The sequence below is a fragment of the Malaclemys terrapin genome, chromosome 3, assembly GCF_027887155.1.
Source record: "Malaclemys terrapin pileata isolate rMalTer1 chromosome 3, rMalTer1.hap1, whole genome shotgun sequence".
NCBI classification, from domain to species: Eukaryota; Metazoa; Chordata; order Testudines; family Emydidae; genus Malaclemys; species Malaclemys terrapin.
The window spans coordinates 201,739,558-202,027,915 of NC_071507.1; the positions used below are offsets into that span (position 1 = coordinate 201,739,558).

At 44.8% G+C, this 288,358-nt stretch overlaps 3 protein-coding genes across 8 annotated transcripts; 2 read left to right on the forward strand and 1 right to left on the reverse strand.

Moving 5' to 3' along the window:
* The first annotated feature begins 5,652 nt into the window (after window positions 1-5,652).
* Window positions 5,653-137,142, forward strand: ELP3 (elongator acetyltransferase complex subunit 3). Of its 4 annotated transcripts, none has more exons than XM_054023191.1 (16): window positions 5,653-5,725; window positions 7,456-7,633; window positions 7,731-7,830; window positions 10,160-10,298; window positions 12,024-12,094; window positions 15,247-15,310; window positions 17,187-17,255; window positions 21,069-21,223; window positions 55,452-55,613; window positions 57,970-58,096; window positions 83,278-83,471; window positions 94,953-95,043; window positions 97,421-97,486; window positions 105,045-105,272; window positions 107,952-108,033; window positions 135,619-137,142. In XM_054023191.1, exons 3-16 carry the CDS (start codon window positions 7,754-7,756, stop codon window positions 135,693-135,695), a joined length of 1,602 nt encoding a protein of 533 aa, XP_053879166.1. In that variant the 5' UTR covers window positions 5,653-5,725; window positions 7,456-7,633; window positions 7,731-7,753; the 3' UTR covers window positions 135,696-137,142. The 4 variants fall into 4 exon arrangements, with proteins under 4 accessions (XP_053879166.1, XP_053879165.1, XP_053879168.1 ...); XM_054023192.1 differs by having other exon boundaries at window positions 5,665-5,725; window positions 7,560-7,633; XM_054023190.1 differs by lacking the exon at window positions 7,456-7,633 and having other exon boundaries at window positions 5,659-5,725.
* Window positions 137,143-154,438: 17,296 nt separating this feature from the next.
* Window positions 154,439-173,332, reverse strand: LOC128833544 (serine/threonine-protein kinase PDIK1L-like). Of its 3 annotated transcripts, none has more exons than XR_008444266.1 (6): window positions 173,313-173,332; window positions 170,510-171,138; window positions 169,095-169,311; window positions 166,363-166,609; window positions 163,025-163,737; window positions 161,342-161,662 (listed from the first exon to the last, which is right to left on the reverse strand). XR_008444266.1 is itself a non-coding variant. In XM_054021500.1 (5 exons), exons 2-4 carry the CDS (start codon window positions 171,053-171,055, stop codon window positions 166,380-166,382), a joined length of 993 nt encoding a protein of 330 aa, XP_053877475.1. In that variant the 5' UTR covers window positions 171,056-171,138; window positions 173,313-173,332; the 3' UTR covers window positions 154,439-154,578; window positions 166,363-166,379. The 3 variants fall into 3 exon arrangements, 1 of the variants encoding a protein (XP_053877475.1); XR_008444267.1 differs by lacking the exon at window positions 173,313-173,332 and adding an exon at window positions 173,147-173,269; XM_054021500.1 differs by lacking the exons at window positions 161,342-161,662; window positions 163,025-163,737 and adding an exon at window positions 154,439-154,578.
* Window positions 173,333-236,866: 63,534 nt separating this feature from the next.
* On the forward strand, window positions 236,867-279,489 carry PNOC (prepronociceptin). Its single transcript, XM_054023256.1, has 3 exons — window positions 236,867-236,963; window positions 252,242-252,384; window positions 274,780-279,489. Exons 1-3 carry the CDS (start codon window positions 236,867-236,869, stop codon window positions 275,344-275,346), a joined length of 807 nt encoding a protein of 268 aa, XP_053879231.1. The 3' UTR covers window positions 275,347-279,489.
* Window positions 279,490-288,358: the final 8,869 nt, after the last annotated feature.

Here is a 288,358-nt window from a genome sequence, read left to right on the forward strand (position 1 = left end):
TGCCCCCATGGTGGCCCACAAATATGTTTAACACCAGGCCTACAAAAGGTTAAGCCGGCCCTGTTTGGGATGCAGGCTCTGGGAGTGTCTGTACAATATTTCACAGCATTAAGTCTCCCGGCTGTAGCAGTAACGTAGCCCCACAGCACTTGTATACGATAGAGAGGAGCTGCGGTGTCTGAGGGTATGTCTACACTACAAGATTAATCCAAATTTATATAATTCGAATTTTGGAAACAGATTGTATAAAGTTGAATGTATGCGGCCACACTAAGCACATTAATTCGGCGGTGTGCGTCCATGTACCGGGGCTAGCGTTGATTTCTGGAGCGTTGCACTGTGGGTAGCTATCCCATAGTTCCTGCAGTCTCCCCAACCCATTGGAATTCTGGGTTGAGATCCTAGTGCCTGATGGGGCAAAAAACATTGTCGCAGGTGGTTCTGGGTACAGCCTCACCCGTCCCTCCATGAAAGCAAAGGCAGACAACCGTTTTGTGCCTTTTTTCCTGGGTGAACACCACGGCAAGCATGGAGCCTGCTCAGCTCAAGACAGCAGTCATGAACATTGTAAACACCTCGCACGTTCTTGGGCAGTTTATGCTGAGCCAGGACCAGAAAAACGAGGCGAGGAGGAGGTGGCGACAGCAGCGCAGCGACAAGCGTGATGAGGACATGGACATGGACACGGACACGGACATGGACACAGAATTCTCTCAAACCGCGGGCCCCGGTGCTTTGGAGATCATGTTGTTAATGGGGCAGGTTCTATCCATGGAACACCGATTCTGGGCAAGGGAAACAAGCACAGACTGGTGGGACCGCATAGTGTTTCAGGTGTGGGACCATTCCTAGTGGCTGCGAAACTTTCGCATGTGTAAGGGCACTTTCATGGAACTTTGTGACTTGCTGTCCCCTGTCCTGAAGTGCCAGAATACCAAGATGAGAGCAGCTCTCACAGTTGAGAAGCGAGTGGCGATAGCCCTGTGGAAGCTTGCAACACCAGACAGCTACCGGTCAGTCAGGAATCAATTTGGAGTGGGCAAATCTACTGTGGGGGCTGCTGTGATGCAAGTAGCCAAAGCAATCACTCAGGTGCTGCTACGAAAGGTAGTGACTCTGGGAAATGTGCAGGTCATAGTGGATGGCTTTGCTGCAATGGGATTCCCTAACTGTGGTGGGCGATAGATGGAACCCATATCCCTATCTTGGCACCGGAGCACTAGGGTACCCAGTACATAAACCGCAAGGGGTACTTTTCAATGGTGCTGCAAGCACTTGTGGATCACAAGGGATGTTTCACCAACATCAACGTGGGCTGGCCGGGAAGGATTCATGACGCTCGCGTCTTCAGGAACACTAATCTGTTTAAACAGCTGCAGCAAGGGACTTACTTCCCAGACCAGAAAATAACCGTTGGGGATGTTGAAATGCCAATAGTTATTCTTGGGGACCCAGCCTACCCCTTAATGCCATGGCTCATGAAGCCGTACACAGGCAGCCTAGACAGGAGTCAGGAGCTGTTCAACTACAGGCTGAGCAAGTGCAGAATGGTGGTAGAATGTGCATTTGGCTGTTTAAAAGGTCGCTGGTGGTCGTTACTGACTCGCTCAGACCTCAGCCAAACCAATATCCCCATTGCTATTTCTGCTTATGGTGTGCTCCACAATCTCTGTGAAAGTAAGGGGGAGACCTTTATGGCGGGGTGGAAGGCTGAGGCAAATTGCCTGGCTGCTGATTACGCGCAGCCAGACACCAGGGCACTTAGAAGAGCACACCAGGAAGCGCTGTGCATCAGAGAAGCTTTGAAAACCAGTTTCATGACTGGCCAGGCTACAGTGTGAAATTTCTGTTTGTTTCTCCTTGATGAAAACCCGCCCCCTTTATTGACTCATTCTCTGTAAGGAACCCACCCTCCCACTTCGATCACAGCTTGCTTTCAAAGGAAATAAAGTCACTATCATTTAAAAATCATTTATTCTTTATTAATTGATTATAAAAAGAGGGAGAGAACCCGGGTGGGGTTTGGGAGGAGGATCGGCGCGAAGGAAAAGGCCACTAAAAAAAGGTTAAAAAAATGACAGCCTTTTGGTTGGGCTGTCCACTGGGGTGGAATGGGAGGGTGTACGGAGCCTCCCCACCCCACGTTCTTACACGTCTGGGTGAGGAGGCTATGGAACATGGTGAGGGGGGAGGGAGGGTATACAGGGGCTGTAGTGGCACTCTGTTATCCTGCTGCCGTTCCTGAAACTCCACCAGATGCCGGAGCATGTCTGTTTGCTCACGCAGGAGCCCCTGCCTCCTCTGATCTTCCTGCCGCCACCTCTCATCTCGACCGTCTCTCCTCTCCTCATGTTGGTCCCTCCTGTCCTCACGTTCACTGGCTTCTTTCCTATACTTTGAAACCGTGTCCTTCCACTCATTCAGATGAGCTCTTTCACTGCGGGTGGATTCCATGATTTCTGCGAATATCTCGTCTCGCGTCTTCTTTTTCCGATGCCTTATCTGAGATAGCCTTTGGGACGGAGGAGGGAGGCTTGAAAAATCTGCAGCTGCTGGAGGGAGGGAAAAAAGGAGAGAATTTTTTAAAAAGATACATTTTGCAGAACAATGCTTATACTCTTTCACGGTGACCAACACTATTCACATTACATAGCACATGTGATTTCTGTGCAAGGTCGCATTCTGCCTCTTAATATTGAGTGCCTGTGGCTTTGCTGCTAGAGATCACAGACGCAGGTCCGGGCAACAGAATTCGGCTTGCATGCGGCCATGGTAAGCCATTGTCTTTCGGCTTCTGATCCCTCCTTTCCCACATACCAAGCAAAGCCCGTTGAGTGCTGCGGTTTTCCTGTTAACCTTCAGCAGCAGAAAACAAACTAACCCACCCCCCATCCAATTCTCTGGATGATCGCTTTGGCTGGTATCAGGGAAGATCCCTGCAGGAACCAAACTAACACCCTCCACCCCGCCATGAATTCTCTGGGATGATCGCTTTACCCCCTCCCCCCACCCAGTATCAGGGAAGATCTCCGCTAGCCAAACGCGAAAAGCTCTGGGCCAATTGTCTCCCCCCCCCCCCCCGCACTTGGCTAACTGCAGGGAAGGATTTCTTTTCAGCCACAGGCAAACAGCCCAGTAGGAACGGCCACCTCAGTCCCCTTAATTAAATTCCCGTATTTCAACCAGGTTACCATGAGCGATATCACTCTCCTGAGGATTACACAGCGAGATAAAGAACGGATGTTGCTTGAATGCCAGCAAACACCGGGACCATATACTGCCAGGCTTTGTCATGCAATGATACCAGATTACTTGCTGCAAGCATGGCGTGGTCAAGTGTCCTACCATGGAGGATGGAATAAGGCTGCACTGCCCAGAAACCTTGTGGCCAGGCTTTTGGAGTACCTCCAGGAGAGCTTCATGGAGATGTCCCTGGAGGATTTCCGCTCCATCCCCAGACACGTTAACAGACTTTTCCAGTAGCTGTACTGGCTGCGAATGCATCCTAAGTCCTCAGGGCAAAGTAATCATTAAAAAATGCTTGCTTTTAAAACAAGTTTTATATTTTAAAAGGTAAACTCACCTGAGGTCCCTTCCATGGGGTCATGGTCTTGGATGCTGGCTTGGGAGGGTACTTCAATCAGGCTGAGAAAAAAATCCTGGCTGTTGGGGGGAACGGAGTGCTTGGTGCTCTCCGCAAGCTCGTCCTCCTCCTCCTCCTCCTCCTCTTCCCCGTCCGCAGAATCTTCAGGTGTAGCTGATGAGATTATCCCCGCCTCGGTATCCATGGTCAGAGGTGGGGTAGTGGTGGCGGCCCCCCCTAGAACTGCATGCAGCTCGGCGTAGAAGCAGCATGTCCGCGGCTCTGACCTGGAGCGACCGTTTGCCTCCTTTGTTTTTTGATAGGCTTGTCTGAGCTCCTTGACTTTCACGCGGCACTGCTCTGAGTCCCTATTGTGGCCTCTCTCCATCATGCTCTTGGAGATTTTTTCAAAAGTTTTGGCATTTCGTCTTTTCAAACAAAGTTCTGCTAGCACTGAATCCTCTCCCCATATAGCGATCAGATTCAGTACCTCCCGTACAGTCCATGCTGATGTTCTTTTTCGATTATCGGCCTGCATGGTTACCTATGCTGATGAGCTCTCTGTGCTCACCTGTGCCCTCCACACTGGGCAAACAGGAAATAAAATTCAAATGTTCGCGGAGCTTTTCCTGTCTACCTGGCCAGTGCATCCGAGTTCAGATTGCTGTCCAGAGCGGTCACAATGGTGCACTGTGGGACAGCTCCCGGAGGTCAATACCGTCAAATTGCGGCCACACTAACCCTAATTCGAAATGGCAATATCGATTTTGGCGCTACTCCGCTCGTCGGGGTGGAGTACAGGAATCGATTTTAAGAGCCCTTTATTTCGAAATAAATGGCTTCGTTGTGTGGACGGGTGCAGGGTTAATTCGATGTAACGCTGCTAAATGCGAATTAAAGTCCTAGTGTAGACCAGGCCTAAGCATTGACAGCCTAGGAATTGGGATTCATAGATTCATAGATTATAGGACTGGAAGGGACCTCGAGAGGTCATCGAGTCCAGTCCCCTGCCCGCATGGCAGGACCAAATACTGCCTAGACCATCCCTAATAGACATTTATCTAACCTACTCTTAAATATCTCCAGAGACGGAGATTCCACAACCTCCCTAGGCAATTTGTTCCAGTGTTTAACCACCCTGACAGTTAGGAACTTTTTCCTAATGTCCAATCTAGACCTCCCTTGCTGCAGTTTAAACCCATTGTTTCTGGTTCTATCCTTAGAGGCTAAGGTGAACAAGTTCTCTCCCTCCTCCTTATGACACCCTTTTATATACCTGAAAACTGCTATCATGTCCCCTCTCAGTCTTCTCTTTTCCAAACTAAACAAACCCAGTTCTTTCAGCCTTCCTTCATAGGTCATGTTCTCAAGACCTTTAATCATTCTTGTTGCTCTTCTTTGGACCCTTTCCAGTTTCTCCACATCTTTTTTAAAATGCGGCGCCCAGAACTGGACACAATACTCCAGCTGAGGCCTAACCAGAGCAGAGTAGACCGGACGAATGACTTCCCGTGTCTTGCTCACAACACACCTGTTAATGCATCCCAGAATCATGTTTGCTTTTTTTGCAACAGCATCACACTGTTGACTCATATTTAGCTTGTGGTCCACTATAACCCCTAGATCCCTTTCTGCCGTACTCCTTCCTAAGGATGCCTGTGCCTTTAAGAACCCAGCCCCAGGACCCTCTGCTCCGCAGCTGACATGCAGCGTCCTGGGGGAGAACTAAAAAAGGGGTTTTGTCCCGCGCAGGGTCTGGCAGCATCTCCCCCAGGGCTTAACCCAGGCTCGGGGCTCCCACCCCCGATTTCCCCCCTCCAGCCCCTCTTCTGCCATCACCTACAGCTGCTTGAGACCCCCCTAGCCAGTACATGTCTGCCCCCTGCTCAGACCCTGACCCCCCCCCCGCTACGATGTGCCCCCTTTGAGCCTTTTCAACCCCCCCCACAGAGCCAGCAGCAAACTCTGGGCAGAAGTCAGGGCAGCTGCGCCAGCGAAGGTCACGGCGCATGCTCAGTCCGGCGGCGCATGCTCAGTGCGCCCAAAGCGGGGAAGTGGGAGAGGGCGCTTCTCTTGTCCTCGCGCCGGGAAGACGGTTGGTGGCCGCGAGGGGGGCGTCCAGCATGAGGCAGAAGAAGAAAGGTAACGGCGGCGGCGGCCCCTTCCTGTGCGGCTCGCGGGAGGCCCCCACCGCGTCTCTTCCTGTGGTGGGGGGACTTGGTGGACACCCCCCCACACGTCACCTCCTCGGGCCTGGGGCTCGAGCGCGAAGGCGGTTGCGCGGGAGCCGGGTTGTTCCCGCCCCCGCTGCGGGTCACGTGCCGCGGCGGTTAAACGGCCGGCGCGCGCCGCCGCGCGGCGAGGGAGGCAGCCCCGCCCCCTCGGGGGCCCGGCCTGGTAGGCCTCAGTGGCAGCAGCTGTAGCCCGGGCCCGGCCTTTTCCTGTCAGAGACTCACCCGGCTGTGTCTACACTGGCCCTGGCCTCGCTACAACGTTTGTCGCTCAGGGGTGTGAAAAAACACACCCCTCCCCCCCCACAACAAAAGTTGTAACGAGGAACACACCCGCGTGGACAGCGTTTCCTCAGTGGGCACCAGGCTCCTTGTTTCGCTCTCCCCCTCTTACAGGTGCGTTGGCACAGCGGCACTGTTGTAAGCCGAGCAGAGTGGACGTAGCCATAAAAACAATGAGGAGGCCAGTGGCACCTTAAAGACGAACAGATTTATTTGGGGCTAAGCTTTTGTGGGTGAAAAACCTTTTTTTTTTTTTTTTTTACCCACGAAAGCTTAGGCCCAAATAAATCTGTTCGTCTTTAAGGTGCCACCGGACTCGTTAGTCTGTATCCACAAAAACAACAACACGGCGACCCCCTGATATGTCGCCATAGAGTCCAAGGCTGGAAGGGACTACTGTGATCATCCAGTCTGACCTCCATGGCACGCCCCTAAATTAATCCCGGTTGGACTAGAGCATCTCATAAAAAAATAAAGTCTTGATTTAAGTGTTTCCAATGATGGAGAATCCAGCCCAGCCCTTGGGAAGTTGTTCCAGGAGTTAATTACCTTCTCTGTTGAAAATTTGTGCCTTAGTTCTAGTCTGAATTTGTCTAGGTCAGAGGTGGGTAATTTATGGCCCGCGGGCCCCTCCTGCCCGGCCCCTGAGCGCCTGGCCCAGAAGGCTCGCTCCCGGCCCCTCCCCTGCTTTTCCCGTCCCCTGCAGCCTCACTGCGTATCGCTGCCGGCGCAATGCTCTGGGCAGCCGGGCAGCGCAGCTGCGGCCTGACCCAGTGCTCTGTGCTGCGCGGTGGCATGGCTGGCGCCAGTCACAGCCACACCGCCAGCCACCGGTGCTCCAGGCGGCACGGTAAGCGGGCAGGGAACAGGGGGGGTTGGATAGAGGGCAGAGGAGTTTGGGGGGGTGGTCAGGGGGTGGGGGTGTGGATAGGGGTCGGGGTGGTCAGAGGTGAGGAACAGCGGGGTTGAATGGGTACAGGAGTCCCAGGGGGCAGTCAGGAAGGAGGGGGGGTTGGATGGGGTGGCAGGGGGCAGTCAGGGGCAGCGGTTCCAGGGGCAGTCAGGGAGAAGGGGTGGTTGAATGGGGGATGGGGGTTCTGGGGGTGGTCAAGGGATGGGGGGGTTAGGTGGGGTAGGAGTCCCGGGGGGGGAGTATCAGGGGGCAAGAAGCAGGGTGGGGGATAGGGAGCAGGGGCCAGCCCAAGCCTGGCTGTTTGGGGAGGCACGGCCTCCCCTAACCGGCCCTCCATACAATTTCTGAAACCCAATGCGGCCCTCAGGCCAAAAAGTTTGCCAGCCCCTGGTTTAGCTTCAACTTCCAGCGTTATATTTTCAAGTTCTTGTCTTTTCTGGCATTAGTGCAAGTGGCTCAACAATGAGAGGTCATCAGAAGTGAAGATGGAGTTTGTGTTTCACACATAAAACAAAACCAACATCTTATAACAGTTGTTTTCCTCTACAAGAGGGTGATGTAAATGAGGAATCACGTGCATTGGCATAGCTCTGTGGGGTCGGCAGCCTAAGGCTGGAATTGCAGGTAGTGTTAGCTTGAATTGGTAATTTGCACAAATGATTAGCATATGTCATATGTATGTGTGGTTTCTTTGCCTGAACATACTTCATTTTTATTTCAGGAGACCTGAGCCATGCAGAGCTGATGATGATGACAATAGCTGATGTCATTAAACAGCTGATTGAGGCTCATGAGCAGGGAAGAGATGTGAATCTAAATAAGTAAGTAGTGCCAGCCAGTAACTTATCTCTGTGCTTCCCAGGGCAGGTACCCAACCCTGGAGGAATAATTGTCTATTCAGACATTTTTAAAAATAGTACTTAGTTTTCACATCCCAACTGAATTTCTTTCACTGATACAAATCTTATATAATTGCATTTGTGCGCTGACTTGAAAATATACCCGTTTACTTCACTCAGAGCTTTTATACCATGGTATGAGTCATATTAATGAAAAAGAATAAGCACGTCTCTTATTTTTTACATTGTAAGTCTGTCCAACCTGTTAGTCCAAAAGAGGCAATACAGGGTACGTCTACACAGCAAAAAACAAAACAAACCCTCCACTGACTCGGACGTGCAGGGCTTGCATTGTGGGGCTAAAAATATCAGTGTAGATCATAGAATCATAGGACTGGAGTGACCTCTTTGAGTTCATCTAGTGCAGTCCCCTGCACTCATGGCAGGACTAATTATTATCTAGACCATCCCTAACAGGTGTTTGCCTAACCTACTCTTAAAAGTCTCCAGTGAGATTCTACAACAGGGGTAGGCAACCTATGGCACACATTCAGATAATGTGAGCCCCCCTGCAAGATTCAAACAGTCTTATTTATACAGATAAAAGGGTGTGAACTAAACAAAGGGACAGAGAGAGCAAAATTGTAAAATTTGCATGGGGCACAATATGCATATCTTGCTTCCTTATTAACTCTTATCGATCTAAGGCAGGGGTAGGCAACCTATGGCACATGCGCCAAAGGCCGTGTGTTGATTTTCAGTGGCACTCACACTGTCGGGGCCTGGCCACCAGTCCAGGGGGCTCTGCATTTTAATTTAATTTTAAATGAAGCTTCTTAAACATTTTAAAAACCTTATTTACTTTACATACAACAATAGTTTAGCTATATATTATAGACTTATAGAAATAGACCTTCTAAAAACGTTAAAATGTATTACTGGCATGCGAAATCTTAAATTACAGTGAATAAATGAAGACTCGGCACACCACTTCTGAAAGGTTGCTGACCCCTGTTCTACCACCTCTGTAGGCAATTTATTCCAGTGCTTAACCACCGTGACAGGAATGTTTTTCCTAATGTCCAACCTAAACCTCCCTTGCTGCAATTTAAGCCCATTGCTTCTTGTCCGATCCTCAGTGGTTAAGGAGAACAATTTTTCTCCCTCTTCCTTGTAACAGTCTTTTATGTACTGAAAACTGTTATCATGTTCCCTTCTCTTCTCCAGACTAAACAAACCCAATTTTTTCAATCTTCCCTCATAGGCCATGTTTTCTAGACCTTGAATCATTTTTGTTGATCTTCTCTGGATTGTCTCCAATTTGTCAACATCTTTCCTGATGTGTGGCGCCCAGAACTGGACACAATACTCTCCTTGAGGCCTAATCAGAGAGTAGTGCGGAAGAAGTACTTCTCCTGTCTTGCTTACAACAGTCCTGCTAATACATCCCAGAATTATGTTTGCTTTTTTACAACACTCATATTTAGCTTGTGATCCACTGAGAGCAAATTAGTGTTTGGGCTTGGGCTGGAGCCCTGGCTCTAAGACCCACTCCTTTTGCCGGGCTCCAGAGCGCAGGCTCCAGCCCAAGCCTGAATGTCTATACTGCTATTTTTAGCGCCCAAGTCATTTGACCTGTGCTCTGAGACTCGCTGCTATGGGTCTTTTTGTTTGATGTGTAGATGTACCCAGAGTCATGTGACAGTGATCTGGATTAAATTCAGGTTCCCGTGTAATGAAAAGAATTGTTACTTTTATAAACTCAGAATAACTGTATTGAGACTGAGAACAGGATTTGCCTCCAGGTTCCTATTGCGGTGCTTTGGTCTTCCCTTCAAAGACATTTTCCTGGGCACAAGTTGGAAAGAGACCTAGCAGGAATCTGGGTTTGCATGGTAGCAGTTAGACCAAAATCTCATGAACTGAACTAAATTGCTCTCAGTCACTGAGAAACAGTAAACTTTGAGCCTTCTAGTGCTAGTTTCAGAACTTTTTTGAGTAAAACCACACTTTAACCCCCCCCCCCCCAAAGGCCAAGAAATAGCAAAAATATAAAATCTTACAATTACAGTTGCCTTGGGTTATTTTTTTTATGCATTAATAACGTCAAGTTAGCTATCACATATAGCTAGCATCAGCTTTTTAATTAGGTTCTTTTAATGTGTGTCTCATTAAGTGATGTACGTTAGTCTGAACTGTAGACAGTAACACAGCACTTACTGGATTGAGTTGTAGGTAGGTGCTGGGATATCACAGCAATGGGCGTAAGGACCTGAATAGAATAAAATAATTTGAGATCCTTCCATTTTAGGGTGAAAACCAAGACGTCTGCTAAGTATGGGCTTTCCGCACAGCCTCGTTTGGTTGACATCATTGCTGCTGTTCCACCTCAATATCGCAAGGTGCTGGTACCCAAGCTAAAGGCAAAGCCGATCCGAACTGCTAGTGGGGTGAGTACTGTATATAAATGACCCTTCAGTGAAAGACCAGGATTAATTGTTGTCAAACATTGTAAAGATGTTGAAAGTCCAGAAGCTTTAATGAAGTACTAGCTATGTGGTCAACTTCCCAGATTATCTACAGCATTGGTTTTCAAACTTTTTTTCTGGGGACCCAGTTGAAGAAAATTGTTGATGCCCGCAACCCAATGGAGCTGGGGATGAGGGGTATGGGGTGTGGGAGGGGCTCAGGGTTGGGGCAGGGGATTAGGGTGCGGCCTTACCTCCGGTGGCTCCAGGTCAGCAGTGCAGCCGGGGTGCAGAGGCAGGCTTCCTGCCTGTCCTGGCATCACAGACTGTGCTGTGCCCCAGAAGCGGCCAGCAGCAGGTCCGTGGCCCCCCTGCCTAGAAGCTGGACCCGCTGCTGGCTGCTTCTGGGGTGCAACACGGTGTCAGAACAGGTAGGCACTAGCCTGCCTTAGCTGAGCAGCACCGCTGAGAGGACTTTTAACGTCCCGGTCGGTGGTGCTGACCAGATGACCCAGTGGCTTACAGACCCGAACTTTGAAAAACACTGGCCTACAGCATCGTAGCAATGGCAAGGGAATATGGTTTTCAAAGTATCTCATGAAGGCGAAAAGAAGAGGGCTGGTGCAGTGACTGCCATTTGTTAACCAGATTAGCATGTCTCACTTCCACAGGTTAATCTGGAAACAAGACCCATTTAAAATTTAGTGCTGTTGCAGCTGGCCGGCTCAGCAAATGGTCCATTAACAAGATTTTAATCCTTCACCCACAATTTCCTTAAAAGATAATTAAGACTGAAAAGTGTTAACACTAAGTACAGCTAGCATCCAACAGGATATTTTAAGCCTATCATACCACACACACACTCCCTGCCCTTCCCTGCCCCTCTCCCCAATTTAAAAAAGAAATCTGGAAATGTACAGTTAAGGTAATTCCATGTTGCCATATAGTAATTGACAAGCATCTCTGAAAATCAGGCCCTTGGTGTCTCAAGTTGTGCACTCAAAACTAGCGAACACTTGAAAAATTGCATCTTAACCTCTCTAGTTCTCATATTGTCTATTTGTTAAAAGTGAGATTAATGCCCCCAAATGGTGTTGTGAGGCTCAGGGTTTTTTTGAGAAACTAGGAGATCATGGGAGAAAAAGATTCTGAGAATTACGTTCTGTGGCTGATGAGGATGAATTTATTTTTCCTTTTTTGTCTGTTTCCTCCCCTTATTTTTCTGTCTCTCCAATGCCCATCTTCCAAAGTCTTTCCCCAATGCCTATTGTCATTCTCCCAGACTCTCATTCTCCTGAAAGTGCACCAAACTGTGCCAATCAGGATTTTAATGTCACTCTGGGTCTTGACAGTGTGCCTGTGGTACCAAACCTGAGATGGGTCCTCTGCTTGTAAATGTGGTCTTGTGTGCCATGAACATGTCCTGCTGCTATATCCCTCTGGACTGTGGAAACCCTTTTTAGTAATGGCATTGCTAGTTTACTGTTGCATTTGATGGTGGTCAACTCTGTCACTGCCATTACTGTTTTTTCCTTCAAGAGTTAATGCACCAGTGTGTTAAGGGTAAGGCTCAGATGGAAAAAACTTAAAATAGTCCCTCACCTATGTACCTGTTTGTATAATTCCAGGATGTACTTTTTTATCTTTTATAATTTCAGAAATAACTATGAGTATAATTTCCTTCCTTTGTAACTCTCCTTATTACAGATTGCTGTTGTGGCTGTGATGTGCAAACCGCACAGGTGTCCACACATTAACTTTACAGGAAACATATGTGTGTAAGTATGACCGTTCAGAGGAGCCAAAGGAGAAATGTTTCTGGAATAAGTCTGGCCATGTGCAGTAGCATACTGTCACTGTTGCCGTTTTGGGGTTCTACAGACCTGGATTACCTTTAAAGGTCCACAGGCCACCTTTCTTTCTGCATGAGTGAAAACTTCTAGCAAGTTGAATCAAAATCCAGACTGTTGATGCATATGTATTATACAGAAACAGATACTCTATTTGATAGTTCTTTCTCTTCAAAGAAAACATGCTTTTCCTTCAATGGATCAATCCCTGCTTGTGTTAGTGGAAATACTTAAGTGAATGCAAAGAGCTGGATTTGGCCACTTGTTAATAGTGAAATACAAATTATGTTATTTTAGATGTTTGTTTGTGTAGATTTGTAAAAACGCTAAAAAGGTTCCACCGCCATTCACACAACTTAAAAATACATCCTTAGTGCAATAATTTATGGCAATCTACCATGAATCCCCCTCCATTTGAACAATTCCTCATATCTGCTGTTACAATTCTCCCTCCTTTTCAAATGCCTGGGAAAAAAGATGAGCCTTGTGACATACCCTGAAGGTCTGTGTCTACTCTACTCAAATTGAGCTGTTTCAGACCAAGTGGGTGAAAATATTTGTCACAATTTGAAAAGTGCTTGTAGAGACTTAAGTAGCATATTCTTGAGCACCCTGTAAACAAACTTTGAGACAAAAACTACCATGAATATAATGGAAATTATTAGAGAAGCAAGAAAAAATTGCAGGGCTTTGCAAAATTTAAATACGACTTTTTAAAAGTTTGGGGAAATAAAATATTTAAAACTTTGCAAAAGGGCAAATTTATAATGGAAGATGCCACTTAGCTACCTCATCCCCTGCTATCTCAAGTACTTCTGTTGTCAGCATGACATCCCCAGCCCACTGCTTACTAGGATGTCATGTCCATGGGCTCTTCCAATTTGAGTGGAAATGGACATTACAGAAATTCAAAAGCGAAAAAATGAGGTGTTTTTTCTGTGCTGCTATTCTGGCTATTTGATAATGGTTCCTTCTCAGACACCATTTCTGCTCCCTGAGTGTTCAGCATAATATCTGCAAGCTTTAGTAACTAAAATAAAATTTTAGTAGTTTTCAGTGCCAACATGCTAAGAGAGTCTGTTCTGAAGCTGAAGTCTGTTCCTCCTTGTGCATCATCAGTAGTTATATTTGAGACATTTCAGTGCAAATACGTGCAAATACATTGAATTGTTACTCCAGTTTAAACAAGGATATTAATTTGGCTTGCAGACTCTTCAGTACTGGTGGTGGTGCATGAGAAGGAATGGTCCAGGCTGAGTTTGCCGTGCAAGCTGTGGGAAAAGTAATTGATTTTATTATGAACTGAGTGTGTTTGATTTGATAGGGAATCATTGAGAGACAAACCTGGAACCTGATGATGGCATTTTTTGCTCGCTATTCAGAGACCTGTACTTTAATGGAGCAGTCAGCATGTTATTAACTTGGTTATTGAGAGTGCTCAGTCTGTACTATTGAACTACTGAAACTGAGGGAATTCTCACACTTCCTGTGCCAAGTATCAGGGTGTAGCCATGTTAGTCTGTATCTACAAAAACAACAAGGAGTCTGGTGGCACCTTAAAGACTAACAGATTTATTTGGGCATAAACTTTCGTGGGTAAAAACTTCACTTCTTCAGATGCATTTCGTGCATTTTTACCCACGAAAGCGTATGCCCAAATAAATCTGTTAGTCTTTAAGGTACTTCCTGTGCCAGGTCATCTTTGAACATTGAATGAAATGTACGGTAGCCATTACACTTGTAACCCTGAGAAGTAAACTGAGGCTGTTTCAAAGTGAACAGAAACAGATTCCTTTCAGTTGCTTTCTGTGGGAAGCAATCCATTTACCAGTTCTCTCCTGAGCAGCAGTGATGCTGTGGTATCCACTAATTGCTTTCTCTGCAACTTGCATGTATGTAATTAAAATCTGTTTAATGTAAGTTGTCAGGGCCAGTAATAGTAATTTACTGTACAATTGTCCAGCCTGCATGTTACTTTACTCTGTGGTTTGCTAAACAGTTTGTCCCTGAATTCAAGCAACTACATAGAAGTAGGGTTCCCCACTATCAATATTTAAATCCCTAATGGTATCTGGAAATATCTTTATTTTGTAACTGAAGGCCCTATCTATTTTTTATGTATATTGACAATCTAAATGCTTCAAATACATTAAACCAGAGGAGTCATTATCTAGATAGGGGACGGCTAATTTAATTATGACATTTGGAAAATGTTTGTGCTTCTTATACACATTTAGAATTACTTATAGTATCGCAAGTATCAGGGGGTAGCCGTGTTAGTCTGTATCTACAAAAACAACAAAGAGTCTGGTGGCACCTTAAAGACTAACAGATTTATTTGGGCATAAGCTTTCGTGAGTATAAACCTCACTTCTTCGGATGCATAGAGTGAAAGCTACAGATGCAGGCATTATATACAGACACATGGAGAGCAGGGAGTTACTTCACAAGTGGTGAACCAGTGTTGACAAGGCCAATTCAATCAGGGTGGATGTAGTCCACTCCCAATAATAGATGAGGAGGTGTCAATTATAGTATCGCTTTATTTTCATTTTAATAATTTTTCTGTGATACTAGTCCAAAGCTCCAGAGCTGGTTCCCTAAATGAATAAAGTGGAGATGTGGTTTCTCTGAAACTATTTCAGGCTTTTGGAGGGTTTTTGCTGTACATTTTTTTTTTTTTTTTTGTATAATTTATTTAAAAATTATTTTAGGTAGACACAATTATTTGACGGGTCCACATTTCTCTATATATGATTATTATCCTGGTCCCTTTGGATGCTTTAAGTGAAATGTCTGTGGTGCAGTACTAGTGCTCTTCTTTTTTACATGTAATTTTTTTTTTTTTTTTACTGCTATAGTACAGCACTTGTATAGTGCTACGTGTCTGCAATTCCTATGAATGTCAATAGAAGTTGAGGGTGCTTATTACCATGCTAAATCATGTCCTTATACTATGGTTTGTAGTGCACAAATGCAGATACCTGTCTCAGTTAAATCAAGAGACTCTCTTTATTGTTTTGTGTTTGTCATTGGTACAGGTTTGTGTATGACTCTTTATTCCCTTTTAATACTTGCAGATACTGCCCTGGTGGGCCCGATTCTGATTTTGAATATTCAACACAGTCTTACACTGGCTATGAGGTACTACCTTTGAGGGTCATGTTGCAATGTTACATTTTGTCTGTAAAATTGTGACAGGCTCCTTTTCATTTCTATTCACAACTCTTTAGAAAATCAGTCCTTATTGCAAGAATGCAAAAGGAGAGAGGGGGGGAAAAAAAAGAAACATCTGAGTAGTGAAACTGAAACAGTTAAACTGCTAGGGCTGGAAATCCCTTTGAATTAGTTTTTAATAGTTCTTTTCTCTCCTGATTATTTTGTTAGCTTTTTTCCCCCCTTAGGCTTGAAAAGAAGTTTTTTCTTTTCCTACTAATTTTATCCTTTTCATGTTGGCAAAGATAAGTTTTCTTTATTTTCCTGTTTCAGATGGCTTTAAACTTAAAGGGACACTGGCAGGTTCTAAGTATGATCTCTCCAAAAGTTATTCTTCCTCATAAATATTGCCTAAGGAAACGGCGCAGTGGAAACTTGCGTGCTCTATAGCCTGGCTCATTGTAACTCACTTTAGCAAAAAGTGGGATCTTGAGGTTTTAAAATCTGTAAATAAAATACTTCAAAAGTGAATCTTTTTCTTAACTTGCTTGATTTGGTGTCCCATGCCAATCCTCAGTGTAGCACATCTTGCAACTACGTATGTATCTTCAGTAGAACCTCATTAATCTACATATTTTAAAGTGCAAAAAGAAGCTTTCCTGCTACCCAGCAAAAGCTTAATAGCAGATGCTGTAGTGAGACTAAATTATGTAAACATATTTTTAAAAATATGCTTCATTCCATCGATCAGTATATTATGAAGTGTCCAAAATAATTGAAGCTAAATAATAATTGTTAAAGTAAACAAACTAAGTAGACTTAGATACAGTGTCCTTTTATCTTTAATTTTTTGGTTCACTTGCTATTATCCAATATTCAGTGATTGGCAATGGGTTTCCCAATCATTAGTGCAAATTAGGAAGTGTGTATGTACAGTAGAACGTTCCTAATTCACACTGATTTGGAGACTCTTAATACATGTGCCTCTGTGTGTATACATGCATTCATTTAGTATTAAGTGTCTTTGGCATTTGCAAAATATAAAGAGAGAGTCCCTGATGCACTAGAAAACTCAAAGGAGAGCATAACTTGTCTAAAAACAATTAGTAATAGTTCACAATGTTGGCATCATGGAAGTGAGTTCTTAGGGATTTGATGAAAAGAGGTTTCAGAGTAGCAGCCGTGTTAGTCTGTATCCGCAAAAAGAACAGGAGTACTTGTGGCACCTTAGAGACTAACAAATTTATTAGAGCATAAGCTTTCGTGGACTACAGCCCACTTCTTCGGAAGTGGGCTGTAGTCCACGAAAGCTTATGCTCTAATAAATTTGTTAGTCTCTAAGGTGCCACAAGTACTCCTGTTCTTCTTTTTGATGAAAAGAGGGTGGTGGATAACAAATTGACATTGAGAAGTCATTCCATGCACAGGGAGCATCATGAAGGAGAAAAAGCAGTGAGATGAGGGTAGGAGGAAAAAAATGAATGAAGCATCAAGACGACGTATCTTGAGACAATAGTTTTGTAATCATAATTTGCAGAGGTACAATATAAATCTGTTTGTTGCCCCATCCTCATCCCCCCAGTGGGGTGGTCAAGTAAAAATGGTGTCAAAAAAGATTGAACTGACCTATTTCAGTCGCATTACAACATCAGGGCAAAACACAAATTTGATTTCTTACATTGGTCAACATTCAGTAAACTACAACCAGATAGATACTGGAGTCATAATGGGATCAAGATTTTAATAATTATATGTTTGTGAAAATGGAGTGTCCAACCAGTGGCTAAAGATTCACATGTCTTGTTCTTTTCCAGTATGTTGTCAAGAAATAAGGTTTAATAATGAATCCTTTTATTTCTCCTAGCCAACATCAATGAGGGCCATTCGTGCCAGATATGATCCTTATCTCCAGACAAGACATCGAGTCGAACAGGTAAATATTTGCATAGAAGGGAACATGTATTGTTTGAAAATAGTTGCAATAATTCTTAGTTTCCAGCATTTTGAAAACCGCTTTCCAATTAAGAGAGTGATCTTGGGGGTTACTGAATTGTCTTGTTCACTCTGGTGAGATTTGGGTTTTTAAATAGATATATAAATATCTTGGAGCCTCAAAATAGACTTGCTTATGATGATCTTTAAGATCCTCTCTCCTACCAGCTTTCAAATCCTTCATTCTCTGCTCCCTATATTGCATTATTTTCATACATAAATATATGATGATTCATCATTATGATAATGTTGCAACATGAAATGTTATTGTTAGTATAAGAAAAACTCATATAAAGTCAATGATGAGAACCCCCAAAGTCTTACACTTGAGATAAACATCCTAAAATATGGATATTTAGCTACTGATGCTCTCACAACACCCAACTAGTTCACTCCTAAATAAGCCCTGCCTTTTACCCGTTACATTTGGGCTGGGAAAGCTAATGGCTTACCACTTTCACATCTGTGTGACTCGGGGGGTTCCGTTAGCCCAGCTCCCTCCAGTAGCATCTCCATGGGGAAAAACTGCATAAATCTGGGGAAAACTAGGCGGATGGCATCTCACAAAGTCATAACCTGCCACTTGATGGAGAATGGACAATAATGATAATGAACATGGGATCAAACTCTGGTATGCTTCCCTTTCCTTCCCCCATTGTGGGGTTTCTCCCATTCTTCTTATTCTGTTTTGAGGTTCCCCTTCTGTTTTCCCCCATCTAGGTGTCTCCTTTTTCCCTTCTGAGGGTGGGGCTGAGGTGAAACTGCTGGCCTAGTGGCTGCTTCCATCCCTTAGAACAGTGGTCTCCAAAGTGGGGTGTGCAAGAGGATCCTTCGGGGTGTGTGGCAGGAGGAGCGCCGATGGAGCAGCACCGCTTCTCTCCCCGCCCCCGGGCAGTTTGGTCGGGAGTCCGAGCAGCTTTTTTTTTTTTTTTTTTTTTTTTTGCTTCGACGGTTCAGCCAGGAGCAGGGGGTGCGTTCTCAAAATTTTTTTACTGATTGGGTGCGCGATCAAAAAAGTTTGGAAACCACTGCCTTAGAAGCCAACAAAGGGGAACAAGGAAGAATAGTGCGGGAGGAGAAGGAATAGGAGAAGTGGCTATTTGTTGTCCTCCAGCAGTCTCTGATGTTCAGAGGCAAGAACTCAGCAAAAAGGAATCCAGTCCTTGCTACTCAAGACAAATAGGGGGAAGTGGGACAGAGGCTGTTCCAGCAGTCCCAGTTAGGGTGGCATGTATGTATGTATCCCCAAGAAAATTTCTCCATGTTTCTCTCCGAGAAATAAACTTGGTGGAGATAAGTTGTAGGATTCAATGGTGGTTCTCATGCTGTAGTTGTTGATAGTTTCAAAAAATATGAAACTGTCTAACTTAAAAGATGTATACAATGTTGTTGTAGCTGTGTTGATCCCAGGATATTATCAAGACAAGATGGGTGAGGTAATATATTTTATTGGACTAACTTCTGTTGGTGATTGTGCAGCTCCAAAGGTGTCTCTGAGCTCTTCTTCAGGTCTGGGAAAGGTACTGAGTGTCACAGTTCAATATAACATTAAACGGATAGTTTAGCGTAAGTAGTTAGTACATATTCTAAGGGACCAATAAAGGTGAAGTGGCCTGTTAAACCCCTTGTAGTCATAAGACAAAAAGATGGGTCAGTGGTTAACAGATTGTTGTTGTAATAACCATAAATCCAATATAATAACTGTGTGGGTGAAACCAGACAATCACTACTCTCTCTTGAATGAACTCACACAGGAAAATGAAAAGACAAAACACCATCTCACCTGTGTGTGAACACTTTTCACAAATTGGTCAGATACAGAGTGATCAGTCAGTCCTCGTCCTCAAAGGAAACCTGCACAACACTTTCAAAAGATGACCCTGGGAGCTTAAATTCATATCTTTGGTAGACACTAAAAATACTAGTCTTTAATAAAAATGCTGGTTTTATGGCTTATTACAGCAATCTAACCAAGTAACCACCCTCTGTGTCTTATGACTACAGGGGTGTTAATGGGCCACTTCACGTTGAATGGTCTCTTATAATATGTGCCAACTACTTATGCTAAACTATCTGTTTGATCTTGTATTTAGGCTGTGTCTACACTACAGCTGATGTTGGCTTAACTTGTATTGCTCAGGGGTGTGAAAAAACCACCCACTTGAGCAACCTAAATTGCACCAAAACAAGAGGAGTTTGGTGGCACCTTAAAGACTAACAGACTTATTTGGGCATAAGCTTTCATGGATAAAAAACCCCACATCTTCAGATGCATGGAGTGAAAATTACAGATTTACAGAATAATTGCAGGCATTATTATACTGACACATGAAGAGAAGGGAGTTACCTAACAAGTGGAGAACCAGTGTTGATAGGGCCAATTCAATCAGGGTGGAAGTAGTCCACTCCCAATATTTGATGAGGAGGTATCAATTCCAGGAGAGGGAAAGTTGCTTTTGTAGTGAGCCAGCCACTCCCAGTCCCTATTCAAGCCCAAATTAGTGGTGTTAAATTTGCAAATGAATTTTAGTTCTGCAGTTTCTCTTTGAAGTCTGTTTTTGAAGGTTTTTTTGTTCAAGTATGGCTACTTTTAAATCTGTTATAGAATGTCCAGGGAGATTGAAGTATTCTCCATGCATCTGAAGAAGTGGGGTTTTTTTACCCATGAAAGCTTATGCCCAAATAAATCTGTTAGTCTTTAAGGTACCACCAGACTCCTTGTTGTTTTTGTGGATACAGACTAACACGGCTACCCCCTGATAAGTTACACCAACATAAGCGCTCGTGTGCACAGTGCTATATCGGCAGGAGGGCTTCTCCTGCTGACATAGCTTCTGCTGCTCGAGCTCTCTTCACCAGATGCACTGTGCTGCTGCCGCTGTATGTACAGACATGGTCTTAGCTGCCACACTCTCAGTACCTTTCCCCAACCTGAGGAAGAGCTCGAAACCTTCTCTCTCTCACCAACAGAAGTTGGTCTGATAGCAGATATTACCTCACCCGTCTTGTCTGTCCAATGTAAATGATCTCTCTTCATGAATGAAGCTTAAGCCATTTAACAGGCTCAACGTTGTTTACATTGGCTAAACAACCAATTCTAAACAGTGTTTAAGATTGCAACTCTTCTCTTCTGAATAGTAATTGACGCTAATATAATAGGAAAAACTACCTGGGATATTGTTGAAATGATCACTGATTTGCCTGTAATTCTGATGTGAGTAGATGCTGTCTCTTTTTATCTGTACAAAGAGTAAATGGTTCCTCAAATCTTCTGTCTCTTCTCCTGAAATCAACTTTCAAGAGAACAGTGAAACTCCATTGCTCTTAATCCTTTATTGCCTTCAATGGCTTCTGCTGCTCTCTAAATCCAGTGGAAAAACTCTCTGGATTTTGTATAGCCCTGGTCTCGCCCATCCCCTTGAACTCTGCTTTTCCAGTTTGACCTTCCTTTGTGGTATTGCTCTGTCATTTGTGATGCCCCATCTCTTTAGAGCACTCTCCCATACGTCACCTCTCTTTACATAGTCTTTATAAACCATCCTACGCTCTTGCAATAGAGGAGTCATTTCTAAGTTGTTTGCGAAATTATATTAAGGCTACTGTATACAAAAGCATTATTGATTTGGCATTCTAGTAGAAGATATGAAAGGTCAATTCTGATAAGGAACTAACTGTACAGTATATTTTGGAGTCGAAGGTTTTCATTGGAGTCCTTTAGGTACAAAGTCTCTTACAGCTATATTTAACTTTTTAGCTGAAGCAGCTGGGCCACAGTGTGGATAAAGTGGAATTCATTGTGATGGGAGGAACATTTATGGCCCTTCCTGAAGACTACAGAGATTACTTCATCCGAAACCTTCATGATGCTTTATCTGGACACACTTCCAACAACGTATCGGAGGCTGTCCGGTAAGCATGCTTGGTGTCCTTTAACACACTTTTTAAAAACCTTAAGTTTGCATAGGAAAATAAATGTTGAGTGTGAAAATAGGGCTAAAATTTTCCACCCTGGGTGTTTAAAGTTAGACAGCCAAATGTATATTTAGATAGACTTTCAGTACTGCTGAGCACCCACAAGTCCAACTGTAGGCACCCAAGCTGGAAAATTTTCTCCACAGTACATGTCTATTTCTGTGTGACATGGCATCAAATTGAGCAGATTGTTCTTACTTTGGTATTTTAGTCTGTTTTTTACCACCTAAATGCAAACTCCCAGTGTATCTACAACAGTGGTTTACAACGTTTTTTCATTTGCGGACCCCTAAAAAATTTCAAATGGAGGTTTTGACCCCTTTAGAAATCAGACATATAGTCTGTGGACCCCAGGGGTCCACAGGTGGAAAACCACTGTTCTGTGGTAACGACAGTCATTCGTGGACCCCTTAGACATGGTCTGTGGACCCCTTGGGGGTTGAAAACTACTTATCTACAACTCAGCTGATATCAACAATGACTGTTTTTGGGGTGCAAACTTTAAATTGTGTAATATTTAAATAAGTGTTATCCAGATATCTGATATAAATAATGACTCTTTTGGCAAAGAAAAAGTACACAGATATTCTGAATCAAGTTCATAAATAATGTAAGTGGATCTCAAAGTTTCCTTTTTAAAATTCCACATTTTTGGGGGGTGTGGGGAGCGGGGGCACAGGATTTGTGGATAATTGGAAAAATCTCCAGCCGGTAACACTGAGCTGTCCTCATCCTCTCATTCTGCACAACTCATTTATGCATAATCTATCATCATTCCCTCCCCTTCCCTCAAGGTGGTGGTGCAGTTGGGTGTCTGCAGCTTCAGAGCTGTGGATGTATTGCTTTTGTTGCCTTGCTGAGTGTTTATATGGGAAGGGATGATATAGGTCTGAGTCCTCATATGAGAACCTTTTTGATCCATTTTTTGAGGCTGATAGTAAGAGGTTGAAAAGATTCATATCACCTGAGGGCAGTTGATTGTTTCATAAAGCTGAAATCACATCCATCAGCCCTCAGGATTTCCCTTGGCATCTGTTTCTTAAGCCACAGTGAACCCTCTTTATTGCATGCTTCATTCTTTGCTGCAGATTTAAAGGCACAATATCCTCTTAAAAACATGCCTCTGTGTATTTGTTATCTGTTATCCTTACAGGTAACTCTTAAGATTGGAGAAAAATAGTTTTTTTTTTTTTTTTTTTTCCTTGTGTACTTTGTGTATAGTCATTTTCACAACGTCCTCTGGTTCTTGTGGGTCTTTCCCATAGTAACAGGGAAAACCATTTTAGCAAATGGTTGTTGTAAAAATCTAAGAAATTGTCAGGGAAGCCTTGGGAGCAGCAGTAGAGTCTTGAAACTACTTTTAACTTTTTTTTAAAATGGCTAGATTTCAAGTTGATCATGTTCCTTGAAGTTTGTAAACACTATTAAATTTCTTTATATGGTATCTTCTTTTTAACATAAGATTGGTCATAGGTCAGTGGTCCATCTAGCCCAGAATCCTGTCTTCTAACAGTGCCCAGTGCCAGATGCTTCAGAGGGAATGAAAAGAACAGGCAGTTATCAAGTGAGCTGTCCCCTGTTGTCTTGTCCCAGCATGTGGCAGTCAAAGATTAGGGAAATCAGAGGATAAAGTTTCAGAGTAACAGCCGTGTTAGTCTGTATCCGCAAAAAGAAGAACAGGAGTACTTGTGGCACCTTAGAGACTAACAAATTTATTAGAGCATAAGCTTTCGTGGACTACAGCCCACTTCTTCGGATGCATATAGAATGGAACATATAATGAGGAGATATATATACACACATACAGAGAGCATAAACAGGTGGGAGTTGTCTTACTAACTCTGAGAGGCCAATTAATTAAGAGAAAAAAAAAAAAAAAAAAAAAACTTTTGAAGTGATAATCAAGCTAGCCGAGTACAGACAGTGTGATAAGAAGTGTGAGAGTACTTACAAGGGGAGATAGTCAACGTTTGTAATGGCTCAGCCATTCCCAGTCCTTATTCAAACCGGAGTTAATTGTGTCTAGTTTGCATATCAATTCTAGCTCTGCAGTCTCTCTTTGGAGTCTGTTTTTGAAGTTTTTCTGTTGTAATATAGCCACCCGCAGGTCTGTCACTGAATGACCAGACAGGTTAAAGTGTTCTCCCACTGGTTTTTGAGTATTTTGATTCCTGATGTCAGATTTGTGTCCATTAATTCTTTTGCGTAGAGACTGTCCGGTTTGGCCAATGTACATGGCAGAGGGGCATTGCTGGCACATGATGGCATAGATCACATTGGTAGATGTGCAGGTGAACGAGCCCCTGATGGTATGGCTGATGTGATTAGGTCCTATGATGATGTCACTTGAATAGATATGTGGACAGAGTTGGCATCGGGGTTTGTTACAAGGATAGGTTCCTGGGTTAGTGGTTTTGTTCAGTGATGTGTGGTTGCTGGTGAGTATTTGAAAGATTAACAATATTGCTGGGTGGGTTAAGGGAGCTACTGTTGTGGCTGCTTGTGGCATGTAGCAGTTTAGATAGTTTAGTGTCCTTTTTCCTTTGTAGAGAGGCAAAGTTTGTCTTGTAAATGGCTTGTCTAGTTTTTGTAAAGTCTATCCATGAGGAAGTTTGTGTGGAAGGTTGGTTTCTTATGAGAGTATCCAGTTCTGAGAGCTCATTCTTAATCTTTCCCTGTTTGCTGTATAGGATGCTGATCAGGTGGTTTCGCAGTTTCTTTGAGAGTGTGTGACACAGTCTCTCAGCATAGTCTGTGTGATATGTAGATTGTAATGGATTTTTTACCTTTAGTCCTTTTGGTATGATGTCCATCTGCTTGCATTTGGAAAGGAAGATGATGTCTGTCTGTATCTGTACGAGTTTTTTCATGAGGTTGATGGATTTCCATTCCATACGGCTAAATGCAGTGCCTTGCATAATGACAAGTTTCAGAGTAACAGCCGTGTTAGTCTGTATCCGCAAAAAGAAGAACAGGAGTACTTGTGGCACCTTAGAGACTAACAAATTTATTAGAGCATAAGCTTTCGTGGACTACAGCCCACTTCTTCGGATGCATATAGAATGGAACATATAATGAGGAGATATATATACACACATACAGAGAGCATAAACAGGTGGGAGTTGTCTTACTAACTCTGAGAGGCCAATTAATTAAGAGAAAAAAAAAAAAAAAAACTTTTGAAGTGATAATCAAGCTAGCCGAGTACAGACAGTGTGATAAGAAGTGTGAGAGTACTTACAAGGGGAGATAGTCAACGTTTGTAATGGCTCAGCCATTCCCAGTCCTTATTCAAACCGGAGTTAATTGTGTCTAGTTTGCATATCAATTCTAGCTCTGCAGTCTCTCTTTGGAGTCTGTTTTTGAAGTTTTTCTGTTGTAATATAGCCACCCGCAGGTCTGTCACTGAATGACCAGACAGGTTAAAGTGTTCTCCCACTGGTTTTTGAGTATTTTGATTCCTGATGTCAGATTTGTGTCCATTAATTCTTTTGCGTAGAGACTGTCCGGTTTGGCCAATGTACATGGCAGAGGGGCATTGCTGGCACATGATGGCATAGATCACATTGGTAGATGTGCAGGTGAACGAGCCCCTGATGGTATGGCTGATGTGATTAGGTCCTATGATGATGTCACTTGAATAGATATGTGGACAGAGTTGGCATCGGGGTTTGTTACAAGGATAGGTTCCTGGGTTAGTGGTTTTGTTCAGTGATGTGTGGTTGCTGGTGAGTATTTGAAAGATTAACAATATTGCTGGGTGGGTTAAGGGAGCTACTGTTGTGGCTGCTTGTGGCATGTAGCAGTTTAGATAGTTTAGTGTCCTTTTTCCTTTGTAGAGAGGCAAAGTTTGTCTTGTAAATGGCTTGTCTAGTTTTTGTAAAGTCTATCCATGAGGAAGTTTGTGTGGAAGGTTGGTTTCTTATGAGAGTATCCAGTTCTGAGAGCTCATTCTTAATCTTTCCCTGTTTGCTGTATAGGATGCTGATCAGGTGGTTTCGCAGTTTCTTTGAGAGTGTGTGACACAGTCTCTCAGCATAGTCTGTGTGATATGTAGATTGTAATGGATTTTTTACCTTTAGTCCTTTTGGTATGATGTCCATCTGCTTGCATTTGGAAAGGAAGATGATGTCTGTCTGTATCTGTACGAGTTTTTTCATGAGGTTGATGGATTTCCATTCCATACGGCTAAATGCAGTGCCTTGCATAATGACAAGTTTCAGAGTAACAGCCGTGTTAGTCTGTATCCGCAAAAAGAAGAACAGGAGTACTTGTGGCACCTTAGAGACTAACAAATTTATTAGAGCATAAGCTTTCGTGGACTACAGCCCACTTCTTCGGATGCATATAGAATGGAACATATAATGAGGAGATATATATACACACATACAGAGAGCATAAACAGGTGGGAGTTGTCTTACTAACTCTGAGAGGCCAATTAATTAAGAGAAAAAAAAAAAAAAAACTTTTGAAGTGATAATCAAGCTAGCCGAGTACAGACAGTGTGATAAGAAGTGTGAGAGTACTTACAAGGGGAGATAGTCAACGTTTGTAATGGCTCAGCCATTCCCAGTCCTTATTCAAACCGGAGTTAATTGTGTCTAGTTTGCATATCAATTCTAGCTCTGCAGTCTCTCTTTGGAGTCTGTTTTTGAAGTTTTTCTGTTGTAATATAGCCACCCGCAGGTCTGTCACTGAATGACTGGGAATGGCTGAGCCATTACAAACGTTGACTATCTCCCCTTGTAAGTACTCTCACACTTCTTATCACACTGTCTGTACTCGGCTAGCTTGATTATCACTTCAAAAGTTTTTTTTTTTTTTTTTCTCTTAATTAATTGGCCTCTCAGAGTTAGTAAGACAACTCCCACCTGTTTATGCTCTCTGTATGTGTGTATATATATCTCCTCATTATATGTTCCATTCTATATGCATCCGAAGAAGTGGGCTGTAGTCCACGAAAGCTTATGCTCTAATAAATTTGTTAGTCTCTAAGGTGCCACAAGTACTCCTGTTCTTCTTTTTAGAGGATAAAGTTGTATCCCTGACCATCTTGGCTAATAGCCCTTGATGGACCTATTCTCTGTGAACTTCTCCAATTCTTTTTTGAACCCAGTTATAGTTTTGGCTTTCACAACATCCTCTGTCAACAAAGTGTACAGGTTAACTGTGCGTTGTGTTAGGGTCACCCCATATTCAGAGCTTTGTCTTATGGGTGCCTATTAACCCCCACCCCCATCCCGATTGTTTTTACACTTGCTATCTGGTCAGAAGAAGTACTTCCTTATGTTTGTTTTAAACCTGCCTATTAATTTCATTGGGTGACTCCTGATTCCTGTATTATGTGAAGGGGTTAAAAAAACTTTATTTTTTTCACTTTCTCCACACCATTCATAATTTTATAAACCTCTGTTTACTTCATTCAAGATCATTTTTATCACTGTGATTGAAAGTAGCAATTGATTTCTTCACTAGACCACAAGGGGGTGTATTGTATTCTGTAAGCTACATCCTGTGCTTATGCTGTTTTGGAATTTGTTTTAATTTTAACCTTTTAATTACCTGTTGTGTTTTTTTTAGATATTGATATCTATATCTATATCTATCTATATCGTGTTCAAATGTTTGCTCTTTTCCTTATTAATTAAATGCAACTTTTTCTAGCATATGATAGGCTTGGATAATACAAACTGCAGAAAGTGATCAGAATAAAGTTTGGCAGTGACTATTACAAATGCTTTGTTTCCTGGGTGTCCTGATCAGATCAAATGGCATATTTATTTAGATGAATAAGACACCTCTGCTTTTACTGCATGTTCCATCAGATAAATAACCACCTTCTTAGAAAATTGTGAGTCCTCACCATTTTGACTTCTGCACAAGAAGCTATTTGATAAAAGTGAGTGCTCCTGAACTTCTAAGGAAGGCAGAATGAGTGGTTAGGAAAGCAGCGAGGTCTAGTTAATATCTCTTCTCAAGCTTATGGTGCATGCATGTCAAAACACAGCTGTTATGCCTCTACTTGCTTGTCTCTCTCATTTTCATTTCAGCACCTCCCTGAACTCGGGCTACCTTTTATATCCTAGCAGGCCAGGCTCTGAGTCACAGCCTTCTACCACATGACCCCAGGACTTATGCCCTTCTCTTGGGAAGGTGGGCTGAACCTGGTATAGGGTGCAGTTGAGCCCCAACCCCTTAAAAAGCCACGTGCCCCTATGACAGCCCCCATTACCATAGCATCTGAGTGCCTCACAATCTGTAATGTGTTTTCTTAACGCTTCTGGGAGATAGGGAAGTGCTGTTATCCTAGCCCCATTTTACAGATGGGGAATGGAGGAATAGAGAGACTGAGGCCCAGAACCTCAAAGGTATTTGAGCTTCTAATTTCAATTGATGTCAAAGTGATTTGGCCAAGGTCCCACATGAAGTGCGTAGGCTTATATATAGATAACTGTCCAGCAGATTTTGCATTGTAAAACTGCAAAGAAAAATTTAGCTTTTCTGGGGTCCCCAAAGTATTTTTGGGCTGTTAGGACTGTCTGAGCGTCACATTGAGATGTCCTTAGTTAGCTGTTTCCTGCTTCGTTGTTATAACTTAGTTCAGTACTTTTAAGTGAAGAACTGGAGACAATGTGCTAAGTTTTAATTGGTGCCATTGACATTTCAAGAGGAAACAACCTTTTTAAAATCATCCATTTTTCTTCAGAGGCAGGGCTTTTTTTCTATTATTTTAGATCTAACTTTTTTTTCTGTTTTCCTCTGGAGGGCAGCAAATACTTTCTTTCTATTCAAATTTAAAAAAAAACAAAACTTGGCCAGTGTTTCCAGGTGGAATTGTCAAATAAACATAATCATGGACTAATGGGGAAAACCAGGGCATGTAATTCAAGGAAGTAAAGGTTCTGTAGGGGAGGTACTTGTGGATGGATGATACTTTTGAAGGCTCCATTGAGTGTCTCCTACTCAGCTAAAAACATCTGAAATTATTCCTTATTAAAACATAAAGAAAAGGGTATAATTGTATTTGGTTTAGCACTCTTGTTATTGACATTTTAAATGATGAACTAAAATTCATTTGTGAGGGAAAGTATGGAAGTAGAAGACAATCCAATTTAATTCAGTGTGTAAATGTCAGCTGCTTCAGCCATATGGAGATTTGATGATTCAAGGTCTGGCTACTGCTAAGCCTTTCACCTATACTGTAGGTTACCATCTAAGCTTGTGTAGTCTGGTAGAGACAAAGTTGTTAAATGTGATATCTCTAGCCTGGTCTCAGTCCAGTTCTTAGTGACAGATGTCTCATAATATTTGGCTTCTTCAGTAAACAGACAAAGAAATTTAAATAGGCATGAAAATTAAACTATCCATCAAGGTGGTACATCAAGTTTAAACATCTTGGTTGAGCAACGTGGGGAAAACTTGCATTACCAGTGCTGTAGTTTTCCTGTGGATAAAAAGAAACTCTTTAAATATTTAGATAAGGAAGAATAGGTAAGACATTTTCAAGAGCCACCTCCTGATTAAACTAGAGGCTGGAAGATTGTGCAACTAGTGTGTGTCTCCTAGATAAGTAATATAAATTCATACTTCTTGCTTAACTTCATTGTGCATAGATGTTATAACACATAAATGGAAGATTGCTGTTCTGAGAATAACAGTATATGCTGAGGATAAGCTTTATAGGTTGTGTGATTTTGAGGGTTCAGCCTTTTTTTCCATTACAAAATCATCTCTTTTTGGTCTGGTTCTAAAAAGAAAAAAAAATCTGTAGAGCTATTTCTTGTTTTATGTTGTAGCTAATGCATTTGTCTCCGTTCATTGCTCCAGATTGTTGTAGCCTAGGGCCCTGATCTCTGTAGTCACTTGTTTTGGGGGGGGATTGTAATAGCTGTTGAGATTTTTCCTGTCTATAAAAATTGTCTAGATTCAGTGGTCCTTATACAGTGATCCCATTTGCTGTTGACCTACCATCCAGCCAAAATGTTTCCAAAGAGCATCCTGTATCAGGGTGGATTTGATTTAAATCAAATTAATTTAAATCACTAGTCAGGAAGACTTGATTTAATCACGGTTTTCTACATTAAAGGGCATTTTTGTTGGTTGTTATAATCTTAATACATGTTCTTCACAACTCAGATAGATGTAGGTTTCATTTTTAGAAGGTACACACTAATATATATAACATTTTAACAGTGATTTATTTTGAAAACTTTTCAGATTAGTTTTATAGCTATATCAGAAAGTGAATGATTGATTGGTTATTTCATTTACCAAAGATAATTGAAGCAGATAGTTCACCTCCCAATGACTTCATAAATATCTCCAATTAAACAGGTTAATCATTAATATTTGGAGGATTTTCTTGCCGTGCTGTATTAGGAGGAGAACATCACCAGACAGACATTTAAATTGTTTTATTTAACTAAAACGACAACGTTAAGTATTCTGGATTTTTTTCTTCAACAGCAAACATAATATTTTAACAAAACAAGCATATGTCCCTCGCGTCTCACATTTATCTCCAGACTTTTTCTCTTTGTCCAGATATATTCTACCCCCAACAATCTTCTATTCATTGAACTTTTTGAAACTTTGCACTTTTAGAGAGAGGTAAGGGATTGACTCTGTGTACACAAATTTGCAGAGGGACAATAGAGTTGAGGTCTGTTATTTCTCACCTCTACATGTTATTTATTTATTTAAAATAACATGCTTGTTAACAACAAAAATTATCTCTGGAGACACAACTCCACAGTTGAGAACTGCAAAACTAAGCATCTCTGATGGTATCTTCTAGAGTGAGCACTGAATCCCATTGGGTAGATAGAAGGATTAACCTAAATAATCGATACAGAAGCCTGTGGAACCCCATAAGATTGGGTACTTAATCCATGGACTATTAGAACTCATTTACAAAACTTTTCTTAAACATTACATGAATGTATTGTCTCATACTATAGAATTAGAATTTATAATCCCTATTTCGTGATAAGATCTCTTTGAGCTATAATGCATCTTAATTAAAACTATCTTTAGATAAGTTTTTTCCTCAAGACTATTTAAATAAATCCGATTTATTAAATTAAAAAAAAATCATTGATTTTTATCCACCCTCTCCTGCATATTGTCTTCTCCCAGTGAACTGAAGCTCCATGTGTTTGTATGTTGGAGAGCACGTGGGTCCCAATTCAGATGAACTTGGACAAAACTTATTTTTGGGGGGAGGGGAGGGTCCAGTCACTTTTCTTCTTTGCCCCAAACCTGAAATCTGGCTAAATGCCATGTTTGCATTATTCCTATGAAGGTGACATGCTGACTTATATCTGAGAGTCACTGCTGCAAGTCTGATAAGTTCACTCCTCTGGCATCCTCATATATTTGGTACTATGTTTTGAATTTGTTCCAATCCTCTGTCTGATTTGCCTACATATAATTTCTACTCAAAGAAGTGTTCTGCACCCTCGTCCTCAGAATCCCCATAATTTTATTACTTACTTAATTCCCCATTCCATGATGGTTTGTATTCTGGCTTCCAGTGAGGAAGTCTCATTGGGTCTGGATTTAGAAATTTTCAGTATGTCTTATTTCACTGGGTAATGGGTGCTGTTGGTAATGGGAGACTTCTCAACAATATTGAACTAATGGGTAGGCTAAGGAGTAACTGTGATCTTGTTAGATTTCTTAAATTAAATAGGGTAGAGTCTGACAGGTATTTCCATGTGAGATTTCCAGGGAAAACTTAAATACTGCAGGAAGTGGTGATGAAATTGCTCTGAATAGGAACCAAACTAGTGCCTAAATGTGCCAGTTGGAAATCTGTGCTTTTGGAGGCAGTGTCTCTGGGTAAGATTCAAGAAGGCTTGACTGCTAGTGGTCATTTAAAAAAAATCTTAAAACTTTTTTTGTGAGAGGTAGCACTGGTGACCTGGTCAAGTTCCAGTGTGAAATCATTGTTTCCTGCCTACCTCAGCCCCCTCCCTTTTATTTTTAGTATTGTTCACTTGTGTCTGATAGCTTTCTTTGATAGGATAACGAGCCTTGTGGATAAGGGTGAAGCGGTGGATGTGGTATACCTAGACTTTAGTAAGGCATTTGATACGGTCTCGCATGATATTCTTATCGATAAACTAGGCAAATACAAATTAGATGGGGCTACTATAAGGTGGGTGCATAACTGGCTGGATAATCGTACTCAGAGAGTTGTTATTAATGGTTCCCAATCCTGCTGGAAAGGCGTAACGAGTGGGGTACCGCAGGGGTCTGTTTTGGGACCGGCTCTGTTCAATATCTTCATCAACGACTTAGATATTGGCATAGAAAGTACGCTTATTAAGTTTGCGGATGATACCAAACTGGGAGGGATTGCAACTACTTTGGAGGACAGGGTCATAATTCAAAATGATCTGGACAAATTGGAGAAATGGTCTGAGTTAAACAGGATGAAGTTTAACAAAGACAAATGCAAAGTGCTCCACTTAGGAAGGAAAAATCAATTTCACACATACAGAATGGGAAAAGACTGTCTAGGAAGGAGTACGGCAGAAAGGGATCTAGGGGTTATAGTGGACCACAAGCTAAATATGAGTCAACAGTGTGATGCTGTTGCAAAAAAAAGCAAACATGATTCTGGGATGCATTAACAGGTGTGTTGTGAGCAAGACACGAGAAGTCATTCTTCCGCTCTACTCTGCTCTGGTTAGGCCTCAGCTGGAGTATTGTGTCCAGTTCTGGGCGCCGCATTTTAAAAAAGATGTGGAGAAACTGGAAAGGGTCCAAAGAAGAGCAACAAGAATGATTAAAGGTCTTGAGAACATGACCTATGAAGGAAGGCTGAAAGAATTGGGTTTGTTTAGTTTGGAAAAGAGAAGACTGAGAGGGGACATGATAGCAGTTTTCAGGTATATAAAAGGGTGTCATAAGGAGGAGGGAGAGAACTTGTTCACCTTAGCCTCTAAGGATAGAACCAGAAACAATGGGTTTAAACTGCAGCAAGGGAGGTCTAGATTGGACATTAGGAAAAAGTTCCTAACTGTCAGGGTGGTTAAACACTGGAACAAATTGCCTAGGGAGGTTGTGGAATCTCCGTCTCTGGAGATATTTAAGAGTAGGTTAGATAAATGTCTATTAGGGATGGTCTAGGCAGTATTTGGTCCTGCCATGCGGGCAGGGGACTGGACTCGATGACCTCTCGAGGTCCCTTCCAGTCCTATAATCTATGAATCTATGAATCTATGAGTCTGTCCTGCTCTGTTTAAAGATGGTGCGTTCATCTTTACCAACGTAGAATCTTGACTAGCAGAAATTCCCCAACTGAACAGGTGCATGAAAGTGAGCACGTTGCATACAGGAATTATTCAAGCAAAGAATAGGGTTGTGACTTAAAAAGAAAAAAACTGGACCAAGCTCAACAGAGAACTGATCTTACACTCTCTTGATAGAGGCCTTTTATCACACATGGAGTAGGCAAACTACCCCAGTTGGGTATTTGTATGGTGCTTGCCCACTATAGTGATAAGCACTGTTTAGACAATTGAGGCAAATGTACTTTCTCCAGCGGTTATTGTCTCTAGTGAGTCAGTAAGCTTGAGAACTTTGCTAGTTGCGGAATGAATAAATGACTCACAGAACCATGAGGCATTTTGCCTTTGTAAAGAATACACAACAACGCTGAGAAGTTTTTAATTTTTATCTCTTGAGAACACACAGCTTAGGCGATTTTCAATTCATTCCTGGATATCAAATAAAGATGTGGACTTTATGATAAGGAAACAGCATACCTCCCTTGGGAGGAAAGTTATTGTTGTGCCAAAGAATAATTGTAAGATGGGTTTTTTATTGTTGCTTTTTGTTCACTAGAGAAATGCACCCACCTGTGCATTGACTTGATCAGAATTTGTGGCTGCATTTGCTCTTCCAAGAGGAAAAATGGAAGCAAGAGGTGTAAAATATAGGTGTAAATAATCATTTTACTCCTCCTCTCCCGCCCCATTCATGAGAGGTGATGAGCCTGCCTGTCTCCTATTGTGATTCATCACCTGATCCTGAAGAGCTGAGCACTCTTACTACTCCGATGGGTACTGAGCACCTCTCAGGAGCCAGCTTTTAATTAGTAAATGCTCTGTCCTCTTAGAGGATAAAATCACTTGAATTAACTTCATTGAAAATGGCCAGTGCGGGGAAAGCCTGCCTTCTCTCTGTGCCTGTTCTGTGGCTAGCCTGGACTCAGGTCTCTAATTGGGTATCTTTCATCAGTGCAAAACTGAATATACTAAAACCAAAACGCCCCTCCCAACCCCCTCCCCCCCTTTCTTCATTTTAATAATATCATGCTACATTACATGCTTGATCTTGCCTTTTGCAGTCACATCCCTAATGGAAAAATACTTGAAGTAGTTCCTAAAAGAATTTGACAAAGCTAATACTGTAACTGTAGTCTTTGAGAGATATGATAACAGTAACTCTGTGGAAACTGCAGAAAGACAGTGCAGGACATGATCTAACTTTGGAGGCAAGAAATACCAGATAATTGGTGGGCGCCTTGTGCCCCCGTGGAAGAAGCTTCTAAACTTGGCATCCAGCAGGCAGGCACTTGTAAAATTCCTCTGTGAATATATGTTTCAAAATGCACCTAAGTATAGGAGCACACGCAGCACAAACACTTCTCCTTGCTGGAGGCTTTTCCAGTGGTGAAGTAGCATAGTCTATCACAGTGTTGAAGAAGCCCAAGACTTGTACAGTACTCAAGAGGAAGCAGACACAAGGATGCTTCTGCATGTTCAGTGTGGCAATATGGCTTTAGAGTCTTTTGGTGTCAAAGGAACCTTAGTGATTAGGTCACCTGATACAGATGTTTTGGTCCTTGCTGTTCCATACTTTCCAAAAATAATATGTAGATTGAAACAGGTACCATTACCAGCACAACTGACAAGTGTCGCTTCATACCTGTGCATGTAATTTGTGATTACACATCTGACTGCTGCAACATACTTGCTGGTGTACACACATTACATCCTTATTTGGCATTGGGGGAGGAGGGAGAATCTGTGTTTAATGTTATCAAAACAAAGAGAGCTTACTGCTTTAGAGATCTTGCCAAATTGGAAAAGTGACAGACAAGCCACAATTTCTGCTATAATTAAGTTGGTAACAGTGCATGACCAGAGCGAGAGAGAAAAGGAGCCCACAGAGATCTGAATTGTTTGCACTTCAGTCTAGCCATCAAAAAGGACAAGTCACTGGCCAAACTCCCACCATTTTGAAGAGCATGTCAAATGAGCATCTTGGCAAACAAAGTTCTGGATGTTTTCACACATAGGTAAACCAGATATTGAATCACCATTGCAACATGGATGGAAAAGTGTGGATGATGTGAAATACTTGCTTCTTCAAGGGCCCAGTGGCATCAGAGCGTCTACTAGTCCTTATCTGTGTCTGTACCAGGAGAGGTCACTGCACAATCAACTGTTTCTTTAGTCAGAATAATCTTCCCTGCACAGAACTGTGTACATGCCAAGGCAAAGAAGACTGTGGTAACTCCACAGAGATTATAGTGATGAATGTGATGATAATTATATTGACTAGAAATGTCACCAGCACGGTTTCATTTCAGTGATATGTTTAAAAATGTATTATTAGATTTTTGTTTTACCCTTTAGATTGTTGTGATGCTTTGAGGTCACAAAGACATCCAATTTTACATCTTGAAATAATACATCGTCATTAAACTAATAGAATTGAATGCAAATATGTCATTATTTATCCTTGTTGCTATGGTAATGGCACCACTTTGACAGTTCTTTATACCTCGTCTTAAAGTAGACCTTCTTTAAAATTTCCTCAGCAAACAGGCACTGCTTGAATGGTTCACCTCCAGCCCTGAAATGTATTCTGGTTGGCATGATTGGGTGATTATTAGATGCCCACGTCATAGCACCTCTTCTTCAACTGTTGGGGATCTACTGCGATTCTTTGGGTTGAGAGTATTGGCAAGAAAATGTGGTGGAATAAGTGCTTGATCCCTCTGCTTCTTTACTACCGGAAATGTAGTTTTATTGTTGGGTATGCCTTTCTCCGGTGTCTCTTAAAGTTCTTTCCAAATTTCAACAGCATCAACAATCTTGTTGCAGTTTGTCCAAAGCTATGGAGTTAGGTATGAGAATGTTCAGGGTATTTTCTACATTTCTCTTTAGTCCAGTGTGGCTGTGATAGTTCCATCTGTTTTGTCACCATTTTCTTCACAAATTGTCATTAGATTGGGCCAGATCTTAATAAATAGCTCAAAACAGTCGACCGTTGTATTCCACGATAGCTGGAGCAAAGTGGTTATTATGGAAGTATTTTGTAATTTCAATGTTTTCTTTTATTCCTGGAAATAAGTCTTTGGCTAAAGTGAGCACTTCACCCATATGTTATAAGTTTCAGGTTTCCTTCATTATTTTCTTATAGATTTCTTCTCATCTTTGCTACTTTGCAGCATTGTGTGTGACAAAACTACACACTTGATACTCAATTTCCCCACCCGCTCCCCCAGTTTATCTTTTACTGCAATTTCTTTTAGGTTGCCTGCAGTATGGGCATTTCCTGATGTATCAGTTGTTTCTGTAAGATAGACAACCCCATCTTCCGTCGTCACACAAGCACATAGTATTGGATCATTGTGTACATTGCTGCACCCATCATGACTGTGATTAATGAATTTTCCATCAGTGTTTGCACACTGTTCAGTTTCCTTCTCATACACTGGCTCCAGCAGTGTTTGCCAGATGGAGTGTAGCCTGGCCAAAATGATTGAACCTGTCAACGATTGAGCCTGTTTGTTCTGAACAAGACAAAAGAGAGAATTTGTTGCATAAATGAACCAAGCAATCTTTTCATCTGTGGAATCTAGTTCGAATTTGTTTGTCCTGATTATGAACTCATCCATATGTTTACTGGATGTTGAAGAAAGTCTTTATCTGTTTTTAAAAAAAAGAAAAGAAAAAAAATTTGCTGTTTCTATGTTTAGTTGCAGCATTGCTGGTGACTTTGAAGTTGTAGACGTTGCTGATGTTGGACGTTCATAACCCTTTATGTCTAATCTGGACCTTGAAACAAAATGGTAAAAGTCACTCTCAATCACTGAGAATCAGTGGACTGTTTTAAAAAAATTAGATTGTAAATGAAAGATTTCTCCTACTGTGGTTTGTACCACTCTTTAAATTATATAATTATTTTAAACAGAGTTTTATAGGGAAAACAATAAATCTTATGATTTATTGAAATCTGTTTAAATCTGTGTCTAGCAACATACCAAGCAGCTTGATTTTTTTTTCAAATATTAGTTCATAAATGTCTTATAAAACTTTACTTTTAAACAGGACGCATAGGATGTTTGATTATATTGAGCAATAAAAACTGTCTAGCAGTAACAGTAAAAGTTTAATTGATAAATACTCCCACAACAAACATACCAATTATATTTTGAACACAAACATTTTGAAATTCATAAGTAATCCACCCAAAACACAAATGTATGGCAATAATCTGTTGTCATTTACTAGCATAGTAAGACATGGGAGGCAGTTAATAAGAATGGCGCAAAAAATAAGTTTATTAAACAGTTGATCCAGATTGTTCAGTCGTGTCTACATCACCTTCAAAGTCATTGCCTTTTTAGGAGCATTTTTCATAATATTTCATTCTGACAACCAGGCCTTGCACCTCTTTGTTGCACTGTTTACTTTACTCTGTTTTCCCCCCCCCATTGGTTCTCAGGTGTTGAAATCAGCACTAGAAGCTGCACTCTGAAGAATGTTGTCCCTTCTTCCTGCAGTGTCCTGCTTTGACACCAGTGTTGCTCTTCTCTGGTTGCATATTCTTCTCCTTCTGCCTTGTTACATAACTGCCACCCTTACCCCTTGCCCCAGAAAAACAAAAGAACTAAAAACAGTCAAAGACTTCTGCTTGTGTAATGCACATGCCTTTTTGCATTGCAGTATTTTATTTGTTTAGAGACCAAGAGTGAGGCAGTTGGGAAATTAATGGATTTCTGTTTGTTTGTATTTCTGCCTGTGTACACATGTAAGGAGACAGCAGGCAGCCATTTATTTGAATTGTCCAGAACCATCCAGAAGCAAGGGCTGGTAGTTGCTGGGCAGATCAGTGTTTTTTCATGCTCTGGAGTGTAAGTTTCCAGGGTTTGGGGAGTAATATTCGTAAGTTGAGAACTGAGCCAATCAGTGCTCAGGTAAGGAGAAGCTATAAAATAGGAGTATGAGACCACCCACGTGGGCTCAGTCAGTGGATGGTCCTGATGGGATATATGATGGTGTCTCCTGGAGTCAGAGGCTGGGTCCCAACGCCTCTGATAACTTTGCCAATAGTGTCTTGAACCCAGTGGCACAGATTCTAGGTCCCCCACGGGATCAGTGACCTATTGTGCCATATTTATAAAGCTTGCCTCAAAAGCTAGATGATTTTCTCCAGCTTCTTTTTTTATATAGAAAACAAGCCTTGAATTTAAAGTTTTTGATGGGCTCCTGGATTCAGCATATTTATTTTTATTTAAATATTTTCGAGATTATAGTAAGTGTAGGCCTTAACCGATTTTGCATTAAATTCAGATTTTTGTTTTCAATAGGTTTATTTTAAAAAAATGTAACATTTAAATAACAAAATAAAAAAAATACTTTTTTTTGTCGTCCTCCCACCCCGCCCTTGGAGGGATATGAGCTCTTTATGTCATTATGAAAAATAAGTGCTGTGTGGTCTAGTGGTTACAGCAGAGGATTAGCTATAATCAGCTACAAGTTTTGCTTTCAGGTAGTAAAAAATAACTGAACTTTTTTTTAAAAGGCTTTCCTTTAGTATCAGATTTAAAAGGATACTTAGTGAAGCGATTAAGGGTTGCCAAAGAAGATTTTGTCAGTTTTTGCTGCAGAATGTAGGTTCCACAATTAATTAGGGTCTTTTTTTCTCTCTCTCTCTTTTTTTTTTTTTTTAAAATAGAACTATTATGGATAGTATCAATGCTATTCTACAGCAGTATGTAATCCTCTATGGGCAAGCAAGACTTGCCCATTCTGGCTAGTGACAAAGGATATTTCATTGGGGGAGTGTGGCATTACCTTCATTTGCCCCTCTTGTGGCTAGGAGATAGTCAACACTATTATTCTGGTGGCATACATGTAGATCACTTGCACCAGAATTTCCACCCGGTTTTCCTCTTTCCTTTAATTGCAAAGATTGGGAAGCTAATTCTACCTTTCTAGAGGCACAAATAGCTTCTCTCTGTGCTCCAGAACGTCTAATGGTGCTCCCATGGCTCTGAAAGCACCATTTGCCATTAGTCTTATTTCTTGCTTCCTAAGTAGCTGATTTTCAGTATTCATAGCATCTTTTTTGCTAAGAGCTTGAGAACTCCTACCATTAGATTGGCTGCACACTAGTGTGTCCCTATATCTTTGCACTGCTCATTTTATTTGAAGAACCAATTTTAGTTGCTAAGGCATATTATTCAAAACATATGCAAGATGATGTCCTTTCATCAAATTGCACCTTGATCAAAGCAGGATTGATCATGAGTACCTGATAATGTTCAGATTTCAAAGTATTTTAAGTCTGCCACTTTTTTCTCATAATCTCAGTGACTCTGCAATTTAGAAGGATAATGGCGCCTGTTTTTGCTGCCGCCCTCACCCTCCATGGATGCATGCCTAGTATAGTCATGCAAGCAGATTGACCACCCCTTCTTTGTGTTTGATTTATTATTTCTGAATATTTTACTCATGGGAGGAAATACTATAGGTTTCTGCCGACATAAAGGAGACTACTAAAACTTAGATGGACTAAATATACTTAACAGCATGCACACCAGCACATATAGACATGACATTATTTGAGATTTGCTAAGAGCAAAGCAGAAAACAAATATTTCCTTGGCAGACTCTTATCAGATGACTAAGATGTTTAGTCTTCGCAGAAATGATAGGTGTGCTTGTCTTAGAAATATTTGTAAATACAATTGAGCTGTGCTCTACTTTTTGCTGGTAGAAATGATGGCTTTTATGATCATGAAATTATTGAAGCTGAAAAATTAATTTAAGGGTTTTTTAGACTTTTAGAAAATTACTTTTGCACACGCACAGAAGGTGATTTTTCTCATTTTTGCTGCTCTAATGTTATGTTCATGTAATTTAGCAAGAACAGCAACTTCTCCAGTGACTGTACTGAAACGGTAATGTTAGGTTGGACGTCGGTGACCAAAGGGGATTGACAATGAGATGTGGAACTATATTTATCTCTTGGTCAGTTTGAATATGACTGGGGTCCAACTTCTAGCTTTTCAGTTCTAATCCTGCCCCTTATGCTGTGGTGGCAACTTTTGATGGCTATCTGTTTGTTGGGCTAAAGTATTAAATAAACTGCTTGGCTTCAGTTTCTACAGAACATGTCTCCATGTCATCAAAGCATTTTATTAGCTGGTATCATGGTCTGTTTGTTCAGTGTATGCAAGGATAAATATTAGAAACTATAGTGCCATAAATTTACATGACACTTGGTGAACAGGCCCCAATTCTGCACTGGGCAGAGCCCTGCCTCTGCATGGAGCACAGTGCAGAAGTGGATGATCCCTTGTCATGAAGAGCTTACAAAGGGCATGAAGTACCTTTTTTCCCAGCAGGGATTGCTTTCCAAGTCCAGGTTAAAACATGCTGCTGGGGTAGCAATACGTAGTTTGTGGTGCCAGTGCTTGTACTCTGTTTACTGCATAGAGGGTCGATGTTTCCAAAAGGAGAAATTGGTCATCTTTCAGCATCACTAATTTCCCTTTAAGGAAAAGTCATTTTCTAGCAAGATGGTGGTTCGGTATGAGGGTTTGAAATGTCAGGTTTAATTTTCAATCTTTATACACCTCTACCCTGATATAACGCAACCTGATATAACACAAATTCGGCTATAACGCGGTAAAGCAGTGCCCCGGGGGGGGCGGATCAAAGCAAGTTCGATATAACACGGTTTCACCTAGAACGCGGTAAGATTTTTTGGCTCCCGAGGACAGAGTTATATTGGGGTAGAGGTGTATAAGGCAAGAAATGTTTTTTTTCTAGGAGAACGCTGAACTGAGTGAAATAAATGTTGGTAGCAGAGGTGGGACTGCTAGTGTAAACAGATGATGGCATTTTGATCACCATGTCATCTAACCATGCTCAAAGCAGGTTCAGACAACACAGTGGTTAATACATCAGTAGCTAGTGGCACACTGTCTACATTACAGCTACCATCAGTGAAAAATTATTGAACTGTGCAGTTGCAATGGGACTAGCAACTGCTGTGCTCCATTGCAACAAGTTTTAGAATATAGACAGGAAGTGTTAGGAACATGGTAAAATAGAGTAGCCTTGTGTATTGCAACACCTTTGTGAGGGAGGTAATTGTTTTTACAGATGGGTGACATGAGACAGGAGTCCTATTTACAGTGAAACAAGTTTAGCTGAATCTTTTAAAACATGGTTTGCCCAGCAACGTGTCTAAGGTCACAAAGAGAGTCAGTGACAGAGCTAGGAATAGAACCCAGGAGTCCTAATGCACAGGACCTTGCTACATGTGTGTATATTTTATATATATTTGAATAGAAAAATGTACCATTTCTACCTGTTGTCAGAAGATTAAATTCTGTGCAATGGAACTTGTGTAGATAACTTCCTCCGTTTTCTAACATCCGAACCATAGACTTTCCCTTGCAGTTTTGGCTTATGGCTGCTTTTTATTATCTGCAGTTATAATTTTACTGGTACAATTGTATTGTTTCCTTGAAGTAACAATCAAGGTGTTTTCCTTTGGCTAGCTAAATGTTTTTTATATGTGTCAGATGGAAAAAACCTGATGCTATTTTGTAGGTAGGTGCAGAACCTCCAAAACAAATTTTTACTGGGTATAGGTCTTTTATGCAATAATTGGTTTTTTTTTAACATTTTTAATCTACAAAGCTCTTTTCAAGCATTAATTCTCACAACACCCCTGTGAGGTAGGTGAGTATAATCCCTAATTTACAGCTGGGGAAACAGATATTAAGAAGTTCTTACTTGCTCAAGGCCACATAGTGAGTCAGTATCAGAGCTGGGATTTGAACTAGGGATTTCTTTCTACTAGGCTTGTGCTTATAGACCACATCTAGTGTAGTCTTTCTCATGAATTCCACTAAGAAAAGCTTTGAGTTTCATTGAGATTTAATAAAGGATACTGCAAAGTCACTTTTCATAATTTTACATTACATTTTTTCTTTCCTTCCTTTCTTTTGTTATCCTGTATCTATACCCACATGCACATGGACTATTCACTGATTAGCTGTCAGTATAATTATGGCTCTCTCATACATTACCTTTGTTTATTAACAGAGACATTTTCTTTAACTGTCATTTTGCAAGGTTCCTGGACCAAATCCTGCAGAAAAGGTATGAGAAGTCCTGGACAAACTTTGGTGACATCGACATGAAATTTTTATTGTAGTCTTTATTTCATTGCACACAGCAGTTTTATCCAGTTGCTTGTATTTTTCAGTATCATTGCTCTGACATCATTCACTGTTCATGGAATATAGTACCTTTTCAGTGCACTTGAATGGGCACTATTTGTCTAGAGAAATAGGCATATGATGAGACCTGTCTTATGGGGCCAACAGCTATTGATTACATACCCAGAAGTGGCATTTAACAAAAGGTCAAACAAAATTGTACCGGAAACTGTATGGGGTACTTTAAAATAGTTATTTGAAATATGGGGTTGCCTGTAAGAAGCAGTCTCTAATGCAGGTTTTGTAGTATATTGTGTGGCAGAGATGCCAGAAATGGGGAGGCATACAAACCAAATGTTGCATGCAGCTCTATATTATGTTTTTTTTTCTTCTTTTGATGCACTATATAGGTTAAGTCCTCCCACTAGCATCATGCTAAATAGAATTGGTATTTTAAAGCCAAGAGAGAGACATTAGATACACAGCCTATTTAGGCTAAATGAGCAAATGGACAAAAAGTCAAGGCTTCCTATTATTGAGAGACTGTTTTTCTGAGAGTTCATAGCTAAAAAATGAAAAAAGTGACACCTGTTCTGCTTGCTTGTTATTGCCCTGTGTAAGCTGGGATTTGGTTTTGAAAATAGTTTTAATACTAATTGTTGCAGAACTGCCTGCTTGATAGCCACTTCCTTCTTAAAAAGTGATTTATCTGATGCTGCTGGTGTGGTAGGGTGACATAAGAGGTCATGAACCATTTTTCCGTCGTTTAGTAGGAGGAAAGCTGTTATTTAGTGCAGGGAGTTCTCTTACACTTTTTGGTAGTGTGTCCCACATCTTCAGAATGTCTTGTAGACCTATCTTGCTTCTTATTCGTTGTCACCTGGATCACCTCTATTTACAACTATTCTACAACCCTGAGGCCACTACAGCAATTCCTTAGTGGGGAAAATATTTGACTATTCTTAGTTGTTCTACTGGTGGCTCCTTTTTCTTCTCTTCTTCCTTGTTTTCAGCTGCTTTTACAGGCAGCCAAGTCCTTCTTGGCAATGAAGAGTCTGGACATCTGCAGAAGTTTTTTGGAAGCAATGAAGTGGAGCCAGCACTATATGACCTGACACCTCTCCATGGACCACCAGCAAGGGTTCCACATTTTGACAATGGTTGGTCTAGTGGGTTGAGCATGGGCCAAGGAATCAGGCATTATATAATTACCAAGTATTCATTCTAATTAATACAATAATAAACTATGTAACATCTAAAATGTGTTACGTATTAGTGGCCAAGCCCTTTCTAATTCTGATGCATGGGAATTGTCTGTTGCTCCACCTGATCACTTTTTGTGTTGGAGTAATGGTAGGTGCTTGGTTAAAATCTTAAAATAAATTAATACATAGTGGAAATAAGAATCCCGAAATATCTTCCATCGTGTGACAAATTAAATAATCTCTTCTGACTGTTTGAATGACAGATGTGGCTCAGCTTCTCAAGAAAACTTTCATATGTTGCAGGTCCTCAGCTCAATTGGGTAGTAACTTAGGACCTCTGGATCTATCCATTTACAGAAGAGAAAATTTTCAGTTAAGCAACCACAAATTCTCCTAGTGGCTGTCTGAAGACACTTAAGTGACTAATATATTCAGCTTGCTGTGGACATGTCAGTTTAACAGAAAATATCACAATTGGCACTAGTTGGCTTGCTTGATGACACCAGCAGAGAGGGCAAGGACTGAATGGGCCATGGTGAGCGAACTCCCCTCTCATGCCCATGCCAAGTCAGGTTGAGAAATGCTAGGGGTGTGCCGTGAATACCTGAAGGATTTCAGTCTCCGGAGCTGGCATCTCACCAGTACAAATTCATGAACATCAGAAAATTTGGGGGGGTGAAGGAGGAGATAAGAATCTGCTTCCCATCCCAATATCTTGGCTGATAAAAGGTTATTTTTTTCTGATCTTCTAGTCTTTGGCAAAGGTGCATATGAAAGTTGTGGCAGTCTAGCTCCTGCCACAGGTGTACATATATGTTTTGTTTGAAAAGTTTCACTCCATCAGTAAGCTCATTCACACTTGGGTTCTTTTTATTGCAGTTCACCTTGAATTTGTATTGAAAAAAACTGTGTTTAGACATTGGTGTTGCCTTCATCTTGAAGATGGACGGTGGGATTTAAGTATGTTTGTTATCCCTGGGGAGGGGTTAAGTATGTTTATTATCCCAGGGAATCCTCTAGGGTTTTCTTTTAGGAGTCTTCCATGTCTCTGCCAAGAAGATTTGTATATTGCACCCACCAGAGCACGCACACTTCCAGAGGTGAAGCTCTTAAGAAGTTGATTTGGAGATCTAAGGCAATGACTACAGATTTTGACATGATTATGATTGTAGGATTCATGCGTGCCTTAGTTCTGTGCTGTTGGACACTTATGCACGTCCCAATATCACCCATTCCGTCTCTCACATACTGCATGAGTTCTGTACCAATGCTAGGGTCTCTCTGTGACTGTGTGTACCCTATAAGGTTATGATGTTGCTTTGTGAAGGTTGAGAGCAGAGTTGAAAACTGTGTGAAACTTTAATCCCCTAAATTATCATAGTTACTTCTTCATTGGCACTCAAGCCAAACATTTACATGGACCATGGATTGAACTATTTTGATGGCTCAAGGCTGAGGTATGTTGACAGAATGGGGTAGAGGAGGCTTGCAGTGCTGCTGCTCATGGACTTTTTCTGTGGATAAAGGACTTTCAGACGTGTCAGTTTCGTTCCATTCATCACTAAAGAAATTGAGAAGGGAATAAAAAAAGTTAAGAATTCCAGCTGTTAAAATTGATATTCTTTTACACAGAGATCATGTCTTGGGTCTCCACCAAATTGTACTGAACTATGATGCATTTGTCATTGGGAATGGGTTTGTGACTGATCTAATGTGGTGGCATTTCAGAAAAAGGATTATTCTTGCGGATCTTTTCGCAGACAATGTAAATAGCGTTACTTTATGAAAATTAACCAAGTAAGAGTTTAGTCTTAGTTAATAATTACCTTATTTTTAAAGTACTGTAGCTGTTGCATTATTGTAAAACTGATCCTTGAGGAACTAGTGCTGATGTGAAACAGAACCCTTTTTGACGTTCATTATTTCTGGCATGAATGATAAAGGAAGTCGTGAAGTGCTGTGATACAAAGGCAATTGTACTTCACAGTGTTAGCAGTAAGCTTTACGGAGTCCATACTATGAACATTTTGCATTACCACAAATGTGACTTTCTAACTACGTGTTCTGTGAGTAAGATCTAATGCCTGTCATGTTCACCAGCAGAAAACTGTAGATATTGAGCTCATTATTGCAGTTGCTGAGATGCTAGAGTGATGATATAGCAAGGCCATTAGAGTTTGAGAGAGACAGAAAATTTATGTACTGGGGCTTGCCTAATTTAAGGAATTTGCATGTTGTTCATACATGATATTCAGATTTTTCCTCATACTTCGTGGATATTGATAGTTTAAGTGCACCTTTTTTTGTAACTTCAAATTGCATGGACACACTGGGTATGTCTACAGGGGGATAAAAGCTCTGTGGCTGCAGCTGGCTTGGGTCAGCTGACCTGAGCTCGCGGGGCTTGGGCTGTGGGGCTAAAAATTGCTGAGTAGAGGCTCGGGCTGGAGCTCAAGCACTGGGAGCCTCCACCCTCGCAGGGTCCCAGTGCTTAGGCTCCATCCCAAGCCTGAACATCTACATCAGAGGTGGGCAAACTACGGCCGCGGGACCGTCCTGCCCGGCACTTTAGCCTCCCCGGCTAGGAGCTCGTCTCCGGCCCCTCCCTCGCTGTCTCCCCTCCCCCGGAGCTACACTGTTGCGTGGCATGGCTGCCAGTCCTGCCGCTCTCAGCGGCATGGTGAGGAGGTGGGGAGCAGGAGGGTTGGATAAGGAGCAGGGGGTTCCTGGGGGCAGTCGGGACAGGGAGCAGGGGGCGGTTGGATGGGGCGGAGGTTTGGGGGATGGTGGTAGTCGGGAACAGGGAAGGGGTTGGATGGGGTGCAGGTTCTGGGGACGGGGAACAGGGTGGGTTGGATAGGTGTGGGAGTCCCAGGGCGCCTGTCAGTGGGTGGGGGTGTGGATAGGGGTCGGGGCAGTCAGGGAGCAGGGGGGGTTGGATAGGGGGTGGGATCCCGGGGGGGACAGTTGGGGATGGGGAGCCCCGGGAGCGGGCGGTCAGGGGACAAGGAGCAGGGAGGTTGGATGAGGCAGGGTTCTGACGGGGGGGCTGTCAGGGGCAGGAAGTGGGAGGGGCAGATAGGGGGCAGGGGCGAGGCTGTTTGGGGGAGGTACAGCCTTCCCTACCCGGTCCTCCATACAGTTTCGGAACCCCAATGTGGTCCTTGGGACAAAAAGTTTGCCCACCCCGGTCTACACAGTGATTTTTCAGCCTCTGAGCCTGAGCCCGAGTCCACTGACCAAGGCTGGGTCTACACTAACTGCCTGAATCGGCGGGTAGAAATCGACCTCTCGGGGATTGATTTATCGCGTCCCGTTGGGACGCGACCATCGATCCCCGAGTCGACACTCTTACTCCACCAGCGGAGGTGGGAGTAAGTGCCGTCGACGGGAAGCCGCAGAGGTCGATTTTTGCCGCCGTCCCTACAGCGGGGTAAGTCGGCTGCGATACGTCGAATTCAGCTACGCTATTCGCGTAGCTGAATTTGCGTATCTTAAATCGACCCCCCCCCCGGTAGTGAAGATGTAGCCTCAGGCCAGCTGCTGGTTTTTTTTTATCCCTGTGTAGACATACTTACTGGCATTTCTCTTGAGCCAGGTTGGGGATGGCAGGAACCATTTGAAAGTGGAACTGAGGAGCCTGTGAGGAAAAAGCCAAAAACTTGCAGAGGGTGAACTGTGGAAATACCTATATCTTTGGGGCTTCTTCCAAAGTGCACTGCTTAGAGCTGAGTGCACAGGGAGTAAACCAAGGTTTTCCAGGACACCCTCAGAAGGGCTCACCTGGGATACTGGGCCTTCACAGTCTCCTGACATTGTTCAGTGATCTCTTAACTTGACTCTGGATTTCCCCTCTTTCCCCTCCACTATTTGCTGTATTGCCCTTGGTGGTTGTTACTCCTTCCTTCCATCCCCTCTCCTAACATTATCACCCCTCAACTGACCAACCTCACTGCCTCTGTTACACTGCTCACCCTCCTTTCATCCTCCCGTTTCTCCTTCTCTCTCCACTCACTCTTCCTTTTCCCCACTTGAACCCCAAATGTTCCAGGCAAAATCTCCTAAAACAAGGGCTTTTTTATCAATACAGTTAAAATATGTAAGCAAATGTGACACACAAGGCATGGAATTCACCTGCTATGGGCCTGCACCTGCCTTGATTGCTTTGCTTGTACATTGTATCCTTATCTTGTATCTTTTTGTCATTTTAGCTTGTAAGCATTCTAGGACAGGGCTGTCTTACTACAGTTGAACCTTGCTTTTATAAACACCAGTCTTGTTTATAGGAACCATTTTCCTGATGAGGAAAAAAAACCCAGTATAATGAAAGTGATGATGACGAAGAACAAACCAAAACTCTCTTACGTTCCTATGCCTTCAGTGAATTGGAAATTGCAGTGTTTTGAAAGACAAGTAGAAAGCGAGGCAGTGCACTATATTGCACTTATGTACCATACCTACTGTAATTTTGAGATGTTCAGCTTTATGATCTTTTTGATTTTATGAACTCAATCCCCAATTAGTTAATAAAATAGGGGTTTTACTCTCTACATTTGTATAGTGCTTCACATGTTGGGACCCAGATCCTGGTTGGTGCCTTTGGGCTCTCTCATAATATAAACAGTAAATGTAAGTAGTTGCTGAGTGTATGAAGTTTGGGTCCCTAAAATTATCACTGCCTTCAAACTAAAGTGAAATTGAGAAAAAAAACAGACGTTTTGTTAAATGATTTGTTTAAAATTGTCAGTGTAAATTCAGAGTCAAATCTGCTTACTTCAGTGTGACAAAAATTAGATTTTACTGCTTTTTACTCCTGTGAGCCCTGCAAAAATCATCAGAGTAGGAGAACAGGGGATTCTGTTTCTCCATGTGCACCCTCAGAAGAACTGATGTTCCACTCAGTAAATCTGTGCAAATCTACTGATAGTTGTAGGGGTGCACAGGTGTAACGGGATGGGGTGGGGGGAAATAATATGGTCTATAAGACCTTTGTTGATGTTTGTAAAGAAAAGAACACTTCTTCACTCTGAGTCCTGGTTGAATTTACAAAAACAAACTGAGTACATCTGATTTGGGAAACACTAATACATAAACACTAATACATTTTTAAGGCCAATAGGGACTTTTAAAACGGGTAGGTTGATCCAGTGGTTTGGGAAGGTGAAATACTCCAAACAACTGTGCAGTTCCAGTTCCTTTCTTTCTCAGGGCTTTTTTTAACTAAAAAGCAAAGATGCAAAATAAAGCAACTGTCTCACTGAACCTCAGGCATTTCTCTCAGCCCTTGTTTCCAGTTGTCACTGTCATTACAGCCCTTCTTCCATGGGATCACGCTGTTCTGGTTCCTGTTCTCTGTAAATATTTCCCTTTCATGCCTTCTGCCTGACAGAAGCAGAGAGCCCTTTCCCTGACCCTGCTTGTCTAAGAGACAGGAAGCATAATATGTAGGGATTCATGATTAGGAGGAAACATTTGACCTTCAGGTACAGCTTCAAGTTTTAAGGGCCCAAGGGACATTACAGACACACTCGGTTGTGCATATGCATCCCAACCCCGTTACAGGACTGTTGAGATCTGCATAACACAGGATGTAGAATTTCACCCAGTGATTCCTGCATCAAGTCCATAACTTTTGATTGGCTAGAGCATATCTTTTAAAAAGTCACACATCTAGGAACAAAGATTGCTGGCCATATTTATCGGATGGAGGACTCTAGCCTGGGAAAAGGCGGTGGGGTTCATGCTGGATAACCAGCTGAACACCAGTTCCTAGTGCAATGCTGTAGCCAAAAGGGCTGTGATCCTTAGATGCATAAACGGGACTCTTGAGTAGGAGTAAAGAGGTTATTTTACTTCTGTATTTGGTACTGGTGCCCCCGCTGCTGGAATACTGTGTCCAGGTCTTTACACAATTCAAGAAGGATGCTGATAAATCTGAGGGGATTTGGAGAAGAGCCACAAAAATGATTAAAGGGTTAGGAAACATATCTTATAGTGGAAGACTCAAGGAACTCAATCCATTTAGGTTATCAAAGAAAAGGTTAAATGGTGACTTGATCACAGTCTATAAGTATCTTCATGAGGAACAAAAATCTGATAGAAGACTCTTCAACCTAGCAAAGAAGGGTAGAACACAATCCAATGACTGGAAGTTGAAGCTAGACAAATTCAGACTGGAAGTAAGGTGTAAATTTTTTAACTGAGAGTAATTAACCATTGGACAATTTACCAAGGGTCATGGTGGATACTCCATCACTGGATATCCTTAAATCTAGATTGGATGCTTTTTCTAAAAGATGTGCTCTGGTTTCATCAGGAATTAAGTCAGTGAAATCTTATGACCTGTATTAATGTAGGAGGTCAGACTAGGTGATCACAGTGGTCCCTTCTGGCCTTATCTATTAATAAGTTTTTCCAGTGGTCACTTAACCTCATTGTTACAAAATTGTGCCTTTAGGAATTTGAAGTTGTCTAGTTTCAGCTTCCAGCCATTGGATCTTGTTCTGTCTTTGTCTGCTATCAAATTGTCTCCCTGTGTAGATATATGTGGACCAAAGATCAGGTCACCTTTTAACCTTCTCTTGTATAAATTGAATAGCAAAGCGGTAGTGGGCTCCTAGAAGAATAAACAGAAGCCTTGACCATCCTATCAGGAAGGAAACTCCTTACCACAGAGTATAAATCTGACCATCCTTTCTTTTTCATGATTACTGGCTAGGAGAATGCTCTGATGCATTGACTGTACTTTGAAATAGAAACACTGCCAACTTGACTTTCTTAATATTGACTACTTTAAAAAAATCCAGTATCTGATAGAGAACCGTTAAGACAGTATGTACTGATTTTCTTTTTCCATTCCTTACCTTTTCTTTTTATAAGGGTTTCTGTGCTCCACAGTACATGTTTTTGTTGGCATCCCATGAAACCCTTTTCCACTTGGTTCTCAAAAACTCAGTTAGACTCCAGAATTCGTCACTCGGATACCTTTATTTGGCATACCGCAACCCTATGGTCAAGCTGGCCAGGCTCAACATGGACTAGATGCAAGGTACATCACAAATCTAAAAAGAACAGGAGTACTTGTGGCACCTTAGAGACTAACAAATTTATTAGAGCATAAGCTTTCGTGGGCTACAGCCCACTTCTTCGGATGCATATAGAATGAAACATATATTGGGGAGATATATATATACACACACACATACAGAGAGCATGAACAGGTGGGAGTTGTCTTACCAACCCTGAGAGGCCAATTAAGTAAGAGGGGAAAAAAAACTTTTGAAGTGATAATCAAGCTAGCCCAGTACAGACAGTTTGATAAGAAGTGTGAGAATACTTACAAGGGGAGATAGATTCAATGTTTGTAATGGCTCAGCCATCCCCAGTCCTTATTCAATCCTAAGTTGATTGTATCTAGTTTGCATATCAATTCCAGCTCAGCAGTCTCTCGTTGGAGTCTGTTTTTGAAGTTTTTCTGTTGTAAAATAGCCACCCGCAGGTCTGTCATTGAATGACCAGACAGGTTAAAGTGTTCTCCCACTGGTTTTTGAATATTATGATTCCTGATGTCAGATTTGTGTCCATTAATTCTTTTGTGTAGAGACTGTCCGGTTTGGCCAATGTAAATGGCAGAGGGGCATTGCTGGCACATGATGGCATATATCACATTGGTAGATGTGGAGGTGAACGAGCCCCTGATGGTATGGCTGATGTGATTAGGTCCTATGATGATGTCACTTGAATAGATATGTGGACAGAGTTGGCATCGGGATTTGTTACAAGTATAGGTTCCTGGGTCAGTGTTTTTGTTCAGTGATGTGTGGTTGCTGGTGAGTATTTGCTTTAGTTTGGGGGGTTGTCTGTAAGCGAGGACAGGTCTGTCTCCCAAGATCTGTGAGAGTGAGGGATCATCTTTCAGGATAGGTTGTAGATCTCTGATGATGCGCTGGAGAGGTTTTAGTTGGGGGCTGAAGGTGACAGCTAGTGGTGTTCTGTTATTTTCTTTGTTGGGCCTGTCTTGTAGGAGGTGACTTCTGGGTACTCGTCTGGCTCTGTCAATCTGTTTTTTCACTTCAGCAGGTGGGTATTGTAGTTTTAAGAATGCTTGATAGAGATCTTGTAGGTGCTTGTCTCTGTCTGAGGGATTGGAGCAAACGCGGTTATATCTTAGAGCTTGGCTGTAGACAATGGAACGTGTGGTGTGTCCTGAATGGAAGCTGGAGGCATGTAGGTAAGTGTAGCGGTCAGTAGGTTTCCGGTATAGGGTGGTATTTATGTGACCATCGCTTATTAGCCCAGTAGTGTCCAGGAAATGGACCACTTGTGTGGATTGATCTAGGCTGAGGTTGATGGTGGGATGGAAATTATTGAAATCATGGTGGAATTCCTCAAGGGCTTCTTTTCCATGGGTCCAGACGATGAAGATGTCATCAATGTAGCGCAAGTAGAGTAGGGGCGTTAGGGGACGAGAGCTAAGGAAGCGTTGTTCTAAGTCAGCCATAAAAATGTTGGCATACTGTGGGGCCATGCGGGTACCCATAGCAGTGCCTCTGACTTGAAGGTATATATTGTGCCCAAATGTGAAATAGTTGTGGGTGAGGACAAAGTCACAAAGTTCAGGCACCAGGTTAGCTGTGACACTATCGGGGATACTGTTCCTGATAGCTTGTAGTCCATCTTTGTGTGGAATATTGGTGTAGAGGGCTTCTACGTCCATAGTGGCCAGGATGGTGTTTTTTGGAAGATCACCGATGGATTGTAGTTTCCTCAGGAAGTCAGTGGTGTCTCGAAGATAGCTGGGAGTGCTGGTAGCTTAGGGCCTGAGGAGAGAGTCCACATAACCAGACAAGCCTGATGTTAGGATGCCAATGCCTGAGGTGATGGGGCGTCCAGGATTTCCAGGTTTATGGATCTTGAGAAGCAAATATAATACCCCTGGTCGGGGTTCTAGGTATGTGCCTGTACAGATTTGTTCCTGTGCTTTGTCAGGGAGTTTTTTTAGCAGATGGTGTAGTTTCTTTAGGTAATCCTCAGTGGGATCAGAGGATAATGGCCTATAGAATGTGGTGTTAGAGAGCTGTCTAGCAGCCTCTTGGTCATATTCCAATTTATTCATGATGATGACAGCACCTCCTTTGTCAGCCTTTTTGATTATGATGTTAGAGTTGTTTCTGAGGCTGTAGAAGGCGTTGTGTTCAGCATGGCTGAGGTTATAGGGCAAGTAAAGCTTATGCTCTAATAAATTTGTTAGTCTCTAAGGTGCCACAAGTACTCCTGTTCTTTTTGCAGATACAGACCAACACGGCTGCTACTCTGAAACCTGTCACAAATCTAAAGTTACACAGTGAAACTTTTCCTTATATACATGTTTACTAACATCTGCATTCCTGACTATACATTGCATCATGTGCTTCATGACTTGCTTATTTATGTCTCAGGAACCAATCCCTGTACAGCATGTTCTATCCATGTGCTGTTCATGTATAAAACTGATCTCTACATTCCAGGTTTATTTTGTCCATTATCCCTAGTACCAAGGTGTTTCTGCTTATCTTAGCTGTAAGTGTTGCAGTTAACTCATGGGTACAGAACTTTCAGTGAGAAGTGTAATTCTTCAAGTTAATGGTGTCCTTTAGCAACACCTTCCCTACAGTAAAAGGGGTATATAAGTCTAGGATGACTTTAAACAATGTTCACTCGGGTCAGTTTCCATTCTTCCGGTAGATGTGTTTGGTTTCCATTACATTATAATCTTTTGTAGTTCTTAGTGTGACTCTCTGTCAACTTATTTTCTGTTTCTTAATCACTTCTGATGTGTCTGGCGTAATATCTATGCATCAACCTTTCTTATATTAATTTATCCTCTCATGATTATCTGAGGTTTTGTTGTTTTTCTGTGTATTTTGAAACTTAGTAATCTTCTGTCTGTGTTTGCAGGGTTGAAAAGACATTTCCCTCTACTCTTTATTTATGGCAGCTCACAATAGATTGGAGGCATGACAGACACTTCCATCTGCTGTAGAATTTACCATACCAGATTAGACCAGTGTTCCATCAAGTCACAAGCCTTTGGCAGTAGCTTATACCTGATCTTTTTAAGGAAGACAAAGAAAAGCACAATACACCACATCAGCCTATAACACGATGCTTGAGATTTGATTACCTCTCTCTTGGCACATATAACTACAAATGTTATTGGCTGTAAAATTACCTAACCCTTGACGCGCTGATGCTACCGTCCGTCAACCAGTGCCGTACTTTTCCAATGCAGCAGTTCTAGGAAGTAGTTGATGAATCAAAGATAACTATTAGCTTAAAAGGGAGACAGTGAGGTTGATTGAGGGGAGATCTCAGCTGCCTTGTAAGTGCCTGTAAAAATGTCCATTTCCCTTTATAACTTTACAAGTTTTGTGACGCTCTTTAATTAAATGTTAAGTTCAAAGTGAAATAGATTTATCCTTTTGCAAACAGGAGTGATGCTAAAATATCCTATTGTTCTCTTACTTTGTTATTTCTTACCTTAATGGGAGGAGAAAAACCTCTTCTCTCTCTAGCGTTCTTATTTCCCTTGCATCTGCATGTTTCAGGGAATAACGAGCAAGATTTTTTACCAAAATCATTTGCAGTAGAATGCTGAGTGGCATATACTTCTGCCTTCTGTTTCTCCTTGCAAATTAACCAATAAAAACTGCAGTATCAATGAATGATTCTTGTTTTCAAATGGCCTGCTCAGTATGAGCATTGTGGTTTTTTCTTTTTTTTAAATCTTCATAGAATAGATACTTATATATACACAAGAGACATTGTAGCCAGATGCGTGGCTGATAAGCATAATTCTATTGTAGAAATAGAAAGCTGCTAAACATAGAGCACAGGCACTGACCAGTATTAGTCCTTTCCTTCCATGTATGTTGTTGTCACTGCCTTTCATTCCTCCTGGACATAAAACATGTCCAGTCCTAGAGAGGTTTGTTGGGAAAAGTATGATTTTAGTCCTTCCAGTTGTTTATGAATTGGCAATGACTGGCATTTGTAGCTTAAGATTCCAGCCAGTGAAAACTGACAATGACCAGGAAAATTCAGCTAGTCCTTTTCCAGAAGAATGGTGATACTGTTCTGGGAGTGATCTTGGAAATTAGGGGAGGAGAAGCTAACCAGATGATTTGAAAGGTGTGTTGATATTCAATATTCTGATGTAAGCATTGCCAGTTATGAATCCTGAAACCATCTCCCTGGTTTTAATCCCTTGGATTGCCCTCTTTGATACTATAATATCCATTTTATTTTTATTTCACTATTTTAACTCAGCCACTCTTTTATTTACAGCATACAAGGAGTTAAGCAAGACAGTTTCATTAGCTATCATGCTGCACTGGAATCATAACAGTATTTTTGTAACCACTGTAGTTAGGGGTCTTCTGGTGTTCATTATATTCAGCAGTTCATAACTTTGCTATGAATTTGCTTCAAGAGAAAAAAATAATTATTTCTGATTCCCTTCTCCTCCTCTCTTTATATTTTACACAATACTGAAGGTGGCTTATTCCTTAATATGCATATATACCCTCTGATATGGGACCATTAGTTATTTGTAAACAAGGACAAGTTTTTTTTTTTTTAATTCTTACAAATCAGAATACACTTCAGTGGGTTTTTAAAAGACAACCTTTTCCTAATGTCTGACAGTTTTTATCCACGTATCAATAGTAATATTACTTTTTATTTTTATCCTGTGCCCCAAGCCACTGAATTAAGTTTTGCAGTAACTTACTGAATATTATTTTCTTGTTGGAGGGTTTTTGTAACACCATATGTCAGTTAGTCTGTGTTATGCATCTAGTCCCATAAAGAAAAAGAGTTGAAATGAGGCTCCCCTGGGCAATGTCAGACGTAAATGAAGCTCCACTCAACTCCACTGCCTCTTGGAGCTCAACCGTACTCCTTGGGAACAGGAAACGAGTGGATTATACAGAGCTTTATCTAAACTAAGATTTTGTAGAATTTGGAGAAACATGCACCTCAATTACCTGAATAGAAGTATTAGCTGAGTATGTCAGATTGGCTGTTGTGGTGTAACTCAGCTCACCTTTTTATTTCCCATCTTGACTTTCCCTTCTTATATAGGCCCCGCTTCTCACTGCTGCTAGCACAAAAGGGCTTGATCAGTTCAGGGGAGATCTTCCTCTTCCCAACAAGTATTGTTTGAAAGAAGCCTTGTGAGCCCAGGCATATTCCACTTTTTTTAATATTAAAAAATGAGAAACTTTTTTTGTAGATGTATATAACTATGTATATTCACATTGTGACAGTATTGGGTCCATTCTGATTGCCAGGCTATAGTGTGTTTCTCTTTTCCTGGTTCTAGTTGAAGAGGAACTTGTAAAAAGTTGACACCTGGAAATCTTTGGACTGTTTTGAACAGTCTGTGACTGATTTGTGATCATAACAAGGAGCTTGTTTTTGATCACAGGTACTCAGAAAGAAGCCTCACAAAGTGTGTTGGGATCACCATAGAGACCAGGCCTGATTACTGCTTGAAGCGGCACCTGAGTGACATGTTGTCATACGGCTGCACAAGGTTGGAGATTGGAGTGCAAAGTGTCTATGAGGACGTGGCCAGAGATACTAACAGGTGAGAAGAATATTTCAGAGTAAAGCTCAATGTGACTGCTTATTGTTTGTCTTGTGGAGTACTTTATAAGATGCCTGGAAATAAATACTTCAGAGTGCCAGCCTAATTCTGTACAATTTTATACTGATGTTCCTGTTCCATAAGTATTTTATAGTGCTGGGTACTGTCTTTATAGCTCTACAAGCTTGTAAAGTAAGTAGGATGTGCCCAAACAAACATCAGAGTCCTTGTCCTGAGAAATTTACAATCCAAAGACTTCAGTAGGTACATGGTACATGAAAATCTGTACAAAATAATCAGAAGAGGTACCATATGTGCAGGAAGCATGGCATTCGGTCATGGTGGTCATTCCTGAAGGATTTTAAAGAAGAGACAGGGCACTTGGCACAGACAGAGTGTGAGGCAGGTCAGGTACGTGTTTATAATTGACACTCATCGCAGTCTATTTTATAGCCAGAAATTAAACCCGTTGATTTCTTGAATCAGGATCATTCTGCATATACAGTACTTTCAGAGGCCGGGAAGTGTACAAGTAAGAACTTCTTGACAGCTTCTTTGTGGCCCTGGACCAGTGATGACAAAATCACTGCCAAAGCACCTAGAATGTTATAGTTCATATTCTCGTAACCTGCTGGGGGAGAAATGTTTCATACTGTTGCAGAACTGGGGATCCTGTTAACTTCAGAATACTTGTGTATTCGGAGATTTATATAAAGCTTACCTTGACCCTTATCGCACACACCAGTTATTTACCTAAGATTTTTAGTAAACCAATAGCATAAGTAATTACAAAGAAATGGGAATATGGAAATTGGCTTAAAAAAACGGCCTTTTACCAAACTTAGAGGTGACAATTGTGCAGTAATTGAAAATCTCAGACATTTTCTTCTGGAGACTTGACATTTGAATCTGAAGCCAGTATCCCCCCCAAAGATTAGTCTTATTGTGGCTGATGCATGAAGGTACAGAATCTCATTGCTGCATGAGTACCAGATTCAATGCCTGACCAGATGAGCAAAGCTGTAATGTTCAAGAATAACTTTAGCCTATCAAGCAAACCAAGCAGTCAAGTAAACTAAATAACTAACCCTTATATAGCACTTTTCAATCTTAGATGTCAAAGAGCTTTACAAAGGTAAATAGCAACGTACTGGGCTAAAAAAATAGTAGCCACATCACGCGATTCTTAGCTCAGGTACATTCATTAATGCTGATTTCTGCCACAGTCTTCAAGCTTATCAAGCCCTCTTATCCCTGTTTTTCTACAGACCCTTTCACAGCTGTTGTGCCTATTCAGAGATGGATCTTTCAAAGTCAGTATCCCTGTTATCCACCTCTGTGATTTCTTTTTAGTTCTCATCCAGTTTTGTCCATCAGATGAAATGATTTTTTGCAGCATCTCTAAATTGCATGTCACTGCTGTTTTGAAAGTTTGCCAGTGAAACTGCAAATGGAGTTTCTGTTGCTGGTCCTGAAGAAGAGGAAGGTAGTAGGTAGCTATCTCTTTTATACAGAAGGAATCCTTTTAAAGATTAGATTTGTAAAGGTTTTGGCACTTTTGAAGATGCTTGCAATATGCCTAAAAGTTTGTGCTGTATTGTAGTCTGCTCATGCAGACATCCCCCTCCCACAACTTCTGTGTTTTAGAATATCCCTTCAACTCTCTAAAATAATGAATTGAAGTCTGTTTTTTGAGCTGATTGATGGTCACGCTAGTCTCTCCTAAGGTGGCTCTGATTTACTTTCATTCTTCATTTAGAATGTAGGGCTGGATTTTTGTTTTAGATGTTCATATTTTGCTTGTGGCTAAATGTCAGATTACAACCAATTAGGCTAAATGTTTGGAAATTACTTTTCCATTATGTAGTGTGAGTCATTAGTGGGCTGTTTGAGTGTTTCCAATTGCCGCAAGGCAGAAGAATATTCAAATATAAGTCCAGGCATCAAGTAGTTGAGTTACTGATGCAGCTCAGATCCCTCCTCTAATAAGGAAATAATTTTTATTTATGAAATGACTCTCCATTTCCTCCCCCCAACCTACTCAAAGTGCCAGATAATTTCACCATAGAACAGATTTATAAAAACATCACAATATTTTACTAATAAAGTAAAACCACAGTCATAAAACCAGACACACACACATAAATGAGGGGAAATCTTACGTGGTGGAGGGAAAAGAAAAGGCCCTGAACATAAGGGGAACAGTTCTTTGGTGATGGGGGTGCATTTATTTAGGTGGTGGTTGAAAGTGAGGGTGGGGGCTAAGATGGATATCTAGATGGAGTGAGTTCCACACCGGAAGGATTACAATTCATGAAGGTGTGTAGGTTTTTTAATTAGTTTTTCTTCTTTCCAGGGGACACACTGTGAAGGCTGTGTGTGAGTCATTTCACTTAGCCAAGGATGCAGGGTTTAAAGTGGTGGCGCACATGATGCCTGATTTGCCGAACATGGGGCTTGAAAGAGATATTGACCAATTTGTTGTAAGTATGGCTTAAAATAACCCTGCTTTTGTTTTGCCTTAGTGGATCTAACACTTCTTCTGTTTCGTGGCTTTGCTAGTGGTTATTTTACAGGCCAGACTTTCTTCTTAAGGATGTGTACCTTAAAATTCAGGTGAAGAGGAAGGATGAGGCAGGTTTGTTGAACTACTTCATCCAGAAAATGTTCTCCCTTCCTTGTGAAAGACTGAATCACTAAGGTCTCTGTGGAAGGTGAAACACAATGTTGCCTTTCTGATATTAATTAAGGCTTTTACTTTTTTGCAAGGTGGTTTTCTTTCTTTGGATTTAAAATTGTATATTTATCGTAGGCAAAATCATCTTGTCTAGGAAGCTGTTACACAATAGTATGTCTGTATAGAGCATATAGGGTTTCTTCTTGGCCCCAGTGCTATTCAGTATCTTCATCAAAGATTTGAAAGAAAATATAAAATCATTGCTGGTGAAGTTAGCAGATGACACAGAAATTGGCAGAGTAGTAAATAACGATGGAAACAGCAATCTGAATCACATGGAAAACTGGGTTTACTTGAACAACTTATGTTTTAATACAGCCACGTACAGCCAAATGCAAAGTCATACATCTAGGCACAAAGAATATTAGGTCACACTTATAGGATGGGGTGAACTGGATTTTTGGAACTCAGAATAATGACTCTGTCGTCATTGTGCATAACCAACTGAGCGTGAGCTCCCAGTGTGGTGTCCTGACTAAGAGAACAAATATATTGGTTCTATAAAAGCAGAACATTGAACAAAAGTATGGAAGAGCTACTATCACTATTCCTGGAATACTGTGTCCAATATCATATGGATGCACTTTTGGCTAGATGTGTTTGCTTGTAACTTTCCAAGCAGAACCACATTTTATTTTCTACCTATATTTCTGACCTGAATCTTCCAATCAATTATTTGATTTTAAGGCAAGAAGGAACCATTATGCTCATCTCTGCTGACCGTCTGCATAAAAAACTATAGAATTTCACCCAATGATTCCTGTATCAAACCCATATATTGTGGTTGAGCTAGAGCCTCTCTTTTAGAAAGAGACATCCATTCTTGATTTAAAGAATTCAAGTGATGAAGAATCTATCACATACCAAGGTAAGTTGCTCCAATGGTTAATTACTTTCTCTGTTTAAAACCTGCAGATCTTTTAAGCCTGAATTTATTTATTTTACTGGCTCTTATTATGCCTGTCTGCTAAATTAAAAAGCCCTCTGCTAGCAGAATTCTCCTCCCATGCAGGTACTTATAGACTGATCAAATCACCTCAATCTTCTCTTGGATAAACTGAATTGACTGATTTTCTTTAGTCTCCCACTGGAAGGCAGGTTTTTCCAGATGTCAAAATCATTCTCGTAGCTCTTTTCTGAACTCTTTCCAATTCATCAACATCCTTTCTCAGACCGTATTCTGAAAGCATCTGAGCAGGGCAAGATTGCCTCTGATAAGGCCAGAAAAAAAGGATGTTGCAGTAATAGAGATTCAAGATGATGGTGTGGACGAGGGTTTGACCTGTGCGGATGGATAGGAAAGGCTGTATCTTAGGAAAGACTGATATTATGCACAAAGAATCTGCAAGCCTGATTAGACATAGCCTGGATATGAGGAGCTAGAGAGAGGTCTGAGTTGAAGATGTTACCCAGGTTATGGGACTGAATGACTGGCAAGATGGTGCTGTTGTGCACAATGATCAAAAAAGGAGTGGTGGAGGAGAGCTCTGTTTTAGCCATATTGAGCTTGATCTGATGGCTAGATATCTACGAGGAGTTGTTAGAGAGAGATGCCAAGATATTTCAGGTTGGACAGAAGGAGACAGGTCTGGAATAATGAGGTAGATCTGAGTCGTCAGCATAGAGATGGTAATTGAATTTTGGTCTGCATGTGAGATTACCTGGAGAGGAGGTAGAGAGGAAGAGGAGATGGGGACTGAGGACAGAAACTTACGGAACCTTATATAAAATTGGAAGGGAAGAGGATGATCCTCTGAAGGACATGCTGAAGGAGCATGAGAGGAAAAGGAGAACCAGGAGAGGACAAAGTCACGGAAGCCTAGGGAGGACAAGATTTCAAGAAGTGGAACGTGGTCAGTGGTGTCATAGGGAGCCAACAGGTCAGGGAGAATGAGGATGGAGTACTGGTTCTGAGCTTTGGCTAGGAAGAGGTCAGTAGAGATTTTGGCATGAGCTATTTCAGTGGAGTGCAAGGGGCTCATTCCATGTTATAAAGGTCCTGAAATAGAATTGGAGAGAGTTACTCCAGACAGCGATTGTAGTCAGTGTGTTCAATGAGCTTAGAGGTTAAAGGGAGAAAGGAAATGTGGCTGTAGTTGGAATGGGAAGTGGGATCAAAGGGTGTTTGTTTAAAGATGGGAGAAACTAAAGCATGCTTGTATTGGAATGGTTTAAAGAGAAGAGTAGGGGAGAGGATGAAACTGGGTGCATAGGAGATCAGGGGATGGGATGGAGTCAGTGGGGCAAGTGGTGGAGGGGTTAGAGGAGTAGAGCAGCTGAGAAGCTTCTGACGGGGGAGGAGGAGGAGAGTTGTAGAAGGGGAAGGGAGGGTGCATCAAAGGGAGCAGGAAGATCAAGTTGTGCTTTGTCAATTTTCTCTTGGAAGAAATTGGCAAGATCCCGTGCTGAGAGCAGTGGAGGTGGGAAGGATTTGTGGAGTGAATCCAAGGTGGCTGGGATTGTGGGCATGGGATTCAACTAAGCTGAAGGAGGACAGTTATTTAGATAAGAAGATGGCAGAACTGGAGGAGGAGAGAACAAATTTTATAGTGGAGGAAATCAGCCTGGTCACAGGATTTCCACCAGAGACACTACGCAGCATGAGAGCAGGGACAAAAGAAGCAGGTGTTATGGGTGAGCGAGTCTTGGAGGTTGGTAAGATGGACCTTGCAATGGGAAAGGGGGCAGAAGAGTTAAAGGTGGAGGAAAGCGAAGCATGGAGAGAATCAACAACCATATCAATGAAAGAAGGGGAGTGATGGCAGTGAGGAGAGGGCTGAGAGCGAATGACAAGTCTAGAAGGCTGATTGACTGAAAGTCCTGGAAAGGTTGAGTAACAGGGTGTTTGGGAAAGGGATAGCGAACCACCTAAAAAGGATCCCTGATTCATTTTCTAGTAAGGTGCTCAGATGCCGCAGTGATATGTACTATAAATATCTAGAGAGATGAAAATCCCCTTGCAGTTTCAGTTGGATACAGCATTCCTCACTTTCTGCTTTAAAAAGCTGCTGTGCTATATAAATGCTATTCCATATTAGTAAATATTTTGACATTTATATTACACTGAAGTAATGAGATTGAATGTGAAAAACTAAGAACAAAGCATTCTGATTAATCTGTTAATGTCTGTTATTGATCTGCTTGGTAATGTTGCTAAGAGTTATTAATTTTGCCACTTTGCACATGGTTTAAAGGCTATAGCATCACAAAAATTGTCGTCAAAGCCCTTTATAAAATATCCTTAACTTTGCAGGATAAAATCACATCTGTCCCACTATACTTCTTATGATCTCCTTAGAAAGAGAGATATTTCTGGTTTTTGGTAGTTCTAAATAAATCTGGAGAAAATAAATCCATTCACTCGCATAATAAATTTCTAGCTGTGGACTTAATCCCATCTTTCCTCTTATGATGGTGCCACCATTGCCTGTAAAATATTATGGACTCAGGCATGTGTCCGTTGGCCTGTACACACGCCATAGCTCTACTTGTGTTCTGATTTGAGGGCATAAAGGGTGACACAGGCCGACGTCTCGCTAGTTTCTTCTCCCAGGGCTGTTTTAATCCCTTCAGGGCAGGACCACCCTGCTGTACTCCCTCTTAGGTTGGGGAACTCGCATGGGTGACTGTACAGCACATGGCATCTGGACCCTGCAGGAGTCCAGAATGCACATCAGTTTACTAGAACTCAGGATAGTCAGTCAAGCCTGCAATGTCTTCCTCCCACTCAGCGGATCCAGACATGTCCCAGTAATGTCAGATAACATGACAATTGTATTTTGTATAAAGAAGCAGGATTGAATGAGACTCTTACATCTTTGCATGGAGGCAGTCACTCTCTGGAATTGGTGCATCATAACCCTATCAGCAGCATACTCACCAGTGCCGCAGAACTCCCCTAGCAGGCAGCCTAAGCAGACATTTTTCCACAACCCACGAATGAGAGATTCATAATTAAGCTCTCAACAACATCTTTGCCCAATAAGGAGAGCTGACCTTGGACCTTTTTGCTTCTCAGGCAAACAAGCAACTTTCCCAGTACTGCTCCAGAGCAGCCCTGGACAAGGGCTCACTGGGTGATGCCCTTCTAATGTCATGGAAGGATCACCTCTAGCCACATGCTCTATGGCCATCTGTCTTTGAAGATGACCTTTCTAATAGCTATAGTATCAGCCAGAAAGGACAGTGAGCTGGAGGCACTCATGGCAGACCCACCATATGCTGTCTTCCACTGCAAATAAAGCTGCAGGACAGCAGTATTACATTCAGCTAACACGTCTCTGTCCTTGCACTCGCCACCTGTTTAATGACTGCTTGTTAATCTCCCATGTGTGGAATACACGTAGGGACCATCAGTCGAAGAAGACATGGAGGTTACTAATCTGTAACTGGAGGTTCTTTGAGGGGTGTGGTCCCTGTCTATATTCCACTACCTGCCCTCTGTCCCGTCTGCGGTAGATTGTTTGGTCTGCGGTCAGAATAGAGACTGGAGAGGTGTTGGCCCTCACCACCCTTCAGTTCGGAGCACAAGGATAGCTACGGTGCATATGTGGGCCAGCAGACACGTCCTGTGAAAAATTCCAGATTCAGGCACATGGCCCTCATGCGTGAACACACGTGGAAGATAGGCAGGGACCACACAGTTAGAAAAACCTCCTGTTAAAGCTAAGTAATCTCTATTTCCCAGTGACTGAAAGAGGAATAATGAACATGCCTTCAGGGAGATAACTAAGCACCTGGCGCTTGTCACCAATGGGTGACAGATATGAGTTGACAGTGTGTCCTTGTTGCCAAGAAGGTTAATGGCATTTTGGGCTGTATAAGTAGGAGCATTGCCAGCAGATCGAGGGACGTGATCATTCCCCTCTATTCGACATTGGTGAGGCCTCATCTGGAGTACTTCATCCAGTTTTGGGCCCCACACTGCAAAAAGGATGTGGAAAAATTGGAAAAAGTCCAGCAGAGGGCAACAAAAATGATTAGGGTCCTGGAGCACATGAGGATGGATCTAGACTGTTCTCAGTGGTGACAGATGACAGAACAAGGAGTAATGGTCTCAAGTTGCAGTGGGGGAGGTTTAGGTTGGATAATTAGGAAAAAAAATGTCACTAGGAGGGTGGTGAAGCACTGGACTGGGTTACCTAGGGAGGTGGTGGAATCTCCTTAGAGGTTTTTAAGGTCAGGCTTGACAAAGCCCTGGCTGGGATGATTTAGTTGCGGATTGGTCCTGCTTTGAGCAAGGGGTTGGACTAGATGACCTCCTGAGGTCCCTTCCAACCCTGATATTCTATGATTAAGTATAGTAACTTCTCCTAGGAAAGTAATGACTTACTGGTAGTCCCAGTGGTGAATTAAGGATAGTGGACGCTTCTGCAATTTGAGCTGGTAATTATATTTGTAAGTATAATACCCAACTATCCCTACTATTCCATCAGTGTTTACTGTTTTTGAAGCAACAAAGAGTCTGGTGGCACCTTAAAGACTAACAGATTTATTTGGGCATAAGCTTTCGTGAGTAAAAACCTCACTTCTTCGGATGCATAGAGTGAAAGCTACAGATGCAGGCATTATATACAGACACATGGAGAGCAGGGAGTTACTTCACAAGAGCGTTCCCCATCATTCTCAGCAAGTAGTCTGGAGGCCTTTATATTATGAACACCTGTGTGTTATTGTTTTTAAAAGTATTTCTTGATATTCCCGTTTTCTTGTGAGACAAACTTTTTTCCTTAAGAATTTCTGAATATTTTCTATTTTAACTTTAATGCATTGACTAAACTGGGAAGGCTCTGGCTTTTTGCCTTTTTTTCCACTATGACAAACTGTAATATCCTTAATGTTTTTTTGACACAAATAATATGCAATATTTATTTTTCCTTCATTTCTCTTTCTCATTTTCTATCCAGGTTCTTATACTGGTGCCTGTCACCACAGTATGGGATCACTTTTGTTGTTGTTTTCCCCCCACCGCATAATGTGAATAATTTTAAGGGTGATCCTGTTTTCCTCCCATCACATCCATGTCATCATGCCAGGAATTCCAGGAGATTTACACACTCTGGTTATTCTTGTTGGCAAGTGTAAATGTAATGGCTAAGACCAACAATCCCCAGAGCCTACCCTAGCAGTCGGACTGATACAATAATTAGAATACTAGCTGAAATAAATCAAGAAGTCCGCAGGAATAAATGGGCTTCTTACCAGAGCAGACACCTCATTCTGTGGAATGTGATTAAACACTCAGCTTCTTCTTTGTAGCACAAGAGAGATGAGTTGATGGGAGGGGTAAATGAATGGGGGAATCATGAATCACACTTGCCAGGAACTATATTGAACAGAACTTAAGGTTTAAGCAAAAGATTTAGGAGTCTGAAGAATTAGGAATTGTATTCTGGGAATTTCTCCTTCTGCTGTTTGTGAGCTGCTGTTTGTGAGCTGCTGAGTAGAAACTGACGGTAATTTAGCAGACTGTATCCATATTAATGACTAATTGTAGTTCAGCTAGTATAATTTTATGGAACTAAACAAAATGCAGCCATTGTAAGTATGTTCTCAGGCTGTTAATATGTCGTTGCCTGATGTACGTTACAGAGGTGTGCAAGTTAAACTTCCTTTCGTAATGGAACTTTTCTGCAGACAAACTGCAGATATAGTCCCATTTTAGCATTATATTTTATCTTTCCACTTGATGCTTTTGTCGGAGAAAAACAGAGTTCTCACTCTCTCTTTTTTGGGTGCAGCAAATCAGATACTTTATTATCTCTAGCAATTGCGCGGCGGGAGAGAGTGCACTAGGACACAGGGTTTCCCCGTCCTAGGCAGGTCTCTCAAAAGATAAACAGTTAAGACAACCATTTATACCTTTTGTTACATACAATAATGAGCAACAGCTGCATTTTGTTTATACATAGGTGATCCTGATATCTTATTTTCCACATCTATTTAGACTCTAGTCTACATTCCATATTATCTACACAAGGTTGCAACAACTTCTCACACAGTTCTTTCCCACTCGCCTCACACAATCCTCGCTTTTACAAATCTCGCTTTATTAGGGTTACAGCTAGCCTGACGCTTGCTCACAGAAGAGACTGTATGCATTGAACTCCCCTTCAAATCCCTGTCAGTTCTTGCTCTACTTCCACACTTTTATGTTCTGTGGTTGAATTGTGTAGGCTAGAGGGCTGATATAGTACAGTCTTTTGTGGTGCTTCCACCACTGAAGAGAGAAGAGGAGTTAATCTCAGGTAATGTGGTGGAAGGTATATGATTATCCTATATCCTGTGAAATGCTATTATATAACTTCTTTTAGCTGCAGACAAATTTCTATTTATTTTTTCCAAAGAGCTTACAGTTCCCACAGTACCTGAAATTCATAAATAATTAAAATTATTCCGGCTGTCAATTCATCGCAGTTAACTCAAGCAATTGACTCAAAACCAATTAACTCAATTAAAAATTAATTACAATTAATCACAATTTTAATCACACTGTTAATAATAGAATACCAGTTGAAATTTATTATAAATATTTTGGATATTTTTCTGTTTTCAAATATATTGATTTCACTTGCAACACAGAGCACAAAGCGTACAATGCTCACTTTATATTATCTTAGATTAAAAGTATTACTGCTGTAAAAAATATAAACAACTGAAAAATACTATTTCTTTTCACCTCAGATAAGTACTGTCGTTCAATCTCTTTATCATGAAAGTGCAATTTACAAATATAGATTTTTGTTGTTGTTGTTACATAACTGCACTCAAAAACAAAATAACATAAAACTTTGGAATCTACTTCTTGTTCAGTCAATCACTAAGACAAACAAGTTTGTTTACATTTACAGGAGATAATGCTGCCCTCTTGTTATTTACAATGTACCTGAAAGTGCGAACAGGCGTTCACATGGCATTTTTATGGCTGGCATTGCAAAGTATTTATGTGCCAGATACGCTAAACATTCGTATGCCCTATCATGCTTTGGCCAGCATTTCAGAGGATATGCTTCCATACTGATGACACTCGTTAAAAAATAATACGTTAATTAAATTTGTTACAATTCTCTCCCAAGGAGTTCAGTATGTCTCCTGCTCTGTGGTTTTATCTGCATTCTGCCATATAGTTCATGTTATGGCAGTCTCGGGTGACGACCCAGCAGGTTTTTTGATTTAACAACACTTTTGCTGCAGATTTGACAAACGCAAAGAAGGTACCAATGTGAGATTTCTAAAGATAGCTACAGCACTCGACCTATGGTTTAAGAATCTAAATGCTTTCCAAAATCTGAGGGACGAGGTGTGGAACATGCTTTCAGAAGAGTTAAAAGGCCAACACTCCAATGCAAAAACTAGAAAACTTGAACCACCTGAAAAGAAAATCAGCCTTCTGTTGGTGGCATCTGATTCAGATGATGAAAACGAGCATGCGTCAGTCCGCACAGTTTTGGATCGTTATCAAGCAGAACTTGTCATCAGCATGGATGCATGTCCTCTGGAATGGTGATCGAAGCATGAAGGGGAATAAAAATGTTTAGTATATATGGCACGTAAATACCTGGCAATGCCGGCTACAACAGAGCCATGCGAACACCTGTTCTCACTTTCAGGTGACATTGTAAATAAGAAGCCGGCAGCATTATCTTCTGTACGTGTAAACAAACTTGTTTTGCCTTAGTGCTTGGCTGAACAGGAAGTAGTACTGAATGGACTTGTAGGCTCTAAAGTTTTACATTGTTTATTGTTGAGTGCAGGTATATTAAAAGTATCAGAGGGGTAGCCGTGTTAGTCTGAATCTGTAAAAAGCAACAGAGGGTCCTGTGGCACCTTTAAGACTAACAGAAGTATTGGGAGCATAAGCTTTCGTGGGTAAGAACCTCACTTCTTCGGATGCAAGTAACCTAGTCGTGCAGAACGCAATGCCATCCACAGCCTCAGAAACCACCCTGACATTATCATCAAAGAGGCTGATAAAGAGGTGCTGTTGTCATCATGAACAGGTCTGACTACCAGAAGGAGGCTGCCAGACAACTCTCCAATACCAAATTCTACAGGCCACTTTCCTCCGATCCCTCTGAGGAATACACTAAGAAACTGCACCATCTACTCAGGACATTCCCTACACTAACACAGGAACAAATCAACATACCCTTAGAGCCCCGACCAGGGTTATTCTATCTACTACCTAAGATCCACAAACCTGGAAATCCTGGACGCCCCATCATCTCGGGCATTGGCACTTTCACTGAAGGACTGTCTGGATATGTGGACTCCCTACTCAGACCCTACGCCACCAGCACTCCCAGCTATCTCCGTGACACCACAGATTTCCTGAGAAAACTACAATGCATTGGTGACCTCCCAGAAAACACCATCCTAGCCACCATGGATATAGAGGCTTTCTACACAAACATCCCACACACAGATCATAGAATCATAGAATATCAGAGTTGGAAGGGACCTCAAGAGGTCATCTAGTCCAACCCCCTGCTCAAAGCAGGACCAATTCCCAACTAAATCATCCCAGCCAGGGCTTTGTCAAGCCGGGCCTTAAAAACCTCCAAGGAAGGAGACTCTACCACCTCCCTAGGTAACGCATTCCAGTGTTTCACCACCCTCCTAGTGAAATAGTGTTTCCTAATATCCAACCTGGACCTCCCCCACTGCAACTTGAGACCATTGCTCCTTGTTCTGTCGTCTGCCACCACTGAGAACAGCCGAGCTCCATCCTCTTTGGAACCCCCCCTTCAGGTAGTTGAAGGCTGCTATCAAATCCCCCCTCATTCTTCTCTTCTGCAGACTAAACAATCCCAGTTCCCTCAGCCTCTCCTCATAAGTCATGTCCTCCAGACCCCTAATCATTTTTGTTGCCCTCCGCTGGACTCTTTCCAATTTTTCCACATCCTTCTTGTAGTGTGGGGCCCAAAACTGGACACAGTATTCCAGATGAGACCTCACCAATGTCGAATAAAGGGGAACGATCACGTTCCTCGATCTGCTGGCAATGCTCCTACTTATACAGCCCAAAATGCCGTTAGCCTTCTTGGCAACAAGAGCACACTGTTGACTCATATCCAGCTTCTCGTCCACTGTGACCCCTAGGTCCTTTTCTGCAGAACTGCTACCTACCCATTCGGTCCCTAGTCTGTAGCAGTGCATGGGATTCTTCCGTCCTAAGTGCAGGACTCTGCACTTGTCCTTGTTGAACCTCATCAGGTTTTTTTCGGCCCAATCCTCTAATTTGTCTAGGTCCCTCTGTATCCAATCCCTACCCTCTAGTGTATCTACCACGCCTCCTAGTTTAGTGTCATCTGCAAACTTGCTGAGAGTGCAGTCCACACCATCCTCCAGATCATTAATAAAGATATTAAACAAAACCGGCCCCAGGACCGACCCTTGGGGCACTCCGCTTGAAACCGGCTGCCAATTAGACATGGAGCCATTGATAACTACCCGTTGAGCCTGATGATCTAGCCAGCTTTCTATCCACTGTGACAGTCCATTCATCCAGCCCATACTTCTTTAACTTGGCGGCAAGAATACTGTGGGAGACGGTATCAAAAGCTTTGCTAAAGTCAAGGAATAACACATCCACTGCTTTCCCCTCATCCACAGAGCCAGTTATCTCATCATAGAAGGCAATTAGGTTAGTCAGGCACGACTTGCCCTTGGTGAATCCATGCTGACTGTTCCTGATCACTTTCCTCTCCCCTAAATGTTTCATAATTGATTCCTTGAGGACCTGCTCCATGATTTTTCCAGGGACTGTGGTGAGGCTGACTGGCCTGTAGTTCCCCGGATCCTCCTTCTTCCCTTTTTTAAAGATGAGCACTACATTAGCCTTTTTCCAGTCATCTGGGACCTCCCCCGATCGCCATGAGTTTTCAAAAATAATGGCTAATGGCTCTGCAATCTCACCCGCCAACTCCTTTAGCACCCTCGGATGCAGCGCATCCGGCCCCATGGACTTGTGCACTTCCAGTTTTTCTAAATAGTCCCGAACCACTTCTTTCTCCACAGAGGGCTGGTCAGCTTCTCCCCATGCTGTACTGCCCAGTGCAGCAATCTGGGAGCTGACCTTGTGCGTGAAGACAGAGGCAAAAAAATCATTGAGTACATTAGCTTTTTCCACATCCTCGGTCACTAGATTGCCTCCCTCGTTCAGTAAGGGGCCCACACTTTCCTTGACTTTCTTCTTGTTGCTAACATACCTGAAGAAACCCTTCTTGTTACTCTTAACATCTCTTGCTAGCTGCAACTCCAAGTGTGATTTGGCCTTCCTGATTTCACTCCTGCACGCCTGAGCAATATTTTTATACTCCTCCCTGGTCATTTGTCCAATCTTCCACTTCTTGTAAGCTTCTTTTTTGTGTTTAAGATCAGCAAGGATTTCACTGTTTAGCCAAGCTGGTCGCCTGCCATATTTACTATTCTTTCTACACATCGGGATGGTTTGTTCCTGCAACCTCAATCAGGATTCTTTAAAATACAGCCAGCTCTCCTGGACCCCTTTGCCCTTCATGTTATTCTCCCAGGGGATCCTGCCTATCTGTTCCCTGAGGGAGTCAAAGTCTGCTTTTCTGAAGTCCAGGGTCCGTATTCTGCTGCTCTCCTTTCTTCCTTGTGTCAGGATCCTGAACTCGACCATCTCATGGTCACTGCCTCCCAGGTTCCCATCCACTTTTGCTTCCCCTACTAATTCTTCCCTGTTTGTGAGTAGCAGGTCAAGAAAAGCTTTGCCCCTAGTTGGTTCCTCCAGCACTTGCACCAGGAAATTGTCCCCTACACTTTCCAAAAATTTCCTGGATTTCTTTCCGTTTCAGTAAGCTAAGGTATTTAAAGTAACACCTGAAAAGACAGATATCTTAAATAATATTGAGTTTCATGTTGAGTATCTACCTTTCATTCTTTAGTAAACTGACATCTTTTCTTAATGTGTGTTTTCTCCATGTATCAGCCCCCCAAACTTGGCAACATTTCTGGGTCCTTCAGAAACAAGAGGAAATTTGTGTATTTTTAGGACTATTTTTGTAAACTACTGATTTCTAGGGTTAATACTATGCATGTAGTGTCACACCTGTAATGAAATAATGTCTCTATACATGTCAGTGTGTAACACATCAGCCCAGTACATGTGATCATCACGCCCTCTAGTGGTTGTCCTGAGTAATTATAATAACCTTCTACGTCTTCACAATTAGAAGCAGTTTGGTGCAGGTGGTAAAGATGTAATACAAGCTGTCAGGAACAGTATCCCTGATGATGACACAGCACAACTTATTGCTGAGCTCTGTGACTTTATCCTCACGCACAATTATGTCAAATTTGGTGACAATATATACCTCCAGACCAGTGGCACCGCTATGGGCACCCGCATGGCCCCACAATATGCCAACATTTTTATGGCTGACCTGGAACAACGCTTCCTCAGCTCTCGTCCACTCATGCCCCTTCTCTACCTATGGTATATTGATGACATCTTCATCATCTGGACCCATGTGAAGGAGACCCTGGAAGAATTCCACCATGATTTCAACAGCTTCCACCCCACCATCAACCTCAGCCTGGACCAATCTACACGGGAGGTCCACTTCCTAGACACCACCGTACAAATAAGCGATGGCCACGTTAACACCACCCTATACTGAAAACCCACCGACCGCTACGCCTACCTTCATGCCTCCAGCTTCCACCCCGGTCACACCACACGATCCATCGTCTACAGCCAAGCACTGAGGTACAATTGCATCTGCTCCAACTCCTCAGACAGAGACCAACACCTACAAGATCTTCACCAAGCATTCTCAAAACTACGATACCCACACAAGGAAATAAAGAAACAAATCAATAGAGCCAGACGTGTACCCAGAAGCCTCCTGCTACAAGACAGGCCCAAAAAAGAAACCAACAGAACTCCACTGGCCATCACCTACAGTCCTCAGCTTAAACCTCTCCAACGCATCATCCATGATCTACAACCCATCCTGGACAATGATCCCTCACTTTCACAGACCTTGGGAGGCAGGCCAGTCCTCGCCCACAGACAACCTGCCAACCTTAAGCATATTCTCACCAGCAACCACGCACTGCACCATAACAACTCTAACGCAGGAACCAACCCATGCAACAAACCTCGATGCCAACTCTGCCCACATATCTACACCAGCAACACCATCACAGGACCTAACCAGATAAGCTACAGCATCACCGGCTCATTCACCTGCACATCCACCAATGTTATATATGTCGTCATATGCCAGCAATGCCGCTCTCCTATGTACATTGGTCAAACTGGATAGTCACTACGCAAGAGGTTAAACGGACACAAGTCAGATATCAGGAATGGTAATATACAAAAACCTGTAGGAGAACACTTCAACTTCCCTGGCCACACAATAGCAGATGTAAAGGTAGCCATCTTACAGCAAAAAAACTTCAGGACCAGACTCCAAAGAGAAACTGCTGAGCTCCAGTTCATTTGCAAATTTGACACCATCAGATCAGGATTAAACAAAGACTGTGAATGGCTATCCAACTACAGAAGCAGTTTCTCCTCCCTTGGTGTTCACACCTCAACTGCTAGCAGAGCACCTCAGCCTCCCTGATTGAACTAACCTCATTACCCCCATACTGATTTATACCTGCCTCTGGAGATTTCCATTACTTGCATCTGAAGAAGTGAGGTTCTTACCCACGAAAGCTTATGCTCCCAATACTTCTGTTAGTCTTAAAGGTGCCACAGGACCCTCTGTTGCTTTTTACAGATTCAGACTAACACGGCTACCCCGCTGATAATTAAAACTGTGATTAATCGAGGAAAAAAAAATCTTGTAACTAATTTTTTTAATCATTTGACAGCCCTAAAAAGAATATAAATCTCCATCAGGAGCCTTTACACAACTAATAAGAGATGGCTAAACCAGCTAACAAACATTGATTTTATTCTTTTGGGTAATAGGATTACTGCTGTGTTAAATGGAGGTTCTAAAACTTTTTGGTAGGGAAAAAGGTTTCCATTTTAAATTGTACTAAACATCCCTTCATTGAAATATTCTTGGCAGGTGGTACACATTACAGCTGAAAGGTTTTTTCCTCTCTTCCATGCACACATCTTCAAAGATAGAACTGAAGGTGTTTAATGACCTGTCTTTCAAAAATAGTTACTGGAGCTTTATTCAAAGACTTAGTAAACTTCAGAAATAGTGATAACTGCAAATTGCAAATAATTGCAGTCATGAACTATGAACAATGTAATGGTTATTTTTGTTAACAAGTCTATTGACAGTAAGGAAGTAGGTATTTTTAGAACCTTTTTTCTGAGGTAAAATGAGCTTATATTTTCTTTATAGATGAAATCTAGATATAGGGCCAGTGTGTGCGCACATTTTTTTTGAGCTGGCCATGTTGTATGCATGTAACCCCCAATGTCTGTATGTAAATCAACTTGCATGTGCTCATTGGGTATCTGCTGCAACTCTGAGAATACTTTAAACAAAAGAAAAGCTATACTCTCCATGGCTACACACATGTGGCACTGGAAATAACTCCGTCTTCCTCTTAAGTAAGGCCCCCTTACCTATTCATATACATTAAGAGAGTAGCTGAATCAGTAGAAGGAATTTATAAACTTGACTTAAGTCTGCTATATGGTGGGTGAAGCGCTGCCCATAGGCATACAAACCAAAACATGATATCCATGTAGAAAGCTGTGCTATTGTCTATGTTAAGGTTTCACGGTTAAAATTAGTCAGGAAATGCAAAAGATTAAGGTTCCAATAATATATCATTTTGGCTACCTTCTGTGGCCCTTGTGTTGAGGTGTACATTTTACTATATAAAGTGTAAATAAATGATTTTATATCGCACTTGATCACATGTAAATGATAAATTGCATGGTTATGTGATAAATTGCATTTATTATGAGTCTTTACCTCACCTGAACTCTGCCCACTAATTCATTATTGCTGGCAATATTTCTAACACTTATAATCTCTGAGCAGCCTCAAATGGTTGCCAAAAACCCCCCACAACCCAGCTGCTATAAAAATATTATCTTCATTCTCCAAAATGAAGACTTTTCTCAAAAATAACACTAATCTAAGCCTGAGCCTGTCAATCTTCAGACCTAGGTTTGAGGTCTGATATCTCAAAGATAGAAACTGGAGCTTAATACCATTGCAAAGGGGAAAGGGTTGGTTTGCTATTGAGATACTCACTCACTTCTAGCCCTGTAAGGCCTGAGCAGAACAGATACGCATTGTGTATAAAACAGCCAATCCGCAACATACACTTTTTGTTTTTCTCCTTGTTTTCTGTTTAATAGATTCTAAACTCCTTAGAGCAGGGGTCTTGCCTCCTGTATTCTGTGCAGTACTTGGTATTTTGCCTCACCCAAATTTCCTCACAGTAGTTTTTATGAATCAAGAAGGGCATGGTGGATGCAAAGACCATCTGTACAAGATTCTTGCCACTGCACCACGAGCTCCAAATAGACAAGTATGAGACTCTTCTCCCACCCAGTCTGAAAGATCACCCTACCATTTAGCAATCCCCAATCAACCATGCACTCCTGTGGGACTGGATAGTTACCATACCTCTATCCAACCAGTGGTTCTCAAGCCCATAGCCACAAGATTAAGCTTTTAATGTACCACTAAATCCCTTCCACCTCCCCTCTGCTGAAGCTAGAATGATGGACCAGTGCCTAGGAAGGGAAATCCAGAGATGGAAGGAACCCTTAAAAAAAGGCCCATATGAATATAGGGAACAATACAATACAAAATAATTTGACAGGTTTATAGGCAATTTGCATTCACTGTAGCTGAATGATAATAAAATTGATGGTCTTGATGTCATGATGGGGTAAATTGAGTCATGAAATATAAAAAGTTAGGAAATTATTTTTTTACAAGACCGATATGGAAGAGACATGTCACTCACTGCAAGAGCATACAACCTGTAGAGGCTGTCCAAAACCATATACCTGAGATTAGGATTCTCTGCAAGCATGGAGAGGTGTGACCAAGACGGGTCAATCAACAAAAGTGTTGCTGAGTTGCTAGTCAGGCGTTTTTAGGGCAGAAGGAACTGCTTTTAAATAACAGGTATTACAGAACATCTTGGAGGAAGGTAAGCCTGGCAGAACTTACGTACTAATTCGTGAGAGTGAGGATCTGCTCTTAGGGGAACAGAATTGTACTATTCTCAGTCTTTGGGGAGAGGAGGTGACTATTCTTGGCAAAAGTATAAAAACCAGTGTTATATACCTGGGAAAGCTGGAATAAATGTAAAGACTCATTTGGAGCACACAGAAGATGAAGCAGATGGTCTGTTCTTTGCAGTAAGTGCCATGTGGAGAGGATTGCCCAGTTCTTTGATGGATGACTTGTGTTCTGTGGTTGAAAAGAAATATTAAGTCATGCTGCTGAAGTCTGAGGATCTCTTCCAAAGACTAAATACCTCTAAGTGGCTGGGGAGTAAACTAGAGTTGTTTCCTTTTCATTGTGGAAGGAATAATGTTGTACCTTACCTTCCACAAATTAAGAAACCGCTCAAGGGAATTAAGAAACAACTCGAGGCTTGCTTCTTTGTTAAAAAGCTTTGCTCTGACTCATTAAAATGGTTATTATCCATGTGGCAGCATGATTGAAATATTAAGACAGTGTGAAATATATTAAGGTCCATTGGATATCATTGGCGCCTGGGAGCAAGGAATCCTACAATTCTAATTCTTGCTGCCCTTGCTTGCTGAAGACTGCACAGCAAGGCTATATAACCTCTCTGCGCCTAATTCTCCTCTGATGTAAATTAGTTCAGCTCCATTGATGCTGATTCTGGTGTAAACTGGTGGGACTTTGCCCCATCAGGTGTGTGGGCATGTGTAACATGGCAGTAATGCTTCCTTACCTCATAGGGATGTTGTGAGGATTAATTTGCTGGTAGAGCACTTTCGAAAAAGCTATATGTAGTAAATGAAATGAATATTTTTCTGGGGGAAATAAATAACAGAGCTTCCTAGAACAGAAATTGCAGACTCTTCTATAAAACCTTCTATGGACATTAACGTGCAGAACTAATTTATCTGTTTAGCATTCAAATGCTGCAATGATGGCGTTACAGAAATATCTCAGATGTATCGATAATAAAGGATGGGCTCCCATTAACTATAGGGATCTGCCAAAAATGTAAGGTGACTTTTGGACCACAATAATTTGTTTTGCGTTGTGTTGTTTCTGTATGCTCAATATATATATCAAGGTCCCAGTGATTAATGTAATGTTGATAGGTTTCTTTCGTATCCTGTTGTGTCTGCTCTTCAAATGATCATGTTATGATGTATGAAACTCAGAACAATACAGATACTTTCCTGTTATGTGATGCTGCCCAGTAGTTGGGGCAAAATTAGACAGAGGGTGTGCTGTTCTCCACATGCCTGTATGTACTGGATTTGAAGAAATACATGTGTAGATGGGCTGAAAATAGATTTTTATCATAAGCAGAGAACTTAGCCTTTTGGGGGTAAAATGTTGGATTTTATGTTTTCATGGACCAGTAGTTCCTGTAATTCTAGTTATACACAGTTTGGTGGTAAAGTGTGATAGCTTGATTTGTCAGTAGCTAAGAAGGTTTTTTTAGCATAGTTGTTGCCAGGAAAGTTACTGTATTCAACTGGAAAATGGTCTTTCCTCCCTTGGCTGCACATTGGTTTACAGGTACCCTGTATACTGGGGGAAGCTGAAAGTTGGGCACAGCTGCTTTAGAAATTTTTGTTAACATGATGAAATCTGGAGTTGTTTATATGATGTATAGAAGCTTTAGCAAGGAGCTAGTAACCTGATTTGTGTATCTGAAAATTCATACTTGATCTGTTTGCAAGGATAGTGGTGTTAACTTCCATGCTGTGGCCAAATTCCAGCTCTGGTACAATGAACTCTGAAGTTTTATATGGCAGCATTGTGTTTGTGTGGTTCTTAGTTTTACTGTGTAGTATTGCTGTGCACTGTTAAACAGCTGCATTTCTGAGGTGCATATGGGATGCCTATATAGTTATAACTTGTTAACTACATTGGGATTCTTTGTAACGAAGACACTAGATATGTATATAAATATAGTTAATGAAGATACGTATTCTTCAACAGATATTTCTAATCTTTTGATAGATTTTTTGTATGCTAATCCTCCAGTATTTTACATCATGTAGTTGTAGCTTCAGTGAAAGGAGACCATTCTCTGTGGTGTTTAATTTTAGCACTGTAGCATTTAAAGAAAAGAAGAAAGAAACACTGCAAATATTAAAGATAAAACTAATACCTCCATATCTGGACCACAAACTTTATTTTTAAAGGTTTCAGAGTAACAGCCTTGTTAGTCTGTATCCGCAAAAAGAAGAACAGGAGTACTTGTGGCACCTTAGAGACTAACAAATTTATGCTCTAATAAATTTTAGTCTCTAAGGTGCCACAAGTACTCCTGTTCTTCTTTTTATTTTTAAAGCATAGAGTTATATCATCCCTCTGCAGAATTGGAGAAAGTCATTCAAAGCTGTTGTGGCTTTAAAGTATTAACATTTATTGTTATAAATTATTCTGCCAGAAATGCTGGATTACTGAGTTTTAAGACATTGCTCATCTCAATTTCATGAGGATATAAGCATAAATCACTGTTTATTATGGGTAATCCATAAAATTGACATTCTTGAGTATATTGATGCAATCAAATTGAGTGAAAACTCATTTATGATGCACAATTGTTTTAAAATGTATTTGATTTTTGTTAACTTGCATTCCTGCTAGAAATAATTCTGTCATTTTAGTAAACCTAGCAAATGGGGAAAATTGCAACATTTATACAATGAGCAATCTCTCCCAGTGGCATTGAGACTAGTCATAGCAGGAAGATTAAAGATGGCTGGTGGTTCTCTGTTTCTGTGGAAAGATGGGATGAATCCCTAGATCTTCCACTCTTCTTTCCCTTCCAATGAGGAGCAGAATTGCAGCTTTCAGATATCATTAAAATGCATCTCTAACTCTAGTGGATCGAAAGCAGTTGCTAAAGTCAAGTCAGAATTGAAATTTGGGTGTGGGGGATGCAAGATCATAATTAGATTTTTTTTTTTTTTTTTTTTTTTTTTTTTAATATTTGCTAACCTGTGACAGAGGGCAGGAAGAAACTTTGGACTAGATCAGTGATACTCAGGCTGAGGCTCAGGAGCTGCAAGTGGTTCTTTAATGTGGCTCTTTGTAACACACGATATTGAAACACTGTCATTTATTAACCAATCAGGATGCTTTTACTATGTTATTGACCAATTGTAGTTGATAAAATAATACTTGGTTAGAATAACCCATAAATAAATAAATAAACAGCACAGTAAATGAAACAATGAATTCACATACTGTGGCTCTTTTGGGTAATGTTGATTGCCATATTGGCTCCTGAACCACTGAGGTCTGAGTATCATTGGATATACTGAGTACTGGTCTAGAACCAGTTGATCCTTGTATTGCACATATAACCAAATACATAGGTAGCAAACAGATTCTCAGTTTATTAAATATTATAGTGATAAAACCATCAAAAATTAGATGGTTACCTAATTTGGAAGTACATTTACTTTGATATTCAAGGCCAGTAGTTTACCTTCCCCAACCTCCAACTCCTGTGTTCTTTCCTTTTTTTTTTTTTTTTTTTTTTTAAATTGTTTTGGTTCTCATTGGTATTAAACAGACTGCAGTTTTCCATCTAACACCTGTTATATTGGACAGCACTAATGACAAGTAATATCTAAGCTATTTTGTAAACTAATGCAAAATAATGACTAGTTTATAAAACAACTGATTGGAATCAGACGAAAGGCAGGAGTCTAGCTTCCACTTTGATGCCTCTGCATTGATGGAAAGTGAGTGGCATCTTAATAACTAATTTTGCACCAATCAGACCCTGATTATTCATGCTGGCAGTGAGTTTATGAGGTTGTGGCTGAATGGATGCTATAGATGCCATTAGCTGTAATAACGGGGAACTTCTACAACAAAGGCATGTGCTAATAAAATCAATTACTGTTCTCATAAAATATGTTTAATGGCTAACTTGAATAACCTTGTACACTGAAAGTGTCTACTGATGGGATTTTATTCAGATTCTCTCTTTGTAATTCATAGAGCAGCTGTTCATACAAATAAAACATGTCTATCGGAACCCAGATAAAGCTGCAGGATTTTGAATAGCAGGTCTTTCTGGTTATTTGTTATATTGTTTGCAGTGTGAGCATGCTATAGTTACCTCAAATATTCTAATTTACATTACTTTTAGGGGGAGAGGGATAGCTTAGTGGTTTGAGCATTGGCCTGCTAAACCCAGGGTTGTGAGTTCAATCTTGGAGGGGGCCACCTAAGGATCTCGGGCAAAATCAGTACTTGGTCCTGCTAGTGAAGGCAGGGCGCTGGCCTCAAAGACCTTTCAGGGTCCCTTCCACTTCTATGAGATAAGTATATCTCCATATATTACATGGTCAGTTTCCCAGGGCAGGGACTATCTTTTTATTGTTTTGAATGTCACCTAGTATGGTGGGGTCCTGGTTCATAATTAGGACTGTTAGGCACTACAATAATACAGATATTAAATAACTCCTCTTTTTCAGATGCTCATAACTTTCTGAAAAAAATCCGTTTAGTCTGAAGAGTCCCATGTTGTCAACCCAAAGATAACTAAAAAGAGCTGACCTGATTCAGCTGAGATGTTTTAAAATAAGTTAAACCAGTATGAAAACATAATGCCCCCCTCCCAAATGCTCTGATTTAAAATTTGGCTCTAGCATCAACCTTTGAGTTTTGAAAAGTGTCAACCTGTGTTTTTGTAGTCTTTAGCAAGAGAAAAACTACATCTCAAAGCTGAAGAAAATTGATTTAGTAGCTTTAAAGTTATGTTTCCATTTGGAATATATATGCACGTGAGAGCATTTTTCTGCATCCTAAAGTGATTTTAGAACATTGGGTGTCAGCTGGACGACTCTAGCTTTGTCACCTTTAATTGCTTAAATTTGTAACCGCTGAGGCACTTATGAGTAGTTTAGTGCTTAAGGTTCTGATCCAATGCCTATTTAAATCAGTGGAATGACTCCCATTGACTCTAATGGGCATTGCTTAAGGCTCCATGGAGCCTTAATGTTGCTCTGCCCTTAAATGAGGTGCTATCTCATAGTAAGATGCCTTGATCACATCAGCTTTTAAAGGCATCATTTCAGCTCTAATTAAAAAGCTAAGGTTTCTACCACCACTTTGACATGGCCCCATTGCAGGTCTTGTATATTTCATGTTAGATTTGGTCAAAATTTTTCACTTGAAAACACTTTTCATTTAAAATGTCTTTTAAAAACTAAATATTTTGTTCAAAATGTTGGTTTTTGATGGAAAAAATTCTCTTTCTTGTCCTTTTTCCTTTTTTCCATTTTCCTGCTGGAAAGGTCGGGTTGGAAAGGGAGAAAAAGGAGGGGATTTTTTGTTTGTTTGTTATCGAAATAACAAAAAAGTGAGGAAAATTTTGAAAAATAATTTTTTAAAAAAGTATGCAAAAACATTACCATTTTTCGACCAGATGCCTTCTCTGGTGTATGTGTTAAGTAACATAAATGGGAAGTAGGTGACTGTTAGTTAAATCTAGGCTATAAAAATATGAGAGATGCAAAATAGTGAAGCTAGTGCTATGTTAGAAACCATAACTTTTGACCTTGCCTTTGAATGCTTGATTTCTAAACCTTAATGGTGCATTAATTTATTTGCATTTAATTTATAATATAAATCAATGACCTTCTAAGTATTCTGACAGGGAAATCACACTTTCTTTTGACATTCGTTCAAACATTGCTGAGAATACTAATGTTGAACCTTATTAGTGGAAAGAATTTTTTTTCTGCAGTAGCACCAAAAACAGAGTGATTGATTTGTTATTTGTATTTTCTGTATTTCATTGTAGAAGTTTTCAGTGCTTCCTTACTGCAATATCTCACTTTTATTTTTGTGCTGCTTGGTCATATTACTCCAGCCTCTTCAGATTTAAGTCTATGAATTTCCAGACAAAGCATCATGATGTCTTTATTTTTCTCTTCAGAGCACCGTGATATAGTGCTAGAGTGTTACTCATTCCTCCATTCATAACTGCTTTCTTTTACACATGGAGTGCCTTTGAGCTCCCACAAGAGGGTGGAAATCTGTCATTGAAGCCTGACTCTGAGTGTCTGGCCTGCTGAATTCTATTCTTGGCCCAGCCACTGATTCGTATGTGGCATTGGGTGAGACATTTGGTCTTTCTGTGCCTCAGGTTGCCTGTTCCAAAAATGTGTCCAGTGTTGTTTACCTGACTCACTGGGATGTTTTGTGGCTCTGTTTGTAAAATGCTTTGAGATTATGAAAATTGCTACCATGTATATGTATGCAAAGTATTATTACTTTCACTTTTCATGACACGGCTGAGATGACATCCTAACATCATTTAATTTTGACATGTGAAATACTTTGGGGGCCATAACGAAAAGTTGGTTCATGAAAACTTCGGGATAAAAGGGTTTCTGCTGAACTGGGACTTGACTGAATCCTTCTTTTGGTAAAAGACTCTTTCACTTCAGAAGGCCTCAACAGAAAAGATTTTAAAAACAAAACAAAACCTTCCCAAGAACTGTGACTTGTTGGTTGGATCGGCAACCTTTGGCATGTGGCTTCCCAGGGTAAGCACCCTGGTGGGCCGGGCCGGTTTGTTTATCTGCCGCGTCCGCAGGTTCGGCCAATCGCAGCTCCCACTGGCCGCGGTTCACCGCTGCAGGCCAATGGGGGCTGTGGGAAGCGGCGCGGGCCGAGGGATGTGCGGGCGGCCGCTTCCAGCAAACCCCATTGGCCTGGAGCGGCGAACCGCGGCCAGTGGGAGCTGCGATTGGCCGAACCTGCGGACGCGGCAGGTAAACAAACCGGCCCGGCCCACCAGGGTGCTTACCCTGGGAAGCCACATGCCAAAGGTTGCCGATCCCTGTCATAGACTAAGGTTCCAGGACTGAATATGGCTGGATATTCAACTGGTGGCCATCATTGGTGATCTTACCGCACCACAAAAGCTTTTGCTGAGCACGTTGTTTGGTGAAAGATGAGATCCATTTCAATGTAGGCTTAAACAGTTTCTTATAGCCTTTATTTTGCATGTTTTAAGACAATGCTGTCATCACCTATGAATTACGCATAATGCAAAACCAGTTAAGATAAGAAAAGTAATTAATCAAGTTACCTGTCCTTGTGACAGGGTGACTCTTCAAATCTCTGGGCTCTGCCATGTTCTTCCCCTGTGTCTTCTCCGCTCTTCTATTGTCAATCACCTGTATTTTATCCCTTGTTCCGTAACTTTGCACAGACTCAGTTTACTAAGTTACCTCATCTGTGTACCTGTCTAATTAGAACATTCTCATTCATAAATCACAATAACTAACCTAAACTAATACATTTTTGTTTATTTTGTTAAAACTTACTTTTTTCTGTCTAATTCTGTCCTGTGCTGTAAACCCCACTGGGGGTGTATCCAGTACTTATCTTACTTGTCTGTTTTTGTGGCCTTGGATTTTTACTTGTTCGTTTATTGGGTGGAGGCACCATGACTCTCTGCTTCACCCCTCTATTTACACAGACCAAAGATTTTACAAATAAGACACACAAACCAGTTTTAATGATTTACACAACCCTGAAACTGTTTCAGCTCAGTTCTTAAATGCTGCATCAGTAGACACATTTAAAAAGCAAAAATTCCATTATTATATGTATATTATTTTGTTATAATATCATATATAATATTAATCTGTGTGTGTGTTGTGTGTATTTGACTAATAAAATTCATTACACAGTTTTTTCACAATATTGTCTCTGGCCATGTAGCGGTATTCCTTGGTAAACATGCTTCAGAATTCATTGGTCTTCCATCCTAGTGAGGATGGTAAATTAGATAGTAGATGGTCTTGTTTTTTAGGAACTGGAATGGGACTGATATGATCTGAGTTCTGTTCCCAGCTCAGCCACAGACTACTTGTGTGACCATGTGCAAGTCACTTATTATATGCTGTGTCTCAGTTCATCAGTAAAATTGGGATAACGCTTTCCTACTTCATAAATGGTGGTGTCAGATTAAAATCCATTAATGATTGTGAGATACTACAGTGATGAGAGTATCTTAGATAGACAAATGTGAGATAATCAATCTTTTAGCTTTTGACTAATGACCTTAGTTGTGGTTACTGGAATTTTATTTGTAGTAAAACAGTATTTCATAACTTTTCTGCACACTATACATGCCTAATGGCTTCCAGTGACCATAGAAGTTTGGAGGGTTTCACTTTGGAGCTGTGTACTGGAATTTAGACATGGATAAGTGAGTAGTAGGTGCTGTTTGTTCCACCTTCCCAGTATTGCTCAGCGTATAGGTGACATGCGGTTTCAGTTGTTTTTATATTACTATTCAGTTGATGTATCCTGGATACATTAAGTAATCTCTGAATGTTGTTCACAGAGAGTGAAGATATGCCCATTTCTTAATATTGTTCTGATTCTGGGCAAATATCTGTTACAATGAATAATACAGCTCAGATATCTGTTGACTTCATATTGAAGTCTGGTGAAATCTGTATCCTCCCCTTGTGTGAATTTTTCTGCAGCGATCTTATTCTTTTATAAAAAAGTATAATCCTCTACATTTAAGAATAAGTCTTTAGACTGATAAAAAATATTGGAAACGGAATGTAAGACCGCCTTTTTAAATTGAACATACATTCTCATAATTGTGCTTTAAGCATCTATCCTTCTGATGCAGCTTGAATTTTTTTAAAAAAGAGAGAGCTTCTGGTTTGAAAGCCCCAGGAAGCTAGTGCTTTGGTTTCTGATTTGCATTTGTGTTCTGTGTTTACAGGAGTTTTTTGAGAACCCTTCTTTTCGCCCCGATGGCATGAAACTCTACCCAACTCTGGTGATCCGTGGTACTGGCCTGTATGAACTCTGGAAGTCTGGAAGATACAAGAGTTATTCTCCAAGCACCTTAGTGGATTTGGTGGCTAGAATTCTGGCTCTTGTACCACCATGGACACGAGTGTACCGTGTTCAGAGGTAATTTTTCTTGGTGGGCTTTACTGGTTGTTTTTTGTCTCTGCTGTAAAAAGAGTTGCTTTGATTGTAATAAGATTTTAACTATAATATTTATTTTTGTCCTTCTCAATCATTATTGCACTAATGTTTATTAAAATTGCTGCCAGTCAATGGGTTAAACTGAATAATGTGAGCACCAGAGTTGCCTCTTGAACTCACCTACGTATTGCTAGTATTCCAAAAACCTCCCAAATAAGCTTCAGGCAAGGATGTGGAACAAATAACATTGATGGATGATCTCCTCTTGGCTGTGACTAAGGCCTATATAGCCAAACTCTTATTAATGGGTCTGTGCAGCAGGTGATACTTTCAACTCTGGGATCCTGCTGTCACTCCTCAGGGATGTCATAGGGGTTAACAAAATTACACTGAGGCCTGGTCTACATTACAGAGTTAGGTCGAAAGAAGCCACCTTAAGTCGACCTGTCAATGTATGTGTATACTACCGGGTTCTTTACGTCGACCTAAGTCACCTCTAATGTCTACTTCTGTAATCCACCTCTGTGAGAGGCACAGCGTTTAATTTGATTTTCATGGGTTGACTGCGAGGTAGTGTAGACACAGCATTGTGTAATTCGACTTAATTGGCCTCCAGGTGGTGTCCCAATCTGTGACTGCTCTGGAGATCATTCTCAACTCTGCTGCACTGCAGCTAGGTACCCAGGAAACAGACCCTCCCCTGCTAAAGCCCCAGGAATTTTTGATTTCCCATTTACTGTTTGATCAGCGTTGGGAGTGTGTCAGCTTGAGCACAGCTGATCATGGAGACTACACGCCCCAACCTGGTTTGCACAAGAGGTGGTGGATCTCATCGCTGTGTGGTGAGAAGTCTGTGCAGGCAGAGCTCCGATCCAGCAGAAGAAATGCTGACATCTATGCAAAGATCGCTTGTGGAATGGGGGAGAAGGGCTACATGAGGGACATACAGCAGTGCCATGTGAAAATAAAAGAACTTTGCCAAGTGTACCAGAAGGCAAGGGAGGCAAACAGTCATTCTCTTGCTGAACCCCACACGTGCTGGTTCTACAATGAGCTGCATGCGATTCTTGGGGGTGACCCTACCAGTACCCCCTCCAGTGCCCTTTGAAATGACAAAAAGGCACATTCAACCACCATTCTGCACCTGCTGAGCATATAGTTGAACCATTCCTTACTGCTGTCCAGACTGCAGGTGTTTGGCTTCATGAGCCATGGGAGCAAGGCATAGGTTGCATCCCTCAGGATAACTATAGTCATCTCAACGTCATCAGTGTTCATTTTGTGGTCTGGAAAGAAAGTCCTAGATTGCAGCTTTTTGAACAGACCCAAGTTCCTGATGCGCCCGTCATGAACCTTTCCCGACCATCCTACACTGATGTTGTTGAAACGCCCCCTGTGATCCACCAGCACTTGCAACACCATTTAAAAATATCCCTTTTGGTTTATGTGCTCTTTGGCAAATGAGGGGATCAGATATGTGTTGCTGTGAACGCTTATTTTTTATTTCTTTGCAATGTCTTATTTACCACATCAGAGTTCCAAAGGTGGGAAAGTTTCCACACTGGGTTTTGCTATAGACTAGGGGTGGCTAAATTTACTGGCCCTCCAAGCCACATATGACAATCTTCAGAAGTTTGAGTGGCAGGGTGCGCTTGTCAGTCTCAGGACTTCAGCCCTATGGGGAGGGGGATCTCGGAGCTTCAGCCCCATGGGAGGTACCTGCCGGCCTTGGGACTTAAGCTCCCGCAGGATGCCTGGCTTCAGCACCCACAGGGCACGCCTGCTGGAGCTCGGGCTTCAGCCCCATGGGGAGGGGGGGTCTTGGGGTTTCAGCCCTGTGGGAGGTACCTGCTGGGGCTTGGGGCTTCAAGCCCCCACAAAGTGTGTGGCTTCAGCCCCCGCAGGGCACTTCTGCCAGGACTCAGGGCTTCAGCCCCCAAGGGGAAGGGATCTTAGGGCTTCGGCAGGAGCAGTGCTGAAGCCCTGAGACTTCCCTCCCCACTGTGCAGAAGCCAGAGAAGATGCATGGGAGGAGCATGTGGGGTCATGTCTCCTCTTCCCTGCCCCCCCGATTTTTGCCAAGGTTTTCTGGCCCCACTTCGTTAAATGGTTCCGCCAGGCCCCTCCCTGCACAGCAGCTGCTGAAGCCACTAAGCTGGGAGCTGTGGCTGTCGGGAGAGGCAGCGGCAAACAGCTGGGAGCTGCAGGGATAGCCACTGCTTTGGCTGCTCTCCCTCCCTGGGGAGCTAACGCAGCAGCCTCTCCCTGCAGTTCCTAGCGTTTGCCGCTGCCTCTCCACGTGGAGCTAACACCTGGGAGCTGCAGAGATGGGCCACTGAAGGGGGGAGGGGGGGTGACTCAAACTGTTGGAGGTAGTGAACCTTTAAATTGTGCCCCTTCCCCCCATTCTCAGCAGGCATCTGTCATCTCTGGGAGAAGCCCGTAGCTCCCCCACCCCGCTGCAGGGCAGAAGCCCCAAGCTCTTACCCCCCTCTCCTCTAGTCTGATAAGCAGAGAATGGAGGATATGGGGGGCTCCGCAAGCTGCACTTTTAACTGTAAAAGAGCAACATGCAGTTCACGAGCCCCGTTTTGGCCACCCCTGCTATAGCCCTAGTGCTAGAAGATGTCAGTTGGTTTTATTTGTGTTCCTGTTGAGAAGTACAAAACAGCCTGGCCCTTTGGAGCTGTTCCATAATTGGAAGAAATAGGCACTCAGTCAGATTATTGCCTTAGCTCTAACATGCCCAGATGAAAATCCTGTTCTCCTCTACTGTGTCCTTTAGGCTCAATGTGAAGTGCTCATTACCTCTAATTGAAGCTGTTTGAAGTCTGTTATCTTAGTTCTATGATGCCTTATTTACTCTAAGAAATCAGATGAATAAATTAACTGGCTAGCTAATTGCTTTTGCCTTGTTTTTGGTGTGAGAGAAAGTCAGAGGTGAGGAATTTTTCGGAGCCCTTTCTGCTTTATAAAAAGTTCTAATGTTTTGCAAACAAAATAAGGGAGGAAAATAATATTCTCAAGGCTTCTGGTGCAACACCCTAATACTGGTAAGAGTGTTACCAAATTTATTTAAAGTGTGTTTGGCATTGGAATGGAATGAGAGCCCTGGAGCCTGAAGTCCTAACTCTACAGAAGAGGCGTAGCATGGGCAGCAGCAGGGCCAGCTTTCCCTTGTCCTCTTTTTTGCCAATGTACTTCTACTCTTCCTTGCAGTGATCACTTGTCAGATTGAGAGTCTCCATGGCTCATTCAGACCTGGGTGTCTGTGGTGAGATTGCCAAAAATGGTGACTGTTAATGGCGGCTTTTGTGACACACATTCTTAAGGAACTGAACTGATACGTGTGAATAAATTTCACATAGGTCACCAGACCGCTGTCAGATGGTACTGACTTCTAATCACTATTGACCTAAAGTGGGTTAAACTAATAACATTACCAACTCCCTGAATCGTCCGGTCCTTTCTAGGTTTGTGTGTGTGAGATCCTGTTCTTTAACATGCTGTTCTGTACTTCATTGTGTTTGCTGAATAATTATATAGGGGAGGAAAGAGGTTTAAAAGCTCATTAAGGAGCTTGTTTAAACCAGGTTTTTAGATCAAACTGTTCTACATTGTACAGTTTAATACTCTATTTATAGTTCACTTTTTATTTTTTGTCTCCTGTTTCTCTAAAATAAATGCTGAAAGTTAGCAGGGTTTGGTAATGCACATGGCTAGCAGGCAAGGTCTGTGCTGAGCCCTTCCTGCAAGTGAAGCCCATTGCTTCTTGTCCTGTCCTCAGAGGTTAACTAAAACAATTTTTCTCCCTCCTCCTTGTAACAACATTTTCTGTACTTGAAAACTGTTATGTCCCCCCTCAGTCTTCTCTTCTACAGACTAAATACCATTTTTGCAAGGTATTCATCATCAAACTGAATTTGGATGCAGCAGTCTCAGCTTTGAGAGTATTGGCTGCAGTCTCTTATCGTACAGGTCTAGAGATACTCAATTGGGAGGCTGTTGTTAGCATGCGCACTCCCCCACACACCCATTCTCAGTTTTCCTAGCAATTTTTTTCAGGACTAATTCTTCACCTGGCTGATATGCTGTATATTCAAAACTTCCAAAGACATGCCCCATGGCAACTGCAGCTCCTGCCAACAAATTGGAAAAGCAGGTTGATCTCTTTCAAAATACTCTGCTGGTAATCTTTTCTGGGAGCATAGACAGAAAACAGTCATTGAGGCTTTAGAAAAGGAAATAAGTCCCTTCCCTCCTTCTAGTGAGAGCAACTTCAAACTGTCTTATCTCAGCAGGTTTTTCCTCTGAAGTGCTGCTCCTCCAGGTTCAAGTTAAAGATTTCACATTAGGAGGCGGCCATTGCTGCCTCGAGAGTTGGAAGACCAAAGCTGATATTCTCTTGAAAACTATGCAACTCCAAAAGTTTCTTTTGATTTTTTTTTTTTGAGGTTCTGAAGTCTAGATAGATTTCTCCCTTTTATGAGGAATGCTTCAGGGTGGGCCCTGGTCTGGAGTGACCCACCTCAGAAATAATTACTGAAGGATATTCAATAGAACTCGCTGTCCCAGGGACAAGCTTATCCTTTCCCCAAAGTAAATTAAATTATCATAGAATCATAGAATCATAGAATATCAGAGTTGGAAGGGACCTCAAGAGGTCATCTAGTCCAACCCCCTGCTCAAAGCAGGACCAATTCCCAGCTAAATCATCCCAGCCAGGGCTTTGTCAAGCCGGGCCTTAAAAACCTCCAAGGAAGGAGACTCCACCACCTCCCTAGGTAACGCATTCCAGTGTTTCACCACCCTCCTAGTGAAATAGTTTTTCCTGATATCCAACCTGGACCTCCCCCACCGCAACTTGAGACCATTGCTCCTTGTTCTGTCATCTGCCACCACTGAGAACAGCCGAGCTCCATCCTCTTTGGGAACCCCCCTTCAGGTAGTTGAAGGCTGCTATCAAATCCCCCCTCATTCTTCTCTTCTGGAGACTAAACAATCCCAGTTCCCTCAGCCTCTCCTCATAAGTCATGTGCTCCAGACCCCTAATCATTTTTGTTGCCCTCCGCTGGACTCTTTCCAATTTTTCCACATCCTTCTTGTAGTGTGGGGCCCAAAACTGGACACAGTATTCCAGATGAGGCCTCACCAATGTCGAATAAAGGGGAACGATCACGTTCCTCGATCTGCTGGCAATGCCCCTACTTATACAGCCCAAAATGCCGTTAGCCTTCTTGGCAACAAGAGCACACTGTTGACTCATATCCAGCTTCTCGTCCACTGTGACCCCTAGGTCCTTTTCAGCAGAACTGCTACCTAGACATTCGGTCCCTAGTCTGTAGCAGTGCATGGGATTCTTCCGTCCTAAGTGCAGGACTCTGCACTTGTCCTTGTTGAACCTCATCAGGTTTTTTTCTGCCCAATTCTCTAATTTGTCTAGGTCTCTCTGTATCCGATCCCTACCCTCTAGTGTATCTACCACGCCTCCTAGTTTAGTGTCATCTGCAAACTTGCTGAGAGTGCAGTCCACACCATCCTCCAGATCATTAATAAAGATATTAAACAAAACCGGCCCCAGGACCGACCCTTGGGGCACTCCACTTGAAACCGGCTGCCAACTAGACATGGAGCCATTGATCACTACCCGTTGAGCCCGACGATCTAGCCAGCTTTCTATCCACCTTACAGTCCATTCATCCAGCCCATACTTCTTTAACTTGGTGGCAAGAATACTGTGGGAGACGGTATCAAAAGCTTTGCTAAAGTCAAGAAATAACACATCCACTGCTTTCCCCTCATCCACAGAGCCAGTTATCTCATCATAGAAGGCAATTAGGTTAGTCAGGCACGACTTCCCCTTCGTGAATCCATGCTGACTGTTCCTGATCACTTTCCTTTCCTCTAAATGTTTCATAATTGATTCCTTGAGGACCTGCTCCATAATTTTTCCAGGGACTGAGGTGAGGCTGACTGGCCTGTAGTTCCCCGGATCCTCCTTCTTCCCTTTTTTAAAGATGGGCACTACATTAGCCTTTTTCCAGTCATCTGGGACCTCCCCCGATCGCCAACATTAAATCAACATTATCAATGGGCGCTTCATAGCATCAGAATAGTTCATCTTCTACACACTGGAAGGATAGAACTAGTTCCATAGAGAGTCAGGCCTGGTCTACACTACGGGTTTAGGTCGACTTTAGCAGCGTTAAACCGAATTAAGCCTGGACACGTCCACACAACGAGGCCCTTTCTTTCGACTTAAAGGGCCCTTTAAACCGGTTTCTTTACACCACCTCCGACGAGGGGATTAGCGATAAAACCGGCCTTTGCGGGTCGGAATTGGGGTAGTGTGGACGGAATTCGATGTTATTGGCCTCCGGGAGCTATCCCACAGTGCTTCATTGTGACCGCTCTGGACAGCGCTCTCAACTCAGATGCACTGACCAGGTAGACAGGAAAAGACCCGCGAAGGTTTGAATTTCATTTCCTGTTTGCCCAGCGTGGAGAGCACAGGTGACCACGCAGAGCTCATCAGCACAGGTAACCGTCATGGAGTCCTCCCAGGATCGCAAAAGAGCTCCAGCATGGACCGAACGGGAGGTACGAGATCTGCTCGCCATATGGGGAGATGAAGCAGTGATAGCTGAACTCCGTAGCAGTAAAAGAAATGGAAAAGTATTAGAAAAGATCTCCAAGGCCATGAAGGACCGAGGCCATAACAGGGACACACAGCAGTGCCGCGTGAAAATTAAGGAGCTACGGCAAGCCTACCACAAAGCCAGAGAAGCAAACGGAAGGTCCGGGGCAGAGCCGCAAACTTGCCGCTACTACGCGGAGCTGCATGCGATCCTAGGGGGTGCAGCCACCACTACCCCAACCGTGTGCTATGACTCTCTCACTGGAGAAACACACAGGGAAGACGGTTCGGGGAACGAGGAAGATGACGATGGAGGTACTGTAGGTAGCTCACAGCAGCAAGGAAGCGGAGAAACCGGTTTCCCCAACAGCCAGGATATGTTTGTGACCCTGGACCTGGAACCAGTAACCCCCGAACTCACCCAAGACCCTCAGGGCACACAGGAGACCTCTGGTGAGTGTAACTTTGTAAATATTTGTAAACATTACAAAAAAAAAAGCAAGCAAGTCTGTTAACGTGTGTGGGGATGGAGCGGAAATCCTCCAGGGACATCTCCAGAAAGCTCTCCTGGTTGAAATGGGGTGATTTTATTAAGGGGGACATTCAGAGGCGCCCGTTCCTGCTCTTCTGACCAGAAATGTTCCCCGCTGTTAACCACGCGGTGGGGGGGAGGGGTGAAGTGATCATCCCAGAGAATCGTGTGTGTGTGGGGGGGGTGGTTTACTTGTGTTTGTGCCGCATGTTAACCGGGAAACCGCAGCCCCCTCCTTTTACATTGAAACCCCATTTTAAATGGACAACCCAATTCATCCTTGATATGGGAAATGCGCTGCTGTTTGCAACCTTTCCCGCATGTTAAGAAGGTTAAAAAAGCCAAAACACTGTGGCCTACGATGGCTGCCTGCAAGCCGAAATATGCGACCTTGTAATGAAAGAGTGTACCCATTGTTCCCTAAAATGTCTTTTTTAACCACCTCTCCCTTCTCCTCCACCAGCTGCAAATGTTTCTCCTTCGCAGAGGCTCGTGAACATTAGAAAGAGAAAACGTAAGACGAGGGACGAGATGTTCACGGAGCTGCAGATGTCCGCCCAGGCTGATAGAGCACAGCAGAATGCGTGGAGGCAGTCAATGTCGGAGATGAGAAAAGCCCAACATGAACGAGAGGAGAGGTGGCGGGCTGAAGACGATAGGTGGCATCAGCTTGCAGACAGACGGCAAGAGGCAATGCTCCGTCTGCTGGAGCATCAAAGTGATATGCTCGAGCGTATGGTTGAGTTGCAGGAAAGGCAGCAGGAGCAGAGACCGCCGCTACAGCCCCTGTGTAACCAACAGCCCTCCTCCCCAAGTTCCATAGCCTCCTCACCCAGACGCCCAAGAACACGGTGGGGGGGCCTCCGTCCACCCAGTCACTCCACCCCAGATGATCGCCAAAGCATCAGAAGGCTGGCCTTCAATAAGAGTTAAAGTTTTAAAATGCAGTGTGTCCTTTTCCATCCCTCCTCCCCCACCCATCCCAGGCTACCTTGGCAATTATCCCCCTACCTCTGTAAGGAACTAATAAAGAATGCATGAATGTGAAAAAACAATGACTTTATTGCCTCTGCAAGCGGGAGGGGAGGGGAGGGTGGGTTGGGGTGGTTGGTTTACAGGGAAGTAGAGTGAACCGGGTCGGTGTGGGGGGGGGGGGGGGGTTGGAGGGTTCATCAAGGAGAAACAAACAGAAGTTTCACACAGTAGCCTGGCCAGTCACAAAACTCGTTTTCAAAGCTTCTCTGATGCGCACCGCGCCCTGCTGTGCTCCTCTAACCGCCCTGGTGTCTGGCTGCGCGTAATCAGCGGCCAGGCGAGTTGCCTCAACCTCCCATCCCGCCATAAAGGTCTCCCCCTTACTCTCACAGATATTGTGGAGCGCACAGCAAGCAGCAATAACAATGGGGATATTCTTTTCGCTGAGGTCTGAGCGAGTCAGTAAGCTGCGCCAGCGCGCTTTTAAACGTCCAAATGCACATTCCACCACCATTCGGCACTTGCTCAGCCTGTAGTTGAACAGGTCCTGACTCCTGTCCAGGCTGCCTGTGTACGGCTTCATGAGCCATGGCATTAAGGGGTAGGCTGGGTCCCCAAAGTTCACGATAGGCATTTCAACATCCCCAATGGTCACTTTCTGGTCCGGGAAGAAAGTCCCTTCCTCCAGCTTTCGAAACAGAGCAGAGTTCCTGAAGACGCGAGCATCATGTACCTTTCCCGGCCATCCCACGTTGATGTTGGTGAAACGTCCCTTGTGATCCACCAGGGCTTGCAGCAGCATTGAAAAGTACCCCTTGCGGTTTACGTAGTCGGTGGCTTGGTGCTCCGGTGACAAGATAGGGATATGGGTTCAGTCTATGGCCCCGCCACAGTTTGGGAATCCCATTTCAGCAAAACCATCCACTATTGACTGCACGTTGCCCAGAGTCACTACCCTTGCTATCACCAGGTCTTTCATTGCCCTGGCAAATTGGATCACAGCAGCCCCCACCGTAGATTTGCCCACTCCAAATTGATTCCCGACTGACCGGTAGCTGTCTGGCGTTGCAAGCTTCCACAGGGCTATCGCCACTCGCTTCTCAACTGTGAGGGCTGCTCTCATCTTGGTATCCTGGCGTTTCAGGGCAGGGGAAAGCAAGTCACAAAGTTCCATGAAAGTGGCCTTACGCATGCGAAAGTTTCGCAGCCACTGGGAATCGTCCCATACCTGCAGCACGATGCGATCCCACCAGTCTGTGCTTGTTTCCCGGGCCCAGAATCGGCGTTCCACGGTATCAACCTGCCCCAGTGACACCATGATTTCCACATTGCTGGGGCCTGTGCCTTGTGAGAGGTCTATGTCCATGTCAATTTCCTCATCACTCTCGTCGCCGCGCTGCAATCGCCTCCTCGCCTGGTCCGGGTTTCGCCTTGGCATGTTCTGGCTCTGCATATACTCCAGGACAATGTGCGTGGTGTTCATAGTGCTCATAATTGCCGCGGTGATCTGAGCGGGCTCCATGATCCCAGTGCTAGCTATGGCGCCTGGTCAGAAAAAAGGCGCGAAAGTAGTATCTGATGGACCAGGAGAAGGAGGGCGGGAGGGAGGGAGGGCCGAGTGACGACATGGCGTACAGGTACAGGAACAGGGAGAAACACAAACAACTGTCACACAGAATGGTCCCCCCAAAGATTAAACTGGAAACCCTGGGCTTAGCAGGCCGTTGATTTCACGGAGGAAGGGGAAGCAAATGAATACAGAACAAATCTATTTTTTACATCTTAAGGTGGCAGCCGACGCTGCAGCATGAGTGACAGCCATACCAGTACGATGACTATGGGTACCAATCATAATATACCATCATCTGCCAAAAGGCAAGGGGCTGCTGCTGTGTAGCAATGCAGCCCCACGTCTGCCAGCCCCACGTCCGCCAGCATCGCCCTCGGCCTCTTCTGGGTGCTTAGCAGACAATATTGGGCAATTGGCAGAAAATAGTATATTATGACTGGTAACCGTCATCATCGAGACAGTAGCATGTCTGCCCAGGTGGCCATGATTGACAGCCACTCCAGTACGACGATGACGGGTACCAGTCATAATATACCATCGCCTGGAAGGGGCTGGTGCAATGCAGCCCTACGGCTGCCAGCCCCACGGCTATCACTCATGCTACACCGTCTACCGCCAAAAGGCAGTTAGCAGCTGCTGCTGTGTAGCAATGCAGTCCCACGTCTGCCGGCACCCAGAGGACATATGGTGACGGTGAGCTCAGCTGTGCTGAGCGGGCTCCATGTTGTCTGCACAGGTAACCCAGGTAACCCAGGTAAAAAGGTGCGAATCTATTGTCTGCCGTTGCTGTGACGGGGGAGGGAGGGGCCTGACGACATGTACCCAGAACCGCCCGCGACACTGTTTTGCATCATCCGGGCATTGGGATCTCAACCCAGAATTCCAAGGGGTGGCGGAGACTGCGGGAACTGTGGGATAGCTGTGGGATAGCTACCCATAGTGCAATGCTCCGGAAGTCGACGCTAGCCTCGTACTGTGGACGCGGTCTGCCGACTAGAGCACCTAAAGCATTTTATTGTGTGGACATACACAATCGGCTGTATACAACCGATTTCAATAAAACCGGCTTCTATAAATTCGAACTAATTTCGTAGTGTAGACATACCCTCAGATATTTTGTTAAGGGCACAAGATTCTTTGTGGCAACAAGTTCATGAGGAAATCAATATTTCAAGTAGAAATACTGAAATCTATCATTACAGCATGATCTTCTTTGGTAGAAAGACCTCAATATTTATGTAAAAATGGTATTCATAATTATTTTAATGTACTCTTATGATGTTAGATTATTACAAACTTGTTTGCACCTTTACTGAATCTTAGGATGTAGTTACAATTGTTATATCCAGGATTCTTGGAGACTATACCAATGCTTGCTGCGAAGACTCTCTGACATGGAGGGTCCTAGAATGAAAATTCACACGTAAAACAGAATTTTTCCCTTTTCCAGTTCTTGAGTATGATGAATATGAGAATAAAAACATATAAATAGCCTATTTCCCAGCATGTAAAAAGTCCTTTCCTGCTGTAAAAACCAATCACGTAGCTCTTTCCTCCCCACTACCTCCAGTTGTTAATTGGCTTGGCCATGCGCTAGTTCAGCCAAAGCTACTGGGCTTTGAAACAAGAATTAATTCAGATAAGTCCTTTGTTACGTAGGAGGTAAGATTAGATTATGGCGGTGGCCCATCTGGCCTTATGTTTTATGAACATGGTCATATAAAGTTTTTGTTTTTCCCCTTTGTATAGGGATATCCCAATGCCGCTAGTCAGCTCAGGAGTGGAGCATGGTAACCTGAGAGAACTTGCCTTGGCCAGGATGAAGGATCTAGGGACAGAGGTAAAAGATCAGCAACCTTATTCCCAGGAGGAGCTCCCTGCTGGCTACACTGCGTGCCTGATTATTGTGTTTGTGAACAGGAGGAGAAAAATGGCAAAATGAGAGGAACGTGAACTATAGGAGCCAGATTTGCTGCTCAACTAAAGATAACCTGCAAAGGAAAATATTGGGGTTTTGTCCTTTTTGTTTGTTCATTTTCTGATAGGTAAAGGAATACCTCAAAGATTTTTCCAAAAGAGCTGATGTTTTGCTTGATTTCTACATTAAAAATTTAGATTTTTCCCTGCAAGATACAGGATGACCAGAGAACTAGGAGGTGTGTGACATCTTGGCTACTAAGGACATTTCTAAAGTGAGAGAGGGAAGTTTTTTATGCAGACTTTTGACAGCTTTTTAAAAAAATTATTCAACTCAAACACCTAACAGTTAGTTAGAAGAAAAGCTCTTTGCTAAGGATTTAGCGTCTTTATCCTCCTTAGTAGGGTTGAGAAACCTTCCACGGAACACTTCCAGCAAAAACAGATATGATGATGAATCTTAATATTCAGCCTATTTCTAAGAATTAAAAAAAAAGTAGGTGGGGGAAAAATCTCCTTTATACATAACAAAGCAAAAAAAGGGGCTCAAACCCAATTTTGTTTTCCATGGCAGGCTACCTTTAAAGAACTGAATCTCTAAACATTTCTACTGTGCGGATGACTATAGGTCTGAATTTACTGGGGCAGAAGCCTTGCAGCTGGTAGAGTGAGCAACCAAAACAGTTTTTCACATTGTCACTTGAAGTACAAGATACCAGTGAATTTTCCTTGCATCTACTGGAGGTATAACATTATAAATAAACAGCTTTTTTAAGGGCCACGATAGTTGGGACTGAATTCCCACAAGAAACCTAGGTATTTTAGGTATGTAGGTTCATAATTAGAGGGTGCCCAGGCTCCTCAGCTCTGCCCTCTTGGCAATTTCAGCTTTCCCTCTTTGTTCCGTCTTCGTGACTAATAATACTTGGATTACTGATTGGGGCAAAGAATTGGAGGGCACAGCCCTGAAAAATGCTGTGCACTCTCAGGACTAGGGCCCTTAATGAAGAGTGGGGAATTGTCTGTCTTCTGCATGCCATTGGTCTAGTCAGGAATTTGTAAGGCAAAGTAGATATTGTACATATGACCGTAAAGAAGGCCAGATTTAGCATAATCACCATATAAGAATAAAGCATGCCAGTTTTTAAGGTCATAGCAAAGATTAAATTATTTCACTGTATATACTATAGTCTGAGTTTGATTTTTTTTTTTTTTTAAGGCATTGTAAGGGGTGTTGGGATGCAGGTAGAGTCATTTGGATGCCTTGGAAATCAAGTTCCATGTGGGTTTAGTCTTGACTTTGGATTTTCAGGGTTTTCTTATTTGTGCTATAAAAACAGTCTGTCTTCAGAAAAGTTTTTCTCCTCAAGACTTCTCTCATGGGGCTTGGTTTGCACTGGTTACAAGAAGAGATACAAAAGACTTGTGCAAGCTACAATCAAGCTCGCTACAATGGAGTTCCGTGTCTTGTTCCCTCCGACTACCGAGGAGCTGTAAAGTTTTGTAAAGCTCCCTGGCTTTTCTCTGACACCTTGGGCCATTGGTCCCAAACCTCTCACGGTTAGTCCATCCTGTACATCTGTGGGACACTTGACCAGAGAGTTAACCCTCTACCTACATGCCGATTTTGGCATTAAAAATCAGTTACCCAGATTTACCTGCTCAAGAGTATCTCTGGCACACTAGGTTAGATTTTTCCAATTCTAGATCTCTCTGGTGAAGGACCTGACAGACTGGAAATAAGGCATACATTTTTAACAGTGAGAGTAACAATTTACCAAGGGTCATGGTGGATTCTCCATCACTAACAATTTTAAATCAAGATTGGATGTCTTCCTAAAAGATCTGCTCTAGGAATTATTGTGGGGAAGTTCTATGGCCTGTGATTTATTATATAGGAGATCAGACTAGAATCACTAGAAGATTGCAATGTTCCCTTCACCATAGAATCTATGATAATGTTAAGTCTTTCTTGCTCTTTCATATCTGTTGACTTTTTCCCTCCAAGCCCTGCTACTTGCAAATCAAATGGTACCTTTTCTCATGAGATGTAATGGTTACTCAGTGAATTGATTTTTATCAGCATGTTTTTACATTTAGCATAACGTTCTTTTTCTAAGGTACATTAGGGATGGCTCGGTGAGCATTTTTATTTTGAAGTCTATTTATTCAAATTCTACCAGTGTAAGACAGGCTATTTCAACTTAATTTTGAGCCCATGGGGTGATTGGAAATCTTAATGTATTTGAGCTGCATGTATTCCTCTGTTTTATGTAATTTTTCTCTCCCTCTTTTCCTAGTGTCGTGATGTGAGGACAAGAGAGGTTGGAATACAAGAGATTCATCATAAAGTGAGACCATATCAGGTGAGACTTGTTGCTTCCCCAGGAGCTTGCTTCAGATGTGACTTGCTGTGAAACATTTGATATGAAGGAGTTGGGACTCAATTGTACAGCCAATTCTGTAATACGCCTATGTAGCTGGCTCCAGATTTTCATCCATTTTCACAGCAGATTTGAATGTTATTGTTTAAGAAGATACATTCACATGCTGAAACTTATGTGCCACCATGTTCAATAACCTAGCGATAGCCACCTGTATTTCAGTATTCCCGCTGATGTAGCAGAATCCCCAGTTCACTCAGCTGTCTCCACTCCTTGCCCCAATTCCTTTCTTTTTTCTAGTGAAAAGTATATTTATAAAATATAGAAAGCACAATACTTGTAGGTTGAACAGAGAGAAAATTAATTGTTTGAGGTTGTATAATGTGTATATATATCCTCTATTTTTGTCACTATACCAATACCTACAATATTATAATAAAATGTGGCTGCTATCTGAAACGAATAAAAATAATAAAATCAATAAACTACAATAAAGTGTAACCAGTAAATACATATGGCTGTACATCTCTTTAGAGGATGATGCTTATATATATTGCCCTTCATTCTAGGATCTTGATGCTGTTCACAAAAATGGATGCTAACCAGTGTTCCCTCTAATTTTTCCCCACCTTCATATTGGTGCACATAACAAAATTCATGTGGTGGGGGTGGGTCCGAGGGGTTTGGAGTGTGGGAGGGAGCTCAGGGCTGGGGCAGAGGGCTGGGGTGCAGGGGTGTGAAGGCTCCAGCTGGGGGTGTGGGCTCTGGGGTGGGGCTGTGGATGAGGGGCTCAGGGCTGGGGCAGAGGATTGGGTGCAGGGGGTGAGGGCTCTGGCTGGGGGTGTGGGCTCTGGGGTGGGGCTGGGGATGAGGGTTGGGTGCAGGTGGTGAGGTCTCCAGCTGGGAGTGTGGGCTCTGGGCCGGGGATTAGGGGCTCAGAGGATCAGGTCTGGGGCCGAGGATTGTGGTGCGAGGGGTGTGTGGGCTCTGGGGTGGGGCCAGGGATGAGGGGCAGAGGGTTGGCTGCAGGGGGGTAAGGGCTCTGGGGTGGGGCCAGGGATGAGATGTTTGGGGTGCAGGAGGGTGCTCTGGGGCTATGGTGGGGAGAGGGGGTTCTCTCCAGTCCTCTCTCCCCACAGCAGTTCCTGGGCTGGGGAGGTGAGGGGAAGAGGTGCCTCTCCTTGCTGCAGGAGCTCTGGGGGTGCAGGATAGGTGCCCCCCCAGCAGGTCTGGGCTGGGGAGGCGGGGAGAGGTGCCTCTCCCTGCTGCAGGAGCTCTGGGGCTGCAGGATAGGTGCCCCCCAGCAGGTCTGGGCTGGGGGAGGGGAGAGGTGTCTCTCCCTGCTGCAGGAGCTCTGGGGATGCAGGATAGGTGCCCCCACAGCAGGTCTGGGCTGGGGGAGGGTCGCCCCTGCCGCCCCTGGCTCCAGCTTCTCCGGCTGCGCTGGTGCCAGCCCGGGGCGGGACACGCCACCCTGGCTGTACCTGGGTCTGGGCTGTTCCGGGGTTGGACCGCGCTGCCGCAGCTGGGTCCAGGCCACTCCTGCTGTGCTGCACCAGCAGGTCCAGGCGCCGTGGCCATGGCAGGTCTGGGCCGCAGACTGTGTTGGGGCTGGGGAGGGGCGCCCCTCCCCCAGCCATGGCAGGTCCCTGGGCGGGTTCCCTGAGCTCCTACGCGGCACTAAATAGGCTGCTGCAGGTCCACACAGTTTACAGGGAACTTAGATTCTAACCCTCTTTTACAGAAGGAAAAACATGCACAGAGAGGTTAAATTATGTTTTAAGATCACACAGTGATTCAAGAAGACCAGGAAATAAAATCTGTTTCCTTAGTATTCCATTCTAACCACTAGACCATGCTGCCTCCCAAAATAATTATGGCACTTCTAAAATCCAGTTTATCATCTAACAATCCACTTGTAGGATGCCTCTTTCACGTGTTGTTCTACTTTTAAACACAAATTAATCATGCTTCCTTTTCCACATTCAATCCTAGATCAGAGCTACACTTAAGTACATCTCTCAACTTCTCCACTTTGTCTCTGCATGGGGGGGCTGTCTTATTTTGCAAGCGAGGTGATCAAACCAGCGAAGTGGTTTAAATGCTGTTTTCTGCTCTTTGCTTGCCATTGTAAAGAGCCAAATGGAATAGAAAGCTAGTCATCTCACTGGTAAATGCATTATGGAAACAAATTTTATAATGCAAAATAAATTCTATCATTGATTTTTGTTGACTTCAGGCACTAGCCTCATAGGTTCAATGCAAAGCGAGACATGCAGCCACCCTCTGTCTTCCTATTGTCCTTTAGCCATTGCACAAAATATCTTCCACACAGACAAACGTGCTGTCATCAGAGGCTCTAAGCCATCTTGAGTTGTAAGCTCCATGGGTAGTTAGTGAATAGCTCACTACAGCATTTTCAAAACAATGCTGCTATTAATACTCCAACACTCCTTTTGTTAAACTGTCTCTCCTTGGTCTGGATAATGACAATCCCATGCCACTGAATCTCAGAAAAATATATCAATAGGAACCTAGAGATAAAATGCATGAAAAGCAACTTATTTATTATTTATATTACTGTAATGCCTAGGAGCTCCAGTTTTGGTCCGAGAATGCGCTGTGCTAGGAGTTGTACAAACACTAAACAAAAAAACAGTCTACAATCTATGTACAAGACAAGAGACAACAGATAGAGACAGGGGAGTACAAGGAGACAATATCGGTCAGCGTCAAAGGCAGTAGTCTCAGCACACCAGCAACCTCGCCATTGTCGAGCTTGTTGTAGGCCTCATGGCAAAGGTGAGTGTTGAGGAAGATTATGAAGGAGAGTAATTAGTAAGTTTTGCAGATATTTACAGAGAGTTCTTCCCCAGCATGAGGGGCTGCATGGGAGAAAGCACCAAGATGCTTATTTGAAAATTTAGCAAGTGGGCAATAAAACATCAGCCTGTCGCATTTGATAATTTGATCTGATGACGTGCAGTGATATTTCTCTTGCCTTTAAAAACTAACGATTTCCTTGATAGAGGAGGTAATCGTAGTTCTAATGTAATTAAATCTGTTCAGTGAATCTACTTAAGATTATATAAACATCTTTCCTTTTGTAGAAGGTTAGTAAGTTGTATCTATTTTAAATCATGATGTGTCTGTTTTTTAAAATTATTTTTAATTGGTTTTAAAAATCCATTGGAGTAAAAAATATTTACGATTGGTTATTTACAAAGCTATTTCTGGGTTCCTTTTCAATTGGTAACATTTCTCATTAGTAGAAGACAAGGCATTTGTTTGCTCTCAAAATGGCCTTGAAGTGTATGTAGTGCAAATATATCATGAATAGCCTTTAAAAAAATGTCTAGTGAATGTTTTTGCTGGTGAATGTTCTTGCTGGCTGGACAGCTTTGGAGACTAAACTCCGTCATTTATTCACAGAATGGCAACTGCATGGTCATGGCTAATGCAAACTCCGCTACACATTCTACTTAACTCTGAAGTGAATGTTTTACCTCTAGGGCAAATGGAAACTGCTCTCTCCCCTCTCTTCTCCCCCCCCCCCCCCAAAGTGTTTTAGATCAAGATAGCTATCTTGAAGTAGAATCCTAGAGGAGACGAGGCATGGGTCGTTTTTTTACCTCGATGTAGCTAGTTGAGGTCAACACTATACATACTGTCCCTTCCCAATGTTTCCCCTTCCTCCCTGATTTACCTTGACTAGCAAACTAGCATGTATCTGATAGCTCCCTTGATGCAGCATCCTATCTCAATGTAAAAACCTACCATTTTTGCAGTGAAGACATAGCCTGAAAAGTTCATTCTGTATTAGCCACTTGTCCTAATATTAAAGTCCAGGATTATCAGCAGGGGTACTAGTTATTGCTAATGCTACGTTTATGTCCCAGAAGTCATGGAAGTCACAGAATCCATGACTTCCAGACAGGGCTGGCTCCAAGCACCAGTGCAACAAGCAGGTGCTTGGGGCGGCCAACGGAAAGAGGCGGCACCTACTGCTCTTCGGCGGCGGGTCCCTCAGTTCCTCTCGGAGGGAAGGACCTGCCGCCGAAGAATGAAGCGGTGCGGTGGAGCTGCTGCCGAAGTGCCGCCTATTGCGGCTTTTTTTTTTTTTTTTTTTTTTTTTTTTTTTTTGCTGCTTGGGGCAGCAAAAACACTGGAGCCGGCCCTGCTTCCAGAGACCTCCCTGACGTTCTCTGCTTCAGCCCCAGGGGCTGCAGGACTCTGGAGCTGGCAGCCAGCCGGGCCCTGGCAGTGTTCCAGCAATAGCGACAGGGGCCCCCCTGCAGGGTTCTAGCCACAGGTGACAGGCTCCTGAGGGGGCCCTCAGGGTTCCAGTGACGGGCGACAGCCTCACGTGGCGGGGAGAGGAAGGGGGACACTTCGGGCGAGCGGCTGGGGTTGTCCCGTTTTCTCTTTGGGAAATGTCACCCTGCAGCTCCCAGACACCGTGGGCTGGGGAGGGGCCCTGAAGCTTCCAGCTGCTGCAGGCAGAAGGGGAACCCCACAGCTCCCAGCTACCACAGTGGCAGGGGAAACCATGGAGCTGCAGCAGCAAAAATCAAAGACAGGTCAGACAGTCACAGACAGGCTTCCTTGAATTTTTGTTTATTGCCCGTGACCTGTCTGTGACTTTTACTAAAAATAACCATGACAAAATCTTAGCCTTAGTTATTGCCAGTTGTTTCTTTTTTACATGGACACGTACACTCTAGGAACTGGATTGAAAGTAGGGTTACCATATTTTGTCCCTCCTAATGGAGGACACTCCCGGGGGCCCCGCCCACGCCCCCAGCCCCGCCCACGCCCCCGCCCCAACTCCGCCCCCTCCCAAAGTCTCCGCCCCCTCCCCTGCTTCCCGCGAACATTTAATTCGCGGGAAGCCTGAAGCAGGTAAGGGGGGTGTGTGTGTGGGGGGGAGGAGGCGCGGCCCAGCCCAGGCTGGCTCCCCCGGGGCTCCAGCCTGGGTCGGCTCGGGCCCTGGGGTGCCGGCCCCGGCCGCCCATCCCCGGCGGCCCGCTGCACCCCCCGGCTCCCAGCCCCGCGGGCCCGGCCCCCGGCTCCCCGATCCCGTCCCGGCTCCCCGACCCGCGGGCCCGGCCCAGCTCCCAGCCCCGCGGGCCCGGCCCCCGGCTCCCCGACCCGCGGGCCCGTCCCGGCTCCCAGCCCCGCGGGCCCGGCCCCCCGACCCCGGCCCGACTCCCCGACCCGCGGGCCCGGCCCGGCTCCCAGCCCCACGGGCCCGGCTCCCCGACCCGCGGGCCCGGCCCGGCCCCCCGACCCCGGCCCGGCTCCCCGACCCGCGGGCCCGGCTCCCGGCCCCGCACAAAGAGGCCCCGGCCGAGCCTCCCGATTTTCCCGGACATGCCCGGCTTTTGGGGATTTCCCCCCGGACGGGGATTTGAGCCCCCAAAAGCCGGACATGTCCGGGAAAATCCGGACGTATGGTAACCCTAATTGAAAGTAACCAATTCATTTCACTGTCGTTAGCTACCAGTCACTTCAGATGTTCACTGTATCTCTTTTCTGTGTCCCTTCGTCATCAAGGCCCCATTAGTAGATTTTCTTTAAATTAGCTTTTTGTATACATGATGTAGGTCTAGCTGTATATTCAACCCATATAGAGCCTCCTGTTTACCTAGGGAAGGGGGTAGAGCAGAGGATCCCATGGAGTCCCCTAGGGACCTTGCTATGCAGATGTAATTTGTCTGGCAAATGCTTAGATACTGTGAAAATGAGCACTATACAAAACTCTGTTAAAGTTGGAGATTTTTATAATCCTATTTTTTCTCCCAAGCTTTGTCATCTTATCTTTTTAGATGGCAGATTCTTGAGGACAATAGCACGGAGTACAAAGGAGTTCTACTTGTTACTGAAATAGAAATAATAAATGAGACACGTTCTTCCATTTTATTGCTTTTCCTTAATTAGGAAGCCCAGAGTTCACAAAGCTTTAAATCTAAAATCTTTTGTGTTAGCTGTGTTAATATTATTTTCTGCCTCCTTTCTTTAGCTGTGAATTAATAAAATCTGTGTAATGAGTGGGTCTTTAAATTAGGCTCTATCTTACAAGGAGAGTAGGTTTTGCCTGCATGGAGCTCATTGCAGGATCTGGGCTTTAGATTGTAAACTCTTTAGAGTAAGAATCTTGTTCTCTTATTTTTCAGTAAACTTTGATCATATTGTTGGTGCTTTATAAATAACAGGACTGCTGGATCAACTTTTAGCTCCTCTGTGAGGATCCTCTGCATATTCCTTCTCATGGGCTGCCTAGGCCAGCTCAAGCCACGAGTGTCTATATGTAGAGTCCATCTTGAAGTAATCTTCATTTTCATGATGGGAGTCTGGGCCCACCTTATTGTATTGTTATATGATGGTAGAAATCTTGGAGAACTCTGCACACATGCAAGATCCATTTGAACTTTTTCACAGATAGCCTCATCACAGTGTTGACGAAGTGAACCTTAGTCGGTGTAGTAAGTGAAAGGCCCATTTAGTTTTGGGTTGCCTACACAAAGACATATTGATCTCATGAAGCAGAGAGGTAACAGAATCTCACCATTTGGCTCTTGTGTGATCAGGTCTTGAAATAGTGTATTCATTTCTGTGTATAATGTTACCAGAAAGATGATGAGTAGGAAGGAGTTCAGAGGGAACCCCACCTCAAAGCCCTTTACTTGAGACTTTTTAAAACAGACTGGACAGAGCACTAGAAAGTGTACACACTACTATAGGGAACAACCCTGCACTGTACTGGCAGGGAAATGGATGTGGGAAATATCAGCCTAACTTTTGTTATATAGTCAATCAGAAATGTTTATGAAGTGTTTTTTTAATCTGTATGGATGAAAGGCACTGTATTAATGAGAGGTCATGCTTACTTGAATACCCGTCACTGACAGATTAGAAAAGAAGCAGTTTATTACTAATTAGAAGACCCCGATTACATTGCTGGCAAGAGGCTTTTTCTTTTCAGAGCAGTGGAGACTAGGGGCCAAATTCACACATGCTGTCAGCAAGTATAACAGTACTGAAACCAGAGCAATACAATTGTAGTCAGGTCTGAATTTGCCCTTAGATGTTTGATACCTCTGGTTGGAGAGAAGGAGCTGCTAGCTGTGATACTCTTGGAGCACCAATGGAGGTGAAGTTACCAGAGAGAGATCCAGTCTTCCATTTCTATCTTTTACAACCCCAGCTACTGTGCTGATTTGATACTTTCTAAATACCTTATGGATAGAAGTGTTCAGCACTGAAGAGTAATGATGTCCTCTCCACAAATGTATTTTTCACTGAAGTATGACACATTTTGTCTTTAGGTAAATGCAATTGCAGGTCCTTCAGCTCTTATCTACTGCTGCTAAAATCCATCTAGAATGAAATTGGGCTTTAAGAAAGCACTTCACACTTTTTCTGACCCATAACGGTTTATGGATCCATGAAATTGGTTTTGATCTATTCAACATGTTGCCTAATTATTTTTAATAGGATTTTCTTTTCCTCCTCCCCCCTCCTTGTTCTCTTTGAATAGGTTGAGTTAGTTCGAAGAGACTACGTGGCAAATGGTGGCTGGGAGACCTTCCTGTCCTATGAAGATCCAGAACAGGATATTCTGGTTGGCCTTCTGCGTTTGCGAAAGTGTTCAGAGGAGTCATTCAGACCCGAGTTGAAGGGAGGTGTTTCCATCGTTAGAGAACTGCATGTGTATGGTAGTGTGGTTCCAGTGAGCAGTCGTGATCCTTCCAAATTTCAGCATCAGGTATCCTAAGTAATCTTCATTGTCTTCTTTTGTACTCCATCCTGCCCAGCTTTTTTATTAGAAAGACTAAGAAAAATTTGTGACAATCTTGATGAGACTGGCCATACAGTTACTTTAATAAGAACATAAGAATGGCCACACTAGGTCTGAGCAAAGGTCCATCTAGTCCAGTATCCTGTCTTCCCACAGTGGCCAATGCCAGGTACCCCAGAGGGAATGAACAGAACAGGTAATCATCAAGTGATCTGTTGCCCATTCCCAGCTTCTGGCAAAAAGAATAATCTGCTGCAATAGAACCAGAATTGAATTTGATCCCCATCTTGTATTAGTATATTAAATTCCTGCCGCCAGTGAGCTTTCACTAATGTATTTGAGCACTTGCAGTTATGGTTGTTTCATGGTTGAAAACATGGGTATACTCTTTATCTCTATTGCTGTACATCCATATGATGTAGGCTCATGCATGGTGACACTAGTTCAGCCTTCAGATACTGAAAACCCATAGTTCCTACACTCTCTCTGAGAATTGAGGGGATTAATTAATCTCTAACACACAGATGCAGGAATTACATTCAGATTTTGCCTACCTGATAGGGTGAGAGGAGTGGAGCTGAAGTGAAGTTGAAGGTATATGATTCAGTCCTAAAAACATAAAATGCATACAAGGTATTTTTTAAAAATATAAAATTCTTCAACCTAACATTTTCTCCTAATCAAAGATTGTACATACCAGGGCACTTCACTATTCAGGGATAGGAAGAACACTTTCTGCTTAACATCTTGAGCACTGGTGTCTCTGAATCTACCCAAAGTAAGCGTTACTACAGTGCGCATTAGCACGTCATATGCCATGAAATCTCAATTTCCAGTCCATTTTAATTTGTTTGCATTTGGCTCGATTCAATTGATTTTTCTTTCCCTTTGCTTTTTTACTTATGATGGCCACTTTTTCTGCCCTAGGTTTTGAAATGTTAATTATTCTATAGTCAAAGCGTTCATTGTTTTTATGGCTGCCGCCTCACTGCCTGAGGTCATCACTGTCAAACAAAGTGTTGCATCCTAATGCATTTACACAGGAAAAGATTATTAAATAAAAGGAAGTTAATTTAAAACATCAGTCCTGAGGCTTTCTGGTGCAAAGAATAAATTGATTACTTTTTTCTTTTTTTATGCTTGATCTAAAGGCTCAGAATTTACCAGCACAAGATCAAATTCACACTCTTCCCATAATAGGCCAAAAGATATTGTAGGTAGCAGAGGGATGATGCATGTAATTTTCATGAGAAAGTCACTGGAAGGAAGTAGTGTGAGAAAGCAAGTGAAGTGTATTTGCTTTCCACCTACATCTTAATATATTTTAGGGTACCTGTGAAATGGGGTCAGGGATTTTTCCACAGCTCTGACCAATGAGGCAAGACTGGTAGATTTTACTAAAGAATCTTACCAAAGCATGTAAACTGATATAAATTTTTCAAAAACAAAACTTGAGATGAAATCTCCTATATTTGGTGGTAACAATGTTTTTGACATATGCTCCATTTAAATACTTCCAACAAATAAAGAAGCAACAAAAGATATCACATTCTCATTATGACTATTTCATTTTAGATTTCAGTACTAAAAATCTCTTGAACTGCATAAAGTTATTTAAAAAAACAAAAGCAAAATCATCTAATTTTTGCCCTTCATTTTTATTCTACCCACTATGCAGCAGGCTATGATGCACAAAATATGATACAGAGGCAGCAAAGAGATTTCAAAACAGTCTAAACATGTTGTAGAATTGTGTGTGGAGGGGCTCTTCCTTTGTAATGAAAGCTTCCAGTAGCACCCACTTTATGCTAGGAAGTTTATCAACATAAAAGAAGGCATGGTTCATGCCCCAAAGAGATTACTGTGCACTTTTACAGTGCTTTTCATCTTAGCATCTCGATGCTTTACAAACATTAAGCTTCATAGTACCACATGAGGCAGGAAGAATAGTCCAGGGCTGTGGGAGACCCAGGTTCAATTTTTTGTTCTACCACAGACTTCCTACGTGTCCAAGGGCAAGTCACCTAGTCTCTCTCTGCCTCAGTTCACCATCTGTAAAATGGTCATAACAGCACTGCCCTACCTTACGGGGGTATTGAGGATAAATACATTAATGATTGTCACGTACTCAAATACTAGGGTGATGGGGGGCGGGCATATAAATATCCGAAACAGATCCATTTTATGAATGGGTAAAGTGAGGCACACAATTTAAATGACTACTTCAGGGTCAATGAATTATTGAAAAAGCTAGAATAGAATCCAGTCATTCTGACTTGCATTCCTTTGTTCTGATCACTAGACAGTACTTCCTGCTCCCCTTCTGAGCACAGGGGAAATGTCAATGAGGGGAGGAGGAGCTTGTTTCTCCAGCTAGTTCTAGGAGACTTGTACCAAGTTGAGTAAATCTGTGGTTTTAGCCTTGTTCTTTGACATTAAGAAGCAGTCAGATGTGAAAAGACTCTAAAAGAAATTACAGTTTATACCTATCAGTAACTTCCATTGAAGAAACTTTTGAGTGTTTCACCATTATAAAGGTTAATGTTTGCTGCAGTGCTCGTCTCAAGTACTCAAGCTGTTATTCTTTTCCTTCCCTAGTTTTTATCATTTTATCATTTTCTTCCCCTCTCATTTCCTCCTCTCTAGGGATTCGGTATGTTGCTAATGGAGGAAGCAGAAAGGATAGCCAAAGAAGAACATGGGTCATGGAAAATTGCAGTCATTTCAGGTATCTTTGCTTAATTCTTCTACAAAACTTAATCTACAAACAAATTAAATAGAAAAAAACTTTGTTAATGCAGAGTTAAGATCTCCCGGTGATAGCTTGTGCCCTTCCAGAATGTCGAATTCAGCAAAACTCAAACTTGTGGAAACCAGGTTAAGGTGAATGCCTCTGTAACCTTAACTCTGCCCCCTGAAGCAGGCAGTAACCACTGGGAATTATCTACATGCGCACCAACTTCATTCACTGTGATAGATGTAACTATTGAATTGTGGAAGAATAAGTGGGAGCAGCTTGGAAGAGCTGCAATTATGATATGAGGAGATCTGGGTCTGAGTACCCCCATGTGTGTTATCAAGGGAAAGAGGCTCATATGTACCATGAGGTTCCAGTCTGCCTCATTTAATACAGAATTGTGTAGGTTGTGTCAGTAGGCGGGCACTGGAGTCTTCTTGCCGGAGGTATTGTCAGCAGTGAGGTGGGATATTGAGAGCAGGCCGTGGATTTAATGATCGTCAAGGAAAAGTGTAGGTTTAGGTCATATCCTGTGTGCATGTGTGAAGGTATTACAAAAGGGTATGAAGTGATTGTTAAATTTTACAAGTGTGGTACTCTCTTGGGGGGGAAAGGGTCAGTGTTTGAGCATAGGTCCAGTGTAGGTATCTCCTGTCCAGTACAGTGAAAAGACAAAATGAGAATGTGTGTGTTAAGGGCATAGTGAGGCATTGCTCAAAGAGGGTATAGTTAAGGTTGCCTGGGCATTTACCTTAATTGTGTAGTTCCTGGCTTTCAGCAGTTTGAGTTTTGCTGAAGTTGACATTGTGGAAGGATACAAACATCACCAGGTAACCTTTATTCTGCGTTAACAAAGTTTTTTGCCATTTAATTGCCTAATTTTTTAAACCGAAAAGAGAAATGTTTGTTTGCAGGAATTAGAGGTCATTTAGACAGTTGTTTGTTCTCACCAAGGTTTGTAGTTGATATGGTACTGGGGGTAGGTAATAATCAAAAAACCTGGCTTTTATATTGTGCTGCTTTTCATCAGTAGATCTCAAAGAACTTTACATCATTATCCCCATTTTACAGATGGGAAACTGAAGCACAGAGAGATGAAGTGACTTGCTCAAGGTCACGTAGCAGGCCAGTGGCAGAGCTAGGAATAGTCCCAGTCCAGTGTTCTTTCTACTAGGCCACACGGTTGCTATGTGATTCCTCAATCCCCCTCCTGTACATTTTGTTATAGTGGAATGGGCGTAATGGTCATGTTTTGAAATGTTTGTCATGTGTATGCAGTGTTGTTGTAGCCATGCCAGTCCCAGGATATTAAAGAGACAAGGTGGGTGAGGTAATATCTCTTTATTGTTGGTGAGAGAGACTAGCTTTTGAGCAATGTGTAGTTGCTAACATGGCCAGTGAGAGAAATCTCATTAATGGTCTATGTCCATTTTTATTACATGATTGTTACAGTCACTTTAAGCATGAGAGAGACTGGTGTGTCTCTCCTTCTCTACGCCCCACCCCACCATTCCCTGCAACATGTAGCTACTCCTTCACACCCCCACCACACACACATTTCCAGGTCCCCCATCCCAATCCAGTTCAATTAAGCCATTAGTTAGCACTGTAGAAGCCATAAATGTGTAAGAAGTTGCTCCTTGCTTGTCTCCTGCTGTATGTTGCTGTGTAGACATATCACTGGCCTCAGTTTACGGGGAGGTCACATACTATCTTAGGCCTGGTCTGCGCTTAAATTTTAAGTCAACATAGCTACGGTGCTCAGAGATGTGAAAAATCCACACCCCTAGCACCGTAGCTATGACGACCTAACTCCTGATGTAGATGCAGCAAGATCAATGGAAGAATGCTTCTGTCACCCCAACTCCATTACTTGAGGACATGGGTGTTCCTACAGTGATGGGGAAAAAACCCTACACCGGAGTAGGTGGTGTCTATGCTATGGGGTTATGTTAGCGTAGCTACAGCATCATAGCTACACCATTATAGTCCCCATAGTGTAAACGTGGCCTTAAGTATGTAGCCCAAGCTGCACACTGAGCTGGGTCCCTCACTCCCACTGCCTAATCCCAGCTTGGACTCCTGCCCCTCAGTCAGTCTTCTCCAGCCATGCCCTGGGTCCACCCAATCTGCCCCTCATCCAAACCGGGCCACCCCCACGCACCCTGCTCAGCCTCCCCTCCCCACCCAGCAGTGATGTGTTTTTTATCTGAAATCCAAATGAATAGTTGTTTAAATTTGTGTTGTCTTTATTCCACAAACTCCAGATCCCAGCTCACATAGAGGGACAGTAAGAGGGTCTCAGATCCCTGGAGAGGGGTAGGACTTCCCCCAGATCCTAGCACACACACACCAGGAGAGAATTCAGGGTTGACAGGCCCCTAACCCTAAACCCCCAACTTCCTCTGCTATCCTTACATTCGCCAACCCCTCCCAGTTTCCTAGACCCTACTTCCTCCACCGTACCTTAGCCCCAAACTCCTCTTCTCTGCCCTACCACCCACTCCCCATCACTGTGTGCATTGAAACCTTGCCATAGGTAGTACAGGATCAATCCCAAGTTATACCTGGTTATTAAATCTTCAAAGGCAAAGCTCTTTAAGAACTTCAGTACTGCAAATCATAATTATACCACAGTGTTAGTTATGGATTGCACCCTGGAAAGGGTTTATCCTTGGCTCATCCCAAGTGTCTCTTGTTATTTGCCTTTTATTGAAGACGATGAGTAGCAGGTACTCAAACATCAGGGAGTCAATTCTTCAGCGTCTCCATATTTTGATGCATTTATTTGGAGATTCCCTCCCCCCCAAATAATGAGTAAATTTGGTATTTCTAAAAATGATGGAACAACAGGACAGGCAGATCCCCAGAGAGCCTTAACAAAGCACCTCGCTCCTGACCAGCAAGACTCTGCTTCAGAATGTAATCCTGGGATTCTCTTTAGTGCACACTGGGAGCTGGTAGTCTCTGAACCAGTCTGTGAATTAGCATCTAATATGGACCATGAGGGAGAGATCATCCAAATTCTGGTTTACTTCTGTACTAACCTGAAGGCTACTTACACACTGAAGTTTTAATAAGTGATGTGTTTTAGACCACCATTGAGCGTGTCATGGTGCTTTTTCCTGATATGTAGCCAAGTTCGCTCTCCACCTCCCCCCGCCACTGCGTTTTGTTCCATATAGCTGAAGTTAGTGCTTGTAAAATGCACCATATTCATTTTAGAGAAGCTCTAAGTACTCTATTACAGCAGAGGTAATGGTAGTGTTAGTTGCCCTTTCTTGATGTTATGCCTCTGCCTTGTTCCAGAAGGATCACTTCCAGGAATGGAAGCAGGCTAGTCTCCCTGGCCCATTCAATCCTTGTACCTTCCATGGAGACTGCAAATAAGGGCTATAATTATTACCAATTCTAATGGTGGTTTTTGTGACTGTGGATATCTGAACTATAGGAATTAGACCGAGATGCCCAGCTCATTGAACATAGGACGCTGAGCAGTCATCGGATGGTAGTGACTGACCACCCGATGCCTGCTCAGCGTCCTATGTTTAATGAGTTGGGCATCTCGGACTAATTCCTATAAGCCAGATATCCACAGTCACAAAAACCGGATTTGAACCAGTAACCTAGAGATGAATGGCTCCATATCCTACTACAAACACTCTGAATCCTTGAAGACTTGCTTTCTCTCTTTCTTAAAACAGAAAAATGCATCTTCAAAAGAAGGAGTTGAAAGAAAAGCCCTAGATGAAATGTAAAACCATGGGGAGGGGAAAGGAGAAGAATCCTGGAAATTTGTCATTGCTCAATCGGGGTAGGACAAGAAAGTTTGGGGAACCAATGAAGCAACGCGTTTGGAAAACAAACAAACAAAAAACCTATACCACTAACCAGACGGACCTGCTGAGAAACATTTTCAGAGACTGCTCACAGCTGAAAGATTCTCTTTTGTCACACATGCTGGAAGCCTAACACTGCAGTGAGATGGTGGATAATTTTGCAGCTGTATTGTGTGTACCTGGACCAGTTTCAAAATAGATTTTTAAAATCAGTAACATAGAGTTAATCTTCTCTAGTGCCGAAGTGAATTCCGGCTGCATTTTGATTTAAGATAAAACCTTTTTGATTTAAGGAGAACTGAACTTCACTAGATAACATTTCCTAAGTAACAGCTGGAAGGCATCTGTTCTTTGCAGATTCTTCAGTATTCTTTCATTGTGTGACACACTGCACAGTGTTGAATTCTGCACCCTAGAATGATGATGAGCATAGTCCTAATATAATTTTGGTTTTTTTTCCCAGTAAACAGCAAGATAAAATGTTTTTACAAATACATTCATATTTTCAGCAAAAATTCCTGAACTAGCATGGCTGTTCCTCGAGGAGTGTAATTCAGTTTACTTGACTACAGCCTAAATGAGTAACATTAATGTTGGAATGAACCATTTTATTAACAATCACTGTTCCTACTATCTTCTTCTCTCTCAGTGTTGTGCTCTTTAGCACAGAGGAATCACCACTTGAGAAGCTTTTTCACAGCCCAAACCAATATAATTGTGAGGGCTGGAGAACAGAGTGAAATTATGGGAGAAAAGAGATTCTTTACATCCTTGAGGCAGCTTTACTAAGAGGGACCTGGTATTACCCTGTTTCCCCGAAAATAAGACATCCTCCGAAAATAAGGCCTACTTACAGTTTTGCCTCTCGTTGTAATATAAGGCATCCCCCCGATAATAAGACCTCCCCGATAATAAGGCATCCACCGATAATAAGGCATTTTTCATTTCTGAAAAATAAGACATCCCCTGAAAATAAGACCTAGCGCATCTTTGGGAGCAAAAATTAATATAAGACACTGTCTTATTTTCGGGGAAACAGGGTAGTTGTTGGTGCCAGGTGAAATCCCATGAATTAGACTGATTCTGGTAATTCGGCCATTGCCTACACCACCTCTCCTCACTCCCCACTGTGAACCCCTATTGTCTCTCATTTCCTCAGCCCTCCCTTTCTTCCATTGTATCCTACTAATCATGACTTTAGAGGGCTGAAAAGACAAACCACTAAAGCAAATGGCCCTATCTTACATCAGTTTGGGCCAGGGTCTACACTAGAAAAGGTTTGCCAGTATGCAGCTTTCCCAGCACAGCTTACTAGTTCCCCAAGCAAAATAAGCCATACTGGCAAAAAATCTTTGATGGCAGTATAACTGCACCTACACTAGGGCATTTGCTAGTATAAAAATGTTGCAGAAAAAAAAAGTCATGCCTCTGCCCAACATGACTATACCGGGAAAAGATTCTAGTGTAGATCTGATTTTATTTCACACAGACCACTGAGCACATGTCAGAACGCTACTATTTTCAGTCATCATTGAACTGTGCCTTGAAAATGAAGTGGAAAAATGAACCAGTCTCCTGTACTGTCCAGCTCCCTTCCCCATGACTAGGTTTAATTTATTCTGGAGGCACAGTTGACAACCGTGATCACTGCAGCTGCACAAAGAGACTAAAATGGATGCCTGCAATTTTTAAATGTTGTTAGGAGCTGGAAAACTTCCTTTAATAATGCCAGGCCACGAGAGGATACTAGAACAGGGGATCTTCAGAGAAGGAAGAAGCCTATTGGCCATATAGTCCATTCCCCTAGGTACTAGAGGCAGGACTGTTTTCTACGATGTATCCTCTAGTACTCAGCTTTATCCAACACAGTTTTTAAATGACATGCAGTGATGGGAATTTCACCATTTGGCTTGAGAGACTATTCCATTGTCTAATAGATCTCACTATTAGGAAGTTTTTTCTGATGTTCATTTCTTCCTAATTACAGTGGGTGTTCTTAGCTGTAGTGTTGACTGCATATGTATTATAACAGAGAATGATAGCTCTCAAGGTTAAAACCAGCTTTCTGAATAAAGCTTGACTGTTCTAAGTCCTCTAAAATCTGTACAGGTAATCAGATTGCCTTGAAATTTGGTGTGCCTCATGGAGATATAGGGTAAGGTCTGCAATCCCAATTTAGGGCCGTTTGACTAAGGGGTTCCTGAAGTAAAGCCCTTGGAAGAAAAAAAAAAAAAGCTTTTCTTAAAGTTGCACATTCTGGTATTGCTTTTTTGCCCACAGATAGTGATCAAACCAGAGATCAGATCATTGCACCACGGTCTCAAATGCTCAAGAGTTACCCCAGTAGAATGCATAGCACCCACCAGCCCTTTGGGGGAAATCAAATTAGATGCGGATTATAATCCATTATGCTCCTGAGCTTTAGCATGCCTAACTAGCATGAAGCAAACTCTTTCTAACATGTAACAGCTGAAATCTCATTCCTGCTGCTCCTTGTTCTCAGTTGGATTTTAGGATTGTGGTCTCCTGATTAAAAGGAAAGATGCATTTTGCGCTCTTTCAGGTGAAATATCCTTCTTGACCATCCATGTTCCTATTATGTTCTCACATTGTGATCACCATCTTAAAAAAAAAAAAAAGGGAGGGGGGGTAAAAGCTTAAATCTTCTTATTTTCAAGGTTTGGGGGTGGAAGACTTTGTGATCTTTAGAGCCTGAATATAACACTGTCCAATTCCAGTTTTTCACAACATACAACTCACCACCTACCAAGGTTTTAGCTGCCTTTTTTTCCACCAAGAACCAGATGTGACCTATTGATCATTGCTCTTTATTCAGCAAGAAAAGCTGTTACTTCCTCTCCCATCTCAGCAGTCACTAAACCTGGGGCTTCTGCAGCCCACCAGTTCCTGTGAGCTGTCACCAAGATGAGTGTAGCGATGGAGAGAATTATCACTTGGCAGAGAGCTGAAATATTTACTGACTAAGCAAGTATCGGGGTTCCCTATTATATCATTTAGTAACATATACTGGATATCTGAATTTCATCACATCTTGTACATCTTCAGAGAATGTTAGAATTTTCCATGGAGCACAAGCGGTCTGAGTTTCTCACCAAAGCTCTTCCCTAAACTATTTTGTTCTCTCTGCTGTCGTTAGAATGTAAATTTGGCAGGTTTGTTATTGACAAGTGTGTAAGTGTGTGTGTGTGTTTAGTCAGGCTGGTTTTAACTGGTGGAGTAAGGAGTTGCAGCGTGGCTTAACAGTTACCATTTATTATTATTATTTATTTCTATAGTGCCCAAAATGTACTAGGGGCTTCGCAAACAAGTATGAATCCAAGGTCCCTGCTCCAAGCATCTTGCAGGCCAAATAGGCAATGACTAGCAAACAAAGGATGGGGCAGAGGATGCAACTGAAGTAAGTGTCTGGAGCGAGTTATGATGTACATCATCTACCTTGCAGTTCCTAGGTTAATTGTTTTCCTTTTCGCCCCTTTCTATCACTTCATTTGAGGGTAGGGGTGGTGGGAGAACAGGATGTAATTTGACTTTGAAGGGGGAATGTGTTTTTTAAGGAAGGATTTGAAGGAAGAGAGGATGAGAGATTTTGCAAACCATGTCAGGGATGACATCCTGGGTGTAGAAAGCATTCATGAAAGGAGGAGCACAGACAGGAGTCAGAGAAGGGTTGAGTGGCATGACTAATTCTGGTTTCACATACTGGAAAATACACTTCTCTGTTCCGAGGGTCATCCTACAGTGTGAATCCAACAAATACTATTGTCATGCTTTCCTCCTGGTGTGTTAGTGATTGTGAGAGACCTCACTCAGGAGCTACCTTGTGTTAAATGCTTAGCCAAACCGGACAGCATTAAGTATTCACATTTTAAAAACAAGGTGGTTTTGTCTCAGCTTGCAAGGTCATTGTTTAGAGCCAGAAGTGTGCTGCTTATCCATAACAATAAGGCGGAGATGCCCCCCAACCCCCACATCCTATATCAGAGCTACGTAAAATGTGAATGACTTGTTTATCATGAAGCCATTGCTCATTTAAGGTAATTTTCTGCATGAGTGATGCCATTCTGCTTTTCTGATGTGAGATAGTATATTAGTATGCAGGCTTAGGTAGCTGAATAGTAGACCCCTGAGGCATTAATCCATTATTCAGAGCTCTTGGGAGGTCTGATCTAAAATGTCTGTTTCATGAGCATTTGAAATTATTCTGTGTATGTTTTCCTTGTGGTTTGTTGTTTTTACTTTCAGCCTTACCGTGTGTGTGTGTGTGTGTGTGTGTGTGTTCTTTTACTTTCATTTAAACAAAACAAAACAACCCTAAAAACCAACCTAAATTCATTGTATATCTGATATCCACAGGTTAAAGTCTTTATATTCTGGAAGTGAAAATCCTCAGTATGTATGAGGATGTTTGTATCTTGCATTTGCTGAATTTAGCTGTAAGTCTTCTTGTATGCAAGTTGAAATATCCAATGTTTGGATGACGTATTAATTTTTTCCTCCTTTTTGAAAGTTGATTCTATTTTTCATTTTCCACAATAGTTCTTAACTTCCAGTGACTTTCTTAGAAGTAAAAAGGATCACAATACAGTTACTAAAATTGAGTTGTGCTGTGATATAAGCTCATGAAATTTGCAAATATTAATAGTCCATCTTGTTAGATTTTAAGCCCCCCATTTGTTTACTCCCCTAAATGATAAAACCATAAGACACTCTTCTTGATGTGGATAAACAAATTCATAGAGCAGGATCCCTTGATCTTTCTTCTAATCAGACACTGGATTGTTTTAATAATGTCACCATTCAGTTAATCATTATTGCTATTTACAGTAAGCGTGACCAGTGAGAGTCAAGTCTGTGCTTTAAAATTACTAATGCTTTCATAGAAACACATAAAAAATAATATCATAGGACTTGAAATTTTTATCTTTAAAATACAGCAGTTTCATATAGTATTAGTGATGGGGGAAAATGACCCAAATGTTTTTTTCTCACTCCTTTCAGAATAACTTGTGAAATAAAAGATACATATCCAGGTAATGGTCCAGGCAGGAGCATTTTCCCTCCAGAAGCATTATGCTGTCATAGAACCAGTACGACCTAATAAATACAGCAAATACTATAATTAATATAAAGCTAGTATTTTTTAAGCGATCTGTCCCCTCCTGTCTCATGACATGATCAAACCATTGACTTTACACTCAGGAGATTCTTGCGTTTCCTTTTGAAACATCTGGTACTGGCCACTGTTGGAGATAGGATGTTGGTCCTGTGGACCTCTAGTCTGCCTGTCCAGTATGGCAGTCCCTATGTTCCGACAATCCACTAGTGCCTTAAGTCTGTTTTGAGATGTTTTAACCACTGACTATTGGAGCACCTGTGTGCCGTTGTTGCTGGATCAAAGCATTTCTCTCTCAGCTGCTAGCTGTTTTTCACTCTCCTGATTAATTCAGTTCTGATTTTCCTCCAATATTGTAGTTTGTCCTTCTATCTGTTAAAACTAAAGAAAAGTCGGTTTGTATCACGTGAGATGTGTCCGGCTTGCTGCCTTGTGAGGCCTTAGCTTTTGCTATTTAGCTGTTTCTTCTTGTTGTGTTTTGTAGAAGTGGCATACTTTCTCCTGTAAGGTTTTTTAACTGGGGTTGTCTCAAGTGCAGTCATAAGATGCCCATCATGGACTGACATTACCAATGTTTGAGATTTCTAGGGCCACACTGTGACTGAGTTGGCTCTAGGATCTCTGCCTTATGTTGTCGATGCGGTCCTGGGGCAAAAGCTTCAAAGTCTGTTGCCCTCCATTGAAACTTCTGCTAAGTATGGCGGCATATTGGCTGGAAGGGGTTGAAGAACAAGTGTGTCAAAGCAGAGTGACTCAGCTTGATGTTGACACTGGTGCCATCTGTTTCAGTGGCAGCACATGCAAGAGGAAAGGCTTTACAATGGAACTTTGATGCCATTTAACAAGCCACCATCTTAGGCAAGATTGAAGTTGTGGGGGGAAGTGTTAAGGTTTTGGCTAGGAGCATTGGTGCATGTCCCTTATGGCACTGCCTCCCTAGAGACGTGCATCACATAAGATCATGTGTGTCCACTGCTATGATTTGTCTGCCCTTTATTCTTGTCCTTAGTTTGTGAGAGCCAGGTGATTCCAAGCCAGACAGCGTTGGCCTACTCAGAGCTGTTAGAGTTATAGGCACGGCGTATGTTTCAGCACAGATCCCATACCTCCAGCTTCACTCTGTGTATGTGGCATTAGTGCTTGTTCTGATACTCCTTATCATTTTGCACAATGGGACTCAACTGCTCTGGTTCCAGTACTGTATCTGCCACTCATTTTAACTTTGCAACCTGAGATTTATGTGCAAAAGGATGAGATAACTCACCAAGCTATTCATGGCCATCTCCTTCATTGTAGCAAGAAACAAGTATGCTAGAGCCATGAGTGCAGAATAACCCGATATGTCTGCCTGATTGGATGGTCATGCCCCCATCAACCCAGTCTTTGGCCAGCTGGTGAAAAGGCGGAGGGACAGCAGCATTTGCCCACTCCCACAGCAGTCATTGGTATCTATTATCTATTGTCCTTCCTACGAGTCTGGTTGTTAAGGCCAAAGGTTAAACCTGTGATTCAGAGCCCCTGCACCAACTCCAAGCACTGCCCTAGGTAGGAACATTAACCAGTCTTTTATGTTAGCTATTACATCTAATAATAGCTGTCAAGCGATTAAAAAGATTAATCGCACTGTTAAACAATAATAGAATACCATTTATTTAAATATTTTTGGATGTTTTCTACATTTTCAAATATATTGATTTCTATTGCAACACAGAATACAAAGTGTACAGTGCTCACTTTCTATTTATTTTTAACACAAATATTTGCACTGTAAAAAGCAAAAGAAATAATATATTTCAATTCACCTAATACAAATACTGTAGTGCAATCTCTTTATCGTGAAAGTTGAACTTACAAATGTCGAATTATGTACAAAAAAATAACTGCATTCAAAAATAAAACAATGTAAAACTTTAGAGTCTACAAGTCCACTCAGACAAACAAGTCTGGTTACATTTGCAGGAGATACTGGTGCCCGCTTCTTATTTACAGTGTCACCTGAAAGTGAGAACAGGCGTTCGCATGGCACTGTTGTAACCGGCATCGCAAGATATTTAGGTGCCAGATGTGCTAAAGATTCATATGTCCATTCATGCTTCAACCACCATTCCAGAGGATATGGATCCATGCTGATGACGGGTTCTGCTTGATAACAATCCAAAGCAGAGCAGATGGATGCATGTTCATTTTCATCATCCGAGTCAGATGCCACCAGGAGAAGGTTGAACGATTGGCTGAAGTAGGACTGAGTGGTTCGGATTCTGTAGTTTCCGCATCGGAGTGCTGCTCTTTTAAAACTTCTGAAAGCATGCTCCACACGTTGTCCTGCTCAGATTTTGGACAGCACTTCAGATTCTTAAACCTTAGGTCGAGTGCTGTAGCTATTTTTAGAAATCTCACATTGGTACCTTCTTTGCGTTTTGTCAAATCTGCAGTGACAATGTTCGTAAATCAAACATCATCTGCTGGGGTCATCATCCGAGACTCCTATAACATGAAATATATGGCAGAATGAGGGTAAAACAGCAGGGGACATACCATTCTCCCCCAAGAAGTTCAGTCACAAATGTAATTAATGCACTATTTTTTTAATGAACATCATCAGCATGGAAGTATGTCTTCTGGAATGGTGGCTAAAGGATGAAGGGGCATATGAATGTTTAGAATATCTGGCACATAAATACCTTGCAACGCCGTCTACAAAAGTGCTATGCGATCAGCTGTTCTCACTTTCAGGTGACGTAAATAAGAATCAGTCAGCCTTATCTCCCATAAATGTAAACAAACTTGTTTGTCTTAGCAATTGGCTGAACAAGAAGTAGGACTGAGTGGACTTGTATGCTCCAAAGTTTTACATTGTTTTGTTTTTGAGTTCAGTTATGTAACAACACCAAAATCTACATTTGTAAATTTCACCTTCACAATAGAGATTGCACTACAGTACCTATATGAGGTGAATTGAAAAATGCCATTTCTTTTATCATTTTTACAGGGCAAATATTTTTAATAAATAATATAAAGTGAGCACTGTACACTTTGTATTCTGTGTTGTAATAGAAATCAATATATTTGAAAATGTCAAAAAACATCCAAAAATATTTAATAAATCTCAATTGGTATTCTATTGTTTAACAGAGAGATTAATTGCAATAAATTTTTTTAATTGCAGTTAATTTTTTTGAGTTAATCGCGCGAGTTAACTGCGATTAATCGACAGCCCTAATTACATCACAGACTTCCAGGACTACATGTACAAAATAATACATGTAATGGTTCTAAGACTGATGGTTGGTTTTTCAGACAGCAACCCTAAAATGTAAATGTTCAGAGAAAATTCTTTGTTGCAAAAAGGAGATCTCTAACTTGAAATAATCGCTGTTGTGTCTGTCTATACTCCTCACGTCAAAAGAGTAGAAAGGCATCTGTCATAAAGACAGGATTCATTATGCTTTATCTCTGTGCAGAAGTAGACTGTTCTGCGAGGAATGCAGAGCAGAGATAAAATTCCATTATCACAAGTGTCCATCTACTAAAATCACATGTGCTGTGAGGCCCCTTAACGAGCATGTTCCCTTTGCCTTTAAAGTGCAAGTGCTGCATTCCCTAACACCCCATCTCTGGTAGCCTTTTAAAATACTATCATTGATGCAGAGGCTGGAGAGCTCTGCAACCACACCCATATCTATTAAATCGCACCAGAACAGGTAGCCTGTTGAAGGAGTTTGATGTTCCCTGCAGTGAGACCTAAATATAGATTTCCTCATTTCAGTGAAACAGAAGTCTTCTCTCAGTGGTGTAAGGACTGGGGTACACTACTGTTCTGTGCTATGAATTAATTAACAGTGCAGCAAGATGATCAGTTTTTCCCCGGACCACATTTCTATGTGTGTTCTGCCAAGTAGAAAATTAGCATGGCCACAGGCCTGGAATGTTATACACCTGAGCACACAGAGGCTGAAGATGGAGGAAAGGAGGGGTGGACTTCTGGATGGGTAGGGATTAAAAACTAATGATGTCAAGTGTTGCTGGCCTATTTCATTAGCCAGTTCATCAGCGAAGTTGAGAAGCAGAAGAATTGGGGAATAATAACATTTAGTGTGGACATAGCCCCTGTAACTGCTGATCTCAGCGTTCTTTGTTCAACATTAAGCCTCAGGGATATATATTAAAAACTCTTCTGCCTCTCCTCATCTGTGTGCATATATCAGCTGGCACAGTGGAGTGTTTTTTGAGGTCTCTGTGCAGTACAGAAATATAAATAATAAAGTGACAGGCTTCAGAGTAGCAGCCGTGTTAGTCTGTATCCGCAAAAAGAAGAACAGGAGTACTTGTGGCATCTTAGAGACTAACAAATTTATTAGAGCATAAGCTTTCGTGGACTACAGCCCACTTCTTCGGATGCATATAGAATGGAACATATATTGAGGAGATATATATACACACATACAGAGAGCATAAACAGGTGGGAGTTGTCTTACCAACTCTGAGAGGCCAATTGGCAACTCCCACCTGTTTATGCTCTCTGTATGTGTGTATATATATCTCCTCAATATATGTTCCATTCTATATGCATCCGAAGAAGTGGGCTGTAGTCCACGAAAGCTTATGCTCTAATAAATTTGTTAGTCTCAAATAATAAAGTGTTTCTCTCTCTCTCAAATGAGCCTCTCCACCTATGACATTAACTGGCTCTGCTAGAAGCTGCATCCAGACAGAAAGACTGTTAGATGTGACACAAGGAATTCAACAGACTACAAATAAAACAGAAAAAGTGGGAAAATTTGTAGGGCAGGGGGAGGTGCTTCATTATCCCCAGTTCTTGTTAATCTGAAGTAGTATTTCTGGATTAACTGTTTTTGCTGCTGACTATTGATGACCCATGAAGTAAAAGGTTTCAGTAGGTGCAGGGCCGGCTCTAGGTTTTTTGCTGTCCCAAGCTAAAAAAATGTTGGCTGCCCCCCGTCCCAGCCCTCGGCTCCTCGCCACACCCCCCTGCCACTCCAGACCTGGGCTCTCCCCCACCACTCGCATCCCCCTGGGCACTCACCCCCTGACCCGCACCCCCCTGCCGCTCCAGCCCTGGGCTCTCACCCACACACACGCACACCCTGCTGCCCCAGCTCTAGATTCCCCCTATCCCTCCACCATTGCCCCCCACACACATCTCCTGCCGCCCCAGCCCTGGGCTCACCCCTACCCAACCTGCACCCTCCTTCCGCCACAGCCCCTGCTCACTGGTAACTCACTCCCAGGACAGGTCATTCAGCAGGAATTTTAGATGTGCACAGAACACAGACAGGATTGATTCCCATATGGTTACAGAACTGCAGTACAGTGGAACAATTTTCAGCTTGTGTGATTGGAGGATATCTGGATGCATATTATAAGACTGTCCTACATAAATGGTTCTCAGCTCCCATGCTGGATCCCTGCCACTCCAGCAAATGGTCTGCCCCAAGCATGTGCTTGCTTTGCTGGTGCCTAGAGCTGCCCCTGAGTAGGTGCCATAGGACTGTTTTAAGTGGGTTTTTCTTGTTGTACAGGACTGGACGGCCCAGGGCTTCATAATGGATACAGACCCTTTCCACCTCTGTTGCTAATTCAAATCTAGTACCAGTACCAGATAATTAGTGACCAAAAATCACTACTGATGATTTGGTGTCCTATGTCACTTAGGCTATATCCTGAAAGCATGGTTTGTCTTTTTGTTGTGTTCATACAGAGCCTAGCACTATAATTGGGGCCTCTAACTCCTTCTTCAATATGAATAAATAATGCTGATAACAGTGAATTTGTGATCTCACAGTAGTTCCTAGTGAACAAGATGGCATCTCACAAGAAAAGGCTAAATATTGAATGGGCATAGTGACTGACCTACCCTTCACTATTGATGGTAGTGCTCCTTGGTCAGTATTGAGGCAGGATTTGGAGGGGCAGGGTATATTCAGCACTGCTGCATGTGCCATACTTGTTTAACGGACAGTGGAATTCAGTCTCCAAGATTGTCAGTCTTCTTTTCGTCATCACTAAACTCTCTTAATTTATGTAGAGGAAAACAAAGCTTGAATTCCTGGGCTTCTTTGTTTCAGTTTAAATCCCCAAATTCTCAGTAATACCATGCCGGAGGATGAATGCTTTATAGATCTAAAATCTCTTAAACCTTCAGCCTGAGAAATACCGGCATTAGTACTGTAGCAGAAATGCTGCGGTACTGTTCTCTTCTTGGATTTTCTAATGCCTGTAGGACATAGCCTTTTGTTAAATTATAAAAGGCAGTTCTTTAACTTAAAAAATGCAGTGTTTGATTTTGAACTGAGAAAGCACTGAGAGCTTGATTTAGGGTTAAAGGTTAATTATCTCTGGCATTGTCAACACTAAGACCCCAGTTTGCTGTGGTTGCTCCCCTCCCCCTAAAGTTGCTTCTGCCAGCTGGAGATGGGCGGGACTGTGTAGTCATTAATGAAATATTGCCACCACACTAAGAGATCAATGGGATGTAATCTCACCATCTGGAAGCTCCATGGTGGTTCTGAGCTGATTTTTAAATGGCAAATGAGCAGACATAATGAGTTCATCTACTTTGTGCTAATGACTCTCCAAAAATTGATTGCTGCAGAATTAGCTCATTAATTCTATCATGAGTTTTTACTTCATTGATTTCCCCTCCCAGCCCCCCCACCCAAAAATGCCATTGATTACAATTCTGGTCTTTTGGGTTTATTTGTATTGTTGATATAGCGATTGGAAAACCTAAGAATGATGAACTGCTTACATGCAAAAGCCTATACAATAGTGTTCATTATTAGCTGTGTAGTTTTACCAACACACAGAAATCCCATAATGTTATGGGAGGGGAATGAGAATATACTGTTATACCCCTTAGTTTGCAGTGGGACTTCATAACCTGTTTACTACTACTGTGGTATTTGAGGTAGTCCTTCATAAATCTTGAAGTGCCTTTCAAAAATAGGTGGGCATTTTACAAATGGGGGAACTAAGCCATAGTGATTAAGTGACTTGAGGTCACCCATTGAGTCAGTGGCAGAGATGGGAATAGACCCCAGCCTCTTGCTTGGTTCACTGGCTCACAGCTGCCATTTTCCCTTCTCCCCTCATTATGATCCAACAACTGTAGATCTCTGAAACTCTGTATTGTCTTGCATTATGCTCTGAAGTTTAGCAAACGCAAGTTCTGACAAATCAAGGGAAAGAACAAGTTCCATAGTTGGGGTCCCTGAATAGAAAATTCCCCCTGCTATTAGTCCGCCAGCATTCAAATCTAGAGATTGCTTCATCTGATCTCATAGGGTCTGTCTAGATGGCGCAAAAAAAAAAAAAAAAAAAAAAAAAAAAAACTGTGACAGTGAGCTTCAGAGTCCAGGTCTGCAGACCTGGGCTCATGTTATGGCGCTAAAATTAGACCTTCAGGCTCTGGCTCTCAACCCCACTACGTCCCTGCCCTTCATAAGCCTTACTGTAGATTTAAACATCAGTTTGAGGGCAGAGGTTTGGATGACTTGGGGAAAGTGCTAATGCGATACAGAGCTATGCGTTTCCACATCACTAGTCCAGATGCAAGCCCATGCCAGCAGAGACTGAAAGGCCTTAGCTCATAGTTGTTAAGGAACCTTTGTGAAGTGAGTTGCTGAGTTCTACTCTAGTTAAGGATAGTTTAATGGTTAGTGCAATCTTAATGGCACTAGCCTGAGATTCGGGTTCAAGTCTCTGCTCCACTACAGACTTTCTGTGAAATCTTAGGCAAGTCACTTAGGCCATATTTGGGGGGGAGGGATAGCTCAGTGGTTTGAGCATTGGCCTGCTAAACCCAAGGTTGTGAGTTCAATCCTTGAGGGGGCCACTAGGGATCTGGAGCAAAATCAGTACTTGGTCCTGCTAGTGAAGGCAGGGGGCTGGACTTGATGACCTTTCAAGGTCCCTTCCAGTTCTAGGAGAAAGGATATCTCCATTAATTTAATTTAATTTAATTTAATGTCTAGATGAAAATTAAGTCAACCTATCTACTGCAGTAATTACATCACCTGTGCATGTCTACACGTTGCTCCTTGTGGCAGAAGTGCACGTCCTCAGCAGGAGCTATTCTATTGATTGTACTGTCAGTGTGGAGCATTGTGGGACAGCTCCTGAAAGCCAGTAACAGTCAACGTTTTCAAAAGTGCCTACCCAAAGTTATGTAGGAGCTGAGGCGCCTAAGTGAGTTGGGTGCTATTAGGGACTACTAACCAATTCTTTTCTTAAATTAAGAACTTTACTTATAACAATTTTGAAGCTTTCTGATTTTTTCAATGAATTTTAATTGAACCTCATTTTTTTTAAGTCCCACATTGCCAAAAAGGCAGCTTCCTTTTGATTTTGTTAGCACTATTTCAGATCCTCTCTATGGTTTTTCAGTTGTTTACTCCTCTTTGTAATTGGATGTTAGTGATTGAGAATCTTTTATGTCTCACTTGCATTTTCCATAAAAAAACCCAAAAACCTCACAGCATTGTGAAAAGTGTAAGTTCAAACCAGACGATCCAGACGAGGGGCTGGACCATCAGTGTGTTCACAGCTAATGCTGCAATTTTATTTAATCAATCATCCTGCCAGCAGGACACATTTTTAGATTAGTTTTCAGTACCCAAGACAACAGTGTCAAGGTGTCTGTTCCCTCATGTTTCCTTTTACTGTGTTTGGCAAGATGGTCTCTTGGGGTCAAATAGCTACTGTCAGTTAGAAGTCTGTAACTGATGTGCATGCATTTGTAGCTGCTTCCATGTGCCATGTGTCAAAGTGCAAAGAGTTGGAAATCATGCAGAGCTATGTTAGGGCAGGAAACTTCATGACTGCATCTCTCAGGGATTCTGAGTTTGGCTTGAGAGCCGTCCCTGTTTAATCCTCTAGTTATTTACACCACTTGATCCTGACCAAGGGTGGCTATTTGAAGTAGACAGGCACAATGAAATGAGGCTGGGTAGTTTTATCTTGATGAATGGGAACAAACAGAAACTAGATGCTTTTTTGCAATACTTTCACAATAAAAACCAAAATTCTCTGAAGCATCTGGTACTAGTCACTGCCAGAGACAGGATACAGGACTAAATAGGAATCGCCATAGCAGATCAATGATCTGTGTTCCCAATACTGATGTGTTCTTAGGGTCAGATCTTCCAAATCTTGCTCATTTATGTAGTTCTGGTGACTTCATTGACTCCAATAACATTATTTGCATAGGTAAAGGCTAGTCCCAAACAATAATTTTAAAATTACACATAGTTACATAACATAGTTTCTGGGAAATTGCCAAGAGTTCACTGCTACATTTGTGCTTTATTTTGATCTGAAGTCCTGCATTAAGTACCATGGTTTTGAATGCAAGAAGTGGCTTTTCCACTTTGTTGAAATAGTTTTTTCTGAACTCAGCAAAGTTTCTTCTCAAAAATCTTGCTGAAGGTAAGACGGAGGGATATAAAATCTCCTATTGTTTTCTATAGGTAACAGCAAAACTCTTGAAAGACACTGCTATGTTTGCTGATTTTTCTTTACCAGTTATGTCACCCAAAAGATCCCCTATGGCTTAAAAGAAATTTTAAAATATTAAGTGTCTGATCTGTAAGTGACTGAATTGGAATGTTTTTAATACACTCTGGTTGTGTAAATCCATTGACTCTAACCTGGAGCCAAATATCACCGATGGGGGAAGAGCTGGGGCTCTCACTCGGAGTTCTTGCTTCCTCCCATTTCTTCCCTTTAATACTTCAGTATTTGTATCCTAAATAAATAATATTATGGTTTACCTAGAGGCAATAGCAGGTTCCAAATCTCCTGGCAAGTTCTCTCTACCTGTCACTGTGGTATCTAAGCTTCATTGATTTCAGCTGGAATTGCGCACATGAATGAGGGAGTAGATTTGGATTCCTTCTGTGCCTTTCCGTATCATCAAAGGTGGCAGTGCAGCAAAGGTGTACAATAGAGCCTCAAAGATACGAACCCAGAGTTACGGACTGACTGGTCAATCGGACACCATGTGAAACTTGAAGTAACCAATCAAGCAGCAGCAAAGACACATGCTCCCCTCCAAAAAAAAAAAAAAAAAAAAAACCAAATACTGTACTGTGCCTGTATTGCATCTTAAAGGTAGGCACATCTGGGTTGCCTGTCCCCATCCCCGCCCCCTACGCACGGGGCAGCCACTTACAGCAAGATGGTGGGGCTGCCAGCCCACAGCAGTCGGAGCCAGTAGAGCAGGAGCAGCTCTGGGGTCTGTGACGCTTTCACCCTCCCCCAAGGAGCAGGCTGCGCTGCTTTTACCCCCTCTCCTGGGCGGGAGGGAGACACACATCCCGCTGGGAGAGGGAGAAGCTTGCAAACTCATGCCAGCGCTGAATAGGGAGCTCAGCTGCTGCTGAAACCTGGCCTGGAGTGTCAGCTGCTGGATCGGGGGCCTGAATTGTGCTTTGTTCAGAGTTACGAACATTTCAGAATTACAGACAACCTCCATTCCCAAGATGTCCGTAACTCTGAGGTTCTACCGTATACTCCACCCTTTTGGGGAGAGATGTCATATGCTGCTTAGCAGTTGTATCTGCAGTTAATGAAAGAACATCCTTGACTGGTACTGAAGGAAGCAGCCCCATCTGGTCCTCTTTGGGCTGGAATGATTGGAGCTGTGTTGCTGACTTTAGGTGAAATTTTGGGGGTTTGGCAGAGCCATGTAACTTTTTTTTCCTATTCCTTCCTTTAAGGCCTCTGTACACTAACCAAGGAAATTGTTTTAGCACCTTTATAACCAGATCATGTTTGAGTAACATTCTGTATAGAACTCAGAACTTAGAGGAAAGTCCTCACAATTTGCCTGGGCTGCTTTATGCTCAAGGCAGCATATTGTGCAATCCTAAAAGGAAGTCATTTTTCCTGCAGAGCCTCTGAGAGGAGGTTTTACCATAATTAGAATTGCACTTGGCACGTTAATGGATTGAAACAATCTGGGAATTTCACTCTGTATACCTAAGCTGAGTTTTACTATATCATATTGCATGTTCCACTGAATGCATTTAAGTAGGTTTGGAATAATTAGGTTTTTATCAGTAAATGTCAGTTAATGTTGAATTCACTGTACACACATAAGCTTACGAAAAAATACTTCTATCTGTGATAATAAAAATCTACAGATAGGCAAAGTAAGAAAAATTCGGCTTGAGAACATATTAGAGGTTGATTTAAGGATACTTACTTTTTATGTTTTAACATGCGTTATTGACAGTTTGTGTTTTAACAGTTATAAAACTTTAATTCTTTGAATCCCAACATCTACTGTCATGAAATAATTGACTCACCCCTTCGTCCCCACACCCCCTGCTGTAGGCTAATGCCCCCCCCCCCATGGTTTCCCATAACTGTGAAAAAGTAGATTGATAAAAATTGAGGACAAAATCCTTAAACCCCAAATTTTGCACAATTGTGAAAATTTAAATTGATAATTGGAAAAAATGCTTAAAAATAAACATTGATATTATCTGTCAAAATCTTTAATAATCTTAAAATTATCTTATTTTCACTTAATCTGTTGTCTAGTGAGCAGTGGTTAAAGATTCTTTTGAGATGCTGTATTTGTATATTCCTGTGTGGCAGGATTGAGTCAGAAAAGTATATTTATGGTCTGTCTTTGTGCTGAAAAGGGCATTGAGCATGTACATAATTAAACATCTTTTTCACCGAGTTTAAGTATAATTCAGATTCCTTCCTCTTTTTCTAATCTGCTAGCGAGGTATCGTTCAGGATTCATGTTCCCTCACCTTTTATTCCGTTCACTCTTGGTATTTATACTGCATTTAGCACCATTGTACCTGACCCCATATAAAAATATACTTAACTCTGACAGACTGGTAACCTTAGGTCCTCTTCTCCCCTTCCCACAGACAAGCAGATGGGTTTTTACTATAGAAATGCTAGGATAAAAAGTTGGATATTACATTTGTCCTGAATTCACTGAGAGTCATGATCATTCTGACTTCTTGTGGGAGGACAACTGAAGACCCCATTAAATTCACTAGGGACCTATGCCAATTATACCTGGAAGCACTTAGGTGAAATACTTAAGTGATGGATACTCTAGAAAACACTAAAATAGGATAGAGTTCTGTAGTCACAGGCCAGCTGACAATAAAGTTCTATCCCCTTTCTCTACAAGTCCTCCCTCTTCTAGCATAGGTGACATTCCTGATGAGCTTAAGGCAAACAGTGAGAGATCCCAGTCCCATTCCATTAAGGACCTTAAATGTAATTCCTTATTCAATGTAGTGTAGAGATGGGATCATAGTGGTGATATGCTTACGCTGATCTGTGTTTAACAGGCAGGCTGCCACATGCCATGCCTGGTGGAGATTTTCAGCATCAGTGTTTTCATTCCCAGTTAGTGTTCCAACTGTGTTGGCAGGGTATTTGGTTTTGTGGACTGTGCTGTTCAGAGCAACTATGGTCTTTGGGTTAATAGAGTTGCTTCAGTCTAAACTCTCAAAGCAAATCTGAGGCAGGATTTTTCAGCCACGCAGAGCAGGGCTTGGTTTAAAGCCAAGTCTTGTGAATAATTCAAGCACTTTCAAGAAAATTCTTATTATGTTCACTACTTTAAAAACTCCAATTAACTGTGTTCATTTAAAAAAAGTCTCCTCAATCCAGTGTGTGTGTGTGTGACTCTCTTACCCCATTATTGATGGATGATTCTGGACTATGTCCTCTTCAGCAGAATACAGATGCATCATTTTGAGCGATGGGAATGTTGGGCTTTGTCTGGGTAGCTTCACCTGAAAAAGGCCCATCAGTTGGCTGGGTGGAAACTGTGTTGTAGATTTATATGATGCCTGTGCAGCAGTGAGTAGTAAAGAGAAGACTCACATCACCAAGATCTTTACACCAGTCACATCTTGTAAACATGTATTATAGACACACTAAATGATGTTGCTTCTCTAACCTGTGACCCATTGTGATATATAACCAAGTTATCTGTGAGAAGTTGAAACTGTGTATTGTTTTGTTAGTTGCCGCTTTGATTTCTCTTGGCACTGTGCACTTACTATCCTTTTCTTGACCAGGAGGATGGCAGTATAACCCTGCTAGTTTATGTGTATTCTCATGACTTGGGATTTGTATCCATATAGATTCTCCTATATGGTCCTTTTCATTATGAAATTCTCATTAGATACTATGGAATCTTTCATGTATAGTGCTATTCCCCTGTGTCTATGACCTTTCCTTCCTGTATGATTTTTAGCCAGTTATTAGTGTCCCATTCTTCTATTTTTTCGCCATGTTTCAGTAATGCATGTTATGTTAAGCTTATCTTCTGTTGTCAGGGATTCCAATTGGGGGGAGGGATAGCTCAGTGGTTTGAGCATTGGCCTGCTAAACCCAGGGTTGTGAGCTCAATCCTTGAGGGGGCCACTTAGGCATCTGGGGCAAAATCAGTACTTGGTCCTGCTAGTGAAGGCAGGTGGTTAATACATTTAAATCTTTGTCTTTGCACCATTTTCTCATCCATGAATTGAAGCCCTGGCGTTCCCCTGTATAGTTGGACCTGTGTGTGGAACTGGTGTTTGGGAGAGCTGGCAGTTTCTCAGAGAGACCCATATTAAAGGTGTTGCAGTAAATTTCCAGATACAAAGGAAAGATAACAAGACTAGTAAGAGGCCAATATTGCTCCATCAGAAGTTCTTCAATGACCTGAAAATCAAAAAGGAATCCTACAAATAGCGGAAACATGGAGAAATTGCTGAGGATGAAATAGCACATGCACATAGGAAAAAAATCAGAATGGCTAAGGCCTTGGCTACACTGGTGCTGTACAGCGCTGCAACTTGCTGCACTCAGGGGTGTGAAAAAACACACCCCTGGGCGCAGCGAGTACAGCGCTGTAAAGCGCCAGTGTAATCAGTGCCTGCAGTGCTGCACGCTCGCTCGCAGTGCTGCAAGGTACTCCCCTCGGAGAGTTGGAGTGTAGTCGCTGGCGGCGCGACTACACTCGCGTTGCTGTGAAGTCCCGAGTGTAGCCAAGGCCTTAGGCACAAAATGAATTACACGTAGCAAGAGACATAAAAGAAACTTCACCAGAAAGGTGAATTATGACCAGATGCTTAACACAATTAATATTAACAACAAGGGGGAAGAAAGGCAAGCCAAAATAGGGAAAGTACAAAGAATATTTAGATAAGTTAGATATATTCAAGTCAACATGGCCTGATGAAATGCACCCTAGGATACTTAAGGAACTAGCTGAAGCAACTTCTGAACTGTTAGCAATTTATCTTTGAGAACTCATGGAGGACAGGTGGTCCCAGAGGACTGAAGAAGGTCAAACATAGTACTTTTGTTTAAAAGGGGGAACAAAGGGGATGTGAGGAATTGTGGACCAGTCAGCCTAACTTCGATACCTAACTAGCATACTGGAACAAATTATTAAACAATCAGTTTGTAAGCACCTAAAGGATAATAAGTAATACCCAACATGGAGTTGTCAAGAACAAATCATGTACAACCAACTTAATGTCCTACTTTCACAGGGTTACTAGCCTAGTGGATGGGGGAAGCTGTAGATGTGATATATCTTGATTTCATTAGGGCTTTTGACACTGTCCCAAACTAGGGAAATGTGGACTAGATGAAATTACTATAAGGCGGGTGCAAAAGTGGTTGAAAGACTTACTCAGAAAATAGTTATCCCTGGTTCACTGTCAGACTGGAAGGACTTATCTAGTGGGGTCCCCCAAGGTTCCGTCCTCAGTCCAATACTATTCAGTATTTTCATTAATGACTTGGATAATGGAGTGGAGTATATACCTATCAAATTTGCAGTTGACACCAAACTGGAAGGGGTTGCTAGCACTTTGGAGGACAGGATTAGAATTCAAAATGACCTTAACAAATAAGAGAATTGGTGTGAAATCAGATGAAATTTACTAAAGACAGGTGCAAAGGACTACACTTAGGAAGGAAATATCAAATGCACAGATACAAAATGGGGAATACGTGGCTAAGCGGTAGTGCATCTGAAAACAATCTGGTGGTTACAGTGGATCACAAACTGAATATGAGTCAACATGATGCAGTTGTGAAAAAGGCATATATAATTCTGGGGAGTGTTAACAGGAGAATAACATGTGAAACATGGGTGGTCATTGTGCTGCTCTACTCGGCAGTAGCGAGGACTCAGCTGGAGTACTGTGTCCAGTTCTGGGTGCCTTTAAGAAGGATGTGAACAAATTGGAGAGAGTCCAGAGGAAAGCTACAAAAATAAGAGGTTTAGGAAATCTGGCCTGTTGAGGAAAAATTAAAAAAAAAACAAAAAAAAACCTGGGCATGTTTAGTCTTGAGAAAAGAAGACTGATGGGGGACCCGATAGTAGCCTTCATATATGTTATGGGCTGTTATAAAAAGGATGGTGAGCAATTGTTTTCCATGTCCACTGAAGATAGAAAAAGAAGTAATGGGCTTAATCTGCAGCAAGGAGATTTAGGTTAGATATTAGGAAAAATTTTGTAACTATATGAATTGTTAAGTATTGGAATAGTTTACTAGGGGGTGTTGTAAAATCCCTGTTATTACAGGTTTTTAAAGAACAGGTTAAACAAACACCTGTCAGAGATGGTCTAGGTATACTCAGTGCAAGAGGTTGGAGTAGATGAGCTCTAAAGATCCTTTACAGCCCTACATTTCTATGAGTATAAGGGTCCCAGCAACAAGTGAAGATTGCAATTGTATGCAAGGTCTTAGATGAAATTTTGAAAGAGATAGTAGTTAAGGACATAAAAGTAAACAGTAATTGGACAAAATACAGCATGGTTACAAAAGGTAGATCATGCCAGACCAACCTGATCTTTCTTTGAGAAGGTAACCGATTTTCTAGACAAAGGAAATACAGTAGATCTACCTGGATTTCAGTAAAGCATTTGATATAGTTCCAAATGGGAAATCATTAGTAAATTGGAGAAGATGGGAATTAATACAAGAATTGAAAGGTGGATAAGGAACTGGATAAAGGGGAGACCACAGTGGGCCATATTGTAAGGTGAACTGTCAGTCTGGAGGGTGGTTGCTAGTGGATTTCCTCAGGAATCAGTGTTGGGACCAATTTTATTTAACATTTTCATTAATGGCCTTAGCACCAACAATGGGAGTGTGCTAATAAAATTTGCAGATGACATAAAGTTGGAGGTGTTGCCAGTATGGAGGAGGACAAGAATATCATACACGATTTGGGCAACCTTGAATACTGGAGTAATAGAAATGGGATGAAATGTTGTAGTGCAAGTCATGCATTTAGGGACTAAGAACTAGAATTTGTGCTTTAAGCTAGGGACTTATTAATTGGAAGCAACGGAGCAGTAGACCTGAGTGTATTGGTGACTATTGGCCACCAATATGATGCTGCTGTGAAAAATCCTGGGTTGCATCAGGCAAGGTATCTAGTAGAGATAGGGAAGAGTTATTATTACCATTATACAAGGCACTGATAAGACCTCATCTGGAACACTGCAGTTCTGGTCTCCCATGTTTAAGAAAGCCACTCCCAGTCACTACAAAAAGTAATTTTCCCTCTGTTGATATTCACCCTTTCTTGTCAACTGTTTGGAATAGGCCACATCCACCCTGTTTGAATTAGCCTTGTTAGCACTGACCCCACACTTGGTAAAGCAACTCCCATCTTTTCATGTGCTGTAATATATATACCTGCCTACTGTGTTTTTCACTCCATGCATCTGATGAAGTGGGTTTTAGCCCACGAAAGCTTATGCCCAAATAAATGTGTTAGTCTCTAAGGCGCCACAAAGACTCCTCGGTTTTTTTGCTGATACAGACTAACACGGCTATCCCTCTGAATACTTCACCAGCGGTATTAGCATCTTTGCAGTGCTTTGCAAACATCCAACTCTGTAGAGATGCTATGTATTTAAGTAGTTCGGTAACAATACTAAAAATAAAGTCCAAGGAAAGTGCTTTTACATGAACATCCCAAAGAATTAACATGGCTGAAGCAAACTTACTCTGAATGTTGTGCATGTGGTTATAGAAGGGTTGATAATTGGACTGATTAAGTCTCTAAGTAGTAATGTACTTAATTCCTGGATAGGGAAAGAGTAAGTTCCTAAGTGCCACATTTTCCAGGAACTGACTGGAGGGACAAGGTTAGAAACAAAGAAGTTTAAGGGTTTCTTTCTTTAAGCAGTGCCAGGTATTTTCTGTCCCTGTCAGCCAGACTGACTACCAACGATTCTATAATGCACTCAGAAGGGTTTGTCTGTCTGTTTGTCCTTCCTTGTCCCTCATTTGGTGACTAATGCCTGCATCTGTGTGTAATTAGAGATAGGGTGGGGGCGGCTGTTATTACTCTCTCCTGTAATGTTGTCCCTCCGCTGGATGTTATTGAAAAGCCAGTGTTCTTCCAGGGCATTGGGCTAATCCTGGAGTTGGTCACCACAGGATCTAATTAAGGAAGAAAAGAAGAAGGAGGGAGAAGAGCCTGTTTAAGAACAATAGCATTCTAAAGCCTCCCCTTTAATGAGGAAATTGAATTTGTGACTGTGGAGCCCACTTGTACTTTTAAAGTGGATCCAAGCATATTTATGTGAGCGAAGACAGAGCTTGCTGGGTTTCAGGGCTCTTCAGCAGTCTGTAATGATGTCTGCAGCTGCACCTCTGCCTCTCAAGAGCTTGTCTTTGCTTTGTGTTAAACTTGTCCTAAGTTGAGCTCTTGATACTTAGGAACATTAAATGGTTATTCTAATTGTAGCCCTCCATCCCTGCTCACAATCTTCCTCTTCACAGCAGGAAGGGTAGGTGTGTTGCTCTGTTCAGCTGTTTTACCACGTTCCTATACCTCTGTCTCCAAAAGCAGAGCACAATCTTTCCAGAATGCTAATGACTGACTACCCCCAGCCCATCCATGGCGGCAGCCTGGAAGGCCAGTGGCTAGGATTTACCCCAAGGAATTTAGGTACCTGACTCCCATTCATTTTGACTTTCTGAGAGTTGGGCATTTTTCTCTCTCAGGTCCATTGGAAAATGCTAGTCACTGTGCCTTAGCATCAAGTTGTAAGAGAGTAGGTGAGCTTGCTTTAGTAAACTATCTACCTGTCTGGTTTATAAATTAACCCTGAAGAGATTCAGTCATCCCCAGGCAGAGGTTGCCTAGAGACTAGCTAAGTTCCAAAGATTTTGTGAGGCATTATGCAGGGGGAGGTGATGGGATGCTGGCCACTATGCTGGGGACCGTAGGCTGGTGAAGGTCTCCACATAGTATGCCTGCTTCCTTCCTGTTGTCCCAGCCTAGCATAATACAGCTTGGGGGGAGGGAGGGCTTGTTCACGTAACAGAGGGTCAGACATAGCCCTCCCCCAGCAGTGATGTGCACACCAGGTTGCTCTGCAGTTTATCCGAAACCTCATTGTTCAAATGTCTCCAGAACCCTTCAGAAAAACAGGACTATAGTGTGTAGCTTTGCTGGACTCTCCTCTATTACATATCTCATCAGTTGTCTGCATATCTCTGATTTCCAGGGCATGATCTCTTGCCATATATCACTGCACTGATGAGTTTTGTCCCTCTATTTTGTTGCAGGAGTTGGCACCAGGAATTATTACAGGAAGATTGGCTATGAGCTAGAAGGGCCATATATGGTGAAAAGGTTGGACTGATGCCCTTAACAAGAGGCACAGGAACCCCATCTTCATACCAGACGTGCTGCTGGGAGCAGGGAAGAGATGATGCTGACTAACCCTGGCAAGAAAGCTCAGGGGAGGAATACAAGCTTAAAACCGAGGTCTGCTTGTTGCTAAGTATTTGTTATGCTGGAGACCCCAGCCATAAATTGAAATCTGTACTGGGAGGGACCCAATATTATTCTCCTGAGAGACCATCCATAGTCATTTGCAGTGGGGATCTCATGAGAGAGCCACTCGTCTTATTAGCTGACATGATACTGCTGGAGTTGGTGCAATAGTGCATTGAAACAAGCAGAGTTGTGCTGTTTTTCTGATTGAAGGTTCTCGTTTTAGGGGGCCCAGTTGAACATCTTGCTCATGTTCTGTCCGCATTTCCATTATGATGTCACTAGCATCATGTTTAAAACTTAGGCATGGAAAGCTTGCAGTCAGTTGAAATTGGGCTTGTAAGTTACTCGGGAAGCATAAATACTGTATTATTATTTTATGCGTCTGTTTTTAAATTGGGCTGGCTGTCTTCTCTCCATACTGAGTAACAAGATTTAATTATTTTGGGGTAGATGTGTGTGGTGGGGGCAGAGTGGTTTGCAAACAGTTTGGATATTGTCAAGATTTTGAGATTCACATTTTGACTAACTCTGCACTAGGGCAGAGTCTGAATTTTGGATCATTCCAGCAATGAGAGATTCTAAGAAAAGTCTTTTCAGAAGAATCAGAATAAGTGTCCGATGTGAGACAAAGCTACAAACCTCAGTGCGTAAAGGCTATGTGTTCAGCTCATTTACTCACTATTGCCTACTCCCCTATATTGGGGAATCCTGGGGTACAGTAGGTTTATAAGTGCTCTTTGTGCTGCAATATTTGAGCACTCAGAAATATATTTTTTAAAAGCATTATGCTAGATTTTAGCTGCTTGACTCATTAAAGTCAATGGGAGCCATGCAGCAAAAATTGAATGGAATGCATTAGAATGTGTCTCTGCATGATAGGAGAGAAGCAGCTTGAACTCTTTTATAGTCTTTCGACCTGAAATGGGGTTGAAATCAAGGGAAGCCATGTGTACCGAGCTCAGCATTTTACACATGCTACTCTTATAAATGAATCTGCCACAAGTCTTCTGGAAACTTCAGGTGTAATAGCTGCTCATAGACAGATGTGATTAACTTGAAGAGAGTTCCTGCAGTTGTGTTTCAATGCTGTTCATTAACTATGACTGCCACCAGGATCTATTGCCGCTTCAGAACATTGGCTTCTGGGGGTCATGGGCTAAGAGCTGCTCTGACGTCTGCTGACGCACACCTAACCAAGGAAGGGGAGAAATATGGGCAGGCTGTAGACATGCATTCTTTCTGGAGAGAATCTTTTAATAGAATTGTGTAAAGAATAGCTGACAATAAACTTTATATTATTAAAGTGTGAACTTCTTAAAGGTGTCCTGCGTTTTAAGGCTTCAGTGACTAAAATGCATCCAGACAAGTTTAACTCAGAGGTAGGAAAATTCCATGCCATTTTTGCTTTCTAATGGTGTATACAGACAGCCTGCTTTTCAAATAAGAAAAGGGTGGTTTGCGGGGCGGGGAATTTGTGCTTGTTTTTTTTTACAAGACTTTTCTATTTTGCAAGTCTCTGTGGTAACTGAAGAACTGGTAGAATTCTGACGTAAATACAGATGAAATCAAACCTGATTCATTGAAGGAGGATGATTTTTATTCAGAACGTTTAAAATTCTCTTTGAGGGATAGTTTGTTTTATTATCACCTGTTTAGCTTACATGACTCATATACACTTGGAATAAAAATAAAACTCTTGCTTTAAGATTCAACAACTCTTCCCACTATCCTTTAAATAAGGGCTGAGAGTGCTCACAATGCACATTTCTGAAACCTTCAGGTCTTCCAGCAAAACCAGGGAAGACCAGATTTGACATCTTTCAAGCCACTTGCTTGCTTCATCAAGAAGCATCAAAAGGTACAAAACCCATGGTCTAGTTTTCCTTTTACAGGTCACCTCATGGCTCTCTGTTATGTCTTGCTCTGCTTCTGCCAGAACACAGATTCATTAGCCCCTCTTGGCCACGCCCTGATTACACAGATACCTAGAACCAGTGTTATAATGGAACCTTTTGCACTCAGCATTCCACAAAATAGCAACCCATTGATGTTAGCAGCAGCATCCTGTGCAAGTTGTAGTTTGAGTAATCAAATTTTGCTGCGCTGAATTCTCCTGACAGTTTCAAGTGGACAAAGTTTTCTTCATTTCTTGGCCTAAACCCTTGTGTGACATTGCTGTGCACAAATCAGCTGCTACATTGCACCCTAAAGCAGGGGTGGGCAAACTTTTTGGCCTGAGGGCCACATCTGGGTATGGAAATCGCATGGTGGGCCATGAATGCTCACGAAATTGGGTGTGGGAGGGGGTGAGGGCTTCAGCTGCGGGCTCTGGAGTGGGGCCAGAAATGAGGAGTTCAGGGTGCAGGAGGGGGCTCTGGACTGGGACGGGGTTTGGGTGCAGGGAGGTGGGGTGAGGGGTCTGGCTGGGGGTGCAGGCTCTGCAGTGGGACTGGGGGTGAGGGGTTAGGGGTGCAGGAGGGTGCTCCGGGCTGGGACCGAGCGGTTCAGAGGGTGGGAGGAGGGTCAGGGTTGGAGCAGAGGGTTGAGGCGTGGGAGGGGCTCAATGGTGTAGGCTCCGGGCGGCGCTTACCTCAAGCAGCTCCCAGAAGCAGTGGCATGTCCCCCCTCCCGCTCCTACGTGGAGGCACGGCCAAGCGGCTCTGCGCACTGTCCTGACTGCGGACGCTGCCCCGCAGCTCCCATTGGCCACAGTTCCCGGCCAATGGAAGCCACAGGGGGCAGCGCTTGGGGCGGGGGTAATGTGCGGAGCTCCCTGGCTGCCCCTATGCGTAGGAGCTGGAGGGGGGGGACATGCTGCTGCTTCCAGGAGCCATGCGGAGTGGGGAAAGCTCCTGACCCTGCTCCCCGGCTGGAGCGCCAGAGCGGGGCAAGCCCCAGACCCCCCTCCTCGGCGGGAGCTCGAGGGCCGGATTGAAACATCTGGAGAGACAGATGCGGCCCCCCGGCTGTAGTTTGCCCAACTGTGCCCTAAGGGGAGCTGCCCTTCAACGGTGGATAGTGATTCCTTAATTCTGTTTTTAAAAGCATTTGGGAACCTATACGTTGGAGTTTATTTTGTAAATATATAATCTCTGTTCTATTCTAGATAGATTTTTATACCATGCTCATTGTCGTAGTATCTGAGCACCTTCCAGCAGTGCATTAAGTAATGTGACTACACATCTGTCACATGTTGTTTGTTCTCTCATCCTCTTCCCAGAGGGGGAAGTGTTTGCAGCGGAGTATCTTGGTTTGGTAGGGTTTTTTATTTATTAAATAAATATACCTGTTGCTGTGTGTTTATATTAAGGAAGGAAAGGTCAAAGAAATGCACCTTGCAGTTGGAAAAGTGGTGACATTAGAGATGGTCTTTAGTTCCTGGGGAAGTTCATTCCACAGTCTCGGATCACCCCCCGAGAAAGGTCTGTCTGCCACACAGATGAGCTTTATTCTTATTGTTGAGAGTTCCATTGTGCCAGAGGAGCTAAGTTGTCAACCATGGTCTTCGCCCTGGACCTTTAGATAGTCTTTTAGGTATCCTGGATCCAAACTATGGAGCGCTTTGAATATAAGGACCAAGACCTTGAACTTCATTCAAAATCTGTGGGAAGCAAAGAACAGGTGTGTTGTGCTCACAATAAGCCATGTTGCTGAGGACACGTGCTGCAGCATTTTGTACTACTTGGAGTTTCCTAAGTGCTGAAGGTTTCATGCCCAGGTATATCGCATTGCTGTAGTTCAGGCGAGACGTGGAGAAGGCATGAATAACTGAGGCCAAGTTTTTTCTGCCAGGATGGGATGGAGTCTCCTAGCCAACTGGAGGTAGTAGAAAGCATTACTTGCAGTTGCTATGATGTGAGAGTTCAGCATCCATGAGGAATCAAAGAATACTTCTAGACTATAGACTTAATTGACCAGTTGTGGATGTCAAACTTCAACCAACGGAGATTGCACAGTCCTCAAAATACTTTCCTCTGACCATCATCGCCGCCTCCTGTTTTGCTTGGGTTCAGCTTCAGATATCTGTTCTCATCCAAGCACTGGGCCATTTTATGTTAAGGATGGGTAGAGCTGTGTGTCATCTGCATATTGCATTGGCCTGCTAAACCCAGGGTTGTGAGTTCAATCCTTGAGGGGGCCATTTAGGGAACTGGGGTAAAAATCTGTCTGGAGATTGGTCCTGCTTTGAGCAGGGGGTTGGACTAGATGATCTCCTGAGGTCCCTTCCAAATCTAATATTCTATGATTCTATATTGCTGGCACTTGAGTCCATGTTGTCTGACCAGTTCACCTAGTGTTTGCATGTAGATATTGAAAAGGACTAGAGAGAGAATTGATCCTTGTAGGATCCCCACAAGTGGAAAAGTCTGGTGGTGTAGGTGCAGTTTCCCATCACTACTCATTGGGTGTCCCCCATCAGGAAGGACTCAAACTACTATAGTGCATTTACCTGGACTCCTGCCACTTCACTCAGGTGAGACAGCAGTATCTTGTGATCAGCACTGTCAAATGCTGCAGAGAGGTCCAGGAGGATGAAAATGAATGTCTGTCACTCTATTCACTATCAGTGCCACAAAAACCGTGTCTGTTCTCTGTCCTGGTGTGAATCAAAATTGTGCCAGGTCTAGAATGTTGACTTTATTTAGATGAGCTAGTAGTTGTCCTTTTGCTGTTTTCTCTGTGAGCTTGCTTAGGAATGGGAGGTCTGACATTCAGCAATAATTGGCTTTTTTCAACACAATGTTATGTATGACTTGTCAAGCTTACAGTTCAGTGATGTTCACATTCTCTAGCATGGCACCGAGATATATCAGCATCTCAAGACAAGAATTAGCAGAAGTCAGTTTGGTTTCTGCCCAGGAGTAGGCAAGAGAGAGGCAGCATTTGCCGTAAGGATCTTATCTGAGCATGTGATAGAAGTGCAAAGGGAAATCCATATGTGCTTTTTGGATTTAGAAAAGGCATTTGATAAAATTCAATGTGACAAAATGATGGATACTCTGGAAGAATGTAGTATTGACTTCCAAGATCTGCAATTAATAAAAAGCTGGTATTGGGGACAGAAAGCAGCAATCCAAATGAACTATGAAATAGCTGACTGTTGTAGCATCAAGAAAGGTGTATGCCAGGGTTGTATCCTATCTCTAAAACTATTCAACATATATGCAGAAGTTCTAATGAGGGAAAGTTTAGAAGACATCAGCCAGGACATATATGGGTCAATGGCATATACATCAACAACACAAGATACTCCAATGACCTAGTTTGTATCACTATGACCAGGGGAAACTTCAGAACATGCTTATTGCTATGAATAATGCCAGCAAGAAATATGGAATGATGATTAATGTTAGAAAGACAAAAAGTATAGGTAACCATAGAAATTCACAAGATAGGCAATATCTATATGTCAACAGTGAAGTGGTGAAATGAGTGAATAGCTTCCCTTGTTTAGGGAATCTGATAACATCAGAAGGAAGATGCAACAAAGAAATCAGGAAAAGGATGATACAACTTGCAAAAAACGAATTCAGCAATTTGCAAAGACTTTTCTATTGTTGAATATTTGAATTACACGTCTGCACTAGACTGCTGAAGTGCTATATATAGTAAACCTACCTGTATGGATGTGAGAGCTGGACACTTAAAAAAGGACACAGAGATGACTGAGTGTTTTTTTTATTACAGAAGAATGTCAAAAATTAACAATCTGGATAACCAAAACAAGATACAATGAGGTAATGACAAGGCTGAATTTTAAAAGATTAACTTTTTTTTTAAATCCTAGATAAGAGAATGTGGCACCTTTAAAACTAACAGAAGTATTGGGAGCATAAGCTTTCGTGGGTAAGAACCTCACTTCTTCAGATGCAAGTCTTGCATCTGAAGAAGTGAGGTTCTTACCCACGAAAGCTTCTGCTCCCTATATTTCTGTTAGTCTTAAAGGTGCCACAGGACCCTCTGTTGCTTTTTACAGATTCAGACTAACACGGCTACCCCTCTGATACTAGATAAGAGAATAACATCTTTCTGTGGACACATTGCTTGCTGATTGTAGAGTGACTCAATTCTGGCACTCATACGATCAGATAAGATTGCAGGCAAACCAGGAAGAGGAATAAAGAGAGCCAGCTATATTGGAAACATTGTCAGATGGCCTGGTATCCAAAGGAGACTGGACATTTTACAGCTCTGTTGCATTTGGAAAAGATGGAATGTGGCGGTCGACAACCTCCATATTGTAGATGTCACATGAAGAAGATAGTTGACTAGGACTGAAATATCCAGGGTGGGTTTCTTCAGTGTTGGCTGGACTACAGCATATTTTTAAGGAGAAAGGGAAGATTCCTTCTCTGAATGAGGCATTGGCTATTTTGGTCAGTTAGTTGCACCAGTTTTTTATGACTCCCTTTCACAAGTCAGGAAAAGCCTGGGTCAGATTGACAAGTCTTGGGTTGAGACTCCTTTTGGGTGTCTAGAACACCTTGAGAAGTGAATGTACTGAACTCTAGGAATGAAGGCGGCCTGTTGGTTGGTGGTTGCAGGTGTAGCAGATCCATCCTGTTTCAGAAGGCTTCTAGAATGTATGTGATCTTTTCAGTGTAGTGTTAGATCTGCAGCAGGGGCCTTCCCTATGGACAGATACTGGACACAGTTTTGGTATATAATGCTCTTTATTGCTTACAAAATAAACCTCATTCACTCCACATTTGTACCCCCAAACATACTACACCAGAGTCCACAGATCAGAATGAAGTCCTAATGGCCAGTCGAGGTTCAGTCAGATCAGATCAGATGTGGGGAGCCGGCAGAAAGACCACATCTATATCCAAACAGGGCTCTGGGGTTGTTGAAAGACTCCAAATTGCAAATGTATGAAACCTCCATTTATAATCCACTTTGTGACATCATTAGTTTTTTGTCTCTGTTTGGGCCTTTCACCGACAACTCAATTCCAGGCAGACCGCCATGATTCAAGGTGTGCCATTTCCTCCAATTCTTAGACATTTTTTTTATAGCAGTCCAGCTGGTGTTGTTTCCTTTTCTGCTGATTGTTCGTATATTTCCCAGGGACATAACAAAATTGTTTTGTACAAATAGTCCTTGACGGCTTGAAACCTTAAGTTCTTGCTTCAGTTGCCAACACACAATGCACGTACTTATGTCAAACACACTCCATCCACACTAGGCCTTGATGGCCTATAATGTATTACATGGATATATGTGTGATATATCCCAACAGTAGTAGTATGATAGTCCTTTGCAGTGCTCAGTTGTGATGCAGCTTATAGGCATTCAGGATTGATTAAGTGATTTACCACCCTGGACTGCTCCTTGGGGTGGGATTTGGCAGACCTCAATGGAGGGAAGGTTCTCTTGGCCTGTGATACAGCCTCAGCATAAGTTTTGAGGAGTTTGTTTCATCTTATCTAAATCAGCCTTTGTTTTGCACAGTTAGCACTTAAGTCTCTATCTCCTCTCTCCATCTGACGCGGGGTGACAGAAGACCAAGGATGTGGTAGGGAGGAAAGAGGCTGTTTGGGGCCAGTGTATCAGTGGCTGAGGCCAGTGTGGAATGGTAAGGGCTCACCAGGTATCAACTCCTCATATTGTGTATGGGGTAGTTATGTCCATTAGCAAGCTTTGGAATTTGTTGGAGTCCATGAACCGTCATGGATGAATCAGGATCATTTGGTCTGACTTGTTGCCTGGACACTGGAAAATCTCGAGCCACTGCTTTAAGGAAGTGATGATCTGGCCAAGACAGCATTTGGTTTGTGATGTCCCCCATTTTGATATCTAAGCCGAAGATCAGGTCCAGAGTATAACTGGCTGTGTGGGTTGGGTCAAGATGTTCTATGAAAGTCCATGGGAAGCAAGTGAGGAGATGAGTTTTTGTGTGTTTGTGTCTGTAGCCTTGTCGATACAAGCATTTGAAATCTCCCATGCTAACAAGCCTGGGATATCACACCACCTTTGGTGACAAGGTGTCAGTGTGCTTTTTCATGAATACTTTTTTTCTGTGGTGGTCTGTAACTCTGGTTTCTACTGTCAGATGAATGAATTCAAATAAAGTTGTTGTACCTGAGGCATTTCTCTTACATTTGATGTTTGCAGAGAAGATGAATGTAGTGCCACCTGCCTTCTTGTCCTCTAGGTCAGAGGTGTTCCAAGTATCCTGGAGCGATGAGATTGGATGACACTGCAAGCTCTGTGCTAGCCTACCAGGTCTTGGTGATGCAGGCTGTATTGGGTACTTCATTGCTGATGAAGTCGTGCATTGTCTTTTGCTTGTTAGTGGCAGATCTAGTGTTGATCAGCCTCAACTTTAGTTCATGATGCTTGGTGCCATCTGTTTCTGGCCTGTGCATAGGTAGTGGACCTGTCAGTGTATAGATGTTAGATGTCTAGAATCTGATTTCTTATTTCTGCTTTTCTGTTTCCTTGGACAGTTCCTCCCAATTTGAACTGTGCCAGGAGATGGAGTAGATGTTGCATGGGATGTTCTGAGTGGAGGAACAGTTATCTGCTTCACCAGATACCCAACAGACCTGCCTTTCTGAGTGCATCTTATGGCTCTATAACCTGAGCCCAGCCAGGGGAAGTTCTTCTTTGAGTGCTTGCTCATGTACATTCCATATTAGGTTTGTGTGCTTGCCACATGCACCAGTGCTGTAAGTTTTTTCCTCAGCAGTATCCATAGGGGACCAGCTCTGGCGCTCTCTGGAGTGGCATCTGCATGGCATGGTATAAGGGTCGCTGCTGGCTCCCTCCCACCCTGAGTTTCTTCTTGTCACCAGTGATGGTGCTGGAACATCTGCTGCTTCGGCTAGCATTGTTTTGTTCTCCGTTCTTGTGAACTTTATGAAACCTGTAATATAGTTGTATATAGTTAGTAGTTGAATTAGTTACCCTTATTAGTAGTTCTTACAGTCTTCATTAGTCCCTAACAGGACTCAGCCTGGGGACGGAGCATGCCCTGATCCCCAGGCTTTAAGCCCTGTGATCGTTGCAAACGGCTTATGCCCATCAGCGACCCACATAATGGCTGCCTAAGGTGCTTGGGCTAAGGGCACATAAGCGACAAGTGTCGTCTTTGTAAGTCCTTCAAACCGAGGACGAAAAAGGAGTGGGACAGTCACCTGAAAGTGCTCCTGATGGAGTTGGCACTCACTCCGGCACTGGAGCAACGGTCCGACTTGGCACCGAGCACTGCAGCGAAGGTGCGCAGCGCTTCGCTGGCACCATCCACGAGCCGCCACCAAACCCCCTCCACAGCTCCGGCCAAGAAGCCGAATAAGACAGCTAGGGGCAGATCTCCTACTTCCTGCAAGGGAAAGGAGAGGACTGTTGGCAAGACAAGACCCATGCCGGGCAGCTCAACGCCTCCTTCAGGAAGTCGGGCCCCAGCTCAAGTCAAGCAGTGCATCCCATCCAAGGGGCATGAGTACTTATATTCTCACACAGCCCCCAATTCCCTGGTGGTAGAGGCAGTTAACCACAGGGAGAGGCAAGGTCAACCTGGGGCTACCCCCAAAAACAAAGACTCAGGGAGGTTAGATTTCTTTGGACGCAAAGTTTATTCGTCTTCCAGCCTGCAATTGAGAGTGGCCAATCACCAAGCCCTCCTTGGCCGCTACAATTACAACATGTGGCAGGCCAGGGCCAAGTTTGAGGCTTCACTTTCCGAAGGGTCCAGAAAGGAATTCTGGGTGATCCTCGAGTTGGGCACGGCTGTGGCGAGAGCAGTCCTCCAAGCAGCTTCAGACGCAGCGGACTCTGCCACCCGCACCTCAAGAAGTACCTAAAGAAGCTGAAGTTCCGCATGGTCTCCCTGGCCTCTATCATCCCCTCTCTGGATCTGGGAGACTGGTATGCCACCCTCGACCTAAAGAATGCATACTTCCACATAGCAATCTTTCAAGGACACAGACGCTTCCTCCGATTTACGGTGGGACCCAGCCACTACCAATTTTTGGTCCTCCCATTTGGCCTAACAGCACCGAGGGTGTTTACCAAGTGCATGTCGGTGGTGGCGGCTTACCTCAGGTGCCAGGGTGTCCAGATCTACCCATGCCCCTGCCCAACCGACTGGACCTGCAGTCACAGGACCACAATCGGCTCTTACACCCCACCCTCACGTCCCTCCACCTCTCGACGTGGATGCTGTGTGGCTGAACCTGGAGGAGCGGACCTGTTTGGAGGAGGGCCAGCAGGTTCTCCTGAAGAGTAGAAAGCCTTCAACCAGACTGACTTACCTGGCCAAGTGCACAAGGTTTTCCTGCTGGGCATCCTCGCATTCTTCCATACAATCTGTCTTAGACTATCTGCTTCATTTGAGAAATCAGGGCCTGGCACGCTCTTCCATTAGAGTGCATCTCATCGCCATCTCTGCTTTTCACCCACCAATCCAGGGCCAGATGGTGTTTTCTCATGACATGACGTTCAGATTCTTGAGAGATTCTTCCTGCAGGTATGGACCCCATCCCACAGTGGGATCTCAACTTGGTCCTTTCTAGGCTCACGGACCCCCCTTTTAGCCGCTGGGCTCCTGCTCCCTTTCCCACCTGTCATGGAAGGTTTCTTTTCTGGTGGCGGTGACATTGGCAAGACGAGTCTCTGAGATTAAAGATTTGACCTCAGAACTGTCGTACGCTGTCGTCTACAAGGACAAGGTTCAGCTGCAACCCCATCCGTCCTTCCTGCCAAAGGTTGTGTCTACCTTCCATATGAACCAGGACATCTTCCTCCCGGTGTTCCGTCCAAACCACACAAGACCAGCAAAGAGAGGCATCTTCACGTGCTGGACATCCGGAGAGCCTTGGCTTTTTACCTAAAATGTACCAAGCCTTTCCATAAATCAACTCAGCTCTTCATCGCTACAGCAGATACGATGAAGGGCCTTCCAATGTCCTCGCAGAAGATTTCCAAATGGATCACCTCTTGCATAAGGACCTGTTATGACCTGGCCGGGGTCCCGCCATTGCCGATTGTCAGAGCTCAGGTGTCCTTGATGGCCTTCCTGGCGTACATCCCTATCAAGGTCATCTGTAGAACCGTGATATGGTCCTCTGTTCACACGTTCATGGCACATTATGCCATCACTCAGCAGGCCAGAGACGATGCTGGGTTCGGCATCATGTTGCAATCTACATGTCTGTGAACTCCTACCCTGCCTCTGATGATACGCCTTGGGAGTCACCTAATATGGAATGAACATGAGCAAACACTCGAAGGAAAAAAAAAAAACAGTTACCAGTTCCATAACTGGTGTTCTTTGAGATGTGTTGCTCATGTCCATTCCATGACCCGCCCTCCTTCCCCACTGTCGGAGTTTTCCGGCAAGAAGGAACTGAGGGGAAGGGGGAGCCGGTGGCACGCCTTATGCCGCGTATGTGGGCTCCATTCCATAGGATGCCAGAGTCGGTCCCCTATGGATACTGCTGAGGGAAAAACTTCCGGCACCGGTGCATGTGGCGAGCACACACACCTAATATGGAATGGACATGAGCAACACATCTCGAACACCAGTTACGGAACAAGTAACTGTCTTTTTCGGTGGCATCAGCCATCCATTTCCTTGACATAAGCTGTTTGTGTTGTCATGATGCCTGTGTTGCTCTTACCTGCTATGGAGGCAGGTGGAGAGGAAAGAGGAAGAGAAATAGTACTTCCTTTTTAGCCTTGGTTGAATAAGGGCTGAAACATGGTGGAGTAGCAGGTAGAGATGAATCTGGAGGAGCAGGGCTGGGGCTCCTTCCAGGTGAAAGAACAGCTGCCTTCCTGGTGGTAACTCCTGAGCTAAGGGAGGAGCTGGGTGAGGAATCACAGCCTCACTTTCATCTTTGGAAGCTGAAATACATTTTCTGAAAAATAAAAAGCAGCCAGAGGTCCCCCCTGCTGTTTGCACCGGGGCTGGCCATGTGGCAGGCTGTGGGGAGGGAGCAGACTGGCTGGGGAGCAAGAACATGGTCCCTTTGAGGGCTCTCAGGAGCCGCCGCTGTTTGAGCTGGGGCTGGACCCTGCTGCTGCCGCTGAAGGGTGGGAAGAGTGTGGTCTGGGTGACTCATTGGTGATGCTGCAAACTTGTTGTATAGTTTCCAGTAATGCCCAGCATTCTGCCTTAATGGCCCAATTTTAGTGTCTTCACCAAAGGAAAGTATCCATTGACACTGCCCTCTCCTGCCCCCCTCCCTCCCACTGTCCCAGTAGTTTGGCTCATGCCCTGAAGAAGAAAGATTTCTGTTCCTTCCAAAACTGTTTTACAACTATTATTTATACTACTGTTCTAAGTCTGGATATTCTTGTTACCCACAGAGATGCCCAGTCCTAAAGCCAGCATTTTAGGCAGGAGCTGGCACTGCTAATAAAAATGTCCCCAAAGGGGCCAGGTGCAGCCATTCTCTGCCCTATCAGCATATGCACCCTGCACGTTGCCACAGCCAAGACTTCAAACCACAACCTTCATGGACCATACCTGTAGCTAGCAGCCCTCCCAGCGGGGCTATAAAGAACTTTTCCTCGCTAAGTAGTGCTAGTTATCTCAGCTGGAAGTTGCTCTGTTTATAGCACATTGCACTGGGGCCTGAGCTACCTTCCTCAGTGGTTATTACAAGAATCTTTTTAGTGGTTGTGCAGGTCTTCTCCCTCTCCCCTCCCCCTCCGTTTGCTGGATGGTCTCTTAAGATTTGACCTTTCTACCTTCTCTGTTGGTTACTAAATTGCATGTAACAACTTCTTAGCCCTCTCTTGTGTAATATCCTGTGCTTTTTGTGTCCGCCTTTTTGCTAAAGAAAGGGTTATATTGTGGAGTGAAAATAAATAGGGAAGCCTCAACCCAACCCATCAATAAGGCAGTGGAGTGTATAGAGAGCACTTCCTGCTCCACCAAATGTCAAGGCTGCTGTTCAGTTTGAGGCACCGGAGCGTGAGGTCTCATTTTAGTAAGGGCAAAGGTGACTCTTTTCACTTTCCCTCTCCTTTTCCTTGATGGATTTTAACCCGTGGAAAAATTAAAGTCCATACAAGCGAGGTTTTTCTTGGCTTCAGCATTGTTTTCCGTCTGCTGTCGTTTTCTTCTGAAGAGGAAAAGAAACCTTGGCATAGAAATTATTCAGGGTACAAACACACTCCATCATGGAAGACGTTTTTAGCAGTGCTTTAGGTTGGGCAATTTGTTTTAGCTTTGTCCCCTGATCAATCTCTATTTTGCTACTCTGCTGTAAAGACTTTCTCCAGGCTGAAAATTTGTTTCACATGGGTGTGATTTTTTTTTTTTTTTTTTTCAGTAATCCTCCAAGATCTTGATTTTTTTTTTTTTAAGGCTGCATATGTTTTCATGGGCATAATTTCAGCGTTGGTGTAAATGTTATCGCTCAGCTGTCTAACTTCCTGCAAATCAGGTAGCTAAATGTCTTAGCACTACATCTAGTCCCAACATTAATTGTAGGCACCTTTTTTTTGAGAACTGGGAGAAATCACAACTAGCCTTGCCCTCCCTGTTATTTAAGTGCCAGTCATATCCAGCAGTGCAGCTATATGCAGAAAGCACAAGCTCAATGTCCAGTCTGCCTCTGTCCCTTTCTTCTGTTCTGTTTAGGTTTTTACACTGCAGTTGTCACCATAGCATCTTAGGACAAAATCCACAAAGGGAACTCAGGGTCAGCACTGCAATGCCCTACTGCATAGTGGAATCAGCCCCAAATTAGGTGCCTGGCTGCCATATACAATGCATGAGAAGAGTTAGGTGCCTAAAAGTGGGATTAACCGCAGCCAGCAGGCTGAGCAGCAACTGATTACATTAGCTAGTAGGAAATGCTGAGAAGAGGTCTGTGGCCTAAGCTTCACCCCCAGAGGTAATTAGGTACCCAGCTATGGGCTAGGAGGAGATGCTTATCTCTGCTTGGGATTCACAGCTGTGAGCCTGCTCTTGGAGTTAGGTGCCCAAATCACTGCAGGTCATCCCCTCCTCATGAAAACCAGAAAGTCTGAGAGACTCACTGCATTACAGACAATAGCCCAGGGGCTAGCCAACTCACCAGGGTGGGAGAGGGCCCTGTTTTCAAACTCCTGCTCTGCCTGGTTTGGAGAAGGGACTTGAACATCCCTATCCCAGGTGCATGCCCTGACCACCAGGCCTATGCTTTCTCCCTCCTGTATATTTATATAAACAATAGAGCTATCAAGCAATTTAAAAAATTGTGATTAATCACGCAATTAAAAAAATTAATCGCGTGATTAATCGCGCTATTAAACAAAAATAGAATACCATTTATTTAAATATTTTTGGATGTTTTCTACATTTTCAAATATATTGATTTCAATTACAACCCAGAATACAAAGTGTACAGTGCTCACTTTATATTTATTTTTATTACAAATATTTGCATTGTAAAAAAAAAAAGAAATAGTATTTTTCAATTCACCTAATACAAGTACTGTAATAATATATGGAGTTATACCTATCTCATAGAACTGGAAGGGACCCCGAAAGGTCATCGAGTCCAGCCCCCTGCCTTCACTAGCAGAACCAAGTACTGATTTTGCCCCAGATCCCTAAGCGACTCCCTCAAGGATTGAACTTACAACCCTGGGTTTAGCAGGCCAATGCTCAAAATGCAATCTCTTTATCATTAAAGTTGAACTTACAAATGTAGAATTATGTACAAAAAATAACTGCATTCAAAAATAAAACAATGTAAAACTTTAGAGCCTACAAATCCACTCAGTCCTACTTCAGCCAATCGCTCAAACAAACAAGATTGTTTACATTTCCAGAAGATAATGCTGCCTGCTTCTTGTTTACAATGTCACCTGAAAGTGAGAACAGGCATTCTGCACCAGTTGCAACTTTCTCAAGGCTGATGCTTTCAAGTACAGAGGCGCATGACTGAGGCATCGGAGATGAGCGGACTGGCACAGCTCTTATAGTGGCAGCCATCACTCTAGTACCTAGGCCACAATCTAGAGAGCTGTTGCTGATAGGGTGTATTTTATTGCAACCAATGTTATGTGAGATTCCAACAGCAGTGAGGAATCTAGGCCTCCTAGCCTACCTTGGGTATTTAAGGGCAGATATCTTGATGTAGGATGATGTTTGAGGGCAGCAAGCTCTTCAAAGTATTTCCTTCTACCCATCGGCAATAACATACACCTCTACCTCGATATAACGCTGTCCTCAGGAGCCAAAAAATCTTACTGTGTTATAGGTGAAACTGCGTTATAATGAACTTAGTTTGATCTGCCAGAGTGCGCAGCCCTGCCCCCCCGGAGCACTGCTTTACCGCATTATATCCGAATTCGTGTTATATCTGGGGAGAGGTGTAGTTTGTCTGGGTTTAATCTTCATCCAGCTCTTCCTCAGTGCTGGCCAGACATCAGGGCTTAGTCAATAGAAGACTACGTACAGTTGCACTGGCATAACTAAAGCTGTCTAGGCCCTAATGATGATAAACCACTTAAAGTGTAAGACACATTTAATTTGGTAAAATACTGTGTCAACTAAACTGCTTTAAGAAGGGTCTAAACTGGTTTAGCTTAATGTGGTCATTAAGTGAGGCTTAAACCATTATAAGTGCATCTGGGTTAGGGATTTGCACTGGTGTAACTAGACTGAACCAAAGGGCTACATGGGGAAGTACACTGATATTCTCATGCTAGTATAGTAGTACTGATATAACTTCTTGTATGGACATTCTCCTTAGGGAATAAGCGGGTCCATGGGTGGTGTTATAGCAGTGTTGTTATGGAAACAGTATAATCCCCCCATGTAGACAAGCCATAAAGGGGTTTAGTTACACTGGTCTGTGTTTTCAAATGTAGCTAAGCCCTGGGCTAGTTGGCTGACCTGTGTCTATGTATGCTGTAAAAGATAAAGATGGCATCAGTTTCTCCCTGCAGCTCCCAGTGTGGTCATTCTATACTTCAGTGCTGAGAGCAGTATAAGAACCTAACCAGCATAAAATAGACCCCTCCTGCTGTTTTTTTGTAAAAGTGAAGGTGTCCTGCTGGACTAATACGACAAGGTGCCTGTATCCTTTCTGTAAACGTGCGGTGTAGGATAGGCTGGGAGATTGGGCCTGGATTTGTATGTCACATAGCATTTAGTATGGACGAACCCCATAATATTTTTCCCCTCTGGGCTCTGGGGCATGGCTAGTTGTTTGGAGGAGTTCAGTGAAGAAACACACTCACACACACACACACACCCTGTTGCTAATTCACTGTGCTTCAGCTCAGCAGCCCTTCACAGATGCCGCAGCCACTTCTCTAGGTCTCCCAAAGCTAAGAGGTTGTCAGGAAATCGCATTATTAAAGAAGAACTTACAAAAGCTGCTGCGTTTTTCTTAAGGGACAGCTGATGTCAACTCAGGTTGCTTTTTTAGTTGTATTTTTTTAAAACACAAGAAGGGCGAGGCAGCAGCCAGTCATGCATGCTTCTGTATTAATTTTAGCCCCCTCTTTCAGGGAGGACATTTCCCCACTTCCTAGCACCAGCCAAAGAAGAAACAACACACCCATGAGGGTAGAAGGCTCAGCTAGGGCATTCATAGGAACGATCCGCCCAGTGCAGGAGGAATACAGTTGTGCCCTTTTTTGCTGTGTTGGAATGTTGAAAGGAGGCCTGAAAGGGTTGATGGCTCTTCCCCTTCCAAGCTATATTTATAGTCCTGGACCTGCTTGCTTTTCTCTTTTAGAAATTCAGGTCTTGTCTCAATCCGGTCTCTTCCCTGTGAAACTCTATCTGCCCTCTTGCTGGCTGTAAGAGGGACTGAACGCTGGAGATCTCCCACCTCATGTGCAGCAGGGGGGCCCTCAGCTGAGGTTGAGCCCACAGGTGCTTTTGCAGGGCAGTGGCAAATGTCTCACTGCCAGGTTGTGTGTCCAGCTCCATGTGGCATTTTGTGCAAATCCTGTAATCAGCTTATTTGACTATATGCAGGTTATTTTCAAATATGTAAACTTCACCTTTAAAGCTACTGGGTGGAGTTAATGCAGGTGAAGAGGGTTGGCTTATTCGACAACTCTTGTGAATGAAGCCCTCCATTTAGGGTGACCAGATGTCCCGATTTTATAGGGACAGTCCTGATTTTGGGGTCTTTTCCTTATATAGGCTCCTATTTACCCCTCCACCCCCATCCTGATTTTTCACACTTGCTGTCTGGTCACCCTACCTCCATCATTGTGCAGGGCAAATGCAGAGCAAGCTTGTACACAGATGCTTCCCGTCAGCATCCCTTATGCAGCCATGGAAGTGGCTTTAACAGGGGTAGTGGGAGTCAAGGTGTCACTGAGGGTTTGGGGTAGCCTCCCCACCTCGAGCCTCCCTTGCAGTTTTATCTGATGGCTGGCTCTGTTCTGAGGTTGTGTCACGGTGTGCAAGAGCAGCCTTTAGTGACTACCAGAGCAACGGGAGCTCTTGCTCCCAGCTCTGCCACATCTCTGAGATTCTAGAGGAGATGCAAGCAGGTGCGACAGGTTGCCAAATGCAGGACTGACACTCCATCACTCAACCCCTTCATGAGATTGACAGGCCAAGGATTGAACCTGGGATCTCTGCACCTACTACCTGAGCTAACAAACCCAGATTCTATAGCAGCTTATAGTATGCACAAGTCACTGCTAGCTTCTGTGCTTCATGAGGTATTAGCTGCTGTAATCATTACAGAATCAAACTGGAGATTAGCGCCTAGCACAACTGGGTCCTGGTCCATGTCTGGGGCTACCACTCACTACAGTTACAGAATAATAAGAGGGAGAAGAAGACGGAGAAAACGGGTGATCGGAAACTGGGAGGAGGAGAGCTCTCAGTGAGTACCTTAAAGAGACAGCGAACGGGCGTCTCTCAGAAACTTCCCCAGCAGCCAGCGCACAAACTATGTGTGTGTATGTGCGTCTGTCTCCCTCTCTCTCACATGCACACACACAGTCTCTGTGTCTAACAGTCTCACACACACACGTCACCCACCCACCCAGTGACCCCCACAGTCAGTCTCTCTCTCTCTCTCACTCACACACACACACAGAATCCCTTTGTCTCTTGCACTGTGACACATACACACACTGTCTATGACACACACTTCCCAACACTGCTGTTGTTAATTGTTGGTACTTCCTGCAATACACACATATTCTCTGTAATTTTATTATTTCAAAGTGTGTTGTTTTACTTTTTTGACTGGTGTATGCATTTCATAATTTTTATTTCTCTCTTACACTTAAATGTAATTCTTTGAGTAGTGAGTTCTGAAATGCCTAACTTGTTCTAGCTGGAATAATTATCCCTATTGGTAACTTTTTAAATATATATATATTATATCTAGGTTTTTCTTTCTACTGGTGGCACACATCCACACATTATTGTGGTGCACATAACAAAATGTATTCTGCACATGGGCGAAAAAATTAGAGGGAACACTGTTGGAAACATCTCAAGGTGCTCAGATACCTCCAGAGATGCGTGTCAGCACAAACCTCTACACAGATGCGAAGGTCTAGTGTCTCAAGAAATGCTAGACTTAAATTGCTAAATATTTCATACCTGCTAAAAGTTTGGAATCTGGCATTATGATTGGGGCCTGCTGGTTGGCAGGAAATTGACCTTATCTCAGTGACCAATCCGGTCTGTCAACTTATGGTTTTTCTTCTTCTTCTTCTTAGGCTGTTCCCTTCTTTCCATTGCAGCAGGGGCTGCCTCCTGCTGGCAACGTAATATGCAGCCATCACAGGAGCTCCAGGGTATCGCCCTAGAATCAGTAAGAAAAAGAGAAGATTAAACCCACACCAATTTGAGCCAGAAAGGAACCAGATTTTAACGATAGCAACCTTGATTGGTCTGTGCCCATCAGCCTCACTTTATTACAAAGTAAGGGGAAGTGATTTTCAAAACAAAAACAAAAAAAGTGATACCAACAACCAGCCTTTAAATAAGCAGCGGTGAGAGAGGCCTTTTCTCCTGATTTTGTATAATCCTGTCTTGTAACAATGGTTTTGACTGTGAGTTTGGCCCTTTTACCATTCTGCAACCCTCCCATTCCCTTCCCTCATGTTTCTAATGGGAAAGTTACAGCAATAAAAAATAATAAAAAAAAAAATAATAATAATGGAGATATCCCATCTCCTAGAACTGGAAGGGACCTTGAAAGGTCATCAAGTCCAGCCCCCTGCCTTCACTAGCAGGACCAAGTACTGATTTTGCCCCAGATCCCCAAGTGGCCCCCTCAAGGATTGAACTCACAACCCTGGGTTTAGCAGGCCAATGCTCAAACCACTGAGCTATCCCTCCCCCCCAATGATGCCTTCCAGGAACAGGGTGTGATTTTTATCACTTGCAGTAGTTCATGGCATTGCCCACTGGAACTGGGATGCCTCTGACTTTAAAGTGCTTGGTTTGTGCACTGGCCTTGTGCTATGAAGTCCTGTTGCCATTCATCTCTGAAGTCTTTATGGAACCAATACTGGCCTCTGAGCTTATTCAGGTTGTGCTGCTGCTGGGACAAGCTTTTTAAAAAAACAAAACATTAAAGTTAACCACAGCAATGGGCCTGGCCTTTTCAACAACTTGCCAAGACTGATTATCCCACCACAGTAATTTAGCTGCGAAATCTTTGTAATCAGTGAGATGATCAACTCACTTGCATAATGATGACATCGCATTCCCCTGGCCCAGTGTCTGTCTACCATATCCTTGTGATTTTCCCAGTCCTTATTCTAGAACATAAGAACAGCCATACTGGGTCAGAGCACAGGTCCATCTAGCCCAGCATTCCAACAGTGGTCAATGCCAGGTGCTTCAGAGGGAATGAACAGAACAGGGAATTATCAAGTGATCCATCCTGTGCCGCCAACTCCCAGCTTCTGGCAAACAGAGGCTAGGGACACCATCCCTGCCCATCCTAGTTAATAGCTAGAGATGGACCTATCCTCCATGAACTTATCTAGTTCTTTTTTGAACCCTGTTATAGTCTTGACCTTTACAACATCCTCTGGCAAAGAGTTCCACAGGTTGACTGTATGTTGTGTGAAAAAACACTTCCTTTTGTTATTGCATTGGGTGACCCCTAGTTCTTGTGTTATGAGAAGGAGTAAATAACACATTTACTTTCTCCACACCAGTTATGATTTCATAGACCTCTATCATCTCCCCCCTTAGTCATCTCTTTTCCAAGTTGAAAAGTCCCAGTCTTATTAATCTTGCTTCATATGGAAGCTGTTCCATATCCCTAATCATTTTTCTTGCCCTTTTCTGAACCTTTTCCAAATCCAATATATCTTTTTTGAGATGGGATAATCAAAGCTGCATGCAGTATTCAAGATGTGGACATACCATGGATTTATATAGGGGCAATATGATATTTTCTGTCTTATTATCTATCCCTTTCTTCATGATTCCCAACATTCTGGTTTGCTTTTTTGACTGCCGCTGCATATTGAGTGGCTGTTTCAGACAACTAACCACAATGACTCCAAGATCTCTTTCTTGAGTGGTAACAGCTAATTTAGACCCTATTATTTTATATGTATAGTTGGGATTATGTTTTCCAGTGTGCATTACTTAACATTGAATTTTATCTGGCATTTTGTAGCCCCATCACCCAGTTTTGAGAGATCCTTTTGTAGCTCTTCGCAGTCTGCCTGGGACTTAAGTAGCTTGAATAGTTTTGTATCATCTGCAAATTTTGCCACCTCACTCTTCACTCCTTTTTTCAGATCATTTATTAATATGTTGAATAGGACTGGGCACAGTACAGATCCCTGGGAGACACCATTCTTTACACATTCTCTTATTGACTGATGTAAAATTTACTTAGGCCTGCTAAATTTACTTAGAAAGTTGCACTGGTTTAACTTAAATGGTTTTATTTTCGGTTCGGTGGCCATTTTGGTTTAACTTAAACAGATGCCTAATGAACTGATGCTAACCAGCAGGAAGACATTCTTACCCTGACATCAGAGTATCCAAACAGGGGCTTGCACCCATTAAACTAAAATGGTTTAAAAACCTATTTAAGTTAGAGCAGTGCACTTTTCTCCTGTAGACAAGGCCTTAGCACTCAAGCGTCAGTGACCTGACCTCTAAAAGCAGCTATAGAAGCCTAGAGCCCTGGTAAAACCTCCTCAATCTCTCCTACTCCTGCTAAGTCATGGGAAATGAGTTTGACTTCTCATTCACTTAAAACCAGAATCTTTTTTTAAAATATATCTGCTCCTGCTCTAAAAATCTCTGTATGACCACTATGGAAGCACCTATTGCCATTCTCTCTCTTGACTATCATCCTATGGGGTTTGCTGGTGTCGTGGCTGACTGAGGAGGGCAGATATTGGACTACAGCACAAAACAGTGGCCTGCATGCTGGCAAATGGGTACTGCTGTAAAGAGAGACTAGTGGCTGCAGATTAACATAATTGTTTTTAAACAGAAAGAACATTCAATTAAAGTTCTCCGCTCCTGCAGCTCTTTGAAAGGAAGGGAAGACTGGTGCTGCTTAGAAGAGAGGCAATTGCCACATTCAACTTAAAAAAGCCTTGGAGAAATCAGTTAGCAGCAAGAAGGCTCTTGAAAGAGTAACAGGGATTGACAGAAAGATAGTGGAAACATGCAAGCTTGTTAACATTTTAAAGTGCTACCCCATTCATCAGAACGATACTGCGGCATTGAAATGTTCCCTAGCATTGTGCTCCCACAGAAATGTCTGCACTGTGCTTTGCAAACGCATTGAATGTAGATGGATCATGTCACCCACCATAGAACTCCAGCCTCCTGTATAGTGGAATACAGTAGCTACAAGATAGTCTGTTAGCGTTAGTCAGTATCAGCAAAAACAATAAGGTGCCACAAGGACTCCTTGGAGACTAAAAGCGTTCGTGGGTTATAACCCCCTTCATCAGATTCAACTCTGCTGATGAAGTGGGTTATAGCCCACGAAAGCTTAAGGCCAAATAAATGTGTTAGTCCCTAAGGTGCCACAAGGACTCCTCATAGTGTTACTATATCCTGTAAAAACAATTGCAACAGTTTAGGACAGGAAGAACAGTGTAGCCAGTTTAAACTGCTATGGCCAATGAGGGAGGGAGACTGTAGTCAGCTAAGGACACTGGATCTAACATCGCTATTACTGTGAAAGATGCTGTGGTGTTTTCAAAGACTACCCAAAGTAAAAATCTGTTTTACCTCTCTTCTCAACTGCCAGCACCTGTAAGAGCATTGTGGCCCGTAGCAGCACTGCTTCAAGCAAGCAGAGACCCATCCTATTAAATTTACCTCTAGCATTTGGCTTGATCCATTCCCACAGCTTCACATACAGAGGGGAAGATATTGCAGCCTACTTTTTCTGGCTACAACCCACAGCAAAAAAAATTTTAAGGGCTATTCTGCTGCTTGATATAGTGATAGTCCACAAATCACACTGGATCCACTTCACACATCAAGGACAGGAAATTAAATACCATAATCTTCTCTCACAGATCCTTACCCCTCACATCTCCAGCCTGAAGAAATTCAGGAGCTTTTCTTAGCCCTTGAAGAAAAGTTCTTCAGTGAGTGACCACAGTTGAACTGGCTCCGATGCTTTTTATGACAAATTCTAGCAGTAGCTGCCAAAGGACTTGAAAGCTACAGGCCAAAGCTATGAAGTAAGTTGTCAAACTTTTCATCTCGCCCACTCCAAAACTTTGGCTACAGCTCGGGGAGATCTGTTCCTGTTGTCTTAACCTTGAGATCCCACCGAGATGAGGCAGTTATTTCTACCAGCTCCCGGATCCAGTTTCAAGCCACCCCCTTTGCAGCATGTAGATAACATGCTGGCAACAGGCATCCAAAAAGTTTTCATTACTCCAGGGGTAGGCAACCTGCAGCACGCGAGCTGATTTTCAGTGGCACTCACCCTGCCTGGGTCCTGGCCACCAGTCCAGGGGGCTCTGTATTTTAATTTAATTTTAAATGAAGCTTCTTAAACATTTTAAAAACCCTTTACTTTACATACAATAGTTTAGTTATATATTATAGACATAGAAAGAGACCGTCTAAAAATGTTAAAATGTATTACTGGCACATGAAACCTTAAATTAGAGTGAATAAATGAAGACTCGGCACATCACTTCTGAAAGGTTGCCGACCCCTGCATTACTCTATGGTAAGCTGCCCCTTTGAGTTTAATTACAACTATTTCCTGGCAGCTGTAGATCTCACAGGTACTGTGGGGTATATGATGGAATTAGAAAGAAGCATCCCCTTTGTCTTCTCCATCACTGTCCCCTTTTGCCTTCTGGATGAAGAAATGATGGGATTTTCTCTCTTTTTTTTAAAGCTGCACAGGTGGTGAACATGTTGCTGTGATTAGTTTTAAAACCAGAGCAATAGCAGAAAATGGAATCACATTGGCTGACTTTCCCTGCCAGGGAGAGGAGGTAGTGAAGACTTTTCTTCCTTTCAGTGAGCTCTTCCCATATCATCTTACCTCTTTGCATGTATATCGTTTCCTAGTCCCATTTGAAAAATAACATGTTTGAAAGCATCTGTCATCCCACAGCCAACCTGAGCCCATCCTGCCTGGGCCAGCATTGTTGGAAGAAGAACTTACATGGGAGGTTACTATATAGAGCTGTTTTCTCAGTGCACAGGGACGGTTGCTGAAGCCAACACATACTTGATGCTTATTGACATTTTACAGGGAGGAGTTACACAACTTCTGGAACTGAAATGGAAACACAGTAGGAGAGCAGAAATCCACCAGTGTATGTTAACCTGAAGTCAGTCAAGTGCTGGTGGGTGGTCTCTGACATACCTGGCTGAGCCACACATATAAGAAGGGTGTGCATTCCCTCCCACACCTGATTTTTAATTCCCCCTCCCTCCCCCTTTTTTCCAGCTCTGAGGCATATCATGGCAGTACTTACCAGGGCATCAAAATATTTGCTGTCCCCACTGTCAGTCAGCATGGTTATGAAGAGCTTAAAATGTAGCAGCTACAGATAGACTTTGGTTCAGCATAAAGCTTTTCCTAGTGAGAACTATTTGTAATAATGGTTATTAAAGTCAGAATGCCCAGCACCAGAAACTGTTACCATCAGGCCTCATGTACCCGATACCATGAAAGCAAGGTAGCGGCTGAGAAGCAGTCAGGCCCAATTCCATCAACAGCCAACACACTGACTCAACCTTCCCTGTTTTCAGTCAGGGACAAGATGCTTACTTTCTGCCAGGGGTGCATTTGCTCTGGTATTCCCATTTTCTAGCAGGATTGAATAGACTTTTCCCCCTTTTTGTATAGGCTGTTATTCAATCCCAGCATTTTAATCTTTTGAAAGAATGCACTTCATACATATTAGCATGGATCTTTTGCAATTGTGTATTCTAACTCTAGCCAGTGTTACTACTTAAATATTACAGAAGCCACCCTACGAGGGACTCAACAGTTTCAGTAATTAAGAGCTAGGGAATAGGCACAGTGGAATTCACTTACTGTAACCCTAACATTGCTTTTAGTCCCTAAGCTTTCCTACTGAGAAGCCTAAGCGTTCTGAGAGCAGCAGTTCTCAGGACTGTGCAAGTTAACACAGGCTCTTGCTGTTGAATAACCAACCATATTATGACAAGGTAGTACAAAAGTAGGTAACAGTTATGTGGAGAAGGAATTTTGAACTAGTCTGTCATGGAAATAATTTCAAATAAACAAAATGCACATTAGGCCCCAGGTGAAGGCAATAGCTGATTTTCTGTATTTTGTTAGTAGCCCAGGGGGATAGCTCCATGGTTTGAGCATTGGCCTGCTAAACCCAGGGTTGTGAGTTTAATCCTTGAAGGGGCCACTTAGGGATCGGGGGCAAAATCAGTACTTGGTCCTGCTAGTGAAGGCAGGGGGCTGGACTCGATGACCTTTCGGGGTCCCTTCCAGCTCTATGAGATATACCTATCTCCATATATTATTATTATATTAAACTACTATAGTTTAACTTTGAAGAGAGAAACTTTGGTAGCATAGAAACTCACAAGGTCCAGTTTTCTGTCCTCCTCTCCCCTACAGAAGGGAAGTAGGATATTTCTTTATTCCAGGCCATGCTCATATTCAGTTTGTGCCTTCCATACATAAACTCTGCCCATTCCCCAATTATAGGCTCAATTCTCAAGAAATGCTACCTTCTGTAGGACAGAATAGAAGTTAAAAATGGATGAGATTTATTAGGTGAGCTAGTCCCAGTACTGTGCAAGATTGTTCTCTACAGAATTGTCCCTGTTTGCTGTCAGCACCGCATTATGTCACAGATGAGAGGGAGTTTTAGGAACAAGCACGTCAGGAGCACAAGACAGGTAACCAAGAGCAAATCCCAAACCTCCCCCAAGAGCATTTAGTTTTTAGTCATGTAAATAATAAAAGCTGAGAAACGTTTCTCTTTGCTCACTGAAGCAATAGCTTTCACTGGGGCCATCCACCTTACACACATCATTCCTTCCATGTAGGTGGTGTCACGATTTAGTGCTTCATGACCATGGCAGGGATACAAGGTGTCTGTATAAAATCTTTTATTAAATTTAAAATACACAGTCTGAGGTAACAAAAGCGCACACATACAAATAAGTATTTCTAACAGAGGCTGTGGAGAACATCAACAAAGTATGATAAAACAAGCAAGAGTTGCAGTGAGTAGCCAACCCTGTGCCACACAAACATTTAAAGTGCCTCAGAGTGGTTTTATTGCCAGGTGTAATCTTAATTGTGGTCTACGTTCCAAAGTTTGACTCTTCCTCAACTATGATGGTTCCACAAGACTAGCAGACTTTGCCTGTTCTAAGAACAGATGGCATTGGAGAGCCAGACAGCACAGTTTCAATAGCTGTGGGAGTGAAGAAAGAATACATTTTAAAAGAATAATTTCTTCAGTAAAGCAGGTTGAACAATTTTGCAGCCTAAAGCTGGTGCTGTAGTTTCTCAGAAAGATCATGAGATATGAGCCACCTAACTTGAGAAACAAACGAAGCCACAGCAACACCAGCAAGATGTAAAATTGAGCAGTATTGTATGGGAAGAAGAGCAGACCAAAGCCAAAGCATACTTACTAATAGTCTCATTGCTTTAATGAGACAAGAACCTTCTCCAAAATACATCGAAAATTTCCAGATGACAAATGAGTTTCAGACTCCCATTCTCACCTGCTTGAGCCTATCCAAACTTATCCCTCTGAGCAATGCTGAACCGCTGGGAAGAACCAACTCCTTTCATTGCTATAGCTAATCTACTTGTCCAGGGCAGAATGGAGAGCAAATGTTTGCACTGCTACCTCACTGTAACTGCCAGGCCAGCAACTTCCACCAGCACTAAGTTTGATTTTGTTTTTGCCAAAAGTTTCATAAAGGAGAGTTTGGAGTGAGTATGTTCCTGCAGCAGCTCTGATCAGTAACCATTAATACTGGATATTCATTTGTTATTTGATGGTTACAGCTAGAGCTCAGATGACTTGAGTCTGCACGGTATCCATGAAATGCCGCATTTTACGGAGGTAGGCATCACCAAGCCATAGGGAGAATTCTCCACTTCTTCCTGTGAAGCCCACTAGGGCTTCCAGATCAAATAAGTAAGTAGTGTGGAATATATTCTAGGGAAGGTTTACTATACAAATTTTAAGATGAGGGAATGCAGAAGCTTTTATATTGCAGTCACAGCTCTGTGCCAGAATGGAAGGGAAGAGAATGGAGACTGGTTTACAGGCAATAGCTAATGCATCCACAGCAGAAGGACAAGGCCCAGAGATCTGATTAATTTTTAAAAATCTGTAACAACATATTTCAAACAATTTTTGCCATTAATTCCAAGCACTGTTCTCCCTCCATAAATGGTGCTGTTGTAACTGCACATCAGTTAAGTCTGCTTCCTCCCTCAAGACCTCCTCCCAACATGCCTGTGTGAGCAAGGTCTCCTGTATGGCACAAGCGTACATTGAGACAAAAGAGGAGCTCTCTTCTATCTTCCTCTGACAATACATTCCTGTCCCATAATATCAATTGTGTCCAAAGATACAGTAGCCCACCTCCAAACCACAAGTTAAAATAGAGCTTAGGGCAAGAAGAGAATTGGAGGGAAAACCAGGGCTACTTAGTCACCTTCCTAGAACTAAGAGCTTTTAGAAAGAGTTAAATATCAATCCCAGAGGTGTTAACTATTTTCAGACAGGTTGGAAATAGGTTGAGTCCCTATTTACCTGCCAATACTCCAGTTCAGTCCTTTTTGTTTCCCATGTCAGAGTAGCTGGGACAAACAGCTGACACAGCAGACAGCTTCAGTCTCTAAACTAAAGGTAATAGTGATGCATACATTCCAATAACAATTTGGCATATTAAACAGTCTTTGTATTTATTTTAAGAATGTATTTCTGTTAATCTAAGCAAGAATATTCACAAACTACTGTGATGAAAATACATTGTTTCTGCTAGAAAGTTTTTGGATAAACATTAGATTAGATTACACCATGCCACTCTTTCAGAAACAGCCACCATTTAGTTACATGGCCAAGTACCATGGAATGAAGTAATTACATGGAAAGCTCTAATTAAACACTGCACAAGACAATCCTCATCTGCTGTACCAAGGACAGTGGAATTGACACTTCGGAGCATGGCCACCGAGTTGATAAGGTTGGCAGCCTCAGTCACCAACATCCTTCTTCACTATTATACAAGTGAAGGATCAGTCTGCAATACTCCATTAAAAAAATTGGGCAAGCTATATAGGACTTGCATATTAAAATTACTATACAAATAAATAATTGTTCCTTTACATACAACCATTGGGGGAAATGGGAAGCAATCAAGATTTATTCTGACCGGTCTCCCTCAAGGTCAAACCATTAATCCAAGGAGAATTCAGAAGTATTGGTCAGGATTCCTGTGTGACAGGAACAGTGGAATACAGGACCTGTGGAAGAAGCCAGTCAGAATCAAAAGACCTCATCACCACACCTTAATTAGACTAGCATTCCAAGGACAAGAACCCTATTTCAGATTACATGTTAGCAGGGAAATTCAGTTTCAATTCCAGCCCAAACTGGTGGCAACTGAAATCTTTTACCATCTGATGTCTAGTTAGTGGTTTACCCTAATTCCTAGGGTAAAACTTTCTACATAGCTAAACCACCACTGCACTGGTTCAACAGAGAGGTCAAAAATTGACCAAGCATCAAGTGAGCTACCCTATCTCCTGAGAGGAGACTGCTGAAGCAGAGGACTGAGACAGCCATATAGGGCTTCGTGGGGGAATTTGCCCTGCCTTGCCTGCTGTACCTGCAATTCAGAGAGAGGACTTCAGTCTCCAGATTTACTGTTAAAACACTGCAACCACCATGTGAAACTGATGATGTTTCCAGTCTTCTACAGCAGTGGTTCTTTTGTACTGGTGACCCCTTTTACGCAGCAAGCCTCTGAGTGCAACACCCCCCATAAATTAAAAACACTTAATATATTTTACATCATTATAAATGCTGGAGGCAAAGCTGGGTTTGGGATGAAGGCTGACAGCTCTTGACCCCCCCCCCCCATGTAATCATCTCCCAACCCCCAGTTTGAGAACCCCTGTACAGCATCCTTTATGTTCTAGTCCCCATTAGCTTAAGAATTCACAGTCAAATGATAGTAAACAGTCTAAAACTGATCTGATAGTTAGTGTACTGTTGGGTACGACAGTGCCTTACACCAGTGGTTTTCAAACTTTTTTTCTCAGTTGAAGAAAATTGTTGATGCCCGTGACCCAACATCATAATATCTTTTGACTAGAGTTTTCATAAAATCATAACATTGCAGTACGTTCCAGCTTACCCCACTTTACATAACTAGCTAGACACTAGCCTTAGTAACCCTATGGTAAGGAGTGTGGGAGGTGGCCCAGGATAGGGCAGAGGGTGGGGTGCAGGGGTGAGGGCTCTAGGGTGGAGCTGGGGATGAGGGGTTCAGGGTGCAGGAGGGGGTTCAGGGCTGGGGCAGAGGGGTTGGGATGCAGGCGGGTGAGGGCTCTGGGGTAGGGTCAGGGATGAGGAGTTTGGGGTGCAGGCAGGCTGCCCCAGGGCTGGGGCCAGAGGACTCCCCCCAGCTCTCCCCCTGCCGGCAGGCAGCACAGAGCTCCGGGGGGAAGGGCCTCTCTCCCCTTGCCGGCAGCAGCCCTGCAAGCCATAACTTGCTCCCCTCCCCAGTTCCCACCCACCCCCTACCTCTCTCTTCTTCAGGTCCCTGTTGCACGGCCCTTTAGAGCCGCTGCACAGCAACGATCGTTATAATTTGAATCAGCCAGGCGACCCAGTGCCTGACATTCTGCGACCCAGTCCTGGATCGTGACCTGTACTTTGAAAAAAAAAAAACGGCCTTAGACCACAAGTTTCAGGTTGGGGGTCACTTGCTTCTCAGACTGATATGAGCGAGAGGTGCCCGAAAGACATTCCCAGCTCCAGGAAGAAAAAACTAGCAACCCTTATAGGCAACTGTGCTTCAGCATGGTAGGTTTGAGAGAGCCCAGTATTCTTCAGCAAGAAAGCTGGGGTTTTCTATCAGTGAGGAAAGGAGGCAAGAGACCCCTTTGGGGGCAAAAGAAGGGTGATTGGTATCAATCTCTATTGCAGCTCATTTCAACTAACATTTCTGCAGTCCGCCATGGAGAACAGTCTTATAGCAGACTTAAAAATAGAGGCAACAATTAGAAAATTACAGTGAATTAGTGTAATCTGCAACAGAATGAAGTGTTTGGTCACTACCCTACTAACGGCTTTCTGCTTCCTCATTACAATATACAAAACATTTGACAGAATTCCTGAAATTTGTGCTGTACACACTTGAGGTTTTAACAAAGCTGCTACTGTCTAGTCTCAAAAACAAAACTAACACAAAAGGTCAAACAACAACATGCAATGACTAGGGCCAAAATTTTAAAGTGTGAGCATAAAGTCAGACCTAATCGGCAGCATGATTTTCATAGGGGCCCAGGAAGGGCAGAGAGACACACTCTAGCAGATTCTATTTCAGGACCGAGGCCTGTTTATAAAAGCAGTTTTGAGGCAGGAACCCCACCTTTCTCTGTGTACAGCACCTTACTGAGTACAACACGACCCCCAATCTGATAGGGCTCTTGGCACGAACATAACGGTCAACTTTTCATTATATAACCTGGCTCACATTTGTCTAACATGCAAGAGATGCCAAGGTGCATCCACACGTGGAAAATATGTGGTAACACGCAGTAATGAATGTGTGCGAAACCCATTACAGGTGCTTATTAGGGAGAAACAGGTTAATTTGACACTGCTTTCTTATTTCCTGTTCTATTACCTATAAATGTGCTGAGCAGTTACCACTCATGGGGCCATACAATATACTGAACCCAAAATATTGCTCCTATAGAGCAGTTATCCTGACAGTGAAGGGTGCAATCAAACTGAAAGAAACCAAGCAATGAATCTAGGGAACTGCTGTTAGAGATAAAGAATTTAGGCCAATCAGGTCAGTATCAAAAACTAGGATTGCAAGTTTGAAATGAGATTACCCCAGTACAGACACCAACCTGATCACCCCTTGCTGCTATGAACGTTGGCGCTTTTTCCCATAGGAGATTCTCCTGATTCGAATTTCTAGTTGGAAAGCATCCAGTCTTTCCTTTGGGTTAAACGTTAACATGTCATGCAGGAGTCTGCAGAGATCGTCTGGCATGGACTTCTTGTTCTTCAGAGGAATTTGCAGTTCCATGTTGGGATTCTCCAGCAGTGCCTCGCCAACAGGAATAAGCTGCTTGCCTTGACAGATGTAGGTTCCTGGGTATAGTTTGTAAAGAGGGAGAAGTCAGATTGGGGAAAAGGAGAATCCACACCACACATCCATCTGACAAGCAACACAAGATTTATTAGTAGACATTCACAGCATGTGAAACCCAACTTCAGAGGCAACTGCCAAGATAAGTGTTGTAAGATACCAGCCGCAGAAGAAGTTCATTACCAAAATAGGAACCATTAAGTTTGTTACATCCCCATTTCTGCACCAAGTGTGCATCAAGCAGAGGGAAACAAAGACACTTAAATTTGGCCTGCACAGGACATTGTCAAATGGTTATAGGGATTGCATGCAAAGAAAACAGCCTGTTGCAAAGAGCTTCCCCTACTCCACTCGGTTTCAATTAATTTTATTGCATCGGTAGAACTGGAAGCTAAGACAGACAGAGGCAGGTTGTGTTTGGTTCACTTTAGATGACTTAGAAAAAAGTGAACTGAGCAAATAGTGATTCAAACCACTTTTAATAATAAATGACAGTATGTTCCATTTACCTTTATCCAGACTGCTGGATACAGCTTCTCCTCAGCAAAATTAAGGAACAGAAATGTAAATAAAGACTGGGCAAAGTGGATTAGCTGGGTTCCAAAGAGACAGCAAAGGAAGCTGCTCAGTCAAGCCGCTCTGCCCTCGCAGCAAGCATTGAATAAATGACCGATCTGCATATGGAGGTTAGCCAGGCAAGTCTCTTATCTCGAGCTGGCGGATGGCTATTGAATAAACTTCAATGAAGTCTGTTCGTGCCTTGGTCTCAGACCCAGAATATTTACTGTTTTTCTAGCCAAGAACTAAAAGGCTTTTTCCGGTTTGGCATTTTGAAAAGGAACGATCTCAGTTCTTAATTCCATTATGTTTTGAAAACTTAAAGCAGCCGCTCAGTAAAAGGAGCCGTCTCTGAATGCCTTTATTGTGACTTGAACTTATGATGTCAGATATTTAAAAAAATGTGTACATTAGGCTTCCTTGAGTAGGAGTTGAAATGCCTCTGATTAGTATGTTCATATAAAAAAGATTGTCATTCTGTTCTTTCAAGGTGCATTTTCTGGTGCAACATATATTCCTAGAATCAGACCATCCATCCCTGTAGAATCTCGTTCAGCCAGACACAGCACTAAGGATGACTTAAACATCCCTTCCAGCCTTATAACCTATTTTCTTACATGTCCTTACAATCCTTTGGATGGGTCCTTTGCCTTGTGGCCTTTAAATATACCACCACCATCAGCAGGACAAAATGTACCAACTGTAGATCAGCCTATCTTCAAGGAAAGATAGATTTACTGCAAGGGTAACAAGGTAGAGCAGAGGTTCTCAAACTGGGGGGTGCAGAATGTATTTGGGTGGCGGCGCGTGAGAAGATTTAGGGGAAGGGGCGGGGGGGAAACTTACTGCGCACATTTTGCCCCCAGCAATGAACAACTAGCAAAGATGATTCCTCCAGACACATCAGGTCCGCATTTGACTCTAGATGGCGCTGTGCGTTTTGATGGATTTCTGTTAAGCTTGCCTAGCATTATACAAATTGCCATTTGTAGGTTAATCCATTTGCACATTTAAGTGTCAGCATGGACCACAATTGCAGTTTTGCTTTTGCTCTTATTACAATGGATCATTGGCTCATTCGTGCCACAGAAAAAAACAACTCAAGTGAAAAACAAAGACACCAAAACTCATTCAAGTGAAGCACTGCCACCGCACGTATCGGTAGATGTACTTGTGTGACGGGAGGTGGGCGCGTAAACTACCACAGACACAAGGAAGGGGGGGGGGGGGGGGCGCGATCAAGTAAGTTTGAGAACCACTGGTAAAGCAGACATGGCTATCAAGCTGCTGAATCTTGACCATAGAGTGTGGATATACTGAAAATGCTTCACCAATGGAATTGAACTCTGAGTTTCAGTATTTCCTTTGGAATATGTTCGGGGGTTTTGTTTTGGAGTTCTTTGGTTGGTTGGTCTATTCAAGTTCATTGGAGCTAGTCCCATTTCTGCTGAGCACCTGTTGATCTCCCAACCCCCTATCCTCAATGGATGGCCCAAGCCAGGTGACAAGTTTTCTTCTCCTGGCCGTTTATGTCACAAAAGTTTTTTGTAAACGGAAAAGCGGTAGAGATCACAAAAGTCTAACAAAGCTTTCAAACAAAAGTAAAGTTCAGAATGTGCTCTAAACATGTTGCTCCTAGGTCTTAAAGATTGGGGAGTCCCGCAAAGGAAGCGGATCAACATGAGGAAAGGGGTAGGGAGAAAGAGGAAGAGGGCTTTATGGATTTCTGGCAATACCTCTGGTGGAGACATGGAGAAATGTTGACAGACTCCAGAGGAAGCCATATCCACTACTATGCCAGAAAAAAGGGTGGTGATGTGACTATGCCTGGGAGAAGGATCCTCAGGACTTAGAGGATTGCTGGGGATAGGGCAGGAGAATGATCTATCCATTAGGGTTCATTGCTGGCTGTACAGCAATAATTCTCACCAAGTAATTCCTTCTCAGAGTCTCCATCCCTGAAGGTAATCCTCTCTACCATAGCCCAGAAAATGATCCCAAGGGCAAAGATATCAGCTTTGGCAGTATAACGACCTTCCCACACTTCTGGTGCCATGTAAAAGTTTGACCCACAGGCTGACGAGAAGCAATGCTGGTTCACATTCACTTTCCCCTGGCATATCTTACTCAGGCCAAAGTCCGCTACCTATTGACGAAAAGGGGAGAGATTAGGAGGTCACCATTATTACCTATATCATTGTACTGTGCATACAGGCATGAACAGAACAGCAATTGAGCAGGTAGCTATATTGAGTGCTCTGAACTATTATATTCACTATTATCTGTATTGAATAACAAAACTTCAGTTTGATTGTCCTTTGGCTGCTCCAAAGGTGAAAGCAATATGCCAGTATTGATCTTGACGGCCAAGACATGGGTTACTCACAAGAGACAGGCCTACCCTCCTCTGAGTTAACTGCTGGAACTCCCGGGGAATTGGGAGTAAATTGTGAGTTGACTTTCTTGCCACTAAGCTGCTCTTCCCATTGAATTATTACAGAGAAAGACTTGTTTTCAGTCTGTCACAGTAAGGAAGAGAATTAGTCAGTCTTCAGTTTAACCAGGAAGACCCATGGCTGGAGCCCAGATGAAGCAAGAGACAAGAAAACCTCTTGCTTCCAAAACAGCAAGTAGTGCTATAGACTACAATATTGGAAGTGTTGACAAGTGTGTAAGGACTGTAGGTCCACCAATAAGGGAAGGGAATATGCTGTATAAACCTTTGAAGACCTTATTCTCAATATCTTCGTGCTTCCTTCCCATACCCCCAAAGGACAAAACTAATCTGTTCCAGAAAGCCGGAACCATAGTTGCAATCAGTTAATCCAGAATGTATTTAAAATGTCCCTTTCTGCGAGCAACTTTACCCTCTACCATTTAGCGTGGCAACCCTCTAGTCTCAGTGTTACCAAGTATAGCCCCAATAGATCCTGGACCCAACAGTGTGATTTCAGTGCAATCACAAGTGCCCTACTGCTTTCATTGAGAAAATATTCCAGCACTGATCAGGAACACAGTGGCTAGGTAGTGGTTTAAAACTGAATTAGCCCTAAATTGTTCCTCTTAAGGGAACGTCTCGTGCATGACAGATGCTACAGAAATGCTCTCAGGATTCCCCAAAGAGGCCAAAAGGTAACTGACTGCCCCACACCCTCACCAAAATTCTCTTTTGAGACTCATACAAGTGAATTGCCTGGCCTTGTCTAAAAGTTCAAAGGGAAGGAAACAAATGAGGAAACTGAATATCACAATATTATCCAAGTGACCAACTCAGTGCAAGTAATGCAATTGGCATAACACTTCACCCACATATTGAGCAGCAGCAAGAAGGATTACCCTCTTACCTTTACTACCGGACCTCCAGGGCTATGGGAAATAAGAATATTATCTGACTTCAGGTCTCTGTGCACAATCTGATTTCTGTGCAAGAAGGCAACAGCACTGCTCAGCTGCTGCATGAAGCTATTATTCAGCTGAGAATCTGGAGTGCGAGACAGCAAAAAATCATTCATGTTTCCACCATCACAGAACTCCATCACAAACCACACAAAACAGGCAGACTTGGGGTCCATGCATCTCCGCCCTTTCAGACAGGTCTCAATCAGCAGCAGATGACTGTCCGATTTCCTGTACTGGCGGCTGATTGGCTGAAAGACTTGGCCACTCTGCAAGACGCACTCTTCTAACTGGATCACATTCTCATGTTGGCTCTGAACACTTTGCAGGGCCCAAAACTCTTGCAAAGCCAGTTCCACATTTTCAGGTACGTTACAATGCATCCTTTTCACGGCCACTTTGTTTCTGGTTTGACTGACAACTGCCTCGTAAACTACCCCATAGCTCCCTCGACCCACTTCCCGTACAATGTTGTACTTAGCTTCTGTAGCCATATCTTTTTGTGGCCCAATGGGCAATAGACAAAAACAATCTTTGAAGTCATAACACTCCTCAGACTTCAACCTGCAACAAAATCCTGAAAGAGACAAGGAAAGTTTGGTAAAAATCTGACAGCTCACCCACAATACTTCATGTGCTTCTGTTTGATCCTTTAGTTTAGTGGTCTATATTTTATTGTGTGTTGCTTGGAACATAGAAGCCTATTGCCTAGGGATTGGTAGCAACAGTGGGATTTTAAGAAAGAAATCGAGCATAGACACATCTTTCAAGAATCACCGTTCAGCACAGTCCTGCTGCACAGTTTGCTACAACCACACTGCAAAATGGCACTGTGCAGAACTAAACTGCTGCATTAACAGTGAACACAATGAACAATGTTTGGTAAAGAGAAAGGTGACCTTCCCAGTGCAGAGTGCATCCCTCAAGTAGAGGAGAAACGGAGGAAGGCATCACCTGAGCAGCAGCTTCTAGGCAAAGCTGGCTTGCCAACACTGCCTCTCCAAAGGTGCTGAACAGACAGGAACACTAATTCAGCCCCACCCCACATCACAACAGCACCAACCCCTACACCCACTCCCCACATCTGCAGTCCCAAATCCCACTCCCTCACTGACTAACCACATGCGCCCGCTGTATCGTCACCCCAGTGCCAGCTATCCCCTCCCCATGGCCCAGCCATCACCACAACCTGCCCCCCCAACCCCTCCACGTCCCCATGGCCCAGCCATCACCACAACCTGCCCCCCACGAGACCCCTCCGCCTCCCCACGGCCCAGCCATCACCACAACCTGCCCCCCACGAGACCCCTCCGCCTCCCCACGGCCCAGCCATCACCACAACCTGCCCCCCCCGACCCCTCCACCTCCCCACGGCCCAGCCATCACCACAACCTGCCCCCCACGAGACCCCTCCGCCCCCCCACGGCCCAGCCATCACCACAACCTGCCCCCCCCGACCCCTCCGCCTCCCCACGGCCCAGCCATCACCACAGCCTGCCCCCCACGAGACCCCTCCGCCTCCCCACGGCCCAGCCATCACCACAGCCTGCCCCCCCCGACCCCTCCGCCTCCCCACGGCCCAGCCATCACCACAGCCTGCCCCCCCCGACCCCTCCGCCCCCCCACGGCCCAGCCATCACCACAACCTGCCCCCCCCGACCCCTCCGCCTCCCCACGGCCCAGCCATCACCACAGCCTGCCCCCCCCGACCCCTCCGCCTCCCCACGGCCCAGCCATCACCACAGCCTGCCCCCCCCCCGACCCCTCCGCCCCCCCACGGCCCAGCCATCACCACAGCCTGCCCCCCCCCCGACCCCTCCGCCCCCCCACGGCCCAGCCATCACCACAGCCTGCCCCCCACGAGACCCCTCCGCCTCCCCACGGCCCAGCCATCACCACAACCTGCCCCCCCCCGACCCCTCCGCCTCCCCACGGCCCAGCCATCACCACAGCCTGCCCCCCCCCCGACCCCTCCGCCCCCCCATGGCCCAGCCATCACCACAACCTGCCCCCCACGAGACCCCTCCGCCCCCCCACGGCCCAGCCATCACCACAACCTGCCCCCCCCGACCCCTCCGCCTCCCCACGGCCCAGCCATCACCACAGCCTGCCCCCCCCGACCCCTCCGCCCCCCCACGGCCCAGCCATCACCACAACCTGCCCCCCCCGACCCCTCCGCCTCCCCACGGCCCAGCCATCACCACAGCCTGACCCCCACGAGACCCCTCCACCTCCCCACGGCCCAGCCATCACCACAACCTGCCCCCCACGAGACCCCTCCGCCTCCCCACGGCCCAGCCATCACCACAACCTGCCCCCCCCGACCCCTCCGCCTCCCCACGGCCCAGCCATCACCACAACCTGCCCCCCCCGACCCCTCCGCCTCCCCACGGCCCAGCCATCACCACAGCCTGCCCCCCCCGACCCCTCCGCCTCCCCACGGCCCAGCCATCACCACAACCTGCCCCCCCCGACCCCTCCGCCCCCCCACGGCCCAGCCATCACCACAGCCTGCCCCCCCCCCGACCCCTCCGCCCCCCCATGGCCCAGCCATCACCCTGCTCCGCGTCCTGCCCCTCACTCACCAACGGCCCGGCCCAGCCCCCACCCCGGCCTCCGGCACACTGAGGCGAAGGCTGCTCAGGGCCCCGCCAGCCCGGAGCGGAGGTCCGCGGGGTTCTCACCGCTCCGCGCCTGCGCGGCTCCCCTCAGCGCGGGGGAAAGACCCGGCTCTGCCCCGCGCTGACCTACCCGGCCGGTGCCCGCCGCACTTCCCGCCACGGCCACGCGACACAGCCCATTGGCCAGCGCCAGCCAACCAGCGAGGAGGGGCGGGAGCCTGGGGCGCACACCCACCAACCAGCGGCCGGAGGGGTGGAGCCGCAGCCACGCACCCACCAACCAGCGAACACTTGGGCTCGCTCCGTGAGCGTGGTCACTCACTGCGCAGCCCCGCCTCCGCCGCGCAGGCGCTCTGAAGCCCGACTGGGAGGCGTGCTGCAGAGCGGGTGGCAAGGAGACTCCAAAACCCAGCATCCCTTGCGCACAAATCAGCCCTGGCGGCTCATAGGTAGGACCAATGCATGCTGGGAATCGTGGTCTCAACAAACTCCACAGGGCGGCTACTAGAGTCAAGGGAACGCATTGCAGTCTGGGGCCTGTAGTCTCTGTAGCCGACCACACCTCTCCTGTGCAGCTGGGGCATTGGTGGGCTGGAAGCTGTCAGACCCCTCCTCCTCCCCGCACGCGGTGAGACCCACCATCTCCCCTAGGGCTGACCACTGTCTGCAAAGAGAGACTGCTGAACTCGAATTAATATGCAAATTAGACACAATTAACTTAGGCCTAAACAGAGATTGGGAATGGGTGGGTCGTTACACTAATTGCATTTTTCCCCCCCATGTTAAGTTCTCCTCACACCTTCTATGGGTCATCTCCATTATCACTTCAAAGTTTTTTCTTCTGCTGCTACTGATAGCTCATCTCAATGGATTGGCCTCTTACAATTGGTAGGCGTTTTCCCTACCACCTTTTCACGTTCTCTGTATGAATAAATATCTTCTGTTCGTGTGTTCCACTCTATGCATCCGACGAAGTGGGCTGTAGCCCACAAAAGCTTATGCTGAAATACATTTGTGAGTCTCTAAGGTGCCACAAGTACTCCTGTTCTTTTAGCAGATACAGACTAACACGGCTGCTACTTTGTAACCTGCATCCTGTAGGGTACCCTCACACTGGGACCTGCCTCTTCCCAAGCCACTCAATGAAAAAACAACACCACACACACTCGTGTCTGTAAAGCGCTTACGACTAGATACACAAAGAGATTTAGGTGTCTAACTGCAACTTTAGGTATCTGAATCCAAAACTTAGAATTTCAGAACCTCTGCTCAGCTGCCACCTAATCCTGTAGGCACTTAAATTTCTGACACTGCATATGTACAAAGCCACTAAGCCAGCGATTCTCAAACTGGGGGTCAGGACCCCTCAGGGGGTCACGAGGTTATTACATGGGGGGTCACGAGCTGTCAACCTCTACCCAAACCCCACCTTGCCTCCAGCATTTATAATGGTGTTAAATATATAAAAAAAGTGTTTTTAGTTTATAAGGGGGGGAGTTGCACTCAGAGGCTTGCTATGTGAAAGGGGTCACCAGTAAAAAAGTTTAAGAGCCACTGCACTAAACTGTTTGGCACCTAGCCCACACCTAAGCCCCAGTGGGGTCCTCAATCTAGGCATTTGCCGTAGGCGTTCTCACAGGCTGCCTTCGAACATGAATGCTGAATTGAGCCCTGCACAAAATGTGGTCGTGCCTCTTTTATACCTGAGCACTCACCTGCCATGGGGGAGACCCAGATTCAAATTCTCACTCTGCCTGACTTGCATCAAGGACCTGAACCCACGTCTCCTACATCCCACGTGAGTGCTCTAATATAGGGTATATTTGCGGGGATGCGGGGTGTGTGTGTGTGTGTCTTTCCTTGTTGCAGCTATTCCACTTTGTACGAAATAAATGTCCATTGGGCCAGAGAAGGAACAAAAATTACTCTATAGCCTGGGGGTAGTACACCCAGGTTCCAGTTCCTACTCCGGAGACTATTTAGATATTTCATACAAAGCGGAACAGCTTCAACAGGAGGTGCTCAGTGCTAAAGTTCTCCTTTCGCTCACACGAGCAGCCTGTCAGAACGCCTACATGAGCGAAAGGAGAACTTCTTTAGCTGCATGTAGTTGTTGTAAATCCTTTAGTCTGTCTCTGTTCCACCAACTAAAGGACAACATCACTTACACAAACGCCAGTGCATTATAGCAAGTTCACTGGCTTCTGGTTCTTATGTCCTGGGCCCATTTCCAATTTGCATTTGCCTAGTAACTCCTGACTATATTTAACTTTGGACCCAATCCCTTGTTGGGTAGCACTCACTCCAGAATTCCAGCTGCCCACTTTTCCATAGCCTGACCTGCCGTCAAGAAAGCTGTCTCTTTCTTGTACTGCCCTGAAGTGCTCTAGCATAATTCCAGCACTCACTACCTGAAGCGCCTGTGATGTAAATATGAAGACATCTTTCCATAATGAAGCCAGATGTTTGCTTTGTCACATGAGCAAACATTTCACTTTTGAATGATGGCTTTAGGCTAAAGGCAAAGAAAAATAAAGAATAATGGACTGGTGAGACGAGCGGAGATGTCAAATATATCACAGATGAAGGACATATCATTTAAAACAAGGCAGGGAGAAAAACATAGTAACTGGTGTAAAATCTACCCAAAGTCACAAATTTAATTTGATTTAGTATTAATTATTATTATACACAGGATGGTTACACCGCCTGTTATTAAGGTTGCCTGACACTTCCCATTATAAGACCCTGTTTTCAGTTGCTTATACCTTTGCCAAATTTTAACCATTGTGCAATTTCCCATGCCAGGTGTCTGCCTCAGGCTGAATATTTCTGGAAAGTTTCAGCCAAAACAGTTCAGCCATTTCTGAGAATGAGGCTAGGGGAAAATGCATTATTTTGGAATATTAAAAAAATTCTGGTGACCTATTCTTTAAGAAGTTCTAGCACCCCCATAATATGGTGCAGGAATTTGAAATTAGTCAGGGTAGTGGCCTTTGTGTCAGGGATGTGCCTTTTCCTGTTCTGGTGAAAATCTGACCAAATTTATCCAGTGTATAAGCCTTTGAAAAAATCTCAGGTTGCACATGCTCAGTGGAGACTTCTTAGACTTTAGCAGAAAAATTTCCAAAGATTCTGTCTTCAACAAGCATGCTCCAACCTCTCACAGTTTCTAGTGCTCACCAGATAGCACATGTGCCATCCCCACAGTGACTGGGCATATGCCACTCCCTCACACCTCCTATGTGTGCCAGGATTGAGCATGGTCCCTCTAGTCCAGGCTGCAGGGGTGAACCCGGATTTTCCCTGCTATGGCTCCCGGCTGGGGTTGAGCATCTGGTGAGATTGGGACTAGAGGGGGAGAGGACTGTAACAGGCTGAGGGGAGGAAGGCTCGGACTGGTTGATAATTGGGCTTACAAATTTACCCTAACTGTGAGCTCAGCTGTAACATATATAAAGTTCATGAGATATCACAGAAACCTAGGATAACACATGTTGATGGGGAAAGACACGAAAGGGAGACAGACTGAATTAGTCCAAACAAAAACACCTTCTGATATAACTCAAGGAGTATGTTAAAATCATGCCTTGTAAACAAGAAAATGAAGGTCTGGAAATTATGAACCAAAATCTGTGTGTCAGTTATTAGGCCTAACTGGTGGACAAAATAATGAGGGGATGGGCTAGTCCATTCATCACTCCCTTTTTGGGTCCTTAAAGAAAGAGACTTTGGGTGGAAAATAAAGAACAGACAGGGGCTCCGGAAAGAAACTTCACCATCACGGCTGCCATTCCTACCATCTCCTGGGACCCCGGGCCTTCGTCATCATAATCCTGAGAGATGACCTGACCAGACCGGGTCAGAGAGAGAGACCCAGATAACATGGCTCCAGCTGAATCCTAACCACCACCTCGGATGAAATGGGATTGGACTTAAACATCAGCAACAACAGCTCCAGCCCATCTTAGCTAACTTCTCTGTTCCCCAAAAGGACAGTTATTACCATCCGAATACCCGCTAAGAGGCTGTCAAAGGGGTTTCCCTCCTAAGACTCTCTCCAGCTAATATTTAATACTTTACATTTCAAATGTTTTAACTGTTTCTCCTGCTTTTCTTTATCTTTCATAAAAGGATGTTTATTGGTATGTTTTCCATGGTACTATCCAGGCTGAGGTCTCTGCATACCATACCCCGGACCTTGTTTAACACCGTTTAACGCTGGACCAGGCCTGAATTGTGTTAATACCGTTTGCCCATTGATTCCATCAAAATTAATATAACAGCAAGAAGACTGGGAGCTGGGGGGAAAGCGAGGCTGGAACTGGTTGGGAAAGGAAATAGGAATTGGGAACACAGGAAAAGAAAGGGGAGGCTGGGACTGACTGGGCAAGGAAACTAAGAGCTAGGAGAAAGGGGAGTATAGGATTGGTTGAGCAGCAGTTGTAGGGCCAGGGCATGGCAGTCAGGACTAATGCTTAGAGTCAGGTATCTGGTATCAGAATCAGGTGCCAAGCCAAAGGTCAGAGTCAGAAGCCAAGCCAGGGGTCGAAGCCAGAGTCAGCGTCATGGATAGGAGACGGGAGCTGGAGCAGGACATGAAAGCAGAAACTGGAAACACACGGGGGGGCTAGGATAAGGAGGACAGGAGCAGGCTGGGCTCAGGGTTCAGGCATGTAGGAAGGATCCATAATAGCCAGCAATTGACCTACTTGCTCACACAACTTCCTCTGCCTCTTTCTGGTTTAAGTAGTGTGCCCCAGCCAATCAGTGGGGCTGGATGTCTCCCCCAATCAGGAGCCTTGTGGATGGAGCCCTTTGTGAACTAGACCTTGTTAGCCCCTTCAGGTGAGCTGCTGGGTGGCGGCCACAGGCCAAGGACCCGTGGACCCAGGTTTGAGGCCCCTGGTCCCTCACAGTTGTCTGGGACTGGGAGCTGGGTGGAAGAGGAGACTAGGACAAGGCGGGAGAGATAATGAGGAGGATGGGGAGACTGGGAGCCAATGAAATCATCTGAGGAGCTGGAGGAGGAAGGAAATGGGGAATGACTAGGACTAGAAAACACTGGGGAGGGATTGGGGAAGGGAGATAGATCTGACAAGGAGCTGGAGTGTGGGGGCATAACTGGGGACTGGCTGGGAAAAGAGACTGGAACAAGGAGCCAGGGAGGGAGGAAAGTGAGAGTGGATGAACTGCCCAGAGAGGGAGACTGTGACTGGCAGGGAGGGAAAGACAGATTGGATGAGAAGCTAGGAGGGGGGACTGGGATTAGAAGACTCAGGAGTGGAGATGGGGATAGGGTGACCACACAGCAAATGTGAAAAATCGGGACAGGTGTGCGGGGGTAATAGGAGCCTATATAAGAAAAAGACTCAAAAATCTGGACTGTCCCTATAAACTCGTGACATCTGGTGACCCTAGATGGGGACTGGGTAGGCCAGGAGAATGAGACTGGGACAAGGAGTGAGGGGAGGGAAAGAAAAGGGACAGGTTGGAGAGGATGAGGCAGAAGGGGTCACACATGGAGGGAACCAAGCAGAAAAGTCTGTGTCTCCTAACATACTCCCCCAGAGCCTGGAATGGAACCCAAGATTCCTGAGCCTCATCTGATGTCAGAAAGTATCTGTGAAACCCACAGGCACAGTGTATGTCTCATCTCCAGCAAGTGTTAGTCCATACAGAGGATGACAACCCACTACTGCTATCAGTTACCGTTAGTTCAAGTGACAGAAGTCTGTGAGATAGATCAAAAGGTTCCAACACTGCTGATCAACCATGTGGGTGTCAATATGATGCCACATATTTGTTTTGTAGAATTTGTTTTTTCAGTTTCCTTTTTCAAAAACCTAGGGAATTACACACACACAAAACTACAGTAAAAATACTAAGGTTGCAAAGTCAAGTACTCAAAAGTTAGGAAACACCGGAATTAAGATTGCCAGTGTATTTGCATTGGAACCCAAGCTCGCTGAATGCTAATCTAGTGCCTTACCCACGGGACGATTCTTCCATCTCGCAATACCCACATTAGTGACCTTCAAGCTTGAGTAACACTTACAATGCTACTCCTTGGGGAATTCTGTGCCACTGCGCAATGCAGAATTTTGCAGAAATTAATGTGCACACAGAATTTCCTTTCCCCCCCACAGAAATGAGCTGCAGTGCTGCTGCCCACCACTAGGGGCCGCTGGACCCGGCACAGCCCAGCTGGCAGATAGAAGACACTGCCAGGGGGATGGGGTGGGGAAGGGGCTAGAGGGGTCCCAGCAGCTGCAGTTCCCAACACGCCCTGAGATGGAGAGGAAATGGCGGCGCACAGAAAACTCCACACAAGCCTGGGACCCAGAATCAGGCTGCTTCTCCCTCTGGATCCATGGCCTCTGAGGGGTAGAGGGGCGGGTGTCTGGGCTGGGGGGGGCCATGGCTGGGCTCTGGTGGGGTATCTGGGCAAGGGGGAGCCCCACAGCTGGGCTCTGGAGAGGAGAGGATGTAGGTATCTGGACTCGGGGTGGGGGCCATGGCTGCGCTCTGGGGTTTTTTGCTCATTTAGTAGCTCTGCATTTCCTCCCACAGAAAGTCCCCAGTCACTGGCTTTGGCTGCCCAGCAACTGAGAATCAAACAAAACCATAATGTCAAAAGGAAGGGGGAAAGTTAGAATAATTCCCCCTTCTTCCTTTGTCATTGTCTGGCCGCCTCTCTGCCACTCGCGCACAGAATATGCTTGGTGTAAATAAAGGAGAGTCACATTCTTACTGCGGTTGCTTTGCTGCATCCGCATTTCACCGGCCACTGGATAAACCATGGAACCTTTTTACCCTGCAATTTTTTTTCCCTTTTAAACCCTAACGATAAAACCGGGCCATAAACTAATTGCTGCCTCAGCGGATGGGCTGCAGACTGAAGGGGATTGGTTCATGTACCAAACAGAAGACATGCTGGGAGGATAAGCTTTTTACATGGGAGAGGTGGGCGTACTGATTAGCTGAAGGGCAACTAAATGATGGCAGCGTTTGGGGAAGTTGAAAAGCAGTGAGCTGTGGAGAAGAATGAGCTGGCAGCTATTGGCCAGGCAAGAATCTCTCAGCAGTTCAGCCTACGCTTTGAGACGATCTAAGCAGATGTAACCCACCCTGCTTGGGCTGACATCAAGGTTCGAACACAGGACCTCTTGCATTAAAAGCAAGAGTACTGCTTGAGCTAAAGGAGTATGCCGCCCAGTTGCACTAGACTCATCAGCCTCATTTGTGGCCAGCCACCAGAGGAAAACAAAAACCTCTCCACTCTGCGACTGCGGGATGCATCGGTTCAGCATCTAGATAATTCCTTCCAGGAGTTCTGTTCTGATGTGACTATCTGATAACGGGTGTCAGACTCACAACCTTGGAAACTGAAATCCTCTCTTTATCCCCTACTGTGCTGGTGGCATGCGCAGAATATAAGATGGCACAAAATGATCTGCCTAACTCACTCTTAGCTTCACCACTTGAGAGTAATGCAGCCGTCCCAAGCTCACATCAATCCTACCTTTGAAACACCCAACATTGTCACATATTAATATGACTGTGTATGTTTATTTTCTAATATTTTATAGATCTGTTATTTTCTCATCAGCTTCTGCCTCTCCATAACTAACACCTTGCCTTGCCTACCAGCCCTAGCGCTCTCCTGTGGTCATTCTCCTGTCTGCCACGGTATCCTTTTCTAGCACAGGATGCCTTAGATCACAGGTCTCCAACTGTGGGGTGCGCCCTCCTAGGGCGGGCATGGAGGAATATTGTGTATGTGAGGGGGTGCGGTGGGAGGCAGGGAGAGAGCACCACCCATCCCCACTGCTCTCAGCTGTGCTCCAGCCATGCTCCCAGCTGTGGCCCCAGCTCCTGGCCAACTCCCTGACCACAGCCCAACAGCAGCTCTGCACCTGTCCCTGGCCCCGGTCCCAGCCTCAGCTCCTGGCCACGGCTCTGTTCCCGGCCCCAGACCCAACCCCAGCCTCAGCCCCCTTACCTCTGTCTGAGTCCCTCCTCCCAGGAGCCAGAGCCCTGCTCTCAGCCCCAGTGCTGGACGGGAGTGGGGGGAAGGTGCAGACAGGAGTAAGGAGGACGTGACACTGAGAAGTTTGGGGACCACTGCCTTAGATGTTTAGCTACCATGGTAATAGGTGTTTAGAAATGTATGTAAGTTTCAGTGATGTCAAAAAGCCAGCCGTTTGGGAAGGATGACATTTTAAAATGGGGCAATTACCTCATGTTGAAATTTGGCCAGCAAACTGGGGTTTAGCACTCCTACTCTGGGGTATATAAGGATTACAAGCAGGCCTGACCTTAGTTTAACAAATAAAGCATCCTCTGGCACCATGCTGGGTGATTATTTCAGTAACTCAGAGGGAAGAGCTCCACTTACTGCAACAGCTCAGAGGTCCCTCATCCAAGTCACAATTTGTCCTGACCCGGCTTAGCATAAATTCTAAGGCTATGACAGCCCAAGGCAGGACAGCTGGCCAGTCTCTAGGGGGCATAATCTCAGGGAGGATTGGTGGCTCTTTTCGAACTTTCTGCTGTCATTCTGCTCACTGTGCTAATCGGTTTGTTTTCTTATTCTCCGTGTGTTGCAGGGGGGTAGGGGTAGGAAAGAAGAATGTGTGTGTGTGTGTGTGTGTGAGAGAGAGAGAGAAAAATGCTTTAGATAAAACACCTGCAGGACTTAATAGAACAAAAAATCATTCTAACGATGCAATTTTGCCAGAAAATTGAGCAATTTGCTGATATGTTAATTATGTTTGTGCCACTGTATTTGTTTTCTCTTTAATTCAGCTCTCGCTTTGTCTCGGCTTCCAGGCTGTCTGGTTGTCTTTATGAGGCTCTGGTAGTGGAAGAGGAAGCTACATTTCCATGACATCTTTCTCCATAACACAGATGTGCTGCTTCTTGCACAGAAGTTTTCCTCAAGTGTTGGAATCATGCCAGGACTGGCCCCACCCAATCCCTATTTCTGATTTGCTATATTTATGAAGTACCTCTCAATAGACATCTGAGGGACATGTGATATAAATCAATATTTGGTGTTAACATCAAAATAAAGAACCAAGCAGTTCAGATGATCAGCTGGGCCAGCCCAGCCCAGCAGATCAAGTACTAGAGTGAACTCCCAGACAAGCCAACCCTCCTGACAAAAGGGAACAGCTCCTACTTATCACAATAAACAGGGACAGAGGAGGGAGCTGTGGCAGTTGGCACCTCAAAACAACACCCTGGAACCCCATGTTCACCACTGTTGTATAATTATGATATGTACTTTTGTACAAAGTATGCTTTATGAGGTGTCATTTTGAAAGTCTTGATCTGTTAAACATTAATAACCTGGTGGATTGAATATACTATCATTGCATGTGAAGTTATGCTATGTGTGTGTTACTGAAACATGTTGTGAGGTTGGGAACACCCACAGCCAGCCTTTCATAGAATATCAGGGCTGGAAGGGACCTTAGGAGGTCATCTAGTACAACCCCCTGCTCAAAGCAGGACCAATCCCCAACTAAATCCCCCCCTCAAGGATTGAACTTACAACGCTGTGTTTAGCAAGCCAATATGCAAACCACTGAGCTATTCCTCCCCTGGTACAACCAGGGAGAAGTCAGATGTGCTGATGGCCCATTAATGAGAAGCCACACTCCCAAAGACTATCCCAGGATCTGTACACAATGGAGACTTCTCAAAGGGGGCACATACACAATGGAGACTGCTTGACCCATGTCATAGCAAAGCCTCTTTCCAGCAAGCTGGAAGAAACTATAGAAGAGAAGTGACATCATCACCTAGCCTCACTCCCCTCACAACTCAACACCTGGAAACCCGTCTGGAGGACAAAGACTGAACGGGGGAAGGTGGTCCAGGTCTGGAGGAGAATTTTTATTTTTATTTTCTTTGGTAACTATCTCTATCCTTTATGCCTACCACCTACAATCACTTAAAAGCGATCATTCTGTAGTTAATAAACCTGTTTAATGTTTCACCTAAAACAGTGTATTTTGCTTGAAGTGCTTGGGAAACCTCAGCTCAGGAATAAGGTGCATGTCCTCCCCACATTGAGGGAGGGGCAGACTGGGTAATAAACATACACTGGTCAGGCTTGTGACTAAGGCAGGATGGTACAGTTCTGGGGTGCAAGGATGGGGAGCTCGGGGGGGAATTGGCTGGATCATCTCTATTGTTGGATCATGAGTGGCTGGCAGAAGCATTCATGTAACTCAGCTGGGTGTGTCCCTGCCTAGGGAAGTCTGTGTAAGTAAGTACCTGACAGAGGTTTGTGGCTTAGCAACAGCATCACGGTGTGAGAGGGAGCCCAAGTTGGTTGGACAGAGGGCTCAGCAGTCCCACAGTTCAGGTTGCACCCCGGGAAGGCCCATCACAGGAGCAAATGCAAACCACAAAGCAGGGGACACAAAATGGTCAAAGATCAGCCTGCCAAAGTATATGGCACATGCACTGTCCCCTAAAAGCAGCCACAGAGAGACTCCGAGCGCAGCTTCAAATCTTCAACTGAACAAGCCCTATCCTGCATCCCGACTGGACCAAGAGACCAAGAGCCAACCCAGCCTGACTGATCAAACTTGCTGGGCAGGGACACAGGCCATCACTCAATGACTCTGGATTATGATTGTTGAGGGCTTTATATACTCCCAGGTACTTTGTGTATTTATAGCCTGTGGTGGGGCGATTACCCCACACCTAGAGAGACTGGGCTGCGGCAGGCCTAGGCGCCTGCGCAGACACGCGGCCAATCAAGAGAGGGCTTACTGGGAGCCAATAAGAAGACAGATTGGAGCCAGCCAATCAGGGCCCGGCTTAGCCATATAAAAGGCTGCCCAGAGCAGGCGCAGTCAGGCTGTCCCAGGCCTTCAGAGGGGAAGGTCTGTCTCCAGAGCTGGGAGGCCAGCACCACGGACAGCGCAGTGCAGGTCAGCCTGAGAGAGTGGGAGAAGGCCCTACTCCATAGCCTGCTAGGTGGCAGGCCTGGGAGGAGGAGGCCTAGCGCAGTGAAGGGCTGTTGGGGAAGTGGTCCAGAGGGGTAGTTAGAGGAGTAAGGAGTAGGAGGACAGTGAGACTGTCACACGAGGGCCTCTGGACCGGGACTCAGAGTAGTGGGCGGGCCTGAGTCCCCCCCCCCCCCCCTTTTTCTCCCTTTGTTTGCTGTGCTACCCCATGCACAGCCCCAGGCCGCAGGGAGCGGCCGGTTAGAACCACACCAGGTCCTGGACTGCGAGGATCGGACTTGAGGGTGTGGCACTGTTGTTTAACACACACCCCCCCCGGAAGAGGGTGTGATTGGACAGAGGGACACTGTCGGAGGGCAGTGCTCCGGAAGAGGACGCCGACGTCGGGAGCAACGCAAGTCCGTGCACCCCACAGAGGCGCGACGACAGGCGGAACGCCACCCAAGGAGGGCGCTCTACTGGCACAAAACTAATTCCCCGAAGCGGCCAGGAGGAGGCGCCACAGCGGTGAGCTACTGACCCTGCCACATAGCCCTTCTATCTGAGTGTCTCAAAGCACTTTATAAACCTTAGTGAATTTAGCCTCACAACAACCCTGTGAGGTATGTGCTATTAAACCTCATGATATAGATGTGGAAACTGAGGCACAGAGCAGTTAAGGGCCCCATCCTGCTCCCTTCACTCACATGAGCAGCCCTTATTCACTTCAGTGAGCAATGCCTTATGTGAGGTGATTTGTGTGAGTAAAGATTGCAGGCTCAAGACCTACCATCACACACTAAGTGAGTGATGATCGGAATTGGACCTCAGCTCTCCTGAGTCCCCTAGTTCTATGCTTTAGCTATAAGAGCAGCCTTCCCCCGCTCTCAATAGCATTTAGCACTTACCACCAATACAGCTCAAAGCTCTTTATAGAGACAAGTAAGTTTAATTAGCCTTAGTTTACCCATGCACAGACAGAGAGATTGTCTAGCCAGGAGCCAGTGGGAGAGCTGGGAACAGAACCAAGGTCTTCTGAGTTCCACGCTCACTGCTCTAGCCATTGGTCTCTAATTACCTCTTCCGAGCCAAATCTCAGAACCAGTCCTCCATCCTCATCCTCCTTGACCTGTCAGCCACCTTCCACATCATCATCCTCTTCTTCGTGAAATCTTGTCCTTTGGTTTCTGTGACTCTGTCCCCTCTTGGTTCTCTGACCTCTCTAATTGTTCCTTCAGCATGTCCTTCGGAGGATCCTCCTCCCTCCTCCAATTTTCTAAGGGGTTCCACAGGGCTGTGGACTTGGGCCCTTTCTCTTCTCTCTCTACATCATATCTCTGGGTAATCTGACCTGCAAACAAATTCAATTACCCTCTCTATGCAGATGACGCACAGATCTACCTCTCTACTGTCTCCTTCTATCCAAACTAAAATCTCAGCCTGTCTCGCTGACATCTCCCCGTGAACATCTCGCCATCAACCCAACCTCAACATGGCTAAAACAGAGCTCTTAATTTTCCGTTCCCACCACAAGCCTCTCTGCTACCGCCTCTGATCAATGTGGACAACATTGCTATCCTGCCTGTGATTCAGGCCCATAGCTGGGTGTCATCTTCGATTCATAGCTCTCTGTAGTTCCTCACATCCAGGCTGCGTCTAAGTCTTGCAGATTTGTTTTGCATAACAGCGCTAAGATACGGGCTTTCCTGTCCATCCAAACAGCTAACACTCTCATCCACATCATGTTTCCATTATTGCAACATCCTTTTCTCTGGCCTTAACAAATGCAATCTTGTTCCGCTCATATCCAGCCAGCATGTTTCTGCAAAGGCCATTTTCCAAGCTTGTTGCTTTGACCATGTCACCCCTGTCTTTGCATCTCTCCACTAGCTCTATTTTCTTTGTTGCATCAAACAGAAACTGCTTGTCTTCATTTTCACAGCCCTTCATGGCCTACCCACACCCTACCTACCATCTCTCCTTCTGTAGCTTATTCTCTGTGTGTTGCAGAGAGGAAGGGGTGGGAAAGCAGAATGTGTGTGTGTTTGTGTGTGAGTGAGAGAGGAATGCTACCTCCCATCTCTGATCGGCCAATGAGGCCAGCCTCCATCACCCACTTAAATTTCCAAACAAGCATCCCCGTGCTTTCTCCCTCGCTGCCCCTCATGCTGGGGAGAAGCTCTCCATAAAAATTTGCAAAACTATCTCATTATCCTCCTTCAACTCTCCTTAAAACTCTCCTTTGCTGTCATCATCATCATGTTCCCGTTACGCCTCTGGCGTCTAGGGCAGTGACAAAACTCCTCCACTCCTGTCTGTTTCTGGCAAGTCTTTCAATGGTTCCCCAGTTGTGCCCCAGGTTTTTCAGCTCGGCTTCCACAGCTCTTCGCCATGTTGTTTTCGGGCAGCCTCTTTTTCGCTCGCCTTCAGGTGTCCATCTTATTGCTACTCTGGTGATGGAATCAGTTTCCATCCGAAGCACATGACCGATCCATCTCCAACGCCTCCTTTCAATGATGGTGCTCAGATCCTCTTGGCTGCACTGTGTCAATAGATCTTGGTTTGAGATGGTTCTGGGCCAAAAGATACGGAGGATTTTTCTGAGGCAGGTTGTATGGAATGAAGACAGTTTGGACATGTCAGACTGTCTCATTCCCCACTATAAAGTAGTGTTGAAAGTACACAGCTCTGATAAATCTTGAGTTTGGTTTTGGTGTTGTATTTTGATGATTTCCAGACTGGATTTAAGCTCCTGAAGGTGTTCCTGGCTTTACTGATTTTGTTCCGGATGTCCTAGCTTGTTCCACCGTCCTGACTGATGGTGCTGCCCAAGTACGTGAATGTTTCTACATTGGTGAGAACATAATCCTCTATCTGTACTGGTGATGGTGAGGCAATATTAAAGGTCATGATATCTGTCTTATTGCAGTTGATTTTCAGTCCAATTTGCTGGCTGAATGTGTTGAGTTGAGTTGTGTTTTCTTGTATATGGTGTTGGGTGTGTGATAGGGGAACATCCTTTGCTGTGATGCCTACAAAAAGCTCGACAACAGTTATGCAGTTGGTGTGTTGAGACCACTACTTAGCATGTGGCCAATAGGGTCTGATTGTTTCCTTGTACTCCCCTGTCAGTCTATCTTGTATCCATCTGTCTCTTGTCTTATACTTAGATTGGATAAGGACCATCTTTTTAATGGGTGGCAGGTATCACAGGCCAGGGGAGGCTGAGTCTCCCCAAACAGCCAGGTGTGGACCTGCCTCGCGGCCCCCTCCTGGTTCCCACCCTTCCCCTGGGGCCTGGGCTAGGGCGGGTCGGACTGCAGCCCGGGACTTGGGGCAGCTGGGGCCAGGGCTTGTGCCACCCAGTTCTCTGGGGCTGTAGGCTGCACCGCCTACCCTGTGCTCCGAGGTTGGTGGCAGTCCAGGGCTAGGGGGCTGTGTTGCCCAGCGCTCTGGGGCTGGGGATGCCAGGACTGGGGGCACTGGGGTTGCGCCGCCCACCCAGCGCTCTGGGTCTGGGGGCAATGGGGACACTGGGGTTGTGCTGCCCACCTGGCGCTCTGGGGCTGGGGGCAATGGGGACGCTGGGGTTGTGCTGCCCACCTGGCGCTCTGGGTCTGGGGGCAATGGGGATGCTGCGGGACGTGCTGCCCAGCTGGTGCTCCGGGGCTGAGAGTGCTGGAGCCGTCGCGCCCACCCGGGGCTGGGGCGGTGGCCGCGGTGGGAGACTCAAGGCTCTGGCAGTGGAGGGCCAATGGAAGGGGCGGGGCCAGGGCTAGCCTATCCGAACAGGCAGTTCACACACCGCCCATGGGTCTTTTTAGGCTATATTTGCACAGCCCCTAGCACAGCAAGATCCTGATCCGTGACTGGGGCTCCGACGCGCTGTGGTCATATAAATAAAATAAAATAATAATAAATAACAACAATGAAGGAACCAGAGCCCCATCACATTAAGAAGCCAGGTCAAATGAAAATCAGTCCCTCCACAGTCTGACACTTGTTTTAATTCCTAACCCGCGCGCATTAAGAAGTTAATGTCTTAGTGAGCTTTCAACTGTGCCTTTAATCCCAGAGTTTCCTGAGGCGTGCCAGATGACTGAGACTCTGGGAATGTGATATGGGGCTATTACCACAGCTCATGATGGAAGAGCCTCATTTACATCTCGCCGTGTCCCCTCCCCCACTCCCATACACAGGCACACGCAATACAGGGCATGATGGCATGAACAAACCCTTTTAGGCAATGAGCACAGTGCACTTTATGGTGGAAGGAGGCGGCGCTAATTGCTTTTTAACCTCTTTTTATGCAAATGGATCTATTTCATTTACAAAACTCTGCAAATCGGCACTTTCCCATCTGAGACGCCCCCGTAACGATGTGCCAACCGGAAAGAGCCCATCTAGAACAGAGCAGGATCGTCGCAGGAGAAGGCAGCTGCATAATGCTGCTTACTGTTTGGTTCAAGCAGCTACTTACCCGTAACAGCCTGCCTGGGGTGCTGGGAGCAGGAACCCACATTAGTCAGTAAACATAGCTTTAAACACACAGAGAGAAGGTGAGCATGCGATTAGTAATGTTAATATTTGTATTCCGGTAGCATCTAAAGGTAAGGGCCCCATTAGGCAAGGCACTGTACAACAGAAAACAAAGCAATGTCCCTTCCCCAAAGACATTACCTGGATCGGGACTCCAGAGACCTGGGTTCAAATCCCCAACTGTGCCACAGACTCCCTGTGTGACCTTGGGCAAGTCACCTAGTCTTTTTTTGTACAAGCGGTATAGCAACAATTCCTTTCTCCACCCTTTGTCAGTCTTGTCTATTTAATCCCTGCATTCAGGACAAATACAGACACGAGACAGTCCAACACCCAGCACAATAAAAAGAACGAGGAGTCCTCGTGGCACCTTAGAGACTAACACATTTATTTATTTATAAGGTGCCACAAGGACTCCTCGTTCTTTTTGCTGATACAGACTAACATGGCTGCCCCTCTGAAACCTGTCACCTAGCACAGTGTTTCTCAAACTGGGGTCGCCGCTTGTGTAGGGAAAGCCCCTGGCGGGCCAGGACGGTTTGTTTACCTGCCCCGTCGCAGGTCCGGCCGATCACGGCTCCCACTGGCCACGGTTTGCTGCTCCGGGCCAATGGGAGTTGTTGGAAGTGGCTCAGGCTGAGGGACATACTGGCCGCCGCTTCCAGCAGCTCCCATTGGCCTACAGCGGCGAACCGCGGCCAGTGGGAGCCGCGATCGGCCGGACCTGCGGAAGGGACAGGTAAACAAACCGGCCCGGCCCGCCAGGGGCTTTCCCTACACACGTGGCGACCCCAGTTTGAGAAACACTGACCTAGCACAATGGGGGCCTGATCTGAATCAGGGCACCTAGGCGATGCCTACGCTGCCGGCGGCATGTAGGGCATGTGTAGCTACACGCCACAGTGAAAAGCAGGCTGTGTTCACGCTGTGGTGTGTAGCTATGTGTCAGTGAAAGGCAGAGGCAGGAGGGAAGCAGCACTGCAAAAAATAGGGTAGACACGGGAGGTACTGCTTAGGTGTGTAAAGAGCTTTCAGGCCTGTCCTGACCATACTGGCCTAAGCAGTGCCTCACTGCTATTTATACCCGTGCTGGGGGGCGTGCAGTGTATGTACGCTGCATACTGCCATAAGAAGTGTGCAGTGTAGCCGTCCTCCTAGATGCTACCATAAGATTATAGGTGGTGCAGGGAGCAACACCTACAGTTAAGTTGCCTGACATTATATATTATAAGACCATGTTTTCAGCTGTCTATATCTACGCCAAACTTAAACCTTTTGGGTTGACATTTTCCACGCTGGGTGTCTGCCTCAATCTGAACTTTCTCAGGGAGTTTCAGCTAAAACAGTTCAGCTATTTCTCAGAACAATGTTAGGGGAAAATGTGCTGTTTTGACCACGTTAAAAAATTCTTACATCTGTTTCATTGCGATGCTCTCGTGCTGCATGCTTTGAAGCGGGGACCTCCTTGGCAGAGTGGTCATCATGGTGTCAAGGATGTGCCTTTTGCTATCTCTGTGTGTGGTATAAGGTTGATTTTTTGACGTTGATGCTGACTCCGAAGGAAAAAAAGGAGTCCAAGCAACATGGAGGTTGAAAGCTGAGCCTCGTCTCTGAACTGCGCTGCTGGGAGCCAGTCATCAAGATGGGGAATACCAGGACCCCATAACGCATGAGGTGGGCCGACACAATGGAAAAAACCTTGGTGAAGACCCTGGGAGCAGTGGTGGGTCCGAATGGCATGAGCCGGTATTGAAAATGCTGCGGGCCAACCATGAACCTCAGAAACTGTCTGTGGGCCGGATGAATGTCTGTGTGAAAATAAGCATCCTGCATATCGAGAGCCGTACACCTCATGACTTTTTCTAATGATTGGATGCTCACTGCTAACTTGACCATATAAAACTTGGGTTTGTGGATGAAGCGAGTGAGACGGTGGAGGTCCAGAATCTGTCTCCATCTGCTTTCTTTTTGGGTATCAGGAAGTAAGTTGAATAGAATCCTGTCCCTTGATAACCTGGAGGAACCTGCTCTATCGCCCCTCATTGTAGTAAAAAGTCCACCTCTAGGGCAAGGATGCTGTTGTAAGAGTGATCCCTGAGGAGGGATCGGGAAAGGGGTTGTGGATGAGGTAGTGATGAACTTGATCGTACAGCCATAGTGGATGACATTTATTACCTACTTGTCTATTGTTATTGCACTCCAAGCTGGTAGAAAGAGTGTTAGATGCCCCTGAAGAGGGTGGAGTGGTTTTACGGCTGCAGGCAAGGTGGCTGATGGCTCTCTAGGATTCCTCATAAATATCTCTTCTATGGGGGTTGTATCTGGGAGGAGGAAGGTTGGGAGGACAGGCCCTGAGGATGAGATCTTTGAGTCTTTTGATGCTTCCTTGGTGGTTTGTAAAGCCTCTGATGGAAAAACTAAGAGGTTCTGTAATGCTGTCTGGGTGACAGGCAGTAGAATTTATGCTTCGGCGCAGATTTGTAAATACCCAAGGAACTAAGTGTAGCGCTCGAATCCTTGAGGGTCTGGAGGGAATCATCCATCTTCTAGTTGAAAAGATGAGATTCATCAAAAGGGAGGTCTTTGATGGTATTTTGTACCTCTGTGGGAAAACCAGAGGAATGCAGCCACGACTTCCTCCGCATGACTATGTCCGTGGCCACAGAGCACAAAGAGGTATCTGCCGCCTCCATCACTGATGGAAGCAATGTTCTTGCTACAAGCTTCCCCTCTTCTATTATTGCTTGGAAACGGGCCCAGTCTTGTGGCAGTTTTTCAGCAGAGTCCTCTAATGTGCTGTAATTCTGGAAATTGTATTTGGCAAGTTGTGACCAGGTGCCTGGATGGGTCACGCTGAGAATGCTGCATTCAGAGCAGATTGCAAGAAATAGGGCAGACAGTCCCCCAAACTGGAGATTTATTTTATAATTAGATTCACCAAACCAGTAACAAAAGAGCTTCTATGGTACCACGTTGGTTAACAAGAAGCCAAACACAGTCCCCTTTAGGCATTCCAGCCCTTGGCTCCCAGCTAGACAACCAAGTCCAATAACGTGAGGGGTTACTGAAAACCTGATTCACCATACTTAGTGTTCTCCCAATCCCAAAGGATCAGACACTTACCCTCAGGTCAATATGAATCTCAGATCTTACCCAAATATCACCCTGTCAGCCAATCCTTAGTAAACTAACTACATAGTTATGAATAAAAAGAAGAGCGATTAATGGTTAAGGAATCATACATACAAGCGACTTTCAGTGTTCATAGATCAGGATCATAGCAGTGATGTTATAGCTCCAGGATGGCCAAACTTACTGACCCCCTAGGACAATCTTCAGAAGTTCAGGAGCTGGGGCCTGCCTGATGGGGCTGGGGCTTCAGCCCTGCGGTGGGGTGGTGGGACCTGGGGCTTCTGCCCTGCGGGGTTTGGGGGTCTCGAGGCTTCAGCCCTGCAGGGCGTGGCTGCCAGGGCTCAGAGCTGAAGCCCTGCTCCCACTGAAGCCCCGAGCCTCGGCAAGCGCCTCTGATGAGGCTGATGTCCTGAGACTCCCCTCCCTGCTGGGCAGAAACTAGCCCTGCCATCCTGCTGCAGGGTAGAAGTCCTGAGCTCCCCCAAACAGTCTGGTAGGTGGAGAATGGGGGGGCATGGGGCACTCCACGAGCTGCACTTTAACTGTAAACGAGCCGTGGTTTGGCCACCCCTGTTCTAGCTGCTGACTTGTAAAAGCCTCTCTGGAATCATCACAAAAGGTTCAAATACAAATGTAGCTTCGATGTAGAGTCTGATAGAGTCTTTCTAGGCAGATTCCAGGGTATTCCAAGTAACTATTTGGAAGATCTCAGTCCTACAGCTTAGACTTTCCCTGTTCAAAGTTCATCAGACTAGAGATGAAAGGATCAAGCCCGAGGTTTCTCTTTTATAGCTCTCCAGCAGGCTAACAAGCCTCTTCACAGAAATTGTCACAGAAGGGCTTTCCTCCGTGGAAGAATAGATAGTTGTGGACATTTGCTTTGAAGTGAATTTTCTATTTCCTATGCATAAACAGGTAAACTAGTTACACTATAAAACAACAGCAGGTCGTTCATTATAACTATGGCTACGTTTTAGTCATGGGTATTTTTAGTAAAAGTCATGGACCGATCACAGGCCGGAAACAAAAATTCACGAGCCCGTGACCTGTCCATGACTTTTACTAAAAATTCCCGCCCTGACTAAAACTTGGCCGGGGGGACGTGGGTGCTCTGGGGGGCGGTCTGGGGGCACCGCTGGGGGAGGTGGCCTGGAACCCACACTGGTACTGGGGCGGGGAGGGGAAGCACGTGGTGGTGCCCGGCCCAGGACCCCTGCTGGTGCTAGGGAGAGACGGGGGTGGTGGCAGGGCTGGAGGGGCTTCTTACCCGGCTCTGCATCCCTGCAGCTCCTAGGTGGCAGAGGCAGGGGTCAGGGCAGGGGCTCCGGTACTCCCGCCACAAGCGCCAGCTGCTGCAGCTCCCATTGGCCGGGAACCGCAGCCATTGGGAGCTGCAGGCGCGGGCAGCACATAGTGCGGAGACCTCCTGCCCCTCCATCACCTAGTAGCTGCAGGGTAGCCATGCCAGTAGGAGCCGGGGAGCCTCCCACCCCGAGGTAAGCACCCCACGGCACTCCCAACCCCCCCTGCCCCTAGCCCTGAGCCCCCTCCCACACACCCAAACTGCTGCTGCCGGCTCGGGCAGCCTCTGGGCCAGCACCAGCCACTGCAAAAGTCACTGAGGTCACAGAAAGTCACGGAATCCGTGACTTCCATGACCTCCGGGACAGACTTGCAGCCTTAATTATAGCAGAGATAGTTAAGCTGAAGACAATGTAGATATTATTAGTTTCCTGTGGTGTCTCACGTCTTTAATCTTAAGGTTTACTGACTACAATCACATACATAATATAAGGCAATTAAGACATGAAAGGGAATTAACCTCTGCAAGCTAATTTGGTTACATTGATAAACTTTTAACAAGACAGATATACATGGACAAATACACTTAGCATCTATCCTTAATTTCTGTTACTACAAATGAATGGGTTGGTTATTGCTGGCCTAGTACATCTGTTTGACAGTCACATACAAGTGAATGGTCCTGATACAATTGTGATGCCTCTTGTTAAGTTGTTATGGGTCATACACAAGTTGGTTGGTCTGCCAGTGTCACACAAGTAAAGCCTGATAATTTGAGATCCTGGATTTGAAGGCTGACTGAGAAGACCTCACAGCCCAAAAGGTCCAGTTAGTTGCCTTCCCTGTCAAATGGGGTGGCGTGTGGGTGCTATTGTCTAGCCTGTTCCGTCACTGCCAGGACCACAAGTGAATTGAGTGGGGAGTGAGACAAGAAACTCAGACTCCTTGGCTGGTCATAGCAGTGTTTCTCTGCCCCCTTGGGGGTGGGTGTACATGTGGCCAGCATATGCCAAACCATCCCAGCTGGCTTGAGGTTGGCATCATTGATTGGCTGAGCAACTCTACCCAGCACCGATGCGTGACGTATGTCCAGCAGCTTATGCTGAGTGTCTAGGATCTCCTCCAGGGGAATGTGCAGCCCTCCTGCCACTCTGTGCAGAAGATCCTAGAATTGGCAGTAGTCATCAGGGGATGGGGGAGATGCCAAAGCCACTGCCGCATCAGGTGAAAATGATGGAAATCTCTCCTGCTCTGGTGGTACCGGCAGAGCTGGACTGAGCGGCTCTTCTTCCATCATTGGTTCCAAGCATCTACTCAAAGGCGCCCGACTTGGTGAAATAGGCAATGTTTCTCTGGCAGAACAGATGGGTTCTGAGGGTGGGTATAGGGGCCAGGATTCCCAATAGGGCCAGCATGACAGATCTGGAGGGTGTTGTAGTGCAGGAAACCAGTGACTCCAGAACAACCGGAATGGAGGATACTGCAACAATGTAGAAGGCCTCCATTGGTACTTGTAGTGGCAGGAAGGTATGGACAGCCCCTGACTCTCATCCAATTCCTCTGAAGGTGAAAATTCAGAGACCGGTTCCATCGGTGGTACCATTGGAGCCGTCGGAAGCATGTACACCGGCAGCAGCTCAGTTCTGGCATGCCCTGAACAGGATATAAAGTCTCCCTGGAAGTAGAGGGTCCCAGAAGGTGTGGAGACCCCAGCTCTCCCAATGCAAACATTTCTTGGGGCTTTGGCAATTTTCCCGACCTCCCTGGAATCAAGGCTACTCTTTCAGTCCATGGAACTGACATGGGAGTAATGGTTTTCCCTGGAGTGAACGGCTCTCGAGCTCGGAGAAATGCCAGTGTTGACGGTGTGTGTTGGTCAGTACCCGGTACTGATGAATCCGTTGGTTTCTGGTGTCTCTTTTCATGCTTGTGCGCTTTAGACTGTGCTCATTCCCCAGAACTGGAACTCATGGAAGGAGCCTCTCCTTACTTACTGCCAGGCTTATGTGCATGCTTCCTTGCTTCCCGACTGGGTCCCGGCACGGGATCCATAGTGGTGGTACTGCTGGTGCTGGACTCAGACTCCATAGCTGGAGGCACACTCCTAGCTACCTCAGGCCGATGCACAAGGGGGATTGTCCAACCTGGGTCTGAATGAGGTTTCATGGCGACTTCCATGAGATGCTTCCAGAGGCAGAGAACCCGGCTTCCTCTGGTACGGCTGAGGAAGGACTGGCAAATACTGCACTTGGATGAAATGTGGGCTTCTCCCAAGCAGTAGAGGCAGTGTTGACGTTCCAAGAAGAATGCGAGCAGGAGGTGCAGATTTTAAAACCTGGGATCTTCGGCATAGTCCAGTACCAGGGCATGGGTACAGGGGTGGTATAGAGGGGGTGTTTACTTGGAAACAGCCCCCCCCAAAAAAGAGCCCCAATTCTACTCCTAAAACTAGTAAGTACCAATGCTACTATGTAAACAGTAAAAAATTCTAAGACTAACCATATACAACTCTATGTTTTTTAAAGTGTGTCATATGCCAAAGGACAGTAATAGTTCTGACCTGGACCATGTAATGGTGAGAAGGAACTGGAGACAGTCCATCCCGCTCTTTACCACGTTGGACAAAACCATGAGGCGAGCCCAGGGTGCACACATGGACCAACAGACCCTACTACTTTCAAAATCTCCGGCTTCGGACACATGGCGCACCTGCATAAACCCTCAGTGAAATACAATAGGGACCATCACTAGAAGAAGAAGATTTTCTTTGCAGCTGCTCCTCCCAGCTGCCAGGGACCACAGTGATGCCAGGCATGGAAAATGGGAGTCTTCTGAAAACTGAACCCACACACACCTTAGATTGTACAAAGTTCTGCTCTGGCATCTTACAAAAAGCAATAGAGGCTTTGCCCAATTTCTTATATTATAATAAAAATACATTTACTTAATACATGCTGCTATGTAGACTGTGTGGCTCAGTGATCAGAGATTCTCTGTAGAGTGCCCTAACCAACAGTAAATTTTATTCTTGACTGACAGTTCACTCAGTGAGTCCATCCAGAATTCATAGTGCTAATATATCTTCATGGCTGCCTTGCAGACTACACTCTGGACATCAGCCATGCTCAGTATTGTTATTAGACACTCCCCGACTTACGCAAGCGTTCCGTTCTGGAACGCCTTGCGTAACTCGAATTTTGCGTAAGTCGGAAACGTATCTCCGACCATTACGCAAAAAAACAAACAAACAAAAAAACCCCTCCTATTTCTAGCTTACGGAACTTTTTCCATGAGCTTGGATTTGCGTACGTCAGGTTTACGTAACTCGGGGAGCGTCTGTAATAATAAACACTAACAGCACTGTAAGTCCACATGACACTAAAGAATACCAAATAAAGTAGTATCCTTACAGTTTAGAACAGACCAGACAAAATAAAGAGCAACATTTCAGATAAGGGAGGCTGTACCAGGGGAAGGGGAAGCCCAGTTTTGAGGGTTTCTCGGAAGAGGCATGATTTCAGGGGAGGGTGATCCCACATTGAAAGACATGAGGGGAGGTGGAATTTGTCTGCAGCATTTGGAGCACAGAGTTTTGTCTTAGCACCTTGCTGGTGGGGCTTTAGCAAATGTTTCCATCTTTCTGTGCAGAGATCAAAAGCAAAAAGTGGGAGGCAAGCCAAATACATACATAGATCCATTTTGTCACTTTATTAGCAAACCTATCTGTGAAGGGAGGCATGAAGCCAAATCGAATTCCTGAGCACCCAGCAGGTGGTTCTGTGCTGATGAGCAATTTCGTACTCTCCACTGCATGGTGCTGAAACTGTAGTACCAAAGCCCTGGTCAGAAACAGCAAAGGAAGCCTTACAATACAATGGAGCTTTACTTTGCATAGATTCCTTCACACCAACTGTACCCCAGCACACTTTACAAATGTGAGACTTGGCTCACCACTGTGTTATTCGGGTGTAACTTCATTGCGTTGCACCAGGGTAAAACTGGAAGAATGAAGTGACAAATCAAGCCCATGAGGTTAAATAATGAATCACAGGACTAGTGGGGATGGATGCCACCTCCACCATCTCCTGGGACCCTGGACTTTTGTTGTCTTGAATCTGAGATATGTCCTGACCAGACCAGGACAAGAAAGAGGGACCCAGATGATATCACCACCTCCACTGGCTTTGGCTACATCTCGAATACCACCTGGGATGCGAGACTTTGTCTCACCCCTCTCCTCCAACCTTTGTGTCCTTTTCCTTCCCCACCTTATTTCTTCTCTTTCCTATCCCCCTCTTTTTTAATTTCTATCCAGTAAGAGTCTGGCTTAGCTAGCCAAGACTGTGTCTTTTACAACACTGTTGTAAGCCTGTGACCAGCAAGGCAACTAAAAGCAATGGCCTAAACAGCTCAATGCTCTCGCTCCTGCCTCTTCTTTCATCTTTTGGTCAGCTAGTATTTGCCTCTATTTGTCCATATTTCCCCCCCCCCCCGTCTTTATTTTTGTAAGGACCCCAAAAGGGTGGGTGGAACAGACCATCCCCTCAGTACTTTGTCCACCAATTAGGCCTAATTTCCAACACACCAATTTTGGTTTACGGATTTTCGGTCCCACACTTCTGATTATTAGGCACAATCTTAACACAGTCCTTGAGTTCATATTATGAGCTCTTTTTGTTTGAACTAATTAAGTCTGTCTCCTTTTTGCACCTTTTCTCATCAACATCTGTAGTGATAGCTTATTGTGACATTTTATAAACTTGCACTCATTTTTGACAGTTGAGCTCACAGGTAGGGTAAATTTGTAGGCCCAGTTATTGCAACCTTACTTTCTTCTGAGAAGGGCTGAATCACCAGTCCCAATGTGCTACAGGGCTGGCAAAGTAACATACAAACTTCAGGGAAGAAATGAAAACCTCAGAATGAAATAAACAAACTTCCTGATTGAAATATGATGCTAGGTTCCTTAATTACCTTTCCTTTTGATTTCACTACTGACATATGCTGTTTGGTCCCAACGGGGTTTTGTGAATCCTTGCCTGACCTCTTCATCAACGTGGAAGCTCCAGTTGTGTCCTCATGCCATGGCTGGACATGCGAGACTGAGTCAATCGCTTGCTGGTAGGGTGCAGATGGAAGCATCGTCCTGTCATTTCACCTTTTAATGAGGCCTTGATAACCTCTTCCTTTAATGCAGTTCTTTGATTTTACTACACACTTTCCCTGTTCCTGTAAGCGCCTCCCAGATGCAGAAGTGCTGCTCTTTGTGCACAAGGTACCTAATAAGACCTTGAGGAACAGAGCCAGCTATGCTGCTAGCCGTCCTGCATTTGATTACTACTGAGTAAGCACCTAGGGATGTCTTCCAAGATCCTGGCCCCATCCCCCTAGGTGCTATAAGTATGAGACAGTCCCTGCCCTGAAGACAAGAGAAGACAAATAGACAAGACAAACAAGAGGAAATAGCATTATCCCCACTTGACAGCTGGGGAACTGAGGCACAGAGAGCTTATGTAACTTGCCCAACGTCACACATGAAGTCTGTGGCAGAACAAGGAACTGGTCCTAAATACCCAAGCCCTTAACCACAAAGCAATCCTTCTTCCTGTGCTGGCTGCCATCAGAGACAGGATATTGGCCTTGGTAGGCTACTGGTTTGATGCGGCGTGGCATTTATAGATTCATAGATTATAGGACTGGAAGGGACCTCGAGAGGTCATCGAGTCCAGTCCCCTGCACGCATGGCAGGACCAAATACTGTCTAGACCATCCCTGATAGACATTTATCTAACCTACTCTTAAATATCTCCAGAGACGGAGATTCCACAACCTCCCTAGGCAATTTGTTCCAGTGTTTAACCACCCTGACAGTTAGGAACTTTTTCCTAATGTCCAACCTAGACCTCCCTTGCTGCAGTTTAAACCCATTGTTTCTGGTTCTATCCTTAGAGGCTAAGGTGAACAAGTTCTCTCCCTCCTCCTTATGACACCCTTTTAGATACCTGAAAACTGCTATCATGTCCCCTCTCAGTCTTCTCTTTTCCAAACTAAACAAACCCAATTCTTTCAGCCTTCCTTCATAGGTCATGTTCTCAAGACCTTTAATCATTCTTGTTGCTCTTCTTTGGACCCTTTCCAATTTCTCCACATCTTTTTTAAAATGCGGCGCCCAGAACTGGACACAATACTCCAGCTGAGGCCTAACCAGAGCAGAGTAGAGCGGAAGAATGACTTCTCGTGTCTTGCTCACAACACACCTGTTAATACATCCCAGAATCATGTTTGCTTTTTTTGCAACAGCATCACACTGTTGACTCATATTTAGCTTGTGGTCCACTATAACCCCTAGATCCCTTTCTGCCGTACTCCTTCCTAGACAGTCTTTTCCCATTCTGTATGTGTGAAATTGATTTTTCCTTCCTAAGTGGAGCACTTTGCATTTGTCTTTGTTAAACTTCATCCTGTTTAACTCAGACCATGTCTCCAATTTGTCCAGATCATTTTGAATTATGACCCTGTCCTCCTATTTTGAGGTGGAGTAAAGCCCTTTTTTATTACTAGAGCCACAAATCTATTTCATTAGCTCATTTCAAACAAAGGCACAGGACTTTAGTGATCAGACATCTCACCCGCAGCAAGTGAGCCATTATGTTTACACTGAGGTTAAAAAAATAAATAAAAACCGAAGCATGAAGATGCGGATATGCCTGAACTCAGTCACTGCCTGAGTGTCCTTCCTCACCCACTCTAATCCCTCCTGTTTGTAATTCCCACTTGTTGGGTCCCCACTAAAACTCAGGCCCTGATTCTGTGAACACCTAAGCATGTGAGTAAAGAATGATGGGTGTTAGTGTCTACATTGACTTGTGGGTTTCCAGGTGGCATTTAAGGTGTTGGTTTTGACGTATAAAGCCCTAAGCAGCTGGGAACCGGTCTACATGAGAGACCACCTCTCACCCCAGCTAGTGATCAACAGGCACACACAAGCTAGAATCCTGTCAATATAAAGGAGAAGATGAAGATATTTGTGGCAGTGTGTGCTCTGGGAGGGGCTATCAGCTTTGGAATTCATCCCCTCCCCGCCCCCAGAAATAGCCAGGTCTGCTGACCCTCAGAGCATGCTGCAAAGCAAGACTCTTGGGAGAGGGTGGAATGCATTTGTAAGCCAGTGGTCTGAAGGAGCTCTCTACTGCCAACTATTGGTAAACTGGAGAGAAAGCCCTCTTGAGCAGATCTTATTTGGATAGACACACCTACTTTGCCAAGGTGATCAATTTTAGCCATTTTGGGTTAAAATTCACTTAAACCTTGGATGCAGGGGTAATGAAATGTTATTATCCTTCTTGAATGATTAGAGGGCAGTAGAACTGCACTTAATAGGCCCTAATTGGGGGGTCACCATACCTGAAATGTCACTTGCTAAGTGTTGGGTAGTGAGCCAAATTCAAGTGCACAACAGAGAATGGGTCTGTAGAAGTTAGTAGCTCGTGGAGAGGACCCTGTTTAAGGATTCTAGATGCTATTTGACCTTCTTCCCCAGTGATTAGCCTCAACTAAGATTCTTGTTTCTTCCCACCAACTAGTAGAGCTGAAATCACTAATAAGCTGATCTGTGGGTCTGAGCTTTAGACCGGGTGTAGAGACAGTGTTGTGGTAGAAGCAAATGTAGAGGAAGCAACTGTAGTGTGGTTCTCCACTACCCGGTGAAATTGCTTGAGCTGAAATCACTAAGAACTGGGCCAAGTGGTGGAAGCTCAGAACACAGCATGGCAGCTAAAGGCAATATGGTGAAAGATGTTGTAGCAGCAATACTAGCATCAAAGAGGTCCTTTACCCAGCAATTCCTAGGGCTGTGGAATTCCTGGGCTAGCTAGTTGTGGTGCTGTGGGATTGGACCAGACCAAGGATGCAAGAAGAGCATCTGCAGTTGGCAGCAACAGAGGTGGCACAGGAAGAATTAGGAGACTGAAAAATACCAACAGAGGCAACAGCGTGATGGCCTCAATCACTACCAGCTGCAGGGACTGGAGGTGAACTCTCCTGAATGCACCCCTGGATTGTGGGACATCTTTAAGAGTGTGAAACAGTGACCTCGGACAACGAACTTTGCATAGGGTGCAGCAGAGGGGAAGGAGGAGTGGTGTATTAAAGGAACATTTGTCCACTGACCTTTCACACCATAAGGTGGGAAACTGAGGCAAAAAACTACTGCCCAAGATAGCGCCAGGTGGGTGTTTCACTTATTTTTTGAATACCACTGAGCCACTGTTACTGTGTTTTCCAAAATTAATGCTGTGTTCCCTTGCCTCTTAATAAAAGTGTTCTTTTTGTTATACACAGACTCAGTGCTTGCGAGTGGGGAAGTATTGCCTATTAGAGGTACTGAGGGTAGTTTTCCCAGATTTCTGGGTGGGAGCTTCAGCCTGTTTTGTTTTGTAATTTTAAGAGGAACCCCTAGATATTGAGCTTGGCCCCTGTTACTGTTGTCGCCACCTGGCAACAGCTTACACATTGAAGCCTGGGATCTGTGTGGTGGTATCTAAGGTTGAGATGGTTTCTGCTTTCTTCTTGGCTTTGAAGCGGTTGCTGGGTCTGTAGTAGCATTTGCATTTCTAATTGATGACAATGCACCTAGAGCCTCAATAGGTGAGTTTTGCTGAGAAACTTTTAATGTGAAAGGCTAGATAAATAACAATAAAATAAATCAAAGTCGTGCGTACAGAATTTTAAACTCTGGCCCATTAAGACATTTTTGGAAGCAATTAAAAAGTATTGCATAACCTTTTTATGACTCAGAGTTTTTTTAGACGTAAAGGAGACCATGATATAGCATTTTCCATTTCTAAAGGACCATAGCTCTTCGTCTTTGGGTATCCTGGCTCATCAGAAACCAAGGTAGATGAGATCAGAATCAGGCCAATCAATGAGAATTCGTCTCTGTAAAGCTGCAGTCAGTCACTCAATTGTGTGGGTTTTGAATTGGAACCAAGAGCAATAATAATGACTGCAGCAGAGTTGTGTGTGATCTCACATTGCCTGGATAGGTGAATTTGATGGGAGGAAACACCAAATAGGAAGAATTTTTTTGGGTGGTAAATAAAGGTTGAATAAAATCTCTCATTTTTATCATTCTTATTTTTCTACAGATCATTTTTAGAACCCATTTTAATAACCCTGAAACAATTTCTCCCTGATTCAAGTGGACTTGAAATTAACACAGACATTTCTGTTAAACAAGAACGTCAACCCATAGCAGCGCCGTATCATGCTGAAATATTTTTGGGCTCAATTCATCATTGCCTTGTACCTTATGTAGTCATTGACGCTAGTGCAAAGTGGGAATGAAATGCTACTGAATCAGAATGGCCCTTTCTTCATGCACCAGTATCACTGTGTGATGACATTTATTATTTGTATTACTGTAGCACCTAGGAGCTCTAATCATGGACCAAGACCCATTGTGCTAGGCGCTGTACAAACACAAATAAAATGATGGTCCCTCCCCCAAGGAGTTTATGAGGTTACATCTACATCACAAATTAAGGCATAATTATACTGCAGGTAGACACATCTGCACTAGCTTTAGTCTAGCTAGCATGGGTAACGGTAGTATTGAAGATGGCATGGGCTTCAGCGCAAGCTATCCATCCCAGTAATAGGCCCGCTGGGGACCCTAGGTATGTACTTGGGTTGCTAGCCCACACTGAAGTCTATGCAGCCGCATCATCAATACTATTTCTACCTGCACTAAGTAGATTAAAGCTGTGACACATATGGCAATTTCCTGCAATATCCGTGAAAAAACTTTAGTGAATCAAGTCTATTGCATTGAATGCAAAGGTTATAGAATATCAGGGTTGGAAGGGACCTCAGGAGGTCATCTAGTCCAACCCCCTGCTCAAAGCAGGACCAATCCCCAGACAGATTTTTGCCCCGATCCCTAAGTGGCTCCCTCAAGGACTGACCTCACAACTCTGGGTTTAGCAAGCCAATGCTTGCTTTGCAAGTATTTCAAGCCTTATGGAGTAAGGTACCATTCAGTGTCAGTAAGTGCAGCAAAATCTAGCTGTAAGTAAAGACCCTATGCTGCACGCCTTGCATATACAAAATTTTCATTAGTTATATGTAAGAGTTGCAGGATTGCTCAAGCACTATGCAAAATATATATGTATTATGGTGGACCAGGATTGTACACAACCTCTCTAGGGGGGCAGATGTGATCTGACGCCTTGGAGTTCAAAGGACTAGATTGACAATGTGCCAGACAAGTATGGACTTTAGGGACAATAAATGTTAAGTGGATTTCCTGGGGAGGTTAATGCAAATTTGCCACCTCTGGTTATGCAAAAACCCAGCCTTTTCAAGCTACACCCTGAGCAGTGGGTGGTCATTGTCGGCTGATTACCTGCTCCTGGAGACGAGATTAAAGGCCCAAGGTGTATAAAGAAATGCCTGAACTTCCCAGCCTTGCTTGTGACTCTGGATCCAAGACAGTTATGAATGTGTAGCCATGACAAAAACCCAGTTATGGGTTTTGAAGGACTGACTCCTCCCAGAGCCCGAGGTTGGAGAGGGGATGGTCTTTTTAGCACGTGTGCAGGTTCTTTTATTGTTTTAATATGTTTTCTTTGTAATGCTTTCACCTTAAGAATAAATACGCTTGCATAGAAAGAGCTGGGTGGTAACATACCTGGCAATTACAGCTGCTCATAACCGCTGGAGAGAAAGCAAGGCGCAGACGCTGGCCTGTTTAGGCAGTCTGGCTTGCTGGGAATATCACTGTGTAAGGCAGGGAACTGTGCAGCCTTAGAAAAACCCCAGTCAAGAAGAAGAGAGACTTGGGTCTCCACTCAAGAGAGGTGATGGCTGGGAGCTGGAAACCTTTAAGTGGGTGCCCTTGCTGGAACATGGAGGGGGAATCCAGGTGTAGCTACCGTGGAACCAGGACAAAGCTAGCACAGGTATGCCCACTTATACTATAATCACACTTGAATTTGCAGCACGGATGTACTCTACGTATCCTCACATCTCAGGGCATCCGTTAGTTCACTGCTGCTGCAGGGGCAGGGCAAAGAATTGGTTCAGTGGGACTCACAGAAATAGCAATTGTTATTGCACTGTTATTGCAGATTATAGATGACCAAACTGCTAAATGTTTATGTAAACACGATTTCAGAGAGATGGATTAACCAGCTTTGAAAGCAGTATTCTGTACATTAGTCCCTGTCAAATTTCCTCTTCTCCTCAGCTCACACTCTCAAATAAAGGATCTGACCCTGCGAAGTGCTGAGTACCCTTAATTCCTATTGATTTAAATGGGAGTGAAGGCCACTCACTACCTTTCAGGATCAAATACAGATTAATTAAACACGGGTACAGATTAGAACGTTGGTTGAAACAGTGTATTATCTTATGACTGTTCTCAGGCACATCAAGCTAGTGGGGGCACATTGGAAAGTTTTTCTTCCAATTAACCCTTGTGCAACAGATTGAGGTACCATCACATAGATGCACACTTGAGAGAGGGTTTTATTGTAGTCCTTGCTGGAGCCCTAGGCTTAACTAAGGGTACATCTTCACTACCCGCCAGACTGGCAGGTAGTAATTGATCTATCGGGGATCGATTTATCGCGTCTCGTCTAGATGCAATAAATCGATCCCTGAACGTGCTCCCCGTCAACTCCGGAACTCCACCAGAGCGAGAGGTGGAAGCGGAGTCGACGGGGAAGCCGGGGCCGTTGATCCCGCGCCGTGAGGATGGGAGGTAAGTCGATCTAAGATACATCGAATTCAGCTACGCTATTCTCGTAGCTGAGGTTGCGTATCTTAGATCGACCCCCCCCCCCCCAGTGTAGACCAGCCCTAACAGTGTGAACCAAAGGCTGTGAACCAGAGTAGGCCTGGCCCTGGCGAAAAAACCACACATTAAGTATTAGCTAACGCCAAATAAGCACGTTCCTGACCTGAGAAGATGGTACAGGACATGAAGAGTTCTCAGGTAACTACGTAAACACAATCTTAAGAGATGGTACAGGAGCACACCAACCCCTCCTAAGGATGGGATGACAGGATAATGGAAAAGGATGTTTTGTTCGAACTAGCAGGTACCAGGAGAAGGGCGGTAACTAGTAACGGCTGGAGTGTAATATGTAACTTATTTCATAGGAGGGGCATTTTTGTCCAGCCGAGGGGACAGTGTCCTGATGCGCTGACTGAGCGGGTACCACTGTTGTGGGCATACATATGTTAGTGTACCGGTAACCACAGAGCCAGAGCACTAGTACTGTGCTTCATCGACAATAAACCTGGCCGAGCGCCTTTGCCACTGAACCGAGCCTCTGGTCTTTCCTTATCAGTAACATTGAGTTCTGCTGAATTAATAGGCTGCACTGTCTGCTAGTGCAGCTGACATCAGAGCGCCAAGACAGTAACAATGCTGCACCAGCAACAACATTCCTCAGCACATAACAACACTTATTAGACTCCCCGCCACTCCAGGAAGCTCAGGTTAAGATGAGGTTAAGGCAGCTTTCCTTCATTTGCACTTGGCGAGGCTAGTGCAGTATTTTCATATGGACACAGCTCTCACTAGTTATCCTGGCCTTTGGCACCTGGAGATGTTACGACACAGTCTACATGAGGCGGTAACATGAGCGCATCCAGAAACATACGCGAGTCCTGGAGGTAGCTGTGCATGGTCAGAGCACAGGACACTGGTGTGCTGTATTCCGTATTGGCCTCTGATCGGTTTCCAGGTTGCATTTGCAGTGCTGGCTTTGACCCAGCCCAGGACCAGTCTAATATGGTCTGGCTTTGATGACCTTCAGGACAAGTTTCCCAAGAGCTCTGTCCCTGTGCCCACTGCAGGAGCAGAGTGGGAAGGTTTTACTCCACCTTTGTCTCCCCATATTAGGGGCCTGTCCAGCCCCCAGTGTAAATCAGCCCCGGCCCAGGGCTGCTCTGCTTCCCATGGTACTCGAAGGGCCGTGGGAAGCAGAGAACAGCTGCGGTACAGCAGCACCCTGGCCATGTTCCCCTTCTTCCCACATCCCACTCCTGGCTTGCCCTTGACCTTCTTCCTCGCTGCCTCCCAGCATGTTCTTTGTGCTGGGGGCTGGGAAGGGACCTGCTCTTTGGCCCCTTTGATCACTCTATGTTGGTGGGGGGACCCCCTTACACAAGAAGCCATTTCCTCCCCTGGTGCCAAGGGGCCAGAGCACAACAGAGAGTTAGCCCCTCCGAGGGGCCTGCCTATTTTCCAAAACTTGAGAGCAGGTCTGGTGCTTTGGGGGATGCTGGACAAGCAGATGTGGGAGGTGAGTTATGTTCTTGGGCATTCTGAAAGTTGGGACATGGGAAAGTGGTCAGTTGCTTTAAAAGATTTTACAAACTCCTAGAATGAGGGAGAGGGGCTGTTTTAAAACAAGAAAGAAAGAAGGAATGGGTGAATGCATATCTTTAGCAGGGTCCCTTTAAATAACCTTAGTATGCGTTGGCCCTCTTAGGGTATGTCTACACTGCAATCAGACACCCATGGGTGGCCTGTGCCAACTGACTCATGGGGCTGTTTGGTTGCAGTGTAAACGTTTGGGCTCAGGCTGCAGCCTGATCGCTGGGACCTTCCCATCTCACAGGGTCCTAGAGCCCAGCCCAACTGCAGCGTAGACATGCCCTTAATGTAAACTTCTGCTCTCCACGGTGCTGAAATGTGCTCTCCACCTCCCAACTCTGCTGTGGCTCTTTCACCTGTGTCTGCGAGGATGGTACCTGGAAGGAAAGCTTCATTCCAGAGCATTCATTGAGAGTCTGATTAGTATTGATCAGGCCGCACATTCCATTTAATCTCAGCATCTCAACGTGGTAGCTACAACTGATCACAATCTCAAAGGAAAGCTGATTGCTAATTATCTTTCTCTCCGGGAATGCCTGAGAAAGCTGGTCAATAGCAGCCCATTTTGCCGTTATCTCCGTGGCATAGAGGGGATGATAACAATGCTGGAGGGGTCAGGAGCTGAGAGTTGGAGATGCTCAGGATTTAGCATGCCCAAGCCCAGAAAGCCGGGGAGGGGATGTGTGTGTGTGTAAGAGACAAAGACATTTTCAATTAAAACCAAAGTCATTCTCCACATAGCCCTGCTGTTGGGTGAGGAGACACAGAGGATGGTAGAGACAGGCTTTTTTTTTTTTAAATGGAGATATACCTATCTCATAGAACTGGAAGTGACCTTGAAAGGTCATTGAGTCAAGTTGAATCCAGTCCCCTGCCTTCACAGCAGGACCAAGTTCTGTCCCTGACAGATTTTTGCACCAGATCCCTAAATGGCCTCCTCAAGGATTGAGCTCACTACCCTGGGTTTAGCAGGCCAATGCTCAAACCACTGAGATATCCCTCCCCCCTAAGCCTACTAGGTCTTTCACACCCAGGCTGCTGGGTGGGAGTGGCTGTAAGAACCCATGGGTCTAGAACCAGGGACTGTGTAGTCTGAGGCAGATGCTGCTTCCTTTCAGCACCAGGGGCAGAGTGGTCACCATTAAGTCCAGAGAGGCTAAGCCCTGCAGGAAGTCCCACCCTAAATGGCATGAGTGACAGCCCTCTGTGATTCCCTGATTGGCTGGCACTCTCCATACAAACCAAGAAGCCATTTTTGGGAGCTGGCTGAGCAATGCAGACCTCCAGTGTGCTTTTGCTCTAGACCCCGCCTTGCCTGGATCCTACATTCTCGACCTTGGCCTAGCTCCTGACCCTGACATTGGTTTATTGTCTTTGACTTAGGATCACTGCTGACGCCGGTGCAAGACCTCAGCCTGGCCTGACCCTGATTCTCGCCTCACGCTTTCAGCATGATAACGGACTCTGACTCTTTAGTGTGACCTGGACTGACCTCAGACTGGTCTTTGCCTCTTCGGCCCCAACACTGAGCAATTCAGCCTATGCCCACAGGCTTCCCGCAGCCCAGCCCTGACAGGGACTGAAAGCCCTTCCCATCCTAGCCAGCAAGCATGCATATCACACACAACCTCCCTCCCTGCCATAAGTGGTGCTAATTGGCTGGCTCAGTAGATGGGGCTTTCCCACTCATCCCCAGAAGAGACCCCCTTAATGACACCACCACCACGTTTCTTGAGAAAGGGCAGACCTTAGACGCCTGCCTCCAGGAGGGAGTTCCTGGCTGGGAATCACAAGTGAGGACAGGCGCCACCCTCTGACCTGGACTTTGGCACCTAAACTCCTTTGATGGGTGGGGCTTAGGACAAAAGCAGACCGTGTGGATCCCGTTCTTCAGTGCCTAACTCTCCCTATGCCTCGGATGGAGCACCTGGGCTCCTCACACAGGCCTTGCAGTTCCACTACGCACCAGGGTGCCTAAAGCTAGATGCTGCAACACTGAGCCTAAGTCCCCTTTGTGGATCTAGCCCCAAGCAACACTTGCTCAATATCACATAGGGAGCCTGTGATAAAGCGGGGAATTTAACCCAGATCCCCCAAGCCCCAGGCTAGTGCCCTAACCAGTGGACTGTCCTTCTGGCTGGTGCTGCTGCCTGCGCTGTACCATGTCTATGGCTGGATACAGGACTGCAGTCCCCAGGGCTGTCAATCAGACTCCCTTCACTAGCACTACATTCAGGGAGGGAAGAACAGGGATGTTGTTCTCTCACGAAAGCTCTGGTTGCTGAGTGACGTGTAATTATGGCACACGTGACTCTGAAGCGGCTGAGTCCCAGAAGTGTGAGGCTGCTCTTTGAAAAGTGTGAACTAGAGCCAATGCCAAGAGAAAGGCAACAGCAAACAGCCAAGCAGGGAGTCATTGCATTAACAGATGGAACCCTGTGTCTCCTGATTCAGCTGTGAGAATAGACCAGGGGTAGGGAAGGGGAAACAGGAATTCCATCCTTATTTGGAGCAGTGTGGCCTCCCTTTTAATGAGATCTGGCTGAAAGCGCTGAACTAGCATTTTCCATGGCAATTAGCCACCCTACACATTAACTGGCCTGTTGGGATATTTAAAATAATGGGACTTTATGAAAGCTGCACTGGTTTCTGGCCTGTGTTAATGATCTCCATGGCAATGCTCAGTTCATAGGGGCTGATGCAGCTTAGGGGGCTTTAGGTACAATGTATGAAAGGCATGGCTGACTGGAAACAAAGCCGGGTCTCCCTGTGTTAGTGCAGAGCGCTGCCCCATTATAAGCACTGGAATGGGTTAGCTAGGGAGGTGGTGGAATCTCCATCCTTAGAGGTTTTTACGGCCCAGCTTGACAAAGCCCTGGCTGGGATGATTTAGTTGGGGTTGGTCCTGCTTTGAGCAGAGGGTTGGATTAGAGACCTCCTGAGGTCTCTTCCAACCCTATGATTCTATGAACATAAATTTGCATAGGCCATTCTAGGACGGCCTGCAGCCATGCCCATCTCTGCATGTGTTCTCATCCAATATGAGGGGCATGCGAGGTCCAAAGAAAGCTCAGAGCATTGTAGAAGTGGAATTTGCAGACTGTACCATAGAATCTCTATGGATAGAAATTCCATGCTTGACTAGTAAGAATATAGCAGTAGGACTATACTACCGACCACCTGACCAGGATTGTGATGGTGGCTGAAATGCTCAGGGAGATTAGAGGGGCTATAAAAATAGAACACTTAATAATAATGGATGGACTACACAAAAATGAGGAAGCTAGTTAAACGGAAATTAAAAGATACAGTCACAAAAGTGAAATGCCTACAAGCTTCATGGAAACTTTTTAAAAACACCATAATAGAGGCGCAAATTAAATGTACAGTAGAACCTCAGGGTTACGAACTGACCAGTCAACCACACACCTCATTTGGAACCAGAAGTACACAATCAGGCAGCAGCAAAGACCTCCCCCTACCCGCCAAGAAAAAAGCAAATACAGTACAGTTTTAAATGTAAACCACAAAAAAAAAAAAAAAAAAAAAAAGCGAAAGCAGCATTTTCTTCCACTTAGTGAAGTTTCAAAGCTGTATTAAGCAAATGTTCAGTTGTAAACTTTTGAAAGAACAACCATAATGTTTTGTTCAGAGTTATGAACAACCTCCATTCCCGAGGTGTTCGTAACTCTGAGGGTCTATTGTATACCCCAAATTAAAAAACATAGTAAGAGGACCAAAAAAGTGCCACCCTGCCTAACAACAAAGTAAAAGAAGTGGTTAGAGGCTAGGGTAACCAGATGTCTTGATTTTATAGGGACAGTCCCAATTTTTGGGTCTTTTTCTTATATAGGCTCCTATTACCCCCCACCCCCATCCCAATTTTTCACATTTGCTGTCTGGTCACCCTATTAGAGGCAAAAAGGCGTCCTTTAAAAACTGGAAGTTACTGAGGAATATAGAAAGGACCATAAACTCTGGCAAGTCAACTGTAAAAGTATAATTAGGCAGGCCAAAAAAGAATTTGACCCGCAACTAGGTAAAGACTCAAAAACTAACAGATTTTTTTTTTAAGTACATCAGAAAAAGCACAATACTGCTGGAGATGCCGCTTTTCAGATGACGTTAAACCCAATGTCCTGACTAGCTGCAGTCATCAGTGATCCCATTGCACTTTTAGCCAGAGTCCGGGTGTTAACCTCAGTCCCCTGGCCAAATTCAGGGTCAATCAGAAATGTTATCCTCTGCTTCCTTCTCCCTCTCCCCCACGCCCCCCGGACTAAAACCTATTGTGTGGCATCACTGTGCGGAGTTAAGCAGTTACTGTGTTCCACCCCAGGTGTGGCTGCATTTCATTGGCAGGTGACTGACCTCACTATGGAGAACGGGTGAAATTCACCCCATGCAGAGGGCTGGCACAAGGCCTGACTCAACTTAAGTCCCACTTTGGCGTTGGCATAGTGCATAGGTATACATTTCACTCGGGTCTTCAGAGGGGTTTAGTTTCCTTTGGGATGAAAGGCACTTTAAAAATGTGAACTATTATTATCATCATTATCGTAGCACCCAGATGCCCGAGTCATGGACCAGGGCCCCACTGTGCTAGGTGCCGTGCAAAGGCAAAACAAAGGCACAATCCAAAACACTGGCTTCGCGGATGTGATCCTACCTCTCCCGAGTGGCTGGCTCTGCAACTATAACAGTGTACTCCATGGAGCTAGAAGGGCAGTAGAGACGGGTGCCGGAGGTCATAGGGTCTGTCCCTGCTGACGAGCGTGCTGACGTCCGTACGTAGGCACACTTCAGATGCTGCTATTAGCACAGAGACATAGCTCTGTTGTGTACTTTCTGACAATGACCCTGTCTCCCTGCCCTGAGTCTGTGATTCAGGCAGTGCACTTTCGTCACTGTTCGGAATCCATTTCCATCCCCCGTTGGAGCCCAGCTGCATAAATTTTCGGCTGGCCGTGGCCCGTTAAGTGCATTAGCCAAGGTGAGGTGAAGAGGCAGCTGTGGCCCCAACCAGAGAAGAAAGGAGCTGAAGCCAACTGAGGCCTAGACCCTGTTATTAAAATCCCCATTTAGATGGATGAGATTGCAGACAACAAGCTCAAGCATATGATTATGAAGCTTTCTCAGGAGATGAGGGCACAGGCGTTGGGGCTGCCTATTGAGTCTCAGGCCATTTAAAGGGTTGAATGTGACTCTGAAAGGAGGGTGGATTGGAAAACACGTTATTTAGAGCCTTGTATGAGTTACATTCCTGGTGCTCATCCATCCTGTTACCATTGTTGGAGTCTCTCTCCTCTAGCGTCAAGCTCAACCCCGCGTTCTGAGTCTGTTGTTGGAGCCAAGTAGCTTACGGAGTCTGAGAAATGATGGGGGAAGGATTCTTAGAGCAGAATTGAATGATACCATGCTCTGGTGTAAAGTGTCCGTGACTCCATCAGAGTCAACGGAGGGTAAACAATCACCCATTGTGCCCTGTAGGCAAATCACACGGGCACTAGCATCTTATTCCATCTCCTAAGCAGGGAAGTCCTTGAATGGAGGGAAATCCAGATGCTGCAGGAGGTAGTGCCAACACGTGAGTAGTCGGTGCTTTTACTCCAAATACAGTCCTGACCCCAACAGGCTGTTGGAACTTGCAAAGCTTTCTCTCAGCTGAAACGTAAAACCAAAGTCCCGACTTCCTTGCGTTAAAAGGCCCCGCTGCACATTGTTCAAGGTGGGGACATTAACCCTGACCAAATTACTGCTGGGTTAGTGGCTTAGTGAGTTACATCAGGGTCTCCTGCTGCGGATTGTCTCAGCTCCCGCAGGCCCGGATGCCATCCCTCAGAGATTCTGGGCCAGTTCACCATTGCCCTGCACCTTGCACAGTCATTTTCACCAGTGCAAAGTGGGCGTAACACACTGCCCTTCTGATACAATAGCATTTCCCTCTCGCTTCGTACCAGTGTACACAACTGCACAGTGAATCAAGTCCTTTGTCAGGCTTACTAATATCAACTCTGACAGTAGGAAGCAGATTCAAATCTGGTGCAACTCCAATTGATTGCAGTGCAGTTGCACATCTTCACACTGGGTCTGGACGTGGCCCTATGGGCCTAGTATACTGATCCTTAACGACTGAGGTCACAAGAGCAAAACTGCAGGAATCAGGAATTAGCTTGTGAATTGGCAGGGCTAATATAAATGCATGTCCCCTTTAAAGAAGCTGCCCTCTTGGGTTCAATGGAATGGGAGAGTGAGATTATGTTATTATTAGCTGGCATAAATTTGATCTGTGATCTCTTGTCAGATATGCAATATGGTAAGTAATTGTTGTGGTGCCGGATAGAGTCTTATGGAAAGTGTCACTCAGTGGAAGGCTGCCGGGGGATTTCATTATCTGTCTCACAGCAGTTGGTGATGGAGTTTAATAGCCTGATTCTCTAGCTTTGTCTAAAAGTGCTAAGTGGCTTTTGCTGTCACTTTCTGATTCTTGTGTCTAGGGGTAGATGGTGAGGGATGAGGGACTGGAAGACAAGCACCGATGGGGACAGAGAACACTACCACCACCTCTTCGTTTTAGTGGGGTCCCTCACTTGCACCCTTGTTCCGTTCCATTCTTCGTTCACATCCGTTCATAGACACGACGTTCTGAGAGGAAGCACAGTAGCTGACTCACAAAGTATTTACAAGAGTAATTTGCAAATGGAACAGACATGAATCATAAAACTTCAAGGAAGTCTGTCTAGTGGTTAGAGCAGGGAACTTCAAGTATAGCCATCTGTGGGATAATTCGGATATCTCTTATGCCTGATATCTATGGACTTGCTCCTGATTTGCACCAGTGTAAGTGAGGGATTCACAGAGCCCCTGCTCAGCTGCTACTGAAGCCGGTAGGCATCTACACTCACTCAATGCCTAAATTTTTGCAGTAAAAGTTCCCTCGGTGCCTGTGTACATGCATACTGCAGCCACATGCCAGGTGCAATGGACAAATTGGGGAAAGATGGGTGTTCTCGGGGCCTGATCTAATAAGTGTCCTCAGACCTTGCCTATCAGATCAGAACCCTATACACAGCAGGCATGACTCGCGGACCCCCTGGAGCACCCTCGCGGACCCCCAGGGGTCTGCAGACCCCAGTTTGAGAAATCCTGCAAAAGAGGATGAAATAAGTTAAATCCAACAGGTTTTGTATTATTAATGGTGAAGACGGTCTTTGGTACTGTTTCTTTGTTTTGCTCAGTTGCCCAGAGTAAGTAAAAAGCAACTCCACAATCTCCAGTAGCTCCAATTAGTCCACTTTTATGTTACTGTTTGTTAAACTGAGGGACCAAGGTGTGATTATAGCCAGGCATAGCATCTTTTTGCTCTGTGTTTGTACAGCACCCAGCACAATAGCGTCCCCTGACCTGTAACTGGGGCTCCAAGGTGCTACTGCAGTGCAAACAAATAACAGATGCTGTGCAAGCTTCTTAACTCACCATTTTATCCCTGTACTTCAGACATTACCGGCAGCCCCTTGAGCTAATCTAGGAGTGGGCTCCCACACAGCTCTGCAAATGCACCTCCATCCTGAACTGCAGCTCTGCCTTGCTGGGACCACAACACACAGCATCACAATCCAGACCTGCCGCCACCCTTACTGTTCCTCATAGGATACGTCTACACAGCCCGTGGAATCGAGCCTCCCAGTGCAACTTGACAGACTTGGGCTTGCAGGGCTCACGTGAGCACTCTACAGATAGCTGCATAGACAGTGCTTTGAAGTTACCGTTCGGGCTCTGAAGCCCACCCCCTCCCTAGGCTTCAGAGCCTGAGCTCCAGCCCAAGAGGCAATGTCTACATGGCTGTTTTTACTGTAGGAGTCCCACAAGCCGGGATCTGTTGACCCAAGCTGGGAGGCTTGCTTCCACAGAGTGTGTAGACGTACCTGCACAGCCCCGCCAATGAGTCTCAATCCTGATTTGCACCAAGCCTTGCTATTTTGTTCCTCACTGCTCCTAGTGGGGAGTGCCATTCCTGGCAAATTACAGCTAATCGTAGAGAGGTTTGGTAACACGGACATGTATCCAAAGGGGGCTAGAAGGAGGACCAGTAAACTCATTTCATTTATTATTTTCTACCCACCTTTGAAACCAACCCAACTGGGGCACCCAGCCTCTTTGTACTGCACCACTTTTAGATGTTGCTGCAATTTTGTTGTTTCACAGCTGTACTGCATTATGAAATTATTGGATGAGGTCTTACCTGAGAAGTTCAATGAGTGTCACAAGGAACAAGGAAAATCAGCTTGCAGTAAAGCAAGATGGGAAACACTGCAGGTTTAAAAATACAAGTGTCAATGTTTGCAGCCAGTTTGCTTGTGAAGCTTACAAACTTTACTGGCTTAGGCTCCCATCTAATCATCAGGTCTGCCCAGGTGAATCCTTGCTGCTACACAGAGACCCAGTGGCTTCGCACCAGGATCTGCCTGGGCAGATATTATGGTAAGAGTAGGACCTTTAACAGCAACGCTTGTAAATTCTTTGCTGTGCACCTTGCCACTAGGGGAGCTTGTAAGAAGTTACTTTAACCAACCAGTGCACAATTAAATTTACTTCTCACAGATACACAGAATCATATATGTGAAAGTGCAGACCTGCAGGCAAGGATGTTTTCTACTTCCGCTGCAACTTTCAAGCGTTGGTGTCTTTGTTTAAATCAAAGTTAATCTATTTTCATGCCACGCAAGATAACAGAGCACTGCATCCTGGCCAAGTTAGATTTCAGATGCCAGCTTCTTTTTCACCATTTCACGTTTCCATAATGGAGACCAAACATGGGAAATTTCAGCCCTTCATTCCAACGGGGAATGACTCAAAGTAACAAGCACATGAAAACAAAGGGGTTTAGAATGGAAACTGTTCTGCAGCCCTAACTCTAGTGGTTGCTACACGACACAGTGTATCGTATGTGAAATCTGCATTTGGTGTGTGCTGTATCTTCTTCATTTCTTTCTTAAACTCAGACATTTATACCCTTAAAGCACAGCCAGGCGTGCTTGGTATTGACAAGCTTAATTTACCAGTAAAAGATAATTTGTGAAAGGACCCATGATCTCCAGAAATATCGAAGATTGCTCCTTCTCGTAGCACGGTTTCAATGCTAATAAGCGGCTGCAGCACCAGCTGAGTGACTGCTAAATGGGTGAAATTGTTCTTTCAATAAAACTCTAATTTGTAACGAGACGAGAGGAAAATCTTCAAGGCCTCAGAAGGTGCCCACCACAACTTCTGCCAAGAGCTCTAACGCCTGGTGGAGGGCAATGCAGTAGACACTCAGTAGTAGCAGCATATTGGTGCCCTTTTGCTATGTTGTTCCTAAGCAGCTGTTGCTGTCATGGGGAGCATCAACAGTTCACAATAGGGAAAGTGTTCCCAGGGGAAATGTTGCTTGTGAGCGGCAGTTGCTCTTACACGGTGTTGCTGCAAACAAGCATCTACTCTACCGTATTCTCATGGTGTTGGTGTTGTTACCTCACATTGATTTTAGTTCCTCTGGAACATATTAAGCACTCACATTGCAAGTACCCCTCCGTGTTTGGTACAGATGTCAGGAGATACGACTGTGTATCACTGTTATGCTGAAGACTGCCACCAGATGAGCTTTGGATCCAAAGAAAATCACAGACCATGTTAAAGCCAATGGAGATGCCAAGCATGCTCAGGTTCAACGGAAGATGCAATCAAGCCCTTTTATGTAGTAAAGACAGCTGTAGACAATAGTGGTGACAACCCATGGAAATAGGCAGTGCTTAACCAGGTATCTAGCAGGGGTTTCCCTTGTTACAAATACAGGAGCTAAGAGGTTGGTTGCAGGCGGTGTGTGTTGGAGGCAGGAAAGCCAGTGGGAGGAGTTGTGAGCATGATCCTGAGAGCAAGCAGAGAGACAGCTTCTTGGGCACAGAGTTCGCTGGAGTGGCAGATTTGGGAATTCCTGAGCAAGGAAGCTGCCTGCTGTTTGTTCCTACTGTGTTCAGGGAAACAGGACTTGGTGTTCATTTCTTATAAATAGACATGATTGCACCAGGACTCATGTCACTGATTTCTCAATCAAATGGAAACAGCCCTGGAGGGTCCAAAATTTTGCTATCCTCTTGGGCCAAAAGGGCCACATTATTATTAATTATGCCATGGTAGCCCCTGGGAAACCTAGTCAAGGACTTTTTGGCCCAAGGGCCACATCTGGGTATGGAAATTGTATGGCAGGCAATGAGTGCTCACGAAATTGGGGTTGGGTACAGGAGCGGGTGAGGGCTCTGGCTGTGGGTGCAGGCTCTGGGGTGGGGCCAGAAATGAGGAGTTCAGGATGCAGTAGGGGGCTCCAGGCTGGGGCAGGGGTTGGGGTGTGTGGGAGGGGGGTGAGAGCTCTGGCTGGAGGTGTGGGCTCTGGGGATGAGGGGATTGGGGTGCAGGAGGGTGTTCCAAGCTGGGATCAAGGGATTCGGAGGGTGGGAGGGGGATCAGGGTTGGGGCAGGGGGTTGGGGCATGGGAGGGACTCAGGGGTGCAGGCTCTTGGCAACGCTTACCTCAAGCAGTGCCCGGAAGCAGCAGCATGTCCCCCCTCCAGCTCCTACTCAGAGGCGTGGCCAGGTGGCTCTGTGCATTGCACGCTGCCCCGTCTGGAGTTCCTGGTCAATGGGAGCTGTGGGGGCAGCGCTTGGGGCGGGGGCAGCATGTGGAGCCCCCTGGCTGCCGCTATGCGTAGGAGCTGGAGAGGGGATATGCTGCTGCTTCTGGGAGCCACATGGAGCTGCAGCACACATGTATGGAGTGGCCCCAAACACTGGCGGGAGCGGGGCAAGCCCCAGACCTCACTCTCCAGCGGGAGCTCGAGGGCCGGATAAAATCGGCTGGCAGGCCGGGTGTGGCCCGCAGGCCATAGTTTGCCCACCCCTGTGTTAGACCCTGTAGAAGCAAGTAACAAAGACAGCCCTTGTTCCAGAGCTGTTACAGCATAGGGGTGGGAGAAGGGGGGTTGAGAGACAGACTCAGGCGGGAGATGCACAGAAGAGCCCAGGTCGAAGGGATAATGCGCTCTGGGTATGTATGTGGGGGGGGTTGATACATGGCTGTTGATCAGTTCAGTAGAACATAATGATTTTGTGAAGGAAACCCCCCCCACTAAACTATGTTGTAAAATGCAGGAGAATGGGTTCGGGGGGCATTCAGCATTTTCCAGGAGAAGGAGCTCTAGCCTCTCCCTTTCATTTGTTGCTTTTAAATCAATACAGAGATTCTTCATCCTGCTTAAGTCTAAATGGTGGGTTTTATAGGAAAAAGGAGGAAGACCACCAGAGATGTACCTTCCCTGGGGCAGGCTATGCTACATACACATTTTCACTTAGCTGGCCACAGACTGCCTTAAGCATAAGACTTTTCAGACACAATTTTATATCTTGTCCTCATTCTCTTCCACATGGTGTATCCCATCACCCAAAGCTCACCCAACGCTGCAGCCTCCCACGACCTCTAGACCCATCACGACAACCCACAGAACTGGCAAGTCCCTGCTCCTGTTTTGAGCTATTTACACTGCTGGGTCCACAGGAGCTTTGGTGATGGAAGCTGAATCAGAATTTCTCCTCTGGCTACACCTGCCATGCCCCCTCCCAGCCAGCACTCCTGCTTTCTGGGCTGCACTGTGGTCCGTCTCTCCCACCCCCCTCACCCCTCGCCCGCAACCTCCCTGATGGCCTGGAGACTGTTTTGCATCACTGCAGACTCCCATCCCAGCTAACGTCCTAACACCAGGGCCCTGCTCCTGGCTTATGGGGTTGAAACTGGCCCCGTATGTCCCTTTCTGCATCACTGCCATTTCCAAGCCTGTGTACCAGGCTGCTACATGCTGCGTGGCCCTTTCGTTAGAGCTCTCTCCCACAGTTCAGCGCTCTGGGTTTCAGCATTTACTTTGCTCTCTGCATGTTGTTCCACGGAGAAGGGGATGTCTCTCCATTTCAATTTCTCCTCTGCCTGGTTAATGACACAGCCAGGCCTCCATGGCTCTCCTGTGTGCCTTCCACCCTCTGGCTTCTATTTCCAGGTTGCGATCATCACTGAGCTTATGTTTTGCTAAGAATCAGTCTGTCTCTTGCTCTTTTTTTTTTCCTTCAGGAATCTATAGCAATCTGACTCGGAGCGTTTCTGTTTTAATTGCCTTTCACCACCACCTCTCAGAGCATCTGCTTCTCTCTCCTCCAAAGCAGGTCGGTTTCCAGGCAACCCAAAGCATCCTCAGCATGACTTCAATCATTTGTTTTGAATAAGTCCAGTTAATCTCCTAGAGCAAAGGGAGGGGCTTCCAGGCCCCAGTTCCCTTTGCATGGACTTGAGTTAGACATCTTAGTTAAGACTCATCAATATCAGAAGCAGAGGAGGTAACAAACAAAAACCAATCTGCTAAAGCTCTGCTCCTGCAAGTCCTTGCAGGTTGCTCAGCAGGGTGTGCAAAATTGTGGCGCTCCAGCAAAAGTGTGAGTGGAGGCTACCCTGGGGATGCAATAGTCATGCTACATACTGGATGCAGCTGTCTGCACCATCACAAGCCTTGCTTGTCCATATACTTACTTACTAGAGTCAAGTACAAAAAGGGGCTGGGCAGCGGTGAGGATATGTGGGTGTATGTATGTATGATCCCCATCATGCAAACGAGGCACAAGCTATGTGATTTAGCTATCGTACACTGCTCGCTAGGTCTGTGCACTCCATTACATTCCCATCCTGTGTCTCTGCAGCAAATGGCAAAACTCCCATTGACTTCAGTGGCACAGGATCAGAAAGAGTGAGAGAAAATCAAAGCCAATTGTTGCCTTCCAAGCGACATGCCAGAGACACATATGCTAGTGAGATACTGCAAGGAAAACATACTTACCAGGACATTGACTCTCTGACTAACTGGGACGCAGTAAAAGGAGGTTAAAAAAAAAAATAAAGCGTCTTCCCCTTTCTCTGATTAATGGGGTGCCATGACAAAGGCATATCCCTCAGTCAAATCACTGTATCACTTCTGCGGTGTTTCTAAGTCCTAGGAATGAGCCACTTAGGGCTAGGGACTCAAACTTGGATTCCCCTGATCAAGTGGTAACATGAAGCAGTTCCAGACGGCATTGTAAAAGCCCTGTATGTTCACGAAAACAATGAACATCCTTCAGAAGGTCTGGCCAGTGTTTCACAAGAATAACCTGGCTCCTAAATCTTGCTAGTTTCAGTTTCTTCCCCAGCAATGCTGGATTGAAGAAATCCAGTTTCTACCTTCTGAGCTGGGCCACATGTGCAGAGCCCTGAGAAAGTGTCACTAACCAATGCAAGGGACTCGTACAACCCTTTTGTCTGCTTTCTGATTACAGAGCAATGAACTCCTTGCCAGAGGATGTTGTGAAGGCCAACACTATAACAGGGTTCAAAAAAGAACTAGATACGTTCATGGAGGATCGGTCCATCAATGGCTATGAGCCAGGATGGGCAGGGATGGTGTCCCTTGCCTCTGTTTGCCAGAAGCTGGGAATGGGCAATGTGATGGATCACTTGATGATTCCCTGTTCTGTTCATTCCCTCTGGGGCACCTGGCATTGGCCCCACTGTTGGAAGACAGGATCCTGAGCTAAATGCACCTTTGGTCTGACCCAGTAGGGCCGTTCTTATGTTTTGTGTGATGCAAAGAGACAAGGAAGTAAAGCGGTTTGATTATTTTTTTGAGAGTTCATTGAACATTTCTGAGCCTCAAAAAGAGAGGTGGCATTTGGGTCAGTCCTTACTGTAGCTGATCACGTCCACCTCTCTTTAGAGACCCACTGCACTTACTTGAGAAACATACATAAAGCACATGAGACAGCTTCCTCCGTGGGATGATGGGAGAATCCCAGAGAACCACCATCAGCCAAAGACGAAACCAAGGTCATTTCCCAGCGCTGACCTTAAGGGATCTTGCAAGGCCGCCTCTCAGAAGTGACCCCTATAGTGTATGGTAGGTTAAGTGGGAGCAGTTTCCTTCCCCATAAGACAGGTTGGCAGCTTCCTCCTCCTGCATGAGTTAAAAAACATAGTTCCATCACTGGAAAGCTCAAGCCTGGTACTTAATGTTGGAAGGTCGATGCAAGGAGGGGCTCCCTTCAGGGTTGGAGATAATAAAATAGGCTGGATCCTTGCTGGTAGAAACTGGATGACAAACAGTACCAACTAAGGAAAAGGAAGGAAAACTGATAAGACAGCAGCCACAAACCCCAGACAGTCTCACTTATTCCCAGCCTGAGGCTTCAGGGTTGGCAGCATTATGGGTGCTACTCTCCGGGGTACTGCAGGGCTCCAATGGGCTCTTCTCACCTCGCTTGGCTAGCGCAGAATTGACAAGGGGGATGAACTTGTTACCATCACAGTGGTAGAACCCGAGTCTCTCGAAGTTGTCACCAACTGGCACTGCTCGGAGATTCTTCATCAGACCCTTTGCCATTGAATGCATGGTTTGCTGCTTGCTGCTCTGTGTTCTCTTTGTGTTACACAGCTGTCAACAGGCTATTGCAGACACTGCAAGGGGCATCCAGTGGACCAAATTCCCTGCTCAGCAACACCACTGCAGCCTGTCACAGGATCTAACCCAATCCAGTGCTGGACTCTGCCGCTGCCTCAATTTCCCCTGTTGGGGCATCTCAAAAATTGCACCCAGACTCTTTTGAGTCAAACACCACCCCTTCTTGAGAGAAATCTCATTTATTAAAGCAACGTCATAGTTCAAAAGTCAGCGGAAATCAGAACAAGCCTTTCCCCCACTCCAGATTTTCCTCAGCCCCTGGCTGGCTCAATAGTTCTTTCCCAAAACTTCTGCCTAGTGTTTTCTCCAGCCTCCTTTAATGGTTCCTGTCCCTCACTGCAGGTAGCTCCAGCCTCTTCATCTGGCTGGTATACGGAGTCCATTCCCCACTCCCCTCTGACTGACCCTGGGTCCTTGCAGGTCTCTCTCCTCATTTATCCTTGTATCAGTGCTTCAGGGCCCAGCATTCTCTCCACTCCCTAAATGCTTTCAAGCAAGGGAGCTCTGCTGTGCCCACCTACATTCTGGGCTTCTCTAGAGCAATCTCTCCATAGTCTTTCTGAGACCCTCTCTCTCTTTCTTTGATGGAGTAGGCTCCCTCTTATAGGCCACCTCCATCTGATGCCTGGTCATCTGATCCAAACCACCAGCCCAAACCCATCACTTGGGATTGGATAACAAGGTAGAGGTGCGGCAGAGCACAAATCTCTTAAAGGGCCAGCTCACCCTGACACACAGAACCATTAACATTAGTGACGTTACACCAGTTTCATCATAAGTAGAATTTGCCTCCCCCCCCCACCTTCTTATCAGTTCTTGAAATGTTAATGTAAAACTCACCATCTCTAATAGGAACTGCTGTATTTTAATAGGTTATTCTGACCACATGAAGAATCTAGAAGCAGGATTTATACAGACAACATTCATTGGGGAAAATAATTCTGGATGGAACAGAGAGGAGCAAATGCTCCAAGGAACGCTGCCCTATTAACCTGAATTTCAGTAAGTGGCGGACATAAGAATGGCCATACTGGGTCAGACCAAAGGTCCATCTAGCCCAGTATCCTGTCTTCCAACAGCAGCCAATGCCAGGTGCCCCAGAGGGACAGAGTTAATAAAATCAACTAATGTTCCAGCTGAAGATATTTTTTCTTGGAAGGCACCTGGTCTTGTGCATATTTTAAATTCCTCTGGTTGACACATCTATAAGACCAACAGTTCCAGCTAGAGCCTTAAGAAAGGAACAACTTCTTATGCCTCACTTAATCAACTCCCCGCCATTGCAGGGGCACAGGTGCTCCTCAGACCCTCCTATTCTCTGACTGTAGTGCATAACAGCAGAGCCACCCCAGGGCTGTCGTGCTATGGGCTAATTCGAATTGATGGGTTTGTGTGTGGGTTCTATGTGGACAGTGATGTACAGGAAGTCAGATGAGATGCACTGATGATGCTGATGATACATTTAGCCCAGTATCCTGTCTTCCGGCAGTGGCCAGTACCAGATGCTTCAGAGGGAATGAGTGGAACAAGGTAATTTCAGGTGATCCATCCCCTGTCATCCAGTCCAAGCTTCTGATAGTTGCAGGTTTAGGGACATCTGGAGCATGGGGTTGTGTCCCTGACCATCTTGGCTAATAGCTATTCAAGAACCTATCTGTGGATTTATCAAATTATTTTTTTAACACAGTTATGCTTTTGGCCTTCACAACCTCTCATGGCAACGAATTCCACAGATTGACTGTGCTGTGTGTGTGTGTGTTTGTTTTAAACCTGTTCCCTATTAATTTAATCAGGTGACCCCTAGTTTTTGTGTTACATGAAGGGGGTAAATAATGCTTCCCTGTTCACTTTCTCCACACCAGTCACGATTTTATAGACCTCTATCATATCCTCGCTTAGTTGTTTCATTTCTAAGCTGAACAGTGCAGGCTTTTGAATCTCTCCTTGAATGGAAGCTGTTTCATACCCGAGTAATTTTTGTTGCTATTTTCTGTACTTTTTCCAATTCTAATATATCTTTTTTGAGATGGGGTGACCAGAACTGCACACAGTAGTCAAGAAGTGGGTGTACAATGGATTTATATAGTGACATGATGATATTTTTGGTCTTATCTATCTCTTTCCTAACATTCTGTTAGCTTTTTGGTTTGCTGCTGCATATTGAGCAGATGTATCCACAATGACTCCATGGTCTCTTTCTTGAGTGGTAACAGCGAATTTAAACCCCACAATTTTGTATTCGTAGTTGGGATTATGTTTTCTAATTACTTTGCCCTTATCAACATTGAATTTAATCTGCCATTCTCTTCCCCAGTCACTCAGTTTAGTGAGATCCCTTTAACTCTTCGCAATCTGCTTTGAACTTACCTGTCTTGAATAATTTTGTATCAGCTGCAAACTTTGCCCCCTCGCTGTTCACCCCCTTTTTCAGGACATAGCACAGCCCCAGGTTGTTCCAGCTTCAAGCACCTCCAGTCTCAAGAATTTTCTGACTCTCCAATCTTCCAGCTCTTGGATCCTCCAGTCCTCCCCAGTACCAAACCTCACATCCTCTACATAAAAAGGAAGTGCAGCTTGTGGTTTTAATTGGCTGCTGACAGCCCTCTTTCATGTCCTCTCATGCGGAGTTTAGAATCACAGAATATCAGGGTTGGAAGGGACCTCAGGAGGTCATCTAGTCCAATCCCCTGCTCAAAGCAGGACCAATCCCCGACTAAATCATCCCAGCCAGGGCTTTGTCAAGCCTGACCTTAAAAACCTTTAAGGAAGGAGATTCCACCACCTCCCTAGGGAACCCATTCCAGTGCTTCACCACCCTCCTAGTGAAAAAGTTTTTCCTAATATCCAACCTAAACCTCCCCCACCACAACTTGAGACCATTGCTCCTTGTTCTGTCATCTGCTACCACTGAAAACAGCCAAGCTCCATCCTCTTTGGAACCCCTTTTCAGGTAGTTGAAAGCAGCTATCACAGTGATTCTCAAACTTTTGTACTGGTGACCCCTTTCACATAGCAAGCCTCTGAGTGCGACCTCCCCCCCTTATAAATTAAAACCACTTTTTAATATATTTAACACCATTATAAATGCTGGAGGCAAAGCGGGGTTTGGGGTGGAGGCTGACAGCTCACGACCCCCCATGTAATAACCTCACGACCCCCTGAGGGGTCCTGACCCCCAGTTTGAGAACCCCTGAGCTATCAAATCCCCCCACATTCTTCTCTTCTGCAGACTAAACAATCCCAGTTCCGTCAGCCTCTCCTCACAAGTTATGTGTTCCAGCCCCCTAATCATTTTTGTTGCCCTTCACTGGACTCTTTCCAATTTTTCCACATCCTTCTTGTAGTGTGGGGCCCAAAACTGGACACAGTACTCCAGATGAGGCCTCACCAATGTCAAATAGAGGGGAACAATCACGTCCCTCGATCTGCTGGCAATGCCCCTACTTATACAGCCCAAAATGCCGTTAGCCTTCTTGGCAACAAGGGCACACTGTTGACTCATATCCAGCTTCACATTCACAGTAACCCCTAGGTCCTTTTCTGCAGAACTGCTGCCTAGCCATTCGGTCCCTAGTCTGTAGCAGTGCATGGGATTCTTCCGTCCTAAGTGCAGGACTCTGCACTTGTCCTTGTTGAACTTTCTTTCACCGTTGAATGGCACAGACGGGGCTGTCTGCATTACACAAACTTTTCAGCAGAAAAAGATAAACAATGAAAACAACCTTATAAAAATGATGTCAGATCACTCCTATAACAGCCTTAAACCATTGTAATCGACTCCATTTTTTCCACTAATGACTATTTTTCACTCAAACTGTTCCGCAGTGTTATGTAGGGGATGGACAGTGTAGCAGGCACAGAGAGAACTCTCTTATTCCTCCTCCTCCGGACCACCTTTAATGTAGCTGATCTTGCTGCTTGCAGAGCTGAGGGCTAACTCTTTGAGTGCATGTGACTTGCTCTGCCACAGACTGCTCAACTGAGTGCTGAGTGTTTTAATTGCTCTGCCAAACTCATTGCAGGATTAACGGAGGGCTTGTCTACACTTAAAACGCTACAGTAGTGCAGCCGTAGCGTTTCAGTGTAGATATTATCTATGCTGACGAGTGGGATTCTCCCATTGGCATAGGTAGCCAAGAGGCGGTAGCTAGGTCGACAGAAGAATTCTTCCATTCCATCTATCTAGTGTTGTCTACACTAGGGGTTAGGACAATATAGCTTAGTCTCTCGAGGGGTGGATTTTTCACACCTCATAGCTATACCAATATAAAATACTAGAGTAGACCAGGCCATAGTGTTTTAACCTATGCTACCACATTCATTGTAGAACTGAATGTTCTTAGTTAGGTTTTCCTTCCTTTTGTTCTCTCTCTCAAGCGGTTAGGTAAGGATTAACAAATGTTCCAGCAGTTGCTCTAGTTGATTGCCGCTAGCTTGAATGTATCATTAAAGCTTGGCTCTCTCAGGGCAAGGATCATAGGAAAGTTATAAATAGTGTCACGAAGGAAGAAGGATCAGCCTGAGGAAGGAAGATCTGGACAGTGGATCCCTTTCAGCCCGCTGAGCTCCCCAGTCATTGTAGGGTTAGACTTGGCGTTGATTGTTACGGATACCTAGCTTACAGTCAGGGAAATGGCTGTATGGCTGCCCTTTGCTGTTAAATAAAGACTTGAAAGAAGGCCTAGACTGTATATTCAACCCATGCCACCGCCAAAGGTTAAGTCCCTGGGAGAATCCAGAGTGAGTTGGTAAAGACTGAAATACTGCTGCAAAATGGTTATTAATAAAATTACTATAATTTTATTCTTCTCTGTTATTACAAACTTAGCTTTGCCTCTACTGAAACTTTTAAGAAATACTTGGTTCCATTCATAGGCATGATACTTGGAGAATATAACGACTTACATGCTTGTGTTCTAATTGCTTCATTAATTATATGAAAGATGTAAGGTAGGTACCACAATCCCTAGGAGCTCTCTGCTTTCCATCACCCAGGGACAGGCTCATGGACACTATGCTTAGTGCCCCTAGTGTGTTCACACAGACTCTGAAATGCACCTTTTATAACTTCCATTTTGTTTTAACTTTCCGATACTTCGTAATAGTCTTTGAAAAATGTACATACACATTGGTTATTGGGATTTATAGAATATTTGCTAGACGTCTTTAGTTGCAAATTGTAAATGTACCACACCAAGCAGATTGTAAATCTACAAATCATTTGATCTAAAGCAAACAAATATGCCCAATGGCCTGTGATGGGACACTAGATAGGGTAGGATTTGAGTTACTACAGAGAATTCTTTCCTGGGTGTCTGGCTGGTGAGTCTTGCCCACATGCTCAGGGTTTAGCTGATCGCCATATTTGGGGTCGGGAAGGAATTTTCCTCCAGGGCAGATTGGCAGAGGCCCTGGGGGGTTTTCGCCTTCCTCTGCAGCGTGGGGCACAGGTCACTTGCTGGAAAATTCTCTACACCTTGAAGTCTTTAAACCACAAATTGAGGACTTCAATAGCTCAGACATTGGTCAGGGGTTTGTTACAGGAATGGGTGGGTGAGATTCTGTGGCCTGCGTTGTGCAGGAGGTCAGACTAGAAGATCATAATGGTCTCTTCTGACCTTAAAGTCTATGAGTCTACCAAGACTGTGTATGGATGACCAGAGCACACCCCTGTGGCATAAGATATCAGCTGGTATAGATATGAATTTATTTGAAGAGAACAAACTTTGTAAGATATTTATGTTTTAGAAAGGGTCCTGACTTAAAAAGAATGTAAGGAAGCCTTGTTCAGAATCAAAGAGAAATAATGTTTCGTGATATGTTATCATCAAGAGCCACAAACTATGTCATAAAAGTGGGTTTTTCTTTATACCCCATCCCCACCTCCCCTTTGCAAAAAGTGCTGGCAATTTCCTTATTAAAAGTGATTTCTTTTATAAGCACTGTATAGTGTTCATTCTTTAAACTTTTCAGAGAACATTGATGACTGGAAAAAAGTTTTACAAAAGATTTTTTTTTTTTTTTTTTTACATCTAATCCATCATTCCACTTAAAGGCGCAAACTTTGGTTGTTCCTTAAAGGCTTGAGATAGCATGAGCTGCTTTTGAGATGTATATTGCAAACATTTTGTATCTAAATGCAAACCTTATAATAAACTTTTTGATACCATTGGTTTATAAACGACAACATATTTTAGGTATCATTAGAGGAAGGTTATCTGATGCCAGAACTAGTTGCTAAATAAGAAGCCACTTGAGTATGGAATATTTATACTGGGGAATTAGTTAGTTACCTGGCAATGCTTAAGCAAGTCCTTGCCCAAGACAAGAACCACCTCTTTAAAGGTTGTTAAGAAGGAGGGACAATAACTTCTTTGATGACTTTTTACATTAAAGACTCTCTTAAAGAAGAATTTAAGTTTTTTTTTTTAATTATTTTGAGAGCTGAAAGACCTTTACTGGGACATAAGAGTGTCTGGACTTGTTTGAAGCAGAATTTCAACTCCTATTAAACCATGATGGAACTAAAGGGAAACCTCAGAAACAGACTGAACAAAAAGAGAGTTTAAACTCTCAGCTGTAAAGGTGTTCTAGGAGTTCCCGTCACAAAAGTAAAGGCAATCAGAACTCTGTTGCATATGCATTAACATATTGCATATTCATGAAGTGAAGATGCTTCTAAAATCAGCCCAGGAAGGTGTTGAGCCAATGAAAGGATGAGAGCAGCTGATCTCCAAATCCAGCCAACACCTGAAGGTGTGCTTGCCTCCTCCAGTAAAACTGTGGAAGGAGAAGCATATCAAATCTCTGAATTCAGCAAACCAAACAGCCAATGCAATCTGCTCCTCTCTCAGCTCTAACAAGTTCATCTCATCTCAAGCTAACAAGCGGCAACAGCAGTAAAAAGGCAGCAAGAACAAAGAAGCATCAACTTTCTAGTTCAGTCCTGTTTCTGCAATATGATGATGACATCACCAAAACTTCAACATGCATAAGTGAGATGGAGTTTGCAAAAGTGCTGCCAAGAGATTAGATTTAAATTTTTCTTGTAATGATTTTAATGGGATATTGAAATGCTCTTGTAATTTAAGATAGTAAAAGCTCCTTCTGGTAAACATCAGATTGTTAGACTATGTATTCCTGGAGAGCTAAAAAGAAAAAAAGAGCTGATTTAATTTGAGTTTAAGTCTCTTAATATTCATTCATTGTTTGCCTCAAGACCACATCTGGAATGGCTTCTTTTAAGTAACTGAATTTAAATACTTTTTTTGGTTTCCTAGGACAAATTAAGTCCACTCACCTTTGCCCCTTTATAAACTGTTCAGGTTATCCATGAAAAACCAAATAGAAATGAAATGAAATTCCCTTGCCTTGTTTCAGTTATCTATGATACACTGAGACAGGATTGATTTGTAATTTTGGTCCAAAGTTATTTAGAGAAGAGGACCCTCACCAGGATTGCCCTTTAAGAGAGAGTCTATCTGTTGCAAGTTCTCCACAGAGAAGAATAAAGGAACTTATAATTGAAATAGCCATTGTTTGTGTTCTTTCTTTCTCTCTTTTTGTCACAGTTAATAATTGTGATTATTGTGCTCGTCTTTGCTTGTTCTTGGGCCTGGCCAAGAATCCCATGTGGCCAAAATAGCAGGAGTCACATCCCTGAACTGGCATTGAAAGACGACTGTTGAGATTTGGCTCCCATTTCTTGTTCATTTAGACGATACATTTGAGTAATTTTGGGGATAAAATAACTTGGCACTCAACAACTTGAACCACCCACTTGTACCCCACAGCCACCTACTCGTGTTGACGGGTGTGCATTAGAGTAAAGCTTCCAGACCTATCATAGTCACGCGGTTACAGTACAATCTTGCAGGGTCCTGCCAGCTAGTCTTAATAAGATGTTGTTAGTGTGCTGAGCATGTGAATTGTCATGATAATCATAGTCTTTTAAAAACGTCCCTCTCCTATCGTCTTGCTTTAATAGATTAGCAGTGAAAGGTTACCGTTGTCATGCTTCAAAAGAACATTGATAAGCAATTACTCTTTTCACAGCTAGCGCAAAGCTTAGCTTTCAGAGACTGAGGGAGACAGCCACAGGCTGCCTTCCAAGGACCTCCTCATAAGTCCTGATATAAGGTACGGGAGGGGGTGTGGGGGGGAATTAGGAAGGGTGTTGTTGATGAGGCCAAGTGCTGCAGCTCCTAGGCAGTTGCGAAGGCTTGTATACCTTAGACAGGTCCACAGGGCCTTTCAAATTGTGCTGGGGGCCATGGAGCAGCCCAGGATCAGGATGGGGCAAAGGTGACTTAAAACTACCTCAGCCCCCACACTTCACCTTGGGCTTCACCTCTTGGAGTCATAGCACGGAACCTCACCCCATTATTTCAGTGGGCCCATTTATGGGGTAACGTGCTACTCAGCATGGCCAAGGACTGGTCTACACTAGAAAGGCGGGGCGACCCAGCTACCCCTCAGAGATGTAGTTAAACTGGCCTATGCTCCAGTGTAGACAGTGCTAGGTCTACAGAAGATTTCTTCCATTGACCTAGCTACTGCCTCTCAGGAAGGTGGATGTGCTACAGTAAAGGAAGAATCCCTCTCAAGCCGTGCTTCTGTAGCGTTTCTAGCGTAGACATAGCCTAAGAGTGGCAGAGTTTGACCCTAATGAGAAACCAAAGAAACCCAGGAAATAAATGTATTAGAGGAAAGACTCACAGCTATATTAACAAGCTGGTTTTCAGGGTAGTGGCTCAGCTAAGCAAGCACACCCAGTGTTCTTCAGTTAGAATTCAACTGAAGGCACAGAAAATGATGAGACCACCTTTGTCAGCTTGTCTATTTCGACAGTCAGCTCTTGGGGGCAGGGGCTGTTTCTCTTTAAGAGTATGTACAGCGCATAGCACAGTGGGGCCCGCTCTGTGCTGAAGCCGCTAGGGACTACCGTAACACATTAATACCACCAATTTATATTCACCACAAAATTCCCCAAAGAAACCACTTTTACAATTACAAACTAAAAATCATAGGTTTTTTTTTTTTAAAGTTCCACCTCCGGGTCTGGAAAGTGACGATTTGCCCTACATCTGCGTGTTTATTTCCTTCAGAATTCCACAGGGATGACAGGAGTGTCAGAATCCAAGATTCCCGCCCTCTGCTCATACGCGTGTAACCCATGCCCACTTGGTGTGGTGCTCTGTCCCCGTCGGGTGGGGGCGGAGTCACATAGAGGTTGATGAGCCTGCTATAACCTAATTTCAAGCACTAGAGGCTCATGCATTAAGATACGGAGGCCCCATCCCCGATAACGATGACCCACCCAGGAGCACGGCATTACACATGCAATGGGTAAGCTCCAGCAACAAAAGTTTCCCCCATGCTCCCTGATGACATAACCTGAGCTGAACTGACTACCTTCCGCCACAGCTCATCTCCAGGGCTCCTTCATTCCTTAGCCTCTCTCTTTGAGGGTGGCCATTAGTGCCACCCTGAGATGGTGGCTTCTGTAGCCAAGGCAGACACCAGATGTCTTATCCCTTTAAAATCATTCCACAGCCATCCGGTAATAAGAGCTTCCAGTCATTACAGCCCTGGGCTGGATTGGAGCAATGAAAAGCCCCCTATTGCAGTCCTGTCTGAAAGTAGCACAGTCCTAGAGAGCCTGATTTTCAGAAGCACTGAGCAATAGCGCTCCCAAGGAGTTTAGGTAGAGTTGTGGGTGCTCAGCGCTTCCGAAAATCAGGCCCAAATTCCTTAAGGTCTGGGAGCTGCTCAGCATAGATGCGGATAAATTGGAGAGGGTTCAGAGAAGAGCCATGAGAATGATTGAAGGCTTCAAAAACATCGCTTATCGAAGAGCCTAATCTGTTTAGTTTAACAAAGAGAAGGTTAAGGGGTGTCCTGATCACGGTCTATAAGTACCTACATGGAGAACAAATATTTAATAATGGGCTCTTCAACCTAGCAGAGAAAGATATCACATGATCCAATGGCTGGAAGTCAAAGCTAGACAAATTCAGACTGAAAATAAGGTGTACATTTTTCACTGTGAGAGTAATTAGCCATTGGAAAAATTTGCCAAGGGTCATGGTGGATTCTCCATCACTGACAATTTTAAAATCAAGATTGGATGTTTTTGTAAAAGATCTGCTCTAGGCATTATTGTGGGGAAGTTCTCTGGCCTGAGCTATACAGGGGGTCAGACTAGATTGGGGTAGGGAACCTTTTTTCTATCAAGGGCCGTTGACCCACAGAAAAAAATCAGTCGTGGGCCACACATAGAGGTTTGGGGCTTCCCCTAGGCTCCGGGGTGGGGTCAGAAATGAGAGATTCTGGGAACAAGAGGGGGCTTGGGCTGGGCTGCAGGAGAGGGTGAGGGCTCTGGCTGGGGGTATGGGCTCTGGGGTGGGGCTGGAGATGAGTGGTTTGGGGTGAATGAGGGGGTTCTGGACTGGGGCCAAGCAGTTTGGAGTGTGGGAGCGGGCTCAAGGCTGGGGCAGGGGGTTGGGGTGTGGAGGAGGTTCGGGTGCAGGCTCCGGGAGGCAGTCTGGTTGCGGGAGGGGTCTCAGAGCTGGGGCAGTGGGCTGGGGTGCGGGCGGGGGTCTGAGAGGGCGTTAGGGCATGGGAGGGGGTTCCAACCTGGGGCAGGGGGTTTAGGGTGCGGGCTCTGGCCGGGTGGCACTTACCTCAGGCAGCTCCCGGTTGACAGCGCAGCGGGGTTAAGGCAGGCTCCTTGCCTTCCCTGGCTCCGCACTGCTCCCAGATGCGGCCGGCATATCCGGCCTCTAGGGGAGGGGCCAGGTGGCTCTGCATGGTGTATGCTGCCCGCACCTACAGGTGCCGCCCCCCGCCATTCCCAGCCAATGGGAGCTGTGGAGCCGTGCTGAGTTTCCCTGATCGCCCCTGCACCTAGGGGCCACAGGAACAGGTTCGGGGCTTCTGGTCCACGGTGCTGGATTAAATGAAGCAGGCCGTAGGTTCACCACCCCTGGACTAGATGATCACAATGGATCCCTTCTAGCCTTGGAATCTATGAATATGAATGGCCATCATATAAAAGGATCTGAGTTCCAGGGTCAAGAATGGTGCAAAGGCAGCATGCTTAAGCAGAGGAAGGGAAGAAGGAGCACCTCACATTGATTCCCGTCCAGTGGATGCATGAAGCAGCAATAAGTGACTCAGAAGTTTCGGCTCCTCTTTCCTGGAAGGAAAGTCACAGCATGGGGCCTTTGAAGGAGAGGGGGAGGAGGAAGAGGTAAAATGCTAAGATCTACCAGACTCAACGAAAGACTTGGGGTAGCAGCAAACCTCTGGGAAAAGGGAGGTGCTGAGAGGACTGGTTAGAGGCAGGCAAACTGCAGGTGAGGTCTGTGAAAGCTTCCTACACACAGCAATGTCAATGTACCTCAATCCTAACACTCCCCTGCTATACCAGTCATGGCCCCCTCCCCAGCTCTGCCAGTGCACCTCAATTTTAACTCACAGCCCCCCACCCCCGCTATTCCAGTCCTGGGCATCTCATCCCCACCTCTCTGTTTGTGCTGCAGGTCTATTTGTTACATCTTAAAAAAAAAAGATTCATTTGTGAGATGTTTAACACACAAATACAAATGCTTCTCTCTGACTGATGTTCAGACCTTGCTAGGGTGTTGTTACAAGAAATTACACAGATAAAATCTCACCATCACCGAGCCTTTTGTTGTCTAGTTTAAAACACTGAGCCGAGGAACCTTTTTCTCATCTCTCTGCTACTCAATTTGGGCCAGAACATGGTCCCACTTGAATTACCTGCAGTTTTGCCATTGATTTCAGGAGAAACAAGAGTTTGACCCTTCCAGACCAGTTTGTTTAGTCTTCAGGAGAATCCTTTGTTGGTGTTGGGTTGCTTGAAAAGATGAATTCAGAAGGACTTGCCCCCTTCACCCCCAACCCAGAGCTATCAGAAACTCTGAACATGGAGAGAGTGGTCTGGTGGCTAGCACAGGGGTTGAGCATCAGTACTCCTGGGTTCTTTTCCTGGCTGCGGGAGGGAATGTGTCTGGTGGTTAGAGCAGGTCCACATTCCTATGTTTTATTCTTGACTCTGCCACTGGTTTAGCTATATGACTTGTTCAAGTCACTTGATCTTTGTGCCTCTGTTTCCCTGCCTGTTTCCTGATCTATGGCTTGTGCATTAATTATATTGATTGCTTAAGAATTCCAGTTATCCCCTGGTGGTTTGACAGGTATTTGTCCCAAGATCAGGCTCTATGGGCTACACTGCAGAATGGGATTAATTCTTCCCTACCCCACAGGAGTGTTGTGGGGGTTAGCTAAGAAATATTATTATACAAATGCTATTGCTCTAAGTAAGGGGCCACAGTACTTATGCTCACAAAGGCTAGATCCTTTGTGCATGTGGCCTTGGGCACTCTCTGGTACGGGGAGGTCCCCCTTAAAGTCATGTGCATGTGGCCATGCAGCTGCCTATTAAACCCCATGCAGCGGGAAAAAATAGAGGGAACACTGCTCATAACCCTGGCTACCCCCCAGGAAGCGTCACAGGATGCTGTGAGATTTAGTGTGTTAACAGAGAATAAGGATAGCCCCGTGGTTAGGGAACTTGCCTAGGACTCAGAAGAACTAGGTCCAGTTCAGTGCTTCAGTTGCTACAAACTCCCTGTGTGACCTTGGGCAAGTCACTTAGTCTCTCTCTGCATCAGTTCCCCAGCTGTAGCCTGGGGATAATAGCCCTGCCCAGAGGGCAGTGCGAATACATACATTAAAGAATGAGAGATGCTCAGATACTACAGGAATGGAGGCCAGATAAATAGCTAAGAATAAAAGATGTTGAGCTCTTTGTGTGTAAGGAGCTACAGCAAATGCCTCCAGAATGGATCTGAAATAAATGGACTGAGAATCTAGATAATCTTCCCCATAGGATTATGAACTATTTTAAGAAGGTCAACGTTGGGGATGAAGCTACTTGATAGTGACTCTCTACCCAGATAGTGTGTGATCCCCCTCTAGTTTGAGGTTCAGTAAGTACCTATTTAAAGCATACTAGCTCATATTTATAGCATCTTTCATCCTAAAGGAGCTCAAAGTGCTTTCCCAACTTCCCACAAATACAGTTCCTAGATCACTTCATCAGCCTCTGGTGCAGCCACCTCTAGCATGGTGGTCTGTGGCAGTTGTTTCACAACAAGCAGCAACACCAGTTAATATAGGAACCAGAGAAAAATCTTATTTCCAACCGAGACAGCAGAGTGGGGGATCGGAGAAAGCAGAATGTAACTGCTGGAGCTGGAATTCAGCAGGGAAATGGGACTAACTCGCCTGCTCTGGAGATCACTTCTAAAGGACCTTTGCTGATCAGGAGTGGTTAGGTTCTTCTCTCATCTGACCCACCAGATTGCCATTCTTTGTCTAGCTCTTGCTGCTCTATGGGTTTGTTTCCAGCACCATCACTCTGATGTTTCAGCTTGAGTGGCCAGTGACTCACGCTGAGCCCTGTGCTCTCTGACTTTCAGTGGTTGTTGAGCATAAGCCATTCACAAGGCAGGGGGACATACTTTCCAAACGACCTGTCTGGAGAGGATGTTCGCTGGTGTCTCTCATATCAGTGGCCAGCTGCCTTTGTAGCTTCTTAGGGGAGAAAAGGATTTTAGTTACCTGGTGCTGCTCTTCAGGGTCTAAATTTTGAGGCTCAGATCCATTCGCTGCTTTTGCACAGGAACTAGTGTCTGTTCACAATCCATGGTGATCATTGCTGGATTAAATAATCCGATGCAGGGATTTTCTGCTGGATACCGCAGGCTCTCGTCAAGGTCAGCCAGAAAAATAAGACGACCAGGTAACTGCTCAGAGGCTTCTTGTTTAGCAGCTTGGCACCCAGTGGGCCTCAGACCAGGGGCAAGGCCATGGGAGAGGCAAGTGATGGCCGCATGTCCCTATAGATCAAATTAGAGGTGGGGCTTCACACTCAGTTGGTGCTCTGCAGACGCACGATCAACTTGTACTGAGCACTCGCCTACATCTGGCTAGCAGGGCCCATTCATTTGCTCTCCCAGGAGGTCTGCACCGTTCAGAGTGCTGCATCACGCTCACCTGTCCACATGGACACAACCACAGAGATCTCCACCGCCTCCCAGGTGCTCTGAACTCTCATTGCATTTCTGCACATGGCTACAGCCCCTCCTAGGCCACCCCACTCCCTCCTCCTCCCCACTAGCAGAGGCTGATCCTTCGCCTGCTGCTGTTGCAGCAGGATGAAATGGGGAACCTGACTCCCAACCCTTGTATGACACAGCCCTGACCCCCAATGCTTCTCCGCTGCCTGTAGCAAGTGGGCTGTTGGTCAGACCCTTGCCCTGCACTATTACTACCTCTTTGCCTGACATCCCCACCCACATTCTCCCTCCTGCCCTTGAGAGTGTTTCCGCTGCTGTCACTGCTCTATATCGTGAGAGAGCTGCATGAATGGCCTGTTATAGATATTACATGCTGTTGTAACACGGTTGGAGGGTGGGCTAAGAGGGGCGGTGCTTGGATCTTAGAATGGGGTGGGATGGGAGCTCTCCAGAGAGCATCTAGGAGATGCAGGAAGTAGTGCTGGCAATTCCGTAGCTGGCACTCCTTCCTGAGTTAGTATTGAGCCAACACCCCAGCAAGGTGCAGGCGGGGGAGGGTGCTGTGTTATGGGAGGCACCATCTTTCAGGAGAGGTGGAAAACCCAGGATCTGTTCCTTTGGTATCTTTGATCTCATGGTACTTTTCACATAAAAATGCCACTGATTCCCGATGTTCTGGCAAAATTCTAGCTATTGTCTTCCTAAAATTCCCCTTTGCAGTTTCAGTGGGATGCCGAATTCTCCTTAGCACTCTGGCTTATACTGTTGGGTAGGTTCACATGTGCTTCTAAACAGCTGCTGAATTCCATTCCAGCACTGCCTGTGTTTCAGTGGTGGGTGGACTGATCCCTCTCAATCTTTTTCCTACCTCACAGGCGTCTTGTGAAGCTTAATACATTTATAAAGCACTTTGAGCTTGTTGAATGAAAGCTGCCGGTAACTTTATAGAAAGGCAAAGAATTCTTAATAATACTCTCAAACAACAACAACAAAATCACAAAGCGTTTATCTAGGACTGTTCATCCTTAGATCTCAAGGCGCTTTCAGTAAGCCCCTTTTGCAGAAAGGGAAACTGAGGCACAAAGTGACTGGAACAGAACCCCTGTCTCCCAGTCCAGGGCTCTCTGCACATCACCACGCAGTTTCCCTGTCAGTGTTTTTTCATATGCAATGATACAAGCCCTGGGAGGAGAACAAGAGGTGCTAAATGTTCACACCTCATCCTTCTGGATCCAATTGAAGTGCTCTGTGAGTGAGGTGCAGGCCAGGGGATTGGGAAGCTCAGTCCTGACTGGAAACCCGGGATTCCCTTGGCTCTTGCCCGGGATGCGGTGGCTCTGATTGAGTAGCTTTGGGGTTCTGTGCTGCAGTTTGCTGGCACCGGGAGGTCTGAGCATCAGTTACTGCTGCACCTCCTCAGAATGAGTAACACCGTGAGGTACTGCTCGTCCGCAGCAGGCTGGTGTCACGGCGGGTACGTTAAAGGGTTCCGGTAAAGCGATCGCAAAGTGACACTGTTTCTGGAAAGGTTTCGGGGGGAGGTGAGGGGGGGATGCTAAGGGCACAGTGCTGCTCCCCAGCTGTTAGTTAGCGTGTCAGCCAGCCAGCATCCTGGGGGTGGGCTCATAGATGCACGTGGTGGTAGGCTGGGGCGGGAGATGCGTGGATGTGTGTGTGTGTGTATGTATACTGTATATATATATACACACCACTGTGACAGAGACACTGTGGAAGAGTCACATATCAGAGGAAGCCTTGCTACTGACAACACACCCTCAGGTAGGCAATTGCTTGATAATACCAGCACTGCTTCTCTTTGTGTCAGTGGGGAACAGAGGACCACAAGGGCTCTCGCTCTCTCTCTCTCTCTCTCTCTGCATGCAGGTGCTTCTTCAGATCAGGACATCCTTTTAGTATAAAGACAATGGGAGAGGCTTTTGGTTTTACTGAGATTTTTCCCCCATTTAAAGGGTTACAATGAATATATTCTCTTTAAGGAGTTTCTCTGGCTGAAAGGGACTGAAAGATCAGACCTTGCTTAAGATGCTAGTTTGGGTGAGTGGTTCAGAAAAAAAAGTTTTGCCTTCACAATCCAGTTCCCTAGAAAATCTTTCTTGGACCTAATTACATGAAAGACCAAATGCAACTGGAGATGGAATTGCTCAGCGTATCGAAATCTACTAACCCTGTGGAAAAACCACATCATCTTCTTAGTAATGTGTCTATTGATTTTTACCCTCCCTGTTATTTCTATTGATATTTATCAGACAGGTATCATTTACATGACTGCTCATTCTAGACATAAATATTTTGCCGGTGCCTGATCCTCAGTTGAACAGAATGGGGGATTTTTTGTTAGCTAGCTTTAAAAAATAAATTGCTATGAGCTTTGTGCAGTTATTCCCAGGAGAATTTCTTTGACCCAGGCTCAGAATTCCCTCAGTCATGGCACCATTATTTTCCCCATTCAGTATTTCTACCTCATCTAATTTAAAGCAAGAACAAGAGAGATCACTAACTTTGGAACTTGACTGGAGGGTGTTCTCAAAGACATCTGAATTAGGAGCAGTGCCTTGTCCTTTTGAAAACACACAAAAAGGTAAACAGAATATTCTTGCAGTCACCTGTGCAGGACAAGGAGAGGTAGGAATGACAGATTCAACTGGGTTATACTGGAAGGAGAAACCTTTTCCCAATGCTCTGCCTCTAAATTGCATTTCTGAATCTATAGATTTACTGCATCTTATAATTTGGCCAATTATGACCAATTGCACAATTTAGTGAATTAACAAGAGGATGCACTTGCTTTTCTGCAAGCATCATATAAACTAGAGGAATCTATGGCCAATAAAAACCTTCGCTGAAATCTCACAAAAACTAGAAATATAATTTTCTTCTTATCAACCCATTCTCACCAAAGGAGTGTGATGTCAGTAATGTTTGTGAACTGCTTTGAGACACTCTAGAAATGTTAAATATTCTTATTATTTTGTATACATACGTCTTTTAAAACAGCATTTTCTGTTTTAGGAATCAGATTCTTCCTTGCTTACAGGCAGGCTAGTCATAACTTTATACCTAGCTTTGGAAGGGAGATTCAGAGAGCAAAACTGCCCGTGTTTTAACTGGTTTCAGAGTAGCAGCCGTGTTTTAACTGGTGCCAGTGGGGGGCACTATTGGACAATGTTGTGGCTATTTGCTGAAATCAGCGGGACACATTCACTGTGACTCACAGAAGCTGACGTCTGCAAGCCACAGCGTGTTCAGACCAAGGGCCTGATCCAAAGCTCATTCAAGACAATGGGAGTCTTTCCAATTGGGCTTTGGCTCAGGCCCCACTTCGGTGTGTGTGCGTGAATGAATGAAAGAATGTTATGGCTGGATTAACTTTATAAATGGAAACGTTAGAGAATGCAGGGTACAATTCTTTGTCACGCCCTGGTATGGAAATCACCCTTTTCCTTGTCTGTTAGCTCAGTGAGAGCATGACTGATTCAGTACCACTTCACCCACAGGGCAACAGCTCCACACGCACCAACAAAGCTATCGAAAACTGATCATATTGTCGCTGATTCTAACTTTTATGGCTATTGATTCTGCTGAAGGAAAACTAGACCATCCAGCCCATCCCAACTCCCCTGTGGGATGGTTCCCACCTAGACATGGTGTCCAGACTCATGTCCCAAGCCATGGGGCTTCTGCCACGTCCTTAGGAGATCACTGAGCAGCCAGTGGGGGAAGGGATTTTGCGCCCGCTCTCACAAACGCTCAGTATAAAAGCATCAGGGATTTCCCCAAAGACACGACAAGAGGGCAAAGATCCTGCCACTTAGGGTGACCAGATGTCCTGATTTTATAGGGACAGTCCCGATTTTTGGGTCTTTCTTATATAGGCTCCTATTACCCCCCACCCCCTGTCCCGATTTTTCACTGTCTGGTCACCGTAGTGCCACTGGTTCTCTGCCTGGAGAAAGTGCAATAGAAACGGCCTATGAGAGGAATTATTCTGTCTTTAGTACTGCATTAGGCTTATCTGCAGCGTGAAGTAAGACTAGCTCTGAGCTGAAGAGTTCCTGGCTGGCTTGGATACAGTAGGTCACAGGAACCGGTTCAATCTTGACTTCTTAGTTTGTTTCACAGCAGTATTACCAACTGGCAACATATTTTGACCAACAAGGTGCTTTCTGAAATGTTATCCGATGGGGAATTTCTTCCTAGTATCTTGCTACTGATCAGTTTGTGCCCTGATGCATGAGGACCGATGGGCCTTGTAGTTTTTTGTTCTAACCGGCCGGTACTATTCTTAGTCATCTAAATGTTTAATCCATTTTTGAATCTTACTAACCTATTGAACTCAACAACATCCTACAGCAGCAAGTTCCACAGGTTAATCATATGCTGCTTTTTAAAAATAGCGTATTCTTTTATGCCTCCCTTTCCACTTGTATTATATGGGGAAGAATTATTAATGGATGTGCTTGATTGATCTAGTGAGCTGTGCTCAGTACAAGTGGCCTCAGTATTATTCATAATTTTATATACCTCCAACATGCTCCTGTCTGGAACCACAGCTACCCCTCCAATAGCCAGACTCCTAATATCTGAATTGGTAGGCTAGATTTCCATAGTGCTTTACAGCTTGGCTACTTCACAATAGAAATCGAGCACAATTAAGGTACATTGAGTGATAATAATCACCAATATTTTATGCTTCCCTAGCACATTCCATCCAGGGATCCCAAACACTTTACAAAGAAATGAATGAATCTGCACCCCCCCACCCCTCCCTGTCAGGTTGGAAGGGGGATGCCTTGTCCTGTCACCCTCCCCCCAGGTGACCAGATGTCCCGATTTTATAGGGACAGTCCTGATATTTGGGGCTTTGTCTTATATAGGCACCTATTACCCCCCACCCAGTCCTGATTTTTCACACTTGCTGTCTGTTCACTCTCCCCCTCTCCCCCTTACCTCCCGGAAGCTACATCAATATCCCTGTTCCAGGCAGAGATTTCTGCTGAGCATGTATTTGTTCTGGGAAGAAAATCTTTACAGCTTCATCTATACTTCCGCTAATTAAGTGAATAAGGATACACTCTCCTCCTGACACCCTGTGGGTGGAGATGTGATGACTATAGGATAGTACGCTAAAGTGTCTTACGCCACCATTTGCATGACTGGGTGCCTCTGACAGAAGCTATCAGCATCTCTTTGGATTCCCTGCCTTCACACTTCCCAATTCATTCTCCCTCCCATGCTCCCTGCAGTTTATAAAGCCTCATAGTTCTGACCCTGCTCACCACTAGACTTAGACTGGCATATTTTGGGCTATATTTAATAACACAAAATTTGGAATTTGAATTTTGTTACAAGTCTGTGGGCCAGAGCCTCATCTATGAACCAGCAGAAGGGTGGGGGTGGGGGTGGCTTCCCAATCCTGGGGCTGGTAGCAAGTCCCACCAGCCCTCGTGTAACTTAAGCCAACCTAGGGGCTGCTCTGTACTACCCTGGCTGGCTGTGGGCTCCAAAGGCTGTTCACCAACCAAGGATTGCCAGAGTGCTCTGGCCCTCTGCCCCTTACATCAGGGGCTGCATGGGAGATGGGGTGGGTGGAGCCAGGGCAGGAACTAGTTATTCTGGCTCTACATTCACTAGCTGGGGAGTTGTGGCTGCTTCTTGACCATATCTCAGCCCTCTGTGCCCTTGCTCAGATCTCTGCCCTCCATCCCTGGGACCCCCACCCCCTCACTTTCTGACTGGGTTGATTTTGGGAGGTTTACGACAGCAGGAAGGTTCATAGCTGCTGCTCTGACCCCACCGCACAGTTGATCCCTTGAGAGCCACAAGCAATTGTGCGCCAAGCCAGGATTTCACATTGCACGGCAGTACAAATCCCCCGCTTTGCTTATCTCTCTCACCAGAACATGTCTGTCCCAGCCAATTCTCTGTGGTGCATTTCATTCACTGGGTGATGATTGCTAGTGCCTGGAGAGACCGGGCTGATAAGATCTTTCAATTAGCAGGAAAGAAAAGACTCAATGGTTGTCTGTGTGTCTCCCTCAGCCACTTTGTGACAGCCAGTTGCAACCTGCCTTTCTAGGGCACAGTGAACTTGAAACCTCTTTTGGGGACAAAAGGGGTGTGGTAAGCTGCCTGGAGGGCCTGATCCTGATCCCAATTACTTTGGTATGAATCAGGAGTAACTCTGTTGCAGTTACATAGAATCGTAGAATATCAGGGTTGGAAGGGACCTCAGGAAGTCATCTAGTCCTGCCCCCTGCTCAAAGCAGGACTAATCCTCAGACAGATTTTTACCCCAGTTTCCTAAATGGCCCCCTCAAGGATTGAACTCACAACCCTGGGTTTAGCAGGCCAATGCTCAAACCACTGGGGTTACACTGTGTGAGTGAGGTCAGAATTGGGCCCATTGGAGTTTTGCCCTTTGTAGTACAGGGAGAGCACAGCCTTTGTCTAGTTAGTGTGGGAAGTAGAGAGAACTACCGGGTCTTGTCTATCCCATTTATATTAATCACAGCCAACACCTGCCGCTTCCCCACCATGAGAAGCAATGAGCCACTGGCTTGCATGGGAGCAGGATGGAAGCCACACACTCTCATGGACGTCAGTGAGTGGGGTGCCAGCCATTCTGGGCTGAAATAAAATAATTAATAAACTCAAGGGAAAGAAGACGTCTTAAACAGTAGACTCCAATAAAAGGGTCATAAATGAGTAAGTATTGGTAGGCGTTGTTTCTTTATCCTAGTCTTAATTCTAAGATCACCACTGTGCTTTGTAGAATGATTAATAGATTTCAGTGAAAAGGGCCATTAATATCATCTAGCCTGGCCTGAATGGCTAGTATAAGTGCTTGACAGCACTTCCTACCACTAGAGCACGTTTCATTCAAGGCTCTCGGGTGCTGCTCAAATGTGTGAGTTGAAAAATGAGAACAGGCTTTAAAATCAGAGCCTTGTAGTGACCAGATAAAGAAGCAGGAGATGCCACAGACAGAGAGATACCACAGATAGTAACAGTTAGCACTTCTATAGAGTTTTTCCCATCTCCACAAAATTCTATGCACTTCAGCAATTAGACCTCATAACACTGTGAGAGACAGATCAGCCAGAACCAGTACCCCCCATTTTACAGATGGGGAAACTGAGGCACAAAGGGGTGACACAACGTGCACAAGGACACCCAGGGAATGAGTGGCACCCCTGGGTTAGAACACACCACTCTTTGGACCATTAAACCCTGCTCAGCCTTTTAGGTCACTCTGCCTCTGTGCATCATGAGAGAGGAGATTAATCCGAATGACTTTTAGGGGCGAGTTGAAAGGATGATTGCCATTCCCAGGCCCTCTTCTGGAAGCTTTTGCCAATCCTCTGACTCATTCTGCCATCCAGCTTTAATGAGACTCAGCAAAGATTAAAGTAATTCCAAACCTTATCAGCTCTCTCCCTTGTACAGTTGGCAAACAACAAGCAAGCTACTGAGATTAACCCTTCCATGCCCTCGGCATATTCTACTCCAGCCAGAGAGAAACTGTGTGTGACCTTGGTACCAAAGTGCTATGAATCTGATACTCCAGACTTTATGGGAATCTGCATAACACCTCCACTCTGCTGGTAACACTGAATTAAGGAAACTTTGTATGAACCATCCCTTCAGCAGAAAGAAGAAGCCCAGTATTCATTTCTTTACTGCCTTATGTGTTCCCTCTACTTAGCCTGGAAAAAGAATCATGGTTTGAGGATCCCGAGGGTAGCCTTTTCCCCTCTACATTTGCCACTGTCACAAGCCCCAGAGAAGTTAACTAGGTCAGACCAGATCAGATTGGAACCAGCTCAAACGTTGGCCCAAGTTAGAGCTGACCCGGGCTCAAACTGAGTCTTTGTTCTGAGGTGTCAGAGCTTTGGACAAACTAGGTTTTTCATGGCACCGCAAGCTTGATTCTCCACTAATAGACGGATGTTCACTCCTATGCCTGTTTGATCCTCAGCTTCAAACTGTTTACACTCAGCTTGCTTCCCTCTACCCAAATCCCCTTTTTCTCACTCGTTGGGTTCTGATCAACCAACGAAATGAGCATTTCCAAGAGGACTAGAGTCACGGGGCCACATTCAACAAGGCAACCTGGAACAAGCAGCTGCCACATCCATAGATATCTCTGGGCCAAGTTCAGCAGTGACATACACAGGGATATGCTCAGATGCCAGGGTGATGGGTGGCAGGAGAAACCCCTAAGATAAACAACCTACGTGTTAGCTCCAAATCTCAGAACTGCTCTGGTTACTTTGCCTGGTCTTGTATGTGAGATGGCATATTCATGCCCTGCACATTGACTGTCCCTGTTTCCTCCTCGAACTGCTGGGAAAACACACCATGGTCCCAACACCAGCCAGCAGAGCCAACTGGAGACACCAGGGCCAGCCATACTGTACCATCCTAAGGTGCAGCAGAGGTCCAAGGAGCCATAATCCCTTCCGCAGCTCCCTCTCAGGTAGCACTGAGACCCCAGCTCAGGGCAGCGCTTATCAGGCATGCTTGGACCCTAATGGATTCCACTCCCTGACATCCCTCTGAGGAAGGTGAATGATCCCCATTTTGCAGATGGGATAATGGAGTCACAGCAAGGTGAAGTGACTTGCCCAAGGCCACACAGTGGCAGAGCTGGGAAATGATCCCAGCTCTCTTACCTTCACCACAAGACAATGGTCTGTTTCTCCCTTTTAGACAGTTAATCTAGTCCACTGGCTCTCAACCTTTCCAGACTACTGTACCCCTTTCAGGAGTCTGACTTGTCTTGCATACCCCAAGTTTCACTTCATTTAAATTCTATTTGTTGACAAAATCAGACATAAAAATACAAGTGTCACAGCACACTATGACTGAAAAACGGCTGACTTTCTCATTTTTACCATATAATTCTAAAATAAATCAATTGGAATATAAATATTGTAGTTATATTTCAGTGCATAGTATGTAGAGCAGTATAGACAAGTCATTCTCGGCATGAAATTTTAGTTTGTACTGACTTGGCAAGTGCTTTTTATGTAGCCTGTTGTAAAACTAGGCAAATATCTAGATGAGTTGATGTACCCCCTGAAAGACCTCTGTGTACCCCCAGGATATGCGTACCACTCGTTGAGAACCACTGATCTAGTCCATCCCTCAGATGCCAGTACAAGGTGATTCCCTATGTATATACTCCAGTGCATTGGCCAGTCTAGTTTTCCCTTTGGGAGATTCTTCCACAGTCTACATGCATATGTCCCTGGTACACTACAAAGGTGCCACATCAGGTGAATGGGGCAGCACCACCTGTGGGCACCCCCCCAACCTCAGCTCTGTGCTCCACGAGGCAGCTCTGACAGGGATCCGATCACTTCTTTTCGGTAAATTGATGCTGCTGCAGCAGGTCGTTAAGTAACGTTATCCTGTGACCACATTCCAACCCGCTGACAGTATTGCTGCGGTAAACTGTACCCAGGGGAATGATTTTAAAGAGGATTCACAATGTAATATGCAACCCTTCAGTTCTGCAGGCGGACTCATCTCACCTCCCTGTAACAAAGCCCCTTTTAAATCTCTTCCAGTGAGGCATCCTGGGCCCAGTCCTGTGCACCCTTTTCACTGAAGTCAAGAGAGCGCTGCATGCAAACTGTATGCAGAAGAGAGGTATGCCCATCCTCTTGGCATGAGCTAGGGGCCTGGATTCTCATCCCTGTCTGGAATGAGACAGCTGGCACAAAGGGAACAGAACAAGGATCTGGCCCTAAGTCTCAAAGTATCTTCTCCTCCAGTCTTCTCTGTTTTCCCACCTCCTCTCTCTCTCTCTTTCCCCTCAAAGACTTTTAGGGGTTCCACTAGTCCCTGTTTTACACACAACTCAACCCAGCAACCACAAGCAGAAGCAAAAAGAAATGTTGTGGTCCGAATCCTGGTTTTACTGAAGTCAACAAGCCCAGGTCTGCTCTCACATCAGTTTAACACCTGCTGACTTTGACCAGGTTACTCTCAATTTACACTGGTGTGAGCAAGGCCAGAATCAGGTCCAACTGGCATTGTGCCACTGACTTCAACTGCATCAGGATTTGGCCCTCGTTTATTAAGTCTGTATCAAACATCTCATTTTTGTATTTGTCCAAAGGCAATTACAAGCTAGATAGCAGACAGAGCAATAAATGCTGCAATCACAAGCATTATACCTGATTGCTTATTGCAACAAGGAGTTGGTAAAAAGCATACCCAAGTGCTTCGTTAACCTTGTAGCCTCCCAAATCATCCCAATTAGACAGTTTCCTCTTAGAATTTGTTTATCCCCTACTATTGTCATCAGAAACACCCTAAAAAAAACCAATTCACAATGTTTTTGATTATATAGGTGAATGGGAATTTCAGCTCTGAGCGACTAATCATTTGAATAAAAGCTGTTGTCCCCACTGTGCAGAACAACACTTTGACAAATAAGACCAGTGTGGAGGGAATTACCTTTCCTTACATAAAACAATTCATTATTTTTATTTTTAAATAGCGACGTGCACTGAGGTTAAAGACCTTGCTCAAGCTAGTCACCCAGAAGAGTACGATTGGCAAACGAGCCTCTGGAATAAGATTCACATCTGCCTCGTCTAAGCTAAGTTTATTCACAGTGGCAAAAAATGGTAGTCTTAAGGCACAGGTTACAAAAGTGAGGAATGAGACAAGCAGCTTCTTTAAATGCTACAGGCACATCTCAGACAAGTTGTGACTGCCCACTCCTTCAGCAGGCTGGGGCCCATTCAGGGAAGCCCTGGCTAGTCTCAACTATGCCCATATGGCTACGATCCCAAGGAACCATCTGCCATCTACTTGCCAGAGCACAGCATGTTCTGGCTATGCCATCTTCCCCTCTGCCTCAAAGAATGACTTGACGTGCCCCCTACACTATGGGCTGCAGAAGGTGGTGATGTAGGAGTCAGTTAGCCTGACTCTATGCCAGTGGAGCACTCCTCCATGCAGCGGGATTCCCTGGCTGCTTTCTAACTTCTTCGCACCAGGACCAGAGCGGGGTTCAGGATTGAATCCCACTGTTCTTCTGTTCATCCACATCCACGGATGTGTGAGTGAGTAGAATCTGCGCTGCTCTACTCATCGTCTCTGGATGCAGTCCTTGGTCTCTGATCAGCAGGAGCTCCTGGTCCTCCGTGTATTGCTCAGGGAGAACAGTGCCAGCGAAAGCAATGCCCCATGCTGTCCCAGCTCATGTCCAGTTCATAGGGCGGATCCCCATTCCTGGATTGTCACCTCTGAGCGGAATCTTACAGTGGCAAGGAAGGAAATGAAAGTCACACTGCAGGGAGGGGGCCTTCCGAAGCCTGCCAGCTTCGTGCCACACGTGCAGAGATTGCGTGACGCCGAAGACGGGAATGCGAATCACAAACAGAACATCCTGCTAGACAGGAGACATAATGCAGAACATCTGTCACGCCACCGTGCTTTGTGGGAGTCATTGCCCCATGCAGGGGAAATGCACCTCAGTAATTTCACAGGCAGCAGAGAGACTGGCATCCCCACTGTGTACAGCATAAATCACCCTGGTGACAGGCACCCTGCCTGCAATGCAGCGCCGCTCCTGGACTCTGTTCATGAATAATGGCGTGGCATGTCTCCTCGCTCACTGTCATGCAAATAAGAAAACCTGCTTCTTCTGTGTGCCAGGACCTAAGTCCTTGTTCCACTTCTCCCAGCCCTGCTGATTAAATATAACAGCGGAAGAGGGAGCTTTCCGATAGGTCAGACCTCAGCCTATATGTACTTGTACAGCACCTAGCCCAGTGACCCTCAGATCCAGGACCGGGGCGCCTGGGTGCTGTTATAGTACAAACAATAAACAATAATATATCCAGTGCTGGAATTTCAGTGGTGAGAACTTTGGGGAACTAAGGGAAAAGACGGTGGGCCATCTGCTCTACTCTCTTTTGTTTAACTTGATATCTTAATCTGAGATGTACTAAGTCTCCTTAACAAGGTGAGGAAGGATGGTTAAAAAAAAAAACCAAGCCACTGGCAGGAGTCCTGGGTACCACTTCTTCAGCTCTGATTCACTGCTGCACCTTGATTGAGTCATTTCACCACTATGTGCCTCAGTTTCCCCATCTATAACATGGCAATAAACAACCCCAGTCTCACAGAAGTGTGAGTCTTCATTCATGGCTATAAAGTGTTTTCAGCTCTTCAGATGAAAGATGCTTGAAACAAGGTAGCATGGTCTTCTATTAGCCCATTTCAACTATCCCCATATTGACTGGGTACATGTCATCTCAGGACGGGGTAGATTCATAGATTCTAGGACTGGAAGGGACCTCGAGAGATCGAGTCCAGTCCTCTGCCCACATGGCAGGACCAAATACTGTCTAGACCATCCCTGATAGACATTTATCTAACCTACTCTTAAATATCCCCAGAGATGGAGATTCCACAACCTCCCTAGGCAATTTATTCCAGTGTTTAACCACCCTGACAGTTAGGAACTTTTTCCTAATATCCAACCTAGACCTCCCTTGCTGCAGTTTAAGCCCATTGCTTCTTGTTCTATCCTTAGAGGCCAAGGTGAACAAGTTTTCTCCCTCCTCCTTATGACACCCTTTTAGATACCTGAAAACTGCTATCATGTCCCCTCTCAGTCTTCTCTTTTCCAAACTAAACAAACCCAATTCTTTCCGCCTTCCTTCATAGGTCATGTTCTCAAGACCTTTAATCATTCTTGTTGCTCTTCTCTGGACCCTCTCCAATTTCTCCATATCTTTCTTGAAATGCGGTGCCCAGAACTGGACACAATACTCCAGCTGAGGTCTAACCAGCGTAGAGTAGAGCGGAAGAATGACTTCTCGTGTCTTGCTCACAACACACCTGGTAATACATCCCAGAATCATGTTTGCTTTTTTTGCAACAGCATCACACTGTTGACTCATATTTAGCTTGTGGTCCACTATAACCCCTAGATCCCTTTCTGCCATACTCCCTTTCTGACGATGCAGAGATAAAGTTTCTTGACACTTTAAATGATTACTTCTTGGATCAGCTAGTCCTGGAACTCACAAGAGGAGAGGCAATTCTGATTTAGTCCTAAGTGGAGCACAGGTTATGGACCAAGACGTGAATATAGTTGAACCATTTAGTAATAGTGACCATAACATAATAAAATTTAACAACCCTCTGGGGGAAAAACACCAATGCAGCCCACCCCAGTAGCATTTAATTTCAGAGAGGGGAACTACACAAAAATTAGGAAGTCTGTTAAATAGAAGTTAAAAAGTACAGCGCCAAAAGTGAAGTCCCTGCATGGAAACTTTTTAAAGACACCATAATCAAAGCTCAATTTAAATGTGTATCCCAAATTTAAAAACATAGTAAGAGGACAGAAAAAGTGCCACTGTGGCTAACCAACAGAGTAAAAAGTGGAAGTTAAATCCTATTGAGGAAAATAGAAAGGAGCATAAATTCTGGCAAGTGAAGTATAAAAAAAACACAATTAGGAAAGCCAAAAAAAGAAATTAAAGAACAGCTAGCCAAAGATTCAAAAAGCAACAGCAAAAATTGTTTTAAGTACATCAGAGGCAGGAAGCTTGCTAAACAACCAGTTGGGCCACTAGATAGTCGAGATGCTAAAAGAGCACTCAAGGAGAATAAGGCCATTGCAGAGAAACTAAACTAAACTAAAGTAAACTAAATGAATAAGGCCATTGCAGAGAAACTAAATGAATTCTTTGCAACAGTCTTCATGGCAGAGGCTGTGAGGGAGACAAACTTGAGCCATTCTTTTTAGGTGACAAATCTGAGGAACTGTCCCAGATTGAGGTGTCGTTAGTGGAGGTTTTGGAGCAAATGGATATATTAAACAGCAATAAGTCACCATGGCGAGATGGTATTCACCCGAGTTCTGAAGGAACTCAAATGTGAAATTGCAGAACTACTAACTGTGGTTTTTAACCTATTATTTAAATCAGCTTCTGTATGAGATGACTGGAGGATAGCTAATGTGACGTCAATATTTTTAAAAGGCTCCAGAGGCAATCCTTGCAATTACAGGCTGGTAAGCCTAATTTCAGAACCAAATTTGTTGAAACTATAGTAAAGAACAGAATTATCAGACACGTAGATGAACACGATTTGTTGGGAAGAGTCAACGTGGTTTGTGTAAAGGAAAATCATGCCTCACCAATCTACTTGAATTCTTTGAGGGGGTCAACAAGCATGTGGACAAGGGTGATCCAGTGGACATAGTGTACTCAGATTTTCAGAAAGCCTTTGATAAGGTCCTTCACCAAAGGCTCTTAAGCAAAGTAAACTGTCATGGGATAGGAAGGAAGGTCCTCTCATGGATCAGTAACCGGTTAAAAGATAGGAAACAAAGGGTAGGAATAAATGATCAGTTTTCAGAATGGAGAGATGTAAATAGTGGTGTCCCCCAGGAGTCTGAACTGGGACCTGTACTGGAAACAGTACTTTTCAACATGTTCATAAATGATCTGGAAAACGGAGTAAACACTAGTGAAGTGACAAAATTTGCAGATGATACAAAACTAATCAAGAGAGTTAAGTCCCAAGCAGACTGCAAAGATCCCTTTCTCACAAAACTGGGTGACCGGGCAACAAAATGGCAGATGAAATCCAGTGTTGATACATGCAAAGTAACGCACATTGGAAAGCATAATCCCAACTATACATATGAAATGATGGGGTCTAAATTAGATCTTACCACTCAAGAAAGAGATCTTGGAGTCATTGTGGATAGTTCTCTGAAAACATCCACTCAATGTGCAGCTGCAGTCAAAGAAGCCAACAGAATGTTGGGAATCATTAGGAAAGGGATCGATAATAAGACAGAAAATATTATATTGCCTCTATATAAACCCATGGTATGCCCACATCTTGAATACTGCATGCAGATGTGGTCACCCCGTCTCAAAAAAGATATATTGAAATTGGAAAAGGTTCAGAAAAGGACAACAAAAATGATTAGGGGTATGGAACAGCTTCCATATGAGGAGAGATTAATAAGAATGGGAATTTTCAGCTTGGAAAAGTGATGACTAAGGAGGATATGATAGAAGTCTGTAAAATCATGACTGGTGTGGAGAAAGTAAATAAGGAAGTGTTATTTACTCCTTCTCATAACACAAGAACTAAGGATCATCCAATGAAATTAATGGCAGCAGATTTAAAACAAACAAAAGGAAGTATTTCTTCACACAATGCACAATCAACCTATGGAACTCATTGCCAGGGGATGTTGTGAAGGCCAAAACTATAACAGGGTTCAAAAAAGAACTAGATAAATTCATGAAGGACAGGTCCATCAATGGCTATTAGTCAGGATGGGCAGGGATGGTGTCCCTAGCCTCTGTTTGCCAGAAGCTGGGAATGGGCGACAGGGGATGGATCACTTGATGGTTACCTGTTCTGTTCATTCCCTCTGGGGCACCTGGCATTGGCCACTGTTGGAAGACAGGATACTGGGCTAGATGAACCATTGGTCTGACTCTGTATGGCCGTTCTTATGTTCACATTCTCAGCAGCTGCTGACTGATTCCTGCTAACTGGTTTTGGCACCTGTGGAGTGGGATAGGAAATTAGGATCTGAGGTAAAAAGGTCCTTCAGGAAGAGCCTTAGAGCCAACCAAACCTGGGGAGAAGGCTTGGGTTGTCATATTGTCAATGACAAAGGTTATGGAAGCGTAGATAGAAGAGTAACTTGTATTCTAGTTGCGTTGGCGATAGAGACACAGAGAGAAGTGAAGTGAATACACACTAGCTGAAGTTGGAGAAGAGGATGTCTCCAAGGACTGGGAATGAGATGCAAACACTTTCACTTCTAGATTACTAGCTCAGATGGGAGGCGAGCTCTGCCCAGCTCCTAGCAGCCAGGAACCACATCCCACAAACCACCTCCCTAATTGGCTTTAAATCAGCTGCCTTGGCTGGCAGCCTCAGCTCAGAAACTATGATGGGTCACAAAAACTTACTTCCCCTCGTCACCTATGTGTGAGCACTCCAGGGTTGAGGTAAACTTCACTTCTGGATACCTCTGCTGTCTAGACAAATTCCATCTCCGGCAGCCAATCCTTCATCAACACCGAATTAACTTCTAAAACCTGCTTCAGTTACACTGAAGCTTAACTGAGCTTGCTTTGGGTTTGAAGAGTGCCTCAAAGAAGGGCAGAGTTGCAACCATTGATTTTAACGTAGGAGTGACAGTACAACTTGGCCCACTTTAGCTCACTGATATGGAGTTTTCCTCCAGCACCATCTCAAATACAAAATTAATATACCAGACAAGCACATCTATCACTGAAGACAATGTGAATTGTATGAATGTGTCTGGCAGCAGAATTTGGTTCCATATGTTCGACAATATCTCCCTTACATGTGTCACTAAGAGCTGATGGAGTATTATGAGTAATACTGTTTGTTATGGATTTAGCTGCTCTTTAAATTAGCAAATTGTTTGGAACCCAAATTTGATTGCCTATGAATGTATTCATTATTCACATTTGCTGAACAGTTTCGACAGATACATTTTCAGACCAGAGGCTCTTTATCAACAGTTTACTTTGACTATTTGCACCTTTTGTTCCATGATCTTAAAGTGCCTTACAAACAATTACGTCTCACACTGCCCCTGTGGAGCGACGCGGCCTGCAATTTAATGATGGGTAACTGACCTGAAGAAGTTAAATGATTCACCCAGGGTCAGACAGGGAATCAGTGGCAGAGTTGGTAATGGAACAGTGGAGTCCTGACCATTAGTTTTGTAGAACCATGGACAGTTTGGGGAAGCACCAACTGACCGGGGCAAAAGCAAATGCAGTATCGGTTTCCAAAAATGAAAGCGTGATCCTGGCAGTTACTGACCAGTCAGACCACATGCATCTTGTTAGCGTACTGGGGAAATAATCTGGTTGCTTAAGAGGTTTTGCCGCTCTGGTGACTCAGCAATGGGAGAATTTCTCTTTCTAACAGACCGGGAGTGATCTCTTCAATGAGCTACTTGTCTTTGTTTCTCTGATCCCTAGGTCTTGCAACTGCCACCATGGGGGCTCTGCTGTGGGATCTCTTGCTGCTGTGTTTGTTTGCCCACGTGCTCGGCGACTGTCAGAGGGACTGCCTGAGCTGCAACAGACACTTGTACAACCAACAGGACAACTTCAACGTTCTTGTAAGTCAGTCAAGGCCATAGTCTCACTCACTCACTCTCCAGTGATTGACATGCAGATGTCCCAGGTGCATCAGTAAGGCTGCCCTGTCCCGACGTCACCAGCATTAGGAATAGATAACATAGGCAATCACCTAGAGCCACATCAGGAGGTGGGGGGCAGTAGAATTAGTAAAGTGCTTCACTGGACTAAATGAGCCCTTCTATCCCTCTTTGTTTGTTTGAAATATACCAGGGTCATCTTGTACCCCACAGTGAGATCCCCACCTGCACCCATCCACTCCAGAATCCTTTATTCCTTTGCATTAGCAGCCAGGGCAGCCCCATGCAAAGGATTCCCAGGCGCATTTGGAAGTAAGGGGGGAGATCAGATCCGTCCATCACCTAGGGCTTCCAGTGACAGACCTGGGGGCTGCTTTGCAGGAGAGCTATATTATCTATGAATGTGTCAGACATCCAGCTACATTTTTATGGTTGCAGATTAAGATAATCAATGGCTAGTGCAGGGGTGGCCAGCCTGGGGCTCCGGAGGCACATGCGGCTCTTCAGAAGTTAACATGCGGCTCCTTGTATAGGCCCCGACTCCGGGGATGGAGCTACAGGCGCCAACTTTCCAATGTGCCGGGGGGGTGCTCACTGCTCCACCCCTGGCTCTGCCACAGGGCCTGCCCCCACTCCAACCCTTCCTGCCCCCTCCCCTAAGCCTGTCATGCCCTCGCTTCTCCCCCCCGCCCCCGAGCCTCCTGCATGCCACGAAACAGCTGATCGGGAGGTGCAGGAAGGGAGGGGGAGGCGCTGATTGGCGGGGCTGCCAGTGGGCGGGAGGCGCTGGGAGCAGGGGGAGCTGATGGGGAGCTGCTGCCGTATTACTGTGGCTCTTCGGCAATGTACATTGGTAAATTCTGGCTCCTTCTCAGGCTCAGGTTGGCCACCCCTGGGCTAGAGGGACAGTCAAGTAAATACAAAGCATAGAAACAAGGGGCCTGATTCTGAGCTAGCTTTCCCTGGTGTAAATCAGGAATAATCCCACTGAAGTTAATGGAATTACACCAGTGTAAAACTAGAATAGCGCAGTAGTGAATCAGGTCCACCCTCCTCATCTCTGAATTGGTTAGGAGCCCTGGGAGGCACGTCATAAAGCTGGAATACTCTGTGGGACCCATCTGTTTGGCACAGCATACCTATTACATAGCACCGTGTGCAGCTATTGTATTATACGCATGGCTAGCAAGGGTAAAGGCCTCCATTTTAGGAGCAGCAGGTCACAAGTTCTCACCCGGCTGTCACCTGTGTGCAGGTCAGTTAGACACTGAGAGGTCTTATTTCCAGCAACAATCCTAGAATTTCCCAGTTCGATTCCACTAGGACACTTGCGACACTACAGCAATGAGTGCATTACAAATAACGCAGAAAGACAGGCTGGCTGGGGCTGTGGACACACAAGTGGGCAGTTTCAATCTGATATGTGGAGGGCCCCCATGGTAATCAGAAAGCTGAGATCTTGGTGTTGTCCGCTTCCCACTCCCCAAAATAGGGACCGGAGAGTCCAGTCGAAAAGGGAACCTGGCCAGGTCCGGTCAGCACTGCTGACCAGACACTAAAAGTTTGGCTGGCTACAGTAACTGGCCTCTGCCACCAGGGGGCAGGAAGAGCAGCAGCTGCTGCTGGAGCCTGGAGGAGCACTCAGGAAAGGCTCAGGTGGAGAGAGATACTGGTGGCTCCCGCGGCTCTGCCTGCCCCACTCACCCCCACCCCAACCCCCAGAGCCCGGCTCTCCCTCCCCTGTCTTGTCCCAGTTTACTCACCCCTGGAGCCCAGCTCTCTCTCCAGTGTCCTGCCCCAGTCACCTCTAGAGCCCTGCTCAGCGGGCAGTGGGATGGCGGTGGAGAGAGCAGTGAGTGATGGGGGCGGGAGGAAGAGGCGCAGGGGTGGGGCCTTGAGGGAAAGAGGTGGAGTTAGGGGCAGGGCCTCCGGGGAAGAGGCAGAGCAGGGGGGCGGGAGAGGTTCCAGTGTTTTCACAAATGAGAAAGTTGACCCCCCTACTCCAAAACAATCTCTAGGCCCAAGCTGCTCATAGATACAATCTGAGCCATTTCCTGATGTGACTTTGTCCTGAGGGCAAAAGAGTTTTTTCAAAGTGTCAACCCTCGAGTCAGCCCAGACAGACAAAACTGTTGGGAGTGATAGGACCAGCACCTAGATCCCAGCTGGCTTGAACCAAACATTTCACTGCTATCCCCCTATTCTACTGCAGCTTTAAGCCCATAGAGAAGAATGGTCCTGCTTTTGTTCTTCTTCTTCACATCCCCTTCTCTCTCTCTGGCACAGTGTTTGTTAGGCAGTGAGTCCTGACCAGTTTTATTGGTAACAATGTGTTTGAAAGGCCTTTGTCTGGCTCTATAAATTTCTGGTGAAGTTTATGACTCACGAGAGGTACCACAGAATGCACCAGGCAAAGGAGTGGAAAATCCCAGCTCATAAAAACAAGTCTCAGTAACTGCGCCCAGAAGAAGGGCTCCTGCAGTTTGCCTAGGGAGTTACAGTTGGGTTCAAGGAGAGTCAGGATTTGATTCCTGTCTGGTGCATATTAATAAGCAATGGGAAGCGGCTGATAGAATGCCCATCTGTATGGGTCATAGAAGATGAGGGTTGGAAGGGACCTCAGGAGTCATCTAGTCCAATCCCCTGCTCAAAGCAGGACCAATCCCCAACTCAATCCCCAAAGGGCCCCCTCAAGGATTGAATTTACAACCCTGGCGTTAGCAGGCCAATGCTCAAACCACTGAGCTATCCCTCAGTAGTAGTTTCTACTACTTGGTGTCCTGTGCAGAGGAAGAATTTCCAAGGATTTGTATTTACACTGGAAGAGGTGGATACAAGGCCTGAAATCAACCCCCACCCCATCACAGGGTTTAGGTGGCAGAGCTGGGGGATCTAACGCACCAGCTTTACCATGTCTCTGACTTCAGACTGACACAGTCTGCTGCACTGCGAGTCCTGATCCACAAACACTCATGTTCAGGGCTGGCTTTAGATGCCTCCTGGTGTCAACTGATTGAAGTGTCAGGAAAAGGATTTACAAAGTCGGTCACACTAATCTGGCCACATGATGATGACAGATTAGGCCAAATGAATCCTATTGCTGAATGCATATTGGCTGCCCCAGGTATCTAGTGGTTAGTGCTCTTATCTGTACAACTGTTTAGATTCCATCCAGTCCCCTGCTACCTGCGTTGGTGGCAGTAAGGGGGTGTGCAGGAAGCCTGCTCAGTTTAACAGGGACCACTCTGACCAGTTGGGCTCTGAAGAGCCAATTATTCACATTGATTTTAGAGGGCAATCTGCCTTCCCACTCCAAGCTAGGGATGGGCAAAGGTTACAATAAGGGAGGTGTGGGGATACACAGCTAAAAGCCTAGGGAGAAATGTCCCTCTTCTACCAGGGTCAAGGGAGCAGAACTCCCCCCCAGGTCCACCTCCGTTCCAGTTGGGTTTGGATGAACTTTCCCATCCTTATTCTGTCTCTTTCATACAACCCTGTGCACTGCAGCTAGAAGTGCTAAATACTCAGAGAGAAGCCGTTCTTGTGTGATTTCCAGACTCAGCTGTGTAAATCCAGAATGTCTAGATTATTCTTCATTATTTGTATTACTGGGATGCCTAAAATCCCAGTCAGAAACCAGGACCCTTTGGCAAGGCGCTGTACAAACCTAGAATAAAGAGACAGTCCCTGCCCCTTACAGACTCAGTAGTGTCAGCCAAACTTTTGGATGCTCATCTAAACCTCTGTCCCCTTTCGGAAGCTCAGCCCCTGCCCTTGCAACCCACAACTTAGAATAAAGGCGTTGGCCACCTTACAGTTTCATGCATGAATATTACTCTGAAGTATATTAAGTCACAGCCTCTCTTTTACATGCAAAATAGTGTGTTAAAGACACACACACACACACACACCACCTTTGGCTGAATCCAGCCTGGGTTGGTAATGATCAAAAGCCGCTGCTGCCTGTTTGGTGACCTCTGTGAAACATTCTTGGTGTCTTTACACCCCCCCTTTCCAGTGCCCAGATAGTCCCAACATAATGGACAATACCTGGTCCCCTTTCTCAGCATTCTCAACACAGAGACCAACAACTGCATGGTCCATGGAGGGTGCATGGTCATCTGACTCCTAGAAATGGTCTCTCCTCCTGGGCAAGGTTGAGGCATAGTGATGGAGGAAGCTGGCACGAGCACTCCTCCTGTTGTAAATGTTCTGGGGATAACTAGAGGACTTCAAACTCCAGGGCTGTCAAGCTAGCAGTAAGTGCATTCAGAATGGAAACTTTTAATTGGAAAGGAATGAATCCGCATGTCAGACCCGACTCCCCGACCCCAACAGACATGAGGCTTGGGAGCTGGCGCGTAACTTTATAATCTAGTCTTTAGACACATTTTCAGAAACAATGCTAAGCCTTGCTAGTCTCCTGAGTCACCCCCAATCTAACTTGTCTCAACAACTCATCCCTGTTGCCAGCTGTTTGTCCCTCAGGACTCAGCCTTACACATACAAGTGAAAACTGTCTTTGTCAAGACCAGTGAGGCTCAATACAAGGCAACGTTCTGATCTGATTCGACATATAAACTGATTAATGAGCACCCCTTAGTTCTGAGCATCTCCTGATGCAGATCACACATGTGGAGAGGGGCAGAGCAGGACTGGAAGGATAGGAAAAAGGACATTTCTATCCTCCCTATCCTATGATGGAAATGAAGGGCCCGATCCTGAGAGGTGATGAGTAGCTGCCTCTCCCCTGGAAGTCAGTAGGAACTGCATTTGCTTACCACTCTCCGGATCAGGCCCTAGCTTCCCTGGGGAAGTTTGCGTGTCTAGAACAGTATCTTCTCATTCCTTGGTTATCACTGCTCCGATCTTTCTAGCCTGTTGTGCAGGAAAATGAGACTTGCCTTCAGCACTTGATTAAAGAGCACACAGGCATGAGAGCCATTAGAGACTCTGGCCAGTACTTTTTCACAGTTCATAATGCTTTCTTTTCCTCTCTATTGATCCTCTGTGACAGCCTTGGTAGGCAACTTTCTTTCCCTATTGTTCTTTTCTACTTGGTATGTATTGATTTCCCCTCCCCCTTTCTATTTCTTAACAAGCCCAAGCCAATACATCACTGCAGTGTTTTACTTGCGTTTGTCATGGTGACAAGTCCTGAGTCACTTGGGTACATTTCACAGGATGCATCTTCTGCACTGAATGCCCTGCAGGATCCATCACCCTGCAGCAGATGGGCCAGATTTGGCCTGCAGGAGGCACCTTCTGCATCAGCAAACCTCCTATAAATAGTTAATTCCTATAGTGAGGGGTCCTTCTAGGGACGCTCAGTGCACCCGTTAGCTGCAGGAGTGGGAAGCAGTATGGCCCAATGGTTAGGGCACTACCCTAGGACCCAAGAGTCTTGCATTCCTGTCCTGGTTCTGCCATTAACTTGCCAAGTGACCTTGGACAAATCAGTCATTCTCTGTGCCCATGTTTCCCCAATTGTAGAATGGGGATAATAATGCTTAGATGATGATTACCAGATACTATGGTGATGGGCAGAGTATAATTGCCTAGCTACAACCAATCAAGACATCAGCTGATCATGGTGCCTGCACATCACCCAGCCCAGTGATTTTGGATGCAAACATGGATCTTCCAAACCTTTCAAATCTTTGCGTTGGGTTTATGTTTTGTAAGTGTGATTCTGGCCAGTGCCGACCTGAAAAAGCCAGGGGGAGGACGGGGAGGGTAGAGATGGTTGGGGTGGTGGGGAATGCACTGCACTTCTCTGGGTATGCCTACACTGCAAAGAAAAACCTATGGCAGTGAGTCTCAGAGCCCAGGTCAATTGACTCGGGCTCGTGCTTCAGGTCTAAAAATAACAGCATAGATGTTCCCACTGTAGCTGGAGCCTAGGCTCTGAAATCCACCCCATGGGGAGGGACTCGAAGCCTGGGTTCCACCCCAAATGGGAGCATCTACACTAGTATTTTTAGCCCCATAGCGCGATCCCCATAAGCCCCAGTCACTTGACCTGGGCTCTGAAACTTGGTACCGTGGGTTTTTCTTTGCAATATAGACATACCCTCTGAGCTGGCTGGCTCTGTTTGCCAGGAGAAGACTCACCATAAAGTGCACCTGGATTGTCTTTTAACATGTGTGGATTTCACAGATCTCTAAATGAGAGAATTATTGTGCGCAATGCATTCCAGTAGCACCAGGAGGCCGTGGCGAAGGTCGGGGCCTACTGCGCTGGTGCCTGTCGATTTAGATTGTGAGTTCTTCAGGCCAGGGACTATCCCAAAAAGTTTACAACCTAACTAGATACAGACAAAAGAAGCATCTTTGTCCCCATTCTATAGATAAGGAGCAGAGGTGAAGTAACTTGCCCAAAGCCACAAAGATTCTATGTCAGAGCAAATGACTCAACCCTCTCTCCCAAGGCCTTCATCACAAAACCAGTCTTCCTCTCTATTCTCCTGCTTAAAAAAACATGGAATGACAGTTGACATTTTCAGTCTGCACTCTTTTAGACCTGGAGAGCAGCAACAGGGTATTTAATACCTCACACAGCTTAGCAGCTCTCAGAGCAGCAGCGCCTACAAATAATTTACCATCTTGTAGAAAAAGTGCTACCACCTGGAAGAGGCTGAGATACTACAGGGATGAGTGGGGTATAAGAACCTAGATAGACAGAACAGTGTAACCGGCAGTAGAGTAAAACTTAGTATGCAGGAGTCAGGCACAGCGCTTGAATCTGCTCAGACTTCTGGAGACATCACGTTCACACAGGACATGCTCAGAGGTACTCAGTCCCACACTGGTAAATGAGCCCTCTCCTTAGTCACCGTGTAAATCCAAATGACCCACTGAGGTCAATGGAGTTACTCTAGTTTGTCAGGAGTGTAATGAGAATTTGACTTAATTACATTTGTAGCTCTTCACTTGTTACTAATCTTATCACTCAATCTACTAGAGCAGTGGTTCTCAAACTTATTTGATCAGGCCCCCTTCTTTGTGTCTGTAGTCATTTATGTCCCCTCCCCAAGTACATCTGTCACCATTCAGCTCTGACGGCAGAGCTGAGAGCAGGGGCTGCTGGCTGGGTGCCCAGCTCTGAAGGCAGCGCTGTGCCAGCAGCAGCACAAAAGGGTGGCAATGTGAAAAGTGAAATTTGTCAATATCACTTTTCACAGCAAACTTCGCGCCCCGTTGCCACCCTTACTTCTGCACTGCTGCTGCCACCCGGAGCTGACCAGGTGAGGGATTGGGGGTGAGGAGATCCTGAGACTGCCTCCCAGTGAGGAATTGCAGGGGGTAGGAGAACCCAGGTGTACACAAACTGAAAGCTGGAGCTCTTTAAAAAAATAAAATAAAATAAAGCACACAGCTCGTACTTCCCTTGACACATTCCTGCGCCTCCCTTGGGAGGTCCGCCCCATAGTTTAAGAACTGCTGTACTAAAGCAGGGGTCCTTAATCTTTTCTGAATCACCCCCCACTGTAGAATTTTTTTTTTTAAACTTAGAGCCCCATCCCTTTTTACAACAGCAAAAATGATACTGCTACATTACCATGTACTCCTCAGACAAGGCACCCAAACTACCCTAACTCTGCCCCCAGAGTTGCCAGCCTATCTTATTCACATGTCGAGTCTTGAAATTGTGTATTGCACAATATTAGCTTTCTAACTTCTCATACATAGCTCTGGTAGTAAATGTGCTGCTTTGGCACCACGGCAACCATTTCCTTTTTCATACAAGTGCTTTACCTTCATGATCTGATCAAATAAAGTTTGCATACAGAGACATGTTAGCCATGTGTCTAATGACACTTGGAGAGCTGGCCACCTGATTCAGCAGGTTATGCTGAGCACCAGCTGAATCATAGGACTGGAAGGGACCTTGAGAGGTCATCTAATCCAGTCCCCTGCACTCATGGTGGGACTAAGTATTATCTAGACCATCCCTAACAGGTGTTTGTCTAACCTGCTCTTAAAAATCCCCAATGATGGAGATTCCACAACCTCCCTCAGCAATTTATTCCAGTGCTTAGTTATCTTGACAGTTAGGAAGTTTTTCCTAATGTCCAACCTAAACCACCCTTGCTGCACCTTAAGTCCATTGCTTCTTGTCCTATCCTCAGAGGTCAATGAGAACTTTCTTCCCTCCTCCTTGTAACAACCTTTTATGTAGTTTAAAACTTATGTCCCCCCTCAGTCTTCTCTTCTCCAGACTAAACAAACCCAATTTTTTCAAACTTCCCTCAAAGGTCATATTTTCTAGACCTTTAATCATTTTTGTTGCTTTTCTCTGGACTTTCTCCAATGTGTCCACATCTTTCCTGAAATGTGGCACCCAGAACTCAACACAATTCTCCCATTGAGGCCTAATCAATGCTAAGTAGAGCAGAAGAATTACATCTCATGTCTTGCTTACAACATACCTGCTAATACATCCCAGCATGACGTTTGCTTTTTTTTGTAGCAGTGATCCACTATGATCCCTTTCCACAGTACTCCTTCCTAAGCAGTCATTTCCCATTTTGTATGTGTGCAAATGATTGTTCCTTCCTAAGTTGAGTACTTTGCATTTGTCCTTATTGAATTTCATCTTACTGACTTCAGACCATTTCTCCAGTTTGTCCAGATCATTTTGAATTTTAATCCTATCCTCCAAAGCACTTGCAACCCCTCCCAGCTTGGTATTGTCTGCAAACTTTATAAGTGTACTCTCTGTGCCAGCGGTTTTCAGACTTTTTGTATTGGTGACCCCTTTCATACAGCAAACCTCTCAGTGTGACCTCCCCCGATCCATTAAAAATGGGAGGGGTAATTTAATTTAATGGGGGCTGGGAACTGTCAGTCCCAAGGAGTTGACAGCTCGCAACCCCCATGTAACCACCTTGTGACCTCCTGAGGGGTCATGACCCCCAGTTTGAGAACCCCTGCTCTATGCCATTATCTAAATCATTGATGAAGAGATTGAACAGAACCAGACTCACAACTGATTCCTGTGGGACCCCCACTTGGTAGGCCCTTCCAGCTTGATTGTGAACCACTGATAACTACTCTCAGGGAACGGTTTTCCAACCAGTTCTGCACCCATCTTATAGTAGCTCCATATAGCTTATATTTCCCTAGTTTTTTATGAGACGATCATGCGAGACAGTATAAAAAGCCTTACTAAAGTCAAGATATATACATCTACTGCTTCCCCCCCATCCACAAGACTTGCTGCTCTGACAAAGAAAGCTATTAGGTTGGTTTAACATGATTTGTTCTTGACAAATCCATGCTGACTGTTACCTATCACCTTATTATCTTCTAGGTGTGGACTGATGTGGAGAAAGTAAATAAGAAAGTGTTATTTACTCCTTCTCATAACACAAGAACTAGGGGTCACCAAATGAAATTAATAGGCAGCAGGTTTAAAACAAATAAAAGGCAGTATTTCTTCACACAACGCACAGTCAACCTATGGAACTCTTTGCCAGAGGATGTTGTGAAGGCCAAGATTATAGCAGGGTTCAAAAAAGAACTAGATAAATTCACGGATGATATTGGTTATTAGCCAGAATGGTCCAGGATGGTGTCCCTAGCCTCTGTTTGCCAGAAGCTGGGAATTGGTGACAGGGGATGGATCACCTGATGATTACCTGTTCTGTTCATTCCCTCTGAAGCACCTGGCATTGGCCACTGTCAGAAGACAGGATACTGGGCTAGATGGACCTTTGGTCTGACCCAGTATGGCCATTCTTATGTTTGCAAATTGATTACTTAATTATTTGCTCCATTATCTATCCAGGTACTGAAGGTAAGCTGACTGGTCTGTAATTCCCCGGGTTGTCCTTATTTCCCTTTTTATAGATTGGCACTATATTTGCCCTTTTCTAGTCCTCTGGCATCTCACTCACCTTCCATGACTTTTCAAAGATAATCACTAATGGCTCACATATCTCCTCAGTCAGCTCCTTGAGTATTCTAGGATGTATTTCATCAGGCCCTGGTGACTTGAACGCATCTAACTTCTCTAAGTAATTTTTAACTTGTTCTTTCCCTATTTTAGTCTCGGATCCTACCTCATTTTCACTGGCATTCACTGTGTTAGACATCCAATCGTTATTAACCTTTTTGGTGAAAACAAACAAAAAAGTCATTTAGCACTTCTGCCATTTCCATATTTTCTGTTATTGTTTCCCCCCCGCCCCCATTGAGTAACGGGCCTACCCTGTCTTTGGTCTTTCTCTTGCTTCTAATGTATTTGTACTGAGTATCCTCTGCACCTTGAAGGATCAGGCTCTTAATAAGGTGTGGGGAACGACTGCCTTCTGTGTCTAGGTAACAATTTGTAAAATGCTTTGGTGTGTGTGATGTACGACTTTAAAGAAGGTTGTGTAGTGGCTCAGCCACTGTATGATTAGGATTGTTTTTTTCACTGACAAATGAAACTCTTTGTTGTGGTTGGATGAGGTGGTCTGAGTTCCCTACACTCAGGGCATAGCTGCAGGGATAGAGCTGAAGTCATTAGAGTGCCTAGTTTGAGAAATGCAACCTGAATTCTGTGCCAGGGCTCAACACCACTAACTCAAATTTGTCCTGGTTCACTGCACTCCCCTAAAGTTTGATGTCCCCCAGTTGAGAACCTAGAGCACAACAGTCCCCCAGTTACAGTTACCTCCTGTTGTACGTTCTACCCTGTAACCATGCACAGGACATGCAGTGCAAATGACTCGGTCCCAGGAAGGTACTGGTTTATATTCTATACCAGAGGTGGGCAAACTATGGCCCGTGGGACCATCCTGCCCGGCCCCTGAGATCCCGTCCGGGGATCCCTCCCCTGCTGTCGTGTCCCCCCGCAGCAACGCCGCCGCACGGGCAGCGGGGCTGCGAGCTTCTGCCACTCTGAGCAGCATGGTAAGGGGGTGGGAGGTTGCGGGGGGCAGTTACGGGATAGGCAGTGGTTGGATGGGGTGGAGGTTCTTGGGGGTGGTCAGGGGATGGGGAGCAGGAGGGCTTGGATAGGGGGTGGGATCCTGGGAGGGGGCGGTCAGGAGACAAGGAGCGGGGGGGTTGGATAGGGAGTGGGGTCCCGGGGGGCGGTTAGGGGCAGGAGTTCCAGGAGGGGGCGGTCAGGGGACAAGGAGCGGGGGGGGTTGGATGGGTCAGGAGTTCTGAGGGGGGCAGTCAGGGGGCAGGAAGTGGGAGGGGGCGGATAGGGGCGGGGGCCAGGCTGTTTGGGGAGGCACAGCCTTCCTGACCCGGCCCTCCATACAGTTTTGCAACCCCCGATGTGGCCCTCAGGCCAAAAAGTTTGCCCACCCCTCTTCTACACCAAGCCCTTGATACATTCTGAGGGCAAGTCTACATTTAAAATGCTGCATCAGCACAGGTGCAGCACTTTAATGAAGACCCTCCTGCTGGCTGACTTGGTCTCTGAGAGAAGCCTTCGGAACCTCCCCAGCTCGACTCCCCACCCTCAATTTCCCTCTAAAGGAGAACAGACAGTTAACACAGCTGATGCATCATTCCGGTTAGATTTGAACACCCATCACTATCCCATGCTGCGCTCTCTGTGCTTCAGCACTGTGACTAATCCCTGCCGTAACATGCTGCACCTTCAACAGCCCTTCAGGAGCACTGCAGAAGGGAGATGGCTTCCGTGAGCTCGCAGCTGCTGCGCTTGGGAGCAGCGACGTGATGGCCTCGCAGCAGATGGTCACTTTCTGGCTCAGTAGCCCAGGCAATCACTAGGGTAGATGAATGAATGCATACACTGGAAGAATCCACGTTAGCAGCTGGCGTCGTGAGTGGCCCCTGGCAGGCAGCTAAACTAACGGGTATTTGGAGCAGGAGGGAGGGTGGCAAATGAGTACAAAAGAACGGAATGGATGGGGAAGTAAATAAGAACTAGAAGGTAATAAAGCAAATCTGTTCCTATGATCCTGTAGCTCTCTTATTCTGGTAACTAATATAGGACCAATGACTTCAAGGGGAACAGGATCAGGGCCATAGTCTGCCCAGGAGGTGGCTCTCCCTTTCTGTCTTAATAGCAATAATTTGCAAATCAGCTACTATAAACCCCCATTTCCATATGCTCAGATTTCTGACAAGTTCCCAGCTCAGGCTAAGATTCAAGACTCAAAGATGTATTTTTTTCCTTTTTAAAGTTAGAGCAAAGTCGCTCCAGTCCCTTTTTCTATTGTGAAAAATTATTTCCCCAGAGCTGGTCCTAGCCCCCATGCCACCATTTTGTCACAGAACTACCTCAAAAGGCTGAAACTTGAACCTTGCTCAATTATTCCCGTCTCTGCTTTCCCAGGCGTATCAGGGCTTCTCTGTGTCAGTAAGCAGCTTATCCATGAGCTCGTCAGGGCAGCGCCTCTGATTGCGGTGTCTCGTGCAGTACCGAGCGTGTAGCTGGAACTCCCTTTTACAGGAATTGGGGAAACTGATCCAGGCGACCAGTTCTGTAGCGTGACTAGATCAGATTCAGATCTCAGTCACACTTGGACTTAACTACTGAAGTCAAAGGAGTCATCTGGTCAGGCTTTTCCCTGAGGAATATAGACAAGTTCTGTTTTGGAGAGGATCTGGTTCTGTCCAGTCTCTCAGCTATACTTTTTGCTGGTGCAATAGTAGTGAGGACTGTCTCCTTAGCCCTAAAGGCCAAGAAGGTTGGTACATGGTTGCCCCTAAAGAGATAGAGTTTAATATCAAGGACGACAGGTAGTTCGATCTTATGCCCGTTGAGTACCGATAGTTGTCCATGTTGGAAATATTTCCAGGCAAGGTCAAGGAAAGTGAGACGTAGGCAAGAGTTCAGACTTCCTGCTGGCTCGTGATTCTGAGACACTGGGTGGTATCCAGTACAGTCTCACATTTTGTCTCAAGCCAGATGCAAGTAGAGCACCGAAGAAGAGCATTTTACATTATGACAGACTTGATTTGCCCTGCAAGGAGCTAAGTTTCTTGTTCCACTTGAGAGCGTGGCAGGATGGATATGAGTGATAGCTGGCATGCAGCCACTGGCAACAATGACCAGTAAAATGTAGGTGACTTGTGGCATTGGAAATAATTGCTTCAGAAGGGGAGATGACTGGTGGTGGGCCAGTGTGTGACACTGAGACAATAGCAGAGGATGACTTGAATCAGGGAGGCTCAGATACCACAGTGATAGGCACGGTAGACTTAGAAAGAAGATTTGGTTTTGACAGCGAGAACTTTATACTGGACCGGGACATTTTCTAAGCATCAGCCAACTAATTCTCATCCAGTCTCATGGGCAGGTGAAGCCCCCACACAACATTTTGAAAACTTAGGAGTAGTTTTTCAGTGTTGTGACCTAATTGGCTGGCTGGTTAAGACTTCTTAATGATGTCATAGCCAGCTTCAGATCCCCCCAAAGTTATGGGCGTGACCTCAAGTCCTTCATCATCGTATCAACTTGCTGTCAGTGTGGGGCAGGAATTTGGGGTGAGGTGGAAAGGGCTGGGGAGAGAAACTCCGTGGAGCAGGTCTATCTGGCAAATGTAGATGAGCTATTCAGTCTAGCTCACTCTGAGCCAGATTCACACCTGGTGTAAACCAATGGGGCGCCATTCACAGCTAAGGATCTACCATTATGGCTCTGGGAAATTAAAACCAAAGGGGTGTTAGAAACTGGGAGTAGGGAAGTGGATCTGGCATTCATTGGGACAGTCCCGACCCTCATCTCCCACCCCCATTCCAACCCCTGGAAGTGTCACTGTGTCAGCCCTAATCAGTAGGCACCTGTGCGCCCTGGAAGGCAGCACCAAGAACAAGTTAAAGAGAGACAGACAAGAGAACCCTGACAACGAGGGCCTCTCACTCCAATAGAGCTCCACTGAACCCTCCTGAGGAAGCCATGTGTAGCATGTAATGTTCCTAATGTGGACACAGATCAGTGCCTAAATGGTAAGTGGAAACCCATTTGCAAGTACGCTTGAGTGGCAACAAAGGAGTTTCATTATCTTTTATTGGAAATGAAGCATTACAAATTGCACCTGCTCTCATTCTGACAGAGAAGAGTCTGGGGGCAGCAGGGTGGGGGAAGGAGAGACAGATGTCATTCCCGTTCCCCGCACCCATCAGCTCAATCAATAGCATTCAGGGCCTCTATTTCTGCTCACTGGCTTGGAAGTGAAGCTGCGGCGCTGTATGGGGAGGCACAGTTGATAGTGTCTTTTAGCTGATTTACTAAACTGAGCGTTAGCATGATCTTTGTTGGGGAGTGATGCTCTACTTGCTGTCCTCAGTGTGTGTGCGGCATGGTCAGGTTTAAAGCAAATCCCCCTGCAAAAGCCCTAGACCTACAGCTTCAAAAGACACTGATCTCTGCCATTTGAGCTAAAGGAAATTAGCCATTAGCTCTAGAAAGACCGTTATATTCTTCCCAAGCTGCAGCTAGCCAATAGAGAGCAAGATGACCAAAACTTGGACAGATTTTCAAAAGAATTCAGCACTCACAATTGGGGCCAGATTTTCCAGACAGCTCCGCTCCCGTCAGGCATCAAAATAATGGTCCAGAATTACTGAAGAGCCAAGTCTGTTAGATGTTGCACTCCTCTGAAAGTCTGACCCTAAGCATCACAATAGGAGCTCGGCGCTTTCAGTAATCTGGGCCATGGTTCCAAATCCTACTACCAATGAAGTCAGTTGGCATTCATGTAAAGGGCATTTTTTGCCGGAGGACTGAGCCCCAGACTATCCCTCACAAAAACACTGTAAGCAAGCAAACTTATTAATGATCTATTTTCTTCAAACACAGCTAGTGCATGGGCTTGCAAGGAAAGGTGACTATAAAGTTTGGAGGGATAGTGTAGTAATAACCAGTCTGCACTAGAGGGAGACAAAGGAATGTTAGACAATTTTTTCCCCCCAAATCTAGGTATTTATTGACCAGTAAGTCAGTTTGACTGATTTTCTTCAAAACTTTAGACTCAGACTCATAGACTTTAAGGTCAGAAGGGACCATTATGATCATCTAGTCTGACCTCCTGCACAACGCAGACCACAGAAACTCACCCACCCACTCCTGTAACAACCCCCTAACCTATGTCTGAGTTATTGAAGTCCTCAAATCGTAGCCCTTTGCAGAAACAGTCCTCCTTTGTTTCAGACTAAAAATGGCACTTTTTAGTTTAAAGGAATTTTCCAAACCAAAGCTGTAGGATGTTAAAAATAGGATTTTATAACAGAAGCTGGCTGCAACTAACTACTGTATGGACAGGCTGCCCCCTTTTCGTAATACCCATATAACCAGGTTGGGCCTTACTGTGTTTGTAAAGCACTTTGGGTTCCCCAGAAGCAAGATGCTATAGAAATGCCAGACTAACACGGCTACCACTCTGAACACTGGTTTCAGAGTAACAGCCGTGTTAGTCTGTATCCGCAAAAAGAAGAACAGGAGTACTTGTGGCACCTTAGAGACTAACAAATTTATTAGAGCATAAGCTTTCGTGGACAACAGCCCACTTCTTCGGATGCATATAGAATGGAACATATATTGAGGAGATATATATACACACATACAGAGAGCATAAACAGGTGGGAGTTGTCTTAACATCAGGCTTGTCTGGTTATGTAGACTCTGTCCTAAGACCCTACGCTACCAGCACTCCCAGCTATCTTCGAGACACCACTGACTTCCTGAGGAAACTACAATCCATCGGTGATCTTCCAGAAAACACCATCCTGGCCACTATGGACGTAGAAGCCCTCTACACCAATATTCCACACAAAGATGGACTACAAGCTATCAGGAACAGTATCCCTGATAATGTCACAGCTAACCTGGTGGCTGAACTTTGTGATTTTGTCCTCACCCACAACTATTTCACATTTGGGGACAATATATACCTTCAAGTCAGCGGCACTGCTATGGGTACCCGCATGGCCCCACAATATGCCAACATTTTTATGGCTGACTTAGAACAACGCTTCCTTAGCTCTCGTCCCCTAACGCCCATACTCTACTTGCGCTACATTGATGACATCTTCATCATCTGGACCCATGGAAAAGAAGCCCTTGAGGAATTTCACCATGATTTCAATAATTTCCATCCCACCATCAACCTCAGCCTAGATCAATCCACACAAGCGGTCCATTTCCTGGACACTACTGTGCTAATAAGCGACGGTCACATCAATACCACCCTATACCGGAAACCTACTGACCGCTACACTTACCTACATGCCTCCAGCTTCCATCCAGGACACACCACACGATCCATTGTCTACAGCCAAGCTCTAAGATATAACCGCATTTGCTCCAATCCCTCGGATAGAGACAAGCACCTACAAGATCTCTATCAAGCATTCTTAAAACTACAATACCCACCTGCTGAAGTGAAAAAACAGATTGACAGAGCCAGACGAGTACCCAGAAGTCACCTCCTACAAGACAGGCCCAACAAAGAAAATAACAGAACACCACTAGCTGTCACCTTCAGCCCCCAACTAAAACCTCTCCAGCGCATCATCAGAGATCTACAACCTATCCTGAAAGATGATCCTTTACTCTCACAGATCTTGGGAGACAGACCTGTCCTCGCTTACAGACAACCCCCCAACCTAAAGCAAATACTCACCAGCAACCACACATCACTGAACAAAACCACTAATCCAGGAACCTATCCTTGTAACAAACCCCGATGCCAACTCTGTCCACATATCTATTCAAGTGACATCATCATAGGACCTAATCACATCAGCCATACCATCAGGGGCTCGTTCACCTGCACATCTACCAATGTGATATATGCCATCATGTGCCAGCAATGCCCCTCTGCCATGTACATTGGCCAAACCGGACAGTCTCTACGCAAAAGAATTAATGGACACAAATCTGACATCAGGAATCAAAATACTCAAAAACCAGTGGGAGAACACTTTAACCTGTCTGGTCATTCAGTGACAGACCTGCGGGTGGCTATATTACAACAGAAAAACTTCAAAAACAGACTCCAAAGAGAGACTGCAGAGCTAGAATTGATATGCAAACTAGACACAATCAACTCCGGTTTGAATAAGGACTGGGAATGGCTGAGCCATTACAAACATTGACTCTATCTCCCCTTGTAAGTACTCTCACACTTCTTATCAAGCTGTCTGTACTGGGCTAGCTTGATTATCACTTCAAAAGTTTTTTTTTTCTCTTAATTAATTGGCCTCTCAGAGTTGGTAAGACAACTCCCACCTGTTTATGCTCTCTGTATGTGTGTATATATATCTCCTCAATATATGTTCCATTCTATATGCATCCGAAGAAGTGGGCTGTAGTCCACGAAAGCTTATGCTCTAATAAATTTGTTAGTCTCTAAGGTGCCACAAGTACTCCTACTCTGAACCCTGGCAGAGTAAAACTACACCACCACATAGGAGTTACAGTGAAAAAGCTCCCTCAAGTGGCATAAAGTTCACCAACAGGTCTATACTTACCTCTGAAGAGAGCATTCACAACTCAGGAGAGATCTTACCAGGAGTGCTCAGAATAGCATTCCATACTCCCAGGGCCCTCTGTTTTAATGTAAGGTTTTCTCCCCATTATTAGATATACAAAAGAGATGGTCACAACCAAGACTCCAGGTCCAGACACCCCTGGACTTTGGGAAGACAGGCCCATGAGCTATATATTTAATAAACCTACAGGTTTCTAATATGGGTGTGGTTTGGCGGGGCACTGGCAGGCACAGAATTTGTCCCCCCAAACGCAGCCCCACTGGCCTGACTGCAGCTGCCACCCCAAATATAGAAGTCAAACTACACCTATGGTTTCTAAGGGTACGCCTCCTACGGTGCCCCAATCTGGAAAGGAGGTGTAGTCCCTGATTCCGCCCCCCTCGGTTACTCTCAGACCCTCTCCCTTCCCCTTAGGACCAATGGGTTCTGGGTCCAGGTGACGGGTGCCCCCACCTAAAGGCAGGCGTACACAGGGCTAATACCCCATGACCTCTTAGATAAAACTAACATAGCAAATCTAAACCTCATCAAAAACAACAACAGTTTACACCCTGGAACAGGAAAGGGGGTCATTAAGGGAGGAGAAAGGAACAGGAGACAGAGCTAGGGATGGTGACTAAAAGCTGCAAGCAATATTACAAACACCAAGTGAAAACCCACTACGATACCAGTACATAAGAACATAAGAATGGCCCTACTGGGTCAGACCAAAGGTCCATCTAGCCCAGTATCCTGTCTTTCAACAGTGGCCAGTGCCAGGTGCTCCAGAGGGAAATATCAGAACAGGTAATCATCAAATGATCCATCCTCTGTCGCTCATTCCCAGCTTCTGGCAAACAGACACCATCCCTGCCCATCCTGGCTAATAGCCATTGGTGGACCTATCCTCCATGAATTTATCTAGTTCTTTTCTGAACCCTGTTATGGTCTTAGCCTTCACAACATCCTCTGGCATGGAGTTCCACAGGTTGACTGTGCATTGTGTGAAGAAATACTTCCTTTTATTTGTTTTAAACCTGCTGCCTATTAATTTCATTTGGTGACGCCTAGTTCTTGTGTTATGAGAAGTAGTAAACAACACTTTCTTATCTACTTTCTCTACACCAGTCATGATTTTATAGACCTCAATCATATCTCCCCTTAGCCATCTCTTTTCCAAGCTGAAAAGTCCCAGTCTTATTAATCTCTCCTCATACGGAAGCCGTTCCATACCCCTAATCATTTTTGTTGCCCTTTTCTGAACCTTTTCCAATTCCAAGATATCTTTTTTGAGATGGGGCGACCACATCTGCACACAGTATTCAAGATATGGGCTTTATATAGAGGCAACATCATATGTTTTGTCCTATTATCTATCCTTTTCTTGATTATTCCCAGCAGTATTAGGAGAGAACCCCCACCCCTCCCCAAGGGCCACCCCCAGCCTGATCAAGAGAGCTGTTTGAGGGGCCGGTAGGTATCACTGTCTGAGCTGCAGACAGCTTCCGCATGCAGCTGGTTGATGTCCCAGTCGAATCAAGCCCTGGCTGACTTCTGGCTTCCAGAGCAGAGAGTGGCCTATGGGCTCTCTGAGGTAGCCTCAGACCCTCTGACTGGGACAGTCAGAAAACGGCTCCTTCTCCATGCGGCAGTGGAGGTTAAGAATCACCCTCACCTTCTCCTCTGGGTCTCTCTTGCTCTGGTCATGCAGTCCCTTGGACAGCACCTCCCAGAGGAAACCCAGGTTGCCAAACACACTTCTGGTGTGTCCTCTCTCCAGCCCAGGTAGATAGTCTCTGTGCGGCCCTACTCCCTGTGCGAGCTACATCTCTGGAACCCCTAAACTGGCAGGCTCTACACACATTGTTTAGTTTGATCCGATCTGTTGCTGCAACCAGTGCGTCATTTTGGCCCAGCCTGCGTCATACAAACAACTTTGGAGAGGACCAAATCGGTTTCTGTCTGAAGATAACAAAAAAATACTATTTTCCCCTGGACCAGTTTTCCCCGTTGGCTGGTTTTAGTCATCAACACGAGGCTTGCTAACCATGACTAACAGCAAAAGCTGTGGCCACATGACCCGTCGTTTGATCCACGTCCTAGCCTGGGGAGAACTAGGTCTGATAAAAGGAGGAAGGATGCGGATGATGCCTGGATTAAGGACAGAGCCGTAATAAGCAGAGGGAGAGTGGAACAGAAGCACAAACTTCAAAGGGAAACGTGAATCATTTTCACCGATGAGTGGATATTGTTTTTTGAAGCAGTTGCTGTCTGCTTCCCCAATAGTCGCACAGAGGTTCCACAGATAAGTCCTTGCGAAAGCGGGGGTGAAATGAACAGTCTTGAGGATCAGTTTGGATAATTAATACATTACGCATTTCTAGAAGGCATTGCATTTCTGAGGCTCTTTTCAACCCAGGGGAATCCATAGTGCTTTACAAGCATTAACTGCCCCCAGATAGACAAGTATTATCATTCATCATCATGAGCTGATGGGTAAACGGAGACATGGCAAAGTGACTTGCCCAAGGCCACACAGTGAGACACTGTCTGAGAACCCATAAGTTCAGATGCTTACTTGACCTATTGGAATCTCTCAAATCTCCTACATTTGGGGTGGAAGCCTCTCAGGGTCAGACTTGTAAAAATAACCAACAAAATGTTAGGTCAGACATCCCACATGTGTATTTCAGCATCTTTCATAGTGGGGATGCTAGAACCGGAGACCGGAAGGTTTTTAAACAAATGAAAGCTAAGGGGGAGGGAGCAGTTCCAACGCTCAGAAAAGGATCAGTTCAGGTTTGAGTTCGTTCTGATTTTGGGTGGACTAGTCACCCAATGCAAGTCAATGGAGTTACTCAGGCTTTGTACCAGCATAACTGAGAAGAAAATCTAGCTCTATGTCAACGTACAGTGTCTAAAGGGATGCCTGCTGGGCTGTAAAAGGTGCCCAGATACTATTACGATGGGGGCAGTAGGATAATTCCCACATCAGGTTTGAATGTTGTCTGTGAATCCTCTGCACAGACAGTTCAGTGCTGCCAAGCAGCCAAAGCAGAGAGAGGAAGGAAAAACCTGAAGGGCGTTAACTATTTCCAGACATGCTTCAGTGACAGGATTACAGGGCTGGCTAGATAGCCCCACTGTGAGCACAACTGCTTTCCCCTCCGATTTTTAGCCAGTTACACAAGGCTAATTAAATGCCATTCTGCAGGTCAGAGGGGCTGTTGTGCAGTTTTATAACCTCAGTATTACACAGCTGCAGGCATTTTACAAGCTGCTGTAATCTGACAGTTGGGATGAGCACGAAGCGGATCTAGCCCCCTCAGCACAACCTTCGATAGCTGTGGCTGATGGGAATATATTTTGCTAGGAGGCTGAAACAAGATTTGTTTCAAAATGTCCTCCAGCAGAAGGGTGCATTTAACGCACATACTCTGTATTTTAAATGCTGCTGTTATGAACTGGATTAAACCTTGTGATGGGTGAAATTAAAACCTCATTGAAACTGATGTGCGAATTCACCCTTCACTTAAAATAGCTGTGAAGGGTTTTGGGTGTGGCCCCTTAACTAAAGCCTAAGGCCTTGGCTACACAGCGGCAGCGCTGTGAAGCGTGAGTGTCGTCGCAGCGCTGCGAGCGAGCGTGCAGCGCTGCAGGGGCTGATCACACTAGTGCTTTACAGAGCTGCACTCGCTGCGCTCGGGGAGGGGGTGTGTTTTCACACCCCTGAGCACAGCACGTTGCAGCGCTGTACAGCACCAGTCTAGCCAAGGCCTAAGAGAGCCCACCCAGGAGTTCGTTGACCGAGTGCGAGGAAGGGTTTTGCTGAGTATTGGTTGGGGGGGGGGGTGTTCATGTGTAGGCAGAACACACAGAAACTGAGACCAGACAGAACAAAGAAAGAAAGCCCAGCAGTAGTTGGTGAGCATAGTGTAACCCTGGAAAAAGCTAGAGTGCGCACAGCTCCTTTTTTTCGTGGTTCCTATTGCGTTTGGGGAAGCAGGACCTTGTACATTCCTTGTAAATAAACAAGATTGCATCAAAGCTAAATACCAGACTCCATCAATTTCTACTTCCAGCTAGAACATCCCCATGACCTAGGGTGACTAGACAGCAAGTGTGAAAGACGGGGGCTAGGGGATAACAGGTGCCTATACAAGACGACCCCCCAAATATCAGGACTGTCCCTATAAAATTGGGATATCTGGTCACCCTCTTATGGCCCCAAAATGTAACTAGTTGATCAGGTCAAAAAAGAAGCAATACTATGTCATGGGCCTCCCCAGCTAGGACAAAGTCGTGCCATTCCTCTGATGTGCAGAACTCCATGCATACCAAAGATAGCTCTGCCTGCAGGACAGGGAATTAGCATAATTACTTGCTTCAATTAATCCTTATTCTGTACAGCCCTTTTCAAACATTTTGGGATTATTGGTTCCCTAGCAGTTTAGGCCGAATCCAGGAAAGACTCTATGCTGCCTTTGCCAGATCTATTAAATGGTCTACAGGTATTAATTGTTGGCTAACAAACAGCCACGTTGGGAAACCGTGTAACACTGACAGACCCTGGTTAGCGGCAGGCAGGATCGAACCCAGGACCTCTGGAGCTAAATGCCTGAGCTTCTACCGCATGAGCTAAAAGCCATATGGCTATTACCTAAGGCAGTAGAGCAGACTCATTAATCTCTCTCTATTTCTCTAAGTGGTCTCAGGGCCACTAGATAGGACAGAACACCACACCCAGAAGGTTACACAAGCTCACATTGATGAGCAATTGTCACGGAGGGCTTAAGCAGGGCTTGAAGCAGAGCACAGACCTTGCACTAGTGTTCTGCAGGAGAACACTCGCTGGAGAAAAGGCTCAATGGCCGATTGAAAGCCTCCTTGCTTTGTTCCTCTCTGCAGGTCTGCATCATGGAGTGCGAAGGGAAGGCCTTTTCGAGTACCACCTGGGAGCTTTGCACCAAAGTGGCTGGGAAGTCGTCCCTACAGGTGAGCGCTGACAGCCTGGAAGAAGATTCCTACCAGCCCTTAGAGATGGACGATAGTGGCCTGTTCAGAGGCAGCCGGAAGCACTTCGATGACCTCACCAAAGTGGTGGATCTTAGCAAAGTGGAAGGTGAGAAGAGAGTTTCCAAGGTGAGCAGCCTGATCCGCCAGCGGGAGGTGGACGAGGGTGTCAGCAATGGGAGTGAGACCCCGCTGGGTGACTTCCAAGAGCAGCCCAAGGATATTTCCAAGCGGCTCGGTGGCTTCCTCAAAGGAAAGTACAGTTACAGGCAGGTGCTGGAGCCCACCGTGCAGGGGGTGCAGAAGCGGTACGGGGGCTTCATCGGGGTCAGGAAGTCGGCCCGGAAGTGGAACAACCAGAAGAGGTTTAGCGAGTTCTTGAAGCAGTACCTGGGCATGTCACCGCGCTCCAGCGAGTACGATAGCTTAACCAATGACCTGAATGAACAGAACGAGATCTAACCGGAAACTCTGTTTCATGTCACTGACACATAGTGAATCGGTTTAAGTCTGCCGAGGCCAAAGAAGTCAACCCCTTCCCTGATCCCAAAGAGCCTGTGTTAGGAATGGTTCACCAGACCCAACTGGATTCATTGCTGCTCAGAGTCAAGGGGGGAAAGCCGCGTGGTGGTTGTTTCTGAATCATCCAGTGTATTTATTAATTCTTCTACATTTTCATGGCACTTTTGAAGGCAAATATAAGACAACTGTCCCTGCCCTGAGCTTACAGTCTAGGTTTACTAGAGAGAGAGAGAGAGAGAGAGAGAGAATGAGAATCAGTCAGGTTTCTCTTTTCACATTCAAAATGGATTTCCAAGTGTTTTGGTCCCTGAGGATATGTCTACACTGCAATTAGACACTCATGGCTGGCCTGTGCCAACTGACTCGTGGGGCTCGGGCTAAGGAGTTGTTTAATTGCATGGGCTCGGGCTGCAGCTTGAGTGCTGGGACCCTCCCATCTCGCAGGGTCCTAAAGCCCGAGTTGAAAGCCTACACTGCAATTAAACTGCCCATTAGCCTGAGCCCCACAAGCCTGACGCAGTTGGCACAGGCCAGCAGCCGGTTTTTAATTGCAGCGTAGATGTACCCTAAGTCTCATAGGGCTCCATGAGCAACTCAAACCTCCACTAGCTACAGAATCCACAAACCTATGGGGCCTGTGACCCATTACCACCAAGGTAGTCCCCCTCCAGAGCAGCCAAGGGAAATCCCATGGCCATCCTCTCTACCTGGGACCAGCATGCCCTGGGGGATACAATTTCTAGCCCAACAAGATGGAGTTGTTAAAATCAGTCATGTCACTCTTTCCTTCTTCAACTTGAGCTTTTGTTTTTTAAAATGTAGCCCTTCCAAACCTAACACCCATGCTGCTCTCCCTGCTCCACCTGGGTATCTTTGTTTATTTTAAATAAATTTTCTTCAGGTTAAATGTGCTGGATTAACATCCCTGGAGGCTAATCAACTACAAAACAAGTATGCCATGGGCCAGCAGGAGTGCAAGTCTGATGGCCACCATACCACGAACTGAATCAGGGACCTCCTGAGCGTGAAAGCATGAGCTGCTACAGCTTGAACTAAAGAGCCAGGCTCTGTAGCTCTGGCTGCGATAGTCTGTCTGCAGCCCAGGCATAAACAGGGACCTGTAATATACATTCCCCAGTGGTTACAGAAATTTCACTACACACTGCCCCACCACCATGCCTGAGCCCTGCCCCGGGGGCAGAGAGGGGAGTTGATTCCTGATGCCTATTCATTCCTTGAGCTCTCTTCTGAGACTTAACCCACGCCAGAAAGCTCCAGGTACACGCCAACTGTAACCTTGGCAGAGGACAGGGTTAGAACATGGTCATCCCATAGCCCAGTTTCAACATGGATAAAGCTGTAGTGTAGATGGGACCTATTTGCGTCCCCACACCAGGTTAACACCTTGAACTGATCAAGGGTTTATCCCCGTAACAGGGATACGGTTACTACAATTTTTATCTGTGTTGTAACCACAGCCCCCCAAGTAGACCCCTCTGTTCCATCAGGAAGCCAGAGAAAACGTTTCCTCTCGGCATGAGTTCACCCCGCTCCTGCCCACTGCCCTCCTTCCTCAATCAAGCTGGCAACCACCCTTAGTCTGTGACTTTATCCAGACGCCGCAGTGTCACTTACGAGATGAACCCCCAGGCTCGCAGCTGGAGAGGAAAGAGAACTCTGACACCAGAATCAGTTTTGTGGGCTAGGAGGATTATTCTGGGGTCAGAGGATTGATTGGGGTACCTGCACCACCTGGAGGAGAGTTAGGGCATATCTACACAACAGCTGCACGGTTACAGCGCAGGGTTTCAAAATAAAAAGGGGGCCTCTTCAGAGGTGGAGGTGAAAGAGCCATGGTAGGACAGAGGGAGGGAACTGTACACGATTAGAGAGTCCAAAATACTCCGCTCTCATGAAACAAACGAGCGCTCACAGACACACCTGGAACAGGAGAGCCACTGGCTGGCAGCCTCAGCAGAGACCAAGGGGTGACTGGGCCATGGGAAATGAGCTCTACCACTAGATTCCCAATGCCCATTCCCAATCTACCACTCCAGGACAGAATCGAGGCACTTTGGGAGTGGGTAATAGATGATCAAAGAGAATGGACATTGCCATTGCCTGTAGTGCCCCTGCTCTGTGGTTAAAGAGAACTACAGTCTCCAGGACTGCTGATCCAGCACCAAATTCATTGCCCTTTAAAAAAAAAATTAACAAAGAAGCTTAGTGGCCCCCTTCACTGTGTGTAACTACAGATTCATTCGTAAGAACATTGCTTCAGTTTGTCCTTAGAAAAATCCTTTGGATTAAATATCTCATGTACATCTGTAAAGCATCCAACTCATTCTGGTAGATCCCAAAGCACTTCAGAAATCACTTTACCCACTCATTCAGGAATCACTTTACCCACTACTGCAATGCAGCCACCTCTGTGGTGGGGCATGAAAGCTGTGTAACATTACCGTTTAACAGCACAATAACTGTTAAAGACAGGATGTAAAGAAGTGTGCATTCATCTGCAACTGGATTGTGAATTTATTAGAGCAAAGGACTATGGGTAGTACAACAGGTGGAGGAACCACATTTTACAAAAGAGTTAACATCTGATTGGTCACTGAAAATCCCAAATTAGATCTGGGGGTCTGGAATTTCAACAGAAATTTATTTTCATTCCCGTGTTAAAAAAAAAAACAACAACCCAAGTTATTTTATAATAGCAAGAGGCCATTCCAAGTGGTGGTACTATGTAAGGATATTTAAAATGATACTCCTGTTATGGTCTCTGTGTCTCTAATACCTGCTGGTTCTATTTTCAGCTCCATTACTGACTCACTGCGAGACCACGGGCAATGGCTTCCCCTCTTTGTGCCTCAGTTTTCCCCTCTGTATAATGGGGGTAATGATCATACTTACCCTCTTACTATTCTGGAGAGTGCACTGTGTTCATCAGAGAACAAGTGCTATCACAATGCAAAGCGCTGTCATCTCCCTGTCTGAGTATTGGCAGGCGAGGTCCTGAGTCATCCTTCTTCTGAGCATATGTGCAACATGCCTCAGGCGGCACGTGACCAGGATTCATCACCGAATTTGGTCCGCTGGTCGGATCACAAGCTTCCCTGGCTTGGGCCAGGTACTGACGGAGAGTGCGAAGAAAATGCTGATCCACGCCTCCCCCCACGAGTCCTTTACCCAACTGGTCATGAATTGCCAGGAAATGTCTGGCTAGGAGATCAATATTGCTATTAGAAACTACGGAAATAATGTTAAATAATGCCTTACTGCATGAATGGACCCACATATGGACTAAATTGCTACTCTGTATGAATAAGGGCATCAGAATTTGATCCTACTGTAACTATTTTAATGCATTGCACTTCTCTAGCATCTTCCCCCAGGGGCCACAAAACACTTAACACATTTTGATCGCATTAAGCCTCACATCACTCTTGGATTGTTATAGCTCATTTTACAGACAGGGAAACCAAGGCACAGGGCAGTCACATGACTTGACCAAGGTGATCCAGTCAGCCCAGAAGAGTGCTGGGAACAGAACCCAGATATCCCAACTCCTAGTCCCCTTCTTTAGTTACCAAGTACTTCTCCTTCCATCCCAGTTAAGAGTTGAACTGTTTACTGCCATGAACACAGGGATCCATTTACAGTTCAATTCCAGTAAGGTGTACAAGGGTTGTCAGAGTCAGCACCAGCCCGTCAGTTAAAGGCTGGTACAGGAAGCAGCAGGAAAACAAGATTTCCTGGTCAGCATTCCTCAAGGTTTTATAATCACTCCGGGGTTGACTTCTTTGCTCAGCGTTACAGCGGTGTCTGTGTTTTCATTATGTCTCTTTCCCATGGCATGTATCTTGTCCTAGCTGCTGTCTCAGTGCTGTCACATTAGAGGGTGTATTTTTGTAACTCCCAGGATGACAAACGGCGCCGTGCCTGCCGCTCGGCCCTATTCTGCCTAACTCGCAGACGAAAGCATGACCAATAAACAACGAGCCTGGGTCTTACCTGCGTCACTGCCGTTACTGTTTGTAAAAAGAACCAGTTCTTTTTAATTGTTTCATACAAATATTTCTCCATTAAACTTGTACATAGCAAAAAATGATTAATAAATTAGTTTACTATTTCTACTGTATCATTGTGATCGACACAATCACTGGGTCTGGCTTCCTGAGCACTCCACCCACAAACCTCCATATAAGATCACCTCCGCTGCTAAGGCCCCACATGGACAATATAACCCCAAACTGTTCAAAAAATCACCAATCAGACCTCAACATAATGATGAGATTAGTTTAAAAATCATGAAATGTTTTCATAAAATAAAGCATTCGGGATGATTTGCCTCAGCACCTTTAGAGTGCACTTGGGTTCAGGTTTTGAAGCTTTTCTCTCCTGCCACAAGGGTAGAAGTTTGCATTTTTTTAATGAAGGCTGAGAGTCTCACATCATCATGTGACTCCAGGCCTGGGGGCATTATGAAAAATATTGCTAGACTCATCACAAACTTGTGAGAGTTGCCAACCCTGCATGGAGGAAAGCTGGCTTCCTTTAGGTATGGAAGGAGGCAGAGACCAGGACCATGGGTCAGTTCCTTCCCACTCTAGTCTTGCTTCTGGGGAACCTACTTGTGGACCCCACTCTGATCCTGCCTCTGGATGAGGGTCAGAGGATTGTAAGGCAATGAGCATCACCTCCCACTAGTGTCATACCCACAAGGAGAGACAGGGCCAAGTCTTCACAGAACTGTGGAATTCCAAGAATTAATTTGTGCCCCATGCCATGCCTGCATCCACATCTCCTGGACGCAGGGGCCGACTTTGCAAAGTGCCGGGGGGTGCTTGATCCCCAACTCTGCCCAGGTCCCACCCCCACTCCACCCAGCCCCGGAGTCAGCGCCTATGCTGCAAGATCTTATCCAGTGCCCTACCATCCACATCCATTTGTTTGTCTAGTCACCTACACCTTTAGGACCATGAAGGATGTACCTGTAGTCGGCTGATGTGCAGATTGCAAGTGGAGCTAATGTAAACATAGGCTTGGCAGAATTAGATTTTGACAGATAATATTGATGTTTATTTTTATTTGTTTAGATTTTTATCTATTAAAATGTTCATAGTTGCACAAAATTATGGGGGTGTCACACAATAGGGCTGTGGTCCCAAATTTTTTAAGTCACCCCCTCATCCCTAATGTAATTTGCCTGCATGCCCTGGGAGGTTGGGCCGGGAGCAGGGCCGCAGTCAGGGCTGGGAGCAGAGCACAGCTGGGGCCGCGGTCAGGAGCCAAGGACCAATGTCAGGGCCGGGGCTGGGGCAGGGCTGCGGCCGGGAGTCGGGGGCCACAGCTGGGAGCCAGGGACTGAGGTCACAGCCAGGAGCTGCAACTGGGGACGGGGCTGCAATAGGAGCCAGGATTGGAGCAGAGCTGGGGGCAGAGTGGTGCAGGGTGGTGCTAACTCCCCCCCCCCCCCCATGAGGGCTGGCCCGGGCCCCGCTCTGCCCCCCCAAATGTTCCTCCACAACCCCTTAGGGGGGCGTGCCCTACAGTGTAGGGACCATTGCAATAGGGGGATGAGACAATCATTATTTAATGATAGTAGACATTGAGATTCAAATCCTGTAATTAAAGCTTTATAACCCTTAAAACAAATCGTAAGATCACGTGTCAAAATACACAAAGTAAATATCCTTAAATCAAACTCTAGTAAGTTCTAAAGCCGCGTTGTTTTTACTTTGCCTATCTCGACGTTTCCATTATCAATGGAAATATTTTTTTTGTTTTTTTTGTACAGACACGATGAAATCGACATTCACTGATAAAAATTCCAAACCTGTTTGTACAAATGAACTAGCGGGCACGCTCTCAGTTTGCGGATACATGCATATACATTCTTCTGAGTGAGATACAATCTTCTATCCATAATGAAAGATAAAATTTTTTTTTATTTAGGCAAGAAAACAAAACAAAGTCTTTGTGCATAGCATGGGGGGTGGGGAGGGAAATTCATCTAGAGCAGCAAAGCCAAGTTACTCCAATGATGAGATCACTGGGGTGGGAGGAGGGGTTGTCTCAGTGTACGTCTACACTACCCGCCGGATCGGCGGGTAGTGATCGATCTATCGGGGATCGATTTATTGTGTGTAGTGTAGACGCTCTCCCATCGACTGCTGGACTCCAGCAGTGCGAGAGGCGGAAGCAAAGTCGACGGGGGAGCCGCGGCCGTCGATCCCGCGCCGCGAGGACGCAAAGTAAGTGATTTTAATTCAATCTAAGATACGTCGACTTCAGCTACGCTATTCTCATAGCTGAAGTTGCGCATCTTAGATCGATCCTCCCCCCCTCACCTCCCCCACTCCCCAGTCTAGACCAGGCCTCAGTCTAGATCCTACTGTTCACATCTCAGACCAGTCTGTATTCTTACTGGAAACCAGGTCAAGTCTGATGGCCATGATTACTGAATGGCTGTCTCACCCTAGGTTAGGGTGGAGATACCTGTGTAATGACCCCTCCATCGGTTTGTGCCCTTCATTCTATTTGCATGCTAAGGGAGGACCTTCAGCACCACAACACAGACCTCTAACCCTTGAGGTACAGGATTAACTTGATTAGATGGTAGCGGCAGTCAGCTATTTCCCTTCAGCCCAGGACACTACATACACTTTGCCAGTGTGTTTCGTCTGTACTACCCACTGCCCACCTTATGCCTGCCCTGTGGCTAAATAGGGGGCTTCCCTCTTCCAATGCCATAAACTCAGTGCCTTTAGTCAGCTTCAAATTCACCGGAAGAGACATTTTAAACCAACTCCCATCATGCAAACAGTTTGGGTGGGACAATAATGCAACTAATTTGCAGCCAGCCAGGACTTCACAGCAGCAACTGTGTTGCAGGCCATCGCTACTCAGATAGCAAAGACAGGGCTGCACAAGCACTAGAAATATCTTACCCAGACAGGTGGATCTCCACTCCCCCTCCATGCTGAGCTCTCTCTCTCTTTCTCTCTCTCTCTCTCACACACACACACACACACACACACACACACACACAGTATCCACTGTGACGGGTTGGATCACAGAAACCCCCTTGGGAGCTGCCACCCAATGTGCAAAGACTACCCCTGCTTCTGTTTTCCCTGCCAGCTCAGGACTCCAGCACCTTGTCTTGCTGAGCCAGCCACTCCTGTCTGGCTCCAGACACAGACCCAGGGTCTGAATCACTTGTCCCAAAGCTGCAGGTTTACCTGAAAACAGCTTACAGTAGTGTGCTTGTCTTTAGCACTCAGATGCCCAACTCCCAGTGGGGTCTAAACCCAGATAAATCCGTTTTAGCCTCTATAAAGCTTATGCAGGGCAAACTCATAAATTGTTCGCCCTCTATAACACTGATAGAGAGATATGCACAGTTGTTTGCTCCCCCAGGTATTAATACATACTCTGAGTAAATTACTAAATAAAAAGTGATTTTATTAAATACAGACAGTAGGATTTAAGTGGTTCCAAGTATTCTTTTGGGCCCAGAGAGGATACACACTTGGCTCCTGAGAAATCTCTGTGCTGTGAAAGGCAGGCAGCGCAAAACAAAATTAAAGTCATGATTAAAAAAGTAGTTGATGCCATCAGGACTCATCTGCAGTGTTTATTAGAAATTGCCTCCTCCAGGCTGAGTATTGGGGATAATAATAAGGAACAGAACCAATTGTGTGACTGATTCCCATCCTGCCTGAGCATTCCCTGAACTCATGGTAAATTTTCTTTCACTAGCTACTGGAAATTTTTAACCTTCCTAAGGATACCGATAGCCACTCTGCCCCCGTCCCAGCCAGGGACATTCATGTTTGAACGTAAAGCTTGGATTAGATACATGGGTTTCTCAGGAATTTAACCACCTAGGTCATTGTGAATATCACCTCTAACATTAGAGCAGTGATACTCAGAGTGAGGGTCAGGAGACGCAAGTGTCTCTTTAATGTCTTCTGTAGCTCTTTGCAGCACGATATTAAAACACGGTGTGATTTCATTATTAACCAGTCAGGAGGCTTTTACTAGGTTATTAATCAATATTAGTTGATAAAATAATAATACTTGGTGCAGTGAGGCAGAGTGGCCTCCTTCCCCACTTGAGAGCGAGGGATCACTACGCTTCCCCTGGTGGGCAGAGCCAAACCTGCCCCAGTCTCCTCGCCGGAAGTACCGGGGCGGGCCAGGAAGTATACAGGGAGGGCGCTGCAGCTCAGTTGAGCGGAAGCCAGGGAAGGAGATGGACGCCTCCACTTTGCTGTGGCACTTTGGAGCTGAATCTGTGCTCTGCAGCACCCTGCCCACAGTGGAGGCTGACTCTGAAGAGGAGTTGCCGGGACTGCCAGCAGCTGTGTGCCCAGAGGACCTGCGGATTACAGAGATACCAAACCCCGGGGAGGTAGGCAGTAGCTCAAGGGCAGCTGATGGCTGTCTGGCTAAGATGCTGACTGACTCTAGGGCAGCATGTTCCGGCTGACCCAATGGCAGACCACTCCACCACTGTTAGGGCCCTGGGCTGGGATGCGATGGAGTTGGGCAGGCCCACGTCCCCCTAACCCCTGCCACCTCACCCCTAGGGTGCCAGACTCCCCAGCCTAGGCCAGAAGGGGAAATAGAGGTACAGTTGCCCTGAATGTATCAACTTTTCGTTGTTTTACTCATACAAGAAGAGGCACCCCAGCAAGGGTACCCACTCTTAGGCTCCCAGCTCTTGCCTCTCTTGGGTAGTGTAAAGACACGTCCCTCTCCCTTCTGTCCCGGGTATTTCCAGGCTGCACAGTTCCCCACCTTCACTGTCTTTCCCAGTGCAGACAGGGTGCCCACGCACACCTGCTGGCTTTCTCTTCAGGGATGGTTAACAGGGGTAATTGCTACAGTTATCAGTACCACACAGTTATTTCTCTGCAAGCCTATTTTATTCTTCAGGTAAGAAGCATTAGAGAGAAAACATATTAAAAATGATAAAAGAACGTAAGCACATGCTAATATCAGGGGGTAGCTGTGTTCGTCTGTAGCCACAAAAACAACGAGGAGTCCAGTGGCACCTTAAAGACTAACAGATTTATTAGGGCATCGCTTTCGTGGGTAAAAAAAACCCACTTCTTCAGATACATGCTAATAAACTCACCAGAATTAACCCCAACCCTAACAGATTCTGGGAGGAGAAATCCTTCATCCGACTCTAGGGGTTTCTTTGTAGTTACCAGTTTGTCGGTACAGTTGACCTGAACCATAACATGTATCAATTTTTCATTGTTTTACTCATACAAGAAGAGGTAATGGTACAACAAACAGAGGTCGAGTTATTATCTGCTGTCCATTCTCCTCCTGGGAGATCTCAATGAAGCTTTCATGGAGATACTCTGTAGTCCTCTCCTGAAGGATTCTAGGGATGGCGGCCTTATTTCTTCCTTCACAGCAGGATGCATTCCCACACCATTCTTTACAGAGTTCGGCTGGCACCATTGCGGTAAACAGGCTAGTGGCATACGGGCCCAACTGGCTTTTGGATCCCAGCAGCAGCTGTGTTCTCTGTGCCTTTGTCATCCTCAGGAGTGAGATATCGGCTAAAATCACCGCCGCCTGTGGAAATTAGAGCCAATTTTCAGTGCCATTGCCCTATGCTTGTACCCAGGGATATAGGGACCAAATTGTTTCATGCAACTGAAAATGTTAATGTCATTCTCCTTCCCCCCATCCCAGTCCCTCATGGGCGATACTCATCATAACTGGGGCTGGAAAGTAGTGCTGTGCAGAGGCACTCCAGGCAAAAGTGTCAATAAGACATGCCTTATTAAAAATGTTAATAGGAACAAAGGAAAAGAGTTTTGAAACATATCTTTCACTTCCCATTGTGACGGTAAAGACAATACATTTGTCTGTTTTATCTATAGCTGCTGCCACTGTGGCCTTGAGGGAAAATCTTCCCCACACCCACAGAATGCCTGACCCTGATGCAGAGAAGAAATAAGAGGATTAGGGAGAATATGTGCAGCAAGATGCTGCAAGCCAGTTCTGCATCGAACTGTGAACAAAAGGCCTGTCAGGCCAACACGGCAGACAGCATGGAGAGAGATAGCGAGACCAGGAGAAAATGGAGAAAGAGCCAAGAATCAATCAGAACACAAGAATGGCCCTACGGGGTCAGACCAAGGGTCCAATTAGCCCAGTATTCTGTCTTCCAACAGTGGCCAGTGCCAGGTGCCCCAGAGGGAAAGAACGGAACAGATAATTAAGTGATCCACCCCCTGTCGCTCATTCCCAGCTTCTGGCAAACAGAGGCTAGGGACACCATTCCTGCCCATCCTGGCTAATAGCCATTGGTGGACCTATCCTCCATGAATTTATCTAGTTCTGTTTGGAACCCTGTTATGGTCTTGGCCTTCACATCATCCTCTGGCAAGGAGTTCCACAGGTTGACTGTGCGTTGTGTGAAGAAATGCTTCCTTTTGTTTTAAACCTGCTGCCTATTAATTTCATTTGGTGACCCCTAGATCTTGTGTTATGAGAAGTAGTAAACACTTCCTTATCTACTTTCTCTACACCAGTCATGATTTTATAGACCTCAATCATATCTCCCCTTAGCTGTCTCTTTTCCAAGCTAAAAAGTCCCAGTTTTATTACTCTCTCCTCATACGGAAGCCGTTCCATACCCCTAATAATTTTTGTTGCCCTTTTCTGAACCTTTTTCAATTCCAATATATCTTTTTTGAGATGGGACGACCAGATCTGTACATAATATTCAAGATGTGGGTGTACCATGGATTTATATAGAGGCAACATCATATTTTCTGTCCTATTATCTAGCCCTTTCTTAATGATTCCCAGTATTCTGTTCGCTTTTTTGACTGCCGCTGCACATTGAGTGGATGTTTTCAGAGAACTACCCACAATGACTCCAAGATCTCTTTCTTGAGTGGTAACAGCTAATTTAGACCCCATCATTTTATGTGTATAGTTGGAATTATGCTTTCCAATGTGCATTACTTTGCATTTATCAACATTAAATTTTATCCAGACCAGGAAAAAGAGAGGGAGATGCACCAGGACACAATGGGGATTCTCAGGCAGCAAACGCAAATACTGCAGACTCTAGGTTGACCTACAGGTCCAACAATCATGGACTCACCACCCTTTGCAATTCCTGGAGAACTCCATGATGGCAGCTCCCTACACCCCTCCAACAATCCAGCTGGCACCATGGGTCACATCCCTACTACTGCATGCTCAGGGACAGTAAGAACAACCACAGCTTCACATACACTGATCTATGAGAGGCATGGTTGGTGTATGTGTAGCTAAACTCAGGGCCGGCTCCAGGCACCAGCCGAGCAAGCCGGTGCTTGGGGCAGCAGATTCTATGGTGCGGCATTCCGCCCAATCCTAGGACGGCACGGCCACTTTTTTTGTTTTGTTTTGTTTGCCGAGCCAGCCGCCCTGTAGGGTGCGGCGGCGCGGAGGAGGGGAGCACCCTGCTGGGAGAAGGCTGCGCACTCCGTCTGCCCCAGCCGGTGCCAGGTCTGTAGCAAGCCTGGCAGGGCAGCCCGCGTCCTTCCCTCCCCGCCGACCGGAGTGGCATGGAGCCCTCCCGGCAGGCGGTGTGGCGGTCGGGGCCACGTGGCGAGCGCCCCGCTGAAGCCCTGGCCGCCCCCCTTCTCTCTCTCCCCCCGCTCCCTCCCTTTCCCCCTCCCCCTCCTGCTAGCCTCCTGCACCCTAGCTCCGTCCGCCCCGCAGGTTTTTTGTTTTTTTTTCCTGCTTTGCTGCTCCAGCTGCACCGCAGGTTTTTTTGTTTGGTTGGGGTTTTTTTGCTTTGCCGCTCCAGCCGCCCCGATTTTTTTTTTTTTTTTTTTTTGCTTGGGGCGGCAAAAAAGCCAGAGCCGGCCCTAGCCAAACTGGACTGTATTTCTACACTGTAATGGACAGAGCTGTTTAATGCCTTTCTATATTTAAAGTTCCATTTGGTTAGTTTATGTTTGACGTTTGCATTGTATTGTCCTCTTGTACATTTTTTCCACTGCTTTTGTCAGGCAATAAAATTCCATTTTTTAAAAATATATCTTTATTAGCTCACTGCACATACTGCAGAATGCATTGTTTCAGTGAAAGTGTGTCAGTTATAACTGCGCAACAAAACAGGATAATTCCTAGGTTCATTATAAGACACAGGGTTATACACAAACATACACCAAGCACTACAACATTCCTAACAAACCGTTAGGGCCAGAGCACAGTCAGGCACAGCACATTACTGTAGCTGATTGTTAAAATGCTCTTTCAAAGTCTCCCCTAAGAGCTGGTAATGATCCTTGTATCTGTCTGTACAAACTCAGTAGACAGCCCCTCCACCTCCATCCCAGCAGCAACTTTTCCCACGTTGCCTCTCATATATTATGCGGCACAAAACAGGCATCTATAACCATTGGGATATTTTTCACACTTAGATCCAATCTAGTGAGTAAACAACATCAGTGACCCTTCAATCTACCAAAAGCACATTCAGCTTTCTGCAGCTAGTGAGCGGATAGTTGAATATATATATATAGAAAGAGAGAGAGAGAGACCTATCGCATAGGACTGGAAGGGACCCTGAAAGGTCATTGAGTCCAGCCCCCTGCCTTCACTAGCAGGATCAAGTACTGATTTTTTTGCCCCAGATCCCTAAGTGGCCCCCTCAAGGACTGAACTCACAACCCTGGGTTTAGCAGGCCAATGCTCAAACCACTGCTGGTCCAACCTGATTCCAAGCCCCCACCAGCTCGCTGCAATGGGCTGCTCTTCCTGCAAGCGGTGGACAAAGCAGGCAGCTGCCAAACAACCGTTATAAGGGAGCATTGCGCAACTTTAAATGAGCATATTCTCTAATTGATCAGCAACATAACGAAACAACGTTAACCAAGACAACTTGAGGAGTTACTGTACCCAGCTTGCC

Excerpts from the sequence above, each read along its gene's own strand:
- ELP3 (XM_054023190.1), top strand. Across the intron at positions 83,472-94,952 it reads CGAGTGTACCGTGTTCAGAG|GGATATCCCAATGCCGCTAG; the intron begins GTAATTTTTCTT and ends CCCTTTGTATAG. Across the intron at positions 105,273-107,951 it reads CTTCCAAATTTCAGCATCAG|GGATTCGGTATGTTGCTAAT; the intron begins GTATCCTAAGTA and ends CCTCCTCTCTAG.
- LOC128833544 (XM_054021500.1), bottom strand. The coding sequence starts at position 171,055 with ATGGCTACAGAAGCTAAGTACAACATTGTACGGGAAGTGGGTCGAGGG. Across the intron at positions 169,312-170,509 it reads CTGGAGGTCCGGTAGTAAAG|GTAGCGGACTTTGGCCTGAG; the intron begins GTAAGAGGGTAA and ends TTTCGTCAATAG. Across the intron at positions 166,610-169,094 it reads CTCTGAGAAGGAATTACTTG|GAACCTACATCTGTCAAGGC; the intron begins GTGAGAATTATT and ends AACTATACCCAG.
- PNOC (XM_054023256.1), top strand. The coding sequence starts at position 236,867 with ATGTATACTGTATATATATATACACACCACTGTGACAGAGACACTGTG. Across the intron at positions 236,964-252,241 it reads TACTGACAACACACCCTCAG|GTCTTGCAACTGCCACCATG; the intron begins GTAGGCAATTGC and ends TCTGATCCCTAG. Across the intron at positions 252,385-274,779 it reads AGGACAACTTCAACGTTCTT|GTCTGCATCATGGAGTGCGA; the intron begins GTAAGTCAGTCA and ends TCCTCTCTGCAG.